Source organism: Molossus molossus, unplaced genomic scaffold (assembly GCF_014108415.1).
Source record: "Molossus molossus isolate mMolMol1 unplaced genomic scaffold, mMolMol1.p scaffold_m16_p_8, whole genome shotgun sequence".
In the NCBI taxonomy this organism is placed as follows: Eukaryota; Metazoa; Chordata; class Mammalia; order Chiroptera; family Molossidae; genus Molossus; species Molossus molossus.
Window position 1 is genome coordinate 74,773,160 of NW_023425402.1, and position 288,358 is coordinate 75,061,517.

Genomic DNA, 288,358 nt, shown 5'->3' on the forward strand with positions numbered 1-288,358 from the left:
TAGGAAGTGTTGAGAACCAGCTTTTTTCCTGGGAGCAACCACCTCCCCACCCCCTCTCCACCCTTTGAATGAAGGATGATATGCAATACGGGACAGACACACTTTTACCTTTTCCTTTCCTCCCCTGTAGTTTTTCTGCCATCAACACTAAGCCCTGAGGAGTGGGGAAGAAGGGGGTCCTTGCCTGCTGGAAAAAGGAGAGGAGACTGTTCTCCGTGGGTGGATATAAAAATGAGACGGGAGGCGCATGGCGGGAGGGCAGGGGATCGGCTGTGTCCTGACCAGCTGTTGCGGTTAGGTGAGGTGTAGCAACAGCGCGAGGGGCAGGTCAAGTACTGCTGGAGCCTGGAGCCCTCCTCACTGGCCTTCCCTCCGGCCCTCCTCAGCTCTCTGCCATGAACCGTGTCCTGGGTCACTGTGGCTGGAAGCTGAAAAGGCAAAATAAAAGAACAAAGTGCATGGCGCGCAGCAGTGCAGTCTGAGCTTGCCATCCGAGAGTTTTCAGAGTGATTTCGCTTCCAACCTCCTCTCCAGAGGCAGCTGACATTCTTTCCATATGCAGAGCTTCCACATCCTGGCAGCCTTCTTTGGCTGCCAGAAATAGAGTATCGGGGTCAAGAAGCTACACCAGGGAACGGATCCACCCGAGAAGGACGTCCTGTGTGGCTGCCCACTCCCGGGGACGGGGCAGCTCCGCGCGGATGCGCCTTGCGGAGGAGGCCTCCTGCCGGCGGTGCAGCTGCGCGTCCCCAACATCAGCCCCACTCACGAGACCTTCAGTGACCCCGTGTTTCCTGAAGGAAAATTCTTCGCGGAGAATTCCAAACGTTTCTTCCTTGCTTTCAACACCCTCCTTCGTCTGGCCCCACCCTGCTTATGCAACTTGTTTTGTCCTTAACATCTCATCTTCAGTCTGGTTGCCCTATGGGCTTATCTGTAAATTCCTCTCCTTCCTAGAAGCTTCCAGGTCTTCTGGCTCTCCTCCTTCCGATCACTGGAGGTGCTTGCACATTCATTATGCATCTCTCCCAGGCCCTGGTCTATCTCGTGTTGGTTTTGTTTCCCCCAACTCATTTAAAAATGCATCGAGGTCAGAGTCACTGCCGACTTCTTCCCTTTGGAGCTCTATCTTGGTAAATACATACAAGGGCGAGCTTTCCCTGGGGTTCAGGTCTCGGGTTTCCTACTCGGGACCTGCTAAACAGAGAGGGACAATTAGGTCTTGGAAGGGCAAGAGGTTTGGGGCTGCCGCTGGCTGATAACTAAAATGAACAATTCCCGATGGCTACTAGGACCCCTGCCCTTTCTTCTCACCCCTCCTCTCCCCGCCCCCAAACCCCAATCAGGCCAGCCCTAAGGGTGGGCAGACAAGGAAACCACAACCTGAGGTCCCGCTGGGACGGAGCCCACACCACCTCACCACCGGGCTCGCCTCGAGTGGGGAGGTTCTGTGCGAAGGAAAGAGGGCACAGAAATTGTGCTTTTGGAAGTCTGGCTGCTGCAGACGCCCGTCTAAGCCCCTGTACCGCTGAGCTAGGAGGCGAGAGTCCTCTCTCTCAGATTTCACTTCCTCTCCTCGACTGTGAGAGAAGTCCGGGAAGCCCCAGCCAGAGCAGCTGCTTCTCCTACCCCCAGGAGTGCAGAGAGGGGCAGCCCTTTGCCTTGATGGTGCTAAGCACTCCTGCCCTGGGAGAGCCCTCCACCTGCTCGTTTCCTTCTCCAATGAGCCTTCCTCCTTCCCCAGAACCTGCGGGTTCACACCCACTTCGTTCCTTAGAAAGGAACGTGGGGAACTCTTAACTGTGTTCAGTGGGACACAGGCCAGGGGGGCCCACATGACACTGTGCAGCAGGATAAGACCCCTCCCGCCAGTTTAGGGCTGGTCAACCCTGGGGCAGGGGGAGATCAGGGGAGGGGAAGGAAATCTCCTTGAGAACAAACGTTCCTTCATCTCAGACTCTTTTGACCTTGGGTGTCTATGTTCTACAGTGTCCGCCTGCTGCCAGGGATGGTGGTGGCCATGAGTGTGGATTGCTGGCTGGGGTGAGGGGTTGGAAAGGTTCAAATTTGTTGGAAAAAATACCTTATTTAAAAATGTTTGCCCTCTGCTACTCAGTTGTAGGACAGAGCTCCCATTTCTGACCCCGGTTTGAGGCTCATTTGCCCCAGTTCTGCCTTCAGAGGTGTAAGAGGGAGAAGCAAAGTCCTCTGAGCTTTATGGAAGCTCTGCTTGGTGCTACCCCGGGTCTCCCACTGTTATCCCTCCTCACAGCCGCTCACAGAGGCGTTCTATATATATCACGCCCACGGAAAACAGTCCTCCTCTCTCACTATGCCCTCACTCACTCCACTCCTGCTCCCTCGCTGTTCCGCAGCCTGCGCTACCCACCCCCAGGCCCAGCCAGTCCCTCTGCCTGGAACACTTTTCCCCTGGATGACCGAATGATTTCTTGGCGAGTCCTTCATGTCCTCGTGGCTGTGCTCCAGTCTGTTCTGAATGAGGTACACGCTGGCCTGATCTTCACACTACAGCACCTGCAGGGTACACTGTCTGAGTACTCCTTGTCCCACCCGCTCCACGGTTACAGCTCCCCAGCGTTCTCATCTTCTAGCATTCACGCAATTTCCTTATTTATGAAGGTTTTTCTTTGTCTTCTGCTAGAATATAAGCTGCCCAGGAAGAAGGAGCTGGGTCTGTTTGTTCATTGCTGTGTCCAAAGCACTTGGAGTAGTGACTGATACGTGGTAGGCCCTCCATCAATAGCTAAGAAATCAATTTAATGAAAGTGACCCTAGCGTTGATCTAGCGAGAGGCGGAGCTGGATTTGAGCTCCAAAGCTGGTCATCCCACTTCCCCACCTCAGAACCCATGGCCTGTCCTGGTGGAGAGCACATTATTGGCTGCTCAAGAAATGCCTGTTTATTACATTTCCCCATCAGGCCACTTCCTCATAGCAGACATACTGGAGCTCGGTGTGTGAACACAGGGCCTGGCCTTGTTTTTCCTGGGTGACAGGTTTGCTGGCATCCTGCATGTCTTGACGAGGTGGCACGTTCCTGGTCACAGAGCCCTGAGGTCTCTGGTCCTTGGGAGTGTCCTGAATGAATCCTCTTTGAAAATAGCACAAGCTGTTGGGTCCATGCTGAGTGCTCGAGACATATGTTTGTGATCTTCCCAAGTCAGACACCTGTCAACTTCAGACTTGGCTCCTGGCCTTGCTCAAAGGGTTTGCTCTCTAGGAAACGATGCAGGAAAACAGCTGGGGCTTGTAAGGCATGAGCTGGAAGTGTCAGGGCAGGCTGTGAGGAGAAGCCCGAGGAGCAGGGACACCAGGCATTTCTTAGGTGGCTGCTCTCTGAACAGAAATGTAGCTGAGCCCCTGAGAGTTGGGTGGCTGCAGTGGTTTTGTCGCTCTTTGTTTTTAATTAGGGTCTAAATATGGACCCTAATTACTGTGAAGGAATTGCATACTGTGAGGGCAGAATTGGGCCAACTGGGCTCCACTGGCTTTAATAAGGCCAGCATTTCACTGCTGATCCCTGATCAGCTCCCTCCGGGCAGACCCTCTCCTGGGCTCTCATTCACCTGGCCCTTTCACTCGGTATGCTTGTGGTTCTGGTTTCTGTTTTGTCTTTCTTGTTTTTGTTTCTGTTATTAGCTGACCTCATTTATGTTGGAATTAAGGACAATTTTCATTCTAATCTCAATAGTTTGGCAATAGAAAGTTACACCTTATATGGATTCCGGTGAAAGGGAACAGCCACATTGAGCTTCCTATGCACTGGCTCACAGTTGTTATTTCTAGGATAGCCCTGGAATTAATGTTTCAATGAGCACGCCAACTGCTCGGGAACACCATTCCAGAATGTATTAACCCAGTCAGTGAGCAGCCAGCGAGGTGGGATATGGTCCACAACAAGCATTTCTTCTCCACACAAGAGAGTCATGGGATTCATTTAGCATTCCCTAGTTTGTGACATCTATTTTGACATAAATTTCTATATAGAGATTGAGTGCACATATAACTATAAAACAGAGTATTTGGGGAAATATTTTGACGAGGAAAATTAGAACACAAGCACAAATCAGGCTGATGACACACAAGAAAACTAATGCATGCTCCCAGGGATAACAGTTAGAGGCTGCTTGGGGGCTGGGTGAAAAAAGTGAAGGGATTAAGCAACAAAACAAACTCACAGACAACAGTATGGTGATTACCAGAGGGCAAGGGAGATAGGGGGAGGTAGAAGGAGGTAAAGGGGGGTAAATGGTGAGGGAAGGAGACTTGACTTTGGATGGTGAACACATAATACAATAATACAGATGATGTGTTATAGAATTGTACACCTGAAACCTATATAATTTTATTAACCAATGCCACCCAATAAATTCAATGAAAACTTAAGAGAAAGAAAATGAGCTTAATGAGAACAAATCACCTCTATATTATTTCCCATTACAAGAAGCCGGTGTCTGCAGATCATGTCACCCCTTGCAATGAGCATGGCATTGTTTTAGTTAATCCCGGTGATCGCCTTTTGCTCCCAATGGATGTACATTTTCTTCAAGAGTTGCTTTGTAACAGATCTCAAAGTATGTCGTAGGATTCAGATTGTCATTTTCTGATCACCTAACACATAAATACAACAAATATTTTTTATCAGCCCCCCGATACATAGTTTCCCAAAGTGTATAGCTTACCAGGATGCAGTCTGTTTCTGGCCCCAGACTGCCTGGTGTAGCAGAAAATAAAGTGTCACACTTCCTTTTACACATGTGCATCTCTTCCTTGGTATCCTAGTAAAAGCTACCAAATGAATAAAAAAGAGGCTCACCTCTTCACCTTACATTAACTAGGATCATAGAGGAAAAATGAACAATTATAGCAGAATTCTCCAGATCCAAATAGTGCAAGAAACCTACATTTAGAGAGCTCCAAGGTTAGCTGAACCAATGGTGTTTGCTAACTGCAGCATCTGTCCAAAACAGCATTTTCCAATCTTCTTCTTCTTCTTCTTCTTCTTCTTCTTCTTATTCTTATTCTTATTCTTATTCTTATTCTTATTCTTATTTTTTAGGTCAGAGACTCTCTTCTGCTCCCTCTGAGAATCTGCTTCAAATTTTAGATCCTCATCCCTGAAAAATGCACATCACTTGCAGACCCCATGCATGAACTCCTCGGTCAACAATCACTTATCTGATGCCATGTCAGGACTTTATTTTGCTTATGTTCTTTGGTGTGCACAGAAACGTGACAAAGTTGGCTGTTTACATGGAAACATGTGCATACAATACATGCACATATGAATGGCATTTTCCCCATCAGAATGGTTAAATGAAATAATGTGTGTGGAGATATGTCATAAAAAGCCAAACGTGAGAAGTGTTGATGTTTTTATTATTATTTGCATTGGCCATTTACAAACTCAGCAATAAAGCTGTTGGTTGATGTTGGACCTAATCATTTATTTTATGGAAACTGCTCTAACACATGACCTTTTCATTCTCATAATTCAAAATGCCTCTTTATTCCCGTTTCATCCTAATGATTCATTAAAAAAAACGGCATATACTTACACCCCAATTTTTTTAGAACTTGTGGTTTTGGGTGCATACTATACGTGAGGCCATTTGCATTCTGTAAACAAAACAAAACACATCTCAGCAATCCTCTGATGGGCTTGCACCTTACTTAACTCCAACAAAGGTCTTGCCAAAAGCAATTCAATTCTGACCTGAATTACTAATTTTATTAGTTATATTTTAAGTAAGCCAATTGCTTGTTTGTTTGACTGAGTTCTTATTATAAACCGATTATAAACCATTAATGTTCATTAATATACTGAATTAGATGTCATAGTTTCTGCACCATATACTGGAAATAACACCAGTCACTCTGCCAGGATCAGTTCTCAAGGCTCCCTGCTACCACCACGCTCTCCTAGATGATTTTAGAAGTAGATACTACTCAAGAATAATTTATGAGCTTGCTAATTCTTTTTTTCTCCTTGTGCCTTAAGCGATGATATACAATTCTGATATAAAGAGCCCTTAGGAGTGTTGTCTAAATGAAATTCTTAGAGTTGGGCAGAAAATAACTTATGAAAGGGATAACTTTGTCCTAGCATATGGTTTATAGACAGTGAGAGCTTGGCTTAACATTTGGGCAGGAGGAGTAGGGAATGGGAGGGATTGGGAACTGGAGAAACAGACTTCTGTCTGAGAGAAGAGAGGGGAGAGAAACAACGCTTACTTCCCATTTGGAAAAATAGCATCTTAGCTCAGTAAAATTGAATTTGAACCAGTGCATTCATGCAAAGCCTTCAGTAAAGAACGATCTAGGAATATAGACACGTCTGTTGAGTGCCTGAAAGAGGAAGTGCATCTATTGAGATGGATTGAATTTGGAAGGAAAAAGAACAAAAATGATCTTCTTACTGTCTTGGTCCATTTAGGCTGTTATAACAGAATATCGTAGACCGAGTGGCTTATGAACAACAGAAATTTATTTCTCACATTCCTGGAGGCTGGGATGTGTAGGATCAAGGTGCTGGCAGATTCAGTTTCTTCCTGGTTCACAGTCTTTTTTCTGTGTCTTCATGTGGTAAAAAGGGGAGGGAGCTCTCTGGTTGTCTTTTATGAGGCCACTAATCCCATTTACTCTCGTGACCTAAATACCCCCCCAAGTCCCCACCTCCAGATACCATCACATTAGGAATTAGGTTTCAACATATAAACTTGGTGTGTGTGTGGGTCATAAATAGTAAGTCTATAGCACACTCTCATTTAGTAGATGCTTATTTTATACCATGAGTTAAACTCAAGTATTAATAGGCATCATTATAATATTCGTCTATAAAAAATATATATAGCTTATGTATTATTTTCCAGCCAATCAATTTTGGATTTTAAGGGTGTTCCAGTTTGTCCTTGTACTGAACATTCATTCCCACCAATCTCTTAAATGGCATATTATAGTTGTTTCAGCTTTTAAACTAACACACAGTAGCAACAACTAGCTTAAAATAAATGAGCAAAAACGAGAAAAGCTCCACCACCCTTTCTGTAAAAAAGACAATAAAGCTTAAATTCTGGACCCACAAAGAACTGCCAAACAACCTCATCCCACAACAAAATCATCGAACTTGGCAACAGCGACTGGGGATATGAATTCTGACCAAATTATAGTGAAGACCGGCTTGTCCAATCTGTAAAGTTAAATTGCTTTCGACAGGTTGCTTTGGTCTAAATCACTAGTGGAGAGATAGACTCTCAACACATAATTGCCGTATAATGTGATAAGTACACCTGTTTAAGCCGATCCAAGGTGCTAACGCAGTAAAAAGGAGGAAAACAGGGAAAGGTTCAGAGGTGATATTTGAACTGGGCTTAGAAGAGTAGGATTTGTCATTTAAACTTAGTGAGGAATGCAAAACAAAATGACTGAAAATGTCTTTAAGTAGTTAAAAAAAAAAATCACAGGGTTCTGTGCTGACGAGTAGTACTATTAAACTAATAGAGTCAGAATCTTAACAAAAAGAAAAAGCAACACTTAAGTTCTCTCCCTTGCATGATCATTTAGCTTTCATCATTTTTATGTTCCACTAAGTAGGATATAAAACTAGTCTGATGTATCTGGGTTGGCAGATAAGGGCTTAGAAAGTGCTACTATCAGTCATGTGAAAATTTGGAGTTAAAATCAATTGTGATCCAAAGCAGGTTGGCCAAAGTTTAATCACTGACATCTAAAGAGGACCATTCTGATGACCATGCCTTCGGTAGGCTTTGTTTTAGGTCTCCCTGTCTTTCTAGTCTCTGACAGCAGGTGCTTCATGACCCACAGATTTCCTTCTCTCAAGCCTATTCTTTTACTGAAAGCACTTCTTAAACTTTTTTTTTTTCCCATCCTCACCCAAGGACATTTTTGCATGTATCTTCAGATAGAGCGGGAGGAAGAGAGAGAGAAACATTGATGTGAGAGAGACACATCAAGTTGTTGCCACCCACACGACCCCAACCAGGGCTGGGGACAAACTGCAATCGAGGTACGTGCCCTTAGTGGGAACCGAAGCTGGGACTCTGGTTCACAGGCCGATGACGCCCTAACCACCGAGCCAAACTGGCCAGGGCAACTTTTTTGAACTTTCATGGATGGGCAGATGTGACTAGTCATTAGCAAGTTCACTACTGAGATATGAAGGCTCGAAATTTTGTCGAATATTTTTGCTGTGTAGCTCATGGATGATGCATAGATCATTGCAATCAAGGCTCTCTGTCAGTTCTAGGATCTGGTAGCCTTAAGGCTTGTTTTTTTTTTTTATTAAAGACGTCTAAAGCTAAGCAAATGTCCTAAATGATGACTCTACCTATTATCACTTCTGCCAGTAATTTGCCTGTTTTCTTTCATAAATATTTCCTAAACTCCTTAGCTTGGCTCTGCATCTCAGGGAACTACATTTCCCAGACTCCCTTGCCCTGTTTTCTGGTAGTCTTGACCAATGGGAGGCATTTATAGAGGATTGGAAAGTAGGAGACACAGAAGCCAGGGTGTATCTCCCATTGATTGTGCTTCCACTGGTGTCTCAAGCAGCAGCTACGTCACCTTTATGATTCTAGCTTCTATTGGACTATGTCTTCCCTCTTGATCTCAGTTCCTGCTGACAAGTCCTGCATTGCGATCTAGTTCATGCTCTGGCCATTTCTGGTCTCTGGTAACATTGCCTCCAGCTTGTGTCTTTGCAGCTCATGCCCCAGACAGTGGCATCTTGCAGCTGCTGATTTCTGACTTTGCATGAGAATTCACCATCCCCTTCGGCTTCACTTATGTAACTAAGTCTCTGTGTTAAGTTTTTTCTTTTTGAGTCAGGATGATTTGTTTTCACACCACTTGTAATAATTACAATGACAATGACCACAAAAGAACACACACAAAATTAAATTAGTTCACAATGTGATTGATGCCTGCTTCTGAGGCTTCTATCTAGGAATACTGGTGTCTTAACCATCGGACTCACAGAGAAGGGAAGGTTTCCCTGAGTTCCCTTTGAGATGTGGGACATATCAGTAGTTTAACTAAAGGTCTCAGGGCAGTTCCTAATGTGTACTGGGGAGCAGCCAAGCAATCGCTACCCAGTGGAGTAGTAATTGGCACTTGGTCTTGGATTTCCATCTCAGGAGGAAAAACACAATCTCATTGCCAAATGATTTTTTCTTCTTCTTCTAGTTCTTAATAGAAATATCATGGGCAAAAAAATGTAACATATTTGCAGGGTTGGGGAGAGATACGTGTGTCTCAGTGTTCCCTTTATACTCTTTATTCTAAAATAGAATAAAGTACTTATTTTAGAGAGTATTCATGAATCATTTTAAATAAAAACTCTTCTATAGTTAATCAATAGATAAAGACTCTTGAGCAGTCTCTGCTCCTGCCTGGACCTGCTAAAACTCCTATTAAAGAATGAGCTGTGTACACGAGCCAAGAATGCTTTCTGGCTTGGCAGTCTTTATCTGATCTCTGGGAGAGGCTAAAAGCCCAGATATACAATGTGGAAATTTTGAACCTTCTCCTTAATATAATCATCATTGTGTTAAGGGGACCAGAAAGAAGAAAACAATCTATCGTATACTTTTTTAAAGCTGCAAAATAAATCTAAGCTCTTGTTAGAATTCACTATGTTTATTTACCTTTTAATCATGATTTTGACATACTGTATGTTTTTTATCTAGTGTGTAAAGAAATCCTGCCTATTGATTTATAATTGTGGCAAATGTCACTTTCAGATTTTTCAGGGATAGATTCATTGCTCTGAGATTGGTTTTTCTCTCTGTCTGCTGTGTGTTCATTTATATTAGCACCCCCACCCCCCACCCCCTGGCTGTTAGAGACAAGAAGATAAGGTGGAGGAGGGTGAAAATTCTCATCAGTCATTTTTGTCACTTGTTAGAATGGTTGAAGACAAGCCTCTTGAGAAAAAGAAGCTGAACTTTTTAGAAGGAATACAGCAATATAATTAGTAATGGTTTTGCTTTAGTCCCTAGGATCCTTCGTCCTATGGTTAGAGAGGATTACAAAAGGGCTGCAGTCACCAGAGAGGAGTTCTTTTTTGTTTTGTTTTGTTTTTTTTTAATCCTCATCCGAGGACATTTTTCCACTTTTTTTTGTACAGACAGAGTGGGAGGGAGAGAGAGGAAGAGAGAGAGAGGGAAACATCGATGTGAAAGGGACACATCGAGTGGCTGCCACCCGCACGACCAACCAGGGCCGGGGACAAACTGCAACCGAGGTACATGCCCTTAGCGGGAACCGAACCCGGGCCTCTCCGGACCGCAGGTGGACGCTCTAACCGCTGAGCCAAACCGGCCAGGGCAGGAGTTCTTTTTTGTGTACATCACTGACAGCGTCCCTTCAGTGTTTCATCCACCAGAAGGAGCTAGCCCCTGCTGTGTGGGCATGCCAGGGAGCAGCCTTTACCTACGATAGCTAAAACAAACAAACAAGCCCCCGTCCCTCACAAACAAAATAAACCCCAATGGCAATGAGAGTATCTGATGCGTCTGTTGATCTTACCAATGGCATAGAGTCCATATGCAATTACAAGGAAAGGATCCAGCTTGGACTCCTGCGGTTTTCCCCGAGACAGTCGATATATTTTGGAAATATACTAAATAATGAGAAGTGGCCTATTTTCCGTGAGTTTGCTTTTGCAAGTACAGTGATGAGTATTTTCTAAGGACAACTTATAATTAGGAATCTCACAGTTAAGGTAAACACTAGATTATCCCCTAAAAATAAACTCTGTATTCTACTTTGCAGGTGGGTGTACCATTCTGAGTTAGTAGGGCCTCGTAGGGGCTGTGTTCTCTTGCAGAAACAACTAAGGTGAAAACTGTGTTTATTTTTTGAATAAAAGTTTGCAACTTCCCCCCATTTCCTAACAATTTGTTCACTCTTTATCAAATGCCTCCGATGTACCGGGGAAAAAAGGTGCAATTAGACTGAAACAAGCACGTGCAGATGCCCTGGTAAGTCCTGCATTTATACAAATGAGCGAGCCATCGCACCTGCTTATTTATACTTAATTTTTATTTTTTTTGGTGCATATTTGCCTTTTTTCTAGTCGTTAGCTCATTGAAAATGAGAAGCAGGTCTAACTTGCTCCCTGCTGAATCCCTAGATCCTAGGATAGTGTCCAGAACATTCTTGGTGCTTAGCAAATATTTGTGAAATGAATGAATGAAAACAAATAGCTACACCATTGTGCACAGCGCGTGAACAGGAGTTTGCAGGAAGTCCTTAGGAATCCCAGAAGTGCAACACAGGGGGGCCCAGAGAGGCAGACCGGTCCATTGAGATTTAAAGGAGTAGGCATTTCCCAAGGAGAGGAGGAGAAGACTGGGAGGGCCACTGCAGGCAGGGTGCAGAAGGCTGAAGGTCAGCCAGAGGGTGGCACGCGAGGGGAGGGAAGGACTGAGTGCTTAGTTAAGCAGAACCTGGGGGCAGAGCTGCAAGCTCCTCCCTCCACCCCCCTCCCTCCACCCCCCTCTGATGCCAAGTCTTACATTCCTGTGGGAGGAGGACCAGAAGAAAAGGAAGCGTAGTGTTACACGCAAAGAATTTTTGTACCCAGTGCTGCAGAAACTAAGGGTTTTTTGGGGGTGTGGAGTGGGTGGGTGGAGACAGGCTGACGTAGACTCTCAATCAAAATTACTTTCTTTGGTCATGATTACTTTTCAGTCTCTACAAGTGATTTTCAAACATGTAAACTGATTTCGAAAGCAATATGGGCTTTTCCAGAAATTATTTTTGCAGTCCTCCCTAGTTCATAAAACTGATTTTGTTGGTTTTCAAAGCTACTCTGGGATGAAAATAAAACTAAAATTTAAAAGTTCTTAACTTGCAGTCATTGTTTTATTTTCACTGGATTATTTCAAGGAATCAATGACACAAATGATAATAGTGTTCTTACCAGTGCAACAATCAGGCAGGCTGATCCTTACGTCTTCTACAATGCTAAAAAAACAACCCCCAAAAAGTGAAATTGTCTTCAATTAGTGCACAATACAGGTGTGAGGAAAGAGCTGAATATTTCTGTCTTCTCACATTAGAAAGTAAGTGCTAAACTCTGACCTTGGAAGATGAGCACTAACATGGGTGTGAAGCAGTCTGATCGAAGGACGGCATCCAAAACCCGGAGGGTGGTTGGCAACAGCAAAGAAAATAATGGCAAATGTGTTGTCACAGCAGAACACGCTGGCATCTTTCCAACAGAGGTAAGACTTGGAACCGGCCTGGAGCTTGGCGGATGAAGGCACGATTCTGCCAGGTAGAGAGCTAAGAACTTTCACATACATTAGTTTTTTAATCTTCAGGAAGTAGGTGTTATTTGCCCCACTTCACAGATGAAGAAACCAAGGTTTGGGTGTGGTGGGCTGGTCCGGGGATGGGAAATTCCTGGTGTGTACTGCTGTTTCCTGCTCCAGCATCCCACGACAGACATCGTTCAGGGCAGAGCCTAGCGGCCCCCGCTGGACTGATTGCTTCTCTCACTTTACAGACGAGGAAACCGAGACGTAAAGACCAGTGCTTGTTCTGAATCACACAAGAAGTTAATAACAGAGCTAAGCTGGGAACTCAGCTGTTTTGATTCCTAGTGAAGTCTGCTTACCAATGGTCCAGAAGCACGAATGTTTTCCACCCCTTCTATACCACACCAGATAAAGAAAGGAGTCTGGAGGGACTTAATTTATTATAATGGTGGCATTTAAAATGTGTATATACCACAGCTTTTTTATCCATTCGTCTACTGATGGACACTTGGGCTGTTTCCAGATCTTAGCTATTGTAAATAGTGCTGCTATGAACATGGGGGTACATATATTCTTCCTGATTGGTGTTTCGGGCTTCTTAGGGTATATTCCTAGCAGTGGGATCACTGGGTCAAATGGAAGTTCAATTTTTAATTTTTTGAGGTAACACCATATTGTTTTCCATAGTGGCTGCACCAGTCTGCATTCCCACCAGCAGTGTATTAGAGTCCCCTTTTCTCCACGCTGTGGTACATATACACAATGGAGTACTATGCAGCGGTAAGAAAGAAAGATCTCTTATCCTTTGAGACGACATGGAGGGACCTGGAAAGTATTATCCTAAGTGAAATAAGCCAAGCAGAAAAAGACAAATACCACATAATCTCACTTATATATGGAATATAATGAACATAACAGTCTGAGGAATAGGGTAGACCCAGAAACATGGAAGTAGGGCACAGACTGACATCCCTCAAAAGAGGGGGTTGCGGGGGAGAGATTAACCACAGAACTTATATGCATGTATGCATGACCAATGGACATGGACAACTAAGCCAAGGACGGGGCGGGGGTGGGGTGGGGAGGGGGGTGCCAATGGGGTAAAAAAGGTGAAATATCTGTAACAAAAAAAATAAAATAAAGAGGTTGGGATAGAACAACAACAACAAAAAGAAATAAAAAACATATTTTTTAAAAGTGAAAAAAATAAATAAAATGTGTATAAATTTGCAGCATCTGGCTAAGACTATATGTGTTACAAAGTTATCAGTTTGGCACTAGCAAGCTAGGAATGTGAATCACCTTGACATGTACTCAAGAATTATTTAACCAGTGAGGTTAAATGTTGTTTTGAATGGCAGGGTGGTGATGACATTTTGCATAGAGAAGGAAGGAACCTAGTTTATTCTCCTGTTACTTACCAAGCAGGGGTTACAACTAGCAAGGTCATGCCCATGAAGTGGGACCAATAGCACCGTGCCTGCTTTGAGAAGTTGATATGTTGGTCTCCCATCCTGGTTCTAGGAGATGAGTCTAAGCTGTTTCTACTTCCCACAAAGAACTCCAAAGAGATGGAAAGTCAAGAACAAAGTTCCCAAGATTTTGTGAATTAGGGTCATAGACTTGTTTCCCCTAAGATAATTAAAAGCAAAGCAAAGCAAAGCAAAGCAAAGCAAAGCAAAGCAAAGCAAAGCAAAGCAAAGCAAAGCAAAACAAAAACCTCTCAGTACCAGTCATTTTGGAAAATATGATTTGAAAAGCAGTACATTTTAAGGTCTTGTTTGTAAAATTATGAATTAATATGTGCTTGTAGCCTAAGGCCAACACATCCCAGTATGTTGGAAAAGTTTTTTTTTTTTTTTTTTTTTTAATCCTCACTCGAGGACATTTTTCCATTTATCTTCAGATAGAGTGGGAAGGAGGGGGAGAGAGAGAGAGAAACATCGACATGAGAGAGACACATCGATTGGTTGCCTCCCACACAACTCGCACCAGAGCTGGGGACTGAACTGCAACCGAGGTACATGCCCTTGACTGGAGTCAAACCTGAGACTCTTTGGCCTGTGGGCCAATGCCCTAACTGCTGAACCAAACTGGCCAGGGTGGAAACGTTGTTTAAAGCTATATATCTATTACTGCTTTCTATGCTTTCATGGTAATTTGCATACGCTGGGAATTAAATGGTTCAGTGACACAAATTTACGTTAATTTATTCAGTAAGTAATGGCATGTTTTAAGGAGATTCAAAGTTATCATAATAATGGCAAGCCAACACATCTCTGACAATTAGTATCAAATGAATGCAAAAGCACAGGGGACAGAGGATACAAATGAAGGTGCTTTTCAGAGGTCATTTCCAAGAATATCTTATATATTTTACAAGACACGTGGCCAAAGTGAGAATTCTTGTGTAGTCTGTGCAAGTGACAATCATGTCCAAATTCAACAAGAACAGAACAAACAGTCTGAGAACTGACTTAGAGCAGCTATTGGGAGAAGAAAGCAAATGCAACACTCACTGAATAAAAACAGGGGTGATTGAAATGAATATGTCTGAATTTGTTCAATAAGAAAGATTATGTTTAAAAATCCAATGTGAACCTGTTTTTAAAAGATTTAGGTTATATGGCTTACTGCTCAGGAATACTTTTGTAAACGGATGAATCTGTTTCCAGTGATCAAAGTTACGTTTCAAGTTGTTGTGTTTAAACCTTGAAGTAGAAACAAAAATATAGAAAAGATACATATGCTTCTCATGACCTGCTAATTAATTCATTATTTCTTCTGCTATCCTGGGACTTCCACCTCCCTGTGACTTAAAATTATGGTTCTCAATTTTAGTAATCCAGGGCCCCACCACAATTTTGATTTGCTAAATTCGGGGTATGCTCTGGAATCTGCATTTTAACAAGACTTACAAGAGGTTCTGATATAGATGAACTGGTGCCCACCCCTTAAGAAATGTGGCCTTAGACCAGTTTCTAAAAATGAGCTCTGAATTTACACCTTTATTTTGGAGTGGTTGGATACAACATGTGCTCTCATATACTGTTGTAGTTGTTGTTTTATTAGCATAAATTTTTACCAAATCACTGGGTCTGGCAGTATAGAACCAGGATAAAAAATAATTCCTGACCTTGGGAAAAACCCATTTCCTCATATTTAAAGTAAGAGTTGGATGAAATGCTGTCTAGACTGCTATGCAGCTCTAATATTTTATATGCATATGTGACGCCTGGAAGATATTTTTTGAAGATTATGACTCATGTGTTGGCCAGTGTGGATGGAATAAACCAGGAAAACCAGAAATCAGTCTTTGGGCCATTAAATCAAGATTAAATACGATTCCTTTCCCCGCTCTCACATTTCAGCCTCAACCTGGGGAGCTGGGATGGCAATTAGATATATGAATTTTATGTTTCAATGAAAAAAGATTTCTCTTGTTTTTAAAATTTTAAGGAATTGTCTACATATAATTATCAGAAAGTTGATGTATTGATCGCCAACTGGTCATGTCTGTGTGGATGGTTGACGATTAGTCTAAATAAAAATTATGTTTAGAAAACTTTTAAATAATTCAGTCACCAACAGAGTAAACACAACCAACATTGTTTATGTTACAAATAACTGAATCCAGAAGGTTGTCATTTCATGAGCTCTATTTTAAATGAAAAACCAATTCTTTCGCTTGATGCTGTAGAAACTTTTTTAAAAAAAGTATGAGACGAGGACTGTGAGATTAAGTCAGAAAACAATAGTAGGCTATTCAATGGTAACATTGAAAACACTATATTGGAGACATTACAAATTTTTGGGGTGGGTATTTTACATAGGGTTATACACAATATGTGGTTTTTAAAAATCTGTTTTTTGAGAGTTTATCTTAGTTAAAAACACAAATTTATGCTGTATTTCCTTAAAGCTACTATAGGTGGCAATAAAAGAATTGCCCCTTCTTATAATTATTTATTTAAAACAACAGTATGTCATGTAATACTAGTACTTAATATTTTAAAAAATGTACAGCTTATTAAAAGACATTTGCAAATAGCTATAGCAAACCCTACATATCTCCCTCATTCACCTGTTCACCAAGCATTCAGAGCGCTGCCAAGTGCCTGGTGCTGCTTTAGGTACTGGGGGTGGGGGAGGGGTGCCAAATGAAGTAACCTCTGTTCTCATGGGGCTTACATTCTAAGGGATTAGAAAGACAATAAACAAATAAAAAAATAAATATGTAACCTAACAAATGCTAGATAGAAAATACAGTAAGACTAAAGGACAAAGGGTAATGGGAAATTTTATATTGATTTTGTTAAACCAGCCGCTCCAATGAGGTGCCATCGAGCAGATACCCCAGTGAAGAGAGGAATGAGTCATAAAAACATTGAGGAAATATCCAGGCATGGAGAACAAAACCCAAAATGTCTAAAACATTCTAATAACTAGAACATGAATTTGAAAAACCTAGGCTCTTTCAAAAATATTGGAGGCTCTCTTGTAGCTTAAGTTCTCTTTTCTATTAAGCCTCTTTGACCACTCAAATCCCAGTGACCTCCTCTCCCTGAACAGAAGAATTTAACACAAAAAATGCTGCTTTATTTTGTTGCAGTGGTAGGGTGAGTCTGATCTCGATGTGAACTTAACAACAAGGATCATACTTCATGTTATTTCTGACACCAACTCCCCACCTCCACCCTACATGCCCTGGTGTTGAACCAATGTTAGATTTTTAATAAAGGCATCTGACTAACCAAAGGCTGTGTAAACAAAATTATTTGCAAGTTAGTTTTTAATGGAAAATGTTTCCTTGTCAAGATACTCTGGGTGTGGTATGGAATGATTATTAGGATCTAGTATTTTCATTCGCAATGGTATGCACTCACCCCTACACACAAAAAATGACTTAAAAGGAAAAAAACAAAACCAATAAGGAGATATATTAAAAGGCTTTATTCACAATAGAGAAATTTTACAAATATAGTTTTTAAAAATTATGTGTCAATCTATTATGTTTCCCATAACATTAAAGATTTATATAAAGTTGAAAATGACAGAATGGATTTATGCACAAATCAAAAACAATCACTGTAAAGAATGGGTAACACATATGAAGGAGTTACGACAAATACCGAGTCTTGTAAACTGCCATACAACTCATATACATAATGTTAATTGCACAAAGCATACCGAAACCATATGCAGAAACAGAAAATTAAGTGCTACTTTGATTATTCACCTTTTAGATGAAATTGCTGAAAAGAATGAAAGTGTCTATCTAAAAACTTTAGTTGTTTAAAATAATTAACACAAAATATAACTTTAATTAAATTATATCACTCTAATATTAATCTCTTATCTTGTTTACCTTTTTGGTATTTTGGGACTTTACAAATAATCCAAGTTGTAGAATTTAAAAAACTTTATTCTTGTGATTTGCAGAACAACGTCTAATACAATCTTTTTGCCTACTTATATCAGGATACATTGTAGTGCAGTGTACATAAACCTGATATTAAAATCCTATCTGTTGCAGAAATACATATCCGCTTTGTGCTCTTTCAAATCAAATTTAAAAGCAAAGAAAATAAGTTAACTTAAATTGTTAGCCCAAGGATGTTTCTAGGAAATTATAATCTAAATACACATGGCCCAATTTTTGCAATAATTTTTTATATTTTGCCTTTATGTCCTGGGAAAAGAGAACTCTCACCATTTCATTTCATAAGATGAGCTGAACCTATGAGTGGAAGATATTCTGGGTCTCACAACACATTAGCATGGCAATAATGATGTATTAAAGGATGCTTTTCATTTACCAATTTTATTTATTCTTTGACATATTCTTTGTATACCAATGTACAATATTAAAAAAAAGAGGTCACATAAGGTGGTCCTTTCAGACAAAGAAAATCTTTTGAAACATGTCTAATGGCTGAAATAGCTAAAACAAGTCCATAGAGATCCACGAAAATAACTGTGTTAAAAAATATTAGGTTGAACCATATGAAATTGTTGACATTGGCTAGTTTTAAAACTACAAACGCAGCAACTTCATCTGCTTCAACCAAATCCATGGCCTTGCACTGCATGCTGACCACTGCACGCTGACAATGCAGGTGGTTGAAGTCTTTGTGCCTCAGAATACAAACACCCCATTAGCCCTTTCATGAGGACATACATATAATATGATCCAATGTGAGAAGAAAACACAAGGTGTTACCAAATCTATTCTTGGGAAAACGACTCATATCTCAAAACAACGCTTTGAAGAACCATATACTTATTTTGATCTGCTAAAAAATTGAGGGAGATTGGGAGCATCCATTCCTACATAGTCTTTCTAAGCTGGGATGGCTATGTTGAATTTAGCCAGACAAAATAGACTATATTCTTATTTGACCTAAAAGTTTACTAGATTTTCCTCAATTGACCATGAATAGGTACATTGGTAAAGCTTCTTTCAGAGTTAAATTCTGCTTTCATAAACTGAAATGAAGTAGTTGACTACATTTGAGAAAGGGCCCTTTACAAATCTGAAAAATCTGAACCAAATGTAACGCTTTCTTTACTTTAAGAAAAAAAGTTAAATATGAAATGCAAATTAAAAACCATATGAAATATTTACCCTCTTGTTTAGAGAGACCCAATTCTTCATATATTTAGTAAAAAGCAAAATCTAACACACTAAAGAGCAATACTATTTCCCTTTAGAAAATATAATTGAGTAATAGCAGGGATCTGCAAAACTTACAAGCTCACTTTGCTGTGTGGTGGGGAATGGAAGGAATTAACCAGCATGTGACTCAGAAATAACACAGGACATTTCAAGTAAAATTTGAGAACTAATTCACCAATTAGGAAACACTAATATAATTCAACAACAAAAATATACTGTGGTTCCAATGAAATGAGGTCAATATGACATGATCCTTTTGGGATGACATTCTATTTTGAATTGAAATGCAAGTAAAATATTTTAGAAGACATTCTATCAAATAATGATAGACCCGCATAAGGAGGCTGTCACAGTTATAAGATCTGTCTCTGCTGGATAGACAAACCATATTAACATAAAATTAAAAAGGAAAAAGCTTTTTTAATATTTAATTTATTATTATGGCTTTTTGCAACATGGCAAAACATTACAGCTTAAAGCAGACATCATCTCCTCATAGAGGAGGGAGAAGTTTTGCAGTCAAATCAAAATTGTAATTAAGAGGTCACTGGTATCCCATTCTATTCAGTCTAATAAAAATGATACTCCACCTGCATGAACTCCAGAGATAATAGATTACTTAAAAAAAATCTGTGATTTACTGACTGAATAATAAAAGATACGACAAGGAATCTGAGTCCATCTAAGCCTATGATAATAAACATAAAAGACTGCAAAACAATTTTAGAACTTAGAATAATCACAGACCTAGTAATAAAAATTCATCCTGTGCCTGAATACCAGAAGAACTGTTAAGGTATGCAGTGACGGCAATGGAGCAGAGTACAATATAAAATGTCTTTTTATTATTCATCAACTCCAACTTCTTTTCTATTTGTAGAGAGTATAGGGAGAAGATGTGCCTCGGTATTGAAGATCCAATGTTCCAGTGGAAGTAGATCGTCATCAGAAAATATTAAGTACAAATACCTAGAGAGAGAAACAAGGGTATATGAGGCAGCGAAACCACAAAGGAACAGCAAAACCACATCAGTGTCTCCCTTCCTGACGGAGAACCATGGACAACGGTCAAGTGGAGCAAGCGCCGAGGAACACCCTCTCTGACGCAGAGTGCACAGCGGCTCTGCACTTTGATTCAGCGTGTGAGCACCGTCAAAGCAGGCCCAGCCCTCAGACTCACACGAGGACTGAAAACGACCAGCAGTTGTCGCCGTGCACGTGGACTGGCATTCAGAGGCAGGCGTGCTTAGAGTCTGCACGTGCTGTTGATCAACACATCGACCCAGATGCGCCCAGCTCCCCCAGCCCGACCTTCAGAATGCTGTGACTCACTTGAGTGTCTCTGCCAGGAAGAAGCTCTGCTGCACGTCATCATAGCTGTCCTGTCTGAGGTAAACGTCCCTGAGGCCCGAGTAGCCTCCCGTCACCCTGCAGTGCTTCTCCAGGGCCTGCACGACAAACACGGGAAATGGTCCCAAGTCAGTCACCCGATTGTCATTGATTCCTATTATTACATGGTCATATTCAAATAGAGTAAGGATTCAAATTAAATTGATAGATCATAACAGTTTTAGGTGGTATTTTAAAAAAAAAAAGATAAAATGTAAATGCAAATACAGTATGAAAAGTTAAAGGATATATGGATGATGTATCTTCTCCCTGATTGGAAACACTTCTACACTGAGTTTTGGAATAACTTTTCAGTAATATTTACCATTTCCTCCTGTAATCTAGAGCAGGGTCTATTTTGGTAAATGAAGTGTCGCTGAACCACAGCCACACTCGTGTGTACATGTGGTCTGGCTGCTTCTGGCTACAATGGCAGTTGAGTAGTTGTGTGTGGCCCCCAAACCTAACTATGGAAAACATTGGCTGACCCTTGGTCTAGAAAGATTCCTGTCAAATAGGATTATAACCCACTGGTTAAGAAAGTGGGTTATAATCCCAAAATTAACTGCTACTATAATCAGAACATCTTATTGATGAAAAATTGATTGTGGATCATTAATTAGTGATACTGGTGACAGAGATAAAAGACAAAAAAGGAAAGCAGTGAGAAAAATGTGGCTCATATCTATTTCTAAAATATATTTTTCTTTTTTTAGTCTGGGAAGGAAGAAGACAGATGAATCCACTGGTAACAATCCAGAGAGAAAGGACCCTACATTCCTGTAGCTGTGTGACTATAATGAGTATTTGGAAAAGAGATGGGTTGGGCAGGGTGGGAATGAAAATGTAGGAAACAACTTAAAATAACTGTCTTCTACATTGTCCCTCATCACTATGTTGACTGGTCTTTGTATTTTGAACTTATAGCCCTGGCCGGTTTGGCTCAGTGGTTAGAGCGCCCACCGTGGACCAGAGAGACCACAGTTTGGTTCCCGCTAAGGGCATGTACCTCGGTTGCAGTTTGTCCTCGGCCTCAGTTGGGGTCATGTGGGTGGCAACCACTCGATGTGTGTCTCTCACATCGATGTTTCTCTCTTTCTCTTCACCCCTCTCTCCCTCCCACTCTATCTGAAGATAAATGCAAAATGTCCTCAGGTGAGAATAAAAAAAAAAAAGAAATTACATTGGCTGCTTTGCTAGTTACCAGGCCTAGTCAGCTCTAACACAGCTATTTCCTACTCACCACATCTGAATAATCCCATTAACTATAGTCACATAAAACCTGCCACCTGAAATCCGGTTTTAATTCATAGTATGTGGACCAAAAAAACAAACCTTAAGATTACAAAACCCAATATTTATAATGAAGTAATACAAATATAGAAAACATTAACAAGGTAAAGTTATTGTTAGGTTCTCATGTCATTTTAAATTTATTTTTCAGTTTTCTCTTATGAATCATAACACTGTCCCCTTTTTTATGTGCATAATTATACTCTGCTTTTCTCCCATTTACCCCAACTACCAAAAACAGAGAGAACGGAGACCCTGCCGTATTGAGAACAATCTTTATCGGCTGGAAAATGGTCCTGGAGGAAAACGTGGCTCTAAGGAAGCAGAGCCCAGAGAGAGGTGAGAGAAGGCGAACCCCGCGAGCAGGGACGCGGTGCTGAGGGCTCGGCGTCCATCTGCAGAGACTGATAATGAGGAAATTGATTTTGCACACGAGGGCTGCAGGGCAGAAGGCACGGAGCTCGGGGTCATGAGGAGAAACATTTAATTATCAGGTTAAAGAAAATCTAACTGGCAGGATACATGAATAAAGAAAAAGTCTCATGATTTGGTACTTTCTAAAAGCCCCCCGGGAAAATAAGATCAACTTAAAAAAAAAAGAAAAAAAAAAGCTTTGATTATATTCTTGGTTGCAGACAATGAGCCAAGTGTGGGAAAGCCTACAGAAAGGAACTTTCAGTTCCAATTATTTTTTTCCTTCCTTCCTTTTTTGATCAAAGTTCTTTTTGATAAAGTCAAATACCAGATACAATGGAGTAGGTTAAAAATTATTTGTAAAAAGAAAAAAGGGAAAAAAATCTAGATTTAGAAAAAATGAGTAAGTTTATTATTGTGGAACATAATAAAATCCAATTTGCAGACATTTCCTAAAAAATAATTTAACCACCAAACTTTTTCTTGGTTTTTCTTCTGAATTTCTTTGGTGATAAACTAACGAGGGTGCTAGGCCGGCTTCCCTCCCACCTAGATTTCTATAAGCTCCTTCTTTTGTTACAGAAAGAGCCTTGCTTTGGGGGGTTGGCAATGCCCAAAGTTTTTCCTCTTTTCAGTTCACCCATTTGTCCTTTCTGTCCCATGGTCCCGATGTGCGAGCCACAGCAGCTAAGAACACACTCTAAAGTTTTAGAAAAGGGGTCGTGTCTGGCTCTAGATTCACTAACAGTGTGGCCGCAGGGGCTCCCGAACCAGGCAACGTTCCTGTGGTCAGTGCAGGGTTGTGACAACGACAGACACAGCACAGTCCTGGGCCTGGTAGAGGTCCAGAGAGGCCTAGCTTCTTTTATTTTTTTCAGGCTTTTGGTACATTAAAAAAAAAAAAGCCAAAGATGCATTTTAAATTTTCAAAAAAACAGAAAAGCCTTCATGTCACATCTAAATTTTCAGATGCTATATATGTAGAGGTAAGGACAAGCGACTCTCCTGGGCCCCCACACAGGCCCTGGTTTTACAGAATCCACCAGAAGGATGTATCTACTGTAGCAGAGTCTGATCAGAACAGCATTTTGCTACAGTCTGTTCCTGGTCTCAGCCTCTGGGCATAGGGACCGTCTCAATTTCAGTAGAGGCTTACATTCCTTATTAGTGACCATATGTGACTGGGATGTGCTAAAGCAAAGAAAGGATGGACAGAAAAATGTTTATGCTGACTAGAGCTCTAAACAGAAGAGGAAAGACAAACATGACTCCAGGTGAGGGCTTTGTTAGGGGAGGAAGGAAGAAAAATAGTGGGCAGCATGAGGTAAGCTCTAAGCTGGAAAGCATCACCGTAAGAATAGAAAAGCATTCTTTTCTCCACCAGGGTAGACACACAGCTGACCAACGGAGATTTCCGAGTGTATCCCAGGGAACAACGCCAGTAAGAAGGCTACCTGGTTGAGTTTGGTCTGAGAACCAGGCAAAATGGACATATCAAAGAGTGAGAACAGGGACCAAGCTTGGGGAGGTAGAATCAGGAACTGGGAAGACAAATCATTCTCTGAGAGCCAGAATGTCCACATGGACAAGGTTAGATTCAGGGAACTAGAGAAAAATGTCTATGCAAATAAAGAAATGAACATCCCTACCTAAGGCTTATCCACAGCTGTGGAGACATTATATAATCTACACATACCTGTTTTTATAGACATTATAGAACCTATATTCACTACATATATATGAACATATATGTATAACTTATAGTATGAGCTTTATTAGAATATTAATTATGCAAGTTTAATTAGGAGGAATTTAATAATGTTCTTCCTCACATTGAGAAAAAGCAAAAGAACTATGCATGTAGATGGTTTTTCTGTTAGGTCAGTTCCCAAGAGCGCAAACGCCTGTGAGCAATGGTGGCTGGTAACCTGTGGAGGAAGTCTCTAGTGCTGCGCACTGGACTGTACACCCTCATATCTTGTTTGACACTGTTTAGAAATGTAATTAAGACATGGAAAGCGGGTTTATCAAGTGTATCATTGACAGAGTCTGGGAAGGGAGTGTGTGTTAGAAGACAGGAAGACAGCTGACTAATTCTTTACAAACTGGAAATATGGGGGAAAACAAGCCTGGAACAAAAGAGATGTCTCCACAGTAGTCACTGCAGTAGTCAACATCATTTGACCATAGTTTTGATGTAAGCCAGGGGTTTTACACATCTATTACAAGAACAAGTTGGACCACAGGCTCTAGGAAATAGTACCCAGAAGACAGGTTCTTGAGTCAGTGCTCAGCCCTGAAAGAACACAGATGGGAACCGTGTCACGAGAAGGTGGAGGAAAAGGAGGAACGAGGGAAGGAGCAGTCGGCACAGGTGCTGTCTTCGGATAATTGAAGAGCTGAAATGTCCGAGAGAGGGGATTATTTTTTCGGTAGCCCTAGGACACAGAACACTGTAAATTCTGTTTTTTAAAGGAGTAACTTTCCAATACTTCTGGCCATTAAAAAGATGACATGAATTCTGTTATTAGTAGTATATTCTATTTTAAAATATTCTATTTTGCTGCAAAGCCCTTGAGTTGATGAGGACTAGTAATCTGGCAAAGATCTGCAGAGGAGTCTTTTCTTTGAGTGGAAACTGGACTCGGTGATTTTTTAAGGTTCCTTATGTTTTAGTTTGGGTTCCCCTAAAAACAAGAGCATGAGACAAGGGTTGGATGCAAGAAATCTGGGGGGCAGGGGATACTAAGAAGTGGGGAGAGTGAAACGGAATGCTGCAAGGGCTCACTCCTGCTTACGCTTCCTGAGGAACTGTGCAGAACACGTCTCAGAACTGTTCTTCAAAGAAGGATGACTGGGATGCTACCCATCAACTCCAGCAGCTCACTGGTTGAGGGCTGCCCCTGGGACCATGAACTCTCCCCACTTCCCAGACCATAGGCAGCTGCCTGGGAAGAAGCTCTGAGTCAGAACAGCTGAGAAGCTGGGGCACCCGAGGTAAAGCTGCCAGCACGCGAGGGCGTCGCCCACTGCAGCTGCAGCCGAAACACAAACCCAGGGGGCGAGGGGCTGTGACTGCAAAATGTGTTGCCACACCTTCTAGCCCGTGATTTCTGAGCTTTAGAAGAGGGCAGCCGCCCAGCACTCCTCCCTCCCACTGTATCTAAGTCCTAGAAGTTCCCAGGGGCAAAGACGGCAGATCCCTGTGCTGTGACATAATGAAACGATTTCACATCATACTCTACACTACGAGTTGGCAGCAGGTAAAATCCTAATACACCAAATCAACCCTATTACATCACAAACAAACTCACTCCCCTGAAAGGCCAAGCAAATCAAAGCTTCTTACCCATATGGCTATGGAGATTTACTTACCTTCCACTTTTGATCAATTCTTTGCCACACATTTTTCACATCTCTAAAATTATCATGTAAAATTTAATTGGTAGTGTTGTACTTTCTTAGTGGTATATAAAATAATGGTATTTTAAAATCAATTATGGTGTTTTAGATTTGATGAAATACATTATTCCTGCTATTTTTAATTTAAATTGATATTTGATAAATACTGGCCTTGATTCCTTTGCTGGCCTATTGAAGACTGAAGTAATTTCCTATCACCAAAACTTGAATGAACTGTAATTTTAATACATTTTTTTTCCAGAGGAATAAAAAGTAAATTTAAAGAAATTGAAATTACCAGTGATTAAACATAATTAGAAAACTTTGCAAAAAATAAAAAAAGAGGCCTAAAGAATTGCTCTTACTTAAACTGGCTGATGACTAGTGACAAGACACACACTAAATGAACAGGGTAATAAGTGAGGTTCATCAACGGCTTCCTAAGATATTAAATTTTACACAAAGGCAATATTCATCTTAGATTTCCTGAGAGAAGTTGCTCCTAATGGACTGTATTTAAAGAAAGCCACCTTTCTAACAAAGAGTGCTAGAGAATAACAGTGTAATTAAAGTGTTTGCTTATTCTTATCCCCTGAATTCTCTCCCATTCATTTCAGAATAATAGCTCCTAAAAGTAGACAATGTTGCCCAGCTGGTGTGGCTCAGTGGTTGAGCGTCAACCCATGCACCAAGAGGTCGTTGGTTTGATTCCCGGTCAGGGCACATGCCCAGATTGTGGGCCTGATCCCCAGTGGGGGGCATGCAGGAGGCGGCCAATTGATGTTCCCTCTCATTGATGTTTTTATCTCTTCCTTTCCCTTCCTCTCTCGAAAATCAATAAAGAAAATAAATAAAATTACACATTGTTTGTTGGAGGGTACCTCTGCTGGCATCCACATACAATAGATTAGGGTAGGAACATGATATGCCATATTGGGCAGGAAGGGACCCAAGAGGTGACAAAGAATTAAAACACATGGACAGATGGACAACTTATAAATATTCAGAGAAACTTGAGACTAGTGAAGGAAAGTAGTTTTTCTATAGGTTCTTTCTAAAACTGAGTAGCTAATTTACTCTAAGTAAAAGCACATACTGTATCATCATTTCAATGCCCAAAGACTAATGGAAAAAAAACTACACACACACATTGTGGCTTCTTGAAACAGACAACAGGCAGGGGTAACTATCCCTAAGTTGCCTATAACCCTCTGTGAAATTAAGTGATCATCACTTCTACAGTCATGGAAACTTAATTTTATAGTATCTCCTTCTAGATATCTCCTTCAGTCTCTCTCTCTCTCTCTCTCTCTCTCTCTCTCTCTCTCTCTGTCTCTCTCTCTCTCTCTCTATATATATATATATACACACACACATATACCTATACATATATATACACATATATGAAACTATTATCATTATTCAGTTTCATATGTGTATATGAAACTATTATTATATTAAGCAAAGCTGAGGCCAGAGATACAGGATGATTTAAGTGAAAACACTCAGTCTTTAATGGGAAAATGTCTGGTTAAAGCTTTAACAATTATAGAAAAGTTGATATGCTAGATTTATAGGTACCACTGAACATTTTTTTTCTGAGACATTTATCTATAAGAAACATAAGCAAATTAAAATGTCACCTCTACAGCTTCCCAGGCCCACTTCCTGTACTTCGGATCGTGAGTCAGTCGCCACATGTACATGTAAGTCTCAACAACCTCTGGCCGTAGGATGTAGTATTTTTCATTTTGCCTTGTAGCAATGGCTTCAACACCGCCATCAAATCTGAAAGCTTCTGGTCCCAGTTTCACAACTAAAGAATATGGAATGGGTGACAAAGGTTACTGAACAATGCTTAGTGTCTACAACTTAAATGAAACTAGAAACTACTTTATAACATTCAAGAACAATACCAAATTATTTTAAGGAATATTTATAAACATCACATATCAAATAACATTCAATATACTTTTAAAATTTAGTCATCTGAAAGAGTCCATTTGAGAAATAGTAAAAACTCTTCAATTTCTTTAATTTAACCACTGTTTACCGAGCAACCCCTGGGTAGGTACAAGGTACCATGAAATACCTTATAAGCTAGCTAGAAAAACAGTGGTTGTGAATTCTAAGTCATTATGTCACGAAAAACTATTTAATCTTTGTGCTTCAAACCCTATTTTATAAGGAGGGAGCCAAAGTCAAAACCTATTTCATGGAAACACTGTTAAAGATAAGTAATAATTTATAAAAATATATTAAGTTTCTTTTGCACTGGGTCAGAAACTCTTATACAACGTTATTTAAGCAAAGTCAATAAATTAGACTGGCTTCATGTTTTATGGCCTGGATTTCTGTTTCTAAGAGTAAATATTTTCAAGTAGATAAGCAGTGTCATTTAAACTGGAAATACCATTTCCTTTAAGATATCAATCATGACCATTAAGTTTCACCAGGCACAGTGGATACTCTTTTGAAGGCAGCAACGACAGCATTTCTTACTGAATAAATAAAAGCCCATGACGAGAGATTGTAAATGAAGAATAACATGTACTCACACGTGCGATTGTAAGATTCGTGGCAGGTACGGGCAATCTCAGCCCCGAGCTGAAGGTAGTGCTGGGTCCGGCCCTTGGGAGCATCGTCTGCCCCAAGTGCAAACATGCCTCCAGCAAAGCAGGTCAGGTGGCCCATCTTGTGTTCTAGGAGGCCCCCTTTCCACTCTGCGATGTAAGTCAGTCCCCTACTGGACTTGCGGATCAAGTGAGTCTCAATTGCCTGAAAATAAAACTTATTTTTCAGCATTTGTAATCTCTTCTACAATTTATACTAACCCCCACAATATTAAAAAAGAAGATAACATCACTCACAATTTGAATTTGGTGTTACAAATCCAATTCACCCTGAAATTTTGTTATTGCTTTCTGTATTCTTCCCCTACTCCATGCCGTATTAGTTGGGTTAGTTAGAATGGACACTGTTGGGCCAGCCCAGTCTGTTTTGCTTGGCTCCATGATTAAACACTTGTAGTCCACACACCTAAAAAGCTGTCTCCTTCTCAAAGGTAGGCCACTGGTATAGTGGTAATGCTGGTTTAGTGCATTTCCATTTTCACAAATGGAGAGACAGCACAAAGCACAGGCCTTGCCATGAATGAACAGCATATTTGTGTATGAGATCCAGGCTGGTGGTAGTACCCTTTCTGTTGCTCTCTTGGGCTTGAAGGTGTAACAAAATAGAGAGGGACAGAAGACTTGTTTTTGAGTCAGGTTGCTTGGCTTCAAATTCCAGCTTTGACAAACTTTATTCTATCTGTGAACTTTGTAGGTAGTTTGCTTACTATATTCCTAAATCTCAGCATTTGTATTCACAAAATGGGAATAGTAGCATCTGCTGAGAAAACTCAGCAGCATTTTGTTTAGAAAGTGGTCAGTATTGGGACTAGCACTTGATAAAAGTGACTTATCACATCATTCACATTTTCATTGTTGTAACACTTGAATTAAATCCCCCCTAATAATTCTATTACAAAGTACATTAGTATTCAGTGACTAAGTATTTTATATATATATGTAGACACACACATATATTTTATTAATTTATATTTGTTACAGATGTTTCTCCCCCCCCCCCCATTAACACCCTCCTCCTGATCCCGAGTCCACCCCCCCCCCCGGCATTGTTGTCTATGTCCATGGTTATATAGATGCATATAAATTCTGTGGCTTATTTTTTAAAGAGAACAAAGATCTGTAAATTTGGGAGAAATTATAATTTACAAAAATTACTTATAAAACACCTATTATTTCTGCCCCAGAACTGTTAATATTCTTTTAAAGAAATTAGAGAACATAAAATAAGCCTTATATTTTAAAAAGCAAAAATGAAGTGTGCTTGGAATTACTGATTTCCAATTACTGTAACAGGAAATGTCTGCCCCCCCCCCCCTCCAATTACTTCATAGAGGGACAAGAACCATGACTGTCTATACCTTTTACACTAGTAACAAAAAAGAGGGATTTTTAGGAAGCACATTTGGGAGTAGTAGACATAGATAAAACTTTTGATAGAGAAGAATAAATTAAAATTAATATATAGGCAGATAAAACTTTCCCTACCTTTATTATAAGTAAACAAATGAAACCAAGATAGTAATAAATAAATAAACACACTACTGCGCTCATTAACTGTGGTTAAGCTAATTTTATTGATGGTCTAGTTATTACATTAATATTTCATTCTTATTTAATGTGACTGAACGTATTAGCTATTTACACTTCTCATAGCACAAATTGCAATAAAGTCCTTCAAGCAGATACCTGTTCATCATCCAAGAAATTATTCTTTCTACACAGCAAGAGCAATAGCTTTTGAGCATGGATTAGAGAAACATTATTATCCCCTTATGGATCCTGCATAAAGTACTATATTATTTTTGGCATGATTCTGACCAAGTTGCTACTTCTTAAAATAAATTAGACAACAGAGTTCCAAGGTCTTCAAGGCAATGTTTGTATGAAAATTAGAAAATATAAATAAATATAGAGGAGGAAAAAATAGTCTTTAGTAGCTCTAAAACATGTTGTGTCAAGTCTACAGAGAATTAATTAGGAAAAAGGAATATTATATATATTTGTGATTTTATTCTATATTTGAAAACAAACAAACTTAGTTTGATGAGGCCTCTAGTATTCTAATTTTCTAATACATCACCAGCCCAGGTGACATTCACTCTAATGGACCTCTGACAAGGTGAGCATCCATCACTATGGATTCTTGGTATGGTCTCCAGGGAAGGCCATGATATCCAATTAAAAGCTCAAGATATTTTATAACTAAAACAAAAAGAAAATATACCACTCTGGGATTAAATACTCTCTAAAATCTACTTGAAGCTAAAAATGATGAACTATATCTCCAGTAACTCAATTGTCCAGAACAATAATGTAAGGGATCTTCTCCTTGATAATAATAATCTCTATAAGTACAACTAGACAAAGAAACTTTGTTATGTAAGACATGGCTACTTCTCGAAATCAGAAGTTTAAGTGCTCTACCTTTGCTTTCTAAGTTGAAAACACAATAGATTGAAAGTGCTTTTATATTAAGAGAAACAAGAAACACTTTGACTTCAGTTGTTCTTAATGGATTTTCCTGTCAATGGTTTGTCTAAATACAATATGTTAAAAGCTGTGTGGGTACAGTTCTAGAAACAAAGGGAAAATACTTCAAAGAATATTTTAAAGTTGCTTTTCCTGGAACATCAGGTCTTAGGGGCCAAGATTAGAATAATTAAAATGTCTGCCAGGATAGTAATTAAAAAATGACATAATGGAAACTATACTTGCATGGAGAGAAGAACCACCTAGGTTAAAACCTAAATCTCATGGGAATGAAGCAAAACAAACCTGGAAGAGGCCATGTGGACCATGTCCTAGTAGGCTTTGATGTTTATCATGTGCCTTAACAAAGGCTGTGCTAAATGAAGGGCAATGTCCTAGCTAAGGTGTTCGAGTTCTTCTACGTGAACTAGTGCAATTGTATCTGCTCTGTTAGTGAAGCTTCCTACTGAGCTTGAGAGGGGGGCAATGAGAGGTCTACGCTGGTTAACCAGAGCAGAGCAGAGCTGGTTATGTTGAAATAAGAAAATCAGTCTATGTCAAAATCACCCAGACCTCTTCTCAGGGAGACCAATTTTAGAACAATGGCTATTTTACTGAAATTCCAAATTTCCATTTTTTCTCTTCCTATGAATTACTACTCTCAATTATAAAAAAATTTCTAAGCAGTCAATAAAAGGTCAATTTTCTGATTATTTAGCCATAATTTTACAACATTATTTGAGATGCTTTGAGAATAATTAATGTTAAAAAAGATAAGTTACTATATAAACTACTTTTAATAATCACAAAGGTATCTGATTCTGCTACAAAATTTGTTCCTGAAAAGTTGGGTACAAATTCAAGTATTTTACATAAAATAGTTTTCTTTTTTTACTTTATTTACTTTCATTTTTGATTGGGCTTAGCTTTCTCGTATACTGGCCACCTTCTATAGACTTTGCTAAGTAGTTCCTGACTTATTTCACTAACCTACAGCCTGTAAAGAAATAGTCACATGTGGCAAAGAAATTCTATACACAAACAAATCCACAGCGGTGAGGTAAAAGGGAGCGGGTGTTGACACAAGTTTTAGTTCGAATTTGGTTTCACACTCAACCTCTCTGAAATTCAGTTGTCTTATCTGTGCTACAGCTGTGATACGGGGAGTAACACCGAAACTACTGCGAGAGAACCAACCAGTGTCTGCCTGACACTCCTGAGCACACAGAACACAGTTCAGCAAGTGTTGTCCCTCCCATTCCTCCTCCATTTAAAGGACCTCTGAAAACCATTCATCATCTTCTCCTCAGTATTAGTTCGGTTAGTTCAGATTTTTATTCGAGAGTACTGTCCATATATCTCTGTACGAAAGTTTACTTCAAATGGAGGCAGGCAATCTTCAGAATATACATTTAGGATTTTTTCCTCTCCGTAATTTTAATGGACTCTAAGTAGGGAACTCATGCTCATTGAAGAAAAATACCTTTTTTTAGATATGCGAACCTTTTTTTTTTCAGATATGTAAATCTTCACTGAGGTTTGAACCATGTAAAAAACCTAACTGCGCTCTGAGAACTACATACGTCAAGTGTGATCACTATTGTTATATTAGCAGACAGTTTACTCTACCTAACCGGAAATAATTTGTAACCCGCTCCTGCAGGATTCCATTTTTTCATTAAAGCTTGATTAATAAGTAAGTTACAAGTTAGAGCTGAGTGGCAAAGATGATTTAACTACTGGGTTTACCTGAACAGCATCAAAATACATCTTCTTAGCTTCTAGATCTGTCTTGTCAGACATTAACCATGCCTTTAGCAAATATTCATAAAAGCTGTCTCCAAGTCCTCCAACTGATACATGATCTGCAAGAGAGGAAAATGAATTTTAGAATGATTCAGTCTTAATTCAGATAATGCAGCAAAATCACATTAGCAACTAGGATGCAAAACCCTACGTCAACTGCAACTCAATGTTACCTTTAAATTCCAAAAATCTCTTGTTTTCAGAAAGCCGTTTTGAAATGAGCAGATGTGCTGTTAACTAATGCGATATACTCTAAATAATTACCAGGGTGGTTTTGTAAGCAGAAAGATAAAAAATATGTAATCCCTCTCTTCCCAATTCCAAAAATCTAGATCACTAGTAAATATACCAAATCAAAGTGTTTCGCAGTATATATTCATATAAATATTTAATTGCTTTAACTCTCAATAATACAAACTATGTCAAAGCTATGAGCATTAACAAATCTTTTTAAAAAGTGGCTTGCAGTAAAACAAGAAGATCCTCGGCTCTCTGTGGCTTATTATTATTATTGCTATTATACACTGGGTTTTCCAGTGTTATCAATCTGAAGGGTCAAAACCCTTGGGTGGGTGGTAAGAAAGAAGACGGAGCAAGAGCTTTTCTGTATTCCACACCGTTCTTCCACTCCTCCTCCGCTGACATGTATCATGCCAGGCCCACTGCCTACATTATCAACTTGTTGGGTAGCACGCGCATTAAAGGTGAGAAACTGAGGCTCACAGAGGCCAAAAAAGAATGCAGCCTCGGTAAGTGCCATCTGACTCGACCCATGTGGCAGCTGGCATGTGGGTCTGTGTACTCGTCACTGCATAACACTCCATGCATTCTTTTGCCCTTTATACTTTTATTTTTCAAGCATTTCAGCTATAAAAACAGATATAATCTATTTGAAATATCATTCCTAGAATTCACAGAGAAGTTGAGCATTAATAAAGATGCAGTTATTTTGGAAAACTGCATTGAGTGGGACAACTGAGCAAAGCAAACATTCTAAGTCAATCTTAATAAGGACTACAGACTTATTCAAGCCAGAAGGGCTATATTTTTAAGAGGTTAAATGTAATTTATTATTAAAATCCAGAATTATAATTTCAATTTTAATGTAAAATTTGTGTTTTTACCATTGTAAAGCTGGTTCTTAAAATAGCAATGTTTGAGGTGACCTTTACAGTTTCCTACATAAATCACCACAGAAACCTCTGACATTTAAAAATTAAATAGAGTAAGACCTATCTCATCAATAATAAGCCCTGTTGTTATAAACATGACTGCAGGAGACAAATGCGAGTGATGCATGGTCAGGCAGATCACTGTCCGGTTCCTGTCAACATAACAAGGACTGAAGGAAGCAATAGGAAATGATGGCCATGATCCAGACAAGTCCTCAGAGTTAAAGCAATGGGAGTTGAAACTAACAGCCAGAAGCAGCTTTATTTTCTTTCCCCCTTGGGTTATGATTCTATAATGGATGAAAGAAGTAAGATTGGGCATTTGGTAATTTTTGAAAAAGGAAAGAGGATTACATATCAGTACATGTATTTTAAATAATTTTAGTAAGGGCTAGTTAATTTTCTATTTTTTTATTTCCTGCCTTTAAAATTTTCATATTTGGAAAGAATCAAAATAAAGGAACGTAGAGGAGAAACAAGAGATGAAGTCCTTTGGGGATTTTAGCATGTCACTCACTAAGCTGCCCTGGGTCTGGATGACTGTGTTAGCAGCGGAGTCCGTGTAAATGTCTCAGTGGGTGAGGGGGAGCACATGCCTGACTTGGCCAGCAGGAAAGAACCGCCTATTTCTTGAAAGAACATATGTGGTATTTATATGCCCAAATGCTCCAACGGTAACGTGTACTATAGTCATTTAAATATTATGTTCTTCTCTAAAGGGGATAATTTATCCTTTTCTTCCCAGTAGAAATAGGTCCCATAACAAGATTCCTAATACTTAAAAAGAGAAAAAACAAACAAACAAAAGAATCAAGAAAAAGAGAATGAAATACTTAATAGCTTCATTTTTTTAGTTTTGTAGACTTCATCTGAATCCGAACTTCTCTCCTCAAAGCAATCCTCCAGTGATGCTGGTGACACTATACATATATTAGTGTTGTTATATAACCAAAGAAGGGTGATACTTATTCTGTTTATTGACATGGAGCCCCACATCTGGCCTCAACAGCCACAAGATCTCTTCATATTATCAGTGAGCAGGACTAGATGCTGCCTCTTAGCCACAACTGAGGAGCAGGGCAAAATGTTCAAAGAGAATAAATAGAACCACTATTAAGAACAGAGGCAGAAAGATAGATTGGATACAGAGTGCATGGGTGGTCACAACATTTAAGTTAAGGAAACACCTCCTAGGTGCAAGGTACTGTGAGTTGGGTCAACAAATACGACTGAGACAGAGTCACTGACCTCACGAGTCTGAATCCCTAGGTCCATGGGTGTGAAACGAATCGTTAGGAAAAGGACTGTGACAGGAAAGCACCCGAAGTGCTGGGACAGGGGAGGAAAAAGGGGTGAGTAGAGGAGGTGTGGGTGCTAACAGATTCCATCCGCGGTCTTGAAGAAGGCCTCCCGGAAGAAATGGCGATTGCGCTGGGCCGCGGCAGAGTCAGAGGGATGGTCAAAGGGTTGAGGAAACAGAACAAGCAGATCTGGGCATGGCCAAGCAGGCCTTGATTGAAAATAAAGAAGTAAGTGTGCTTTCCTTGTGGTTGGAAGACAGGACGGGGCCAGGAGGGGAGAGGCATGGGCCCCTTCAACCTGTTTGTTTTTCCATCAGGAAACTGACCCCTAAGCAATTAAAATATAAAGGGCGCTTTGTACCAGGAAACATGGCCAAATACATAGTATATTTGTGACCCAGAAGGTGAAGCCGGGATGTTCCAGTACAGCCAACTCTTTTGTCCCTTTTCATAGTGACACCTAAACCCTGAACCACAGGAAGAAAGCAGTTAATCCTAGAGACTTTTTTCAACTTTTGAATCTTTCACGAGGAGAACTCTAAAAACCTGTCCTTTCAGAGAATCACATCTAGTTATCTTGCCCTCAGAAAGCCAATCAAGTTCTGTTTACCCTAAATACTCCTCAAAATTTTTATAATCTTAGCACCTCTTTACCCTTTTAAAAACAAATAAGTACCCCAAAGACTTGTTTATGTATTATTATCAATATTTACCAAATTGGAAATTAAAAATAAATTAATATATTTTATTAATTTATTTAAAATAATATACACCTTATAACACAGTTTTTCATTAAAATATGTATGTTTTACAAAACAAAAATAGTGAGAAGAGTGACACTATTTTGCATTCCTGTAAATCTCTTTAATGTTTCCTGTTCTAGAACACAGCTGGGTTTTCATATCTGCTCCACATTCCATCCCCGCTGTGTGTGGTCCTGGCTGAAACAGATGAAGAAAATCTAGCCTCACAGTTATACAGTTGGAAAAGGGCAGAGTATTTTAATAGTCTTTTCAGATTATTGTGGATATTTTTCTTTGATACTACAACAAAATTTGACAAGTGTTTTTTTTAAAGGTTCAAGTTTTTTACAAGTTAGTTGCAATGTAGAATTAGAAACCACACCAATGTATTTGTGTGCTGTTGCATTAAATGCCAGTGGTCTATCTTGCACTTTGAACGGATCTTTTTCTCTTACAAGATTTTGTAAAAGCATGCATTGGTCATTCGGAAAATATTGCTCATTGAGTTATGCAGATCTTCCAAATGTTGACACATTTCATTACACAGTATCAAAAAAACCCAAACACCAACATTTGTTAATATCATCACCGATCTCATCAGAACAGACTCTGTGTCGGTTAAAGGCAATGAGCACATTCATGGTGGCGTTATACACGTTTTCTAAAATTCTAATTTTCATTTAGAAGTTCAAATTTTATCATTGGCATAGATACTATCAGTTTTCCTTGAAGTGACAGGCTCATTTTCAAGAACACATCTACTAATTACCAACTCGGAAAAACCAGTTTGGCTTCAGTTGTTCTTTCAAGTAAAACTGGTGCCAGTAACGCGTAAGTGGCTGGTTCGGCTCACAGCTCAGCCACGCGGTGCTTTTCTAGGAGGCAACCACTGTTCCTTACCACGCAGAAGTGAGCGTACTTTCGATGTAATCACATGGGATATTACAAAGATATGTATTCAGTGGCTGAGATTTACTAGAATCAGTATTTTACTTTTGCTTCATTAAAAACATTTGTAAGTGAAAGTGGCTTTTCTTTCTTTTTTAAACCAGCCATGAAGATTTAGAATGTGACTATTGTACTGTTTGGAGCCTCTGCCATGGTCCTCACTATAACTTTAGTAGTTCTACCCACCAATACTTTTGCAACATAAGTGCAAATGTCAACACAGTGGCAGAAAGTCTTAGAATTATTATAAAAACAGCTTTGACCTTGTAGACGCCCTGAAAGGTCTCAGGGATGTCCAGTGATCGGCAGACCACACTGAGGTTAAGTGGCAACCTTGCTTATGGTTTTTTGATCTCAATGACTAGGCCTTCCCTAGCCATTACTAACACACACACATAGATTTTAGTATTTTTCTACTATTCTTTAAGCAAAGTACTTCGAGAGCAGTGGTGAGGCATAGCCATCTAAGAATATATGGTCTTTAAATATATGAAAGAACTCCACTTAGAGTTAAATTTTAAGGCACTCTAACACTCGGCACAGCTAGGCATCTCACTTAGTATTCTTCACTTGCTCTCTGTTGCTGCGTAATCTACCACCGTTTTTTCCAAATCAGCTTGAGAAGATTTCTTTCGGCTACTTGGAATCATTACACCTGGTCAAAGTCTGCCAGGCTCTCAAGTGAGGGCTTCTGGCATAATACTTGCTCCTACCCTAAGGCAACTCTACTGGCGAGAAACCTTTATCTGCTGGCTTAAAATTAAGTAAAGAAAATACCCCGTTTGCTCTTCCAATTTCCCGACCCTTAGAGATTCAGGCTCCTCTCTCATCTTGTAGTGAAGAGAAAGAAAATGTTATGAAGTAGAATGCTGCAGCTACTCTCTATAAAACCCCGATGACCATCGTTAAAACAAAGGGACCATTTTCCTGCTATCCTCATGACCACTTTGTTACAGACCATACAACCCTGACTAGATTGTCCCTTTCTAATTAACAGCTTTAAATGTGCTTATATGTCATCATGTTCCCAGTTATGCATGAAAAACATTCTAGTTTCCTGGTAACACTGCCTTATGACAGAAAGTGCTTATTAAAGAAACAATGCCTTCTTTCCCCTTTTCTAAACATTTCCCCAAAAGATTGTACTTTATTCTGTCTTTTCTCTGTTACTAGAACAGTGCTGGGGACCATAAAGAGCTAAAACAATGCTAATCTTGTGACTTACATTGACCCCACTGTCCACTACTGGGATTCAGATAGTTAGGATAAAGGCCTTGTGGTTTTTGCAGGTTGTTCAGTACTGTTCGAATATTCATTACCTACAACAGAAAATAAAATGTTACTGTGAAAATCTATAAAACAATTTTGGTGCTCTTCTCTCTTTCTTGATCATAGTTCTCTATGTTAGAAAAAAAAAAGGTGATTTAAATGATGCAGCAGAATTAGAACAAAGATAGTTGCCACTAGCCTACAAAAATGATAGGCAGTAAGTGAACATAGTCACACTGATCTACCCTATGCCAGATGCCACACAAGGAACTGGGGATTTCAGTAGATAAGCAAAGTCAATTCCAGTAGGACGAGACAGATAATAAACAAAAAAATACAATATCTGCAATGTGAGTACTATAATATGTAATAGATGCTATGAAAAAACACAAGATGGTAACAAAAAAGTAATGTGAACTGGTGAGGCTGTACTACGTTTCTCAGGGGGCCTGGGGAGGCTTATGAAAGAGTGAGTAGAAATGTTAAGAAACGAAGGAGCAAGTCAGGCAAAAAACTGGAGGAAGAGCAACGTGGGCAGAGGAGGAGCAAGTCCAAAGGCCGTGAGAAGAGAGTGGGTTTGGAGGACAGAAAGCAAAGGGGAGATGCGGGCCTTGCAGGCCCTGAGGGCTTATTTTATTCTGAGTGTGATGGGAAGCCACCGAAGACTTGGTTTATAATTGGTGTGACTGGGGTGCAAGAGAGCGAGCGGTGGTCAGATAGCCACTTCAGAGTCCCGGTGAGAGATGAGGGATGATCCAGGTGGCAGCAGAGGTAACAGCATAGAGCCCAAGGATTTCTTTCTTTTTTTTTTTTTTATCAATTAATTTTTGTTACAGATGTTTCTCCTTTCCCCCCACTGATTCCCCCCTCCCCCTCCCTCCTGCCCTTTCCCCAGTTTGTTGTCCATGTCCACTGTTCATGCATACATGCATATAAGTTCTGTCCAAGGATTTCCTGATGCTTTCAACCTGAAGTTTACCGGAAAGGGAGAAACCAGTGTGACCTCGAGAGTTTTGGTCTAAGCCACTGGGTAAACTGAGGTGCCAGCTACCAAGACAGTGAAGTCTGGAGTAGAAGCAGGTCTGGGGGGTGAGTGTAAGACATTTTAAGTGGGAGCTGTCTATGAGACCTTAGGAAAGGCTGAACAGGTTCTTGAATATGAAGTCTGGAGGTCAGGGGACAGGTTGAGACTGAAATGGTAAGTTTGGAGTCAACAGCACAGAGATGGCATGTAGGCCCATAGATGAAAGGATGTGGGAAGTGACCGTAAAGGGAAGAGGCCCAAGGTGGAGTCCTGGGGCTTTCTAACATGTAGAGGTGGGGCGATAAGGAGGGTCCCAGAGAGGAGAACGAGAAGCCGCACCCAGGAAGGAAGGGGAGAAGCCAGAGAAGTACCCTGTGCCTGCTGCCAAGGGCGGAGCGTCTCCGGGAGAAGGAAGTGAGTAAGTATGCCAAAGGCTGAGAGGGCAGGAAGACGCGGTGCGAATGAGGACAGCCCCTGACAGCGTGGCACTCACCCGCCATGGGACAGGTGTGGCTGGGGAAATGCCTGGCGGGAAAGCAACCGACAAAGGGGCTACAAAAAGAGAAGGTAACAAACAGGGACAACTCTTCCAAGGAATTTTGCTGTAAAGGAGAGGGGAAAAGTGGGGTAAAAGCTAAGGGCCATGTGGTGGGGTGAATAGGAATTTATCCAAATATCTGTAAGTTTGTTTCTTGACAATTAGAAATTGATTCAATAGCTACTTTACATTTATATAACACCTTGAGTTTAAAAAGTCTTTCACATAAGTGGTTCATATAGTCCATACAAAATTATATATTTTTCGATGTGGAAAAAAAGTTCGGAGGAAATGGCTTTCCAGGTGTGGAGAATGAGCTGTGGAAGCCAGGTGCTCTCACGCCAAGCTAGGGTCGCGCCACGGAAAGACAGTGAGTTTCCAGGACACGAAAGGCTGCATGTCACAAAACTTCATAAAGCTATATTAAACTTGGTTGTTCTTTTCCACGTCCAATATTACCAAATCTCTCAGCAGAGGATATTGTTTCTCACAGAAAGGCTTTGCAAGGCAAGGTGTGGTGGGGAATCTCACCTTTTCAGCAAAGATGGGGTTTCCTGATAAGTGGCTCAAGTGTATGAACTCCAAGTGCAGGGTTCCGAATTCGGCCAGAATGCTGCTGCCTCCTGAGGCCCAGGGCCAGTTCCTTCCAATCCCACTAAAGGAGAGAAGACATTGCAGAGTTGTGGCTCAGACTAATTCTATTTTTTTTTTTTTAAACTCTAAACAATAGAAGTGAAAAAGATAGCTTTTGAATAATGGCTCCTTAGCTCATAGTCCACTCTGGATATATGAAAATATCCAGCATTGTTACCTTTGACTGGCACCCAGTTTCAGGCTGTCATTTCTATTTCCAAATTGAAAATTAGTGTTGACTAAGGTCACTAACACATTGCTCTGTGCTTGCTATTGATGAACAGACAGACATTGTGGAAGGTACAGGTGCACACCCATTCCAAGTAGAATATTAAACAAAATCACACCAAACATCCCCACCGTGTCTCAAATCCCAGCTAAAGCACTTCAACACTTTAATTAATTTCAGCCTGAGATTCCATGGACTGTTATAGACATTCACATTATATACACAATTTTCTTGGATATTGGATAAATTTCAAAGATTCATTAGTAATATAATCATACCCTCTCCAAACCTCTCATTTATTGAACCTCCTTTCTTATGCTTCTCTTCAAAATGTTTTACCAATACCCTAAGTATATTTTCTAAGGCATTCACTCATTCCTTGACATATTTTATCTATGTTTAAAAATGTCAGCAAAATTATATAATTCAAATATGAAAGGGATCATAGGCAGGAGCTTCAAAAATGAATGCCTCATGACTCATCTTGGAGAAATGCTCTTTAAAAAGAGTAAGTCCTAAACACACACACACACACACACACACACACACACACACAGAGGCTACTGAAACATGGTCATATTCTTGGGTATAGTTCATTTCTGGAAAGTCACTTAAAACGTCAAGACATATGTGATAATTCAAATAAAGAATAAAGTCAATGACTCTCCTGATCAATAAATTCCCTTGCAGAAATCTAAAAACCCACATTTTGGTATTAGTACAGATACACACTTATTATATGCCTATTATTTGTCTGGAATTATGCATGATACTGGGTTAAAAGATGGTATGATGAATAAATCTCTCTTTATGATAATAAAGATCTTATTGTGTAATGGGAGAGAAAGATCTGAGCATAAATAATTCCAACTGAATGTGGTAAATGCCAAAATAAATGTGTGGAGAGTTCTCCGAGAACCTGGGGCCAGGACATTCAATCCAGCAACAGTGCGGATCACAGAAGGCTTCTTCAAGGAGGAGAATCCTGAGTTGATTCTTGAAGGATAAATAAGAAGCCACGAGAAAAGAGTGGAGAGACGGGAATCAGGACATGAGAGACGCACAGCAGGAGGGCTCGCCAGGCACTGGAGGCAGCGCTGATACTGGTGTGTGGGGGCAGGGAAGGTGGCAGGACGGAGGCTACAGGTTCCACGGAGGCCAAGTCTATCTTGTGGACTTTTCACTCTCCTCTTTCCAAGTCGGCCCCACTTAAATATTGCTCTTGGTGTTCCCTAGACTTGCTATCCTCCTCTGTCTTTTTCTTATATTATTCCCAGTTCTGGGCATTATTACAGTTCTGTTGTGCTTCTGCTGCAGAATTGCTGAGGAAGACTGAAGAAGAGGAAAACAATCAAGTGGTTTCTGACTTCTAAGCTGGCCTCTTATTCCTCATTTCTTTGTAGAACAAAATCTAGATTTTTGTCCCTAAACACTGAGTCATAGTAAACCTAAAAAGCAAGCAGAAGCAATCTGAAAATCATATATTCATTCATTTTAGAAATGCCTGATATTTATTAAATTCTGAGAACATAAGTCAGTTTCTATTTTCATGGTTGTCTTAGATAAAAGGAATATCCAATCATCCAAATAGGATGAACAGCTACTTTGAAATTTTATTAACATATGGCAAATGCACACAGTAATCGGTCATTAATTTGTTGTCACGACATTATTTTTTACAGCCCAATCATTTCATCGCTGACCAAAGTCAATAAGCATATTAAGCAAAATTACAAATGTCTATGTTCTAGAGGAACTGTTAAACACAAAGCTGCAACACATGGAAATGTCAGGGTAGGAGGGAATGATGACTTCATCCTGGAGAGGGAAGACAGTGTGCTGAGGAACCAGCTTAGTCCCCAGATCTTCAGGGACTGGCTCCTTTCAGTCAGGGTACTGGAGGGTGGGGACACATTCAGAATGGAAACTTAAGCAGTATATATGTACTAAACTAAAACTCAAATTACTTTTGTATCTAGGCATTTGTTTCCTGCTATTAATGTGGGTAAATCAAGAGAAAAACAGAGATACACTGGAAATTTTCACTATGTTTTAAGCAATTAAGATTGAAAAGGGTTTTACATATATGCTCGCTCCTCCTTTGCACAGATTCATACCAATAGGAAAACAGCACTCTTTTCTATCACTGTTTAATTATATAGGGAGCACGAACATTAAAGTACTGGCAAAGGACATATCAAACTAACAGAAAGAATGCCGAGTTTAGAACACATGGTATGTTGTATGAAAGGATGGCTTTGGTTACCACTTTTTCAACCTACAGAATTAATGTTTCAGTAAATTATAAGACTCATGGTTGCATTGGTCAGGGAAGGGTTTCAAGAAATCAGAGAAGGCATCATTATGTCTAGATATGAAATAAGGTCACTTGCCTTTTCTTAGGCAAATGTTTAAAGACTTGGAGGTTGGTTTGGGGAAAAGCATGGAGCATGAACTATGGGCCATCACAGCTAAAATATGTGTATGTCAGGGAAATGGTTGCCTACGTTCACAGTACATGTGCAGAGAGTGAGAACCAAGTTCTGGCCATCACAGTGTAGTATGAGTTGCAAGATCTTTTTTTATCTTTAAATTCTGTGAGTCTACTCAGGAATCTATTATTTGTATGGCTCTAATATATAAAGTTATATATATGGACAGTAGGCATTTGACACCAAAATGGTGGAGTGGTGACAGAGGGAAATGAGTCTAGTGAGTTTTTCTCCTTTGATCTGGGGTCAGGATGCCCTGTACATATCATGATATGAAAGGTTAAGTTTTCTAGACCTTTGGTTCAAAATGAATCTCATCTGAGGAAATAGGGGATTTAAAATGTCTTAGACTTGACTTGGGGTGATGAACACACAATACAATATACAGATGATGTGTTATAGAATTATATAGCTGAAACCTATATAATAATTTTATTAACCAATGTCACCCCAAGAAATTCAATTATAAATGTCTTTAACTTCTGTTCCATGATCATAGTAGTTTAAAGGCAGTTATAGTGTTCTTTAACTATTTTATCTTTATTTTACGAACAGTAATATTTAAAAATATATTTTAAAGATAAAATAACAGTTTGTATTCAGAAACTGTTATTTCCAGAAGGCAGTAATGAAAGAAAAGAATATTAAAATATTCCCAATTTTATTACAATGGTTGCATTTTATGCCAAAACCATGAGTCAGCATATGGAAATGTATACACGAAAAGGCAATTAACATGATTGGGGAGCTGCCAAGTGTTTGTTTTGGTTCAAGGAATCCTAGAACAGAACTTCAAACTTTTATATCACTCTAATTTCATTTCTTTGTGTCCTCCAATCTCCAGATTTTCCATTTTAAATTGGAGTATCATTTTAATATACAGTTGACACTTGAACAACATGGATTTGAACTGCAAGGGTCCACTTATATGCAGATTTTTTCAATAAATACTATAAATGTATTTTCTCTTCCTTATGATTTTCTCTAGCTTACTTTATTGCAAGAATACAGTATATACATGTAACACATAAGATATGTGTTAATCAACTGTCTATGTTATCCATAAGGCTTCCAGTCAATGGTAGACTATTAGTAATTAAGGTTTCAGGGAGTCAAAATTATATGTGGGTTTTCTACTGCAAGGGTTGGCGTCCTTAACCTCCACATTGTTCAAGGTTCAAATTTCTGTTTCAATTTTTAATTTAAATTTTCAGTAGTCTACAAAGGTCATATTTCTTTGAAAATAAAATATCAAAACAAAAAATAACTGAATTTGGAAACTACAACTATGTCTCCAAAAATTGAATTACGATGAGTCTTTTGAAAATGTGGAATACTATTTTACTCCTTAGAGACCTAATGTGCATACAGTTTATTAGCAGTGGCAATATACTTCCTCATCTTACTGCACTACTTATTTACTGACCTACCTCATAGCTTGATAAGCAGTGAGAATTGTATGTTTTTCCTCCTCTCTCCTGGGAACGGTCAGTGGCACAAAGAAAGGAACTACAGTACTAATGACAGTATTCTACGCAGGGGTGAATCCCATGGGAGAGCTGCTAACTCTTTTGCTAGAGCTTGTAATGACTCAAGTAGCCAGAAGGCTATTCTAGATTGACGGCATATATCTTCAAAATAATCTTAAATTTAGGTACCTAAAGTTACATGTTATAGTTACATCCCAGATATAATTTCTACTAGTAATAAATACATTTTGCTACTTAGCATAATCAAATGCAATAAAAAAATGTACAGAATTGCCCTGGCCGGTTTGGCTCAGTGGTTAGAGTGTCGGTCCACTGACCAAAGAGTCTTGGGTTTGATTCCGGTCAAGGGCACACACCTCGATTGAGGTTCATCCCTGGCCCCCGTCAGGGTCATGTGGGAGGCAACCAGTTGATGTTTTTCTCTCTCTCCCTCCCTCCCACTCTATCTGAAGATAAATGGAAAAATATCCTTGGGTGAGAATTAAAAAATAAATAAATAAATAAAATTTACAGAACTGAAACAATTCCAAAAAGCCAGATGAATATATAAACAAAGCATTAAATAGTTACAAATCTCAATTAGGTATGACTTTCAAATTTACTTTCCTTGTTGCCTGCTATTGCATGCGAAATGGGAAATGGGCCAATAAAATTTTTTCTTCAGGATGCCCTGAATAATTTCTGATTAGCTGATCAGTAAAAGAGATTCCTATCAATGTCACAGTCCAGAATCTGAGTTATTCCTTGAGGGCAATGGAGTTAACAAGTTTTAGAAGAAAAAATGCCCCCCTATTCTGTATATTATGGTAAAACCTTATATAAGTGGAGAGGCACACATGGATATTTATTTCAAAAGAACAGAGAATCTAATATTATTCCCTTTGGATTTTAGCACAAATTAGAAATGACTAATTAGAAAGTCCATGAATGATTGTTTCATTTACCTGTATTCCCAAAGCTCATTGATTCTGAGATTAAGTGGTTTCATCTTCACTTACTACAAATGCCTTCTTTCTGTAAAGGTTCACCCAGAGCCATTCTTTCCGGTCTGTAGTCTAAGACCCTACTAAGAGTTGAGCCAACAGTTCCAGGGACTAGCGTTCTGAAACTAGTCAAGATTCTACTGGAGGTCGCCAACAGAAAATTAGACCAGGGAGGACTACTTCCCCAAGGTTTACCCTACAGGGGAAAAAACATGGCTAATAAAGGGCAGACATTTGATTACAATGATTCATAATCTACAGCTGACTGCTTTTGAAGGGCAGCATGTGGGTTAAATTTCCATACTTAAATTTATAAACATAGGGCCAAAATAATGTTTTAAAATTAGTCATATCTTGCTTTATTATGGGTAGTTATTTTATACAGAATTGAAATGGAATGCTTACCATTTTAGTTTACTCTATCCCTCAATACTACTGTCCTTGTATTTGACTGTTAAAAATTGTTTTACTTTATTCTCTCCATCAATACTGCTGTCCTTGTATCTGACTATCGAGAGTTGTTTCAGTTTATTTTTTCCCTTAATACTCCTGACCTTGTAACTGACTATTGAGGGTTGTTTTAATTTATTCTCACCCTCAATACTGCTGTTCTTGTATTTAACTACCAGGGATTCGAGGAGAAGCTGGGAGTTACAAAGACTGAGATGGTGAGAATCCCTCTATAGTTCCATAGTAATCTGCTTGTGAGGTCAAAAGATGGCAAAATTTTGTTTTCCAGTTGTCCTTTGGGTTATACCTCCTTGTCTACCACTACCAGAATGCAATAATTGAATGTAGTTTCTACCCAGTTATTAGGCAAACTGGGATATACTCTCATTAGGTTCAGGAAAAGGCTAACAATACTAAAGAGAAAGCATTCAGTGGATTTAGGGTGTGCAGGCATGCAAACACATTTATTGAACTTAAAAAAGAAATCATATTCTACACATTATTTTAAATATACACTATATGTTACATGAACATGTCCCATGCCAATCAATGTATATTATCACTGTTGTTAGGTGCATAATATCTGATTGGATAAATTCTAATTTATTTAAACATATCCCTACTAATGAACATTGAGGCTAATTTATTTTATACTTTGCCACTATATACAATTTAGTGGTATGTCTAGTTCTTTTTTTTTTTAAATAGCAAACTTATATTCACACAAAAATTATCTACATAGATATCAGCGGGAAGATGTTAGTTTAATTTTCTGAACTGCACGTGAGGATGGATTTGGGAATGCATATTGGAGGCATAAATGTCCACTGTGGAGAGTTGTTTCTCTTTACAGTGTGGGCCTGGTATATTCCATCTGGTAGCCTCTGCAACTCTTGGGATATCTCAAATCCATTGCTGTAAATCACTGTGTCGTGTCCTTTAAAACTGATGAGGAGGAGCTACAGACATGCATTTTGATCCTGACCACTTTTCTAATAAACCTCGGGATGGAACAGAAGCATAGTACAGTCCATCTTCAGAAATGGTAATTCATTAATATTAGTTTGCCAGACATCCCCTTCCTTTGGTTTTAGGTTTTATATACAATAGCTCTGTTGTAAGAGCTTAACCCATATCATCATTCTAAGACATTACTTAAGCTTCAAGACTATAGTGAAATTGGGCTGTTTTATTCATCTCTTTGTCTGCCATTCATTTGATGGATCTATGAATCACCTATGGATCAAGTTAAATAAAATCAGTACATACCCCAGGCTTTTAATTCTCCAAATTCTATTCTACAGTTTCTTTCAATAATCAAAATGTCCAGGATTGCTCTCTTCTCCTAGAATCTAAGATCCTCAGGGACTGACACTGTTTGATGCATCTGTGTAATCCCTAAATCTAGGGCGGTGCCAAGAAACAGACGTGCTCAACACATGTTTAATTTAATAAAAATAAAAGACAAAAATGAAAGTGTCGTGTCACTGGTTTCCACCCCAACATATCTAAATAATTTAATCTTACATTAGTGTCACCATATAGCTCTCTTATAGCTAATTTAAGAAAAAACATCCTTTCTAGGCTGATCACGTAGGTTACTATCACAAACTTGAAGTGGTCTGAAGTGATTTCTAAGAGTTGAAATATAATGAAATGAGGAAAAGAAGGAAAGGATGGTAAATTTTTATGAAGGCTAAGATTTATTCAATTTAAAGGACTGTATTTTATTCTGAATCTATGTCCTTTCCATTTTTGTGATGTCAGGCTTATCCTTTTCCTTTGAGATGAAATAATGATAGTAGATAGTTTTTATTTTTTGGTGTCCTTTCTTGATGAGATAAAAACATTGGCAACTAAGGCTAGTCTCTCAATAACTGGGGAACTTTTACTTGGTCCATGAAAGCTAAAAATCTGGCACCACTGATCATAAAATGCAGCTGAAGCTACGGAGCAATTACTAATGAAAAGAACATTGCACTGTCCATTATGCCACAACTAACCTAAGTTTTTGGCAGAAAAGAATAATAATAAATGATTTTGTTCACCACGTTAAAAGATGAGCACTTTGCCAAACTCAGCAAGTAAGATTGAGTCAGTCAGTCAACCGTCATTTACTGAGAGCCAAGTACAGTGCTGTGTGACCATCCAACACTGTAGGAAGTCTGCTCAGGTTTTTTAATGGTCAAGATCACCTGTTCTGATATTTTGGAGCTTTGAGATATCAATTGCACCTCAATTAAATTTTTGTTCAGGTACCTGAGTAGAATTAAAGCAGTTTTTTTGGAGAACAATTTCTGTTTTTCCTACAGGCATTCCTTAGAGGTCTTTAGGGAAGAAATCAAGTGGATCTAATTAACTTTTAATAAAAGAAAGTAAACTCTGTCTGACTAGTATACGAAGCACATTGATGTCACATTACAAAGTTCAGCAGATCCTCACTGGAGGTTTTTCCCCCCCAGATATTAAACTACATGGGAGTTACTGGGAAAGATTCACTCCTTGATGCTTAATAAATTAGTTATACTTCAGAGTAGGCAATAAATAGAAAGATCAGTAAAATGAATGCTAAATTAAGAAACCTGTAGTAGGAAAATGTTGCTGAATGCTATTAAAATTCCCAAATGATGAATTAACACCAAGAAAGTTCAAGAAAATAGTTTATGTATCTAGGTAATTGGGGCCAATAATTAGTGTGTTGTTTGCAGTTGGCATTATGTATATTCACAGATAATTCTTTTAACATCTTAAAAAACTCAGTTAATTAAAGTACCTTATAATTTAAAATGCTAGCTTTTCTTAGTTTTGAGTTTTTATGTAAGAAGTATCACATAAACAAAAATGTGTGCATAGATTGTGGTTAGAACAAATAGATTCAGGATCACTCGGAACAGATGCTTGAGAATAAAGCTATCACGCTACTTCATTCTCATTTTCCTGCCTTCTGCTACAACTTATGGTTTAGAGCCTGTGGAAAATGTGTTATGAAACAGTGTGGCAACTAAAGTTGTAAAGGCATAAAGATTAGAAAAATCATGACAAAAGAATAAAGAGTATAATGGAGAATAAAGAATACAGAGAAAGAATAAATTGTTGAGAGAAGCTCAACAATAAAGACAGATATCCTCAATAGAACATAATCTACTATAGTGAAATCACTGTCTATTCTATGTCTATTCTATTTTGGCCTTCAGTGACACCCTTATGTAAAATATAGTCAGTGTAAAGGATAATCTGCATGTAACTAAGTGAATCTGTTAGGTGAAAAAAATAACATCTTAATGCTATTTTATTTCTTTTCAAACATTTCTTTTTTAAACTTTTTAGTTTTTAAATTGATTTTTGGAGACAGAGGAAGGGAGGGGGGGGGAGACACACACACACACACACACACACACACACACACACACACACACATTAATTAGCTACCTCCAGCATGCCCCCAACTGGGGATTGGGCCCACAACCTGGGAATTTGCCCTGACCGGGAATCGAACTGGTGACCTCTTGGTGCATGGGTGGATGATCAATCACTGAGCCACATGGGCCAGGCCTTAATGCTATTTTAATTTGCATTTCTTTACATATGAGCTTCCAATATTCAGTGCCAATGCACATCTTTTTTGGGAAGTACATGTTTATGAACTTGTCTAATTGATGTATTGGCGTTACTGCTTCCCCCAGTTCTATTATTCTTATACTTTCCAAAATTACAAAAGTAATGCATACTTATTTTATGAGTGAAACAAAGTAAAGATGAATAGAGAAAAGTTAATATTGTATTCCTATCCCCTTTCAATTTCTCCCACTTGCCAATTCTAGTTAAACAATGTTAACCACCCGCATGCATATATAAACATATGGATATATATATATATATATATATATATATATATTTAGGATTTGTTCTTTTCAATAAAATAGGACTGCATTATATACATTACTTTGCAAGGCACCTGTCTCAATTAGTAGCTCATCACAGATACCTTCCTAAGATAATCATTTTAAACAGCTGTATGATAAATAATATTTCATAAAATGGATAATCACATTTTATCAAAGCAATTCTCTTCTGATAGACCTGTTCTAATTTTTAAATCCAACAATCATGCCACATTGACCGTCCATATTCATACTAATGCTTATAGCAAGAGCTTTTTATACACTAAGAAAATTTTCCTTTTATCCATCATGTGTTTTGCATCCCCCCCAATTTGTGGCTTGTCTTTTGATTTTAGTCATTTCTTTTTGCTACATTAATTTTTATTTTCTAAAAGTTTTTAATTTTTTCCATACATATGTTCTGGTTCTGTGCCCTATTTAGAAAGCCTCTGGGAGTGGAGGGATTGAGCAAAAAAGAAAACAAGAGAAAGAACTCATGGACATGGACCACAGCATGGTGAATAAGGGGGTAGCAGGGAATGGGTAGAGGCGTAAGAGGGCATAGAGGGGATAAAAAGTGATGGAAAATGAATGAATGAATGAATAAATAAACAAATAAATAAATAAAATGAACTGCCTTGGAAACTAGTGTTTCTAGAGGTCCTTGGAAGGAATAAACATTTTGACAAAATGTAAAAAAAATCTTGAAAATTTGGGCAATAACTTATTTCTTTTAAATAATATTCAACAGTGAAAAATCAAAGTATTATTGTGTATAAATAAGTATAAAATTTATGTTTTGAAATTATAAATATTTTTGTTTCTCATGCCACTTACCCTTTTATAAATCGTATTAAGCTCACCTGTTCAATAGTTCAGCTAATTATAGCTACTGAATATGTAAATATGATAAAGTTAATTTTTTTAAAAATATTTTTTGTCTATTGATTTTAGAGAGAGAGGAAGGAAGAAGAGAGAGCTAGAAACACCGATGAGAGAGAACATCGATTGGCCACCTCCTGCATGCCCCCACTGGTGATTTGGCCCACAACCTGGGCATGTGCCCTGACCTGAAATCAAACTGGCAACCTCTTGGTACATGGGTTGAGGCTCAACCACTGAGCCACACCAGCTGGGCTAAAGTTAATTTTTCTTAGTTATTTCTCTGCTTGGTCTTATTGCAAAATGTTACTGATGTCCTCCCTTTAGAGATTTAGCAGTTTTATCAATATTTCTCCATTAAGAGAAGAGGAAGAAAAGGTACATTTAAACAACAAAAAAATTTTATGCAGGAATTTAAACAATGCAGGAGTTATAAGTAAATCAGAGAATGGCCAGATAATCTTTAAACTTATTTATGCATGTAGAGAATGTTCAGGTGAGACCTTGGGCAAGTCCCTTAAAGTCTCTAGGGCAGAGATCTCTTGATCTTTAAAACAAAGTAACCCCTGCAAAACACCTTATAGGATTTTATCTGGATCAAATGGGTTAATACACATGAAAGTGCTTTGAATCTATAAAGAGTTTAGTCCAGAAAAGTATTTTTATCTTTTGCATTAGCAACTGACATTTAGCTAACCAAAAGAAATCTGTTTTCAGGTTTTTCCCCCTCAATTTTAGAGATGTCTACTCAAAAATAAATTCACCAAATGTTCACTTGGAGATAGAAATTATAACATAAGTAATAATGAAACAAAGTAAGGCATTCCCAAGATTTAAAAATGTAGCAAATTATTACTGTTAGCTAACTTTCTTAAAGCAATTTAATTGTTGTACAACTCCCAAATATGTAGCACTTTAAGAAATTGTTCATGTTTTGCAAGCCTTCCAGAAAAATTAAGTTAGAAAATATTTCCAGTGGTAAGACTGATGACATATTATATGAGTTACTCAGGTAGTGTACGAAATCTTGTCCAGTGATCCCTCACCACCACCCCGCAAAGGTAAGAAATCTCAATCTGTTTGGACAGGTGCAGTATATCCTTTCTGCAGGGTGGCTAAATAATCAATTATGAGTCCTTAATGAATCATCATTTAAAAATCCATTAAATTATGAATATCCATATGCACAGGAAATTAGTTAAGATTATTCTTTTAAATTATTCCCTGCCAGAAGAGGACTTTTATCACAACATTCATTTTCAGAATGATTTCTAAAAGCCTACAGCAGAAATCTTCCTTAGGCCCAAACTTGCTCATTATGCCAAGTACTTTACTATAGACAATATGTAATGTTTGTAAAGGACATTATCATTTCTAGAGCTGCTAATCCAATCAACTAAACCAATGGGTTATGTGAGCTGAAATTGTAAAGTTAAATTCTAAAGGGTACATTTTGATAATCCAGAAATTTATTGTACTTGGCAAGTTTGAAGAGCCTTTGGTATAAAACAATTTTTGAAATTAACCTAATTTTAAAATTTAATTAAAATTACTTTCATATAATGTCTTGTTTGCAAGTAAATCATTCAACTTTCATTCTTGTTAGAATTTCCTGCAAATAAATGGAGTGTAACCAATGTTAAAAATAATAGTCCTTCATAGACTTATTGGTAATCTACACTTTAAAAATAGCCAACGGATGCCTCCTTTAATGAGGGTATGACAGGTAGGAGGTTCTTTATATAATTCAATCAATCTTCCCAACCACCACGTAGGTAGTATTTTCTTACTATTTACCGAAGGAAACTGTGACTCAGCAAAGTGGAGTGCTTGCCTGTGATCTTCAGCGAAGTGGCAGGGACAGGGTAGGTTTCCACAATGTGTGCCCCACGCTTCACATACACTAGCAAAGATGAATAAATATCCACCCCTTTAACATAAATAGTAGCTGACTAAACACTCTTACTACCATATCTTATTTCTAAAATATTCAGACACATTTTAAAAACTTTATTTTAATAAAAATTTCAATTATACAAAGTAAAGCAGAAGCAGAAATTCAAAGCAATTTTTAAAACTGTTTTCTAAATACCTTGTTTTCTAAATACCTTGTTTTCTAAGCTGGAATATTAAAATTATATATGCATTCTTAGTACTGAAATAAAAGCCCAATGATTAAAGTACATACACTAAAACTCCTGCTCACTCCACTATTTTGGTTATGCAACCATAATTACATTGTGACTCTTGTTAATGTACATATAGTATGTGCAGACAGTTTATAAAAAGGAACAAATCAGGAATACTTTTTTGTTCATAGGGTGTCAATGGGGAAAAAAAGAAGGGACATCTGTAATACTTTCAACAACAAAGATAAAAAACCAATCAAATAATTCACTTAGCAAAATAAAACTCATAAGAAATGTAAAGTTATGTGAATTGAAGAGAAGTGGGTAACCCTATAGGATTACTGACAATTGGCACTGACAATTGGTACAACTATTCTGCAGGGATGTTTGGCAGAATGTATCAAAAGTATTAATAATATTCACACTCACTAATATAACAATTCAATTTGCAAAAATTTACCCTAAAGAAACAACTATAAATTTATTCTTAAGTGTAAGTACTTATATCCTCAAGTATAAATACATATCTTATACATTAGTTTACTATTTATACTAGTTGAAAGACTAAGAAGAGCTTGGCTATCTAATAACAAGGGAAAAGTTAAACAATTATGGACTATTTAGAAGATTTAATAGAATACAGCCATGTTGTAAAAAATGTTTAAAAATGCAAATAATTCTTTTTTTTTTTATCCTCACCCGAGGACATTTTTCCATTTTTTGTTCAGATAGAGCGGGAGGGAGAGAGAAAAAGAGAGAGAGAGAGAGAAACATCGATGTGAAGGGACACATCGAGTGGCTGCCACCTGCACGACCAACCAGGGCCGGGGACAAACTGCGAACGAGGTACGTGCCCTTAGTGGGAACCGAACCCGGGTCTCTCTGTACCACAGGCCGATGCTCCAAATGCTGAGCCAAACCAGCCAGGGACAAATAATTCTTTTTTTTTTTTTTTTTTATCCTCACCTGAGGACATTTTTCCATTTTTTGTTCAGATAGAATGGGAAGGAGAGAGAGGAAGAGAGAGAGAGAGAGAAACATCGACACGAAGGGACACATCGAGTGGCTGCCACCCGCACGACCAACCAGGGCCGGGGACAAACTGCAACCGAGGTACGTGCCCTTAGCGGGAACCGAACCCGGGTCTCTCTGTACCGCAGGCGGACGCTCCAACCGCTGAGCCAAACCGGCCAGGGCACAAATAATTCTTTATATATTTTAAAATATGGGGATTGTTGGCTTCTAGTAATGGTAAAGAGAATTGGTTGGCAAATACTCTAACAGCAGTTCTCAACCTGTGGGTCATGGTCCCTTTGGGGGTCCAATGACCCTTTCACAGGAGTCGTCTAAGACATAACAGTAGCAAAATTAGTTATGAAGTAGCAACGAAAATAATTTTATGGTTGGGGGTCACCACAACATGAGGAATTGTATTAAACGGTCGCGGCATTAGGAATGTTGAGAACTACTGCATAAAACCTGTAGAGTTTGTGTGTGTGTGTGTGTGTGTGTGTGTGTGTGTGTGTGTGTAGATTTTAAAACCTCAATACAAGGCACTGGAAAGTGACCACAACATAAACTAAGAGTGTTAACCACTGACAGGGAGCAACTGCAATGAGTTAGAATTCGAGTTAGTGCCTTTTCTTCTGGATCTCACAAAATTGCAGTCTTACTTTCGATAGAGTTAAAGGTTGGCAGAGCAGCTGAAAATCTAGGAGTGAGGGAAAATCCTGGAAACGAGTGAGCCATGAAAGGTGTGGGACCAAATATCTGAGTATAATCTCTGTCCCCAGTCCTTGGGGCACCACTTAATAAGACATCAGTGGATTACCAGGAAAACATCTGACAAAAACCAGAGGAACATTTATGTTTGCAAGACAGAACTGTACTAGATGAGATTGGTGAGTTTGCTGCTTTTTCTGACTCAGGGTACTCCAGATGCCATGACTTAGTCAGGAGACAGACAGCCAAAGCCTTACTGATTTCATGTGTCAGAGGACAGAGCCTGGTGACAGCCTACCACAAATTCTGCCCAAATCCTGATTGGATGTCAAATTGCACAGGTATATGAAAGATCCCTAGGAAGTCAGGTTAAAAACAACAACAGCTGGAAACGGAAAGAACTGAGCAGAAATCTCAGCTGTTGTGCACTGCAGGGGAGACAGCGTTTACGATTTGAATCCACGAGAGTTAGCTGCTTGCTAAACAACCACAAAATAATTCTCAGAAGCATGTAACACATTGAAACACATTGAAGGTCCCAAAATATATCCACACTATCTAGTTTTTAACCCCAAATTGCTAAATACATATTCAAAGAAACAGGAAAATATGACTCATGCTCAGGAAGAGATAGTTAATAAAAACCGACTGAGTGGGTCTTGTGCTGAGTTATCAAAGACTTCAAAGCAACTGGTTAAATAAATTCAAAGAACTAAAGGACTTGCGAAAGAAATGTGCAGAAGAAACAGTAAACCTGAAGATATCGATAAATCTGATCATATCTGAATAGAGAGAAAATAGATTAAATATAACTAACCAGAGCTTCAGAGACTTGTGGAATAATAGAGGTCAAATAGAAGTATAACTGAAGTTCCAGAAAAAGAGGAGAGGAAGAAAGTCAGATGGAAAAGGATGGAACCATGTGATTTCACTCGTGTGGGATATAAAACAGAAAGCAATAAATGAACTAGCAAACAAACTCACAGACACAGCAATAGTATTATGGTTACCAGAAGGGAAGGGAGGTAGGAAGAGTAGAAAAAGGGTAAAGGGGGTCAAATATATATATAGATTATGGGTGGTGAGCACACAAGACAATATACAGATGATGTATTATAAAACTGTATACTTGAAACTTATATAATGTTATTAACCAATATTACCCCAATAAATTTAAAAACAAAAGTATATGATATCACTATTCTCTCTTTAAAAATAAAAATTGGGTGATACATAACAAGGTGTTCATCCTGGATCAAAATTCTATAATCAGAAAAAATAAAGCTATAAAATTAAGCGAAAATAATAAATTTATTTAAGAGTTGTTTATTAATATTATAAGAAAATTATATACATAGAGAAAAATATACCTGTAGTATCTCAGGATCACATTTTTAAATGCTTAGAAAACCAAAAATTTTCCAAATATGTGAAACTACCTATTGGAGTAAAAAAGGAGAGAAAAAATTGTCTTATTTTCTAGCTCTCAGTTTAACACATTCAACTGCAAGTTAATGGTAGAAAATGAAACTTTTTAGACTTGTGAAAGTGACATGCTTCAGAGAGACCCTTGTAATACAGCTTTGTGGTAATTCTGTACTGATTATTCACCAGCATATTTATTCCTTAATAACTTAACTGAAGAAAGTTTATCTTTAGTTCAAGAGCAAAGAATCTGATTAACTTCATTCTAACCCCACTAATATTTCATATATTTACAATGAATCCAAAGCTTTAGTCAATAAAAATGATCACACTCTGAAAATATGATACTGTGGTAAAGATTTAGGGTTTTCTTTAAAATATACTGATAATCCTCAAATATCTTTTAATGATTCTTTCAACAATTTTTTACTGAGAAACTTGACCATCCAGATTTGCCTTTCAAACATGCATCACAGAATGTCAGCACACAAAATGTACTTGTAATTCAATAAATTGAAAAATAAGAGTTCAATAACTATACCTCTTAAATTTGTCTCACAAAATTAAATAGTTCAGACTCTTTTAGGAAACTTAATATTAAAGAACTAATTTCTTAGTCACAAGGTTATTAGAAATTGAGAATAAATCTGAAAAACTTTTAAAAACATAGAAAGATATATTAAAATCTTTCTAAATAAATATACAAATGGTTTACCTACCTATAGAAGAAAATTAATAGCTATATACAGAAATGAAAAGTGTGGGCCTCCCTATTGGCCCATAGTAAAGCTTCACATAGGTAACTATGTGTAACTCTACCACTATCCTGCCAGTTAACTCCCTAGAGTTCAACACTCTTTTATCTAGAACTTTTTATTCAGAACAACTATTGCCATTTTCTGATCTGCATTTCTTATCTTCACAACATGCTTTAATAAATTTCTGACTCCAGCCCTGGCCGGTATGGCTCAACTGGTTGAGCACTGTCCCGTGCACCAAAAGATTGCCAGTTGCATTGCTATTCCGGGCACGTGCTGAGGTTGCAGCAGGAGGCAGCTGATTGATGTTTCGCTTTCACACTGATGTTTCTCTCTTTCCCTCTCCCTCTCTCTCTAAAAATCAATGAAAAGTTTTTTTTAAAAAAAGTTCTGATTCCGATGAATGTTGTTATATGTACTTCGAAGTAGTAATCTTAGTAAGTATATCGTTATTCTAGCAATACACTTACTGTTCCATATATACTTGGAAATAACTGAGATAAGTCATTTATTGCTCATTTACATTAGTTACTAATACCACGTGTTTAGTACTATAAAGTTCTAATTTCAATAAGTACCCATTGTAGAAAATGAGTGTTATTGTTTATGTTAATGCTTCTTTTTACTCAAAAAAGAACAAGCTTCCATATTTTTCCAGAGATTAGCAATGCACGTTGTCCAGTTAATTGCTCTGAGAAGTTTACAGTAAGGAAAGCTCTTTAACCCAGTGTTCACATTTACCTTCAGAGCTCTGTGTTCTTTTCATAGATCACTTAATTTCTCAAGGATGAAACACAGTTTGGGAAATACTAATCTATAAATTCTGCTGTTGGCTTAATATACATTTCACAAATGCAGTTGATTTGGAAGGAAGCATATTTTGATTAAGAATCAAGAGCACACACGTCTATGAGGCTAAGTGTTGTAACAATACTAGAGTAGAATGTTTCATCTTTCATGAACCTTTATCTTGTGTTCTGAGGGATACGTCTTCTGTCATGTTCTCAATTCATATAATCACTTGTTCTCTATTTAAAGATATATAAAATAATCTGATAAAGATGTGCATATAGACCTGTATTTGCTGAGCTTAGTTTCTTGATGGACTCATCCCTAGTTATAGCAACTTTGAAATTAAATCTACTTTACAAAATGCTCTCTTCTTCAAATTAAATGAAGAGGTCCTCCCCTCCCCCCCCCAGTCATTTTTGTCTATGAAACAAGAGAATAAAACTGAAAAAAAACCAATTGGTAGTAGTAATGAATTATTACTAAAGAAGATACAAGGAAGCGACTTGATGAAATCTCCATTTTGGAGGTGCCTTGGGAAACTGGCAGTAAGAAGATCCATTAGAGGGTGTTGTACTGGTGATGATGAGGGTTTGAAGAAAACAGAAGGAAGAAAGGGGCAGAAAGAAACAGAAACAGATAGAAGTGAAACATGAATGAAGAATCAGAAAGAGAGAAGAGGAAAGGTCTCAGAAAACAAGCACCTAGATGACAAGGGGTGTGTTCAAGAGTATAGTGATGGCTTGATGGCTTCAGATACTCTCTTTTGGGGAAAGAATGGGAGGTGATTCAGGTACAAATTTAGAACTTAATATTAGTGTGTGTGTGTGTGTGTGTGTGTGTATTCTTTTTCTTTTTTTTTTCGATATAGAGAAGTCTCATAGAGACAATCTTCACATCTCCACAGAGTAGGGAGGATGAGCTATTGAGTAGGTGGTGTGAAAGGAAGAGAGAAAGACGGATGCCTTCAGAAGTCAATACAAGGTGGGAGAGAGGACCAAGAGGCCTCCTTCACTGCGCTGAGGGCATGGCCAATGTACTAGAGAAAGTATAAGTGGCTGAGTTACAGTGAAATGCATTCACTCTTCCTAATTAGCTAAGACTCCTACTGAATACAGTTTCGAATTCTGATCACATTATCACAGAAGTAGAGGGGTCACTAAGATGGCAGGAAGGCAGAAACATGGCTTCTAACAATGTTTAAAAAAATTCAGTTCCTTTTTTTCTAGAAGAGGAGATAAAGGAAAGATTTGCATAATCCTTGATTTTATATCCAGATAAAAAGATGGCATGTATATAATTTTTCATTTTTAACCCTTTAGAGAGGTGATTTTATTTGTTTACATTTATTTTCATTCTGAAATAGTGAAAGTGAGCTTCACAGAGGACTGTTTATATATAGCAGACTCAAGGATTACTGGTGAAATTTAATTGTGGGATGTATATGGAATTCAACCAGATCCATGGAAAACATTTTTAATAACTTAGAAGTGCTTAATGATCAGTATAACACAAATAGACAGACATGATGCTAGCCTACAGTAGTAGTAAAATGGGACAATTTTCTCTTCCCTGTCTTTCTACCATGTATCAGGAAATTTAAAAGCATACAATTATTTTTGTTCCAATAGTTCTGAATTACTGTTTTAAAAATTGAATTACAGAATTAGATATTTAGGTCTGTGCCAGATTAGATTAAATCATATTAATGAAACTTTAGAAATATACATATATTTAGAATTCCTGTGTTGACTACAGAGAATTGTAGATGCATAAGGCAACACTCTATTGGCTTGTCCAGCTGCCTATAGCTCATATACTCAGAGTTCCTCTTGCTTCCCATCTCCTACCCTTTACATACTTTTCCTTTAGAATCAACATAATAAATATATTTTGTAGCACTTTTTTTTGTTTGAAAAGAGACCCAGACTTTATTGTCTTTAGAAAAACTTCAAAAGCAAATTTATTATTTTTGTAGATTATTCTACAGAGTTCATACTTTACAAATTCCAGATTTTTAAAAATTAATTAATTTATTTATTTTTGTTACAGATGTTTCTCCTTTTGAGACGACATGGAGGGACCTGGAGAGTATTATCCTAAGCAAAACAAGCCAAGCAGAGAAAGACAAATATCACATGATCTCACTTATTTGTGGAATATAATGAACATAACAGTCTGAGGAATGGGGTAGTCCCAGAGATGTGGAAGTTGGGTACAGACTGACAATCCCCAGAAGAGGGGGTGGGGGGAAGAGATAAACAGCAGAAGTTATATGCATGTGTGCATGAACAATGGACATGGACAACAAAGCTCCAGTTTTTGAAACTTCTTTTTCAAATATAAATATGAAATCACCACTCTTTTGGTCACAGGCCTTAGAAACACAGATCAGCCAATTCTGCAATTGAATTTCCAGCATCAAATCTGTTGTTCACTTTAAACTATCATTCTTCCAGTACAGACTGATATGATATCCTCATTTATTTATTTAGCTTACCAAATCAATATTAATGATTAATATCTTCAAGCACGTTGTGACCTATTGCATATTAAAACAAATAATTCACCTAAGAAAAGCTCTTGATGTAATTAAAAACCTTTTTAGGCATACTTCCACAGTCGGCCCACTTTAAAGTGGAGAAACTTAATACAAATAAAGGAGAATGTGCCACAGATTATTTTTTTTTATCCTCACACGAGGACATTTTTCCATTTTTTGTTCAGATAGAGTGGGAGGGAGGGTGGGGGGGGAGAGAGAGAGAGAGAGAGAGAACCATCGACGTGAAAGGGACACATCGAGTGGTTGCCACCCGCACGACCCATCCAGGGCCAGGGACAAACTGCAACCGAGGTACATGCCCTTAGCGGGAACTGAACCTGGATCCCTCCGGACCGCAGGCTAACGCTCTAACAGCTGAGCCAAATCAGCCAGGGAAATATTTAGTGTTATAGTATTTAAATCTGGTTAAAACTAATTTATAACTTCCATTGAAACCAATTAAAAAATATTCTCAAGAGTAATCTAAAAAGGATCAAAGTCCACATAATATAATAAGACACTGTGTCCATTATAAACTGCTCAATGATAAGATATTTGTCTGGGCTTGATAAAGGTAAGTGACACTTAGATACATATTGTTTATGGCAGCAGCTTTTGGAGCAGAATGCAAGACTCTTAATTAGAGTGCAGGAAGAAGCTATCAAAGCTGCTATTTCTAAATGTTTTATCTAAAAGTAAGAAAAAAGAGTTATTAAATTAAATATTCAGATAATATTCATAATACTACTCCCCACCCTCAGTGCTTAAGTGAAAGTTCATAAAAAAGATACCAGAGGTTCCTGGTGTGATTACAACACAATGAGGAGAAGTCGGCAGCAGGACCCTCTTTGGTTCTACAGCTTTCAGAGACTTCTGATGTACAGTCACTCCTCGATATCTGTGGGGGATTGGTTCCAGGACTCCCCCTTTGACTCCCCAAATCCAAGGATGCTCAAGTCTCTTACATAAAATGAGGTAGTATTTGCATATAACCTGTGCACATTCTCCCGTGTACTTTAAAACATCTCTAGATTACTTATAATACCTAAAGCAAAATAAATGCTATATAAACACTTGTTATACTGTATTGTTTATGGAGTAATGTCAAGGAAAAAAAGTTTACACATGTTAAGTACATTAGCAACCATTGGAGGCCTAACTATATAGTATATATCAACAACAACAAAACACTTTCTGTTTGCTGTGCGGTTGGTGGAATCTGCAAATGTGGAACCTGCAGAAATTGAGGACTGCCTGCATTGCAGTTTATGTCACAGAATAATTATAATACTTTGCAAAGAAGTACAGAGTGATCATGAAAATACTTTGTACCAAAAAAAGGATTTTCTGATCATCTGGAGGCAAAGCATTTAATCAAAAGCTGACATTTCACAAAAAGAATGTGTCCTTATTTGCTAATGTTTTCTGGGACAAGTGGTTGTTAGGAGTATGCTACCTAACAGATAATTAAAAAAAAAAAAAAAGAAATAAGAAAAAAACAACACATTTAGTCTACTACTTGAAGATAAAGGTGACAATTGAATGTGAATTTCAAAAATCTGAGTTTTAAAGAAACTTTAAGAAAAAAATCATTTTGAAATTGGATATTTATGAAAACATCTGTGAAGGTAGTTCACCTTTTGAACTTGAATTTGTCTCAAACTTAAGAATGAAATTTTGTATCTTCCTTTAAAATTTTTCAAAGAAAGAGTTTTCTATCTTTCTATAAGCATGAACAACAAATGATATCAGGAAAGATTTAAATTTTCTAGCAGAATTATAACAATATCCTTTGAATAACTAAAGAATGGGATTAAAACAAACATCATGCTTTAGGAAGGTCAGTCAATACCATACTTCTCTTATCAATATAACTTTCCATCTTTCCCATCTGGACAGAGTTAAAACCAAGTTTTGAAATAACACAGAACAAGAACGTTGAATCACTCATTGCATCATAAGCATTAAATTAAATTTAAAAAGAAAAACAATGAATCACCCTGCTGTCACTAAAAATATCATTCATTTGTTCTTAATAAAATATTTTATTTCCTCACCTATATCTTATCCTTTTACAATTTTATTTTTTGAGTGTTTTAAAATGAATATGACATCAATACAGTGGTACATGTATATATAATTTATAAATAAGAATATATGTTCTGGAGTAAGTGTTCAAAAATATTTTACTGATAAGAGAGCAAAAAAGTTTTAAAGCCACAGGCTTATTTTTATGGTCCTGATATAATTGTGGGGTGAAAATTCCATCATGCAACTAGGTACAGTAATTGCTTGTAAATAAATGGCTAGAAGTGCTGCATTTATACAGTATTAAATTAATTCTTCCTGTTAAATTTAAAAAACACACATTTAAATACATCATAATTAATGAAACTGCCACAATTTTATTCCTTATTTGCAGTCCTTATTTTAGCATATTCCAATAATTTAAAAATAACCCTTCTTCAGCTGGGCAATTTCATTGTGTTCTTCCCTTTGTTGTCCCAGATGATGGCAATTACTATGAGGACTCTGTAATACTTCCCTTGTTTGAGGAAGACTATGTGTTATAAACTGAACACATGGGAGGCTTGCTAGATTATAGATGTATGCATACATATCACACACACACATTTCACTTGAAGTCCATTCTTCCTTATTAAAGTCTAACATCACAGATTGTATGGATGCCTACCATGATTTTAGGATCTTGAAATTCCACAGTGATCTACTCTTCTAGGTATAAAAGACCCCAATTTCTAGAATTTCTAGGTTTTTTCATGGACATTATTTCTGTAAAATTGATACTATTAATCCCACTTAAAAAAATTCAAAAAATTCAACAGCACAAGCACAGAAAAGCAGAGATGAGAAAACACAAGAATGTGGAATCGTTTTGTCCAAGGCATATAGAAGATCTCATAAAATCATATGGTTTAAGGGCTTAGCAAGTAAATTCACTGACCTCTAAAATAAATGTAATCACATTTAAAAAGAAACACACAAAAAAATCCAAGCTATCTGCACAATGCACTGACATTTAACTATTAGTAATGACATCTGTCTTAAAATGATGTCTGTAACTTTTATTGTACTTCGAGGGGGTAGAACAGATTTATGCTTAAATTTTGGAAAACTGCTCACTGATAAAGCCATTATAGTAATTGCATCGGGTCTGTTTATTAATTTGTCACAATTAAGTCAATAAGAGTTTTACTAATGTCCTATTACTTGATTAGTTTTCAAAGTGATTATCTTAAGAACTCTACTTAATTGGAAGCCTCTCAATTTACAAGGTACATTAAACTCTCAGTAGCATCTTAAGATTATTCAACATATGCAGGTCAATTACCAGTAATCACTGTTTTGTATAAATGTTCCATAAAAACTATAGCATGACATGACAAAGGGGGAAAGCAAGATTTAATTAATAATGCTAAACTCCAGAGGACACTTCTAGGATAAAAGAGCAACACTGGCATTCATATAGTCTTCCTGAAACTGGGCCTGTTACTAAAAGTCGCATAAAGAAAAACTAGCAACTGTCCCCCTTACAGAGGAAGATAATTTGTCATGATTGCTAAATCACTAAACTGCACTGCCTGTACTCATGCCCAGCTGCACATTAATTTCCAGATTAATAATTACAATTAATTCTTACTATTGCTCCATCAGTTTTCTTTCTTCAGTTAATAAAAGAGACTGCAATCAATTCTTGTTCATCCCATTTTTCAAAACAGATCAACTACAGCTATTACTGCATAAGCAGGAAACATGCAGTGGTTAATGTACCCACTGAGATTAAGAGGCCTTTACAAATTATTGGCTGTAGCATAAATATTTGATATTAACCTTCCAATTCCCACTCAAAGATTCAACACAGTTAGTTTAATATTTACAATGAGTAACAATTACAAGGGCTGAGAAAGTGCCTTGACACCAAGCTGATTTTCAAACACCTATTCAAACAATTTCATAAACCTTTAAACTTTATTAATTAGATATTTTAAAGGTTTGTCCCACATTAACATGAGCCTGGTCTTGAAAATAATCGGGAAAACTGAAAACTTAGGATAGCAAGTTCCCTGAAAAATTATTCCACTGCTGACCTGTAAAGACACTGTATGAATGATGTGTTCTGACTTGTTCCTAATCTAAATTCTGTACACAGAACACATTTCAAATCGCCAAAGCTGACTTGTCACCGATTGTGTGAATAGTGTGAACAAGCTGAATCTCTAAAACACTAATTCTGTGCATTTGAAAAACTTGAGATGAAAGCCACTTTGAGCTTGCTGCATTCAAATAACTATAATTGTCCTTAAGCAAAATCTTCCTGGTGAGTTAATTGCTTAAACCATAGGGATGCTGTGGGGAAAGTGGTGGCCATAGTTAACAATCCAGTCCCAAGGCTCTCTTCGTACCAAAGACTGAAGAGTGAGGAAGGCCCCTTAACAGACTTCCCACATACCACAAGTCATTTCTTAAGGGATGAAATTAATCCTCTTCACATAGATTGGCTACACATTACAGTTGATAAATTTCTGTACTTTGATAACTCATATGCTGCAATTTAGCCTTAAAATGCAGGAAGTTATGAAGTGTAGAAGAAAAGCTTTTTTTCCTTCAATATCTAATATATGGTTGAGTAAAACATCAGCCGGTTTATTCCATTCCCACATCATTTTTCTGCCATTGCCCCTTCAGCAGCACAGAGGAAGTGGTCTGTGGCAGATGGGAATTTGTGGAGAAAGAGAATGGTAGCATGGAGAAGTAATGAGGACTGCTAGAGCCTGAGTTCACAGACAGATATGGTCTGCTCCTTCCTCCAGGGATTAAAAAGAGATGCTGAAAGTCCCATTTACCTGGGCATTGTCTTCAGTTATGACTGGATGAGTGGGAAGGAAGGGAACAAACAGTTCAGGAACCCTTAGGCACTTCGAATTCCTACTGCCTCACACTGCATGACTAAGAAACAGCAAAGCATCCTTCACTCAGAATTGTTTGTCCCTTAAGTCTCAACGGAGGAGGCCTGTTCACAACTTTCATTTAAACTAAGTGTTACCATCCTTTTTGTCCACTTGCAATAAATAAATGCCGTTAGTTTGGTCAAGCAACTGTACACCTGGCATAGCCTTAGTGATCTGGAGCTCAGGAGAAGGGCTAATAATCCAGAAGAAGCTGAGAGTCTCTCCTCCTCTGGTGGGAGGACAATGCTGCCTTTTTTCTTCGGCCCTGGATACCCCTCAGGAACAGGGACAGGTCACCAGGTGCTTATAATAAAGTCACTTTGTCTGAAGTCACATGAATGGTTTTATGAAAATGGTTCTCCTTTTTAACAGTTACCCTGAAGTCCTTAATTGAAAATGCCTTTTTCTCTCTCTTGCTATGTTAAAATGGCACAAAGTTTGCTTTCTAATCCTACAGGATAAAAATAATAATACAAGGGAAAAAAGGACATTGTAAACTCTTTTTGGGTAATCAGTGGCTGGAAATAGCTGCTTTCCAGAAGAAGCAACAAACGGCTTGGATTTAAGTGAAAATGTTGGGTAATGAAAGTAAGTTAGTGATAGAAACAACAGCTCTCTCCCTTTTGGTGGATGTTCGGAGTTGGCTGCCTCACTGAGCAGCTATGAGATTTAAGAATCTGAACAGCTCTGAAGGCTGGCTCAGCCATTTCTTGTATTATAATAGTTCTCAAAGTGTAGTCCTTGGACCAGCAGCACCAGCCTCTCCTTCAGCTGGGATGCTGTTTGAAATGCAATTTCTGGAAACTTGCTAAAAACCCTATGAATCCAACCAAAACCCTGTGGATGGGGCCCAGCAATATGTGTAATTTTAACAAGCCCTCCAGGCAATTCTCATATACTCAAGTTTGAGAACCACTGTTTTATTAAAGCTGGGCATTTATCAAACCAATTTTCTAATATTCTATATTTCAATAAATTGACAGTGGGCAGGGAAAAGTTTTCTAAAGTTAACCAATGAAACTGTCCTCAGGATATAAACGGCAGACATAAAGCAGTGATTTCAACCCCAGCTGAATATTAGAATGCCCTGAGAAGGCTAATCAAAATGCCAGGATCTTCCTCTAACCAACTGAAACAGACTGGGGGTAGGGAGGCAGCATCTATATCTATATCTATATCTATATCTATATCTATATCTATATCTATATCTATATCTATATCTATATCTATATCTATATCTATATCTATATCTATATCTATGCCCTAGTTATGCTAAAGCACTGGGAAGGTTGAGCAACACTGACAGAAAGTAACCACAGACCCTGGATAGAAGGACAGCCTAGGAACTATGAAATAGAATGTGAATGTTTATAGCAAGTAAACACACACCATTCCATAGACTGGTCGTACCATATCAATTAAGTACTAGCTAGCATGTGGGATTTGGGAAAAAATATTACATTTTATTGCCTTAAACTCTTCTTAAATCTTATAGATTAAACAGTTCTTATTTCAAGGGGAGATATTTCAACAATAAATATAATTATGCAGAGGAAATGGGTGTAACCCTAAAGATTAATTCCAAAATATTTTAAAAAATAACAATGTTTGAGCATGGAGCTACAACTGTCCCACATGGACTACCTGGAGGCATCCTCTCCATATTTCTAGCTGTTCCTACCAATACCTTCTTCCTTTCTGACCTAAGAAATTGGGACTTGAACTTGAGAATGGATTAGAAGTACTGAGTGGCTTAAAAACTGAAGACTACCATAAAAAGACATCAGAGCCAAGTTAGTTATAGCTATGTTATTTTATCATATATTCTATTTTTTAATAAAAATTCAGAGCAAGACCATTAATTAATAATTCCAATTTACATTTACGGCACTTTGCAATGATTAATCTATTTCTAGATATTAATTCATTAGATTTCCACTAAAGACTTATGAGATCATCAGGATAGATAATATTATTGTTGTTATTTTAGTCTTATCTGTATTTGAGAAGACAAATTCAGTTATGTGAATTATCCAAGATCAAGAGCTATATTGACAATGTTAATAAATAGCAGCTTTAACAAGGGTAATTATATTCTAATGTCTAATATTAATAGCTGTGCATATCAGTATTAAAACCTTAAAGCTACTACTGTTTCCAGATGATTTTATCTTATTTATCCTCAACCGAGTACATTTATGCATTTATCTTTAGATAGAGCAGGAGGGAGAGAGAGAAACATCAATCTGAGAGAGACATATCGAGTGGTTGCTACCCACACAACCCCAACCAGGGCTGGGGAGAAACTGCAACCAAGGCATGTGCCCTTAGCAGGAACCAAGCCTGGGACTCTAACCACTGAGCCAAACTGGTCAGGGCTCCAGATGATTTTAAATGGCCAAATGAATTAGAATAAATAAAAGAAGGAAACCCAATATAATAAAATATCTATTAGAAAAAATAAAAACATAAAACTGGTTAGCTTAAAATACTTGGTAAGACTGTAACTTCTTTTTAACTCTTCTAGAGTTTGTAGAACTTTGAATTTAACAGATTCATAGCACATGTAACGGAAGATAAAACTGTAAAATGTAGCTGTGACTTTCTGCCCAGGGTATATTACTACTACAGAACAGTTTTTAGGTAAGTAAGGATTATTTTGCCTCTTAGAATATAAGTAAATCATTAAAAAACTTTGATCTGCTCATGTTCAGGTAATTTGCTTCTTGATATTTTTTACATTATTCCTATAACATTAAGGTACAGAATTGTATTCTGTAATTCTAAAACATAATACACTTCTCTCAAATCTGAAATCAGCTACTTTAATGACCCAGAAATTTATATTTCAACTGTCAAGTAAAAACACAAGGAAATATATGAAAAAAAAATTTTTTTTAATTAAAAAAATTTTTCTTTATTGATTTTGGAGAGAGATAGAAACACTGATGAGCGAGAACATCGACTGGCTGCCTCCTACATGCCCCCTACTGAGGATTGGGCCCACAACCTGGCATGTGCCCTGACCAGGAATCAAACCAGTGACCTCTTGCTGCATGGGTCAACACTCAACCACTGAGTCAGGCTAAAAAATATTTTACTTTATTTTATGTATATTACCCTCTTTATTAATATAGTGTCTGTCTTTTTCAAAAATTAATTTATTTTTGTTACAGCTGTTTCTCCTTTTCCCCCCATTGACACCCTCCTCCCATCCCCCCCCCCCCCCAAGCATTGCTGTCTATGTCCACTGGTTATGCTTGCATACATAAGTTCTTTGGTTTATTTCTTCTCTCCCCTCCACCCCCTCCTCTGAAGTTTGTCAGTCTGAACCCTACTTCTATATCTCTGGGTCTATTTTGTTCAACACTTTATTTTGTTCATTATACTCCACAAATAAGTGAGATCATGTGATACTTGTCTTTCTCTGACTGGCTTATTTCACTTAGCAAATGAAACTAGACCATCAACTTACACCATACCCAAGAATAAACTCAAAATGGACAAAAGACGTAAATGTGACTTGTGAATCCATAAAAATCCTAGAAGAAAATGCAGGCAACAAAATTTCAGATATCACACACAGCAGAATTTTCATTGATACAATGCCTAAGGCAACAGAAACAAAGGAAAAATTAATACATGGGACTACATCAAATCAAAAAGCTTCTGCACAGTAAAAGAAGCATCAAAGTGAAAAGGGAACCCACTATATGAGAGAGAATAACTGCCAACAATATATCAGATAAGGGGTTAATTTCTAAAGTATATGGAGTACTCACACAACTCAACAAAAGGGAGGAAAATAATCCAATTAAAAAGGCAGAGGACCTAAAGAGACACTTCTCCAAACAGGACATACAAATGAAAAATATTTTAAAAATATTTAACCTAACTAGATTGTCTTTCATAGTTTGTGTCTATTAAAACTAAACAACTATAATTTAATATTTAAGCATTTACAACACTGAAGTACAGTCAGTCGTCCCTCGCCACTTCATCCTTTGACTTTCACAGCTTCACTCTGTCATGGTTTTTTCAAATATCGTATAGTATTTGAAAAATATTTGGAAAAACCGTGATGGAGTGAAGCTGCGAAAGTGGGAAGTGGCGAGGGATGACTGTATATAAATCAAGAATCCTACTTTGCGGAAATTCACTTATCACGGTAGAGTCTGGAACGGATTAACTGCAATAAATGAGGGCCAACTGTACTAAGAAACCCAATAAAGGGGGGCTAAGTGCCTTTTGTTACAATATACGGTCGTCCCTCGTTTATCGCGGTTAATCCGTTCCAGACTCTAGGGTTGCACCTGGTGTTGAAGGATTCCTGGGGTGCTCGAATACATAGGCCTACAGTGCATACATGCAGTAATTTTAATTTTAATTGTAATACAGGCGTATATAATTGACTCAGACAACCGAGTGAGCGCTGTATCATTTTCACTGTCTCGATCAACTTTTTAATGAACATATTTGAAAAAACAGCGATAGAGTGAAGCTGCAAAAGTCGAAGCGCAGTGGCGAGGGATGACTGTATATGCTACATGATTCACACAAAATAATCTTTCACTATTAGAAAACATTGTTATGTACTATTCTTAATTAAGGCCCCATTTCAGTTAAATTAAAGCAATTTGCAATTTAATTATAATAATACAAACTGCAGTGTAACTAATGATATAGTATGCATTTGCATTGGATAATTAGAGTAGTGAATAAAACTTTACATAGCAGGAAATAAAAACAGGTGAGGGAGCTGTACCTCATTTATCACTCTGCTGACTAATGACAGCTAGAATGCAGATCAGTCATTTCCCAGAACATTCTCTGATGTGTGCAATAAAAGCACATGGTGCAGACAGTTCTACTAACCTAATAGAACCAGTAGGAAGTGTCAGTTTGGAAAAATCCACAGAGAAACAAGTGATAAAATAGTACATAGCTAAAACTAACTCATTTATCAAGAAAGACAGAATAATTATTAGGAATGCCTAGAAGGTATGCCCTGTGATAGAAATGAATAATGGGAACAGTACCTACATTATTTAAAATTAAGAATACACTTTAGAAAATTCAAAATCTAATATGTTTACTCTACCTAGGCTTGAATTAAACATACACACACATACATATAGAAATGGTGAAACACTTGATTTTATAAACCACAGAGGTAATTTTTCTTCTTTAGGTTGGAAGAAAAAAATGTACATGGCCTCTTGCTAATCGTAATAACAAGATCAGACATCAAATTTTGACATTTTCACATTAGAAAAATTGAGTTTTACCAAAATCTAATGTGCTAAAAAGGCAATAGTTTTCTTTTAGCAGAGGTGTTATGTAACTTATGCATTTTCATTCGACTGTTGTGTTGGTGAAGCAACCATGTCAGCCCAATAAGGTACTCTGTACACCACCTAGGTGTGTGTTCAATCAAATTACCACTTACTATTAAGTCACAATTCCAATTAATTTACAACTTAATATTGCAGCTCTTGAATTAAGAAATGGTTACAGAGGTAGCAGAAGAGATCATTATAAAAATACTTATTTTCTGAACAGATTTTGGGACAGAATTCCTAATGTAGACTATGAGTAAATTATTTAGGTTCTCTGCTATTCTCAGTTTGCACAAAAACTGAGATCCAATTTGGCTTATTGGTGTTTTGGCTCCAAATACATAAACCTCCCCAATTCAAAATATTGCTTGCTTTAAATTCAATTCAGTAAGATTTCATTATCTATCCTTGGCACAGACTACCTTACATTTGTCAATTACGCGAGTGAGTGTATAATATAACATATAAAAATATACATATATTTATGCTTTACCAACCATGCTATAAATACCCTGAGGGAAAGCCCATGTCTGTTTTCTTTTTTAATAAAGTGAAGAAAAGAGGACAATTTTCCCAGGACCTAGCATAGAATCTTCATCAGAGCAGGTGTGCAAATAAATGCTTATTTATTTATTTTTTACCACAAAAAAGGGCAAGAAACCAATTATCTTTAGGTAATAACCTGAATGCTAGAGAGATGTGAACACATAATACCAATAAGTTCACTTTGAAAAAAAACAGATAGATAGTTGTTGGCAAAGAGCAGCATCCATAACTATTTTCAGAAATGAGAGGGAAGAGCAGAATTATATTATAGATGGCACAGTCTGAATTTTTCCCATCATAATTATTGCCAAGAGTTTCAAAGCCACTCAACAGTGAATCTGTAGCTATTCTAAAAAGCATCCTCAAGCACCTTTTTTTCCTCTTGGGCATCTTCCTGACATTCCCTTACTCTGAGAGGGTAATTAAGAAAATATGATTGTACCAGACGCACATTTCCTCTCTTCTTGAAATATCCCATGGTGACAGCCTTCAAAAAATTAGCTAAGAAGCTCCATGGCAGCTGTCCCTTATCCCCTGGCCCAAACTAAAAACACACAGATTCCGATGAAACAGCATATATGTCCAGGTTGACATCAACAATGTATCCTGAAACATAATTATTGCAGATAAATATGAAATGTTTTCTTCCAAATTAGCCTCAGAGCTGGAAGGAGAGTGGATTCAATAAGTGGACCTGATTGGGCAAAAGGATAGGAGGAATTTTAGTGGAATGACATTACTATTAATTTTGCCAAGGCTCATAGTGTAAATTTGGGCAAGTCACTGCTATTTAGTAAATGGAGAGTAGATAAAATATATAAGAAAATATTTCATACAGGATGTCAGGAAGAAATGAACAGTTTGCGTATCAACTGTCAAATAATCACCTAATTTCCTCTAGTTTAACTTGAAAACATTAGAGAAGACATAGTGAAATGGCACATTACTTTTCATCGCATACAATTTTCCTAACCTTTGAAAGTAAAAACATCTATGTAAAATACTATAAATGCAAAATAAGATGTTAAGAAAAACCTAATGCCCCATTTGGTAAATTTTTAAGAGGTACAGATATGAAAGATAATAGAGGATGCAGTATTTAATAGTTTTTAGAAGTATTCCTTTATGTACCAAAATTTTTTTCAACTGTGCATTAAGGACAGACTTAGCCAAAGAAAAATCCTCTTGGCTGTTAGAAATAAACACTAAGTATAGTTAAGTATGCTTTAAAATAATCCAATTTCTTATGCTTATTTCAAGAGAGGCTAGAACTAATTAAATTATATCAGCACCTTACAATAACGGACTGAATCTTTGCAAAGATGTAGGCCCACACATCTCTCCAGGAAACAGGAAACAACAGGAACAAGTTCCGTGGAATCTTAGATGATTGGAGTATCATTCACTCCAGTATTTTTTTAATTATTATTTTTTAATATGTTTGTTTTTTTTGGTACGTGCCCCGAGCGGGAACTGAATCCAGGACTCTCTGGTCCACAGGCTGACGCTCCAACTGCTGAGCCAAACCGGTCAGGGCATTTTTTAAATATGTTTTTATTGATTTATTTTTTTTTAAGGGAGAGAGAGATAGAAACATCAGTGTGAGAGGGAAACATCAACTGGCTGCCTCCTGCATGCCCCGCCCTGGGGATGGAGCCTGCAACCCTGGGCATGTGCCCTGACGAGGAATCGAACTGGGACCTCTCAGTCCATGGGATGACGCTCAATCCACTGAGCCACACTGGCCGGGCCACTCCAGTATTTTGAACCTGGGGTCCAGAGGTTGTAGGCAGGCTCCTATGACACTGTTTGCTTTTGGAAACTAAAAATACGTGTACTCAAGAATATGCAATTTACGAGGAGAGGACCATGTTTCATCAGAATTTCAAAGTGGCCAGTGAACCTGAAAATTTTTACAAAAGAACAAAGTAGCTTAACTTCCAGGTTACAAATAAGCCCAGAGTTGAAATGGTTGCTCTAAAGACAAACCTAGAGCACCTATAAAATGTCTCTTAACTATTCTGCCCCTATTATTTTTCTCAGTGTAGGTAGAGAAAAAGGTATTAAATGTGCATAGCGTTTTTGCAACCAGATCTTATTTCAGGTAACACAGTAGTTTCTAGGTCAGAATAGTGTCTATAAATACAAAGTCTGAAGGTGTGGAAGGTAATATAGGTGGTCAACAAGTCAAACACACACACACACACACTAGCAATGCCTTGCTGCCTCTAAGCCAAGCTAATACCCACTGCCTTAGGACCCTGCTACAGCATATGCTATGGTCTTCAGACCACTGAGCTTAAGCCTTAGGACCCTGCAAGGGGAAAACAGACCCTGAGATATCACAGTATATACTAGAGAACTATCTCATTAACATGGACTAGTTGTGTAGACTCTCCCCACCTCACTACCTCAGCACCACTGCCCCTCCCCCCTGCCATGATTATAGACAGGTACAGGAATACACATATAACATACAAATGAAAATAATGCATGACATTTAACTGATGATTTTCATAATTATTTTATTTTATTTATTTGTTTATTTATATTTTTAATCCTCACCGGAGGACATTTTTCCATTTTTTGTTCAGATAGAGTGGGAGGAAGAGAGAGAAATATCGATGTGAAAGGGACACATCGAGTGGCCACCACCCACACGACCCAACCAGGGCCGGGGACAAACTGCAACCAAGGTACTTGCCCTTAGCGGGAACTGAATCTGGGTCTCTCTGGACCACAGGTCGACGCTCCAACCGCCGAGCCAAACCGGCCAGGGCTCATAATTATTTTAGGAAAGAATCTCACTAAAATAAATAATGAAGACAAAATCTGTACTGATCCTGTCAAACTACATTGTACATCTTGGCATTTATAAAATAAGAAAGCTGTTTAATTTATGCCTATGCATCAATGTGTGTATAAACATCAAATTACATATTCTAGCTCTACCATTTATATACAGTATGATGTCAGGCAAATGACTTATCTGTCCGTGACTCAGTTCCTTATTATTAAAATAGAGATAACATCAGTACTGGCATTGTTGGATTGTTGTGAGGATTAAATGTGGTAATATGTGTAAAATGTCTATAAAAAGTTTCATATTTTGTGATTTTATAAATAACTATCATCATCATAATCCTCATCGTCATTACTAAGAGGAAGCAATTACTTATTTATGGGGAAAAAGGAGTTAAAAAGAAAAAAAAAGTGCTCAATATCACTAATCATCAGAGAGAAGCAAATCAAAACAACCATAAAACAACCATGAGGTATCACCTCACACCTGTCAGAATGGCTGCCTTCAACAAATCATCAAACAACAAATGTTCATGAGGTTGCAGAGAAAAGGGGACTCTAGTACACTGCTGGTGGGAATGCAGACTGGTGCAGCCACTATGGAAAACAATATGGTGTTACCTCACAAAATTAAAAATTGAATTGCCATTTGACCCAGTGATCCCACTTCTAGGAATATACCCTAAGAAGCCTAAAACACCAATCAGAAAGAATATATGTTTATAGCAGCACTATTTACAGTAGCTAAGATCTGGAAACAGCCCAAGTCTCCATCAGTAGACAAATGGATAAAAAAGCTGTGGTACATATACACAATGGAGTGCTATGCAGCTGTAAGAAAGAAAGATCTCTTATCTTATCCTTTGAGATGACATGGAGGGACTTGAAGAGTATTATCCTCAGTGAAACAAGCCAAACAGAGAAAGACAAATATCATATGATCTCACTTATTTGTGAAATACAATGAACATAACAGTCTGAGGAATGGGGTAGTCCCAGAGACATGGAAGTAGGATACAGACTGACAACCCTCAGAAGAGGGGGTGGAAGGGGGAGAGATAAACCACAGAACTTATATGTATGTACGCATAACCAATGCACATGTACAATAAAGCTGGGGACAGGGTGGGGAGGGGGGAGGGAGGGGGAAGAGGGTGTCAATGGAGGAACAAGGAGAAACATCTGTACCTAAAATAAATAAATGAATACATAGAAAAAAAAAAAAAAGAAAGCTTAAGATAAAATTGTTTATTAATAAAATGCTCAAGCTATCATGAAAATTTAGCCTAGTCCCTAGGAGAATACCAAAAAGTCTTCAGCCCAGGTTTTTCTTGGGGCCACATTCCCATGGACTTGTCACACCATGGTTCTCACCCACATGGGATAAGAAGGTTGGTCTGACCTGGGTCAGTGGAGCAATTTCTCTCTCTCCTGGAGCTGTGGGTGGGACAGCCTCAGGTTCTCCCAGTCTCATTGTATGGGACATCTGATTAGTCTAAGTGTTCTATCTCTGAAATGTTTTCATGATAACTTTAAAGATAATGGGATGCTCTAGGAATCTATGGAAACAGTTTCACTGATGCAATGTCACCATGCTAGTGAAAGCCTCAAATCATGTCTGGCTTAGATGATTCTGTTGGGTTCATGCTATCCCATGTCAGGGACCCACCTAAGGTCATGGAACACACAAATATTAAAAACTTCCAACACGAGGACAGATGCCAAAACTCCCAATGGTGTAAGTGGCCAACATCATACAAGTAATTATCCACCCAGTGTGTCTATATCAACTTAAAATATGTTGTCAAAAATGAAGAGTTTTACCTCTTTATATTCAGCAATGCCCAAGGTATTCCAGAGGGAGTATGAAATGCAGGTAGCAATTTTACCCCAAGTTCCACTGCTTTCTCTCGAAATATCTGAAAAGTTAAATAATCAAGTAAGCTACTGATGTAAGCAAAACAAAACATACTATAATATCTCACATTTAGTACTTTTCTACATAAAATTTTTTTATATGTAAAAAAAATTAAAAGTTTCTCAAACTAAACAAATTCCTAAATTAATAGAACTACCTAGGAAAGTGAAACTGGACCAAAGGCCATTGTGCCATGGGGCATTTATTCCAATTTTGGTTGCACAGTAGAATCACATGAGGACTTTTAAATAATACTGATGTCTGGGTTACACTCCTGAGATTCTAATTTCTATGGTTTGGCTTCCAGATCAGAGTATTTTAAATATCACAGGTAATGTCAGGTGATTTCAACGTGTAAGGAAGGGGGAGAACCACTGCTGTTGGATAAATGTTGGACTGAAAATCAGGACATCTGGTCCTAGTCTCTCTTCACTTATTTACTAGGGCACAGTGAAAGGAGACCAGAGAAAGCGGGATAGGAGGAAGTAAAGGTTAAAGAGAACCAAATGTATGGAGACAGAAGATGATTTGATTTTGGGTGGTGGGCACACAATGCAATATATAGATCATGTATCATAGAAATGTACACCTGAAACCTATATAATCTCATTAACCAATATCACCCCAATAAAAAATAACCCCCCAAAAAGAGAAAGAAGTTGTAACAAGACATATTACAAGTAATTGATATGTCCCCTTAGTCCTTTACAATTTTAACATCCTCTGATGTAAAGTGTAGGTGATTTGGAAGATGCAAAATTAGGTACAGACTCTGCTCAGAATTTAGTAAAGAAAATAATATATGCACCTAAATATCTAGACCACAGATATAATGAGAGCTAGAAATAAAATCGTCTAGCAGTTCAGAAAATTCAGTATGACTGTGTGGCAGAGATGGCCCTTTGCCGAGGGTTGTATGCTGCACGTACTAGGGGCTACTAATGCTGGAGACTGCAGTGAGGCTGGAAGTGGAAGGGCCTTCCTGAAGGCATCAGTCTAAACACTGGTGGAGGTAAGTGGGGGCCTGCAGGAGAAATAAACAGTCTAGTCTGCCTAACCAAAAAAAGGGGAATATTGCTAAATAAGGTCAGGTACATACAGAGAGCATTGGCCTAAATTGTGGAAGGTCATAAATAAAAGGCTAAGAATGTTACTCTATTAAAACGAAAAAATACTGAGTTTCTGAGCAGCCAATTCACTTGAGGAGAATTGTGTTTTAGGAAAATTAATTAGTTGACATCCATTCACAGTTCTGGTTCCAAAGCAACGCACAGAGTTGATTTCTTGTTGAAGGAGGGACTGCTCCAGCTTCCCCTGCTCCAGCTGTGGCAGCAGCAGGTGCCTGTCCCTTTTCCTTGTCACACTGTATGTCTGCACATGGTGGGCTGGGAACGAAATGTTTTCCTTCTGCCTCTTCCTCAAACAAGAGAGATGTGAGAAAGGTTGGGGGAGTCCTGAAAAGCATGAAGAATGGAACCAAGTCCTCTGCCAGCCAGTGGGAAAGCACTCAGTAAAGCACTGTCAAAGCAGTCACATGGGCTTCTCCAGAGGAAAGGGTTCCAGTCCGCGAGGCCTGCTCTAGACCAGAGTGTCCGCAGAGACACTGACAATAATCCAGTAATACCAATGTTGATGCTATTTCTGAAATCATACTCTTTTGGAATCCCACTCTCCTCTAGCAACGAAAGTTAAGAAAGTTGTGTGTTTCAATATAAAAGAGTGATAGGGAATCAATTCAGATTAATATTCCTGGAGTTAAAAAATACAGGCACATTACAAATATATAGAAAGAGCTAAAAAATAGAGGTACTATGCCCCACCCCCCCAAATTATTATAACTCTCTTTAAAGCAGACAATTCCCTGTTTCAACAACTAACAGTGCATGGAACAAGGGGAGGAAAAAAAAAAAAACCAAAATATATTCTTCCTCCCCTTTCTCTGCCTTACCCTAGAGAATTCCAAATTCTCTTCTGCTGTCAGAGACTATCCAATTACTGTCCAGCCATCTTGACTTTCTAGTTTCAACCCAACTTTTTAAACTGTTAATTAACTCCTTTTTAAGAAACTTACATGAGATAAAAGTCAAACTACACAGTTAAAATACCATCATTGATATAATCATATGGCATGTGAGTTAAGGACTCTGGCTTTAAAAACAGTCTTCAAAATTGGGTAATCCTGGACAAACTGCTTAATCTCTATGCCTAAATTTCCTCATTCTAAAATGGAGATAACAATAGCATTTGCTATTTTAAAGGTCATGGAAAGAAATGAATGCACTATTATTATATTTAAAGATCTTAGGATACGTAGCAACCATTCTAAAAGTTTAGTTGTAGTTCTTATGGTGATAATAATAACAGCATTTGCCTAAGAACTTCCCCTATTTAACTGCCTGAAATTCTTTCTTGTCTTGGCTTTTATCCAACTGCTGTTTTGGTACCTTATACTCCAGGTTCTATGTGTGTGTGTGTGTGTGTGTGTGTGTGTGTGTGTGCCCTTTCCCAATACACACACTTAAAATTTTTTTTTCTTTTTTTCATAATGTTTATTTATTTTTGTTACAGATGCTTCTCCTTCCCCCCCCCCATTGACACCCTCCTCCCAATCCCGCCCCACCTCCAGCCTTATTGTCTATGTCCTTGTCTATACATACATGTGTGTAAGTTCTGTGATTTATCTCTTCCCTCCCTCCATGTCCACCTCTTCTGAGGTTTGTCAGTCTGCACACCACTTCATTGTTTCCGGGTCTGTTTAGCTCCTCACTTGTTTTGTTCATTATATTCCACAAATAAGTGAGATCATGTAATATTTGGCTTTCTCTGATTGGCTTGTTTTTCTTAGGATAATACTCTACAGGTCCCCCTATGGCATCTAAAAGATAAGAGATCTTTCTTTCTTACAGCTGCATAGTTTTCCATTGTGTATATGTACCACAGCATTTTTATCCACCCCTCTACTGAGGGACACTTGGGCTGTTTCCAGATCTGAGCAGTTGTAAATAGTGCTGCTATGAACATGGGGGTACATATATTCTTTCTGATTGGTGTTTCAGGCTTCTTTGGATATATTCCTAGAAGTGGGATCACTGGGTCAAATGGCAGTTCCATTTTTAATTTTTTGAGGAAACACCATATTGTTTTCCATAGTGGCTGCACCAGTCTGCATTCCCAACAGCAGTGGACTAGAGTTTCCTTTCTCCACACCCTCGCCAGCACTTGTAGTGATGATTGGTTGATGGCAGCCATTCTTGCAGGTGTGAGGTGATACCTCATAGTTGTTTTAATTTGCATCTCTCTGATGATTAGTGATGTTGAGCATTTTTTCATATGTCTCTTGGCCATTTGTATGTCTTTTTTGGAGAGGTGTCTATTTAGGTCCTCTTTCCATTTTGTTTTTTTTTATCCTCACCCGAGGACATTTTTCCATTTTTTGTTCAGGGAGAGAGAGGAACAGAGAGAGAGAGAGAGAAACATCGATGTGAAAGGGACACATCGAGTGGCTGCTACCCGCACGACCAACCAGGGCCGGGGACAAACTGCAACCAAGGTACATGCCCTTAGAGGGAACTGAATCCGGGTCCCTCTGGACCGCAGACCAATGCTCTATCCACTGAGCCAAACTGGCCAGGGCATCTTCTTCCCATTTTTTTAAATTGGGTTCTTTGTCTTCCTTTTGTTGAGTTGTATGAGTACTCTTTATATTTTGGAAATTAGCCCTTTATGTTATGTATTGTTGGCAATTATTGTCTCCCATATAGTGGGTTCCCTTTCTTTTTTGATGCTTGTTTCTTCTGCTGTGCAGAAGCTTTTTAGTTTGATGTAGTCCCATGTGTTCATTTTTTCCTTTCTCTTGCTTTAGGCATTGTATCAGTGAAAATTCTGCTGCATGTGATGTCTGAAATTTTGTTGCCTGCATTTTCTTCTAGGATTTTTATGGATTCATGAGTCACATTTAAGTCTTTTATCCATTTTGAGTTTATTCTTGTGTACAGTGTAAGTCGGTGGTCTAGCTTCATTTTTGGCATGTAACTGTCCAGTTTTCCCAGCACCATTTATTGAAGAGGCTGTATTGACCCCATTGTATGCTCTTGCCACTTTTGTCAAATATTAATTGAGCATAATGACTTGGGTCAATTTCTGGGTTCTCTGTACTGTTCCATTGATCTATATGCTTGTTCTTGTGCCAGTACCAGGCTGTTTTGATTACAATGGTATAATCTGATATCTGGTATTGTGATCCTTCCTACTTTTATTCTTTTTCAAATTGCTGTCGCTATTTGGGGTCATTTTTAGTTCCATATGAAGTTTGGAGTATTTGTTCTAGTTTTGTGAAATATGTCATTGGTATTTTAATGGGGATTGCACTGAATCTATAGATTGCTTTGGGTAGTATGGACATTTTAATGATGTTAATTCTTCCAATCCAGAAACAAGTATATGCTTCCACTTTTTTATATCTTCCTCTATTTCTTTTTCAGTGACCTGTAGTTTCCTGAGAATAGGTCCTTTACTTCTTTGGTTAAGTTTATTCCTAGGTATCATAATTTTTTTGCCACAATGGTAAATGGGATTGCTTTTTTAGTTTTTTTCCAGTGAGTTCGTTGTTGGTGTACAAGAATGCCGTCGATTTCTTAACATTAATTTTGTATCCTGTTACTTTGCCAAATTTATTAAATCTAATAGATTTTTGATGGATTCTTTAGGGTTTTCTATGTACAGTATCATGTCATCTGCAAATAATGATAGTTTCACTTCCTCCTTTCCAATTTGCATCTTTTTTATTTTTTCCTCATGTCTAATTGTGGTGGCTAAGACTTCCAGTACCATGTTAAATAAGAGTGGCGAGAGTGGGCATCCCTGTCATGTTCCTGTTCTTAAGGGAAATGCTTGTAGTTTTTGCTATTGAGTATGATGTCGGCTGTAGGCTTTTCATATACTGTCTTTATTATGTTAAAATATGATCCCTCTATTCCCACATTGCTGAGTGTTTTTATCAGAAATGGGTGCTGGATTTTGTCAAATGCCTTTTCAGCATCTATTGATATGATCATATGGTTTTCATCTTTCATTTTGTTTATGTGTTGTATCATATTTATTGATTTGTGGATATTGTACCATCCTTGTATCCCTGAGATAAATCCCCCTTGGTCATGATGAATATTTTTTTTTGAGCTTTGCTAAATCCGATTTGCTAATATTTTGTTAAGGATTTTGGCATCCGTGTTTATCAGGAATATTGGTCTGTAGTTTTCTTGCTTTGTAGTATCTTTATCTGGCTTTGGAATTAGAATTATGTTGGCCTCATAAAACAAGTTTGGAAGTTTTCTGCCTTCTTGGATTTTTTGGAATAGTTTGGGGAGAATGGGTGTTAGATCTTCTTTGAATGTTTGGTAAAACTCCCCTGTGAAGCTGTCCAGGCCTAGGCTTTAGTTTGCTGAGAGTTTCTTGATTACATCTTCAATTTCCTTAGTTGTTATTGGTCTGTTCAAGTTTTCTATTTCTTCTCGGTTCAGTTTTGGGAGACTGTGTGTTTCTAGAAATATGTCCATTTTGCCTAGATTGTCCAATTTGTTGGGATATAATTATTCGCATTATGTTTTAATGATTCTTTGTATTTCTGTGGTGTCAGTTGTTACTTCTTTCGTTTATGATTATGTTTATTTGGTTCTTCTCTTTTTGTTTCTTGGTGCGTCTGGCTAAGGGTCCATCAATCTTGTTTATCTTTTCAAAGAACCAGCTTTTTGTTTCATTGATCTTTTAAATTGTTTTTTTTTAGTTTCTATGTCATTTATTTCTGCTCTGACCTTCATTATTTCTTTCCTTCTATTTGCTCTTGGTTTTTCTTTTTGTTTACTTTCTAGTTCTTTTGAGTTATAGGGTTAGAAAGTCAATGAGAAATTTTTCTTGTTTCTTGAGGTGGGTCTGTAGTACTATGAACTTCCCTCTCAGGGCTGCTTTTGCTGCGTCCCATAGATTTTGTGTTGTTATGTGTTCATTTTCATTGGTTTCCAGGAAGTTTTTAATTTCTTCCTTGTTCTCCTTGGTAACCTATTTGTTGTTTAATAACATGCTATTTAGCCTCCACGTGTTTGAATGTTTTTACGTGTTTTTCCTGTAATTGATTTCTAGTTTCATGCCATTGTGGTCTGAGAAGATGCTTGATTGATTTCAATCTTCTTAAATTTGTAGAGACTTACTTTGTATCCTAACATGTGTTCTATCTTCGATAATGTCCCGTGTGCACTTGAAAAGAATGCATATTCTGCAGCTTTGGGGTAAAATGTTTTGTAATTATCAATTAAGTCCAGCTGATCTAGTTAGTCATTTAAGGACTCTGTGTCCTTGTTGATTTTTTTGTCAGAAGATTTGTCCAGTGGTGTCAGTGGGGTGTTAAGTCACCCACTATGATTGTATTGCTACTGATCTCTCCTTTAAAGTTCTCCAGAAGTTTTAAAATATAGTTTGGTGCTTCTGTGTTTGGAGCATATATGTTCACCAGGATTATATCCTCTTGTTAGATTGCTCCCTTTAATATTATGTAGTGACCTTATTTGACTCTCATTATGGCCCTTGTTTTGAAGTCTACTTATCAGATATGAGTACTGCTAAACCAGCTTTTATTTCATTTCCATTTGCCTAGAAATTTTTTCTGCATCCCTTCATTTTCATCCTGTATGAGTCTTTTGTTGTGAGGTGGGTCTCTTGTTAACAGCATATATATGGGTCATGTTTACTTATCCAATCAGCTACCCTATGTCTTTTGTTTTTTATCCTCACCCGAGGACATTTTTTCCATCTTTTGTTCAGATAGAGTGAGAGGAAAAGAGAGGAAGAAATAGAGAGAAACATCGATGTGAAAGGGACACATTGAGTGGCTGCCTCCCGCACGACCCAATCAGGGCTGGGGACAAACTGCAACCAAGGTACGTGCTCTTAGCGGGAACCAAAGCCGGGTCTCTCTGGACCACAGGCCGATGCTCTAACCACTGAACAAACTGGCCAGGGCTACCCTATGTCTTTTGATTGGGCCATTTAAGCCATTTACATTTAAGGTTATTATTGATAGATACTTATTAGTTGCCATTTTAATTTTATGCTTGTGTTTCTCTCTCTCTCTCTCCCCTTCTTACAGCAGTCCCTTTAGCATTGCTTGCAGTGCAGGTTTAGGGGTGGTAAATTCATTTTTTTTTTTTTGCCTGTGAAGCTCTTTATTTCACCTTCAATTATGAATGACAGCCTTGCTGGATACAGAGGTATAGGATTCAGACCCTTGCCTTTCATTACTTTTTATACATCATGCCACTCCCTTCTGGCCTGCACTGTTTTTATTGAGAAATCAGCTGACAGTCTAATGGGAGCTCCCTTGTAGGTAACTTTCTGTCTCTCTCTTGCTTCCTTTAAGATTCTTTCTTTGTTTTTAATGTTTGTCATTTTAATTATGATGTATCTAGCTGTGGGTCTTTTGGGGTTCATCTTGCTTGGGACTCTGTGTTTTCTGGACTTGTGCGACTTTTTCCTTTGCCAAATTAGGGAAGTTTTCTGTCATTTCTGCAAACAGGTTCTCTATTCCTTTCGCTGAGTCTTTTCCTTCTGGTACTCCTATGATGCAAATGTTGTTAAGTTTTGTATTGTTCCAAAGCTCCCTTAAACTTTCCTCCTGTTTTTAATTTTTTTCCCCCATTTGCTGCTCTATTTGGGTTGTTTTTTCTGCCTTGTTTTCTAAGTCACTTATTCAGTCTTCAGCTTCTTCTAACCTACTATTGAATCATTCTAAGGTCTTTTTCATATGAGCTATGTTGTTCTTGATTTTTATTCATAGCTTCCATCTCCTTTTTTAAGCTGATGTAGTTCCCACTGAGCTCTTTATACTTCTCATTAAGTTGCTTATAGTTCTCACTAAATTGTTTGAATACCCTTTAAATCATTGCTTTAAATTCTTTACCTGACAAATTGCTTTTTTCCATTTCATGTAGTTCTTTTTCTGGTGATTCCTCCTTTTCTTTCATTTTGGTATTGTTTCTTTGTCTCCCCATTTAACCATCTGGTAGTTCTAGACTCGATGAGGGATGTTGGGATGTGTAGGCAGGTTGGTGCATATCAAATAAGGCTGCTGTGACTCCCAGACTGTTCTGGTGTGTGGTGCTTCTTGCCTGCTGTGGGTCCTGGAGGATTGCCTACTGGTGGCTGGTATTGGTCTGTCCTGGTAGGTGCTGCTGCTGGGGCCGTGGACCCTGCCAGAGCCATGGGCAGCTGGATCGCATGGGCCTGCTGGAGCTGCAGGCCACCCCCCTACCCCATGCTGTGGGCAGCTGTATTGTGTGGGCTCCCCTGGTGCTGTGGGCAGCTGTATCATACAAGCCCCACTGGAGCTGTGGGTCCCGCCACTGGTGTTGTGGGCAGCTATATCATGCGGGCCCCACTGAAGCTGTGGGTCCTGCACTGGTGCATGATGGGGCTCAGCTCCTGCTCAGCCTTTGCTGATACTGTTGGGGATGGGTCTCAGCTGCCAATATGTGCTGCTGCCTGGGGATGGATGTCTGCTCCCGAGCCTCTGTTGCGGGGGTGTGTCTCGGCTCTGATCAGGCTGCTGCTGTGGGGCATGGTGCTGGGCTCCCAGCCACTTGTGGCTTCCGCAGCAGGCACCTTGTCAGCACTGCTAATGTGCACTGGTCTGTGTTGATACAGTGGGGTCCACTGGTCCAATGGTACGAGGTGGACTAGTAGGCTCAGGTCGCTGGGCACTAGCCACTCCTGCTGCCTTCTCCCAGAAAAGACCAGGGATCTTCCAAAATGGCAGGGCCTCCCAGCCACACAGGGAGAAGCACCTTGTGGAGCCGCTTACTATGGTAGCTGGCTTCTCCCCATCCACAGCACAGGAACCCTCTGCCCCAAGTTTCTGCACTGCTTGAGGCTGCTCTTCCACACTCATGTCCACTCACACTCTCTCTCACACCTGCTCACACTCTCACACACATACTCTCACTCCAGTCCTGCCCACTGCCATCTTTTTTTCAACACACACACTTTTAATCATAAACATTCATTCTCAAGAGCTAAGCCCTCAGTTTGAATCACCCATTTGAATTCCCAAATTCAACTTCCCGTTATAGCTTTAGTTCTGTACTTCTACTTGTGTGCTCACATCACAATTTGGGTGTCATTTTGTCTTCTGATACTTAACATGTCCAAGATGAAATCAATCATTCAATGTCCCAGGTAAACTTTCCCAGTTGTATCACTGACACTGACGCTGAGTCCCTGGAGCTCAAGAGAGCAGACATTTGACTTTAGATTTATTGCTCTTCAGTCATTTAGTATTAATATTACTTTCCCTGAAATATCTCATCTTTAGCTCATTCTCTTTCTGTGATACGAGCATAGTCCACATTTTTATTCCTGGGTACAATGAAATGGCATGATAAAGGAGGTCCTCCAACCAAGTATTCCATTTTCTCTTTTTAGCATACAATGTTCTTGGTCAAGAAACCATACTGATTCCCTCTGTTGTCTAAAATATCAGGTCAACATTAACCTAATAACTTTTCAATTACCTCTATGAATCAGACCAATCTGTTATATTTTGTTCTCTCAAAGACCAGATTAGCTCAAGCTTGAATCTTCATGGTCTCAAGCACTCATTCAAGTTCAGTCCACTTTAGTATCTCTTTTTTAAATGTCCTTCCCAGCTTTATTGGGATATAACTGACAGATAACATTGTGTACAATGTGATGTTTTTATACATGCATATACTGTGAAATGATTACTACAATAAGGTTAGTTAACACCTCAATCTTCTGTATTTTTATTGGTGGTGCAATCTTACCACCTCAGTATATTTATTTACACAGTTCTCTCATCCTGAAACACCATTTTATGCCTCATACAGGTCAATACAAATTCACCCATTCTTCAAGGCTGAAGCCAAAATCTTTTCTTCTGTGAACTACTACATTGGTATCACACAATGCAGCATTTATTATAGAAAGAAAGACACAGATCTCTAAAAGTTTCCTTGTGTTGCTTTCTTTTACCACCAAGTAGCTTTCTTTTTTTTTCTTCTAAAAGCAGAGAAAAAGACTTCCATTTCTCCATCATTGCCTATCACCCCAGATAAGGTAATTTTATATTTAAATGTATTGATGTCACAGTATGTCTATGAGTATTGAGTGGGAAGGTACTAATATTCTCAGTGAACAAGAAACAACTGCACTTCCTGCCTTTGCTGGTTCCTCTGCCTGCAATGCTCGCTCTCTCCTCTTTGCATGCCTGGTTCCTTCTTAACTGAAGCAATCCCTTTAAATGTCTTTTTTTAAGAGATGTCTTTTTCAACAACCCAACATAAAGGTGGCCATTCTCATTTACTGGTTCATATATCATTTTTTTTTATTTCCATCTCACTATGTATCACATCCTAATGATCTTATTTGCTTATTTGTTTCTTGTTTGACAACCCCACCAGATGTAAGCCTCCTGAGGGCATGGACTTTGTCTTGTTTGGTGGTGGTGGTGGTGGTGGTGGTAGTGGTGTGTGTGTGTGTGTGTGTGTATGTATTATCCAGCAAAATAACTGGTGCTCAATAACAAATGTTCATTTAATAAATAGAGGGGCACTACAATAAGAAACCATTGCTATTCTAGTGTTTGCACATTGCTCCATCCTAATTCCGCTGGTTTCTACTGTCTACAAATAATTACGTCAAGTATTCCAGAGTCTCAATCTTGGACACAATTACACAATAGTTTTGGATTAAAACATTAATTAAGCTATTAATGCCTTCAATGAAATCATAGGTGAGCCTGAATCAGTTCCAATTCTTAATGTTTGATTTACCCTCTCCTGAGATAAGAAGATAGGTTACTTGAAGGAGGAATCCAGATTCTTAAAGAGAACATCTTTCTAGGTAACATGGTGAGTATGTAATATAATTCCAAACTAGCTTATAAAATTAATACTGTCAAAAGAATAAAGGAGAAATGTCACAAATCATTCTAAAGGGCAGTTAAATCTTAACTAGCACATCTTAGATAATGTGCTGGAAAGCAAATGATCACAAGATGTGCACTCAATGGTACTTTAGTGCTCCGTCCAATGGGCAGCATGATGGATGGAGTGCTGGACCTGGGGCCAGTGTGTGGATGCTAGGCTGGGCTCTACTGCAGCTTCAGTGGCAGGCCTGGCCAATCACTTAACTTTTCTGGTTTTCAGTTTCCCCTGTAAAATGGGAGAGCAGGGCTCATAATTTCTACTTTTGATTTATCGCTGAAAAAACTAGTTTTCAGAAGTCCTAAAGCTAGTACTAAAATGAGACTGGCAAGAAACAAAACTATGCTCATGTTTTATGAAGACAAGTATTAACTTGCCACCTGATTCTTAGTCAGTCTTGGTTTCTAGGATTTGTTGGTACTTAGATTTGGTGGGGAGGATTTTACAAAGTTAAAAGGACAAGATGAAAAACAACAGTAAATAAAATGTAATCTATGTTGATAGTAGATGTTTTCTTTCTTTCTTTTTTTAAATGACCATTAAAATTAAATAGGGCATTTGTGCAATTAACCAATCAGTTTGAGATGGGCAAACATCTTATGACTCAACAAGAATCTTCACAAAAATTCTACATTATAGTGATTCTGAATCCATTCACAGCAAAAATAAAAACTAATATAGTATGCTGAAAGAAGGGTGGTAAAATATGATGAAATAGCTTCTAAAATAATCTTTCAAGCATGCAACTCACAAATAGATTTAGATAAAAACATTTATGGTCTAAAGTTAAGAATTTCAAAATAACTACACCAAAACTGTATCTTTTCATTATACTTAAGCAATATCATCACAGTCTTAGATCAATGTTTTAAAATTTACAGATTTTAGAACCTATCAAATAAAAATATTTATCTTTTTACTTTATCCTTACAGATAGGATTAGACAAGGCTGTAAAGCAAGATGTATGGCTTTCTTTGCTTCACTAGTTTGCAGATCCCTGAAGAACTGTACAAGAATATATTTACATGCCAGAGCAAACTTAGGAAAGAAGAAATGAATAAGAACAGACAGCTCTGGAAAGAACCAGTTTCGGTTCAGGCATGCTTCAGTTTGAAGTGCACAATCAATATCAAAACCTTTCTTCAAATGCTCTGGCTGAAAACTTCACTGTTAAAAGATCAAACACTAATTCCCCATTAGTAAAAGCAGAGTTTACCTATTACTCATTTTTGCTACAAAAAGCTTTCAGTACACGATGTCATAGAAATGATAAATATCTGGCTGAAAAATAATTGAAACAACCCATATATTGTTAGCTGAGTTGATTAATACACATAATACGGACCAAATTTAATCATTCAACCAACTTATTAAGCTACTCTGGCTTTTCAGTTCAGAGTGGAACCTTTAAAGGTTTAAATATTCAAATAAAGATACCCCAAAATATTTTAATATAGCAGAAATTTACAGCTGGAAGAAACATTCAAGGTCACCTATTTCCATAATCTTGCTATCTAGAGGAGGAAACTAAGGTTCAGCGAGGCCCTCTTCTGCTAGTTAAATGCTTTGATAGGGATGGCTTGATGACAGCTACAGCCAAGTGAATGCCGGATTCATGCCATCTCACATACCTGTAATTCTTTTGACGCAGAGAGACTCCCCTCGAGTCCCTTATGGGTGTGTGCACACATTTTCCTTTTGTTGCCTGTTCTAATCTTCACACTTTTCTCTCTAATTAATTTAAAACAAAAACTGAAATTTTTAAAATTAAAATATTTGTTATATTTGTCAACTTGCATTATGAACTTGATTTTTTTTAAGTTTATAAGTTTTAATTAGATGAACACTTTTGTCAATTGTTTTGTTTTTCTTCCCTGTGATTCAGTACAATTCAGTTTTTAGCCTTTAGGCAATTAGATGAAGAGAGTGTTCTTCACTTTGCTGAAAAATTAAAGCACTAAGATCTCTCCAACTTGTTTATTCAAAATATAAAAGATGTGCATGCTAATCTGCCAGTGACCTTGAATCAAAATCAAGAAGAATCAATATAATTGTACCTTAGACTTCAGTTTCTAATGTACAAAAGCACAAAGTTTAAGAGCAAGAATAAAATTCTTTAAAAATCTAAATGCAAAATGCATTAGTGAATAGGCATTTTACACTTAACTAGCTTTTTAAAAGATATTTATTCTCATGAAAAAAATTAACAGCAAGTTAATTTTTTTTTTAAAAAGTTTGCTTTTATACTATCCCTTAGTCAAAATAAATAAATGTTTATAAATGAATGAATACTGACACTGATTTTTTTCCCCTGAGGGCTCTGATTTCATTTCCTATTTCCTGAATCTGGAAGATTTTATAAAGTTAAGAGAGCAAAATTAAAAATGGAAAGAAATATTGCAGAAAATTTCAGGCTATTCAAGGTAGATATCACCAGTATCCGTGTGGGCAGCAACCAATGCTACCCACTACTGGAACTTGTGCTGCATTTTCCCTGAGCATATGCTAGAGTTAAGGTGGCCTGGTAATAGACATACTGAACAGGGTATCAGAAGGCCCAAGTTCTAGTTCAGGACCTGCTGCTCACTAGTTCGGCCACCATGAGTTTGGGCCACTTCACTTCTCACTGGCTAGGGAACTTTTCTGAGAGATAAGGCATAAAGATACATAAATGACAACACCAAGAAATTCTATTGGCTGTCTGATAGAGGAAATAGAGTGAGAGAAATCATTAGTGTCCTTTAAAAAGGTGAGTTTTAAAGAAGAAAGTTTCTTGCAGAGATAAGTGGTCCAAAGGGAGAAGCTGGGGTAAAAAACCATAGTATGATTAAAAAAAATTTTATGTCCCTCTTCTCACATGCACTCAGTATGGAAGTTAAGAATGCGCAGGAAAGGAAAGGAACACCAAAGGCTTTATCGCTCCTGTGCTCAGGATTATCCTTAGGTGTTCCCCACATTGTGTTATCTTAGATGTTTTAACTCCTAAAGTACCAGCCCAAGAACAGTAAATAATAGCACGATAATCCAAACCATTATATAGTGCTTGAAAATGGGTGGTTGAGCTGCTCAGTTGATCTCAATTTAGTTTTAAAAATGGACAAAGTTACCAACATGATGTTTTGTAAAATATGCAGTATACCGTTAACAACATTTAATATTAGATAGGTATGCCAAATAGTTTCTGAACACACATTTCACACCAAAAAAAATTTTTTTTAAAAAAATAAACCATAATGCCTGCTAAAGACAAAGGAATTATCAAAACACGGTTTCTTTCTGCTATGATTTCTAACATAATTTGTGGAATCTACCACATAGAGGTTGTTAATATGTGATATAGTGTTAAAATAGGGACTGTTCTATTTATTACTGTATTTATAGGAAACATCACAAATTATTTGAAATATACAAAACTCAGGCTTGGAAACCTTTGTTCATTAGAAAGATAAGAGGAAGAAAATAACAGCCTCATTTATGCAATTATATTGTGACTCCCTGGCCTTTTTGCGTTATGAGGCATTCTATGCTGATGAATCTCACTGCTAAAGAGCACCAAAATATTTATAGATTAACCTTTTTCTTTGTATCGATTTTAAAAGCATGTTTATCTGTTCTTTTGATTTAGTGAAGTGTACAGGGAGCCTGCCTTGGTGACTCAGCATCAGCACCAATATGGACACTGAATTGGGCCTGGGAGATGCCATGTCCAGTAATCAGCTGTCTGGACTGTATTATCTTCAACATCCACTCAAACCCCTCTGTGCCTCAGTTTTTAGATATATGAATAGGGAATCATTCTCCCAAATCACAAGATGAGTAAATGTGATGAAATGTACAAGTGCTTTTTAAGAGCTATAACAATAATTACCTTATCATCTTCATTGTTCTTTGCTGTAAGATAGTAGTTCCCTCTGGAATAACTGAAAGATGTTAGAATTTTTGTCCACACAATAACTGGTCCTAAACTGCTGAGCTTTTATGTCTGCAGTCTATGGTCTTCCTTTTTCTTTCTGTGATTAGCTATCGTTCATTTCAATGAAGATTACTCACTGTGTAGTATATCTGCTCTCCTAAGTTGCTGAGTAGTTTTGTAAACACCAGGGCCTGAGGTGTCTATCTTTTGGGAAGGGAATAAGCTTCAGAAAATGTGTCTTTTTGTGTCAGATGATGTCATTTGAACAACTGACTCTACAGGTATGAAAAAACAATGAATTAGTACATTATTTAGCAGTAATAGTTTTCAGATTTACAAAATAAACTAAATACCCAGGTTTACATAAGGTTATGTTTGCTATTTTGAAAAAAATGCAAAATGTAAAATAATCTTGTTACTGTTGTCATTGTTCTAAGTAAATGGAAACCTATCTGGTTGTGCATCTAATCTCATTAAACTGGTGGTTTTTGATTTCTGTATAATTCTCCTGTATTATATATTATACACGGATACCTCTAAAGTACCTTTGGGCACAGAGTTCAAAATTGTGTATGTCAGCTGACTGAAGAACATTTTAAATCATTCAACAGTGATGCTGCTGGGCAGAAAGTCTGGGAGCACTGCAACTGCTCTCAGGTTTGTCTCCCCCTTGGGGAGTTGATAAATCTCTCCTAGCCTCAGTTTCTTCATCTACAAAATGAAGAAATATACCTTTGCACCTTAGAACTCAGAGAAGTTCTCTTTTTCTATTCTTTTTTCCCCCACAACAAAATTAAAATTTAAAATGTTCTCATTACACAATGAATATATTCTCATTATTGAAAAACCATAAAGTTGTCAAACAGACAGAAATTTGTAAAAAGTCATTAATTCTATACATCCAAACTCAACTACTGTTAACATCTTAAGTGTCTATTCTTCTAAATAGTATAGCATTTTTTTCCCCATAAAAATGGCTTCATTCCATATATAGTATGTTGTAATGTTTTAAACCCACCCCAGCAACTTAATCTACATTAAATACAACATTCTATGTCAGAAGTTAGCAAACCTTTTCTGTAAAGGGTCAGATAGTATTTTAGACTTTGACAACTACATACTCTTTATACCTCAAGTTTTGACATTTTTCTCTTTTATAATCCTTTAAATTATAAAAATCATTCTTAGCTCTGGTAATACAAAAATAGGTCTCAGGCTGAAATTGGTCAGAGTACTGTAGTTTGATTACCCCTGTTTTATATCAATTAATATGTTTCTGTAACATCTTTTAAAAACTGCTATAGAGTATACCAGGGTATAGATATGTCGCAAGTTAGCAAATCCCTTACTACTTGATTTTTAGGTTTCCATTGTCTTTTTTTTTTTTTTTAATCCTCACCTGAGGATATTTTTTCATTTATCTTCAGATAGAGTGGGAGGGAGGGAGAGAGAGAGAGAGAAACACTGACGTGAGAAGGACACATCGACTGGCTGCCTCCCTCATGACCCCGACCAGGGCCAGGGATGAACCACAACTGAGGTACGTGCCCTTGACCAGAATTGAACATGCGACTCTTTGGTCTGTGGGCTGATGCTCTAACTGCTGAGCCAAACCAGCCAGGGCCCATTGTCTTGATATTACAAATAGCAGTGAAATAAATATCCCTGTACATATTTATTTGTACATATGAGTAGTTCTTCAGGTTAAATGTTTGAAAGTGGAATTTCTGGTCAGAGGGAGTTCATTAATTCATTCATTAACTACAGTTGCAGGGTCATAGCAGCCACAGACAAAATGTAAATGAATGAGCTTATATGTAGTTTATCAATCCCTGGATTATGTTAACTTGATTGATAGCATCTTAAAAACTTTTCATTTAAATTAAGAAGTTTTAAAATATTTTCTTATATCTTATTTCATGACAATACTACATCTGTTTTTAATAGATCAGTTATGTTCATACAATACCATAAATAATTCAATTAAACAATGCCTTGTATTAACACTAACCATCAGAATATCAAAATGTCACATAACTCAATACTTTTCTATTAGAAGAGCTTAGAAAATACCATATTGAAATAATTTGAGAGGCATTTTCTTTTTAAAATGCAAGCAAATAATAACTAACAGGACATATAACTTTTCTTGTCCATTTTGGACACTCTTGCACTATGTGAACACTTAAAGCAAACACACACACACACACACACTTCAACATAGTTTAAACTTTCTAAATTCTACACTTTTAGAAAGGAGTCTCTTCTAAAATTCTGACCTTTTAAAAATGTCATTTCATTTATTCAACAAATATTTATTGAGTGCCTATGTACTACACATCAAGTTGCATGAGACACTTGAAATACATAAGCAAACAAGACGGCTGTGGTCCATGACTCATAATAATACTTGTTTTGAAGTGGAACGGTAGAGAAATGTCCACATGGTAGTATTTTATGATACACAGGAAAGGATGAAGTAATAACTTCCATTTCTTCTCCAAAGAGAAAATAAAGATGGGTATAATACTGTTGTGAGTAATGCACAAGGCACTCAGGCAAATCCTTGCCATCATGATGCCTGACCAAGTAAAACTGGCAACAGTATCACAGATATAGAGAAGAATATGTAAAACTACAGAGAAAGCTATCATTTAGGTGTATTTGAAGATCGTAAATTCAGTTTCAGACAAAACAATCTTCCCCCAGTATGATCTATGTACATCAGATATACATCTTTTCTTCTGTGACCAGTGAACATCTTATCATTCAGATGGGAATTCCTTGTAGTAGCTTAGGAAATGATCTATTAGATCTGTTCAAAAGAAGTAGCTCTAATAGAAGAACTGGGAAAGCACTTCGTGTTTAAAGAAAAGTAAAACTCATGGACGGAGAACGACAAATAACGTATGTTATCCCATATTTGGAACCTAAAAAAGCTGAACTCATTGAAACAGAGAGTAGAATGGTGGTTTCCAGGGGCTGAGGAGGGGTAGAGATGGGAAATGGGGAGATGTTGGTCAAAGTGTACAAACTTCCAGCTATAAGATGAGTAAGTTCTGGTGATCTAATGTATAGCATGGTGCATACAGTTAACAATACTGTATTATATACTTAAATGTTGCTAAGAGAGTAGATCTTAAATGTTTTCACAACAAATAAAAAACAGTAATTATGTGAAGTGATAGAGGTACTGACTAATGCTACTGCAGTTATTAATCATTTTGTAATATATAAGATCAAGTCACTACCAATTGTACATCTTTAAGTCAATTATATCTCAATAAACCTGAAAAAAAGGTAAGACTCAAAGTTCTAAGGTAATGTAGAGTAGAAAAAACATGGCAGTCAAAGATAAAAGGGCAGTAAAAATAGAAGTATCCACAGTCCAGTCTGAGGGCCAGGCAGCAGACCCACAGATCGAGGTACAAAATAAATGAAGTACAGTTCGTCTAACACTAAGCAAAAAGCAAATGCATTGGGTTAAATTTGAGACAAAGACTGAAAATTTCATTTGTTAACAAAATAGAATGAGAGTGGGGTATTATTATTTTGGCCATAATTTTAGTCACTACAAGGCAGTACTGTTGAAGACAAATGACTGAGAACCATGAGAAAATACAACTATCTTTTTTTAAGGGGTTGTGATATAAAAATAAAAATAAACAAAAATTTTGGTAAAGTCCAACATGGATCTTAGACTTTGAGGAAATAAGATTTCATAAGACTCTTTAAAAATCTTCACTATATATGTTGTGCTGCTTTTGATACAATGTGTGTCAGATTTTAGGGAAGGAGTTTATTATGATTCCTAATAGAGAAAATATTTCCCTCAATTTTTGAGTTAGTAAATTAGGGAATGGTTTCCTCAACAATGCCTCTAGCTAAATCTGGATGTCTATTTTCTTAGTTCATTCTTTAAAGTAAGAAATCCTATTGATAGCAAGAGGAAGTTTCATGACACTCGGCCAGTGGTCTCCAAGTGCGGTTCTCAGACAAGCAGCATGAGCATCACCTGGGAACTTGTGAGAAATGTAAATTATCAGGCTCACCCAGAACTATGGAATCAGAGTGGAAACCACAAATCTGTTTTAATAAGCCTTCCTGGGGATTCTGACATACTTCAAAGTTTGAGAAGCACTGAACTTCTCAGAAGGTGGACTCAAGTATTCAATAAGAATGGGAAATAAATGAACTGGAAACAATACTTTAATCAAAATATTTATATAATATCATGGGTATTATATTGTTTTTTCTGTGAATCAAGTAAAATTCTTTAATAATCAAGTTTAGCAAACAGCACAAGAGGTTAAAGTCACGTGATGCTGAATTTGTAGTTTAACAGCCAACTCTCCATTTGCTGTTTGCCTGATATTTAAGAGCAAATGAGACAGCCAATTCCTAAATAGATGGCCGTCATGACTGCATGATCAGTCTTATGTGCTTGCCACGGTGGCTTAGGAGCTTATTTTCCTGTTAAGTCATGTCTCTAGGTCACTCAATAGCGTTAGATTGGAAAGATATGGTCAAATTTATGAGGCCAAGAACAAACATCCTGTTAGTACTTTATACCACACTGAGAATCTAATTATTGGTTCACAATACAGCATTTATTAGTCTTTCCTCCCTTTATATGGACTGTTGCAAACCAGCACACACTAGTATTTATTTTTCAAGGGCCATTTACATGTAAGTAGCTCTTGTATCTATTTGTGGTACTTCACAGGTAAAATAATCCTCCCAGTTTTAGCATTGAACTAGTCATACAAGGTTTAAAATAATTATTTTTTAAACAGTGAGACCTCTGCCAGTATTGTATATTTGGAATAATAAAATTGACAAACATTTGGAAAATGAGGCATGGCTTATATTAATAGTGTGATGAAGACTTATGTACAACTTTGTTAACACCGAATCACACAATATGTGGTCTTTTGGTTGTCTGAAGCTTGTCCTCTGGTAGACCCGTCAGCAAGGTCACCCGGAAACAATATTCCCCAAATTCTTGCATGCTAACAAGAGTTTGCCTCTGTGTCCTTCATACCTGAAGGTCAATTTTGCTGGATATAAACTCCTTGTTTCTCATACTTGCTACAGCTGTCAGAATTACCCTTGAGTTTGTCATCAAAACGGGAGATGGGTTTAAATTGGAAAGCACTCCACATTCAAGTTTTGGGAAAGGCAAGAAGTTAATGTGGCCATTCCATGAGCAACATGTTCCTCACAGTTTCTGTGTCTATAGCAGTTTGTCTTCTTTGCAGTGCCTCTCTACTTCTTAGCATCTCTCTTCCACAGTGTTTCTAGGGGATAAAGTTGTACAATTTTTCTACCTCTTTTTTATTTCGAGGTATTCACATATCTGGACTACTTAAGCATTGTATAGCACAAAGCACAACTCTACATTTCACCAGAAGAGGTCATTGTGTTTATACTAAAAAATGAATTACCAAGTTTTGCATTATGGGAAGAAAACTTCTCTCACCACAGACTTCCTCCAATTTATAACACTGAGTGCACTGATAATCAGTATATATCATAGTTTGAGGACAATGGATTTACAGGATGTTTGAAAGACATTTATTTCATATCCCACTGTTTTCAATTAAAGAAGAAAATATGAAAGTGATAAAATGACTTACGCAAAGTAATGCAGTGAGTCAACAACCTAACAGGGTCTGAGAAGCAAGGATTGCAGATTCTAAGAGCAATGTTCTTTCCATTCAATAAGAGTTACTTCTGAATTTCATTAGGTTGATGTCTCTAACACAATGAATAGTTCAAGGAGCCCCCTATTTACAAATGGTTTACCTATAGGCTTAAAATTTGGCAATATCTCTTAGAAATACAATTTTAAGTAGTAGGAGCCTCAGATCACTCCCCAAAGTGTATTCCAATGACAGGATCTTAGACAAGTAGCTAATATCCCACAACTGGAGTAGGGCGAGGAGAGAGTGAAATGAAAGAAGGCAGTGTTGGTGTTTTATCACATCTACAGATTCCTTCAAACACTTTTTAAATTATATTTCAAAAATATATAAATTTCTAATACCTGTGTACCCATAACTAAGCTCTATCAATTCACATCGTGTAATCATACAGGCAAATTTGCTTTGGATTAAAAAAAAAATAAAGTAAAATAGTACAGTTTCTAATTACCTTGAGTTTCCACCATAAAGTGAATCTGTATTTTGATTTGAGTAGACTCAAGAGTGTCTGGTAGACTATATGCTTTCCTTTACATAGTCACCTTCTTTGTCTCAGACAAGGTTTTCTTTCTCCCTAGCTTGTAAAAAGAGAACAGCTTTTCTCTTATTTTCTTCTTCCTCAAGCAAGCATACATTGCTTTTGAAGTTTCTTAAGGGATATTTATTGCTGTAACAACAGAAAAAGGTTCTCTGCTATGTCTTCCCTAATACCTGTTTTCAATTAGATCCTGTGGAGAAAGACAAAGTCACAGTGCCTCAGTATTTTCGGATGTCCTTCTACTTCAGTAATAAACATAAACTTTATTGTGTATACACTTATCACAAATAATTCTACACTTTTGCCTTTTAATAGAAAATGCAAAGAAATTTCCAATGAATGAATATCTTTTTCAGAATATTAAATACTCTATATACTAACTTGTATATTTTAGATTGATTTGTATGTTTAACAAAAAAGCTTGTTTGTATAGCCTTTGTCTTTTTATTTTATTTTATTAATTAAATTATTTTTGTTACAGATCTTTCTTTTTCTCCCCTAGATACCCTCCTCCCGATCCTGCTTCCTCCCCCCCACCCCAGGATTGTTTTCTATGTCCACTGGTTATGCATATTTGCATATAAATTCTTTGATTTATCTTACCCCAACCTCCCGTCCCCCTCCTCTGAGGTTGTCAGACTAAATCATACTCCTTTCTATGTTTCTGGGCCTATTTTATTCATCAGCTTATTTTGTTCACTATATTCCACAAATAAGTGAGATCATGTGGCATTTGTCTTTCTCTGATTGGCTTATTTCGCTTAGCATAATACTCTACAGGCCTCTCCATGTCCTCTCAAAGGATAAGAGATCTTTCTTTCTTAAAGCTGCATAGTGTTCCATTGCATATATGTACCACAGCATTTTATCCACTCATCCATGGGCTGTTTCTGGATCTAAGCAATTGTAAACAGTGCTGCTATGAACATAGGGGTGCATATATTCTTTCTGATTGGTGTTTCAGGCTTCTTTGGATATATTCCTAGAAGTGGGATCACTGGGTCAAATTGCAGTTCCATTTTTAATTTTTTGAGGAAATACCATATTGTTTTCCATAGTGGGTGCACCAGTCTGCATTCCCACCAGCAGTGCACTAGGGTCCCCTTTTCTCCACACCCTCGCCAGCACTTGTTTGATGATTGGTTGATGGCAACCATTCTGGCAGGTGTGAGATGATAACTCATAGTTGTTTTAATTTGCATCTCTCTGATGATTAGTGATGTTGAGCATTTTTTCATATGTCTCTTAGCCATCTGCATTTCCTATTTGGAGGGGTTTCTATTTAGGTCCTCTGCCCATTTTTTAATTGGGTTGTCTTCCTTTTGTTGAGTTGTATGAGTACTCTATATATCTTGGAAATCAGCCCTCTATGGGATGTATCATTGGCAATTATGCTCTCCCATATAGTGGGTTCCCTTCCCATTTTGGTGGTTGTTTCTTTTGCGGTGCAGAAGCTTTTTAGTTTGATGTAGTGCCATGCGTTCATTTTTTCCCCTTTCTCTTGCCTTAGGTGTTGTATCAGTGAAAATTCTGCTGTGTGTGATGTCTGAAATTCTGTTGCCTATATTTTCTTCTAGGATTTTTATGGATTCACAGGTTACATTTAAATATTTTAACCATTTTGAGATTATTGTTGTGTATGGTGTAAGTTGGTGGTCTAGTGTCATTATTTTGCATGTAGCTGTCCAATTTTCCCAAAACCATTTATTGAAGAGGCTGCCTTTACTCAATTGTATGCTTTTGCCACTTTTGTCAACTATTAATTGAGCATAATGTCTTGGGTCAATTTCTGGTTCCACTGTTCTGTTCCATTGATCTATATGCCTGTTCTTGTATCAGTACCAGGCAGTTTTGATTACAATGCCTTTGTAGTATAATCTGATATCCAGTGTTGTGATCCTTCTATTTTGTTCTTCATTTTCAAGACTGCTGTAGGTATTCAGGGTCATTTTTGGTTTCATATAAACTTATGGAGTATTCGTTCTAGTTTTGTGAAAAGTCATTGGTATTTTAATAGGTATTGCACTGAATCTAGAGATTGCTTTGGGTAGTATGGACATTTAATGATGTTAATTCTTCCAATCCATGAACAAGGTATGTGCTTCCACTTTTTTATATCTTCCTCTATTTCTTTTTTCAATGTCCTGTAGTTTTCTGAAAATTGGTCCTTTACTTCTTCGATTAAGTTTATTCCTAGGTATCTTAATTTTTTTGGCGCGATGGTAAATGGGATTGTTTTTTTGGTTTCTCCTTCTGTGAGTTCATCATTGGTGTATAAGAATGCTATCTATTTCTTGATGTTAATTTTGTATCCTGCTACTTTACCAAATTCATTTATTAAATCTAGTAGATTTTTTATGGAGTCTTTAGGGTTTTCTATGTATAATATCATGTCATCTGCAAATAATGACAGTTTCACTTCTTTTCCAATTTGGATTCCTTTTATGTTTTCTTTATGTCTAATAGCTGTGGCTAAGTCTTCCAGTACTATATTACACAAGAATGGTGAGAGCAGGCACCCGTCTGGTTCCTGTTAAGGGAAATCCTTGTAGTTTTTGCCCATTGAGTATGATGTTGGCTATAGGATTTTCATTGTCTTTATTATGTTAAGATATGATCCCTCTATTCCCACATTGCTGAGCATCGTTATTAGAAGTGGGTGCTGGACTTTGTTAAATGCTTTTCAGCATCTACTGATATGATCATATGGTTTTTATCTTTCATTTGTTTATGTGGTGTATCACATTTATTGATTTGTCAATATTGTACCAGCCTTGCATCCCTAGGATGAATCCCACCTGGTCATGGTGAATAATTTTTTTAATGTATTGCTGGATCCGATTTGCTAGTATTTTGTTCAGGATTATGGCATCTATGTTCATCAGGAATACTGGTAGTTTTCTTTCTTTGTAGTGTCTTTATCTGATTTTGGAATTAGAATTATGCTGGCCTCATAAAATAAGTTTGGAAGTCTTCCTTCTTGAATTTTTTGAAATAGTTTGAGGAGAATGGGTGTTAGTTCTTCTTTGAATGTTCGGTAAAATTCCCCCGAGAAGCTGTCAGGGTCCGGGCTTTTGTTTGCTGGGAGATTATTGATTATATATTTAATTTCCTTAGTCGTTATTAGTCTGTTCAAGTTTTCTATCTCTTCCCGGTTCAGTTTTGGGAGACTGTGTGATTCCAGAAATTGTCCATTTCGACTAGATTGTCCAATTTGTTGGCATATAATTGTTCATAGTATATTTTAATGATCCTTTGTATTTGGGTGGTGTCAGTTGTACTTATTCTCTTCCACTTCCCATTTTGTTTATTTGGGTCGTCTCTGTTTCTTGGTGACTCTGGCTAAGGGTCCTTCAATCTTGTTTATCTTTTCAAAGTACCAGCTCTTTTTTTTTTTTTTTTTTTTTATCCTCACCCGAGGACATTTTTTGTTCAGGTAGAGTGGGAGGGAGAGAGAGGAAGAGAGAGAGAGAGAGAAACATCGATGTGAAAGGGACACATCGAGTGGCCGCCACCCGCACGACCGACCAGGGCCGGGGACAAACTGCAACCAAGGTACATGCATTAGCGGGAACTGAACCCGGGTCTCTCGGGACCGCAGGATGATGCTCTAACCGCTGAGCCAAACCGGCCAGGGCAGAACCAGCTCTTTGTTTCATTGATCTTCTGAATTGTATTTTAGTTTCTATTATGTTTATTTCTGCTCTGACCTTTACTATTTCTTTCCTTCTACTGGCTCTGGGTTTTTCTTTTTGTTTGTTTTCCATTTCTTTGGAAGTTGTGAGATTAGAGTCAATTAGAAAATTTTCTGGTTTCTTGAGGTATGCCTCTAGTGCTATGTATGAACTTCTTTCTCAGGACTACTTTCATTGCATCCCATAGATTTAGTCTTGTTGTGTGTTCATTTTCATTGGTTTCCAGGAAGTTTTTAATTTCTTCCTTGGTCTCCTTAGTAACCCATTCATTGTTTAATAACATGCTTTTTAGCCTCCATGTGTTCAAATGTTTTTGAGTGTTTTTATTGTAATTAATTTCTAGTTTCATGCCCTTGTGATGTGAGAAGATTCTTTTTTTTTTTTTTTTTTATCCTCACCCGAGGATATTTTTCCATTTTTTGTACAGATAGAGTGGGAGGAAGAGAGAGGAAGGGAGAGAGAGAGAGAGAAACATCGACGTGAAGGGACACATCGAGTGGCTGCCACCCGCACGACCAACCAGGGCCGGGGACAAACTGCAACCGAAGTACGTGCCCTTAGCGGGAACCGAACCCGGGTCTCTCCGGACCGCAGGCCGACGCTCTAACCGCTGAGCCAAGCTGGCCAGGGCAGAGAAGATTCTTGATATGATTTCAATCTTCTTGAACTTGTAGAGACTTAGTTTGTGTCCTTACATGTGGTCTATCTTTGAGAATGTCACATGTGCACTTGAGAAGAATGTCACTTATGCAGTTTTGGGGTGTAATTTTCTGTAGATATCTATTAAATCTATTTGATCTAGTGCTTCATTTAGTGTTTCTGTTTCCTCGCTAATTTTTTGTCTAGAGGATCTATCCAGTGATGTCAGTGGGGTATTGAAGTCCCCTGCTATGATTGTATTGCTGTTGATTTCTCCTTTGAAGTCTTCCAGAATTTTTTAAATGTATTTTGGTGCTCCTATATTGGGTAAATATATGTTTACCAAGGTTATATCTTCCTGTTGAATAGATCCTTCCAATATTATGTAGTGGCCTTCTTCGTCTCTAGTTAGGACCTTTATTTTGAATTCTATTTTATCGAATATGATTACTGCCTCCAGTCTTTTATTCCTTTCTGTTTGCTTGGAAAATTTCTTGCCATCCCTTCACTTTCAACCTATGTGAGTCTTTCATTGTGAAATGAGTCTCTTGTAAACAACATATATATGAGTCATGCTTTCTTATCCATTCAGCTGGTCTGTGTGTTTTGATCAAAGAATCTAATCTATGTACATTTAAGGTTATTAAATGTACTTATTTATTGCCATTTTTGTTGATTGTGGTTAAATTTTTCTTTCTATTTCTTCTCCTAATTATAGTAGTCCTTTTAACATTTCTTGGAGTGCTGCTTTCGAGCTAATATATTGCCATAGATTTTTTTCTTTGTCGGGGAAGCTCTTTATTTGACCTTCTATTTTGAATGATAGCCTTGCTGGATAGAGTAGTCTTGGATTCAGATCCTTGTTTTTCATGACCTTGATTACTTCATGCCACTCCCTTCTGGCCTGCAGTGTTTCTGTTGAGAAGTCAGCTGAGAGCCTTATAGGGTTTCCTTTGTAAATAACCTGTTGCTTATCTCTTGCTGCCTTTAGTATTCTCTCTTTGTCTTTAATTTTTGGCATTTTAATTACTATGTGTCTTGGTGTGGGCCTGTTTGGTTTCTTCTTACTTGGGGCTCTCTGTACTTCCTGAACTTGTATGCCTTTTTTCTTCACTAAGTTCGGGAAGTTTCTGTCACTATTTCTTCAAATATATTCTCTAACCCTTGTTCATTTTCTTCTTCTAGAACTCCTATGAGGCAGATGTTGTTACATTTCCAGATGTCCCATAGTTCTCTTAGGCTGTCTTTCTGTTTTTTTTCTTTTTGGTTCTCTGATTGGGTGATTTTTTTTCTACCCTGTCTTCTAATTCACTGATCTGATCCTTGGCTTCCTTTCTTCTGCTGGTTATTCCTTCCAATGTGTTCTTCATTTCTGTTATGTCATTCTTTATGTCTGCTTGGTGGTTTTTCATACCACCCTTCAGGCACGTGGATGCTTCTTGTTCACCAACCTGGAAGCTTGATGAACCCAGTCCTTTTAGGGTTTTTCGGGAGGCTTCATTACAGAGTCATGGTTGATTAAGTCACTAGGCTTAGGTTGTTGACTCACTCTCCAGTCCCTCTTCCCCTTCTGTAAGGTGGAGCTAGCCTTTGTCTTTTACAACAGCATTTGATAATAAAAACACTAAGTAATTGGAACTGAGACTGTGGAGGGATTTAGGACTAATCTGTTTACTTAAGCTTTGTTTCAATTCCATTTCATATAAACTGAGGATAATATTAACATCTAGTAGATGTTGCTATAAATAAACCACCATCTGAAATGGCAATCTATAAATTGACTGTAAAGAAGGAAATTCAATTATTGCTGAGTAAAGGTCATTTTCTTTATGAAATAGATGTCAGGAAAAAAAAGTGACTTTTAAGACTTTACAGCTTAGATTCTAATAAGGAAAGTTAAAAACATTTGAATCTGAAGACAGGCTAGAAGTAAATCCCGAGTAAGGGTAGGGGCAAAAGTTTGGTAATAATTTTTTTCTATGTGTACTGAAATTTTTCCTTGATATTTTTCTGATAAGATTACTACTAGTTCACTATAAAAAAATCTGTAAGTATAGAAGAAACAAAAAGGCAGAGGGAAAGATCATATACCAAACAGAAACAAATAAAATTTATATTTAGGAATAGTTTTCTATGTAATTATTCTGTTTTTCATAGCTGAAATTATATTATACATGAAAATTTGTATCTTGCTTTATTTATTATATCAATACTTTTCTACACCATTATATAAATGAACAAACATAAATTTTAATGGATGCACAATATGCCATTATGTGAGCATTCTATGATACGCTCCACCATTCTCTTACTGCTGGTATTTGAGATGTCTCCTCTTATTTACTGAGTCTATAAGGTATATCCATTAACTTTTTCAGGTATAATATGATTACATTTTGGATTATTTCTTTTGAATAGATTTCCTAATGAAGAATAATTGGAGCTAAATAAATAGGATCTTCTTATATACATAGTACTTAATAACTTTTTAGAGCAACTGTATCAAATTACACTTCCTTCAGCAATGTCTGAGTAAACTTTGTAAGTAAGGTATATTGAAGACAATGGTAATTGAAAGCACTGAGTGATGCAGATGTACACATTTTAGAAAAAAAAAAGAACAGTACTTTCAATTTTGAATCATATTTTCTGATAAATATGAAGGAAAATGATAACACGCTGTTACTTCAAATGAAACTAAAATTGTCTGGCTTTATAACAGACATAAATTGTGAAGGTTTACCAATACAGTTGAAATGCTTTTATATAATTAGAGAATTACAAAAAGCATTTAGAAATAGCTTGTAAATCTACCATATGTTGACAGCAGTTTAATAAATTTCTCCTGTGAACAAAAATTTAGAATCCAGTTGCCTATTTGCTTTTTATATTATATTTATTTAGACAAAAAGAGGAAAGCTTATATTTATTGTCATATATCATAAGATATATTGTCATATATCATATATCATAAGTAGCTGTAAAAAATGATTAAAATATCTACTTATCATAGTCTTCAAGCTTTTCAGTGAACTAACATTTTATAGTGTATTTTTATTCAATCATTAATTGCTAGCAAAGGCAAGACTCAAAACCAGGGCCCCCAAGGTTAAACTAACATTCAATCCAGTGACCCAGCATTCTGCCATGAGTTTTTCCTAGCAGTCTGTTCCATTGTGGGATTTCAAGATGCCACCTCAAATAATGAAGTTAATTTGTCCTCAGGTAATCAGGCAGCTCCATACTTTCAATGCTGCTGAACTCATTGCACTGCTGCCTGGTGTTGCACGTCCCCCCAGTTTTACGTATCCATTCCATGCCCCGCCCCCGTCTCAAGTTCAAACAAGTGCAGAATGATTATTCACTCTCTTTACAAATACTCAAAGTAAAATACCAACACTTCAACTCCTCTCTCCTCTTTTTTTCGTATCAAATTAGCAAAGACTAACAACCATGTTAATACCCAATTTGGTAAGAGTCGGGCAAAAATAAGTTGAATGTATACACTAATCACTGAAGTGTTACACCAAAACACAGATACAAATTTTATCAACATTTTAAACTTCACCCAACACTAATTCCGAAAAAAAAAAAAAAAAAGGAATTAATGTTAAAATCACATGAATTTATATATATATCACAAGATTTTTGCTACATATTCTCACTGGACAATGAAAAACACTTTATTCTACTGACAAATAGTGTGAGGGAATGAAAGATAAAAAATGGAGAAGAAAAATGAGAATGCTTACAACTTAAATAATTATCTGGAAATATTCAAGGACAATTTTGTCTCTATTTTGAAAAAAGACATAAGTGCAATAAATAAATAATTTCAAATACAGCTAGAACAAAATCTGTTATAAAGTCACAAGTGTTATGAACATATTGGTTTAGTTTTCCTACCTTAATTATTCTTTGTTGCTCAGAAGTAGAAGATTTACGGATTATAGAAGATTGTTGCTAGTTCACTACAAGAGGTTTAGTTGTTGAGCCAATGTGCAAGTAAAAAGGAAAGATTGTGGTTCTAATCCTGGTGACTTTTTGGGAATAACACTTGGGCAAGACCATGCAGCAGGCAGAGCAGTCTAAGCCAGTGAGATGGCTTCCTACATGACTCAGGAATAAGCTGCACAGAGCTTCAGTACATCCACAATGGGAGGTCTAGCAACTTCCCCAGTACTGATACTGTACAACTAGAACGCAGTAAACCCTCAAAAAAATCACCCCCCCCCAAAAAAACGGTCTTATGACCACCATTATCATCACCACTACTGTCCTTTTCCTCTTTCCCCTCCCCACCCCTCCCCTCCTCTCCCCTTCCCTCTCCCCCTCCCCCTCTTCCTCGTTAACCCACAGGAAAGAGAGAAATCTACTCAGAACTCTCGGGTTCCTATGTTTAGAATGCTAGTTTCTCCAAATCATCAAGGGTGTCATTCAGATTATGGCTCCCATTTGGCTTAAGGTAGTCCTCCTCATCTTTTTACTGCACCCTCCATCACTCTTTACCACATGAGTATACTATATTTTCTTTACAGCACTTATCACTATTGGAAATGATCCTGCTAACATTTTACCTCATTTTATGAGAAAGGGGACTTTGTCTAATTCATCGCTGAATCCTCCAGAGGCAAGAACACGGCTTGGCACATAAATTGATGTTCAAAATAATCACTGATGGCACAAAATATTTGCTGAATAAAAGTGGAAATCATAAGCAAATTAACATGTTAATTGATGACAGAGTTTTAAGATCCACTATAACTAATTCTTTCAGACTTAAACTCTGGGTTAGTATAATTATAAGCCTAGTCACAAAGCATTAGATAGTATTATAGTCATAAACATTAGACAGCAGAAACACACAGATGCTATAGTTGTTATTTGAGTTAACAGTTAACTCAAAAAGCCTAAATTAAATAATAAATGTGCTTTCTACCTGACTAGAGGAAGCTCATGAGAGACTACAGTAAGAAGCCACTATTTAATAATTATAATACCAAGTTACATGTAAGAATTGCAACATAGCAGTCACCAGAGATTTATAAATTAGAACAGTTATTGCTATTATTATATCAAGAATTTAAAAAATCTGTTAAAATAAATACATTAAATAAACAGGACTTATAACACAAAGGTGACAATCTCTTCTGCTTATCTGGTCTAATCTTAACCTACCTAATGGCAAAAACAAAAAACAAAACAAAACAAAACAAGTGTATAGAATAAAGAGCTGAAAAAATCTTGTGTTCTATGCCTATACCATTAAGGCTCTTGAATTCCTTCCTTCTTCAGGACCCTAGAAATAATCACTATTTGTACTGCTTCAGAGGAATTGGATACTTCAAATTAAAATAAAGATTAGTTATTAAGTTAAAAACAAACATAACCCTCAAGGCTTGGGTTCATGTTATCATCAATGTAAAAGCATTTTCAGCTAAATTATAAAATAAGCTGTTTGCTTTCTAATGCAGAGTTAATGGTAGCATATTTAGATATATCAGCAAATCTTTCTTGGTGAAACACTTTATAATGGAGCAGAAATTAGTTTAGTTACTAGAATGGTTAACCCTAAAGTTTGTCAATGAACTATTTTCTAAAAAAATTTTAAAGAAAAAAATTGTGTGGTGAAGTCCTGGGTGGGGAGCAGGAGCAGGATGAAGGAGGTCAATGGGGGAAAACAGAGGGGGAACATCTGTAATACTCTGAACAATATAGATATAAAATAAATTAATTAAAAAACACATATTATAAATCTATATCATAAAAGGGTAACAAGAAAGCTTGTAAATAAAATTTTTAGAAGATTTACTTTACAAGACACCTGCTATACACTGAATGTTTGTGCCCTCCCCCACCCCAATACATATGTTCATTCATAATCCTCAGTGTGATGGTATTTGGAGATAGGGCCTTGGGAATTGATTAGGTCATGAGGTGCAGCCCTCATGATAGGGATTAATGTCTTTAAAAAGAGACCCGAGAGTAAACCCTCGTCCCTTCTATCATGTGAAGACACATGAAAAAGATGGACGTTTATGAATTAGAAAGTGGGTTCTTACCAGTCACTCAGTCTCCTGGCACTGTGATCTTGGATTTCTCAGACTCCAGAACATTGAGAAATAAATGGTTGTTGTTTATAATCTATTCAGTCTATGGTATTTTGTTATAGCAGCCTGAATGAACTAAAATTAGTACCTATTCCTAAACCATAAAAATTTTAACCAAGCACGTTTTTATAAATCAAATGATCTACAATAGGTAAAATTTATTTTTAAAGGAAATCCAAAACAAATTCATATCACCATGATCAAATTTACATTTATTGTACATAAATTTCATCCAGCTATAGTTTAAAAGAAACAGCTAGAAATGTAAACACAATGCATACTAATTTGCTAATATGCATTGTGTTTACATTTCTAGTGCCAATTCTAATCATCTGAACTAATTTCTTAAGGCTCTAGAGTGGTGAATGTTTGTTCAACAATCTTACATTTGAATTTCACAAAGTATAATTGTTTTCTTTTCTGTTTAAGCAGTGACCTTTGTTCAATATGTTTTTTCCTACAGATTGTTATTATATAAACAAATGTCTATATCTTAGCAATTAAAAAATAAGTTCATTGATGCTTAGTATTATTTTAAAAACCAATTTTACATTATATTTTTTCAATTAAAATGTATTTCATAGTCAGCCATGCTGATAGAGTCTGGCAAAATCCTCCTTAACCACTCAGTCTCATGATGCTATCCTGAATTATGAGAGGTTCAATAAACCTCTTGTTAATACCTTAAAATTCATGCTGTTCTTCGTTTGTCACACCTGGCTAGTAACCAACCCAACTAAAACCAACCAAATACTTCCTATATGCATCTATCTGAACTGCTGAGCCCTGCTAGAGAAAGAAACACCGTATACCTGGAAAGACTGATATCACCAACCTAGACATCATCCAGAGACTCTACCATGTTTCTCTAGTCAATGCTCTCTAGACTGACAATTTTAACTCATGCACACTCATCTCAAATGTTTGTTCTCTCCCTGAGTCTCAGCAGATATTCCTGTCTTCTACTTCTTCATATGGTTTACAGGGGCCAAGAGATGATAACTGTCTCATATTTTTTGCCACCAAATGTAAGAAGTTACTGACATGTGTGCCCATCTTTACCTTCACTCTCTCATACTGCAAAGGAGGAAGGACCTCTCCCTAATGCCATCTGTCCTCTGAATCCCACACCCCTCCCCCACCTTCTTCAAGACCTTCTCTTGAATCAAGCACAACTCGGATTCTGTGCTATTACTCTACCAAAAGGACTTTCAGTAAAGTCCTCTGTAACCTCCATATCGCTATGTTCCAAAGACATACTTCAGTCCTTGTACAATGTGTCCCACAGAAACCTTTGACACAACTGAAGACTTCCTCATTTTTCAAAATACCATTTTCCTTTGGCTTCTATGACTATCACATCCTACTAGTTTTTCTTCTATTTCTGAGACCACCACTTCAAGTCTCCTTTTCTAGCTTTTTCTTCTCATGAATGCTTAAATGTTAAATCCTCTTTTCTCAGTCTATATATGCTCTGGGCAACTTCATTTTCTTTAATTATCATTCAGCTGTTAAGGACTCCTGAGTTCAGGCCTATGGCCTGTATCTATCTTATGATCTCTAATGTTTAGCTGCTACTTGGTATCTTGAGCTAGACTGTCCATGTTTGAAGCCCAGCTCTGCCACTTCGCATGCTCTGTGCTGTTTCTTCCTCTGTAAAACGAACATAAAAACCATACCCATTCCTACTTTATAGAGTTGTTGTGAAATCCAATGCATTGACATCGTTCACTACTTCTGCAGCACCAGTGTGGTGCCTCGAAGCAGGTATTCAATTAGCATCTGCTCATTTGCTAAATATATGTACTTATCAGGTGGTAAATTATCACAATTCTGAGGGATTTTCTACTAATCCTGTTAAATTTTAAATTCCTTGCTATAGCAACACCTCATGGTGCCCTTCTAAAGGACACCACAATTTGAAGGAAAAAAAATACATATAAATATTCCTGGAAAAATACAACTTCTGTTTAAAACACACACACACAAATCTATTATTATAAATCCATGTCAATATGATTCAGGTGATTGAAATGATCTGAAGTCTTGGTTTTAACAGACATTGTGAACTATGAAATGATTTAACATTATTCTAAATACAAATATATTACCTCATCTCTTTCATTAGGCTCCTGTGAAATGAGAAGTGACTGGTCTAAGGAACACAGAAATCAAAAAGGGAAAGTGGTTGAAGAAAAAGCACCAGATCCTCAATGTCTGGTCAACATAGGAGGCAGCTGTCAAAGAGCAATGATTAGTGCCACACCAGACAACTGCAGTAGTATAATAGGAATTCCTTTTTTTTTTTTTTGGTAAATATGTTTTTATTGATTTTTTTTTTTTTTAGAGAGAGAAGAGGGGGGAGAGAGAGAGAGAAACATCGATGAGAGAGAAACATTGATGATTGGCTGCCTCCTGCAACCCAGGCACATGCCCTGACTGGGAATTGAACTGAAACCTCTCAGCCCATGGGACTGATGCTCAATCCACTGAGCCACACCAGCTGGGTGGCATTCCTTTTTCATAGGCTAGTTTATGCCTGTTCGTCAACTTTTTACTGTTTGATATTTGGAAAGTTAGGGGAGAAGCCTAGAGTAGAAGATATTTCTTGGAGAAGCAAAACTTTGTAGACAAGTGCTAGAGCAGTAGCCCTTTACTGTAAAGTTTGTAAAGATGTGTGTTCCTATCCCAAGGCAAGACTCTCTACTTATTTCCTTGGTTGCAAAGGGTGGAAGTTTTTTCCTAATTATTGCAGACTAATTTCAGTTTGGGGACCCTTGAAGTAGTTGCTCTGTTCTCATAAATTTCTATCTTCTGCTACTCCTGGAAGTTGCGCAGGCCATACTGTTTAAGTGGCCACTCTGTGGCAGTCCTTGACGCTATTCACTAAGTTGTCCTCCTGGGCATATGGTGCTAAGACTGCATCCCCTACTCTACCCTTTGAGTTAAGGTGGTCATGTGACTTGCTCTGGTCAATGAGATGTGAGCTTTCAGACAGATGCAATGAAAGCCAATGTGTGATTTTCTAGGTTCTCTTTTGCCACTTCCCTTGTCCTAACCCCCTAAGTCCCGCCTAGGCAAAGTGGCCCAGGTGGCAGCTGCTCCATCAGTCTGGGCTCTGGAGGGAGGGTGATGAGAAATAGAGCTATGAGCAAACCACAGAATGGGGTGGGCAGAACATAGAAGAGTGTACAGAGCGTATTGTCTTAAACAACTGAGATTTTGAGGTTATTTTACATAACTCTGTTCTTACTCATAGATCTGTTCTTACTGATGTGAATTTGTAGTCAGTATATTGTGGGTAAGATACCACACTAAACTAAATGGGTTATAAATATTCGATTAAGAAACAATTTATTTTTTTACTTTCTCTTTTTGCCCATGTGGATCAATCATATGGTAAGCTAGACGACCTTCTGCCATTTACATATTAACATGAATTAAATTTGGGAGCTGGAATTATTAGCAAACTGTAGAACAGCTTTCACTAAGTGCTGAGATAAAGTTCTTATAGGTGATAAAAACTTCTGTGATTTTAAAAACAATTAAAATACCAAACAGAGATTTTTAACACAGAGAGACATATATAGCACACCTGAATTAAAAAGTATGATTTCTGTAATTCACTCTGAGACAAAAAACATTAATAATTTCATTTGACATCAATGTTTATTATTTTACAATTAATTCCATATGCTCTAGATCCACCCCCCCCCCTTTTCTTTTCATCCACACCCAAGGACATTTTTGCATTTATCTTCAGATAGAGTGGGAAGGAGAGAGGAAGGGGGAGAGAGAGAAACATCGATGTGAGAGAGACACATCAACTGGCTGCCACCCACATGACCCCAACCAGGGCCAGGGACAAACTGCAACCGAGGTACGTGCCCTTAGTGGGAACCAAACCCCAGACTCTCTGGTCCATGGACCAACACTCTAATCTCTGAGCCAAACCGACCAAGGCTCTAGGTCCCTTTGAAAGTATAAACGAACTTCCATTAATAATAAAATATTTAATATGTGACAGTTGTAATTCATTAACCAAGGTAATTTATTTATAAGGATAAGCAAAATTACCATTCTCTAATATCATGTTTTATTAAACCTTTTAAATGAAAATATTAGGTATTCATTATATCATATTCTCTTCTTTCATTAAAATTCGATAATGAATGCTAAATAGTAAATTAATAAAATGTATATAAGGATCAAAACCTTTAAGAAACTATAAGGATAAACACATTAGTACACATTAACAAGGAAACAACCAATACCACTTAACAAATATAATTAAAATTATTCCTTTCCAGAAAATTACCATAAATATGTCAATAAATAGTTAAGAAAGTTTCAGCTGGAGAGCTTCCACAAATTAAAGCAAACATATGCTATTGAATCCCTTTAACATTTATCTTTTCTAATTTCTTCTTAGGTTTAAAGTTTTAGAAAATGTTCTAATTAATGTCAATTCAATTCAAAAGGTCCACAATAAATGATCTACCATATTTAGTAATGGTTAAAATTCAGATATCACCCCTAGTTCACTGCTTTTCCCCCTTCCAACAATCTACCTCAAGCCTTCGGGGCCAGTTGCTTCTATATGTTACCAATGTACAGATTTTACTTTAAAAATTATTGGAAGAATTTTCTGTTGGCATTCACAGAAAACCTAATAGAGGGTTAGTCAACAAACACTAAATACTTTTCTAGGGCTAAGCACACAGTGCTAAGCAAAGGGGTATAAAAACAGCAGAAACTTTATCCTCATTTTTGATTTGTACAAATTCTCCTGGGGAAAAGGTGTGAGGGAGTAAGAAGAATCACAGACCCATCAACAAAGAAGTGGAACAGCGCCTGACCCCCAGGCCGGAGGAGTGGGAGGCTGCTGGAGCAGAGCAATCAGGGAGGGCTGGCCTCACAGATGGGCAACATCTAGGTTGGGGGGAGGTGGAAGAAACAGGGTGTAGGCAGAGGGAATGTGGGTATAAAAAGCACACGGATGTGCTTAGGGTATTTGGGGGAGTGGGCATCGTAGTTAGAGAGGAATGTGTGTGAGGGGGGTAAGAAGAAAACCAGAAACAGTAAGCTGAGGTCAGATTTATAAAGGCTTTGTAGGCCAAATCTAAAAGTCAACCTTGAAAGCCACAAGGACCAGCGCAGGTTTGGAGAAGGGCTGTGTGACAGGATCTCATCTTTATTTAGTGTTCACGTAGGGAACTGACTGAAGAGGTAAGATGCTGAAAATATGAAGGTCAGTTCAGATGGACACCTTGAAGTCTGTTTTCTGGCTGCTTATTATTGTCCTGCCATACCAAAAATAAAACTACAAACGAAATCACAAATCTTTTTTTCTTGCAGGTCTATGCAAGTTTCCCAGTTTGGGTTTATAAAAGTTCATTTTTTCACTAAAAGATAAGCCCCACAGGGCAGGAGTTGAGGGGATTTTATTCTCAGGTATATTTCAAATCAAAGAACAGTGTCCAGCATGTGGTGGGAATGCAACCAACATCTAGTGAAGAGATACGTGACTTCTCCCAGGTTGTGACTGTGGATACACCCATCGCTGCTTTTTATCTGAGTCACTCACTGCCCAATCTGACTGTGAATCACCCTATCAATACAACTCTTTGCTCAAGTTGTTGTGCTAAAACACAGACCTGTGGGAGTCTTCCTGCTGAGAGCACCACTCAAAGTTGCCCTTATCAAATGCTTCCATTGCTTAACAGATGAATAACATGGTTCTACTTGTTGCCAAGTTCCTTCCCGGAAAATTATTCTCAGTAAGAATGTTAATGAGGAGCAAAAAAAAGTTTTGTATAAGTCCAGTCATTTTCTCATTTTACTATCTACTTATGTCCTTATTTTTTATTATTTCCCTTCCTTCTTGATTCTTTTTCTCTAATTAATAAAATATAGACTTAGTTAATCATACAGTAATATTTTCATAATGTAGATATTTAGAACTATGTATTCCTCTAAGTACAGCTTTGGCTGCTTTTCACAAAATTTAAAGTGATTCTTACACATTAGTTGTTTGGTAAGTAGTCTATTTTAATATTGTACAGGGGTGGACAAAAGTAGGTTTACAGTTAGTTGTAAGGACATGAAACAGAGTTAATAAAGCTATTGCAATAATCATAATTTACTTTGGCCCACCCTATATAGTTATTTCCTGATCTAGTTGTTACTTAAGAGATTATTTTAAAATTTTTAATGTGGTTTCACCATTTTAAATATGTTTATCAAATATTTCCAATGTTATATTTTGACTGGTGGAACTACGTATGTATTTTACTGAAAAATTCTCATGTCTATGGCATATAATATATGTTGGCCAAGAATTTAATTACTAATTTTACTATTTCACTCTGCCATTATTTCAAGTCTCCCTTTTAAATGAATTGCTCAAATCTGTTATTTCTTCATTCTATAGATTTACTGTATTATACTTTGATCTTGGAATACTGTGATCTTTTTTTTTTAATTCTGTCATTTTTTCCCCCCCCAATTATGCCCTCTGTTGATATCTCTGCTTTCTGGATTCTAATCAACTCTATCAGAGACCATATATCGCTTTTATATATCTGAGAGTACAGAAAAATCTGAGCCCAATTTTTACAATTTTAGGCAGAATTTGGGGAAGGGGTGCTAATTAATATATTTCTGGTAGATTCAACAGAATTGTTGGATTTTTCTTGTTATACCAGACAGTTCTATGTTTTATGGAAATTTAGTACGTATACAGGTAATATTACATGTGGATTATTTTACTTTAACAAATTTTAGCATTCACAACAATAACAAAACCAAATTACTATTAGTTCTCTCCCCTTCTTTGCTCTGCTCACTAGGAAATCTAAAGACAATTACCAGCCATAAGCCTAGTTGCTGTACCATCTGTTTGTTAATTTCACCTGTGACTTTAATATTCTCCTTTTCACAGCTCTGTGTATGTTACGTACTTTCTGTAAGTCAATTTAATTTCTTTGCAGATAAGGCAGGAGACAAACTGTCTGGGAGGTTACTTTATCTCTTAAGTGGACTATGGCAAACACTGAGTTTAAAATGTATTCTCATCAATGCCTCCCAATTTTCTAAGGGATTTACACACACTTTTATGATCATCACTACAAAAACTCTGCAACCTCAATGTCTAGGCTCCTAAACACCCAAATATCTGAATCCTATTAGATCTTTCCAGCACTAAACCCATATCCACAATTATATTTGTTTTTCCGACCCTCCCCTTACATATTTTCCCCTTGATATTCTTAAACTCAATGGTATCATCAGTTACTTCTCTTTTTCAGTGGGTTCTTCAGCAATCTTTGGTGCTAGTGTCTGGAGCAGTGCATTTCTTTTGGTTAACTTGGGGAAAAAATCCTCTTGCTGCCTTTCAAATGAGGAATACCCTGGCAGAGTAAACTGACCCAATGTAGAAATCCATTATGCGTTTTCCCCCAGTCTCATTACCTTTTCTCTAGTTTTTCAGTCTTTTTAGTTTCTAGGAGCTAGCCTTTTAGTTCTCTAGTTCACATACTTAGAACATACTATTCAAAATGTGTCCTTTGAGGATTAAATACCTTATTAGTTCTAAATGTTCCCTTTTAATTTATAAAGTAGTTTTTTAAAAACTTCAGGAAAGTTTTCTTTAAATTATCATTATCAATTATCATTGAAGCATTTCATTAAATTATCAATGTCCACAAGCTTGTCTATTTTCTCTGACAACATTATTTTTCATAGTAGACTTCCATGTTTTCTTCCTTTGTATTGTTTTTTGGTTCCCATTTATTCTCTCCACCCTTCCAACAGGGCATCAATTTGCTGTTCAAGAATTATTCCTACTTCTTTTCCCTTGGTCTTCACAGGATACTGAATTCAAATCCTCCGGCAGACTGCTTCTACCATACTCTTTTATTCCCCCTAGGTCCCAAGGGACCACATGTAAGTGCGACTGCCAATTGACCTCTTTCTCCTGGGACTTTGTTTTTTCACAAGGGTATAAAAAAATAGTGCATGTTTATTAATTATAGGATGTCCCAGGGTGATCATCAAGGCAGAGAGATCCTCTGTGGCAATTTGAGACTATTAGTTCCAACCTGTCCTTCAGCCTTCTCTCTTATTCTGTGGCATCACTATGCCCTATAAAATTCACTTTCTGCTCAATATAGCAACTGGTTTCTGTTGTAAAACAAGTAATAATATGTGATATTATTACATGCTATTATTACGTGTATCATCTTCTCTTGCAATGCCTTGTTTTGCATTTGCCAATTTTCAGTATCATTTTTGCTTTGGTGACTCTTATTCTACAATGGTGTTTTCCAGAATTTGTTCGGGGAAACAATATCTGTAACTTAGTGTTAAAAAAATGTCACATAGAAAAAGGACAGGGCATTATAATCCAGTTAAATATGGAAAACACTGAGATTAATAAAATTTAATTTGTTTGTTTTTCTGTGCATTGTGAATTTCTAAGAAAGAATGCAGGATGTAGATTTTTCTGAGTTATTTTTAGTATTCAGACAGATTTATCCTGCCATAATGATATTCCAGACACTGCTATTTACTCTCTCCAATGAGGACTTAAAATTCCCTTGAGTTCATAATAGAGCAGTGTTATTTATTTTATTTATCTTTAATACTGATCATTCCTATTCAGTATTCATCTGATCTCTATCCTGTTTGTAGAGCTTGTGACTGTTTGCATTTCTTATATAGACTTTAAAAATCTGGTGGCTTGACGTTTTTCCCCAGTGAAATTACAAGGTATTTTAGCTGAGCTAGAGTGTTTAAAGTTTCTGCATTTGACCTTGAAATTAAAGTTTACTATAGATATTCAACGTTTCCTCTTGTTCTTTTGATAGGTTTAGAGTTTAATTGGCATTCCTGATTATTGTTCAGTGTTTCTAATTGTAATTTTTCTGAAGCACATAACACAAATCAGTGGTACTTCCTCTTCCATTTTTGTAATATAAATTTAGGAATTTTGAGTTTATATCAATGGGGGACTATATACTTCTGATGATGACTTATAAGATGTTCTCAAAATACTCCTGAGCCTCAGTGATGAAGCTGGATTGTTAAATTATGGTAATTTAGTAGCTCGTCTATGAGATAATTTAGGAATATAGATTTTCTTAGATTATCCTGGTAAATGCCTTGATCTACATAAAAGTGTCTAGTATGGAACTGGATCAGCAATCTGAAACCAACTTATTCATAATTTGGGCATGTTGGTGTTCTTTTTGCTAAATAAATGCTCAATATTTCCTGTGGATATGGAAACATATACCTCAAGCATAGGCTTGGGGAAAAATAATTTTTCCTTATCACATTCCTGATAGCCAGTTCCCCTGAGTGCCTTACTCAGTGAGAAGCAACTGTCAGTGATGAGGTACCTGGGAGGAAGAAGCAGGACGTGATGCTGAAACAGTCTCTAACTAGTCACTTTTTACCTGACAATCTCACTTTAGGAAATAAATATTTATTGACCGATTCTAGCTACATTATTCAAATACAAGAATATTGAAAACAACCCAACTGTTCAATGTTTAGGGAATAGTTAGGCAAAATCTATGCTAAGAAGCTGAATTCTGCCCTGACCAGTGTGGCTTAGTTGATTGGAGTGTAGTCCCGAAAAACCAAAGGTTGCAGAATTAATCCCTAGCCTGGTGCGTAGGAGAGGCAATCGATCCATGTTTCTCTCTCACATCAATGTTTTTCTCTCTCTCCCTTGTTCTCTGTCTAAAAATCAATAAAAACATATCCTCAGGTTAGGAGTAAAATAAAAAGATAAACTCTTATGAACTAAAATTAAAATGTATGCTATAGAAATGAAAAAGTATATAAGAAAATACCTTACATAACTTTTTATAATAATATTAAAATATAGAAAAATCTATATCTTATAAAGACATTTGTACAGGAATAAGGACCAAACAAATATACTAAACAAATAATTTTCAATGGACGTAATCTTTGCTGCCCTTTGTTTACTAAGGTTAGCTAAGTATAGGATTTTAAAAAATACCCTTCAAGGTCACAGGCAAATGATTTTATCTATAGGCAAACTATAGTATCTGTGTGTATTATATTTATATAAGTATGTAAATACTTATGTGTCTATAATAATCATACATACAGAAACAAATATATGTGTATAAACTTAAAATATTGTTATGAGTGAAAAAGTATCCTAATTAAACATGATGTATATTTAGAAGAAATACATGTATTTGTTTCTCTTTGTATGCTTGATTATCCTATTTGAGCTCAGATATAGAAGGATGCAGCCCTTCTTCCCTCCAAATTGTCTCACTTCCACATAAATGATGAAGAAAGCTAAAACCAAGGTCACTCTAAGTATGCCATGTGAAAAACAATGAGAACACCCAGGCACTGGATACTCAAAGAGAACTATTCTAAAAGCAGAAATTTGTTAGCTAAAATAACATCAGGTAATTTTAAGTATGTTTTTTTCAAAGCATGGATTCTCTTGCTTAATGCTCAGAACACCCTAAACCAAAATGAACAAATGAAATTATTTGGAACTGGAAAAACAAAAGAGGCATAATGTACCAGAGGGTCTCTGTACTCTGGCTGAGAAGGTGACAAAGTCCATAATGAAGAACAGATTTTAAGATATAAACAGGTCAGCCTGGCCAGTGTGGCTCAGTGGATTGGGCATTGTGCCATGGACTGAGAAGCCCTGGTTCGATTCCCGGTCAGGGCACATGCCCAGGTGTCGGGTTCAATCCCCAGTAGGGAGTGTGCAGGAGGCAGCAGAGCAATGTCTCTCTCTCACATCGATGTTTGTATCTCTCTCTCCCTTCCTCTCTTGCCCCACCAAAATCAATACACACACACACACACACACACACACACACACACGTATTTTAAAGAGATATAAACAGAAGAGATATAGGGGAATAAAGAAGCCATCTATATGACTTTGAAAAGATCTATGGTAGAATAAAATCTAAAGAGAGAGAAAATATTAAGACTGTGTGGGCTGTTTTATTATGACTAACAAAGTACCTGAGAGATAGGTACAATATTAAAGCAGCTTTTCTTATTAATCATTTATTGCTCTGCTTAATCTGAAGGAGCATAGAAATACATGAAGTACCACCCTAGGTAAGATCCACTCTTCCTCCAGCAGAACCGCTGAGGCTAACACAAATCTTACCAACGTACAATTGAAATACATGACCACCTTTCCTTGACCTCAGCTTTTAACACTGTCAACATTACAGGTGGGTCCACTCAGCAACTCTTAGTGGACAGTTAGGTTCTTCATAAAGTTGTCCAAAACGTTTCAAGAAAATCTGTGCTCTTCATGAGAATGATAGAAAAATCTTTCTTTAATCTATTAATAAAATGCAGCTAAATTAAACTCTGAGCTGCAGATAATGAATTAACTCACCCTAGGAAAAGCACCAATGCACTTCACACAGGAATACTGGCCTATAGGACCCCTCACTGGGGAGCTGAGTATCTCACTTGCCCCCTCAATTTTTTTAAATACTGTAATTTTTGTATCTTACTTGCCAAGCTTTCTTCCTTTTAAAAGTTTTTATTAAGCTAACTTTATACTAATGTTAAAGTAATTTTTAAAGAAAAAAAATTCACCCACAAGCCTGCCACTACACTAAACCTCTTTATTCAATCCATAGACATATATAATTTGCAGTTATAATCACACTATCCCTAACATAATCAAGCCAGGCTTTTTGAAAGGCATTCTTACCACTTCCTGACAACACGTTCTGCCTTCCCAGTGTGCCCAGTTAACCAGTACATATTATGTGACATTCAGATTATGCTGGAGGCTCATGAAAATTCAGTGGATATCCCCTAAATATATACCACAAAAAGCATATTTACCCTACAAATGTAATTTTGAGACATTTTATGATTCACATCTACACACCACTTTTCATTACCTCTTCTCCAGACAGATAGTAGGCTGAGAGTAGTCCACCAACGAAGCGTATATTAACTTCAAAAACAGAAACTTCAGCATTCTGTAGAAACAAAGTAAAGGAGGTTCAGACATAAATGACAGTACATAATTGAGAAAAATATCATTGTGAGAAAGTGTGATAAATTTTTTAATTTTGTTCAAATCATATATGCTTGCCCAGAGAGATTTATATACAAGAGGAAAAAAAAATATGTGAAAGTATGTAAACAGATAAAATAATTTTGACCCTTAAAATCACAATTATAAAAATACTTATGGTGTAAGTTGTTTCCTCCCTCTATTCAACAGCAGACACAATGCTCAGTGTTCTCTATTCGTGTAGATGCGCTAGGGCTGGAGCTTTCTGTTTTTCTATTTTATGTTCTTCTTTGATTCGTCTGCTTTTTCTTCCTGAAAGGCCATTCAGACTCATATTTTGGTTCATAGTTCAACATTATTCTAGCATCCTTCTTACTTCATGTTAATGTAGCACAGCTAAAATGCAAATCAGATTTTAAGTTGGGGGACTTCGTTCTAGTGCTGGTTTCCAACTTTCTGCCTGCACACTGGAACAGTCACACCTCTCTGAGAAGGAATTTCACCTTTGCATAAAGGAGATGATAATCATCATATACGATGTACATTGCTGAAACAGCTCTTATTTATATCAATAATAGCATGCTTTTATTATTATTTACAACATGTCAGACCATGTGCTAATTTCTTTACATGTCTTTTAATCCGCACACCAACCCTATGAAATAATTGCTATCCTTATGTCCATTTTACAAATGGAGAGACTCAGATTTATAGTGGTTACTGTGACTTTTTAAGGTCAAACAACTAATAAGTAGTTGAACCAGGATTTGAACTTGAGCACTCCATTCTTAGTCCAGGGCTCTGCTACCTTAACTCCAATATCACCTGACATGATAATGCACCAAGTCTCTTTATTAATGGTCCTATCATTGTGGCAATAATTAGTAACTATTGCCAATACTTTTATTATTGTATGATATCTGACTAATAAATGCATTTGTCATGCATTCTGTTACTAGATAATTTAGTTCAACCAACCTACAATAGATGTACAGTACACTTTAAGCTTTTTAGCTTCTTTTCATGTTCTTTTGGCCCACTCAGTAGTAATTGTTCACTGCTGCCTAACATCAAGCCATTTACTGATAACCATGGGGAGAATAGCAAATTATAATATATGGAGTAAATATCCAGCAGATAAACTTAGTCAAAATGACCTGAGATATTATTTCCTTTAATAAACATTTACGAACCAACTCTTATGTGCAGGCACTGTCCTAGGTTCTAGGGATATGGCAATGAAGGCTGACACGGTCCGCAAACTCATGGAGATTACATTATAGTGGAAGAAAACAGTTCCAAGGGGAAAAAAGGAGATACAGTTTCATTTAATTCTAACATGATGTCTCTAAAAATATATAAGGATCATACAATTAAAGCTAAGTAACTGTTTAAGTAAAAAAGAAAAATTATTTTTAAATTTTCTGTAAAAATATTATGAAAACTACTTAGGAGGAAGACTTAGTGGGTCTCAGTTAGGCAAAAGTATCATGAGACACTGTCTGGTGAGTTATTTAATTATATTTCATAATTTGCAACATGCACCTAATATAATTTGATTAAAAGCACCCTATATAGGTGCAATTTATCTGTGAGGTATATAACTCTGAATGAGTCTATGTAAATATTTCTAAAAATTACTGATAAGAAAAGAAAAGGGAATCCATTAATTTGTTTTGGATCACACAGCTGTATTTCTTATGTCTAAGGGTAATAATGTCTAATAATAAAATATAATGAATCTAAGCCCTTAAATTGTATCACTCTTACTTTGTAATTGTGTTCTTCAGTTTTTAAACTTGAGAACAATGCTTCACATTTCTGCTTATGGAAGCCTGTTAAGAGGATTTTATATTCTTACTCTGGCTGTGGGTTCATTAGACATGTATTCTTTCTTCCTCCTATAAAATTTTTCAATAATCAGGACTTTTATATAGACATTTGAGAATTATTGCAAGGTAGAGGAATGAGGCATTTCAAACACCACCAGGAACATATCTTGAGTTACATATATATCAATCACTTACTGGGTACAGTTGTTCAACCAGTTATTGATCCAGCCATGTATTCTAGAACATAAATTCTATTTATCCTGCTTTATCTGTAAGATATTGAGAGATGACCGTGCAAAGTGCCATGTTCAAGGTCAGTTGTTTTGTCTTTTGAATTCCACAGATCTAGCAAGAAGCAAACATGGCTGAGTGAATCCACGCAGCTCCGCAGTGATTGCTCTGTCCTTGTCTTTCAAAATCTGGCTTGGGAATGTCACATCACTATAGTATCACTCAACGGTTATTATATCTACCTCCTTTTGAAAACCAGAATTACATCTGAATTCCCAATATATAAATTTTTTTCCTTTCTTTTTTTTCAAAGTGAAATCTAAATTATTTAGAAAACTTAATTTGAGAGCTCTTTCAACTTTCTGGGCTATATTACATTTTAGGTCAGAAGATTGAAATTTAGACACTTTAGGTTACTCTTTATAGATCCTTAGGTGACGAGGACTAAGAAGATAACAATTCTCCCACTGTAACACACTGACTGACCATATCGTGGGCAGCAGAACATAGAAACACTACCCTGGAGTCAGAAAAATCTGGGATTGAAGGTTGATTTGGGAGCTAGCTGAATGTGGGATCCTAGGCAAGTCACTTACTCTTCCTGTCTTGGTTGTCTCATTTGTAAAAGGAACAATGCATTCCTCACAAGGCACCATGAGCCTGTGAAAGTAAAGCACTGTGCACAATGCCTGGCACAGGGAAAGCACCCAGAAGAGAGAGGCTGCTATTACCACTGTACAGAAGCTCAGCTTCAATGACCTTCCACAGGGGTTACTGGAAAATCAGAAACTCTGCAATCATAATAGTCTAAATTCTAGTATGCAAACTGATACATCTCTGACCCTCAGAGGAGGCACTATTTCTCAATGGTTAAAACCCCTCTTTTAAAATATAGACTCCTGACCAAACTTGCTTTTGGGCTTGATATAATTTATATGACATCTGGATTTTCCAAAGTAAATTTCTAAAATCTGAGAGTTTTAGGCCATTTTTATAAACTTCTGATTCCAATGTCTATTAAAATAATCTTACTAAATTTAAATAAAATATTCCTCCTCTTAATATTCTCATGCAGCATCTTTTAGGATGTTCTAAAACTTTTCCAGTGACTTACCCTGATGATAGAAGAGGGCCCAAGGCAGAGGAGGCCAGTATGTAAAGGAGGAACCCTAACAGTTTGTAACACTATAATCTCTTGTGACTTATCCTAACAATGACCGCGAACTTTGCCATCTCCTTCATCCATGTTTGCTCTCCAGGCATATGCCCTATGTTATCTATGGCTTCTGGTACACACTGTATGTGAGTTCCAGTTGAGACGTAGATCCAGACTTCTGTTTAAATTGCATGCACCTATTAGTTAATATCACAATTGATGAGAACAAGTAGAAGTTGGGCATTTTTGGCTAGAGGCATATTCACAAAAAAATATGAATTGGAGACACTGCTCTTTCATTTTGACTTTCCTCGACCAACACCCTATGAATTAAAGAACACACTTAACCAGATTTGCATACAAATTTAATACAATATATGGCGGAACTAAGTTTACACCTAATATCAAGAGTTAAGTCTTACAAAGCACAGTAAAATTAGGTCTCGGTACCAATTTCTCAAGTTATCTTAGACTGATCATTTATTTCTATTATAACTGTTCATCCCTTTCCCTATTTTTGTCCTCTGATTTACTATACATATATATAAAAATATTAAACTGATAAAGATTTCTAAAAGGGAAAAAAAGAGTTTAAGTCAATAAATCATTTTGTATATCTCCCTCCCCCAATCCTTAAAATTTTGCTCCATTTCTCTACTGAGAAAGAAAGGTGTTCTTCCAATCAACAGATCATGAGCTCACGGGTGTGAAGCATCTAACCTTGTCTGGGCTAGAGGGAAAGTGAATATTTCAAAACAAATGCAGGAAAGACCAACTTCCTCCCACTAGCCAAGAGAGCTTTCAAACAACTCAGAGAAATTTATTAGGTTGTGCTTTTTATAACCAATTTGTTCACTGAAATTATCTATAAACTGATCTATTTTAATAGATCTCAGTAAATGATATAACAGGGTTAATCACTAGACTAACAAATTTAGGTTTGGGAACAATCCAGCCAGTGTCCTTTTGATTGAGGAACTATAGAGGCAAACACTTCCCCTAAAGGACATATGTTTTCTTTGCACCTTCAAGACGAGTGATAATTACTTAGACTCAAATTTGTACCAGAATTCTCCTTAGTTGTTATCCTATGATTCCACACCACTTAATAGATCCAGCAGATTCCATTAAATTGAAAAAAGCACTCTTGGAAAAGAACTCCTCCCCCCCAAAATATGCTAATCCTATTTTGAGTGTTCAATGCTAATTCTTAGAGACTTTAAAAAAGGTAAGTATCGCTCTCTCTTTTTTTCCCAATTCCCTGTCAGCTTTCTACTCAATAAATTACAAGCCTGGGTTTCTCAGCCTGTTCCCATACGTAAGATACAAGCAGGTTGCCCCAATACAAACCAATACAATAACTATGTTTAATAACAAATGCTCGACTACCATCCAATATTAACTCCGTGTGGTAATAACTGTCCCACTACAATCCAATGCAGTATTTATGTTTAGTAATGATTTTCCACTACTAACATGTATTATAACCATGCTTTACATTACCAAGAAAAACATTAGAAATAAGAGACTTTTCAAAGCCACTAATTAAAGACAGATAACTGCCTATAAGCCTTGCCTATGTCTAGGCTGAGTATACACCTTCATTTATAAATGGTACTTCAAACTGTGTGCTTTATAAACATTTTGAATATTAAGACTAAGTATAAAACTCCTTTTAACAGATTAGGTTGCAATATTAAGCAGTGTAACTTAGGGTAACATACGTCCTAGCAGCTTTTAGTTTCATACTTAAGTAACACGATAAACCTCTTAAGATGAACAAAGTATAAATTCTCTGGGTCACAAAGGTAGGCAAATAACCATCTTTTCCATACTAATAGGTTGATTTTACCATGCAGGTCCAGAGGAGCCCTCAAGTAGCAGTCCAATCTATTACTAATAACTATCAGAGCAAACTGCTCAGTATCCTCTTAAAAGCCAAAACCCAAATCATCTCTCTAGGCAAGCACTGATTAGCATTCAGATGGAAAATACTGAATAACTCCATTCAACAGGATATTCAACTTAGTTATGCCCCCACACCCTCTCCCCCACCTCTCCCACTAAAATATAATGCTGTTCTAAGAGAGACCCATTCCAAGAACAATACTGAGGCAAAACTCACTTCTTTTAGGCTGTATGGCCTAGAGCTCTGGACCTAAGCCAAATACTCATCAGACATTTGAGAAAATCTAAAGTCACTTCTTAAAATCAATTTACATCCTCCAGATTGGGAACCCTACAACTTACTTTCCTATAAAGTGGGGTGGCATTCAGATTAGATAAGGGAACAGTTTGGAAATTTAAAAAATAAATTCACTTTTGCCACAAGTATCTCTGTTATTTAAAACATGGTGTTCATTACAATAAAAACTACAATCCAGCTGTGTGCCAAAGATCACAATCTCAATGTGTTGCCAGTTAGCATCTGGAGGAAGCTCATCATCTTTTCTTTGTCATTCTTAACACCTGGCCTCTCATACAGAGACAACACTTTACCTCAGTGCAGAACAAAGTTTTTTTTGTTTGTTTGTTTTTGTGGTATGTGCCCCTAGCAGGAACCGAACCCGGGACTCCCTGGTCCGCAGGCCGAGGCTCAACCGCTGAGCCAAACTGGCCAGAGCCAGAACAAAGCTTTTTAAGAATAATTTCCATGTAGCTTTGACTTTTTCTAAGAGTTTACATGAGAAATTGTTACCTGGAGAAAATTTCTACAGTCCATAAAATTCACTACTGAAGATAATTTTCAGTATTTCTCATGTAAAGAGAAATCAGAACTTTAAAGTGACAGTAAAGAACAGGAAACTCAGTTCTAAATTTAGAAATTCCCAAACTCTTATGTTAATGACCTTCCTATAATGGTCCACCACAAGTCTATCCTGGAAGCAGGATAGGTAAAAACAACTAGATCACTGCACTTGAACTCCAGGTCACTTCAGGCATGTAAACATACGAATCAATACAGCCATCCTTGTACCCTGTCAGCTCATCTTCCAGCTGAGTCTATGGGGAAGCAGGATAAAACAACTTAGCTTCTCATTAATTTAATTACTATTTATTGAATAACTATGGAACAATGCACGCAATGAGCACTGTGCTACTAAGATTACATACCTAACCTTGGAGGACTCAAATTCTGTCTGCTTATGTATTTCTCAACTCTTATGTATTTCCTCTCCAATAAAAACAGGGTCACTGAGTTAGGCAGCTCTTGCTGCATGATCTGGGGCAGATTAAGCAAGAACCTCTTCATCTACAAAAACAGGGACTTTCAATTCCCTGTATAATGATCAGAGACGAGAGGAGACAGCCTATGAAGAAAGCCACCTGGTGTCTCAGTAGTCTTGAAGCAGTAGTGTCTTCTCTTTTCTCCCTTCTGGAGAAGACCCAGCCATAGGTAGGTACTTAGACTACTTTTCCTCCTGGACTATAAGCTCCAGGAGGATAAGTACGTGACCCTTAAAAGATATTTAGTAAATAATTAATACATGGATGAATTAATGAATGAGTAAGGAATAACCAAAAATCTGTTCTAGATTCTTTGTCCTCGGATTATTTTTAAACTAAAACCAGAAAACTCATCCACTGGGGTGTATCCGTAGTTTTCTTCCCAGATCTATGCACCTCTGCAGATACTTGAACTGGATAAAATAAGGCTCTACCGGGGAAGCCCATGCTCCTTCCAAGTCAAAGTTATTAGAGAGTTAGAAGTGTCCCCCATCCTTAATTCTGAACCTTCCCCCTCGTGTACAGTGGGTTTTGAGGTATTCATTAAGAACAATAATACGCCCTGGTTGGTTTGGCTCAGCGGTTAGAGCGTTGGTCCGCGGACCAGAGAGTCCCGGGTTCGGTTCCCGCTAAGGGCACATACATTGGTTGCAGTTCGTCCCCGGCCCCAGTTGGGGTCATGTGGATGGCAACCAGTTGATGTGTCTCTCTCACATCAATGTTTCTCTCTCTTTCTTTTCCTCCCTCTCTCCTGCTCTATCTGAAGATAAATGCAAAAATGTCCTTGGGTGAGGATAAATTAAAAAAATTAAAAAAGAATAATAATACATGCACAAAATTCTAAAAACGATTTAAAATATATACTGACAAACTTTATAGTTGAGGATATACAGTCCACGAAGTGTGAAGCCTTCTTGAAGGGAAAGGAGAGGCGGCTGCTGGGTGAGTGTCGCACGGTTAGCCGAGCCCTTCCATGGAATCACTGCCTCTGCTCGGACTACGTAGGTGCCACACGGCCTGTGGGCACCTTACACTGAGATTAGCCCCTCACGCAAGCGCGTGCCCCAGATAACAGCTGGCGGAGTCCACGTAAGATCCTGATATGATTCCCCAGCCAGCCCTTCTGATAAGACTCCCCTGCCTCCCAGGCCTTCCGTTAGAAAAGACCCCAGTAGAGTTTATCAAAATCCCGCTTTTTTGGGTTTGAATTGACCAACCTGTCCTTAGCCTGGAAATGCCAAAGCACTCTACCCAACCTAGTAAAGGCATGTGTTCCAGGTCCTGTCTGTCTGTCTGTACTCTGCCTTAACCTTCCTGTGTGGTCCCTGGATGCAAGCCTTGTACTTCTTTCAGACCTGAGAGCAATTAACTTATTTATTTCAACTCCTCTTGTGGTCTCCCGTTAAACTGCAGCTCCCCATCTGGCACCCTGCACTCCCTTAACAAATGTGAATTTCACAAAATCATAATGATGCTCCTTGGCTTAGTTGGAAACTATGAGGTTAGAACTACACAGCTGAGCTAGACTCACAGCTGTGATGTGGAGCCAGGTGTGAGGTCTGGTTGAAACTCTGAGGCTCAGATTTCTAATCTGTAAAGGTGTGACAACAATACCTGACTCATAGGGTTGTTGTATAACTTGAATAAGAATACTTGGCACATGTAGGTCTGGAAAAATATTCATTTCTTTTTTCTTACTTTTAAATTGCCAAAAAACAAAGACATGTATATGTGTAGCTAGGGAGGGCAAGTTAAGAATACAGTATGATACTACTTAAAAGTTGCATGATTTGTTTCTGCTAGGGTACAACACAATAATCTACCCAATAAAAAATTTATCCATATTAAATCAGATTTGAGAACTGAATTGACAACTTCTGTTTAACTTACCACATTAAAATCTAGATTTTCTTCAACCCATGATTTTGCCTCTTCAAATTCTTCTTTCATTTCCATGATAAAAAGTGTATCCAGAGCATCTACTATTGTTGCTCCTTTGATACTACCTATGAATACCAGAAAACATTTTATTCAATAAATTACTTTTGACAGATACTTACATGCAAATTGACCATACCTTGGAAAAAGAGAGGGTAATGCTCAATTTATTAATACACAGTAATATTGAACACAGTCTAAAACTCTTTCAGAGAAGGAAAATTTAAAAACTGCACAAAAGCCAAACTAAAAATTATTACAGGCTATAGCTGTATACACTAATCTTTAGTTTCTTCTGAACTGTTGAAAATAAATCGGTCAAAACAAAATAAAACAAAATAAATCGGTCAGAAATTTTATTTGTGATTGCATTCTCTAGCAAAAAAAAAAAAAAAGAAAAAAGACCTAAAAAATAGGAGCAACACACATTAATTTTAAAGCAATTATATCAAAGTGCACCTGTGTACAACTGTTTAAACAGAATTAACTCTAAAATTGTTGAGTGATAGCTCTAAGAAACCATTACTCTGAAATGGAATTTGACTCCCTCTTTGAAGCTCTGACTGATCCTCCCCTCCTCTCCCCTTCCACCCAAGTAGCCACTCCAGACTGTGATTTATTTCTGCTGAACTCCCTCAACTTTACATTGCTTTTGCACTTTCTGTTTTCTATAATAATTACTTATATGTATCTCTTTTAGTCTGTAAACTTCTTTAGAATAGAGAAGTCATGTCTTGTTCATCTCCACATTTCACAGTAAAAGATTTAGTAGGTTTATAATGTTCAATAATAAATTTAAAAATCACCAATCTACTCGAGAACCAAATAATCTGTTTGATTATTGCAAATTTACACATAACTGACTTCTTAATGGTATAAGAAACTTTCATAGAGACAAAAGCAAAAACAAGATTACATTTTAAAAGTTATAGTAAACATTAAAAAAAAAATAAAGCTTGTAAATCTGCATGAAGTTTCTGAGTTTCTCTCTTCAGTTCCTATTATTCATCACCCATGTACCGGTGACCATGTTCTCAAACACTGCTTTAGAAACATCAGAAATTACTTTAACTGCCACTACTCCAGCTTAGGCTCTCTTCACCTCTGAAAGGCGTCCCTGTGACAGACCAACCAGCCTTTATTCCACTCTTCCCAGAGATCTCTACCTGTTCTTACAATGAACGCCCTTCTCTCTACTTGAGGTTCTACTGGTCCCCCAGGACTTCATATGAATATCTACTAAACCATCTAGTACTTGGATAATTCTGTACTGACACACAATTCTTCTGCATTACGACATGACTCTGAAAAGTCTTGTATTGTGTTTATTAACACCAGTGCTAGCAGTAGAGTCAAACACATGGAAGGTCACACATGAGTGGAAAAGCTTAGTGTGGTGACTAAGAGTGCTCTGACCTTAGTCACACCTGGGTTTAAGACCCAGCTTGCAGTTAGTAGCTGCCTGACACCGGGCAAACTTTTCTCTGAGCTTCATTTTTCTCATCTATAAAATGTGTATAGGAATGAGGTTAAATGAGATGAATGGCACCTGGCTCACAGTGTCAGCTATTACTGTTGGTTGTTATATGACTTCATACTATTGAACACGTTCAGTTACAGTATAGAAAGTAACTTTTGTTTTGTTTTTAATCCTCACCCAAGGAATTTTTTTTTTTTTTTTTAATTTGAGAGAGAGAGAGAAACATCGATATGCAGGAGAAACATTGATAAGTTGCCTCCCATACATGCCACAACCAAGGATCAAATCCCAACCCAGGTATGTATCCTGACTGGGAATTGAACCCTCAACCTTTCTGGTGTATGGAATGATGCTCCAACCGACCGAGCAACCAGCCAGGACTAGAAAGTAACATTTTCTATGGTAAATTTGAAAGTGTCAGAGTAATACTCCTTGACCTTTCTCTTGTTACTTATAAACAAAATAGTGGGGGTTAAAAGGAATTGAGTGCAGGGGAAAGAACATTGGGTAGCTCTGTGACCCAAGGAATCCACCTAACCTTTCTGTAACTTAGCTTCTTCACCTCCACAACAGGGATGCTGTGAGGATCAAATACAATAAAGCATGCCAAGGTGGATAAATGGAAGTTCACATAACTAACCGAATCCACCCTCACATTCTTGTCCATGTGCAAACAGAGAAACTTAGAACCAAGGTGAGTCACTGAGACACAGTGAAGATCACCATGGCTAGCTGCCTTGGCCAGCTCATTGATCAAGACACAGCTTTTACCTGATAGGAAGCAGTTAATGCAGCCGACCAAGTGCTCCTCTGCTGGGTATCAACCTGGGATCTAGAAATCACGATGCTGCACCTGTATCCATTAGTTGAGAATCTTTGGAAGTGTGTCCCAGGTATTAGCATTTGCTAAGGTACACAGGTGCTTGTAATATGTGCCAATGCTCTGAAGGACATGCTATGCACAGTCCTTGCAGAGAACTCCATTAGGTGTGCAAGTTTCCTAGCAACATGGTCTGGAGGGTCACACAAACATCTCTACCACCCAAAAGTCAACTAATTATAGAGAAGTTACTGTCACTTGTATTGTGACAAGTGACACAAAGTATATTCTACTTACCAAACAAACTGCTTGAATGGCCTTCTTTAGATACAGGTTTCAGTTCATTTAATCCCCAGGCATAATGTTTATAATTATACCAAGCATGTTTCATCATCTGAGAAAAGAAATGATGGGATTATAATGTGAATTTGAGATGTTTTTGCTACAAAGTAGATCATACATTAAAGACCTAAAGGTTAAACTATTCCTCACTGCTTCGTTAAAAAGATGATTAGCAATGTGATGATGGTGTGAATAAGGTAGAACACATATATACACATCACTCCTTTCCAGATGGAGATTTGTCTTTCTTGCGTCCATTTAATCCTATTTAAGACACACACCATTTTCAAAAGTCAGTTTCCAGCAAGAGAAATTTAGCGTATCCCTAAAAGGATGAACCATTCTCAGATTTATCTACTTCATTCTAATGACATATTAAATCTGCAAAGAGTCTATATTAAAATTCATACTTCTATACAAGGTTCTCTGTACTTTCAACCTTGTGGTATATCACAAAAATCCCAAGACAAATGTCCAAGGTTATCACTTTAACCACTTTGATCTATCTTGATCAAGTCTATACACAGAAGAACTTTTAAATATCTGCAGGAAATAAAAAGAATAAAATTCTATGGTTATATCTTGATTTTGGAAAATTTCAGCTTTTTTAAATATAATCAACCTTTAATAGTACACATATATGTGCACACCTATGTAACTGAAGACTGATCCTGTACATTCCCAATCTGGACTCCTTGTACCAGGAATGTTTTAAAGTCCAAAACTCTCTGTCACCAATTAGTTGCATAATTTTTTTCTTTTATAAATTTTAACAAAATTAATTTATCTACATATAATAAAAACCAAATTAATTTCTCCTGGCTGATAGACAAATCTTTGATCTACTGTGCAAGACAATAACTAGCAGAAAGTGAATAATTTTCAAGAGGAAAAACTGTTCTAAGAGCTTGTCAAAATGGCTGTATAACTTGTATAATGGCTGTATAATTATTTTCAATGACAAAGAATATATATGTAATTATGTTCATATACATTTTTTAAAAAGGTGGATACACCTATATAGAACTTAGTCATGCCACTACTCCCAATCCATTAGCAACAGTAATTAAAATATGGAAATAATCTGAAAATATTCTAATATGACTCCACATTTTAAAATCTCTTTAAAAAGCATCACATAAAGTTATAAATACTATACAAGGGTTGTTTATCACTAAAAATCTTCAGAGAGATCAATACAATTTTATGAATAAGAAAGTCTTAGGATGTCCCCCAACACAATATTTATTTAATATCTTTCTTTAACCGATGTGTATATTATATTCCTATCTCATTATGATTGCTACTAATAATGCCTACCAGAATTTGGACTCCCTATGTTCATTGCAGCATTATTCACAATAGTCAAAACATGGAAAAAGTGTCCACTGACAAAATAAATATGTAGTACATACATACAATGGATGTATTAAATATTGTCATTTGCAACATGGATGGATCTCTTGAGGGTATTAGGCCAACTGACATAAGGACAGAAAAGGACAAAAACATATGATTTCACTCATATGTGGGATATAAAACTAAAAGTACCAAATTAACAAACACAAACAAAAACAAACTCATAGATACAGACTACAGAATGGTAGTTACCAGCAGGGAAGTGGAGTGGGGGAGGGCAAAGTGGTAAAAGGGGTCCAATGTCTGGTAATGGAAGGAAACTAGACTTTGGGTGGTGAGCACGCAGACACTGAATTGTAATGTTGTACACTTGAAATTTATACAATGTTATCAACCAACATTACCCCAACAAATTTAATTTAAAAAATCTGTACTATCTGCCGGGAACTCTGCTGAATGCTCTACATTCAATATTGTATTCACTTTCATTACAACCCTATGGAATGATGTTGTGTTACCACTGTCTAGTAGATGAAGAAACTGAGGCTTGGAAGTTAAAATGCAAACAACTTTACTCAAAGTCATGACTTTCTCCACAGCTGAGGATCCAGGGTTCATCCCAGTCTGGCCTGACTCCAAAGCCCATGGCATTACCCAACCCACTGTGTCAACTTCCTTTAATGAGTCAGCACCAGATCTTCCTTTGATGAATTTTCCAACAACCAATGAAATGCATATAAGGTAGTGCTTTTAGGACTTTCTCCTTATAAATTAACTTTATTGGAAAGTATAATAGATTTAAGGGTAAAAATAACCTGATCTATAACCCCAATAATACCACTGATTAATCACATAATCATGGCTGAGTAACAGATTTTGTGAGACTCTTTTTCAGAAATTGTTGTCAGTATTACAGACTTCCCCCATTTTCCTCCTTTTTGCCTCCCTCCACCCAACTCCCACCCCACCCCAGGCCTTCCCCACTCTATTGTCTCTGTCTATGGGTTATGCATATATACACATAAGATCTTTGGTTAATCTCTTCCCATCCCTCCCTTTCCCTCCCATCTGAGATCTGTTATTCTGTTCCAAGCAACCATGCCTCTGGACCTATTTTTTCATCAGTTTATTTTGTTCATTAGATTCCACAGATAAGTGAGATCATGTGATACTTGTCTTTATCTAACTGGCTTATTCTGCTAAGCATAATAATCTCCAGGTTCCTCCGTGCCATCTCAACACCATTTCTTACAGCTGCATAGTATTCCACTGTGTAAATATACCACAGTTTTTTCATCCACTCATCTACTGATGGGCACTTGGGTTGTTTCCAGATCTTAGCTACTGTAAAACTATGAGACATTGAAAAGGGAAATAGAAGAAGATACAAACAAATGGAAGCAAGTACTATTTTCATAGATTGGAAGAATTAACATCATTAAAATGTCCAAACTACCCAAAGAAATGTACAGATTTAATGTAATCCCTATTAAAATATCAATGGCATATTTCACAGATCTAGAACAAATATTCCAAAAATTTATATGAACCCCAAGAAAAATAGCTACAGCAATCTTGAGAAAGAAGAACAAAGTTGACAGACTCACAATACCAGATATCAAAGTATACTACAAAGCCATTGTAATTGAAACAGCCTGGTACTGGCACAAGAACAGGCATATAAACCAATGGAACAGAACAGAGGGCCCAGAAATTGACCCACACCAATATGGTCAATTAATATCTGATAAAGGAGGTAAGAGCATACAATGGAGTAAATATGTCTCTTCAATGAATGATGTTGAGAAAATTGAACAGGTACATTAAAAAAAAAAAAGGAAAGAAACTGGACCACCAACTTATACCACACATAAGAATAAATTCAAAATGGATAAAAGACTTAAAATAAGTCATGAAAACATAAAAATCCTGGAAGAAAACACAGCCAGTAAAGTCTCAGACATCTCATGTAGCAGTATTTTCAGTAATATATCTCCTAGGAAAATAAAAACAAAGGAAAAAGCAAACAAATGGGCCTATATCAAACTAAAAAGGTTCTCCACAGTAAAAGAAACCATTAATAAAATGAAAAGGGGACCCACAGTATGGGAGAACTTATTTGCTAATGATACATCTGATAAGGGGTTAATTTTCAAAATATACAAAGAACTCATACAACTCAACACAAGGAGACAAACAATCCAATTAAAAATGGGCAAAGAATCTGAATAGACACTGCTCCAAAGAGGATAGACAGATGGCCAATAGACACATGAGACTCTTTTTATTCAAAAAATAAGAATCATAATTTCTCACAGGGTATATATGTAAAGATGACGTGAACATAGCCTGTGTGACTGCACCTAGCACACTACTTGGCATGTGGTGGGTAATCATGCTCATTGAACGTTAAATCTATGCTGAAACGAGATAAACTCACATCACAGAAATAGAAACCAATGAGCCTCTGGAAAGGCTAGCTATATGAAACCACAAAAACACTTTGAGATTACATCTAAGTTTGATTTGGTTCTCCTATTAAATTTATTACATTTGGCAAACTTTCCATTCCTGTAAATTTCTTAAAACACTTTATAAATTCAAAAGCTTTTGGAATACATCTGACCCAAGAACAGAAAAACAGGTCATGGGTGATTTGTGTCAACTCCAGGTCTGAATGGAAGCCAGTGCCATATACAATCAATGACTCCAAGAGAGTATAAAGCTCTCCCATAGAAGACTGTTGCTCGGTCAAAAATGATCATTCATACAATGTACTATTACAGAACCAACTTGAGTTACCACTGTAGTATATATTAACTTTTTAAAAATCTTTTTTCCCTAAGGGAAAATCTGACACTAACTGCTTAGCTTCTTACATTTCCTAAGTTTCTGTGACATGTTTCTCAAAATGGGTTCCTCATCCTGTGGGATTTCTATAAGTTAAAGTTGGAATCGAAAAAGAAAACAAGGTGGTCACAATGCCCTGAATGGAGCATCAAGAGTGGTTTCTCCAAGAATCTAATTCCAGTGATCGGTGATCTCTGGAAATTATCTATACCAACACCAGGCATTAGAGCCCAACACCAGGCATATTCTCTCTCTCTCTCTCTCTCTCTCTCTCTCTCTCTCTCTCTCTCTCTCTCTCTCTCCAGAATAACAGTGAGATTGAATTTTTAAGTCATATCTATCTATCTATCATCTATATGTATATACACACACACATACATACACACACACACACACACACACACACACATATATAATCAACTTTGTGACTTAGGTTTATGATTTGTACAACTACCTAAAAACATCAAAATTCTACTAGCTTGTAATTTTACAGTATTAAGTGGCTAATCAGCTAGAGACCACATGGGGATGCAGGCATGTAATCTGCCCAGACTCAGTGTGCCTGTGAGCTGACAGGACAAGAAGGTCACTTCTAAAATTCAACTACCAACTACGAAGTCCATGGAAAGGATTAATTCCCCTTCTTCACAGGCTTCTTCATTTTGTTTTGTAGTCTTTCATCAATGTAATTAGGGTTCTTTCATCAATGTAATTAGGGTTATACAACTTGACACCCCAAGTAGAAGGATTAAAATAGGCCTAAACTAGACGTTGACTAGGACTTCAAATATAAAATACTGAAACCATCATGAAAAAAGATAAACTGAAAAAGCAAGCCAAAATTTAATTTTTTCTTGAATATTTATATTTGCATTGGTGAACGTTACAGCTAACACATGGTATGAATGAAAACAAATAAGAGAAAATAATAAAAAATTTCATAATAGCAATCTATTATTTTTACCCAGAGAGGCTAGAATTAAGGCATAAAATATTTTTTAAAAATTAGCATTACTTCTCCTTGACTCTGTGCTTACATAAAATTCTTTGACTAGCAGCACTTTCTTCTTATTTGGCATCAGAGCTGAGTATTTAGGCAGTGTCACTAATGAGGGTCAGCTATACTATAAATAATAAGATGCTAAACGACTAGAAGGGAAGTGTACATTTTCTATCATGCTTATAATCTAATAGATAACATATGAAAACTTAACATTCTTCTTATATACTCATAAATGTTTATATATACATGAACGAGAAGAAAACTAATTAAATGTTGTGCACAGCTCTTCTGCTGTAGCTAACAATTTGTTTTCAATTTTATGACCTGAGCAAATCAAGGACATGCAAAGCCAGGAATAAAGAAAAATATGCTTAAATTTCCCTAGGTATGTTCCATTTTTTGTTGCTAGAAACTACCCTTAGCAAATATTTTTACTTACTGATGTTTTAATTATATGATCTTAAGTTATGCATAAAAGACACATTAATAATCTTTATGAAAATCTCACCATTTTTGACAGAGAGCTCACCAAATAACCCAGCAATTCCACTCCTGGGTGTTTGTCCAAAGAAAATGAAAACACTAGTTTGAATAGATACATGTACCCTTATGTTTACAATAGCCAAGATATAGAAACAATCTAAGTGTCCACTGATAGATGAATGGATAAAGATGATGTGATATATATATGTATGTGTGTGTATATATATATTAAATGAAATATTACACAGCAATAAAAAACAAAACCTTGCCATTTATTACAACATGGATGGACTTAGAGGGTATTATGCTAAGCAAAATAAGCCGAAAAGAAAAATACAGTATGGCTTCATTTATATGTGGAATCAAAAAAACAAAACAAATCAAATGAACAAACAAAAACTAAAACAGACACATAGAAATAGAGACCAAAGAGAAGGCTGCCAGAGGAATGGGTGAAAAAGGTGAAAGGGAGTATAATCAATACTATTGTGAAAAGTTTAAATCGTGACAGATAATTAGTGGGGTGATTACATGGTAAGGTATAAAAATGTCAAATCACTTTATTTTATACCTGAAATTATTATTAACTGATATAATATTGTATATCAACTATACTTAAATTTAAAAAGTCTTGGTTAAAGAAATTTCAACTTAAAAAGAACAACTTGCAACTTTCACGGCCCCCTAAAAATGGCTACAAGTTCAAGTCCCATTTACAGCCCCTTCCTGTCAGGTTTTAAACAAAATTTCCATAGTTTATACCAGTGGTTCTCAACCTGTGGGTCGCGACTCCTTTGGGGGGTCGAACAACACTTTTACAAGGGTTGCCTAAGACCATTGGAAAACACATATTTCAGATGGTGATTCACAACAGTAGCAAAATTACAGTTGTGAAGTAGCAAGAAAAATAATTTTATGTTGGAGGTCACCACAACATGAGGAACTGTATTAAAGGGTCGCGGCATTAGGAAGGTTGAGAACCAATGGTTTATACAGTGTGATCTGGGTCCTTGGCCCAAGCTGACTGATTCAGGGCCTGGTGTCTGGCCCAGAGGCAGACATCTGAGAGCTGGCCATGAGCCTTGCACGTGAGACACTCAGGTGCAAAGCTCTCTCCAAAGTATGGACCAACTGAACCATCTACCCTACCTATGGGAGTGTAACTGGGAGATACTCACAGAGTATCCATAGGCCAAAGTGATGTAGAAGCAGACAAATACAAATACACAAAAAGAAAAAGCCATAAAAAGGAGCTACGAGACAACTGAAACCATGATGAGAAGCTACAAGACAAAAGGCAAGGAGAGAAAAGTAAGAGGAGGTTGGGAGGCAGACACTGGGAATCAGGTTAGGTCTGCAGAGCTGCTGTGGAACTACAAATAATGTTGTTAAATTCTGAGTGTTGATGAATTATTATTATTACTTTTTGGTTGTTTTTAAGATATATGTATTTAAAAGTATCTAGATGACAAACTGACATATTCATCAAAGAAACAACATCAGAGATGGAGCTGACACCCTTCTGGGCCCCTTGGGTCTTGCTTTCCTCCCTCCTTCTCCAAAGGGGGAGGACACAGCATCCGGCTTTAGCTGCACTTCCTTCCTGTGACACTTTCTAGGAGTTAAAGACTTGACCTGAATGCACCTTAGCATGCTGAACATGCTGCATTACCTGCTTACCCATTCTGATAACATGAACCAAACGAACTCATTGCAACTGCCTGTAAAGAATCTTAAAGAATCTGTCGCAACACTATATATAATTTAGTTGTCCATTTGGAAACTAACGGAATTGAGGTTGTTTCTAGCTTTCTGCATGACTGCCAGTGCTGCTGCAACCAGCCTTCTTGGTCCTATCTCCTGGAACTCAGGTGCAGCTGTGTTTCCGGGAGACATACCTGGAAGAGGAGGTGCTGTGTCATGGTTACGCAGGATCTCTTTATTTTTTGGACTAATGGTTGAATTTTATTTTTATTATAAAATTTATCTTTATTGTTTAAAGTATTACAGATGTCCCTCCTTTTCCCCCATCGATCCCCTCCTCCCACTCTGCTCTACTCCTGCCTTCGTTGCGCTATTGTCCCTGTCCGTTGGTTATGCATTTATGCATATTAGTTCTTTGGTTTATCTCTTCCCATCCCACTTCCCCGTTCCCTCTGAGGTTCATCATAAGCCAGTCAGAGAAAGACAGGTATCACATGCTCTCACTTATATGTGGAATCTAATGAACAAAATAAATTGACAAACAAAATAAATCCAGAGACATGGAAGCATGGAACAGACTGACATATTACCTTAACTCTACTCTGTGAAACATGGCTCTTTGCCTGCTGTGACTGTTTACTATCTTCCCTGTGTGTCCTTATAGAAAATCCTCTCGCTTACTGAGGAAGAATGAATAAGAGCAGGTCACAGACACGGGCAGCTGACAAACTGGGTTCATATCTTAGCTCTTCCATCACTGACCCTAAGGCAATTAATCTCTCTGAGCCTGCATTCTGCACCCATAAAATGTAAGTAAATAAAAACACCAGTTTCATTGGTTATGATGATTAAATAAAATAATGTGTGTAAAGAGTTTGATATATCACTTGGCACATTATAAGTGCTTGATAAATTATAGAAATTGTAATTTTTTTTATTAAAAACTCAAGCATGTCTCGGATCTTTGCAATGTGAAAGAGCTTCATACCTTTTTCCTAGTAATGTATACTATTAACAGGAGGGGCTAATGCACACAAAGTCAGGCAAACATAAAAAACTTTATAAATATATACAACTATTTGGTCCAAAGGTGGAGGAAGAAAGAATGAAGACTCTTTCTACAAAGGGTCTTCTCCAGATGTAAGGCAGGATGGATCAACTTCGGTTCTGAAGGTTCATGTACCAGCTTTTTAAAAATCTTGGTTATGCCAGGTATGCTTGTGTAGGGGGTTTGCCTGAGGGATTTTAGGACTGGTATAGAAAAAAAAAATGCCCATGGGGTAAGTAATACACAACCAGCTTTACTGGGTGGTGTTTGCACAGGGGGTGGGTCTCAGCATGAGGCTGCTCAGGGGATTAAGGGGAGGGGCCAGCATCCACAAGGGAAAAGGCAAGAAAACTCCAGGGGCGGGGGGGGGGGGGGGGGGGCGGGGGGGGGGCGCGGGGGCGACTTACATGTGTAAGTGATGTTACTCAGAGGCATGGTGGAGAGACTCTGGGACAAAGGACTCCAAAGGCCAGCAGCAGAGCATGGGGTCTTCTAACCACAAGGCTCTATCTTATCCCTTGGACAATAATGTCTAGGTATGTGACTATCAGACAACAATCTAACCACCACTTCTCATCTGATGCTCTCCCACTACCTCCCGTTCCCTGTGGGAATGAAGACTGAGAGGACCAGCAGGAACACTGGGCCAGGGAGACCTGGTTCTGAGGATGGCTATCATAGGTACTGAACCTGTGACAGGTATGACCTCTCAAACCCTTGGTTTTCTCATCTCTAAAACACAATAATTGATGCTAACAAACATACCACTGTGTTTCGTGATGTCAATAGTGCAGGTGGATAGGGATGTGTTGGCAGGGATACATTGAAACTCTCAACACCTTCCACTCAATTTTGCTTTGATCCTAAAACTGGTTTAAAAAATAAAGTTTATATAAAGAAAACAATAACATTATCTTCCTCACAGAGTGGTCTGAACATCGCATCTGCTCATCTGATGATGTGCCTGGCTGGTAGAAGACATCCAATGAGTGCTCCTGGCTTTCACCCATGCCACCTCCTCTTTGTCCTCCCAGGTCACAGGACTTCCACAGAGATAAGGGAGAACAGCCAGAAGGAAAGAAGACATGCACTACACTCAGAGTAGGCAGGGCAATTCGGGGAGAAGTTAATAAAAAAAAAAATAGGAAAGGGAGGAGGCCAATGTCACCTGGAGGTGACAGAATGCAGAGCTTGGTATGACTACATTCGCAGGCCCGGAGTCTACCAGGCTTACAGTGTTTAGCACCCTCTCACTTAGACATCACAATGTCCTCTCAGAAAGTCATGGGAATGATCTCCTCTTGACAAAGTTTTTCACTGAGCGAGGTCTGAGTCCAGTTACCTTCTTATCTGTCATTGCACAGCACAAAGAAAAACACTCCCAGCCACGGTACTTTCCAATTTTACCCCATATCAAATTAAAACACTCATTCATGTGCCTTGATCAACTTATCTCTTCCAATCACTGAAATATATTAGTTCTCACTCCCTTTCCCCTAGGCGGCTAAGGTGCTCTATTTCCAAGATTCTTTTTCCCAGTGTTGCAATGACAATTACTACTTATTGAGTTCCTAATGGTGGCAAGGCATGAACTCTAAATGAGGATAGAGCAGGGTGCCAGATTTTGGAAATAAAAAGATAATATGGGACATACTTGTACTAAAAAAAAAGTATTTCTGTTTACCTGATGTGTAAATTTAACAGAGAGTGCTGCATTTCACCCAGCAACCCTAGGATAGAGGAACAGAACACACTCAGTCCCTGGTTCTGCAGCCAGGGCTGGCTCCCTGGCTTGTACCCTGCTTTGACTTGAGCTTGGAAGAGGGTTGAAAAACTCAAGGACCAGAGAGATATAGAATGACCCGATCTAGGGCAACTGGAAATGATGGTGAATTTGGCAAAACAAAAGTGAAGGCCCTGACTAAAGTCATTTAAAAAAAAATTACTATGATGAAAACACAAGCTTGTTTTCAATGGGCCTAGAAAAAAAATATTATGCTAGCTAAGGGTAAAAAACATATCTGTGAGCCACAGACAGCCCACTGACCAGCAGTCTGTACTGCAACCCCTGGTTTATAGGCACATGTCTAGACCGGACGGCTCTGTGTTTAGGCCTATGGGCCTGTCGTTCCCCGCCAGCCTGCTTCCAATGGCTCGGCCGCAGGGCCCGGCTCACTGTGGCACAGGCTGCCCTCGGTGCCTGCTCCTGGACTGCCTGGCCCCACCATCGGTGCTCTCTGCCAAAAATAAGTGAGTCCTGGAGACCTGAAATATATAAAGCATTATGCATGCACTTCTCAGTAATGCTCTTCTTTTTGGAAAGCATTTAGAATTCCAAATACTCTGTTCAACAAATACAACCACAGGAGCTGTAAAGGAGAAAGTGACTTAACGATGTTAAACACCTCACAGGCACTGTGAGGGGATTTCAAAAAAACTACCACACACTTAATCCTTGCACCATCCTTCCAGATATCATGACCCCATTTTACATATGCGGAAACAGAAGCCCAGCATAGTGCAGAGAATGAGCAAGGCTGCGAACTCTCCCTTTCTAATTCTTTCCACTCCACCTCTTAAGAGAGCCCTGACTTTTTTGCTGCTTGCAAACCTTGGAGACAGTTAGCTGCAGCCTCTGAGCGCTCCTGCTGCTCCATGCACAGAGGGCAGCCTATCTGGGGTCCAATGAGACAGGCTGGGCCTGGCCCCAAAACAGCACCCACCAAGCTGGGCTCATGAGCGGGCTCAAGGAAAGAACCTTGCAGCACCTCCTTTCCTTGCCTGATTCCCCTCCAACTCTCATGACCTTCCTTCCCCTCCATCTCAGCTCTGTCCGGCTCTGTCCCCAACGCCTTTCCTCCTGGCTCTGTGGTCTACTTGGACAGAGACGATGGCTCTGTCCTCCTCCATCCCTGCCTGGCACTGGGTTTATGGAGAGCCACGACTCCCTCCCCTTCACAACAGGCTCTGACTGTAGCAACACCTGCTCTCTTCAGCTGTGACACTTCCCGGGCTTTCTTTCCTCTTCTCCACTACCCTACTTCTTTCTTGTGTCCGTGTGGGCAACTTGTTCGTTACCAGGTACTCAAGGCTGCCTCTTAACCACTGTGCGGATACACGCGTGCATGTTTTCTTCAGGTTTATATGTCCTGAACTGCCCCACATACAACTGTAGTATATGTATTTTTTTCAGAGAGTAGGAGATATATAAAGGAGGAGTCAGTATTTAATGCTATTGTATGAACCCTAATGGGCCACTGAACATTAATTCCCCGGTGAATTAAGAGAGTCCAGCAGCAGCAATCCTTTTAGAATAAGAGCCTGAATGCCTGATAAAGCCAGTTTTAAAAAATGAGAATTCTAGTTAATTGCTAACTGTAGAAGACAGATTGTCCTGTTTCTAAGAAGTACCTTATTCTCCTAAGAAAAAGCCAGCTTTTTTAAGTCTAGTTCATGGAATTGGATCATATGCTATTAAATGGTTCTCTTACTTTGTGATCAAATGCTGACATTATTTTAGAAAACTTCTGCGCTGCTACCAAATGCAGGAGGGTACAGGGCAAAAACAAACAAACAAACACGTACAATAAAAATCCCCAAACCAAGAAACAAGCCCAAAACTTTACTAAAATGTAGTACATATCTATGAAATATTCTAAAGGACAGTAATTTAGCACCTCAAAAGTTAGACAGAGACTTGTTCTTATGTGAGCACATAGTGCATTCCTTGTTTGGAAGAAGCACCATTGCTGAGAACATTTTCTTTGCACAGACAAGCTTTGCACCAGCTGAGGGTCTGTCACTTGCAGTTATTTCCTGTACTGTGGTCAATGACTATGGTCTCTTTACACAAAGTTGTCATTTGAGTACAAAAGTTCAACCTCAGGGTTTCTTGGTCTGTTTACTTGGTTGATTTTTTAATTGACTTAAACTGCATTCATTAGATTACCCCTGCTAAGACCTCTGTGGTCAATGGAAGGCCACCAAGTCCCTTGCAAGCCAGATGCCAGCTGACCTTCCTTGACCAGCCCTCATGCAAAGACTTGGTAGGGCTCTTCCAAACCTGGGACACATCAGCAGCTACAGATCTTTCCTAGCTATCAAGAGAAAATGGTATCCCCAGCTGGGATACAAGACGCTCCCTTTATTCTGAAAAGGATTTGTAAACATTGTCCCATGGAGAACACATACTATCCTCATGGAGTGTCTCACTTCAAAGGATGGTTTTTTAGTTTTAATATTTGTAATTAAAAGGAAAGTCCAAAAATTCTTTTCACCTGTGCAGGTTATTCTACAGCTTCATATTTTCACTACATTTATTTTTTTGCGGCAGTGACACAATAATATTTTTAGAACCGAAATGTGCTCTCTTTAAGGAATTTGCTTATAGATATGTCAAGTTCATAAAGACTAATAACTTTTTATTTGCTCTTTAATATTCTCTTTTAAAACTTTACAAATACTATGAAGTCAGAATATAACTAATAATAAATGAAAAATAATTAGTTTTAATTTTATAAAAATGAGCAAGAGCCAGCAGAGGTTTTACCTGTTCTGCTTCAGTTATCAACAGCACCGCAGGGGACATGTGTTTTATTTTTTTTCTTTTCTTTTATTTAAATAGACTTAACTTTTAGAGCAGCTTTCACAACAAAATTGATTTTTGTACAAAGCACAAAGATTCCCCATATACGCACTGCTGGAACACAGTATAACGTCCCCCACTATCAACATCACATATCAGGGAGGTACATTTGTTATGTCTATGAACCTACACTGAAACATCATTAACACCCAAACTCCATAGTTTATATCAGGGTTCAATCTTGTTGTTTTATACACTATGAGTTTTGATAAATGCATAATGACTTGTGTCCACCATTAGAATATACAGAATAATTTTGCTTCCCAAAAAATCCTCTGTGCTCTGCCTATTCATCCCCCACCCTTTCCTGCAATCACTGATCTTTTTACTGTGTTGACAGTTTTGTAGGATAAAGATATCTTATTCTTCATCTTAACAACAATTTTTGTGTAAAGATTTTTGCTTTGCATAAAGCTTAACATCTAAACGTTCCTTCCTTTGGAAGATATTTGCTCATCTCTATTTAGGCACCCTATAGTGTTAGCTCATAAAATTTATTGTTGGTTTTATAGATGACAATTTATCACCAACAGAACACATTAATAATTTTGTTTTATGGCTACTGAAAAAAAACCATATTGCTCAAGATGAGTTTAAATGTCAATACCACTCTATAAATTAGCAACATTGGATTTCTTGCTAAACACTTGCAAAAAAAAGTACAGATATATTGATCATTTTTTAACGTTCTTTCTACTAGTTTCATATAGACTTCTACTATGTTACTGCAATTATTACTAAAGGTGAAAAGCAATTATCTTGTACTATATGTGGTACCATTTTTAAGGCAAGCGTTAACATCCAATAAGCTTATATCGTTACCCTATAAACTAACATTTTCTATGGATTGAAGATCACCTGAGATGTTCTGTAAGTGATGGCAAATATTTCGTGGGTCTGAGAATGCATTACTCTAATCATTCTGTTAGACCTGTAAAATAGAATAAACCCTGAATTATTTTTCAAATGGTAGAAAAAGATAATCATCATTCATTCTACTGTTGCTGAATGGCAAGTGCCCAGCATTAAATATATGTGAAATTCAGTGACCTGTTAAAGTAGACTGCATTACTTAGTATTAGCTTTGGGTACAATGAGTTCCAATTTTGTTCAGCTATTTTATAGCTTACAAATCAGGCAAAAGCTTTCATAAATTTAAGACTAAAAATAAAAGATGCCAAGTTTATCAGCAGAGTTCAAATAATTTTACTATTCAAAAAGACGACACAAAGCTGCAAAACATTAATACAAATGGGGGGAAATGAATATACAGTCTACCTGTGGCAGATACTATAGATTCACCCCACACCCAAATCTCCTTCTCCCTTGCTTGTCCCTGGACCAGAAGTTGTCAAAGCCAAATGTGAGCTTCACAGGCCCGTCGATAGTTACAGGTGGCTATGTGACAGGGTTCAGGCCAATGACACACTTGCCAAGGCTGGCCGGCCTCCCTGCTTTCCCTCTTCTCTCTGCCTTGAATGCAGGTGTGATGCAGGCAGGTGTGCTGTCACAGTGGCTGTTCCACTACCATAAATGAGTGAAAACCCAGGAGAATGTCAGAGGCATTACCCTGATGGAGGAGACAGTGACAGCTTGTCCCCAGTTATGTTTTAAGTTCAAACCAAGGTTATTATATTACTTAACTAATGGACTATCAACCACTAATATATTAAACATTTGAGTAGCTCTTCTTTGGTTGTTTAAAATGAGTGATTAGATTAAATTGGACTTACACCACATTCCCAATTTGGGGAAATAGGTAGTTTTTCTCTGTATTGTTTCTTTTCACAACATTGTTTGAAGCTGAAAGTACTCTAAAGGTCTGATCAGAACAGCTGCATAATAATAAATACTATGATTTATCAATGAATTTATGGTAGCCGAGTCCTCTGTTCAAGCTGTAAATGACTGATACATTGCAGGGGTTGGGGAGAAGGGCACAAAAGCTTTATAAAAAAGATGCACATAGTCAGGGCTCTTGATTCACTTATTAAACAGTAACTTCATGGAACAATGAGTTGTATTCCTCCACTTTGCTTGTAAAAAGTAGAACATTTGTTTAAAATGGGATAAATTATTCAAGCATTATTATCAAAGAACACTAGGTCATATTTTAATTAATATTAAATGTTAAATATTAAAGCACCTTTTATAATATAATTTATTCACCAAGCTGGTAAAAACTGATAGCCTAATAGTTTTATCTCAATTCTTATTAACCGTATTAATTAGTCTAAGCTATTTGAAGAAGGCCCTGGTTATATGCACCCCTATATTCACTGCAGCATTATTTACAATAATCGAGCTATGGGAGCAACCCAAGTACCCACCAATAGATGAGTAGATAAAAAATAGTGGTACATACAGTGGAATATTACTCAGCCATAAAAAATGAACAAAATCTTCCAATTTGTGATAGCATGGATAGACCTAGAGGATATTATGTTAAGTGAAATAAGTCAGTCAGAGAAAGACAAATATCGTATGATTTTACTTAAATGTGGAATCTAGAGAATAATATAGCCTGGCCAGTGTGGCTCAGTGAATTGAGTGCCACTCCACGGACTAAGAAGTCCTGATTCTGTTCCCCATCAGGGCATATGCCCAGGTTGTGGACTCAATCCCTAGTGGGGTATGTGCAGGAGGCATCCAATCAATGTATCTCTTTCACATCAATGTTTCTCTCTCTCTCTCTCTCTCTCTTTCTCCCTCCTTCTCTAAAAACAACAACAATAAAAACATATTAAAAAAGAAAAAAAAACGCCCTGGCCGGTTTGGCTCAGCGGTTGGAGCATCGGCCTGCGGTACAGAGAGACCCGGGTTCGGTTCCTGCTAAGGGCACGTACTTCGGTTGCAGTTTGTCCCCGGCCCTGGTTGGTCGTGCGGGTGGCGACCACTCGATGTGTCCCTTCACGTCGATGTTTCTCTCTCTCTTCCTCTCTCTCCCTCCTGCTCTATCTGATCAAAAAATGGAAAAATGTCCTCGGGTGAGGATAAAAAAAAAAAAAGAAAAAAAACAATATAAATGAACAAACAAAACAGAAACAGACTCAGATACAGAGAACAGACTGATGGTTTTCAGGGGAGGGGGGTTGGGGGCTGGGTTAAAATAGTGAAGGGATTGAGAAGTACAAATTGGTAGTTACAGAACACTCACAGGGATGTAAAGTACAGCATAAGAAATATAGTTAATAATATTGTAATAACTATGTATGGTGCCAAGAGGGTACTGAAAATATCAGGGGGAACACTTTATAAAAATATATGATTGTCTAATTGCTAAGCTGTACACCTGAAACTAAAACAAAATAATATTAAATGTAAACTGTAATTGAAAAAAATTAAAAAGTAAAAAAAAAATGTAAAAAAAAATTATAACTAGTATTTTTACTAAATGCTGATCTTTGTTAGTAAAATTAACCCTAGTTGAAATGTTTAATTTTTATCTACTTTATAGAGTATCATAGCTGAATTATAATTTTTTTCTGAAATACAAAAATTCTCTCCATCAAATATGTATATATACTTATATGTGAAAGAATACAACTTTTTTTCACCTTTGTTTTATCATAACTACACCAAATCTTGTTTAAAATAAGTCAGTATACCTGTGATCTTCAACTAACAATTTCCATATAAACTGACTCTTATATTGCGTATTTTCTCCTCACTGTTTGAACAATATTAGGATTCCATATCTTTCCTTTCTGAAAACAAGACTGTTGTTCCAAAAAGAGAAGCGTATGACCTTCTACCATTGACAGAAAGTACTTTCCTAGTACTGAATATAAAATGCTATCCTTGGCTCAGGACTCACTAACTTGATTTAAAATATCCTTGTTTAAAATGCTTCTCTGAAACAGAAGAATATTTTGCCTTTTCCCAGGGTATTGTCAGGTTTTATGAGGGATTTGTCCATTCTTCCTGCTTTCTTGGCCTCATCTTAGAAGGACACCTTCCCAGCAACTAACTATTCACCTTTGAACTTTATTGGCAAAGATCCAAGGTCCTGAAATCTAATAGATCACACATGGCCTGTACATGTTTACTGGGCAGTGGTGAGGATATGCAGCAGCCTCAGCCTCCCATCACACTGGCCGGCTCCTGTAGAACATGCTGTCACCAAGGGAAGTAGACCAAACCTCTGTCAGCCAGACAGCAAATCCCAGCACAGATTCAGTTGGGCAGTGGGGTGCAACTGCTCTGCTGTCCTGCTGAACGCTCTGGACCCCAATTTCTAACTCCATTCCCACTTTGGTGCCAGGCTGAACTGTTCATTCCTTTCACAAACATCTGCACACCTGTAGCTCCATGGCCAATACTATATTCAATTCCTGCACACTGGGGGCTAACCTGCGCTCAGCTGTATGTCTATGTGATAAGTTTTATCAGCGTTACTAAGTGCTGCAGGTCTGGTTCCATTTGTACTATTCCTCCTCAATTGACTTGGACGTCTTGGTACTGGGCTCTGCTCACATTAGACTGATGACTACTATGACATGCTGTCCTGGTATTCTTTGAAACCCAGACACACTTCAATATTCTTCTCAGAACTACTGGTAGCCAGCTGTTGTAAAAGAACTGCCTTCCTAGCACAGATTCTATCTAGCCTTCGGGTCCTTCTAGCCACTGGCTGAGGCCATCACATTAAAATGTCATTACACATACTTACAAAGCAAGAAGCATGGTCCTGTGATGTTTGCTACTGTGCTAATCTTGTTTACAAACTGTCTATCTACATCATAATGTACATAAATGCTGATTCATTGTAACTCAAGGTCCTCCTCTCTCAAATCAACTAATTGATGGAGAAACTTGAGCATTTCCCCATGTTTCAATGATAAAGTTGTTAAGTGTTTTTCCAAAATGTCCACAGCACAGGCTCTAAATCATTAAGTTGCAACATAAGATTTGGGTGACAGTCACTTCAAAACTGAAAGAGGCCTGAACTAGTTTTCAACTGCTATGTAGTTTGACCTTTGACATGGTGCTCAAGAATGCAACCAAGCCACCTTATGGCGGCTATGGACAGACAAGTTCTCCAAACAGCCCCAGATCACAGGAAAGGAGCTGGATTTTGTCCAAACCCTTGAAAGATGCCAATTACACTTAAAGCTAATCCTTCTTAATCATGAAGTCTGTGAAGAAGTAGTTATCACTGTTCCAACACTTCTAGAGAGTGTCACAAAAACATACTTGTGAAGCTTTACATTAAAAAATGTAATTCGTTGTAAAATGCTTTTCCCAGTTTCCAGCCCTGATGACAAAGTATGACAGACAGGATTTGTATCAAAAAAGTTTTGTTTATTCCTTTTAAATGCAGTGCCTGGGTGTTAATATTTGCACCTGAAAATACAAAGTTGTAATATAATGACTCAAGAACAAAGTGGATGCCATCCCCACCTCAATTCATACTTTCCTTTTGATATTTATATAAACCAAGAAGGTGTTAAATACAATACAAAAAATGTATTTCCATTATAATATAATCACAATCATATATTTTACCAATACTTAGTGACTGTACCATGTAATAAATTATTAAGTATTTTTAAGCACCTAATCGGTGCCCTGCATGTCAGTGTTCCCTTAATCCATAACAATTTACAACTGTAGGTTGTGTTGTTTATGGCCTGTGGTTCTCAGTTTCTCCAGGTAGATAAGATACTGGAAGGTATGGGAATGCACCCAGATTTCTTCCTTTCCCTCCCAGGATGCCAGTCTAAGCAGTCTCTGTGCCCAGTAGTAATGCAGGTGATAATGACTAACTGACCGAATCATCAAAGAAACAAATTCTAAAATAATGAGAATGGATAAGATAGTCTTGGACAGTGAGAAAGACATTCAAAGAGCTAAACTTGAGGTGGAGGTAACAGGGGTGAGTGGCAGACAGCAAGCAGTAAAGAATATTCTAAATCATTACACATGTATAAGAATGGGATGGGAGGGAGTGAAGACAGCAAACACACAAACTTATAGTCAGAAATAAAAATGACAAGCCTAGACAGTGTGGCTCAGTGGACTGAGCATCATCCCATGGACGAAGAGGTACCGTTTTGATTCCCGGTCAGGGAACATGCCTGAGTTGTGGGTTCAATCCCCAGTAGGGGGAGCACAGGCAGCCGATCAATGTTTATATTCTCCCTTCCTCTCTCTCTAAAAATTAATAAAAACATATTTAAAAATGACACTGGCAAAAACTTTACAGGCCTTTCCAAGATATACACTACAATGTAGGTAAATTCAAAATAGGTAACTGTAGTGGGTTATTATCTTGACTATTAGTTTTTCAACATATGTAGTAATAGCAAGGTCCCAAAGTCAACTTATTTCATTCCTATGATCTTCAGAAGAATGTGTATTGGATTTAAAAATTAGAAATTCCATTCAGTTTTTCATAGGAACATATTACTTCTAACACCTAACTGTGTATTCTAGAGGTTAAACATACCCTTGTGAAATCTGTTTCATATAAAAGTAGACACAGAGTAAAGGTTTTTCTTCTTTTAACACTGGAAAATGTTTTTTCTTTTTATTTGACTGTAGAACTCAGAGCCCCATGGCTATCACTGTTAAAAGTCACTAATGACACTTATTTGCAAATGAAATCGTTACTAACACTATAGAATGCCACTGGTTTAAAACAGGGTTTCTCAACCTCAGCACTACTGACATTCTGGGTGGATAATTCTTTGTTGTAGGGTGCTGGCCTGTAGGGTATTTAGCAGTATCCTTGGTCTGTACCCACTAGATGCCTGTAACATATCCATGGATGTGACAGCCACAGTCTCCAGACATTGCAAAATGTCCCCTGGTGGGAAAAACAGACCAATGATGAAAACAAACTGTTCATTAGAATAATTATCCTAATGATGAAAACAAACTGTTCATTAAAATAACAATCCTAATACTTATATAGCACTATGCACTAGGAAAAATTTATTTTTTCTTTTAAAACTTATCTTTATTGTTGAATGTATTACAGATGTCCCTCCTGTTTTCCCCCCTTGACCCCCTCCTCCCCACTTCTACCCTCCTCCTGCCTTCCCCACACTATTGTCTGTGTCTATTGGTTATGCATATAAGTTCTTTGGTTTCTCTTCCCACCCCACTTCCCCCTTGCCTTTGAGGTTCATCAGTTTAACGAATAATTTGTTCTTCTTAATTCCTTCATCTTTTTCACCCAACCCCCCTCCATCTGGTAACCAATAAAAAGCTCTATATATCTATGAGTATGTTTCTGTTCTGCTTGCTTATTTTGATTGTAGATTCAATTGTTGATAGATATGTATTCATTGCCATTTTATTGTTCATATTTCTTCCCCTCCCTCTCCCCTCCCCCTTCCTCCTCCTCCTCCTCCTCCTCCTTCTTCTTCCTCTTCTTCTTCTTCTTCTTCTTCTTCAGGAAGACCTGTCAACATTTCATATAATACTGGTTTGGTGGTAATGAAGTCCTTTAGCTCTTTCTTGTCTTGGAAACTCTTTATATGGCTGTCAATTCTAAATGATAGCTTTGCAGGATAGAGTAATCTTGGTTGTAGGTTCTTGCTTTTCACCACTTTAAATATCTCTTGCCACTCCCTTCTGGCCTGCAAAGTTTCTTTTGAGAAATCAGCAGACAGCCTTATGGGAGCTCCCTTGTAGGTAACTAACTGCTTTTCTCTTGCTGCTTTTAAGATTCTCTCTTTGTCTTTAATGTTTTACATTTTGATGATGATGTGTCTTGGTGTAGACCTCTTTGGGTTCATCTTGTTTCGGACTCTCTTTGCTTCCTGGATTTGTATGTCTGTTTCCTTCACCAAGTTAAGAAAGTTTTCTGTCATTCTTTTTTTCAAATAGGTTGTAAATTTCTTGCCCTCTATATTCTCCTTCTGGCATTCCCATGATACGAATGTTGGTACGCTTGAAGTTGTTGTCCCACAGGCTACTTATACTATCCTCATTTTTTGGATTATTTTTTCTTTTGCTGTTCTGATTGGGAGTTTTTGCTTCCTACCCTACTATTGATTCTCTGTAAATTAATCTTTATTTCAGTTAGTGCATCCTTCATTTTTGACTGGTCCTTTATTATGCTACTGAGGTTCTCACTAAGTTCCTTGAAATTCTCAGTTCACTGAGTATCCTTATAAGCACCGTTTTGAACTCTGCATCTGTTAGATTGCTATCTCCATTTCATTTAGTTCTTTTCCTGGAGTTTTGTTCTGTTCTTTCATTTGGGACATGTTTCTTTGCCTCCTCATTTTGGCTGCCTCCCTATGTTTGTTTCTATATATTACATTGAGTTGCTATGTCTCCTAGGCTTCCTAGGGTGGCCTGTTGTAGTAGGTGTCCTGTAGGGTCCAGTGGCACAGCCTCCCTGGACACCTAGCTGGGCCCTCAAAGTGTACTCCTTGTGTAGACTGTACACCCTTATGTTGTAATTGAGTCTTGATTGCTGTTGGAATGTCAATGGGAGAGTTTTACTCAGGCTGATCAGCTGCAAGGACTGGCTGTGCTCACTAACCACTGACCTCTGACTACCTTGGATGATCAGCTGTGCACACCACACAGAGCAATACTTATTTCAGCAGGGCTCTGGTACCCACTGAGTCATTCCTTGAGTGGTTGGGTGGTTTGAAGCTGTCCACTGGGTATGCTGGCTCTGGGGCAAGATCAGCCACTGCCTGTGTTCTACCCGGGGCCACCAGGCATAATCTATGAAGTGACCTGCCGATGGTTGCTTCTTGTGCTGGTCTTGGAGGTGCCCAGGCAAGGCCAAGCTGTGAACCAAGGCTGGCTGCTTCTAGTGCCAGGCCTGGGGTCACTTAGCGAGAGTTATCAGGCAAACTTGATTTGATCCTCAATAACAACTCTATGAAGTAAGGCTTATTTTAACTCCCATTTTACAGATGAGGAAACTGTAGAATAGTTTAAGTAACTTGCCCATTAAACACATAATTGGCTGAGAAAAGTTAAACCTAAGAAGTATGACTCCAGAGTTTGGGCTCTTTACTTCAACATCTGCTTTGAGATGGAGAATAAACACAAATCAGGATTGTTTTTCACTCAAGATTTTTAGTAGTCTTATAATACTGGACACCTTATGTATACTCCTACTGAGTTCAAAATATTCATTTGCAAAACAGGAACAATAATGACATTAAAATAAGATACTTTATTAAGGGCATTTAATAAGGCCTCAATAAAAGCTCTAAGAATAAATAATAAAATACTCTTCTTATTTATCTATACTCTACATGTTAATACATGTTTGGTTTCTCTTCCCTGTTTACCAGCATATAGTAATTAGAGTTGGTTATACAAAAAAACTACTATAAAACCTGGCTTCTTTTGGCTTGAGTTACCCCTACTAGTTATCTGTGGCACAAAATGTATGCCTCCCGGGTAATAGGTTGGCTGGTAACAAATCACAGTAACAGGCCACCCAGTTCTCCAATGGCTGTTTAGTAGTTCCAATATGTAAGGGACTGCACCTGGCTTCTCATACTGCATCACACACATAGTACCCACAGGTGTAAGGAGAAATCCCCCCCAAACCCCACACCCCTGGCAGTGATGTCCATTCCCCAATCCCTTGGCCTGCAAATATGTCATTTTACATGGCAAAAAGAGAGTATGCAGATGTAATGAAAATGTAATGAAAAGCTGCATGATGATAATTAAGGCAACCTTAAAATACAGAGATATGCCTGGATTATCCAGTTGAACCCAATCTAGTCACCTGAGCTCCTAAAAGCAGAGACCGTTTATCTGGAGGCAGACGAGGTGCTGCAGAAGGGAGCCAGAGGTCTGGCTGTGCAGTGCTTCATGTGGAGTTGCCAGTGAAGATGGAGGGCAACGTGAACATGAGTGCAGGCAGCCTGCAGTGCTGAGAGGCTCCTGGCTGACAGCCAGGAAGGAGATGGGACCTCAGCCCTACAGTTGCAAGGAACTAAATTTTGCCAACTACCTGAATGAACCTCTAAATGAATTCTCCCCCAAAACCTCCAGGTAAGAAGCCAGGCCTGCCAACACCTTGATTTGGGCCTTATGAGACCCAATACAGAGAAACCAAACAAGCCCACTTAGATGCTGACTTACAGAACTGTGTGACATTTATTTGTGTTGTTCTGCGCTGCTATCTTCATGATAATTTGTTACAGCGGTAACAGAAAACTAATGTAGCACACAATATACCTGAGATAAGGAAGAGTAACAGGAATTCACCCACTGCCATACCGCAAATTACCAAGTGGCAGATGGGGTTTAGAAACTGGCCTTTCAACCTCCAGACTATTTCCCTAAATAATTAATGTCTGCATCAGAATGGAAGAAAATAGTTTTGCATCCATTCACTCAATGGCTCCTAACAGACATTGAAAGGTAGGCATTGTCATCCCTTTTACAGATGAGAAAGGCTCAAAGGTAGTGTGTACTTACACAGGGTTGGACTGTTAATAAGGGACAAAGCCATGAGCTCTTTCATCTCTTTGCCTTTGAATGTGCTGCCTTTAACGGTAAAAAGGTAATAAATATATTACAGAGGATTAAACAAAACAAGACATGAAAGCACAGAGAGGCAAACACTTTTCTGTTGAAGGCGAATAGAAACAGGTAAGAATTTGTGCAACAGATGAGATTTTAAGTTGGGTCTTGATGGGCAGGTAGGATTTCAAAAGTTGAATGTTAAGACCTGCTTTTTTTGTGTGAATTTGAAATCAAATTCTGGTGTGTGTTTGTTATTGTGCATGTTTTCACTGGTCACCGTTGAAGTGAAAATGTTTGGACTTCATTCCATTATGAAGCAGCCACATGGTAGGCTGTTAAACAGTGAACATCTCAGGGCAGGTACGTTTGGTTCTTGAACTGATATGTTGCAGACATGTTTTTATCACAGTCAATGAAACAACATGAAAATGCTAATGCTGGTGAACTGTCATTTCAAGAAGGTAGATTTCTACAGTGACTAGCAGAATTCCAGACATCTGCCTCTAATAAGTAGTCCTACAACAGAGAAACTTCCAATGAGAAAAATGCAGTTGGGTGCAGCCAGACACCCTCTCCTCTCCAACACTCAGAAGGCACTGTGCCATGGCTACACTGGCACTAAAAAAATCAATACTTCTTCCCTTGGCCATACCTGATTAGACACCTAACTACAGCTGGGTCAGATTCTCCATTCTGGGAATTTGGAACTGAGTCTCTGAGATGCTTTTTAGAATCTCTATTAGTAGTTAAACTCATTGGCCATGTAAACTAGAGGACTGATTTGTAAGAAGTTTGTTTGTAGAGAAGAGAATAAAGCAGATGTCTGTAGATGAAAGGTTAATTAAGTAGCTCGGGATAAGAAACTGGAGGAACAGCAGTCCTGGTTCCAGGTGCCCTCCAGATTTGTAGTTCCAGGCACTGGGAGGTCTTTCTTGACTTGGATCCGTGAGACACACCCCTCTTATTTTCATAAGTATTCCTCCCCAATTTCTTTAGCCTAAATTCAGTGGATTTACATTCTGAAACACCAATGATCTTTGTATCAGATTCTCAAGAGAAGCACTTCTCTGTTCCAAACTTAGAAAAACCTCCAGACTAGGTCAATCTACTTGTCCACATTCTCCAAATATATCAGAGTGGCTGAATCCTGCTAAAGAAAAATCAAACAAATGAACAGATGGGGCCGTCACAAATCTGAGACTGCCAGTCCCAACTGTGTACTCAGCAGTGTCCAGCAAGCCGCAGTTTCTTACTCAATCTTCTGTTCCCCCTGTCATCTTGCAGATGCATCCACTGTGGCTTTCTGCAAAGAGCTACCTCTGTACCTCCTTACCTCCACTGCAATGTGGCTTCCACCAAAACATGCCATTAAATCTGCTTCTATAGGGGGCACTTTCTATCTGCTTGTTACCAGATCCAAAGGCCAGTTCTCATTCCTTCTCTTGCCTTTCAGCAGCATTTGACAGTGCTAAGACGCACTCCTTAAAATATGAAATACTGAAAAACGTTCCAAGGTGCCACACTGTGCTAGACTATTCCCTGGGCTTCTGAAGGCTCCTATTCTGTTGTCTCTTACTCTGCACATCCCTTACATGCTGATGTTCCTCAGGCTTTAGGCCCTGACCCTTCTAATAGGACACTGTATCTCTCAGGGAGGTGAGTTACTACCATGGCTTGATGGCCTTAAAACTGGTTTTCTGAAGTTGAGGCCACTCTTTGCGGTGCTTACTGTATATTTCCAATGACTTACAAGAGACCCTCTCTCCTCTTGCATCTTTCTCATCTGATGTAAAACACCCCAAACTAAATCCATCCTACCTCTCCACTCCTCTCTTTCACTTGGGCACCCACCTTCACCCAACCCTTTGCACAAACCAAGAACCCAAGCACAGTCTGACTCCATTGTCTCCTTCCCATTCCCTGTAAGTGCTCACAAGGTTCTCTACATGTTATTTTTTAAATATCTCAGAGATTTTTCTTAATCCCCATTACCACCTTCTGCATTTAGGCCATCATCACTTCTCACCTGAATTATTGCAGTCTTTTCATAAAGGTCCCTGACTCCAGTCTTAATCAAAAAATGCAAATTTGATATTATTTCCCCAACTTAATAACCCTTCCATGGCTCCCAGTGATCTAAGATAACGTCTAAACACCTCATAAGATTCATTCTCTGCTTTACTCCTCTGGCCCATTTCTTAGCATCCTTCTTAGCTGCACTTCCCTGGTTTACTTCTGTAGCTTCCCCTCAGAGCCTAAACACAGGCCATTCCCTATTTCTGCAGCTTTCTTCATCTTGCTCTTCAACTGGCGAACTCTGCAAGTTTCTCCAATACTTACTACTTTTTGAAGGTGTTCCCAAACCCCCAAATCTGAGCTAACTCTCCCTACCACACACTCTTCCACTGCACCCTCCATTTCCTCCTACTAAAACAATGATCAAACTGACTTTTAAAAAACGTTACTTATCTATTTATTTTTATTGAGGTAACACTAGTTAATAATACTATATAAATTTCAGGTGTGCAACATGATAATTTGATAGCCGTTTGCATGTCTACCACCAAAAGTCTAGTTTCCATTCGTTACCACCTATTTGACTCTCTTTACCCATTTTACTTACCCAAACCCCTTTTCCCTCTGGTAACCACAATTCTGTTGTCTGTATCTATGAGTTTGTTTTAGTTTTGTTTTGTTCATTTTTATTTTTTTGTTTTATATTCCACACTTTGCAACAAAATGGATGGATCTTGAGGGTATTATGCTAAGTGAAATAAGTCAGATAGAAAAGGACAAAACCCCATGATTTCACACTGACTTTTCACTCCTTATCTTTGGATTCCAGACTGGCAGTTGTTAGATCCATCTTCTTACTGCTATCTTTCCAGTGCCGCAGGGGGGTACCCTTAAAGGTTTCTGAAAGGATTACTGTTCAAAATGTTTCTTAATTAGATTTATTTAAAAAAATAATAATACTAAGGTTTTTTTTAAAACATATGGATATGAATGGTTGGTGTATTTCCTGTTTGCATGTTCTTCAGAAAGAGTTCTACTATCTGGTGTATCATTGCTTAGGACCAGTTGAATATGTTTCTATTGTCATTCCATATATAACCCGAGTGTCATGTAAGTAACAGTGTGTTACTTTGACTCCCAGAATCTTTTTAGGCAATCTACCTCATTAAGAATTTAAAGTTCACATTTCTTTTGTGTTAACATGGTCATCTTTTATAAAATGTTTTGCTTAAAAATTAAGTAATTACGCCTGGCCGGAGTGGCTCAGTGGATTGAGCACTGTTCCATGGACTGAGGCGCCCAGGTTCAATTCCAGCCAGGGCACATGCTGGGGTTGCAGGCTCAATCCCCAGTAGGGGGCGTGCAGAAGGCAGCCGATCGATGTTTCTCTCCCACATTGATATTTCTCTCTCACCCTTAAAAATCAATTTAAAAACATATTAAAAAATAAATAATTGCAAGATTATTACCTCTTAAATTTAGGAGTTATATTGGCCCCAAAAGAGAGGGGAGAAGAGGAAGCAAATCTAGAGTTTCTTTCAGAGACTATCTTCTTTCCCTTCATTTTGATCTAAACAACTTTCCAGAACCCCTAATTACTTTCATTAATGCTTAAAGATTATTTTAGAGCCCTGGCCACTTTGGCTCAGCGGTTGGAGCATCAGCCTGTGTACCAGAGAATCCCAGGTTTGGTTCCCGCTAGGGGCACGTACCCCCCCCCCCAAAAGATGATTTTAGATAATTACATATACATACAAAATATGTACATTATTATGTGTATACATATTATTAAGGTGCATACACATACATTAATACATAACAATAAAAATGTGCTTAATGTTGAATACAGTGTTACTCTTAAGAGCAGCTTTTCCAAACAAACTGACCATGGATTTTACTTTCAGAATTAAGTTAAAAAATCACCCCAGCATGTTGCTTGCCACAAGCTGAGATGAAAATAGTGTCAACCCTCAGGCCTCTGCTTCCCAATCCTTTTTCTCAAGCAAAGGAGTGACTCTCAGACAGTAGTCCCATTCTTTAATCAGGTTAGGTAAAATCCTTGAGAGTGCCAAGGGGTTGGTGGGGGCTGAGGGTGTCCACTAGGAGTGAGTGTGGTGGGAGGACAACGTGTGCCAGACAGACCCAAGGTCAAATCCCAGGTGAGGCACTTCGAAGCTCTGTACCCTTGGGCAATTTGCTTGACCCTTCTGGCCTCAACTTCCTATGTGTAAAATGGGAAAAATAATACTAAATTCATAGTGCTGTTCTGTATGCAAAGTTGTTAGCATTGTGCCTGGCAAGAAGTGAACACTTAACAAATGGTATGCTATAATTATTCTCACTTTCATCACTCTGGAATTAACACTACAGGTAAAGGAGGAAAAAATCTATGCAAAGATGAGACTGTAAACATCTAGCTTTTGGTTGCTTTAATTATATTTACATCAGCCTTCAGAAGACTATTCTCAGGAGAAGAAGAATAACATAGATTGTATTGGGAGAAACAAGGGAGCATGTTTTATTTATTTTTTTAGATATGTTTTTATTGACTTTTTTTTTTAGAGAGAGAGAGAAGAAGGGAAAGAGAGAGATAAATATGGATGTGAGAGAGAAACACTGACCAGCTGCCTCCTGTACGCCCCTTTACTGTGGATCAAGCCTGCAACCCAGGCATGTACCCTGACTGGGAATCAAACAAGGACCTCTCAGTCTCTCAATCCATGGAACGATGCTCAATCCACTGAGCCACACCAGCTGGGCAAGGGAGCATATTTTAGAGTATAACTAAGAAGCTACTGTATTTTTTTATTAAATGTGTGGTCTTAACTGTCTACCTCTCTTTCAAATCTAAAGAAAAAGAAAAAACGATCAGGCATTGGTATTGTTGTTATTCATAAATCAAATATACCTGCAAACTAATAGCTGAGGTTTAAGAGTCAAATAAGGAATAAAAATCTTATTTTAAATAAGGCAAAATTCTGTTTAAAAAAGAAATATCTAACTTAAGGTTGTGTTCTACAATGATGGAAAACTCTGGGGCGCACTGTGCACACTCTCTCTTCCAGCCTCTGGGGTTTGTGAAAGCAGGATACTCCAGAGTGAGTACGGGAGCAGCGATCTCACCCAGAGATGGAAGAAGAACCTTCTCTTCCTGTCAGTTTGGTTTACCACCTTCAGATCAGCTGCTGTGTTATCTGCAAAAATCTCCCAGCATTTTGGAAAACCCTAGCGACACTATGGTGATGAATGAGATTTCAAATCAATCAAAGGCATTCCCTTCCTGAGATAGCTTTTGAGCAATTCCACTGAGAACCAAAGGCCTACAAATATAGTAACCAATCATGTAACTAGACAGCTTTCTCCCTCAGGAATTCTACAATGCAGCAGCCAGTGCTAGGCGGTCAGGGAAAAGGTGATCTGTCAGTACCAACATCTAGAATTCACCTCTCAAGGTTCCAGGAAGCAGAGAGCTGCTGAGTCTCTGCTAACCACAGTCACTTCCGGATTACTACGTAATCTGACGTGTAATATATACAATCCCACTTTCTATCTATCTTTGTGTCATTAATTTCACCTCTCTGAGAGAAAACACAAGCAGATGAAGAAGATGGATAGAAATGGGTAAAAACATAGGCCAGTAAAAGATCACTAAATTAAGACTACGTACTACAAAACTAATACCGGATTGTCTGTGGCATACGACTATAAAATCCTAAACCTCACTTACCACATCAAAGTCAAAGAAGAGGATTTAGGTCAAAACTTTTACTTATCAAGGATACATACATCCAGAGTAGTTCTAATGAGGAATCTATAACTGCTTACTTGGACCTGGTATTATAGTTTGCCAAACTTTTTCCTAATCTCAAGAAACCTAGATTCCTAAATTCTTGTGCCTTTACCTTATGAAAATGTAGAGTGTAATTCTCTAGATCACAGGTGGGTGGAGAACTACAACCACAGAAGCAAATAAACACAGGCATATTCTAATGGAACGTACATTAAAGAAAGCATTAGAAATAGATGCACAGACTTTCCCTTCCCCATGCCCCCGAGGGTAACTGTTTTTAAAACTCTGAGTTCATCTTGGAATATATATCTTAGAATGGGATTCTTTCTGTGTATAACATTATAATTGTCTCTTTGTTTTCAACCAATCTCAGAAACATTTGACAAGGCACAGGAAATACAAACATTCTTTGATTTTTACTTTTCCTATTTTCCTTGCCTCCAATAGCAAAGAGATTTAAAATTCTAATATTGAAAACAATATTAGATGGGATAGGGCGTTAAAAAATCTAGAAAAGAAAGGAGACGAAAACATACTTGTATGTAGAAAAGAATACCTTTACCTCTCCATATTAATCAGTCTTGATTAAATCCTACTTTGAAATCTAACATGAAACAATTTAAAAGTTAAAAATAACATCATAGATCAAAGATTTTGTATTATTTTAGGTTGAATCATAAAAATGTGTCATCTCTCTTTTTTTATCCTCACCCAAGGACATTTTTGCATTTATCTTCAGATAGAGCAGGAGGGAAAGAGGAAAGAAAAGAGAGAGAGAAACATCAATGTGAGAAAGACAAACTGCAACTGAGGTACGTGCCCATAGTGGGAACTGAACTGGGTCTCTCCGGTCCATGGGCTGATGCTCTAACTGCTGAGCCAAACCGGCCAGGGCAAAACATGTCATCTCATAAGACTAAATTCAGCCAAAATGTTCTTAAGAAAGTCTTTAATATAATCTTTCAATGAAAGGAAGTAAACTTTTAGAACATTAGTTAGTGTTCTGTTTCCAAATCTAATCCTCTAGGCATAAACTACAAAATTAATAAAGAGCAGATTAAAACCAACCAAGGACAAATTATTAACTCCGTTTTCCATTTCACTCTTCAATTCTTGTTTTAAATGCATTAGGAATCTCTGTTCCCCATAGTTAAAGCTGCAGCAGCTCTAATATTCAATGGATCTTATCACAAAGGGTGTAGACACTTCCTAAATGAAAGCACCATATGCCTAATTATTGAGCTAAATTTATACCCGTAGCTATCTCTGAATGAAACATTTTCAGGTTTTCGGCTCACAGAATATTTCTTTCTATGCTCTTAAGAAATTTTTCCAGATTTAATTATTCTCTGTTCCCCCTTCCCCCACAAAAGACCTGAGTATTTGAGTGATAGCAGGCCAGGAAGCAAGATGTAACTGGACACTGATGAATGGTTTTCCTAAGGATGAGTATTGCTTCTATGCGATAACAGTTGAAACAAGGGAAAAGAATGCTTACTTTCCTGCCACAGGAAGCAGGGATTTTGGCAACAGCTACCAAGGAGGGTGGTAGCAGCAATACAAAGTGTTGGTTAACACAGCAATACTGTAGCCAAAAGTTCCTTTTCTTTCCTAGAAATGACTTCGTGAATCCAATTATGATGAACAACCTCTTTTCTTAAGGAAAGTCCAACCTACTGCTTCAATCAATTCCTAGTCGCTAATAAATAAATACTATTTATTGGATATGCTACATGCCAGGCACTCACATACATTTTCTACTTTAAGTCTTATAACAACTCTGCAAAAGAGAATTATTAGCTCCATTTCACAGATGTGGAAAGGGAGGCTCAGAAGGGTTTGCACTCTGCCACATTGTCTCTCAGTCTGACTAGAATGTTGGTGATCTACCTAAACTGCTTCTCATTTTTGTTATATTTAAGACAAACTGCTTTCTACTTTTAAATTCTGGGCCATGAACCTATGAGATAGAAAAAAGTGTCTCTACACTTAGAGTGTCTGCTTAGATTATATATATATCCATAAAATTAGCAACACACAGGCCAACGCAAATAATAAATGCCACGGGAATTTGGAGAAGAGAGAGATCCGTCAAGGATGGAAATGTGAAAGCTTCATGAAGGACATGGATTTTGAACAAGTGGGAAGAAACTCTATGTGAGATGAATAAAGTAAACAAGGCAAAGCCATAAATTAGGTGTGTTTTGGAGACAGTGGCTATGCAAGTTAGCTAAAGTAGAGACCCTCCCAATTTAAGAGATGTGACTCAAGGAGCAAACCGAGACAGATTTGTGCATGTCAGCCTAAGTAGGCAGGACTTTATTCCAGGGCAATGTTTTCAAACTTCAGTCACCCAACCAGCAGTGTCAGCATCACCCAGGAACATGTTAAAAATGTAAATTCTGTTGCCCACCCAGACCTACTGAATCAGAAAGTTTGGGGGCAGAGCCCAGCAATCTGTCTGTGAACATTGCCCTCTGGGTGATCCTTTGAAATAGATACTCCACAGTAAACAAAGACCCACTAAAATCTCTGAGTTGGGCAACAGGAGGGAAGTGATACTTTAAGATTAATCTAATAGTGATCTACAGAAGGAATTTGAAAAGGGACCACTTGCAAATTCATACAGCCTGTACCATGCAAATATTTATTCGAGATAGCACTTTTCAGGACATACAATATTAAATTAGCAAACAGAGGACCAAGGTTCTTTCTCAAAATATACCTTCTTACAGAGAAAATGTGTATTAAATTCTAATTTCTCTTGTGGAAAATAACACCTAACCATGACTTTTTATTTCAGCCTAGTACTGCTAGCATTACTTGTAAAACAACATTGTCCCTCAAAAATTTTTTGCTAGGATAGGAAAAAAAAACTTTTAATTAGGTGTATCATATATAAAATTGAAATGTAAAAAGACAGTTCTAATAAATGTAGTCCAAATTCTAGATAATAATGGACAGAAATAAATGAGAATTTTACCTAAATTAAAATCAGTAGCCCTCCTTATCCACAGTAGGTACATTCTAAGACCCCCAGTGCATGCCTGAAACCGCAGACAGTACCAAACCCCATATATACTGTTTTTTCCTATACATACATACATACCTATAATAAAGTTGAATTTATAAATCAGCCACAGTAATATTAACAAATAATAATAAAATAGAACAATTATAATAATATACTGTAACAAAAATTATGTGACTATGGTCTCTCTCTCTCTCTCTCTCTCAAAACATCTTACCGTACTGTACTCACCCTTGTGATGATGTGAGATGATAACACCTATGTGATGAGATGAAGTGAGGTAACTGACAGATTGTGACACTGAGTTAGGCTACTATTGACCTTCTGGTGATAAAGGTTACTGAAACACAAGAACTGCCACACAGGAAAAGCTGATCTGATAACCAGGGCAGCTACCACATGACTAACAGTGGGGAGCATATGCAGTGTGGAGACACTGGACAAAGGGCAGATTCACATCTCACGCAGGACAGCAGAGAGTTCATCTCACTGAACTGCTTATTACTGAAAATTTCCATTTAATATTTTCAGATCATGGTTGACCATAGGTAACTGAAAGTGCAGAAAGAAAAAACTATGGACAAGGGCGGACTACTATACCTGAAAATAAAATACTGGGTGTAAATATCAAGCGGACTATAAATGAAACAGAACTTTTATGTTCAAATAAGAGTAGACCTTCAAAGGAATCTCACAAGTATCTACATTTATTTCAGCAATATTACATCTGCTCAAATGATATTTTATGAACCACCTTCAAAGCCAGTTTACAAGTCATATAAGAAAATGAATACAGTTTTTCATTGTATAAATAGTTCTGAAAACTTTAAAACTGGAAAGGGTGATTCCTATGTGGATTATTCTCTTTATTCACTAGATCTGGTTCTGAATCACCTTTGACGACAATGGCTTGTAGGCCATGAGGATAGGTTGAAGGGGCTCTAAAGATGAGTGGATACTACTTTTGGATTATGTGATTATATAAAGGTGGGGGACTGTCACACTTAACCTGAGTAACTCCTCTTGGTATGTCTATTTTAAAAAGCATAATCATTTGTCCAGCCAGTGTGGCTCAGTGGTTGAGCATCAACCCTGTACCAAGAGGTTGCTAGTTCGATTCCCAATCAGGGCATACGCCCAGGTTATGGGCCCAATCCCCTGTGGGGGGCATGCAGGAGGCAGCCAATTGATGTTCTCTCTCATCAGTGTTTCTCTCTCTCTCTCCCTTCCTTTCTCTCTAAAAGTCAATAAGGAAAAAAAAATTTTAAAAGCATATTCATTCAACAAATATTTACTGGGTAATAATATCGGCAAGGGCCAGGGCTAGCTGGCCTGGTGGATGAATAAGGGGAAAGGCCTTTCTCCTGCTCGACATGGTAGTTCTGAAATAGACTCCCGGCTATGCAGAGTCAGCGTCACAGAGATTCTGTACTCTTGGAGGAAGAAAACACAGAAGTATTTCTAACCTACACTACAATTCGATCTTATTACTGATAGAACACTTAAATAATCATAATTTTTATTCACCCTAACTGCTAAAGCAGCTTTTAATAGTAGTAAATAAGTCATTTTCATTTTTTATGCTCATATTGCCCAATGCCCACTTCTTTTTTTTTTTTATAGCTATTGAGGTCTTCATCATAAATAAGCTAAGTAACTCCTAGGAGGATTAAATAATGAAGACTAATCAAAATGCTTAATATGAGTGAATGTGCACAAAATATTAACACACATCAATTATAAAACATGTTTTTTAACTACATAAAATTTCTTTTACACTTATTAAGAATCCCTTATGAAACTCCTGACTTGGGCTAACAACTCTGAAAACACAATGTGAACTGTCTGAGGTATTCCTAACTATGAGATGAAAACCTGTAGTTGACATTCTATACTGCTACTTGACTGCAAAAGTAACATGTCTTAGAGAAGAGCATCCTACTCTAAAACTATCACCTCAAACCACGATTTGTAAAAATAATATAGTATATTGATGTCAATTGTTAGTCACCATGTCAATGTAGTCTCAAAGCCAAATTTAAACAGTTCTGGTGTTGGGCAGACTTTTATGAACTAACCAAGGTCGGACTACAAATGCAATTTGAAATGTGCAGCTATTTGTTATCTTTAAAAAGCAGGACTAAAAACATGTTATTAGAATAAATTAGCAAAAAATAAAATAAAAAATAAGAAGCCCAAACTTCAGAAACAAAGCATGCTTTTCTTTTATTCTAAAATAAAATACCTTAGATAGAAAGTACATTTACTCTATTTTAAAAAAAAAAAACAAAAAACAAAAAAAAAACATTAAAGGCCTCTAACATACAAAAGATTAGCCTGCTGCTTCAGACATAAAGATGTGTACAGTTGCCCGGCCAGTATGGCTCAGTGGTTGAGCATCGCCCCACACACCAAGAGATCACCAGGTTCAATTCCCAGTCAAGGCATATGCCCAGGTTGTGGGCCAAATCCCCAGTGGGGGTCATGCAGGAGGTGGCCAATCGATGTTCTCTCTCATCGATGTTTCATTCTTTCCTTCTCCCTTCCTCTCTCTCTCAAATCAATAAAAAGGAAAAAAAAAAGATGTATAAAGGTATTGCTATGAAGGCTTATGAATAATTTCCTTTTGGTTACTTTCCTCTTTAAGAATTTTCTAGTATCACTAAAATCACTTTCTGAAATTCTATTTGGACTATTTTTGATCTTTAGCTATACTCTTAAAATAACAGAAAACCATCCTGATGAATTCTAAAAAGAGAAAGATGCCTCATTCTTTCTGCAGATCTCTAGAGATGCCATAACTTCTTCAAAAACCTGATGCAAAAACCAACTGTAACTTAACAGTGAAGATAATCTGATGAAAGCTTAGCCTTTATCTGTGGTTTCAGTTACCCAAGGTCAACTGTGGTTCAAAATATTAAACGGCAAATTCCTGAAATAAACAATTTACAGGTTTTAAATTGTGTTCCATTCTGAGGAGCATGATAAAATGATAAAAATGTCTCACCTTCTTTGACCCTGGCATGAATCATCCATTTGTCCAGGGTATCCAACTATATTCCCTCCCAGACCCCACTGTTACTCACTTAGTAGCCCTCTGGGTTCTTAATCAACTGTTGCAGTATTGCAAGGCTTGAGTTCAAGTAACCCTTATTTTATTTAATAATGGCCCAAAGCATGAGAGCAGTGATGCTGGAAATTTGAGAACTATACAGTGCTTTCTTTAAGTTAAAAGGTATGCATATCTAGGAAAAATATACAGTATGTATTGTTTAGTACTATCCACAGTTTCAGGTGTCCACTGGGGGTCTTGAACATATCCCAAAGAATAAGGGGAAACTACTGTGCTCCTATCAACAAAGACTACTTTTTATCCTAGGTATCAAATGCACATTTTGTTATAAGTTTTTAAAATAAAATGCTCTCTACTGCAGCCTGGCTGGTGTGGCTCACTGGCTGAGCATTGACCCATGAACCAAGAGGTTGCTGGTTTGATTCCCAGTCAGGACACATGTGCAGGTTGTGGGCCAAATCCCTAGTGGGGAGCATGCAGGAGGTGGCCAATCTATGTTCTCTCTCATCGATGTTTCTATCTTTCTCTCCCTTTCCCTTCCTCTCTCTCTAAATTCAATAAAAAGAAAAAAAATTTTATTAAAAAAAATGCTCTCTATTACTCTTCAGGACTTTGCTTCCTTGGAGGGTCCATGTCCCTCCAGCCATGTTAGATCCACCTTCTCGGATACTCCACCCAATAGGCCCCCAAGCTCTGTCTTTTTCCTAATCCTGCTCCTTTAAAAACTTCCTTGTTGCTTGGATGGTGTGGTTCAGTGGTTGAGCATTGACCCATGTACCAAGAGGTCGCCGGTTCGATTCCTGGTCAGGGCACATGCCCAGGATGTGGGCCAAATCCCCAGTGAGGGGCATGCAGGAGGCGGCCAACTGATGTTCTTTCTCATTGATGTTTATCTCTCTCTCTCTCTCTCTCTCCCACTCCCTTCCTTTCTCTCTAAAATCAATAAAGGAAAACAAATTTTAATAAAAATAAAAACTTCCTTGTTGTATACAACTCACAATGAGGAAGTGCAGCTACTCAGCCAACACAGGAGAAAATGTTGCTCAGAGGCAAATAAAATGTACAAGATACTGTTTCATCACCTATGAAATTAATAAAGATTCAATAGACTACATTCATTTTATTATAGGTATAAGTCAAATTCTTTTTGGAAAGTAATTCCTCAAAATATACAATAATTTTGGACTCATTTCTCTTTTAGGAATTTACAGGGAAGTCCTACTTATGGGGGTGACTACAGGGGTGTCAGCAATAAAAAATGAAGTGGAACTTAATGGACAGAGGTGTTTATCTCAGCATTTTCTATAAAAACAAAAAACTGGAAATAATTTAATTATTTAGAATCAAGAGAATGGTTAAAAAAACTAGGATGCTTTTTTATTCATATGTTATACTATCATACAATGACACTTTAAAGGAAAATGAAAATAACATATATATAGTGTGGTTGCAACTGTAGAAAGAAATAACCTATCTGTTGGGGTGGGTTATAGTGTTGACACTACTTGTGACTGAGTGACAAAACTGTGAAGGATTTTTGCTTTCCTACTCTTGCATACTTTTAAAATGTTCTTTCCTAAACAAGCATTGGTTTATAATGAAATAACACAATGAAAGATGCTTACTTCTTCTATAAACATACTCTTGCCCTTGCTAAGACAAATCTCAAAGTACAGAAATTTTTGCTGGGCAACTTCAGTGATATACTTTTAAAGCAGCCTTTAAGAAGCAATACATCAATGAAAGGGAGGCCCTGATGGTGAAATTTCAAGCAGCTGGGGATGAGATTTTGAGCCTGAGCACACACTCCTGGGCTGCCTTAATCATTCCACAGGTCTGTCCCTTTGCCTCTGCCCTGATAGACAGACACACAATGAGGAAACACCCTTTTAGCAGAGTCAGCACATAATCTGATTAAAGAGGAATGAGGGTCCGGCAGTCATGCCCCAAACATCGGCTCAGGAAGCTGGAGATGGCCACCACCAGAATGGGCCATGAGCCCTGGCCTTCTATCTTTTGACTCTCTAGTCCCTTGGAAGAATCAGGTGTTCTTCACAGGACTCTGAAAAGACCATTTGGGGAAGAAGGGTTTGGCAGATACAAAGATTTCAGCAATAGCTCATGTCTCTGGATGGCCTAAGTTCATGTCTCAAATACAGTCATTCACACCCTGGGTACATCCATTATTGTCAGACCCTTTCTCATAAACTACTGGCCTAGGCAAACAGGCATCTCCACGCCTGCTGCAACAAAAACTGTCTTAGTGTGCAGTGTGTTGGGTTATTAAACCTTCCCTTGCAGAACTTGGCATCCTTCATCAGGGTTTCAGCCCCTCACTTCCAGGCCTCCTCTTACACTGAGAACTGGAGGCAGGATAATCTATGGGAGACCTGCATATAAATAGGTGGAAAACTACAAATGTAAGTTCATACAATGTGACTTGAGTGTCACTGTATAAAAGGATGTAGAGCAAGAGTGATCAGAAAGCAGAAAATCAGGGACTGGGCCTTTGAAAAGCTTAAGGGTCAGGGAGACAAATGGACTGACAGGAAAAAGGAAGTGAGGGAGCCAGTTCTAGTAATGAATGTCAAGTAACTGCAAAGGATACCTACCTGCGCTTTTTAATTTTATTATCTCTGTTCTGAATTATCTGGGGTACTGCTGGGCTCTAAAGTACCTAAAGCAACTGCCAGAGTATTCCTGACAGGAAAGAGGGCTGTGACTCTTAATGCTCTTAAACCTTAATCTCATTAGGTTTTCTTTCAAGCACCTGAGGATCACAGAAGTCTTTATCAGGACTCAGTGGGGGTGGGGCCGGGCTGCTGAGTTCAGAGCAAAGGAATTAGCCAGTATTGCTTTCTCAGATAATACCGTACCCAGCAAAGACATTGTATCTCCCCTTAGGATGGTCTCAGTGGGGCTTCTGTTGCTGGCCTACGGTTCAGGGCTGAACAAGAGGTGGAGTCAGGCCATTAGAGTTGAGATATCCCAGGCTTAGCAAGGCCTGGTAATAAGGGAAGTTTCCATTCCTATCCCTAGTGCACTGGGGTAGTCTCAGGATGCCACAGTTCGCGGGTCCTGTTTCTCATATATAAAATGAGTACTGGGCTTCAGGCTCTCTCAGGTCCTTCTGGGGCTGCAATTGTAATAAATCCAAATTCAAACCTCTCAAAAAAGGCCCAAATTGAGTTATAAAGTACAACTGATTTATATGAATTTTGACTATCAGGTGACAGACTGAGTTCAGATTATAGAACTGATCATAATTATATAAATTTTTGCCAAGCTTAAAATAATTTTCTTTTCACTTCTTAAAAATTCCTCCAAAGACAAAACAGGTTAATAATGCACTTGACTCAGTCTCTCTCTATTTTGGGGAACAATTTCCATGCTTAAGGAGGTAACTCAAGAACTGTGATTACTCTAAGATGGTATACTTCAGTAACAAGTACATTAGACTGTGAGAAAGAGACAAATTAATTCCTTCCCACTTATTTTGAAGTACACAGGCTGAAGAAGTATAATTTTAAAGACACCTAAAGTTTTTCAGAATTTGGCAGAAATCAGAGAAAATCAGAATCAACAGTACCACAATAAAATTATGGCTGTCTGGAAAGATCATCTTGATCTTTCTTATTTGAAGTGTTTTTGATAACCTTTTGAAACTTCATTACCCACTTCCCTGATTTATTAAACAGTATATGTAAACAGTGTAATCTTGGCTTGATGGCTCCAGGTAGTGACTAATAGTAACAGCAGCAAGGAGCATTTATTAAACACTCACTGCATGCCTGATACCCTTCTAAGTGCTTTGTGTGGACAGTCACACTTAAGCCTTCTGATCCAACAGAATCGGTGCTATTATTATTCCCCTTTTACAAATGAGAAAACTGAAGCTCTGAAAGATTAAAGACACTTGCTGAAGGTCACAGACCTTGTAAAGGAAAGAGGCCAAATTCAAATGCAAGGCATCTGACTTCAGAACCAGCCCTTCTTACCACCACTCTGCAACAAATGGGTGGAGCAGGGAAAGGTAGGGGCATCCAGAGAATCTCCAGGGTGAAGAGAACAGTGGGATCCTAGAATGAAAAACCTACAGACTGGTGTAATTTTAAATGTATGATTACTTTAAAAAAACATAGAGTCCTACTAGTTAGCTGCTAAATGTAGTTTAATGTCAAAAGAATATGTACAAAGATGGGTGGTATACACACATGCACACACACGCACATGGAATGTTTCTCAGCTATAAAAATAAGAATGACATCTTGCTATCTGTGACAACATGGATGGACCCAGAGGATGTTATGTTAAGTGAAATAAATTAGAGAAGGACAAATACTGAATGAGTTCACTTACATGTGGAATCTAAAAAACAAAACAAACAAACAAAACAGAAACAACTCATAGATAAAGAGCAACAACCAGAGATGGTTGCTAGATGGAAGGAGAGGTGGGGACATGGGAGAAAAAGGTCAGGACAGTTAGGAAGTACAAACCTACTGCCCTTATAGAAAAAGTCACGGGGAGGTGATGTACAGAGCAGAGAATGTAGTCAATAATATCGTAAAAAGTACGTATGGCAACAGATGGGCACTAGACTTACCATGGTGATTATTTTATTAGGTTTATAAATGTCTAATCACTATGTTGTACACCTGAAACTAATATAATACTGTATGTCAACTATAATGAAAACATAAATTAAAAATAACAGAGTATATACACATTTATAGTTTGAAAGAGCCCCTCACTGCCACAACCTTCTCTATGCCACCTCTCCTCTCTTCTTTCCCCTCCCACTTTTCTCCTCTCATTGGAGAGAATGCCCAGGAAAATTATAAATGCTTCTACTTCCTGTAGAAAGTTTCATAAAGAGAAAAAAAATGTCTATCAAACTTTCCCTGAGCAGCTTTAGAAAGATGAAATCTTCTAAATCATGCCAGTAGTAAGATTTTAAAAAAATTACAATAGATACTGTAACTTGACTAATAATAGGAGGTCAAATTACAATTCTGAAGAATTACACTGTATGTGTTTTGTACTCACTTTACTTTAGGGTCTGCAAATAATGAATATGGACAATCAATTTACACACTTTTTTGGTGTTTTATTTAGGAGGCGAGCTGTGATAGGATAATGAGCAACACTCACTAAGGATGGGGTTTCCATTCTCAACTTACTCTATGCTAACCGGCAACGTGACTACCAGAACAATCTTTGTCCTCAGTGGCCTCTACTGTAAAATAAACAAGCCGACCCTATCCCTCCAGTCTCATCCAGAGACAATACTTTATGACTTAGAGCATATGTTTTAACTTTTAAAAATAAGAAATATAATTTTTATGGCACATTGTTGGTAACAGAAAAATTAATTTGCGGAGTTGGTGTAAAGGACCTTTAAACAGATTTAGGAATGAGGGGTTGGGCGGTGGGACAGGTTAAAGGTAGTTCCATCACTTATTACTAAACAAGGCACTAGGCTAAGAACACTAAGGGAAAAGTCAAGACTTACGTTTCCCCAAAGAAAGAGGTTTTTCCTTAAGTTATCAAACACTGGTTAGTCCTTTATCATTTTTGTCTGCTTATGGCATTTTATAGTATCTCTGGAGCTCACAGGATGGCAATTTCTGTTTTGACCAATCAAAACTCATCTTTGACAAACACATACATTTTTATGGTTTTATAGGTTATAAAGAACTTAAAAGGCCACAGGTTCTCTACTGGTCTATGGGGTATAAGCAGGCTCCAGGGCAGTTTTGATCTGCCCACGTACAGGCATACCTCATTTTATTTCATTTGGCTTTATTAGACTCACAGATATTGCAATTTTTTTTTTAACAAAATGAAGGCCAGACCCTCCAAGAGCAAATAGATTCCAACTCACTTTATTGCACTGGCCTGGAACCTAACCAGTGCCACCTCCAAGGTATGCATGTAAACTTAGGACTCATCACTCACATAGACCTGTAGGTATTCCTCTCTCCTGACCTTGAGACACATGTTTTAAACTCGCTTAAATAAATAATTAGTACTACTATAAATTATAAAATAATTTAATACAAATATATAAATTCTCCATTGAATTCCCACAAATTCAGATCTCATACAAAAGCACTTTTTATACATGTGAAATACTAGGATACATTTCTCAAGATGGTTTAGTTTATTAGCTCATGTAAGAAATGCAGATGCATTAACTCAAAATGTATGTTTTACCTCTTTTCACACCCTTAACTAGGTTCTAAGTCCTAAATACAGCTTCTTTATATGAATTTTAAGTTACCTGACAAGAAGACAAAATACGCCTCTCAAATTATTAATAACTTATAGAAAATTAAGCTGAACATAATTGATTATCTATGAACAATCTTTTCCTGCTCTCCTATATTAATGTTCAATAGTCAGCATCTACTCCAGTACTTACACTGTTGAAATCTGAATTTATTCATCTATACTTGTTAAAGAGAAAACCGTTTATAAACACTCCATGATGTACCTGTTTGGGGGAAGGTCCTAAGAGAGGGGATCTTGAATCTGCTCATATTCAGTGTTTGTGTTTCAAGAGCAGGGTAAGCAAATCAGGCAAGGGAATAACCCAAGGGTATTTAGTAAGTTCCTTCAGAGTCAGGTCTTCAAATTGTGGCCTTCATCATTTTGCAAAGATTATTTTCCACACCACAACTACCCATACAAATAAATTGGAAAGTTAAGTTTCAAAATAAAAGTGTTTTGTTTTAATCTGCCCAGGTAAATTATTCCTATGTTGGATCTTTAATAAAAGAGTTAATTGTCAATAGTTAAGATAAATTATAGACTCAAGAACAGCCTAAGGCTGGTGTAAGGTATAAAAATACATTTTAACTATCAGCCATCAATATGAAAATGTTCTTTAAATTTATGATAATATAAACAGGTCTGTAACAAAATACTAAAGCCGGTTTTGAGAAACCCAGAGAAGTCAACAGTGACCCTGCAGCTGACAGGTCCTAAAGCCTTACCCAATAGACCCCAAACTGACTAATTAGCCCCCCAAACCCCACCCCATTTAAGTTGGTGGGGACTCCAAAACAAACAAACAAGACACAAGTTTCCTAATTAAAAAAAAAAAAAAAAAGTTGAGGTAGAAGGGGAAATTGACTCTTTTTCTAAAAATTCCATGGTGCTATTTTAACTTCTGTGTTTCATTATTTTAATACTGCTTTTAAAGCTAAGGACAACTTGAGAACAATTTTAAAAAGATCAAACTTGTGAAAATATGTACTATATATATATCATAAATTTCATGGAAATTCCAGGGTTAATTTATTTACAAAGTTACCATGGTGGGAAGGGGTCTTAATTTCAAGCTTTACATAAAGATTTAACATCCATGAAATAAATACTGGAAAGTAGATAATGTCCTTTTGTGAAGTGTATTAGGCAATATCCTATATGAAATTATAGACTGTCTCCTCTGGGCACTAATTTGTTAAAAATTTACTATAGTACCAGTAACACAACCGCACTGGCAATATAAAATAGCATTGGCTGTCTTTAAACCAAATTTACAAAATAAGTTTGGCTCAGAAATTATAGTCTAAGCTCCCAAAAATATTAGTCTTGCCTATATCTTTTAATTTTACTACAAAACTATTAGTGCATGTAGGTGTGGTAGAGAACCTAAGTATATAAGAACTATAAAATATAGGAACAATAAAGACAAAAACCAAGGCAAAAATCCATTATTGGTCCATGACAAGGAGCCCATGGTGGTGCCTGAAATGGAATCTAAACGTGCCCTATTCACAATAGGCAATCACTCTTTCCTCTGAAACTGAACATTTACAGCCCAGTTTTACACTAACATGAGTTACTTTTTTTTGGTTTACAAAGGAGCACATCTGCCTGACTAATCTGATGAAGAACCATAATCCATTTCTTCCCTTTAGACTTTGACTAAATATTGAAGCTAATTATGCTGGCTTTTGGGGGTTCTCACAACATGGAATTTAAAGAACAAATTTAGTCCCACCACTTTATGCAAGACTGGGCAATTTTGAAACATCTAGGTGCTAAAATATTAGCACCACATGGACACAGAAGGCGACATAAATTTCCTTTCCATGGTTAATTAAGACCTTTTGATTTAGAGACACAGATAGCATGGACTTAATAGGAAAAGAGATGCATGCTATTAATATGCTGTCCTGAATTGACTGCTACTGCCCCACTGCTTCTGCTCTAAATGCACTTTAAATCACTATTAGTCAGTACCAATAGCTTTTTAACATCCATGTATCTTTAGTATTTAAAATAATTTCCTTGGACAATGACGAGCTGCATTAACTGGCAGCTCATAGGAATTTAGCGGCATGAGACGTGTGACTTACACTGCTTCAAACTTAAGGGAAATATAAGCAGATACAGATTTAGGGTTAATTTACCTAAGGGTTCTGGTGGGATATTTTTAAGGAGGCTGGGGATGAAGAGGAGAGGGAGATGGCTGGTAAGCAGAGGTTTTTCCACTTTCCTGGTTTTGGTTTAGTAGCCTTGTTAGAATTTCATGGAGAAGGGAAACTGCTAGACAAAAGTTGTCAGTGGAGTAAAAGCCATTCCCCAAGTTTAGGAGGCTTCTATGCCTGAGGAAGGGTGTTAAATCAGAAAGGCTGATGGGCTGTGTAAGGAAGCTATCTGCATAGGAGGGATGAAGGCACTCTACCTAGGGTCAACTGCAAGGGACCCAAATCCACTTTAACTTGCTCAATTACAGCTTAACCAAATCCATCTAGTCTTACAGTAAAGTCACAAATCCTATGATAATTGAGCTGCTTCCATTCTGTAGCCACTCAAGCCACTTCAAAATTATGTTTAGTGTCTGAAAATGGGGGGATCAGGAAGCTTCCTCTCTTGATTACCTACCCAATGTCAAAACACAAAATTTATTGTCAGAGACTCTGTAAAATTTTTGAAAATGGCAAAAATATTACTTCAATTCATAATGTATTTCAGCAATCTGAATCAGGATTCGAGATAAAATGTTTTTAATATGGTTCCTACATCTCGGACTGTGCAAAAATCCTGGCTGGTATAATTTCACACAGGAGAATAGCTGTGAAAAGAAGCATATTCACATGCCTGGTGACAGGTGACAGGAAGGAAGTCCAGGTTTTAAGTCCTGACTCGTCAATAACAGGTTCTGGGGCTCTGGGCCCTTCAATTTTCATCTTAAAATGACAGCCTAAAGTTGTTTTAAGGTCCTCTTCAGCTTTAAGTCAGTCATGAACTAACCACATGTTACAAATTCTAAATGAAAATAAGGAGAAAGAAATTATGAAAGACTTCAAAATCCATGTTTGTCCTAGATTAAGTCTATGATCATTGTGCTGCTGTAGAGGCAAACCTGTTGCATCACATGAAATACTTTTTTTCTTCTGACTACACTAGAAATGCAAGAGGCAGTAGGTTTGGCTTTTTCGATTTTTTCTTTTTTTAAAAAAATAAACAACAGTGTGCCCCCCATGATAGCAAGTTCTCAAGTTTCACCTTTATAGTCTGTAAGTACACACAGGATGCCACCTGGCAAAATGGGGCCACATGACTGAACGCTGGGGTGTGCTGGCTTGCTGTCAGAACCTTTTTATCATGTGTGATTGATGCCTAGTGTTTACATTCGCTTCATTTCAAAGCCACGTCCAAGTCGTATTGGGGGCAGTTTAGGACCTTCACTGTCACTGTTCTCAGAGACAATTAACAGTATCAGCCAATGAAAAGAGAGCTTTGCACACCACTAGACCATGTATTTAATGCCTACCTCTTGTGGTTTATGCTCACCGGAGCATGCAAGTTAGAAGCAACGGGATTCAACCTCAGATGGTAACTGGCCATATCTACTATGCTACTGATAAAAGGAAAAAGAAAAGCGCCCTTGGCACTACACCTGGTGGAAGTGGTAAACCTCATGCTCACTTAACACTATAATGTTACAGTATTAAGAGTTGCAAAGGTTTGTCATTTCTCCCAGAAAAACACGGCGGGCGGGTCGAGAGGGATTTCTAGCACCGCACACTCACCTCTTTGATCTTTTCCCTCTTCTTGCAGATGGCGGCATCGGCGGGCACCCGGCCAACCGCCCCGATGGGGGGCACGAAATCCACCGGGGGCAGCCCCCTGAATGCCGCCTTGTCACGCAGCTGATTCTGGGCCACCTTCTCCTTCTCTAGCAGGATGTCTCTTTGGATCTCCTCGGGCAGCTTCTGCAGGGTATCCTTGGCTTCCCTGAGAGCCCGCTCGTGGTTTTCGCGGATCCTGGCCAAGTTGTCCTCCAGGGGGACGGCGGGGTCCCCGGGCGCGCCTTCCTCGCCACGCCGGGCTCGTGCTTCTGCCGCGTCCTCAGCGCGCCCCCCGGGCCCGGGCTTGTGCTCGGTGGCCGACTGCAGGGCGGGGCTGGAGTGGAACAGGACCCCGCTGAGGAGCTTGGAGGAGTCGGGCAGGAAGAAGATCGCCCCGAAGCAGAGTGTGATGAAGGCGCTGAACACCAGGAGCAGCACGAACTTCTCCGTCAGGCGGAAGGCGGAGGGGCCCGATCCCTTCCTACCGCCACCGCCGAGACCCCCGCCCAGGCCGCCGCCCAGGCCGCTGCCCGCGGGGCTGCTGAAGAGAGGCAACAGGCCCCCAACCGGCATCGCTCCCGACGTCGCGGCCGCCGGACTGCCCGCTGTCCAGTGGCCCTGCGCCCCGCCGCTCAGCAGCCAAACTTCGCCGCCGCCCGGCGTCAGCGGCTGCGGGGCTGGGTCGTGCGCATCCAGGCCGCCCAAACCCCTCGGCTGGGCTGCAGGTATCCCCTGGGCAAACAACTCCCCTCTGGATCTTCTCCCTGGAGTGGCTCCTTTGGCAAACAAGCAAGCGCGACAGACAGCTGGCTGCAGCCCCTGCGGGGAGAGAAACAGTAAAACGTAGTAATTACTCTTACGGTGGTAAAGTTTCCAGCAGCTCTCCGCCCTCCGACAGCCGTGCGAGCCTCCCGGACAGCTTCCCTAGCACGGAATTGCGTGTCGGGCTCCGAACACCGCCCTCGAAGTCCACTCGTTGGACTTGGGGTGAAGTTTTCGGGTTCCAGGGTGGGGGGTGAGGTGTCCCGCGCACACCTGGGCAGGGCCGTGTGCCGGCACCTCTTGGAGAGGGTAGCGCACCTGGGAGTAAGAGGAAAGCAGCGTGGGTGGGGGGCTCGTCAACTTCGCCCTCTCCCCATCTCGGTCTGGGACTAATTGCCTCTGCTTCCCAGGTGGCGGCTGAGCTTGCAGCCTGGCAGACTGCAGCCCTGCTTGCTGCTCCGCTAGCGAGCGCGCCGATCCGCGGGCGAATGGTAGCGAGCAGGGTAGCACGATGCCCTCCGCTGCGGCCCCGCGAGCACTAACACCACTGCCGGTCTCCGGGCGGTTGGAAACGGGGGCGGTGACGCGACCCGAGAGTGATGGCGCGGCCGGGCCAATCACGTGCCGCTCAGGATCCCTCGGGGGCGGGGCCGAGGCGGGCAGGGGGCCGGGCTGGGCGGAGAGTTTACGGGAATCGCAGGCCCGCGGGGGCCCGGCCTGGGGTGGGGAGGTCGACGGTCCGGGAGGCGCGAGGCGGGCTGGAGCGGTGGTAGGAAGGGAGGTCAGACCCGCGGCGGAGGCCCAGGGCGCGAGGCGGCGGGCGGGTCTCGAGGTCGGGGAATTTATCCCGCGCTGGCTTCGGAGCCAGGTTCCGGGTGGTGGTGGTTCTCGAGTTGTCCAGGAGGTTCCAAGGCTAACGCGGGACCTCCCTGTTGCAGCTCGGACCCGTGCCGGGCCAAGTGGCGCTGCCAGGAAGGGCAGGGTCTCCAAGAGAATCCCCGGACACTGGTTCATTTGGAAGAACGTCTTTTCAACAATTACCCTCTTTTTACCCAAGGCAGGAATTCCACCGATGTCCCGTAGCAGTTAATCCAAAAGTCCCCAGGTGAAGAGCTGTGGTCCAAGAGCTTCTGAGCAGCCTGGTGTAACATCATTAGGGACTCAGGGTTTTGTGGTTACTGAGGATTCTTCCTTTGCATCCTCTCCCCCTTAAAAAAAAAAAAAAAGTGTGTGCCTCCCCCACCCACTCCCACTTTCAAATCCATTTACCTCATAGAAGTTGTCACATTTTCCATTTAAAGAAGACAGTTTTATGTTGCCAGAGCTTCAAGTAATAAATTTGAACACTGTGTTGAAATTGTGTTGAAATTAAGGCTTGGGTTTGACTACTTCCATGGAAGTAAGAACTTAGTCCAAAGAGATTGTTTTCAAGACAGTATTATTTTCCAAAGTGTGTTCATAATTCCCCCGTTGCTCTGCAAATAAAGAAAGGAAAAAGTTGACTGACTTCCCATTTCTGAAAGCTAATTCTTAGCACCCTTATCCTACCCCTCACCTTCTCTGGAAACGTGATTTTCACTGTTCCTGCTTGTTGTCTTAAAACAAAGGAAACAGCTGGCACCTTTCAGGAAAGTGCCAACAATACAGTATAGTTGTTTTCAGGTGTTAGATTGTATGAGGAAATACAAAAGTAAATAAAAAATCCTTATTACACTTTTTATTTAAGTATTCTTTTTTTTTTTGGTATATTTGTGTGAAATGAGTCATACATCCAAAGTTTCTGTTGATGGAAAATTATTGTTTGATAAATATTACTAAGTATTCTAGGAAAGCAACTTTATGCCTTCATTATTTTGATAACTGCTATGAAATTCTATGCCCAGAAGAGTGCAGCATATCCAAGCAGGGTGAGAGGGACTTTAGAAGGATTGAAAAAAGAAAACAATGATATATTTTTTAAAATGATGAGTTGATAATTTTTTGTTTCAAAGTGTTGATAGGTTGAAAAGTTTGAATCACTGTGAAATAATATTGTTTTCAACAACAGCCTTAAAATTTAGTTACTTCATGGATAGATAACAGGTAGATGATTAGGGTTAATTATCCTAACAATTTCTTCCAGAATAATTTATTATTTTAACTATTATGTTTTGAGATTGCAGTTATTTCTTATAGCCACAAAAATATTCAGAAACTGTGATTTAAAATTAATATTACTGTGTGTTCTAGGAAAGCAATAAGATCTACTTTTAAGTGCTTGTTAAAATGGTGATGAAACGGGGTTATAAACCTAATTTTACTTCTGGCATTCTTTAATTGTGATACCAAACTAGTTTGGATATTTAAACCATTACCTATAGTGAAAACATTAAAAATTTAACATATGGACTTAAAGATGATTTTTTTCTTATAAACTTCCAATCTTCCATGTTCAGTGTGGCCTGGTTAGTTGGAGCACTGACCGTTGCACCTGGTTGTGTCTCTCTCATGGTGTTGTTTCTCTCTCTCTCTCTCCCCTACCCACCCTCCACTCTCTAGAATTAATAGAAAAAAAAGAGGGGGACCTTTAAAATTTTTTTTTCTTTATTGATTTTAGAGGAAGGGAGAGAGAGATAGGAACATCAATGAGAGAGAATATCGATTGGTCACCTCCTGCATGCCCCTCACTGGGGATTTGGCCCACAACCTGGGCATGTGCCCTGACCAGGAATAGAACTGGTGATCTCTTGGTGCATGGATTGAGGCTCAACCATGGAGCCACATCAGCCAGGCAAGTGAGGTGGGGGGTGGGGGTACTATAAATTTGATTTTTCTATGTTGTTTAAATATTTAAAAGTGACTGCTCTGTTTAGTTCTGTTCACCTTTATGAAACTTATTTCAAGATTGCTTTCTTTTTACCTGTATTTCTTATAAAGCAGAGACTATGGGTAAAGCCTGGCTTTAAGACTTTCTTAAGCAAGAAATTAGCATTGGTGGTTGATTACGGACTATGTATTAAGGGGTGCCTAGCTGTGTTAGGTAGGATGAAAAATGTGGGAGTGCTTGTATTTGGGCTACAGCAAGTTAAAAAAAATCCACAGAGGGTATTTGAAGAAGCATACCAACTAAATTAACCATGTAAACACCCTTTAAACTAACCATGCAAAGCGCTGTGTATTCACAGCAAGGGAGGAGTACAGAAGGGTCAATAAATACAAATTTGAATTTTGAAACAAAATCTGACACTTTGCCCTGATTTCAATACTGTAAGCATTTCACAGTTCTATAGTTGGAAAACTAGTGCTTTGTATCCTGAGAAAAACCAAGAATAAAACTGACTGATTCTGGTTCTCAGATAATAAAATCTTGACTGTTATCTGTAAATCCAAACTCCCCCACCACATCTACTTGAAGATCTGTCATAATTTTTTTGAATACAATGATTATGATCAAGTTGCTGTTTTCTTGTTATGAATAGTCTAATGTAAATTTAGCAACTTTAGTAATTTTGTGTGTTTTTTCTGTTTAAATACTTGCTATGTTTTCTTAGTTGGCCATCCAGTCCTGAAGTATGACTCTTTTGTACCTTCAGCAAGTTTGCTTGCAAACTTAATTCTTACTTTTCCTTTTCCGGTCTTTTTTGTCTCTATATCTTTCCTTGACAATTTGTAAATTTTTGAGTTTCAAGATAAAATCTCTAGAATTAAGTATTTAAAAAAAAAACAAAAACAAAAAACAAACAAACCTGGTTTTGGTGAGAGATATTCCCCCAAAATATAAAGAAATCCCTAATTTATTTGGCTGCTTAGAATTCTCTTTTTAAAATTATATTTAAATGAATGAACATAACAGTCTGAGGAATGTGGTAGTCCCAGAGATATGGAAATGGGTACAGATTGACAATCCCCAGAACAGGGGGTGGTGGGGGAGAGATAAACCACAGAATTTATATGCATGTATGCATGAACAATGGACATGGACAACAAAGCTGGGGACAGGGCAGGGAGGGGAGGGGGAATCAGTGGGGGGAAAAGGAGAAACATCTGTAACAAAAATAAATAAATAAAAAAAGAAACAAAAAAATTACACTTAAGAAAGGGTAGATTTAACTTTTACAGTAATGCCTAAAATTAAATATAATAATAATTATAAACAGGGTAACAGATGGAAAAGTTACAATATTTTAATAAAAGTCGGTGAATGAATATTTTCAGAAATGTATAAGTTCCAAAAATTAAAGTGCAAAATTATTTCTTAGTAGGAAGTTTCTAGAAGGTACTAGGTGGAAGTTTATGGAAGAATCCTTTTGAGAATTTTTGTTTTTTATTTGAAAATAAAAAGTAATATAAAAAAGCAACACATTTAATACATGCATAATAACTAATGAAATTCTCTAACAAGTTAGATTTCTAGTAAAATCTTCCTATGGCTGATTTTCTAATTGTCTTCAAATCCCAGGTCAGAATAGGTTTTTGCTGTTATTTATTTATTTTAAAATATGTTTTTATTGATTTTTTTACTTTTTATTTTTCCAATTTTATGTTCGCATTTTATTGAGAAAAGTACACAAAGCACACCTATGTACACAACCTCGGATGGACATAAGCAAGCCTCCTCACACCTGTTGTCTTATACCAGCTTACTTTCTTTGGTGTAATGTCTTGCCCATTCCAGCAAGTATTTCAGTTAACTTGATTCCTTTTCCTCCAGGCTCAAAATAAAATCAAACTCCTCTTGGGTCAGGGGCTGAACTGAGAGTCTCTGAAGGGTGAAGAGCGCCATATTTTTCAAAGGCCCACCAGTGGCTTTGTGAGCTTGGTGATGGGTTTTGAGCTCAGCCAGGGGAATGAAACGCTTCATCATCCGAACAAACTGTACCACTTGGACCACTTGGGGTTGTCTCTTTGGCTGGATGGATCGTAATAGGGATTGCTTTTCTCAAACTGTGTGTGGTCTGGGTAAGCCTCCTTCACAATCTTCACGAGTCCTGCGATGCCCCGCTCTTTGCAGTTACTGTGGTAGAAGAACGCTTCCTCCTCCAGTTTCACGGCTCGAAGGAAGCTCCGGGCCTGATAATTGCGAACACCATCCCAGCGTGCTGTCTGCTTGGGCTGCGCTTTGAGATCCTCAATGCTGAACTTCACATCTACACCTTTCTCTAGTCGGCTTTCTGGCTCTGACTTCATCAGTACCTGCTTAGATTCTCACATTCTTTAAGGGTTGAAGTCTTCTGAGGGCTGGAATTCTCCACTCTAGTTGATGCCTCACCTGGGTTCTTAGTCTTCATAGCTTTCCCGCTGGTCCCTTCTTGTCTTGCCCAGCAGGCCCAGCCAGCCTCTTCCTGGACCTCGGCATGGTCTCCCTGTACCCGCTGCAGGGCGGAAGATTGTGAAATCTACCGAGACAGAAGAGGCAACTCTGCATCTGCCCCAAGAACATGCCCAAAGCAAGATGGAGACAATGAAAGGAAACTTCACAGGGTTTCAGCCCCGAGGCTCTTTTAAGATGAACACAGCTAACTGGTTTCAACCCCTCAGGTCCTTCCTCCGATTAGCTGTACCCCCATTTTCCATCTCGTATAACCTGCTCCTCTCCGGTTTCCCCGTGATCCCTGGCTCATTCATTCACCACGCTCTCAGAAGCCTGGCCCACCACTCCGCAGACCTGACTCCAGCCCATTGCCAAAGGCGCGGTCAACCCCTGTTTTTATTGATTTTTTTAGAGAAAGAGAAACATCCATGTGAGAGAGAAGCATCCATTTTCTGCCTCCTGTGCGCCCCCTACTGGGGATCAGGCCCATAACCCTCTGGCTTATGCCCTGACCTGGAATTGAACTGGGATCTCTCAATCCATGGGACAATGCTCAGTCTATTGAGCCACACTAGCCGGACTTTGCTTTTATTTTTTAAAAACCAAAATGTAATATGCAAAATAATAGTTCATTTTGAACATTAATTTTCATGTTTCAATACTTCAATATGCAACTCTGAATTTTGTGTGAAGTTTATTAAGATGAGAATTAATCAAAGTTTTAAAATAAACCATCAATAATATTTGTGGTCATATGAGGGACTACAGTCATATCTCTGGTTCTCTACCCCACCCTTAATTTACTTTGGAACTATCTAAGTAGCATATTATTTTTTAGAACTCCAATCACGTGTGTGTGTGTGTGTGTGTGTGTGTGTGTTGTGGGGAGGGGTGGGTTGCTGGGCAAGAGGCAGAATTAATGAGCCCCCTCTGTCCCTGCATGTTCCTGCTGAAAGATCTGTTTTTGTTTTGAACACTCATTTCATAAATATTGGCAGTCCCCAACATTGAAACAGTGTGTCCCACAAAGTATTTGTGCATTGGTTCTTTGGAATATGCAGAGCATTTCTTTCCATAGAACAAAGTTGCTAGTCTGCTCTACAAAGATCTAAGACCCTAGGGAAGAATAAAATGTTGGAAAAAAATATTTTTTGCAATGCTACTAATCAAAGTACCATTAAATTAGAAAGTGTTTTATTTATCTCATATGTTGGAGCCTGAGGACAAAAGATTTATTTAGTTGAAGAGGAGAGATGATGATTGTTTCAGAAAGATTCTAAACAACTTTCAAGGTCAGAAATGTTTATGGAAGTTCTTAGGTATAGTTTTCCCTCACTAAGTATAGCTTCCTTTTGGTTTCCAGGATATCACTAGTCCTACTCATGGTGTTTTTGTTTTGTCTTGTTTTTATTTGATTTTAAAAAAGGGACTGAAAACAATAAGCATAGAGACAGGTTTTCCTGAGATAACTGGGCAAGGGTTTGAGTGAGAGAGTAATTTATTATAGAGGACATGCATGTCCTTGCCTGTGTGACCATAGGGTAATAAGTTACCTATTTTCTGTATCTCTCATTCTTTAACTGTAACATTGCTGCAGCTGTCAGATTAAATGATATAACTAATGTGTCTGGCACAATAGGCAGTCAAGAAATTTAATTCAATTTCTCCCCTCCCCTAAAAAGGGAATTAATGTCAGAAGTCATGAAATAACCGGGTCTATGGGATTTTTATAAGAAAAAAAAAAACAGAAAAGGGTGTAGGGAAGGCATTTTGGACTATGTGGTTCTTCATATGGTTGTCACTTTTCAGCTTCTGTCCTATATTTAAATAGTATGCACTGGAGAAGGAGTGGGGGGAACAGTCCCGGGGTTTGATTGGGAAAGGATCCTACAGTGTTTATCCGCTCTTTGTATAAATAGAACCAAAAGTTCATCAACTAACCAACTTTATAGTTCCTAAAACCTTTAGAAAATGTGAATGATGGCAAATTTTCAAAGTGAAAAGAAGAACATTACTGCTCAGTGCTTGAAGAATCAGGGAACCAAGGATTCAGGGTAGAAGGGCTGGTCAGAGAATGCCAACAATAACCTTTAGGAACCCTGTATCTGAAATGTTTGAATTTTAGGACTTGAGGAGATTATGATATTTCAATGGAGTACAAACTAAAGGAAGAATTTTCTATGGCCAGAGACAGATACAAAGTTTTTCTTCAGTTTTTAATTCACTAGATACATTTTTTTTTAAAAGTAGTTTTCTTTTAAAAAATATTTTTTCTCTCTATTCTCTGTCCCATAAAAGATCATATGCTTTTCCAGGAAAAAAAAACAAAGCCAACTCAGAAAAAGAAAAATTATGATACATCATTCTGCCCAATTGAAAATTTTTTTATGAAATAAAGTGAAATGAAACCACATGTTTTTGTTCCTATTTTGGAGAAACTATGACACGACAGCACTTTGCTTCCCAATTTCATTGCAAAATAAATATGCTGTTTGCACTACATGTTCAGTCTTTCATACTGTCCGTCAGGGCAGAACTTTGTTTTAGCTGTGGGTTTCTGTAAATGAATAGGAATTCACTTGTGATTCTTTGTCCACTAAACTTGTTTTTCAAGTTCAGGCAGAGCATTCACTTGTGATATATAGATTCATTTAGGAGCTGAGGTAAAAGCAGGTATATGTTGCAGATAGTACTTGAACAACTATCTACTGAATGTGTGACTAGAAGTCTATTTTTTGATATAATTAATACAGATCTGGACTGTGAGAATGAGAGAGACATACTGAAATTACCATAGGAAAGATAAGGAAAGAATTCCAAACCAGTGACCCATATATCTATTAGACTTAATGGTCTGGAACTGGCAGGGTCTCATATAGGGCTTCTGTAAATAACTGTGCTTAGCTTGAGTTTGAGATACTTAATCTGGCTCATAGATTATAAAATTTTGAACACCCACTGAGATTATTAGGTTCTTCAGTTTCTCCCAAATATTAAATGGATTTAGTGCATTCTAATATTATGATAATATCATCTGTCAAACAGTAACCAACAAAAAATAAAACTATCAAGTGCTTAGCAGTGTCATCCATTTTACATTCTTAATATTAAAATCCACATATATCTCTATCAAGAAACTAATTTCTATTACTAAAAGTTAGTGGCCCTTCTAGGAATATACCCTAAGAAGCCGGAAACACCAATCAGAAAGAATATATGTATCCCCCATGTTCATGGCAGCACTATTTATAATAGCTAAGATCTGGAAACAGCCCAAGTGTCTATCAGTAGACGAATGGATAAAAAAGCTGTGCTACATATACACAATGGAGTACTACGCAGCTGTAAGAAAGATAGATCTCTTATCCTTTGAGACTACAGGGAGAGACCTGGAAAGTATCATCCTAAGTGAAACAAGCCAAACAGAGAAAGACAAGTATCATATGATCTCACTTATTTGTGGAATATAAGGAACATAACAGTCTGAGGAATGGGGTAGTCCTAGAGATGTGGAAGTGGGGTACAGACTGACAATCCCAAGAAAAGGGAGTGGTGGGGGAGAGATAAACCACAGAACTTATATGCATGTATGCATGAACAATGGTCATGGACAACAAAGCTGGGGACAGGGCAGGGAGGGGGGGAATCAGTGGGGGAAAAAGGAGAAACATCTGTAACTAAAATTACTTAAAAAAAAAAAGTTAGTGGCCATTATAAAAAATTTAGTTTACTTAAGTAATCCTAAAGCTAATTTATTTTGTCCCATAGGTGTTCATAGAGTAGAATAAATTACTAAAAAAACAAAGTTAATAAAAGTAAATTTGTGAAACTTTTCAATTAACTAATGGGCTATATCTACTGTGCCATTAAGTACATTTAATTATTTTATTTTATTATTATTATTTTGTATCTTCACCCAAGGGCATGTTCATTGATTTTAGAGAGAGGGGAAGGAGAGAGAGAGAGAGAGAGAGAGAGAGAGAGAGAGAGAGAGAGGAGATGTGAGAGAGAAATATCAATCTGTTGCCACCAGGCTGGAGATGGAAGCCATAACCTAGACATGTGCCCTGACTGGGAATTGAACCCAAAACCTTTCAGTGCATGGGAAAATGCTCCAACCAACTGAGCCACACTGGCCAGGGCCATTAAGTACATTATATTAAGTGCATGTAGTTTTATCATTTTCATATCCTTGAAAAAAGTTTTAAATTAACATAACTGCTGGTGGGAATGCAAAACAGTACTGCTGCTTGGAAAGAGTCTGGCATTTCTCTAAAAGGGTAAATAAAGAGTTACCATACGACCCAGCAATTCCAGTCCTAGGGTACACAAATATTTTCATTTCAAGAGAAGTTCATAGCAGCATTATTCATAATACATAAGAGCATTATTTATGATAGTCAAAGAAGGAAACAATAAGGATGTCCATTAATTAAAAAAATGTGGTAAAGACATACAATGGAACATAAGTCAGCACACACACACAAACATAAAAGGAACAAAGTACTGACACATACTACCTATAACATGAATAAATCTTGATTATTTCATGTTCAGTTGAAGATGCCAGTCATATAAAACTACATATGGCCCTGGCCGGTTTGGCTCGGCGGTTAGAGCATCCGCCTGCGGTCTGGAGAGACCCGGGTTCGGTTCCCGCTAAGGGCATGTACCTCGGTTGCAGTTTGTCCCCGGCCCTGATTGGTCGTGCGGGTGGCAGCCACTCGATGTGTCCCTTTCACATCGATGTTTCCCTCTCTCTCTCTTCCTCTCTCTCCCTCCCACTCTATCTGTACAAAAAATGGAAAAATGTCCTCGGGTGAGGAAAAAAACAAAAAAACAAAAAACAAAAACTACATATGATATGGTTCCATTTATAGGGACACAAAGTATATTAGTGATTGTTTTTGGCCAGGGTTGTGGGGCAATGGAGGGTCAGCACTAAAGGGTACAGGTTTTCTTTTGGGGGGTGATGAGATGTTCTAAAATAGATTGTGGTGATTACTGCATATCTCTGTGAATATACTAAAAGCTCTTGAATTATACATTTTAAATGGGTGATTTTTATTGTATGTGAATTATATTTGAATAAAACTATGGTAAAAAGAATGTCTCTTTTCAGAACTGGTTTTTAAGAATCTTTCTCAATAATCAAAGTATATTCAAACAAGGTAAAAATAACAACATGAAGTTGACAATAAGTATTTAAACCCGGACTTCCGGTCAAGATGGCGGCGTAGGTAAACACAGTATCGTGTCCTCCCACAACTACATCAAAGTTACAACTAAACTACAGAACAACCATCATTCAAAACTGCCTGAAATCAAGCTGAATGGAAGTCCTACATCTACGAAATTAAAGCAGCAGCCACATCGAGACTGGTAGGAGGGGCGGCGTGACGGGCTGGTCCCACACCCAAGTGTGGCGGATAAAATCAGGAGGCTCCCGCGGCTGGGAAGGTCCTTCCTGAGCACTGAGGGGTCCCCATCCCACACCAGGTGCCCTGCTCAGGGTTCCAGTGCCAGGAAGAGAAGTCCCCATAAGTTCTGGCTGGAAAAACCAGCAGGAATTGAGGCTCAGGGAAGCTGAGGCGGCTGGAGCCCCAGGCAGCTCTTTAAAGGGCCGGCACACAGACTTATCGGACTCTCTCCCTCTAAGCTCGGAGGGGAGGCAGCTCGAGGGGCGCCAGAGACACACAGGGAAGAACTGAACTCTTTGGCACTGGAGCGAGGGCTGGAGAGGGGGCTTCCTTGGGGACAAACGTGCTGTAAGAGGCCTTTGTTCCTTTGGTGAGCCCTTCCCGGGGGCGGCAGACAGAAGCCATATCTGGGACTCCAGCAACCTGGCTCACACTGGTAGCCCCGCCCTGCTGACTCCCTGAGGTCCCGCCCTGCCCCACACAACTTTCAAGCCCACCCAAGCTGTTGCCACTTGCTTAACCATAGGATTGGCCTGTCTTGGATCCTGCTTCAGGTTTTTCCTAAATTCTTTCAAATGAGCAGCATCTGGTCTCAGCGAGCCCCATACCTCTCATTAAGTAATACACAGAAACAAACACAGGGAGGCAGCCAAAATGAAGATACAAAGAAGCAGGTCCCAAATGAAAGAACAGAACAAAACCCCAATAAAAGAACGAAGAGAAAGGGAGATAAGCAACCTAACAGATACTGAGTTCAAAATACTTCTTATAAGGATGCTCAATGAACTTAGTGAGAACCTCAGTGAACTTAGGGAGGGCCTCAAGAGCATAAAAAAGGACCAGTTAGAAATCATGGATACACAGTTAGAATTGAAGGAGGCATTAACTGAAATAAAGAATAATTTACACAGCTTCAATAATAGAGTATGTAAATCCAAGGAGCAAACCATCGATTTGGAATATAAGGAAGCAAAAAATGCCCAATTAGAACAGCAAAAAGAAAAAAGAATCCAAAAAAAATGAGGATAGTATAAGGAGCCTCTGGGACAACTTCAAGTGTGCCAACATTCGCATCTTGGGGGTGCCGGAAGGAGAAGAGAGAGAACAAGAAATCGAAAACCTGTTTGAAACAATAATGGCAGAAAACGTTCCTAACTTGGTGAAGGAAACAGACATACAAGTCCAGGAAGCACAGAGAGTCCCAAACAAGATGAACCCCAAGAGGCCCACACCAAGACACATCATCATCAAAATGCAAAAGGTTCAAGACAAAGAGAGAATCTTAAAAGCATCAAGAGAAAGGCAGCTAGTTACGTACAAGGGAGTTCCCATTAGGCTGTCAGCTGATTTCTCAAAAGAAACCTTGCAGGCCAGAAGGGAGTGGCAAGAAATATTCAGAGTGATGAAAACCAAGAACCTACAACCAAAATTACTCTATCCTGCAAAGCTGTCATTTAGAATCGATGGACATATAAAAACTTTTCCAGACAAGAAAAAGTTAAAGGAGTTCATCACCACCATTATTATATGAAATGATGAAGGGTCTTTTTGAAGAAAAAGATAAAATGTATGAACAAACAAAATGGCAATGAATACATATCTATCAACAATGGAATCTACAAACAAAATGAACAGGAAGAACAGAAACATTCTCATAGATACAGAGAACATTTTGTTGGTTGCTAGTTGGGAAGGGGGTTGGGGAAATGGGTGAAAAAGGTGAAGGGATTAAGAAGCACAAATTCATTGCTAGACTGACAAACCTCAAAGGGAAAGGGGTTGGGGGGGTGGGAAGAAATAAACCAAAGAACTTATATGCATAACCAATGGACACAGACAATAGTGTGGGAAAAGGCGGGAGGCGGGCGGAAGTGGGGAGGAGTGGGTCAATGGGGGAAAAATGTGGAACATCTGTAATACATTTTACATCCAACAATAAAGATTAAAAAAAAAAAAAAAAAGTATTTAAACCCAAAAAGTAGTAAGTAGAGAATATAAAGTCATGAAACATTTTCAAGTTCACAGAGGAAAATGCCACAATTTCTCAGCTTGAGAAATCCATATTTTTACTGAGTAGTCAGACCAAGGGAATGTTTTACAATTATGAATCACTTCTACACTCTACACTATTTTCTATTAAGTAAAACATAGACAAGTTATATCATTCATATTTTTTGATGTGTGGAAAATTACTGTTAAATTAACTGTACCTCTCAGCACTATAGTGACCAAAATGTTTCCAAGAGAAGTTAACTTGCTCAGAGTAGGAAGCTTAAACTAAGCAAAAAAGATGCAGGTGCCAGAGAGCTGGATTAGAAATCAGAAGACCTATTTTTAAAACTAGCTCTGATTTCTGTGGATTATTTAAACACTCAGCCTTGCTTTCTTCTTTTGTCAAATAAGGCACTCCTCGTTGAAATGGTTGTTATGAAGATCAAATTTGACATCATATGTATATCAGAGAATGATCTACAACTGTAAGGTATTATAACAACTATTAATAATTGATATTAATTATCACAATAACATTATTTAATAATAATTATTATTAAGCATTTAGAAAACCTAGTATCAGAATTCCAATACAATAATCATTGAGAAGACCAAAGGGATAATTTCTTTATTTCTTTGTTTCTTCCTTAGGTTCTTTGTTTTTTTCTTTCTCTATTGTTATCTATCTATTTATCTTCAGGATCTTTAACTTAAAAAGTTGAAGTATTTTGAAAAATTTACTATTTTATTTTTTAAAGAAAGCATGAATATTTAGTAGGGCATAATATCATAAGCTGACAAACAATTTAGATCCAGAGACATGGAAGCATGGAACAGACTGAGGAATCTCGGAGGGAAGGGGAAGAGGATGGGGGGCGGCGGGAAGAGATTAACTAAAGAACTTATATGTACAACTAATGGACACAGACAATAGTGTGATGAAGGCCTAGGGTGACAGGGGGGAGCCCAGTGGGGAGGGTCAGTAGGGAAAAAATGGGGGGACATCTGTAATACTTTCAACAATAAAGATAAATTTAAAAATAAATAATTGTATACCATGGGCATGTTAAAAAAACATTTTGTAACAGAACATGTATCTGACTTTTCTATGTTCAGATAATCTTGCCAAAGTAGAAACTATTATTCTACATATTTTCAATAAGTAATCAAAACAAGGACATCCTGAGAAATTTTCTACTTTTCTGCTTTCATATAGTATTCATACTCCATTAAGCTTACAATGTTCCCTCTTCAATTGATTTTTACTTTTTACACTGTTATAATTTTATAATCTTATCACAAATGTAACATGTTTATTATAGAAAACTTATGATATGGACCAACAACAAAACACACACACACACACTCATACACACAATTCTTACAGTGATAATGCATTTGTACATATATTACAAAGCCACATACTTGTGCTCTTTCAATGTGTTCAAATAAACATAGTTTCTGGATTTGCTTCCTTCTCCTATGTGTCACCATCAACAACCTTGTTGTACTAACTAATATCTCTCTTTTAAAATTAACCTAGGGAGAGAGTCCTGGGTTCACCTCCCGCCAAGGGCAAGTACCTTGGTTGCAGTTTGTCCCCAGCTCTGGTTAAGGTCATGTGGGTGGCAGCCACTCTATGTGTCTCTCTCGCATCCATGTTTCTCTCCTCCTCCCTCTCTCTCTCCCACTCTATCTGAAGATAATTGCAAAAAAAAAAAAATGTCCTCAGGTGAGGATTAAAAAACAAAACAAAGACTCAGGAAAAAAATGGCGGCGGAGTGAACGGAAGCTACACAGACCGTCTCCCAGAACCAAACTGGAATTACAACTACATACATATAACACAGACAAATCGACGGGAAAAACCAACAGAAAAGCAGCTTGCGAGGACCATACAACAAGGGACACAGACTCGATGCGGTAGGCTTGCGAAGGCGCGAGACGGGGCTGGGAGCCCACAGTTGGCAGCTCGGCAGCGGCCTCAGCTGGGAGCAGCGCCCTCGGGTTACACTCCCAGGCTGCTCCACAGCACAGAGCCGGGACAGAGGCTAAAACAGCCACAGCCACTCACCTTGGGCTCCGGCAGAGGGAGGGCAGACTGGACTGGAGCTGTTGGGGACACTCGGGATCTGGAGGGCGCTCAGAGCTTTGGCTGAGTACAGCCACTCAGGACGGTGGCCACATTGCTCCTTCCCAGGGCTCTGAGGAGAGGCAGCAGCCCCTCCCTCGGAGATCCAACCCCACCCTGTGGGCCATTGAAGTGCTAATTGAGGCTCACTAACAACCAGCATCTGCCCCACCCTCGTGACAGCCCCTTGGCTGAGCACCAGAGGGAGTTTTTCAATCAATTGACAACCCAAAACTCATCAAGTAATCTAGACTGCTAGCCTCTAGGCAAAAAGCTAGAGGATAACAGTACCTTTCCTGGGCTGGCAACTTTAACCAGGAAAGTAAGACTTGACAGTGCTGTTCAACATGGGTCCTCCCTCGCTCATCTAAACACAGGAGAGGGAGCCACAAACAGCAAAACACCAACACCCACAGGGAAAACTTGACAGGCTCCAAAGCCCACAGTGATAGCCAAAATGGTGAAACACAGAAACAGAAGCCAAATGAAAGAGCAAGAGACCTCCACCGAAGATGAGATCAATGTGGAGCAATTAGGCATGTTAACAGAGCTAGAATTCAGAGCCATGATCTTGAGGAAGCTGAACAGCATGAGTAAGGACATAGAGACACTGAAAATAAGCCAATTGGAAATTAAAAACCATCAAGAAGAGATAAAAAATGACATATCAGAAATGAAAAACACATTGGAAGGTTTAAAAAGCAGAGTAGAGGAAGCTGAGGACTGGATCAGTGAATTAGAAGACAGGGTAGAAAAAATCAACCAATCAGAAAAACAAAAGGAAAAAACTATTAAAAAACAGGAAGACAGCTTAAGAGAACTATGGGACAACTGGAAACGTAATAATATTCGCATCATAGGAGTCCCCAAAGAAGAAGAAAAGGAGCAAGGGATAGAGAATATATTCAAAAAAATAGTGAGAGAAAACTTCCCTAATTTGGTGAAGGAAGAAGGCATTCAAGTTCAAGAAGCACAGAGAGTCCCAAGTAAGAAGAACCCAAACAGGCCCACACCAAGAAACATAGTAATTAAAATGCCACAAATTAAAGACAAAGAGAGAATCCTAAAAGCAGCAAGAGATAAGCAACAGGTTACCTACAAAGGGAACCCCATAAGGCTCTCAGCTGACTTCTCACAAGAAACACTACAGGCCAGAAGAGATTGGCATGAAGTAATCAAAGTCATGAAAAACAAGAATCTGAATCCAAGACTACTCTACCCAGCAAGGCTATCATTCAAAATAGAAGATCAAATAAAGAGCTTCCCAGACAAAAAAAAAAGGCTAAGGGAATACATGAGCACCAAATCAGCACTGCAAGAAATGTTAAAAGGACTGCTGTAATTAGCAGTAGAAATGGGAAGAAAAATAGAACCACACTAAACAAAAAGTGGCAATAAATAAGTACATATCAATAATCACCTTAAACGTAAATGGATTGAATGCTCCCATAAAAAGACACAGAGTAGCTGATTGGATAAGAAAGCATGACTCATCTATATGTTGTTTACAAGAGACCCACCTCTCAACAAAAGCCTCATGTAGGTTGAAAGTGAAGGGATGGAAAAAAATTTTCCAAGCAAATGGAAAGCAAAAAAAAGCTGGGGTAGCAATTCTTATATCTGATAAAATAGATTTCAAAATGAAGACCATAACTAGAGACAAAGACGGCCACTACATAATATTGAAAGGATCTATCCAACAGGAAGATATAACCTTGATAAACATATATGCACCCAATATAGGAGCACCAAAATATATTAAAAATCTTCTGGAGGACTTCCAAGGAGAAATCGACAACAATACAATCATAGCAGGGGACTTCAACACCCCATTGACAGCACTGGATAGATCCTCTAGGCAAAAAATTAGCAAGGAAACAGAGACTCTAAATGAAGCACTAAACCAAATGGATTTAATAGATATCTACAGAGAATTACACCCCAAAACTACAGAATACACATTCTTCTCAAGTGCACATGGGACATTCTCAAAGACAGACCACATGATAGGACACAAACTACATCTCTACAAGTTCAAGAAGATTGAAATCATATCAAGCATCTTCTCAGATCACAATGGCATGAAACTAGAAATCAATTGCAACAAGAACATGCAAAGACATTTCAACACATGGAGGCTAAATAGCATGTTATTAAACAATGAATGGGTCACCGAGGAGATCAAGGAAGAAATTAAAAACTTCCTGGAAACCAATGAAAATGAAGACACAACAACACAAAATCTATGGGATGCAGCAAAAGTAGTTCTGAGAGGGAAGTTCATAGAACTACAGGCCTACCTCAAAAAACAAGAAAATTTTCTAATTGACTGTCTAACCTCACAACTTAAAGAATTAGAAAGCAAACAAAAAGAAAACCCCAGAGCAATTAGAAGGAAGGAAATAGTAAAGATCAGAGCAGAAATAAATGACATAGAGACCAAAGAAACAATTCAAAGGATCAATGAAACAAAGAGCTGGTTTTTCGAAAAGATAAACAAGATTGATGGACCCTTAGCTAGACTCACCAAGAAACAAAGAGAGAGAACCCAAATACACAAAATCAGAAATGAAAGAGGAGAAGTAACAACCAACACCACAGAAATACAAAAGATCGTTAACAACTACTATGAACAACTATATGGCAACAAATTCGACAATCTAAGCAAAATGGACAAATTTCTAGAAACACACAGTCTCCCAAAACTGGACCTGGAAGAGATAGAAAACTTGAACAGACCAATAACAACTAAAGAAATTGAAGAGGTAATCAAGACTCTCCCAGCAAACAAAAGCCCAGGCCCAGATGGCTTCACGGGGGAGTTTTGCCGAACATTCAAAAAAGAACTAACACCCATTCTCCTCAAACTATTTCAAAAAATTCAAGAAGAAGGAAGACTTCCAAACATGTTCTATGAGGCCAGCATAATTCTAATTCCAAAACCAGAAAAAGACACTACAAAGAAAGAAAACTACAGGCCAATATCCCTGATGAACATAGACGCCAAAATCCTGAACAAAATATTAGCAAATCGGATCCAGAAATACATCAAAAAAATTATTCACCATGACCAAGTGGGATTCATTCCAGGGATGCAAGGCTGGTACAATATTCACTAATCAATAAACATGATACACCACATAAAAAAAATGAAGAATGAAAACCACATGATCATATCAATAGATGCTGAAAAAGCACTAGACAAAATCCAGCATCCATTTCTGATAAAAACGCTCAGCAATGTGGGAATAGAGGAATCATATCTCGACATAATAAAGGCCATATATGAAAGACCTACAGCCAACATCATACTCAATGGACAGAAACTAAAAACATTTCCATTAAGAACAGGAACAAGACAGGGATGTCCACTTTCGCCACTCTTATTTAACATTGGACTGGAAGGCTTAGCCACAGTAATCAGACATGAAGAAAAAATAAAAGGGATCCAAATTGGAAAGGAGGAAGTGAAACTGTCATTATTTGCAGATGACATGATATTATACATAGAAAACCCTAAAGACTCCATCAAAAATCTACTAGACTTAATAAACGAATTTGGCAAAGTAGCAGGATACAAAATTAATGTCAAGAAATTGACGGCATTCTTGTACACCAATGATGAACTCACAGAAAGAGAAACTGAAAAAACAATCCCATTTACCATCGCACCAAAAAAATTAAGATACCTAGGAATAAACTTAACCAAAGAAGTAAAGGACCTATTTGCAGAAAACTACAGGTCATTGAAAAAAGAAATAGAGGAAGATATAAAAAAGTGGAAGCACATACCCTGTTCATGGATTGGAAGAATTAACATCATTAAAATGTCCATACTACCCAAAGCAATCTATAGATTCAATGCAATCCCCATCAAAATACCAACGACATATTTTATAGAACTAGAACAAATACTTCAAAAGTTCTTATGGAACCAAAAAAGACCTCGAATAGCCACAGCAATCTTGAAAAGGAAGAACAAAGTAGGTGGGATCACAATACCAGATATCAGGTTATACTACAAAGCGACTGTAACCAAAACAGCCTGGTACTGGCACAAGAACAGGCATATAGACCAGTGGAACAGAACTGAAAACCCAGAAATGGACCCAAAGCAATACGCTCAATTAATATTTGACAAAGGTGGCAAGAGTATACAGTGGAGTAGAGACAGCCTCTTTAATAAATGGTGTTGGGAAAATTGGACAGCTACATGCAAAAAAATGAAACTAGACCATCAACTTACACCATACACCAAAATAAACTCAAAATGGATAAAAGACTTAAATGTGACCCGTGAATCCATAAAAATTCTAGAAGAAAATGTAGGCAACAAAATTTCGGACATCATACGGAACAGAATTTTCACTGATACATCACCTAAGGCAACAGAAATAAAGGAGAAAATAAACACATGGGACTACATCAAACTCAAAAGCTTCTGCACAGCAAAAGAAACAATCATCAAAATGGAAAGGCAACCCACTGTATGGGAGAACATCATTGCCAATGATGTATCAGATAAGGGGTTAATTTCCAATATATATAGAGTGCTCCTACAACTCAACAAAAGGAAGACAAAGAACCCAATTAAAAAATGGGCAGAGGAGCTGAATAGACACCTCTCCAAACAGGACATACACATGGCCAAAAGACATATGAAGAAATGCTCAACATCACTAATCATCAGAGAGATGCAAATTAAAACAACAATGAGGTATCACCTCACACCTGTCAGAATGGCCGCCATCAACAAATCATCAAACAACAAGTGTTGGCGAGGGTGTGGAGAAAAGGGGACTCTAATGCACTGCTGGTGGGAATGCAGACTGGTGCAGCCGCTATGGAAAACAATATGGTGCTACCTCAAAAAATTAAAAATTGAACTTCCATTTGACCCAGTGATCCCACTGCTGGGAATATACCCTAAGAAGCCTGAAACACCAATCAGGAAGAATATATGTACCCCCATGTTCATAGCAGCACTATTTACAATAGCCAAGATCTGGAAACAGCCCAAGTGCCCATCAGTAGACGAATGGATCAAAAAGCTGTGGTACACATACACAATGGAGTACTACGCAGCGGTAAGAAAGAAAGATCTCTTATCCTTTGAGACGACATGGAGGGACCTGGAAAGTATTATCCTAAGTGAAAGAAGCCAAGCAGAAAAAGACAAATACCACATGATCTCACTTATTTGTGGAATATAATGAACATAACAGTCTGAGGAATACAGTAGACCCAGAAACATGGAAGTAGAGCACAGACTGACATCCCTCAGAAGAGGGGGTGGGGAGTGGGAAGAGATAAACCACAGAACTTATATGCATGTATGCATGACCAATGGACATAGACAACTAAGCCGGGGACGGGGAGGAGGTGGGGTGGGGTGGGGGAGTGCCAATGGGGTAAAAAGGTAAAATATCTGTAACAAAAAAAAAATATAAAAAATTCATAAAAAAAAAAAAAAAGTAAAATTAACCTAGAAGATAGATGGGGTTGTATAATGCTTTCGTTAAACCTCTAAACTTTCTCTTTGTTTTTTAAATTTTTTTTCTTTATTGATTTGAGAGAGAGAGGAAGGGAGAGGGGGAGAGAGATGGAAACATCTATAAGAGGGAACATTGATTGGCCGCCTCCTGCATGCCCCCCACTGGGGATTTGGCCCACAACCGGGCATGTGCCCTGACCAGGAATCAGACTGGTGACCTCTTGGTACATGGGTCAATGCTCAACCAGTGAGCAACACTGGTCAGGTAAAACTTTCTCATTTTTAAACATAATAACAAATGGGAAATGAAAGAGATTTTATCATTGATTTCTTCTTTCTAATGACTGTAGATGTGTGTATGCTGACCACCTATTCTCCACTTTCACTTGCTGCCAAATCATTAAACTGTGATAACTTTTTTCTTTTACTACAGAGACCTGTTTTTATAAAAATTTTGGGGAAAAATTAAGAAAAAAGAAACCAACTATTCCCACCACATAGAAATAACCACATTTAATATACTTTCATTTCTTCCTTGTCATTAAAAAACTCACACATAAAGACAGAAAAATTGAAACACCTAAATGTAAAACATCTAAACAATTAGGAACAATTTCTTTTTCAAACCATAAAAAATTTGGCATGTAATGAGAATTACCTGAACTAGTCAAAGAGGACTTTTCTTAACATCAGCTCTTCTTTTTACATACCTATTAGAGTCAAATTATACAATTTTGATTATGGTTGGCTTTCCCCTTTGTGTGGAAGTTTTAGTTCAATTTAAAATGTTTGGGTTTTTTTGTTGTTTGTTTGTTTTGTTTTGCCTTACTCTTCATATGCTATATACAGATAGAAGAAACTGGCTCATTAATTCTTTCCACCTCTCAAAATAGATTTTGTTGTTGTTAAATTCTCCTTTCAGTGTTACTGGTCTTTCCAAAAGATAAAGGTTTAATTCTGAGCACTGCCCTACAACAGTCTTACATGACATTTTAGTCACCAACCTTTAAGTAGAAACAGAGTCCCTTGTCATTATAAGTGCCCCACTGTTTATGTATTAGTTACAGCAAAAGAAGGGACTTTGAAATCTAAAATGTAAAGGTAAAATTGCAGCAGTTTTCAGAACTAATTCATGAAAAATTGAACATGATAGAAACCATGTATTGAAATTAGGATATAAAATAAATGGAACCCATATTATTTTTTATTTAATCTCATTTCCTTCATTTTGTACATGAAGATTGATAATGTAAACTGTTTTTGAAATGAGTGTGTGTATCTCAAAGATGTTTTGTCCAAAAATTCACTTCTAGCTCCTAAAGTAATTTCAACATTCTTCTTTCAAAAAAGAATTTTTTCACCTGTCTTCTACACCAGCTTGCACAGAGATTCTGTGCTTCATAATTTCAACAAATGTTTTGCCTATATACTAAGTCCTTTGTCCCAATGTCTTCTTGCCACACTTATCTGGCAAAACCTCAGTCTGGGGGAACACAAACATCTACTTGTGTGCATTTCGGCAGTCAGATCTTGGCAGAAAAAGTACAGTATAACAAATCAATTCCACCAGAACTCATATCCAATCTCAAATGGGCCTTTACTGCCCAGCAAGCCTCCTGTGTCTATTCGGTCAATTTACTTTCCTATCTTGCACAACAGTTCCTGTCCTCTATTCTCTTCTACTCTCTCCAACCCAGTAATTCTCAACAAGAGGCAATTTTGCTCTCCCCTTCCCACTCCCTGCCTCTAAGGGACATTTGGCAATGTCTGAAGATGGTTTTGATTGCCTCACCTGCTTGGGGGCACATGTTGCTACTGACATCTGGTAGCGAAGGCCAGGTGTGCTGCTCAACACTTTACAAGGCCCAGGACAGTCCTGGTCTAACAGGTCAGTAAGGGCGAGACTGAGAAACCAGACTCCAGCACCTTTGTGTTCCGCAGATGCCTTTCTTCCTTTACAGAGAAAATAGCAACCAAGTGTTGGGAACTCCTTCATCTTTTCTATTTCAAACACAAACTGCATATTTCTGCACAGAGCCTCCCATCTTATTACATAGAGGGGCTCTACCCTTCTCCTGGCTGAGGTTAACCCCACCACCTGTGCTTTGGACTTCAAAGCTTTTCACTGAACATTATACTACGTATTACTCATTTTCTCTGTTATTTTCAACCTTGTCTTCTAGGTTCTCCCTTTTAATTTTCAACACAATAAAGTTTCTTCAACTTAAAGAGACTAAAAATAAAAAAAAATATAAAAACTCTCCTTACCCTCCAGGTACTACCTCATCTTCTCTCTTTGCAGTCACCTTTCTCCAGATAATTGTTAAAGACACCAGCTGTCTGAATTTCTTACCTCCTACTCATTGCTCAACCTACTCCATTCTGGCTTCTGGCCTCCTCACTCCATTCAAACATCTATAATAATGCCCTCCACATCATAAATTCCTGAGATAATTTTAAATCTTCATTTGACTTCACCTTTCAGTAGCATTTAACAATTCTGTTACTCCCTGCTTTTTGAAATCAGTCTTCCCTTGATTTCTAACACAACAGTCTCTTGGTTTTCAACACCTCTAATCAATTGTTTTGTTTTCGGCTTATCCATCATCTGCTTGGCCTTTAAATGTAGGTAGGCATATCCTTTAGGTTCAGTGCTAGGACTTCGCATCTTCTTAATGTTTACTTTCTTCCTAACTAATGTCATTCAGACTCATTGCTTCATTGTGTGTGTGTGTGTGTGTGTGTGTGTGTGTGTGTGTGGTATTTTCAAATAAATATTTCTGGTCAAGACTTCTCAGAGTTTTAGATTTGTATATCAAGTTACCTGTTCTTCTCCTCCTCCTCCTCCTCCTCCTTCTCCTTCTTCTCTTTCTCCTTCTCATTCTCATTCTTATTGTTCTCCTTCTTCATTTTTGTAGCTCTCAAAACATTTAAATCTCAACTTTTCTCTAACTGACATCTGCCTCATTTCATAGTTCCTCCTCATTCCAACTTCCCATTCCAATTTGGAGGACACTCCCCAGTCTTGATGAGAGGAACTTCCCAACCTTCTACTACTAAATCTAGAAGAGCTTGGTTCTCATTCTCCCTGTCATCAAGGCATCCAGTTCATAACACATGATCAAGTCTTTTCCAATTGTTTCTTTGCCTCTTGAGTAACTGATTGAAAGGCAAAGATGTGTTCACATTCATTCCAAGATTAGATGACAATAATGGTATTCTGTTGCAATAATTTTGGTGTTCTGGCTAGATTGTTGCTCCTGAAAAATATTTATGGTCCTCTCTGATGTGTCACACCTGCAGAAGACCTCGGTTCTTATCTATTTTCTTGATTGATCAGTCAGAAAAGTAGAAATTGCTTCTGAAAACAAGGGTGCTTATTTGGAAGGGGTCCTTCCCTCTGGCCTCATCCAAATCCTTTTGGTACACTCTTTCACAATGAACTCTTATTTTCATGCAAGAACTGACTATATTGACATTGAAATGTGGCAACACAAAAAGAATTCATGCTGAAATGGGGAAAATCTGGTTTCGGCCTTAGTTTTGCTAGAGATGAAAGACTCTGTTAGCCTAATCAATGAAAGTTCTCAAGTTTTAGTTTATACTGTGGGCCCAAAATTTACGTTTTTGAATTTAACAGTCTCTTTAAGAGTTCTAGCACCATCAAATGTGCTAACTTCCACCCATGGTCACTGAATTGTGTGAATCACTGGTGGTAATAACACTGTCTCTTACACCTTTTGGGCACTTGAGTTCAGGTAACCAAAGATGATAATTTAAATTACTCTTGGTAATTGTATGCTATGAACTTCATATTATCATTATATAATATTATAGAGACGTTCATGGCTCTCTGTAACACTCTACTTCCAGATTCTATTATCTTTTATTAGTTAAGGAGCTTTTGATTGTAAATAACAGAAAGCAATACTTGTTTCCTTCAGCCAAAAATAACAGAGGAGGGGAGGGTTCATGAAGTCAACATGTGACTCCTATTCTTTTATCTTTTTTTTTTCATCCTCACCTGAGGACATTTTTTTTTTTTTTTCTTGCATTTATCTTCAGATAGAGTGGAAGAGAGAGAGAGAAATATCAAGGCAAGAGAGACACATTGACTGGTTGACACCTACACGACCCCAACCGGGGCCAGAGACAAACTGCAACCGAAGTACGTGCCTTTAGTGGGAACTGAACCCTGGTCTCTCGGGTCCAAGGGCCCACGCTCTAATGGCTGAGCCAAATCAGTCAGCTTGACTCCTATTCTTTTAAATAAGGTGGTTATGCTGCTAGGGGGAACTGGAATTATTTGCGGACTTGTACCCAGAGTTAGAACCCAGAAAGTCCCAGGGCACCAATTATAACAGTGAAACCTGGGAGGAGAAGGTTTAGACATCAAAAGATTATAGAACTTCACCAATTTATACCAACAGTAATTCGGAGAACACATATAAGAATAGAATTTTAGGTATATGACCAAAGGTGGAGAAACATAATTTTAGATCAGACTAAATGTATTGATAAAAGTTCACATCAGAGATTCCTGATGCCATGTGATGGTAAGAAGCTGGGCTGGTTAACACTGACCTAGACTTACAAATAAACTTGAGATGTCAGAAATGTTTTAGAATAATAATATAGAGAGATAATGTGGAGAAAATATTGGGAGATTGGAGTGACTGGATTTGACCATCCAATAAATGTATTCCTCCCACAGGCCCAGGAGACATTCCATTCACTCATGTTTTGAACCATATATTGGGATTGAAGCTCTGGCATATTTCAAAACGGGTATAATGGTTGTTCTTTGGAGGCTGCGGGAGAAACTGAAATAGAAATGGGTTTCTGATTTCAGTGGGAACAGTGAGTCCCTAAGGTGGTAGAAGACAGATAAGTCACTCACCACGAGAAGCATGGTGGGCCTGGCTACTATGATGGTAGCAGGGTATGAAACAGGCTGACTATAGGAATCTTTGTCAGTGACTAATTGACCATGGAATCCTTGAGCTTTAGATAGAGGGACAGTCCATTAAGGTAATTGTATTGGGCTAGTCAAAAACTACAGGTCTGGCAAAGAGTTCTTTCTCTACACTCTGTACTAGAGTATAATGTATATGGCTTATTAGGGGTGGTGAACTCTAAAACCTCCTTTAGGCTACAGAATATATATCACAATGAAACTAGAGGAGGAAGGGATATTACCTGGAGTTTTTGGACTTTTGACAACATAGAGTAACTGATGTGATTTGGGGTTGTCTTTCTTTGGAAAAGGAGTGCGTTTTTGTTGTACAAGTAATACATTCCCTAACACTATACTAGGAAATTTTAGGAAGAAAGTGAATGTTGGTCTGCCAAAGGTGTGAACCACAGTTTTTTTAAATTTAATTTTAGTCTACCATTTAACTGCGTTCCTATTTGGTGCATTCCCCAGTGAATATTGCCTTGGAAAGGTAAAGTGTTCCACCCCCTACAATGACATTGAAGGTGTCAGTTCCTTTCTTTCCCTGCTCTTGGAAGATAAGGTTCGGGCATACAACTTAGCCAATTAGACACTGCTACCTAGGACTGTAAATTTGAATAGAGCACATAAATGAAGATAGGATGAGGTTTCATCTTTGGTAGCATAGTGGCATGATTCTTGCAGAGTCAGAGGTGTTTTGGCCCCATGATCTGTGTCAAAAGACTTTTTATTTTATTGTTGACAGTATTACAGATGTCTCCCATTTTCTCCCTTTTGCCCCCTGCACTCAACCCCCACCCCAACCCAAGCCTTCCCCATGCTATTGTCTGTGTCCATGGGTTATGCATATATGTATATATATTCTTTGGCTAATCTCTTTCTGCTCCCCTTGCCCCCACCATGCTGAGATCTGTTATTCTGTTTTATGCATCTATAACTCTGGACCTACTTTGTTTGTCAGTTTATTCTGTTCTTTAGATTCCACTTATAAGTGAGAACATCTGATATTTATCTTTCTCTAACTGGCTTATTTCGCTTAGCGTAATAGTCTACAGGTCCATCCATGCTGTCCCCTCCTCTTCAATGTCCAAACCTGCTGTGATTTCTGCCTGGTTTCTAGGCCTTGGGCTTCAGTGTACTTTGATTTGGTGAGTTTTTGATAGCATTCTCCTCCATTTTCTTGCACTAGATAGTTAGACTTCATTTATATTACTTGTACATGTTATTTTTATCCTAATAGAAGCAGACTTTAAACACTAACGCTCTTTTCTCCATAATCCTGGTCCTCTTGTAGTATCTTCTGTCTGAGTGAATGGAACTATTACTTATTGAGTTGAACAAGCCAAAAGCCCAGGGTACATCCTTGACAATCCCTTGCTTTCAATCCCACATCTAATCCATCACTAAATTTTATTGATTTTTTTTCCCTTCCTAAATATCCCTCGATTCTATCCACTTCTCTCCAGCTCCACCAACATCAACACTAACACCTTAGTCCAAGCACCATTAGATCTCACCTGGACTGATGACTGTCTGTACTTTTCCCCCTCCTCTAATCTATTCTTTTCTAAATATAAAATTTGATACTGTTGCACACATTTCCACTCCCCAATTAAATGCTTTCTCTTTTAGTCTCCTGGGAAATTGCCTTATTGCTTCCTACCTCCTGGCCTCTGCACATACTGTTCCCTCTCCCTGCAGCTCCCTTTGATGCATCTGCATCGTCTGGAGCTTGTTAGAAATGCAAAATGTCCACTCTCTTTCCAGGCTTCTAAATCCGAATCTGCATTAAACTGTGCATTTTAATGGGGTTTGTGTTGATTACTGTTTGAGAAGCACTGTTCTAGTTGCTTTGTATCATTGGGAAATTCAGGGAAACTGCCATGGAGCACATAATAGCCTCTACTCACAGAAAATGTGTGGATAAAGATTTTATCCATGACAGATGGTTTTTAGCTGAACAGTCCATTCACTTTTAGTACTTTTACAGTTTAAATATGTTTTTATTGATTTTTTAGAGAGAGAGGAAGGGGAAAAGAGATAGAAACATTGATGGGAGAGAGAAACATCGATTGGATACCTCCTACACATCCCCCATCGGGAATTGAGCATGCAATCCAGGCTTGTGCCTTGACTGGAATTGAATTGGGAACTTTCAGGCCATGGGACAACGCTCAATCCACTGAGCCACACTAGCTGGGCATTTCTACAGTTTATAAGCCACTTAAAAAATATGTTAATTTTTTTTAATCCTGGCAGAAACATTGTCATATAAGTAGAGCAAGTATTTCTATTTCCATTTTATAGTTGAGAAACCAAATTAGTATAGATAAATCATTTATTTAAGGCCACACAGCTAATACATGATAAGTCTTTAGTTTGAACTGAGTTCAGTGTTCTTTTTCATTAAAACCAGATTCTTCTATTAAAAGAAAACTGATTTGGAAATTGTATTGCCTGAGAGGGAATTGGCTTTTCCAATCAAATTGTTTCACATGATTTGTCAGACTGCCCCTTCCAAGTCTCCAAAAAAGTAGCCTTCACCCTGACTATCATTACCATGCTCTTTAAAGATGTTCTTCTCTGTATAGTTTACTTTTTGACATTTGGAACATGGCCGAAAGTCAGGAAATGAAGAGCTCTGCACAACCAAGGTGGAAACAAAACAATCAAAATGCTAAATCTTATGCATTTTATCCAGCGGTAAGTGGTAGTAGGTAGAAAAACTCCCGGAGTCCTCCTGCAGGGGTGGAATGGTCTGGAACTGGTCCTAGAAGTATGAAAATTTTTGTCATATGTCCTCCCCTCTCCCACCACTGAAATCTAAAGCATTATAAAGAGCAGCGTTTGGAAGAGGAAGAGTTCTGGTCACAGACAGATCCAATGAGGTAAAAAGAAAATCTTGGAGTTTTGTAATGGAAAAGAGACAGTAGTCAAAGAAGAGCAATAAGGGGGAGAAAGGGAGGAGGAGGAAGTGGAAGAAGAGGAGGAAAAGGAGAAGAAGGGGAGGAAAGAGAACTCAGAAAGCTCAGTAATACCCAGTCGTATGCACCATAGTAGACATGCAGTCATCATTGCTCTACACTAGAGTGGAATTTCATTTTAAAATAAAGATCATTGTACACCATCCAAGAAAAGCTTAAATTATATTTAGAGTACTTTGTTTAAGAAAGCAATAAAATATGCAGTACAATTCAGAAAGATTTCCATGCAGAGATTTAAGTGAGCACATCTTCAGTGTTTCAGAGTGACACGTCCTCTAAGGATTCCTGATAGATGAGATTTATTATACTTTCTTTCTTTTGTCTCCCTTTCTATTGAAGTGGTTTAGAGTATGGGAAAGACATTTGCATTTCACTTACCTAAATTCAACTATATGTATATGTATGCAGGACCAAAAAAAAAAAAAAAAAAAGGAAAGAAAAGAAAAGTGAGAAAACTGTACACAGCCATTCCACTCAGTGAGCACACATTTTGGTGTGAGTTTGGGATGGAAGGCAGATCTGTGCTGTCACTACAATCTCAGTTACTCTTAGGGCTCTCGTGATGCAGCATCTTGCTTTGTGATTATAGTGTTTGAAGACACTTATTTTTTTGTGCCCCATTACCAAATACATATTTTATCTGTTGAACTGAGAAAACATTAAGTTCTTCGAATGCCAGAGTAAAAAAAGGAGTGTATTATACTTATTGTATTTGTTTCCAGTGTTTAGTATCAAATAGAACAAACAAAAATAACTTGGACATAGTAAGGAGAGATTTTATTTGAAAGGATTCTGCAAGGTGGAGGAAAGGTAAACATCTTAAGAGTAAAATAGAAAGGTTGGTTTTTATTTTAAAGAGAGGCAGAAAGAAGGCTGGAAAGAACTGGGCGGGGAGAAGTAGGCTGAGAGAGTGGTACAATCTGATAGGGTTCAGAAAAGTGTTCACCCTGAGACCAGCCTGTTTGAGGAGGTTTGTGTGCTGGCTCAGGCTGAGGGTGAGCCACAGTTCAGGAACCTTGGGCAAGAAGCATTTGGTTCATGTTGATCAGTGATAAGCAGTTCAGTTGATCATTTTTAAAGCAAAGAATGGGAATTTGGAGGGTCTGTGTCTGGTTTCGTCAAAAGAAACTGGGGAAGCATCTCTAATTCATATCTCAGTCATATAGGGAAGGGTTGTTCTTCACAGTGAGTCATTTCCCAGAACACAAAAGAATGGGGGAGGGAGGGGGCTTCTTAACTTTGGCTGTTTTCCAGGAACACAGGGCACAGTTAAAATTCAACATTGGCCAGTAGCATGTAAATGTTACTCCATATACTGAATTTTGGGGGGTAATTTAAAATGTTTGCAAAGGTTGGGAATTCCAGTCCCTAGTATTTTAGAATCTCTAAAGGAGTGAAATCTCATATATCTAGATAAAATATGAAGTCATGTCATTTCTTCAAAGAAACCTTTCTTAGCCCACATCAATTTTAGTTTAGGGGCCTGTTACTTGCTTTTGTTTTTCCTTCTTAATACTCATCTCATTTATACATGTGCTTAATATTTCTCTTTCATAATAGACTGCATGCTCAGTTGGGTCAGGGACTCTGCCTGTGTTATTTGCCACTATGTTTCAGCACTTGGCCTGTGACAGATGCTCAATACATACTTATTGGGTGAATGAAAGATATTTCTATTATTCTCTCACTGTAGAATAAACTGAGGAAATAATAAAATTATTGTTTTTTTTTCCTAAAAATATTGCTACCCTATATCTTCCATTGTATATTGTCTTGACTGGCCATTCCTTATATTTAGGTCTGTAAAAACTGGACTGAGTGTCTTCAGAATCATTTTACAATATTCTGCATAAGGTAGATAAGTCTATTAAGTATAGTGCCATCACTTATTCATTGACAATATCTAATATGCCTTCATGCTTATTATATATTAAATGCATTATATAAATTATTTCTTAATCTTGAAAATAATTTTATGAATAGAATGTGGATTATGTAAGGATGGTTTTAGACAATTTATATATAAAGGCTACAATAGTCAAAATACTAACTAACTTCCATTGTAATCATGAATATTCCTAAAGCATAGATAAAAACTGGATTCCCATGTAAATTGGTAATTGTATTTCCTGCAATTATTCTTCTTAATATTCTGAAATATATAAATTATGAAAACATGGTGTGGTAAAAGGAACTTGGGAGGTATTTTTGCTTAATGAGCTCCACCCTAAATTTACTGCCATAACAGTTTATAATGGCTTCTTCTTTGGTTATAAGTATGGATTTTTGTGGGTGAAAAATATAAAATAGAAAACTGTTTGCATTAAATAGAATTATATAGCATAAATTCACCTTTATAAGCCATAGAAAGTGATGACTAAGAATTGTGTAAGCCAAATATATTAAGTATGAGTTAGGGACTAACAACATAATTCTAAGGAAGATGGTTTTGTTCTAGCAGGAGACCCATAGTACAAAAAGGATGAGTGGAGATGCCATGTAGAGAATATGTTGATACTGGCTTCTTCGGCTGGGTTCAATAGTCCAGGCTTCATGTCATTCCTTAATTCCTAGTTAGTTGAATCGATAAAATAATTGGACAAACCACTCAGCCAATAAAATAATTGGATAAGCCACTCAGAGCTGGACCAGCTATGCAGACTTTATCCACTTCCAAATTTGTTGGACTCTAAAGTCTGTTTGTACTAGTTGGATTATGGTGGGGAGTAGGAGTGGGGAGGCAGCTCCTTACTTCTTGGAAGGAAGTTTAGCACTTCATCTTGCTCTCCCTACCCTCCTTGCCAAAGCCTTTGCATACTCAATAAATGTAGGACTTTGAGGAAGATGAAAGACAATTAAGAAGAAAAAAAGCCTTTTTGTCCTTTGCTTCTATTGCCCTGAGGTGAAACTTCAATTATAGCTTTGAAATTAAAAACTAGTTTATTTTGATTAATAGAAAAGAAACTGCAAATTCAAGATTGTCAAACTTGTGTATTATTCTTAAATTTTTTCCAGAATCCAGACTATTCTGGATCTTCTTTTTCAGAATTTGTTTGATACAGGACAATAATGGTTATCAGATTAACTCTGGCCATTGATAAAAGGCAATTTTCCTTCTAAGCCATTTTTATGTGCCACCACTGCTGTTCTAGGTGAACAAAACAAAGCTCTTGTCATCATGGAGCTTAATTCTGATGATGAAGACAAGAGATAGATGTATACTATAAAACATAAACAACCACTAAAATAAAACAAATTATCAATAATCTTCTAAAGATTGGAATTTTGTAGACCAAGTTATATGACTAAAATAAAATTAAGTTAGAGGATTCTAATAAAAAGATTATCTGTCAAAAATTTCTGTACCTAGGAAAGTAAAACACATATTTCTAAATAACTCATTTATCAAAGGAAAAAAAAGAGGAAAATTAGGAAGAATATAAAACTGAATGATAACAAATGCACTATCTTCCAAAACTTATAGGAAGTAGCTAAAGCATTATTAGAGGAAAATACATAGCCTTAAAAATTTCTACTAGAGCCTGGCCAGTGTGACTCAGTGGTGGAGCGTTGACACATGCACCAAAATGTCTCCAGTTTGATTCTGGGTCAGGGCACATGCCCAGGTTTAGCACCAAATCCCCAGTAGGGGGTCATGCTGGAGGCAACCAATCGATGTTCTCTCTCATTGATGTTTCTATCTCTCTCCCTCTCCCTTCCTCTCTTTCTAAAGATCGATAAAAAAAAACCCCAAAACACTTTTATTAGAAAGGCTGGAAGTGATTTAATTATGCATTCATCTTAAGACAAAGTTAGAAAAGGAAGAGCTAAGTAAGTCCCAAGAAAGTATAAGGAAATACATAATAAAAATAAGAGCAGAAACTAGTGAAGAGACATTAAATAGAAAGGACCAACAAAGATAAAAATTAGATCTTTTCTACATTAGTAAAATTGATAAGCTTTTGGCAAACATGATCTGAAAAAAATGGGGAAAAGGCAAATAATATTGGAAATGAAGAAAGGGACAGAACTTTCAATACTGCAGGTATTAAAAGGCTAAGAGGATATGTACAATTTTTTTCCCAATATATCAAAATTTTTAAACAAATGAACACATTCATATACAAAAATGTTATCAACCAAATAGACTCAAGTAACTGAAATATACTTTGTCCACTAAAGCTGGGGTTGGTAAACTGTAATATGTGGACTAAATGTGGCCTGTGGTCAGTTTCACACAGCCTGCAAGCTAATGTTTATTATATTTTTAAAGGTTGGAAAAAGAAAAAGAAAAAAAAAAAACACACAAGAAGAATATGTAACAGAGACTGTATATGGCCCAGAAAGTCTAAAATATTTATTGTCTGGCCTTTTGCCGAAAAAGGTTGCTGGCTCTTGCTTGCATTAAAGCAATTGAAACACAATTTTGAAATCTTCTTTCAAATGAAACTCCAGACCCATATAATGTTAAGGAGGATTTCTACCAAACATTTGAAGAACAAACAATTTCAATATTACACAAATTATTCTAGGCTGTAGAAAAAAAGAACATTACTTAACTCACTTTAGAAATTGGCGTAACCTTGGTAGCAAAACTTCACAAAGATAGAAAGATAACAGTCACAGGACATTTTCACTTACATACACAGATGGGAAAACCTTAGAAATAATATTAATAAATAAAATCAGCAATGAATAAAATATATTTTGTATATACATATATGTGTATCAGAGAAAGTACATCTTGACCCCTTTCCATTGGTTGGGTCAAGAGAAAGCCCCATGAGTACCTGAGTAAGACTGTTGTTCTCAAGTCTAAGGTTTAAGAGAACAGCCCAGATCCACATTACTCTCTCTTCTACCCTTAGAGCCTCACATCACCATCTACCCAGAGATCATCAGAACCAATTTCATTATGCCTACTATCCCTTTCTGTGTTAGTTTCACATGAAACCCCATTATTCCCAGGTCATCCTCATCTCCAGCCCTCTCTCACTATACATCTGAACATTCTCCTTCTCTTCTCTTCTCCCATCTCTCTTCAACATCTGACTTTCCACTGGGTCTTCTGGAACTAACATTCAGTCCTTAGCAACATTTTTATTTTCAACCATTTTATAAGAATGCGTTCACCCAACTGGTGTGGCTCAGTGGTTGAGCATTGACCCATCCACCAAGAGGTTGCCGGTTCGATTCCCGGTCAGGGCACATGCCCAGGTGGTAGGCCAAATCCCAGTGGGGGGCATGCAGGAGGCAGCCAATTGAAGTTCTCTTTCGTCAATGTTTCTATCTCTCTCCCACTCCCTTCCTCTCTCTCTAAAAATCAATAAAGAAAAAAAAGGAAGAATGTGTTCTTCACTTTCTCATTTTAGGGGAAACCTGGCCCTCTCCAGAGAATGTTGCACCCCATGTGACCTTCTTTAGTGGTGGCAGCTTTTCCTTCCACATGTTTCCCTGCTTCCAGAAATGGCCCTTGAGACATATTGCTGTTCTAGGTCATTCATCCTCTCTCCTAATTCCCCAGCTATATCCAAACTTTGAATTTCAAAGTATAAAGTCTATTCAATCCCTTCCTTTTGCAGTTATTTCCTGAGACCTGGGTCAAATAGTCTCAGTCCTTAAAATTTTAGCTCCTGATTTACTCTTACTCTTTCCAATCTCATTTTTATTTTAATTGCAGAAGATATTAATACTCACTTAAGCAATTCCTTTAAGAACTTGTCCTTTCTAAAACTCTTCTCTTTTAATGATAATGCTTTTATTCTAAGTCAGCCACTCACTTGGATAGCATGCCCTAGACTTTTTCTTTTTAAAATTCTTTTCTTTATTGATTTTAAAGAGAGAAGAAGAAAGAAGGAGAGATAAATAGAAACATCGATGAGAGAGAACATTGGCCAGGCTAGACCTTTTCAATATCACTGTTAATACTACAAAAAAATTCTCAGTTTCAAGCATCTCAATTTCTTATCACAATTTCTCTTTTTACAGCTTTCTTCCTATAGTACTCTTACAAGGTTGTTTACATAATGTTTAGAATAGTGCCTGGCAAATTGGGAGTTAGGTGTATATTTGTGGAAGGAATAAATAATCAATTTGGCTTTATCCCAGGAATGAAAAGTTTTGTATAAAAATATTCATTCAATTTACAGCATTAATTGATTCGAGGAGGAAAGCTATATAATTATTTCAATAGGTATATAAAAAGAATGTGACACCCATTCATAATTTAAATAAAACCAAAACCTTCTCTTAGCATATGAGTAATACCAAGATGCTTTCTCAACATGATAAAGAATATAATTTTTTTTGAAAAACAAACTACAGAAAACATTACAACTAATAGTAAAATCTTAAACATTTTTATTGTGATATCGGGGATAAAGATGACTTCTGTCTTGACTTCTGTTCATTATAATTATGGAGGGCCTAAACAGTACAAAAAGTCAAGAAAACAAACTACGCATGTTACAAAAAAGAAAGCAAATGGCCATCATTCTAAAAAAATTTAAGTACAAAGGAAATCCAAATGAATCTACTAAAATTTGATTAGATTTAATGTACTTATTTAGCAAGCCTTCTAAATTTAAAAATCAATATGTAAATATCAACTGCAGTTCACCCTGAGCGGTTTGGCTCAGTGGTTAGAGCGTTGGCCCACTGGCCAATGAGTCACAGGCTTGATTCTGGTCAAGGGACAGTCTGGGAGGCCACATGGTCTAGAGGGACTGTCTCCTCAGGACTCAGAAACATCTAGCAGGAAAATGAGGAGAATGAAATGGTTTCTGCTGTCCTGTGTCTTGGGGCCTGCAAGTTTTGTGAGTTTCTGAAAACAAACTATAACATGGTGAACTGAAAAAGGAGAGGGCCCTACACATCTCTCTAGTGAACTTACTTTTTATTCTGTCTAAAGAAAAGAATGAATGGGGAAAGCCATGTCGATTTATTCACTATATATCTTAATGTGTTAGTTTTACTCTGCAGTCTTCTTTTTCTTATAATAATGCATTTTTTAAATCAATAATAAACTTGGTTCATAGAATACAGGAACAATTTGGGAATTTATTCCTTCATAGGGAAAAAAAGAAGACTTATGTTTATGGAATGACGCTTTTAGTGAATTTAAATTTAGATTAAAAATTTTTAGACAGATTAAAGTTTTAAATGAAAATAAACATAAAATTATTTCATTATCGCTCACAACACAGTTAGTAACCCTATTTGCGTTGTTTTGTCTAGTTTGTCTTCCCTGAGAACTGGGTAAACATTTCCGTTTGGTAAGCTTGCTAAAGACTTGACTGTCAGCTTGAGGTTTTCTGACTTATTTTATTTGTTCTTGTTTAAGACACAAGAGAGACAAGACCTGCTACTTTTCCTCTGTACAGGGGACAAATACAATAGAAAGAAGACAGTTTCTCAAATAAACTACATGCACTGTAAGATTTCTGAAACATATCAACAAAACACAAAGTCTGAGCTATATTTCTGTTGGGGTCCATAAATTTGAAGCTGGGCTGGAAATTAAAACCTCCTGCTTCCCATGCCAGGCTTTGAAGAAGACTTTTTTTTTTTCATCCTCACCTGAGGACATTTTTCCATTTTTTGTACAGATAGAGTGGGAGGGAGAGAGAGGAAGAGAGAGAGAGAGAGAGAAACATCGACGTGAAAGGGACACATCGAGTGGCTGCCACCCGCACGACCAACCAGGGCCGGGGACAAACTGCAACCGAGGTACATGCCCTTAGCGGGAACCAAACCTGGCTCTCTCCGGACCGCAGGCCGACGCTCTAACCGCTGAGCCAAACAGGCCAGGGCGAAGAAGACTCTTTTTTAAGTTAAAACTTCCAGGGGAGACCTTTGTTCCCTGGGTCTATCGAGAGATAGAACAAAAGCCTTTTCTACGCTCTTGGCCATCTACAGTTATAAGGTCATCAATTACAAATGAAAAATAGATGATTAGGATGGAGAGAATAATTGACCTATGCATATCCTACAATTCTCCCCTTTCTTTCTGCCTAGTGGCCTTGGCTCTGTCATTTCTGAGCCTTTCTGCAGAATTGGGATAACGTGTGAGAGGAGACCAGAAGTGACCTAGATTTGCTTGATTTAACTTGGAAAGAGCATAAAGTTTCTTCAGGATTAAAAAAAAGAAAAAGAATAAAAGTCTAACCCAGCCAGTGTGGCTCAGTGGATTGAGCCGTCCCATGGACTGAGAGGTCCTGGTTCAATTCCTGGTCAAGGCACATTCCCCGGGTTACAGGCTCAGTCCCCAGTAGGGGCAGCCGGTTGTTGTTTGTCTCTCATATTGATGTTTCTATCTCTCTCTCTCTAAAAAAAATAAATCAATAAAAACATATTTTAAAAAGAGACTAGCTTCAGGAAAGGAAGAAAGGAAGAAGGAGAAAAAAGAGATTCAACAAGAACAAATTTTGAGAGGAAATGTTTTCGGGATTTTGGAACAGAGATGAAGAGAAGATCTCTTCATGCTATAGAAAACATTGGGAGAAAAATGGAGTGAGGACTAATTTTAACTTTTGCTGTACATTTTAAATGTAATGACTCAGGTGTCTTTGAGAGACCACAATGAAGGTTTTAATTTTTATTTGTTTTTGAAGGTCAGATGAGCAAATCTTTTCAAAGGGATACTGTATAGAAACCATCCTTTAAGGAGGTGGGGTAAAAGATGTTCCAGCTTTTATCCAGCTATAATCACTGTGCCTGCCCTGAATGTATTTGATACATCCACCTTCAAGGGCATTGATAAATGTACTTGTTTGCTCTAATAATCCATAAATTTAAGTGGGTAAAGGTGGGAGTAGGGAGTAAGAAAGAAGAAAAGGTAGGAGAAAGAAGAAGCCCTGTTCCCCTCTATTTTCTGCACTGTCAGTTGTCTTTTAAAAAAAATAATTTTATTGATTTTAAAGGGAGAGAGAGATGGAAACATCTATAAGGGAGAACGTCGATTAGCCACCTCCTGCATGTTCCCCACTGGGGATTTAGCCCACAATCTGGGCATGTGCCCTGACCGGGAGTTGAACCGATGACTTCTTGGTGCATGGTCGATGCTCAACCACTGAGCCACACTGGCCGGGGACTGTCAGCTGTCTTTATCATGCTCTTGATTCCCCAGTATAGCAAACAGGCAAGATAACATGTTTTCTTCTAATTAACATAGCTGATGAGATGTTTCTTTTCTTTTTTATGTTTTTGAAGTTTTATTGGATTTATTGGCATGCCACTGGTTAATAAAATTATATAGGTTTCAGGTGTACAGTTCTATAATACATCATCTATATACTGTATGGTGTGTTCACCACCCAAAGTCAAGTCTCCTTGTTAGAGAAATAGATTCAGCTCTGAAGAGCAGCCACATTTAAAGGGACAGGAAGTGAGAAACACATGGGAGTGAGAAGCCCACTCAGACTCTTGCCTTTGGTCTTTCCCCCATTTGATTCTGAGGTTATTTGGGAATAAAGATTAAGAGTAGAAAGATCGTGATGTCTGGGAGTCTGGTCTTCTGCAGAGAGCTGCATTCTGTGACTTTTAAGGTGCCTTTCCCTAGGAGCTTTCTGCTTCTCTCCACTTTTCTCTGGGTCCATCCCTTTGCTCACATTTTCTGTCACTTGTCCATATCCATTGCTTTTCTATTTCTGCCACACATAATTTTTCTTTTCTCCTTCCTCATTACTCTATTTTTCAAATGTTTCCTGCCCCCGAAGCCCATCCACACCATTTTGTTTTTGCCTACTGATATCCATCAGGATCAATATTTATCAAGATTTGGTGTGTGCCATTTAATGATGGAGAGAACAGAGAGGCTGATTCTAATCACTACTTCTTCACTTTATACTTTCAGTTCATCTGGGGATCCACACTCATATCCTGCTCCTCACTGAGCTAAGAGCTTACCCAATCAAAGGGACAAGACTGGACGCTCTCAGTACCCACCCAACAATTGCCCCTTCTCAGGAATGTACCTGCAGGCGATTCCACTTGATTTCTCTAACAGCTGATAGGGCAACATCCATAGGCAAGTCAATGTGACCTTGAGTGGGCCTGGCAAGAGAACTCTGTCCACAGAAATGCTCTTTCTAGCTGGTGTCTCACTAACCCTTGCAGGATCTCTCTTGAATGTAGGTTACCAGAGTAGTAGATGTGGTTTGGAACACCCTTGCATACAGAAAAGAGGAAGCATAAGCCAGGAGGAAGTGGAGGCTAACAGAAAAAGAGAGGAAGTCGTAAATTGGAGGGAAAAAACCTGTAGAGCAGAGACAGAGAGGGAGGCCAGTAGAGTAACTGGGTTTGCTAGAGGAGAGAACAGGGGTGCTCAGTTTTGAGGGGTTAGCTGCCTCTCCATCCAGGAGGCCTGGCCCAATAGCCCTTAAAATCAAAGCAATCAGAATAAGCTTCCCTTTCCCTTGAAATTTGAAAGAACTTAATTCATACATTATTTACTTTAATCTCAATAATTCTAAAGGTTATTTCCATTTTATTAATGAGGAGATAGAAGTTCAGAAAAATTACATGACTTGACCATGGTCTTATGGAAACCCAAAATTCTTGCTTCTAATGGAATACTTGCTTCTAATGAATAATATAGTAAGGTAGAGTTTTTGACGTCTATATTCAAGTAAAATAACATGAGATTTTTTTTCTACTGTGATTCCCTTTTCTGTCCACATTTTAAAGTAACTTTCATGCTTTATTCTCTTCTCTTATCTCCACTCCCTCTTTTTTTTGTCTCATTAACTTGTATTATATACAAGCTGATTCAACCATTTACTACTATTTGAGATATATTTCTCACCCGAGGATACTTTTTACTTATCATCAGATAGAGTGGGAGGACAGGAGGGAGATAGAGAGACAGAGAGAAACATCAATGTGACAGAGCCACATTGACTGGTTGCCTCCCACACAACTCCGACCAGGGCAGGGGATGAACCGAAACGAAGGTATGTGTCCTTGACCAGAATTGAACCCGTGGCTTGTTGGTCCACAGGCAAATGCTCTAACCACTGAGCAAAACTGGCCAGGGCAGATGTCAATTTTTTTTTTTTTTTTTTTTATCCTCACCCGAGGATATTTTTCCATTTTTTGTACAGATAGAATGGGAGGGAGAGAGAGTGAGAAACATCAATGTGAAGAGACACATCGAGTGGCTGCCACCCGCACGACCAACCAGGGCTGGGGACAAACTGCAACCAAAGTACGTGCCCTTAGTGGGAACCGAACCCAGGTCTCTCCGGACCGCAGGCCGACGCTCTAACCGCTGAGCCAAACTGGCCAGGGCCAGATGTCAATTTTAATGACTTAACTTGATAAACCCATACCAGTATGCTTTATTTTAACACAATTTGCATGAATAAAATAATCTGGAAATTGTCAATCAGGACTATACCTGGTTTGAGTTAATTAACAGTGTAGCAGAAATATATTTGCAACTTGTGACCTGGAAAACTTAATTCCCCAATTAAGAACTAAGAGCGTGATACAGTCTGGAGGGTCCATTTGGTTTAATTTGTCCGTTTATAATTCTTGAGAGTTTTTTTTTTTCTTTTAAACTCAGCATATTAGAAAACAAAAGAATTTACTTGAGAATTAATTGCAATAAAGAGTATCTTATTTATACTATTACCTCCTCAAGACAAGGCAGATTCTATCTATCTATCTATCTATCTATCTATCTATCTATCTATCTATCTATTATCTATCTATCTATCTATCTATCATCTATGTATCTATCATCTATTTATCTATCTATATATCAATCTATCTACCTATCAATCTAACTGTCTATCTAACTCTTCCTAGTACTAAAGGCCAACTCTGAATTTTGGCCAGGACCCTCTTTGTATTCCTCTGATTCTCACATACTCCTCACCATCAATGAAGAATTTTAGTTTTCCTAATGGTTTTTCCTTCATGATTAGTTTAGTATGATGACTTGCCACGTTGCCTCAGAAAAGTCTCTACTGCCAGTGCTGCTGCTACTTTCTGTTCAGAGCATTTGGCTCTGTGTTGTAATCCCTGTGCTGGGCTTGGTTTCCCTCATGCTCCTTTCATGCTGTTATGTAACCTGAGTACAAACATTCTCCGTGGCCTCCTGAGCTCAGAAAGCAAGTCCGAGGCCCCATTGGTTCAATTGCCAGACACTACCATTTTAGCTCAGACACTTCTGTTGTCTTCTAATGTGACCTCTGTGTCCAGCAAGAGGACTCTCCTCTTAACCTGGAGAGAGGAGCTGTTATCCTGTGCCGAGTTTTGAATGGGGAGGAAATGCCTCCAGGCAGAATGCCTCAGGACAGATAGTCTTGAGGAAACGCAGACATCTTGGTTCATAGTCGTTTTCTGCTGTCTGTCCCTTTCCACATGTGGCTCGAAGGATTTAAAACCAGTCTGGGCTCATGGCCAGGACTATGTACAACTGGAGAAAAGGCTCATACCATGCTGTTTTTTAAATTCACTGTCTCTCTTTACATGTCATAATGGCCTCATGGATAACAGAGAACTGTAGAAGAGCTATCAAAGAGAAAAATAGAAATAAATAAATTTGCACCACATTGGGCTATTGACATTGGGCTCTTTCTTGAGTTTTTCTAAAAACAGGATGTAAAAAGGCATTGCTCCATTCTAGAAAAAGGTCCTCAGGCACCATTCTTCAAGGATTTCTGAGACAGAGAAGCCATCTAGGGCTGTTCCTTCTGGATTAATGTCTCTTTTTTGGCCCAATGAAGGTAGGTTGTATTTAATTTTCTGAGGGTTCTGCAGACATCTAAAGTCTCCTGGCTTCAACTTTACTTGGAGCAGTGTTTCTAAACTCCCAGCAGGGCTGGCTTTATGGACATGTGGCCATATAGTCACTTAGGGGCCCACACTTAGAAGGGGGTCACTCTTGGTTTAATACTCTGCTGTTGCCATGCTGATATTACTTTTGAACAAGAGGCCCACATTTTCATTTTACACTGGGCTCCACAAATTATGTAGCCAGTCCTGCTCCCCAGACTGTTTGCCTCATACCACCTGGTATATGCATATAAGTCAGATTCCTACTGTGTAGACACTCCAGGGCTAAGACCCCTGAGTCAGCCATTTACCAACTGTCCAATTAATTCTTTCACAAAATTTGCCAAGCCAGAGACCCACTGGCAAAGAAATTCAAGATATCATATTATTGGGTGGCTTTTCTTGTTAAAAGATTTAAAACAGAATTCTTGGCTGTTATTTCAAGTAGAGGGGGGAAAAGAGGCATCCATAATCAAAAATGTTTTATGTAAAATACATTTGGTAGTTTTGTGTTATCAACAAGATAAATATTTTAAAATATGCCTAAAAATATTGATTTAAGAATTCTCACGTCCTTTGTTTATTCTGGCATATTAATTTATTTTATTTCTATTAGTCTCTCATTAAGTCGTAATGATGCATCCCTATTTGTTAACTAATTATACCTGCTAAAAGGGAGTAATAGTGTTCTGAAAATAGCTTCAGTTCCTTCCAATGCCCTTAAACCTTGACAAATCAGGAAAGATGGAATCCTCATATGTCCTGTGTGTATTTGAGAACTGCTGGTTGACAGTCTCATAGGCGAATCTATTTAGTTTTTATTCCAAACTAATTCCAAGACCGGAAAGAGCCTCAGCCTCCCAGACAACTCCATCAACAGATGTTAACCTGACCCTGGAAACAGGCCCTGGATCGAGGGTGGCTGGGGACTACTGCCTTCTTGTGGGTCATTTTTTGGGACTGTGAACATGAAGATAATTAGTATCAGTTGTGCTAAAATTGTAGCATTAAATATTTAATCTAGGCTAAATCACCATAGCATCATTAGAAGGAAACAGCTTTTCATTACAGTGTACAGAACACAATTTTAACCAGCCCTCTGGTGATGAAAGAGTCCACCTGACACCAGAAAGCCCTTGACTCATCTGAGTGAAGCAGTCTGACGTCTGGACATAAAATTTCATTCTTTCTGACCACATCAAGCTCAATCTGTAAACTCAAAGTGTTTTTCTAACCCGTAATTTTAGACACTTGATGGTCAATAGATTGTTTTATATACTTAAAAGCATAATATCTATGAAAATAAAAACAATTTCATGGTAGAGAATTTGAGAAAAATGTTTCTGTAATCTTGGACAAATTTTATTTTATCCTCACCCGAGGACATTTTTTGATATTTTGTTCAGATAGAGTGGGAGGGAGAGAGAGAGAGAAACATCGACGTGAAAGGGACACATTGAGTGGCTGCCACCCACATGACCCAACCAGGGCCAGGGACAAACTGCAACCGAGGTACATGCCCTTAGCGGGAACCGAACCCGAGTCTCTCCTGACCGCAGGCCAACACTCTAACTGCTGAGCCAAACCAGCCAGGGCTTGGACAAATATTTTGATGCCTTTGGAAATTTCATTTTACTGAATCTATTTTACTTGATCTAACTATTTATAATATACAGGGTGGGGCAAAAGTAGGTTTAAAGTTGTTTGTATAGAAAATAATACAATAATTAATAAATAATAATACAAGAATAAACTCTGGGTTTCACATACTCACAACCATAAACCTACATTTGCCCCACCCTGGATAGCTATTATCTTTGATTCAAACATATGAATAAGTATTTTTGGAAGTTATTTAGCAATACTATTAATGTAAACATATACTGTTTTTCTCTCATTGTATGAGTGTATATTTTAAAATAAAATATTTCGGGATAGAGTATATTAAGATTTTTTAAATAAACTATTTTTAACCTGAACTCTCTACCGACTTTTGATAAGTTCTTTAGAGAAGAATGAGAAAATACATATGCATAAGTCAGATCCTAAAGACAAGCAGTGTAAATGATTTCCCGGGAACCTCTTCTCATCTTGCTGTTTCCCTTTTCATTCATGGGCCTCCAAGCTCTGGTGGCTGCGGCTCTCCTGCTGCTCATAATGAACCCTGGAATGCCAGCCTCGGTGAGCCCTTCCCAGAATGGCGTCCAGGCATCTGCTCTGCCAGGATAAGGGCCAGAGAAACAAATTGAACTGCACTAATTGCCTTGATTGCTAAAGCGAGTCAAACAACTGGGCCAGGGCCTGAAAAGATTCAAACACAACCTCACAAATATCTGGGATGTTCTTTTTGTTTTTGATGTTGCCCAGTTAAATAGTGAATATGGTTTGTGCGTGTAGTTATACATAATTTTGTTTGGGTCCTTTCTCTTTAAAAAACCTATCTGGTTATTCAAGAAAAAATACAATGTTCTGTATTGTATAAACAGATGGTAGGTAGGTTATAATTATTTGGTGAGAGAAAGGTATCTTGAAGAGATATTTGTGCATCCAGGTTCACAGTGGTATTATTTATAATAGCCATGAGGTGGAAGCCACGTAAATGCCCATCAAGGCATGTATGGATAAAGACAATGTGGTATATGCTTTACAGTCACATGTTTTCAGCTTTAAAAAAGAAGAAAGTCATATCACATTTACAACACGGATGAACCTTAAGGTCATTATGCTAAGTGAAATGAACCAGTCACAAAAAGACAGATAACATATGATTCTGCTGACATAAGATGGCTAGTCAAACTCAAAGAGAGAGAATGGTGGTTGCCAGGGGTTGGGGGCCGGGGAGGGAAATGGGGAGTTATTTAGTAGATACAGAGTTTCAGTTTTACAAGTTAAAAAAGTTCTAGAGATCTTTTATACAATTTTAATGTATTTAATGCTACTAAATTGCACACTTAAATATAACTTTTAAAAAATGACCGTTATTGTTGAAAGTGTTACAGATGTCTTCCTTTTTTTCCCGTTGACCCACCATCCCGATCCCATTACAACCACCCCTATGATTTTTTTTTTTAATTTTTTTTACCACAATTAAACATAAAAAGTTTAAAAAATAAACATTGTATAATGGCTGATTAGCTCAATTAGAGTAGTTAATATGGTTTAAGCCTGACTTTAAACTTAATTTTAATCCAAAACTGAACACTAACTGTCTTTCTTTGAGCCAGTTAACTTTTTCTCTGTTGTATGTTCTGATACTATGAGTCAGCGTGGCCAGCTGTTTTCTGAAGGTTTGCCCAATGTTTCATAGCATTGTTACTAGGCAGAAAGTTTAAATGGTATGCCTTTACAACTTTAGAAACATAAAGGATAGAACATTTGCTAAATACTTTACAATTGGTGTTATTATATAACAGTCCCAAAGTACAACTCCTTAATCTTCTTAAATTTAAAGGTTGAGAAGGAAAAACACACAAATTAAACTCCCATCCCCTTTTTATTTTTGCTTTTAAGTTTTTAAAATGATGGTTTTGACATTGAATAAAGTATCTTACATTTATAAATAATAAAAGAGAGTGAGCAAAAAGGAAATTTTAATTGATTAACTATTTTATTTAAACTCTGCATTAGTATTTAATAGGTAAAGTTCATCAACAGATTGCCCATAAAATGTATTTCCTATTATCAGGCACTGAACTATAATTAGGAGATTATATGTGTAGGCTTTCTGTTCTCCAATTTAGTACAATTCTTGTAAATAGTAGAAAGAGGCACTGGATTAAATGTTTAAAATTTTTGTGCCAGTTTTAGTTTGATTGACTGATCTTTTGTCATTCTCAGTAGCCATTTGTCCTTTATAGGAATGAAACAGATTATTAAAACAATATATTGAGCAAATTTATTACTTTGAGAAATGTCCAGCTCAATCTTTGTAGGTGATATAAATTTACAGTTCATTGCATTTACATTCTCAATGAATTATTGGGAGACTTTTATCAAAGGTTTTGCTCAGCCCTGGCTGGTTTGGCTCAGCGGTTGATGCGTAGGCCTGCAGACCAGAGTCCTAGGTTCGGTTCCCGCTAGGGGCACAAAAAAAAAAAAAAAAAAAAAAGTTTTGTTCAGATTTAGATAATTACTTTTGGCTTAGGAATGTGACTCCATAGGAATTCAACTATTAACCACAAATTAAATACAGGGTATTTTAAAAAAATCTCACTCATGTAGCATATTTCAATGACCTCAGTTATATATAATCAATCTGTAATCTAAGCTAAACTACTGCTGTGTCTAAAGCATCGTGTCATTTATTTTACTTCCCTTTTAGATAATAAAAAATGCAATTAAAGTGGAATTAAAACAAAATGACATGATCAGAGGAAAAGATTACAGGTGAAAGTTTATTATCACATAGCTCTTTGTTAAGGAGTTAGGTACACTATGGTTATGTTATATTTTCTTCATGTAAAAATTAAATTTACAGTTTTTCTATTAAAACAGTCTTAGGCCTGTCTCCCAACACTAATATTAGAAAGAAATTCCACTGTCTTAGAAAAATATGGTATTTATGCTAAAAGTAAACATAAGGTAAATATATTGGGACAATAATATTTTATGGTTATTACAACAGTGTTGCATTTTGTCTAATAGAAAGCATATTGCTGATTGTGTAGAATATTCTTATAGTGCTGGTGCCACTTATTGTTGGGAAACAATGATTCAAATGAAATTAAGAAAGAAAAGTTAGGGGAGTGAAAATATAGTTTTTAACTCTTTCATTTCAACAAAAGTTTTTAATTGTGAAATTATTACTTTTTTCTAATAAGCTATTTGCCAGTAAGCAAGCAAGCACATCCGTAAATATATAAGCTATTTCAGACCTTCAAAATTTTTTACTAGGCCTATGGGATTTCTCATAGCTCTCAGCAGTTGATTTTATCTCCTAAACCACAGAAAGTCTATCTGGAGGCAACTTCCTCAACTTCCTATTTCTTTCTCCGCCCATTGCTACTAAGATAACTCTCTCTAGACCAGGAAGTAACTCACTCCTTATATTTTAGAGGAATTATTTTTTCTACTGCCAGAAATTTAATCTCCATTTGTCCTATTGATTCCACTCCTCTTTGTGCAGTTGAGTATCTTGTACCAGTGATTCCTTTCCCCTACATCTTGGTCCTCTTAAGATTTCTTCCTCAGCGTATAAACTAAAGTCTCTATCAAACAAAATAAAGGAAAAAACAAACACATTCACAAACCCCTACCCCCACAAACGCCCCCATTGACTTCCCAGTGCCCTCTTTCTACTAGGTTATTTTTCTAATTCATTAATAACTGAAATTCTGCCCAGAAGACACTTGTCTTCCCCTCTTCATCTCTCCTGTGTACCTGAATTCACTGCAATCCACTCCCATCATTTACCTGAAATCTTTCCAGATCATCAGGGTCCTGATTGCTAAATGCAACACTTTTCCGTTTTTTTCATACTTCATCTCTCCTTAGTGTTCAGTATTAGTGTCCAATGTGTGTATGAAACATTCTTGTTCTCTGTTATACTAATCTTCCACACTTTTCAGGGTATTTGTTTTGCAATCATCTTTCTCTATCCGTTCCTTAAACATTGATACACTCTCGTAGACTATGCTCAGAACTTTTCACTTCTTAATTTACACACTTTCTATGAAAGGTCTTTTGACTTTGCAGACTTCAGTTATGACCTGTGTGCTGATGAACCTCAGGCCCATACTACATTCCAGATCTCTTTCCTGGATTGTGTCACAGACACCTCAAAGGAACTTGGCTAACCTAGAATCTCTGTTGAATCTGGTTTTCTTCTGTGTGTTCTTTTTGTTCAGTAGACCAGCAAGTATCCGTTATCCAAGGCAAACTCATGCACAGTCTATGTGTCAAATTGTCCCTTCATATCATGTCTAAACAGTGGCAGAGTTTTATCAATTTTCCATCTTCATTATCTTCTGAGTTCTTTCCTTTCTCTTGTCACTGGTTGAATTTTGATTATTGTTTTTCCTGGATAACAGTCACCATACTCTTTCTAAATCTATCCCTGATCTAATAAAATTCATTCTTCACCTTAAAATATAGCAATTGTTTAACACACAAATTAGATCATGTCATTCTCAGTATAATATCTTTCATAGTTTTTAAATGTCTTCAGAAATAAAGAAGGTCTTTTATTCAGCCCCCTCTCTGACTCACGAAACTCTTCTAACACACTCTGCCATTTATTTCTTGCCATCTTTACTCTCATCATATTAAACTCCTCAGTCTGGAAAGGGCCAAGTCTTCTGCCTATGTATCTCTGCAGATCCTATTACTGCTGTTTGGTACATCTTTCCTATCCCTTTCAAACTCATGTATCTTTCAGAAATCAGCTCCTCAAAAAAAAATTTCTCCAGTTAGTTTTCCATCCTAAGAGCTCATTTTAAATCCTGTGCTTAGCTTATAAAACTTTTTTATTTATATATTGAAATTATTTTCCTCTTCAATCTCCTGGAGGTCAGGGGGTCTTTATCTCCAATTTCTCAGTGTCTGGGAACACAGTAGCTGATAGAGAATTGGTGCCCAATAAATGGAAAAAGAATGGATGAAGATAGAAAGAAAATGAGCTGTTTTCTTAAAGCCAAATAAAGAACTCTGAGAATCTGTTCTAGTTTATACTGAGATTAGAGAGAGCCATTCAATTTCATTATCTAGAAAATAGAATCAATTTGATGATTATTTCTAGTTTTCTTTCTGAAAGGTTTTGACAATAGAATTTCCTAAGTATAGCATTTTAGGTCCAGGATATATTTTGGAAATTAAGGCTGTGTATATTAGCCAAACATATTTAAAATAAATATATAAGTGTATCAACATTATTAAAAACAAAGATGCATGATCCTCTAATAATTACATATGAAACAATCTTGCTTATTATTTTCAGTGGTGCAATGTACATAAAAGTTTATATATTGTAATGGACCTTTTTCAAAGATATTCTTTTAGAGAAATTAGCATTTCCTTGGCTTTATTGTAACCTACAATGTTTTTCAAATATTACTGTTGCATACATTCTCTATAAAAAAGAACAAAATTGGCATCTTTGTAGCTATATTGTTTCAAATTCAAAGGAAGAACATATTCTCTTATTATAAGTTTTTTGAAATTCTTTACCAAGTTTATCAGCCACAAACAAGTTTCCACTGCCATTTTAATGTTGTCTCCTTTACCAAATGTAATAGTTGAAAAGTAAACCAATTCAGACACCCAGATGTTTTGTCTATTTAATTTCAGACAATTGATTTGACTTTTGCCTCTATTACCTGCAATTGTGAATAAATCATTCAGAAATTTTGATATTCTGCAACTATTAGGGGGTCTAAAAACATTGCTGGGTGCTGCACTTGTATGCATTTATATATCTCTCCTTTAGACATTATTAGACTTCTGTGGAATGACAAAAATATCTTATAATTCAAAGTAAATTTGTAAAACAGATAAACTGATCTGCCTGACGATGCTTTAATCTAGAAAGTCAAAAGTAAATAAGTAACAGAAACATAAACAGCAACCAAAACATGCAAAAATCCTTCTAAAATCCACCACCCAAATATTTCTCTTGCTTTTTGAGAATTTCTGTCTGTAACCTTGTCCTACCTGATCATGCAAGAGTCTAGCCTCATATCAATTCCCTTTCACCAAGAATTGTGTGTATGTACTTTATATAGAAAATAATACAGTAAATAATAACACAAGAATAAACTCTGTGTTTTGTGTAACAACTGTAAACCTAATTTGGCCGCACCCTGTGTATATATACATGCACACAGCAAGCCTCACTCTCAATCTTCCATGTCCTCTCACCTCTGTTTTTCCTCCTACATCAGCTGCACTTCCAAGATTTATCTTCTGTAAGCCAGTTTGGGAAGACATGCTTTCTTTATTTGGATGTAATACCCTGTTAGAAAGTTGCCAAAGTATCACTGCCTTGTAACCCAAAGTTTAAAAGAGATTTTAGGGCGACCAGCTCTTAAATCACTGGAGAAGGGTCTAGAAACAATCCATCTTTTCTGTTGTCCCTGTTTTATGGGTTATCATCCAAAATGCAAGTCTCTCCATGTATCAATACATTCTTGAAGAGGTACTGACATCTTATTGGAAGTTGGGCTATACAGTTGGTGTTTGAGGCAAAATCAGAATTACTCTTAAAAATTCTTTAAATTATCATACAAAATTGTTTACATGGCTTTGAGGGTACAAGTATCTACAGCAGTTCTTTGAGAAACCACTGAGGTAGACTAAGGAAGAAACAAAGGGAAAGAATATAGGCAGGTGTGTCTGACTTGTCTCCTTCAAGGTAACTGTTATATCCCCAGTGGCAAATAGGGTGGAGGATTCTGCAATATTCCAGCTTATCTATGGAGTAATCCACTCTATATTAAGACCGTAAAGGTGTAATAACTTTACAATCTTAACGTAGTTTTATTTTTGGTAGTGAGGATTAAATGAAATAATAAACATGAATGTAACTTGTGCAGGCTTTGGCATACAGTAAATGCTCATAAATGTTTGCTGAGTCCAAGGCTAAATCTTTGAAAATAGGCCACCTGTTTCCTGTTTTTCCAAGTTGCTTTTCCTCTTTGGATGGCTGTCATTTTAATGGGCATTGGTGTCATTACCAATGTGACCAAAGTGGAGTCACAGCTTCCTCAAGGGTGAAGATCTGAAGTCAGCTTGTCAGATGTGTGTGTGTGTGTGTGTGTGTGTGTGTGAGTGTGTGTGTGTGTGAGGAGATTCTATTGGACTCAGCACCACCTACACTCCCCTGAACATTTCTTTTGCAGCCCAGTGCCCTCCATTACCCTCACTCTTGCCCCATGCTCTAAAACTCCTCTTTCTCGAGTAGCAAACTCTCCAACATTCTTAGCCTTGTTTTCTGACTCCTTTCTCTAGTTCCTTTCCTTGCCTGACAGCTAGCTGGATACTCTCAGCCAGGATTTTATTTTTATTTTATTTCTTTGTTTCATACTCCATATTCTTCGAGGCCAGAAGTGGGTGAGTGTCCTTGCTTCCTTCCCAGTGTTGCTTTCAGAGCATTATTCCTTCTTACAGAAGCGCTGCTCCTTTGAGGCTAATGCTTTTTTTTCTTACCTAACAATATCAGTTAACATTTATTAAACACTTCTACTGAGCCAGGAAGTATGCTAATCACTTTGCACAGATTATTTCACCAAACACACACCACACACATACACACACACACACACAATAACTCTGTAAGGTAGAAACTATCATTATCATATCATTATTAGCTTTACAGAGGCCAAGAAACTTGTTCACATCTGTGTATGTGGAAATGAGTGCTTAACTGATTGGGTTATTGTGAGTCATAAATACATGTAAAGTGCTCAGTATATACGAAGTAAGTGTTAGCGGTTATCTTTGTTGCCCAAAGGAGCTCTGTGAGAAGTAGAGAAGCTAGGATTCAAGCCCTGGCAGTCTGACTCTAGAACACATGTTCTTAATCATTACCTATGGCCAGGTAACATTCTACCAACCACTCTTCATTCAGAAATAATATCCTTGGCTCACAAATTTTGAAGCCCATTCTGCTTCAGCTCTTCTAGGCTTTTTCATAGTGCATGGGTGACTCATTCTCCACTCACTTTTACGTTCTCTGTCTCCTCTGCTGAAGCTCCTTCTTCTACCTTATTCACGTTACCTCAGCTATCCACTGCCACAAGACATCTTGCATCCTTCACTTCCTATGAAATTATTCACTCAAATCTCACTATTTCACCACAGCCCACTGCTACTCTGGTACATTGGATATTGGATGTTAAATGGGTCTGAGGCTGCCTGGCACTACTTGAGCCAAATTAAGCAGAGACAGGGTTGACCCATATATGAGTGTTTATTCCAATAATTCCAGCAGTATGAGGAGAGCAGTAGGTCATCCTGGAAATTCTGCTCAGACACCCCCTTGCTAGCTGGCTGATCATATACAGGTGAGGGAGAAGATAACTATGTGCAGTTGCAAACTGTGAGTATAATAGGAAAAATGTGAGGGTAGTGACAGAAGTCTGGTCTTCAGGAGCTCAAAGTCCAATAACAAGGTGGCTAATCTTCAATGATGTTATAAACAGCTCAGCTTGTTCCAGAGACCAGAGAATGCTCAGCATTCCTGAAGCAAATTCCTGGAGGGGTCAGGCTCAGCAGTCAAGTTAAAGCATGTCCTATCCTTGGTCTGTTCTCAAAATGTATTACTTTTCTGAGTAATGGACCCATCTGGGCTCTGAGGCATCTTATCTTTTTACAGTCTTGTTTTTCCTCTTGCAGCATGTCCTCCAGTTTCCCAGGGTCTGTAAGAAAACCTCTTATCTATAGTTAGTAAGGTGAATAATTATTAAGCAGCTGTGATTCTATTCTTAATACATGCCTTCCCCTATAACATCCTTACTGAGACACCCACTCCAAAATCACCACCACAATTTTATTATCTATCACTATCTTCCACTTGTCTTTTTGTCCAGCTTAGATTTAATGGTTCGAATCATAATCATAATTCTCCTACAGAGAATCTCAATTCCCCTATCCACTGCTCTGCCTCTCATACTCACCTAGAGAAATGTAACACTGGTCGAGCCAAACTATCTGCTCTCTTTGTCCCCACATCTGAACAATTGTGTATGGTTGGAGAAAAGTCTAATAGCCAGGCAGCTTGCTATTTTTCATTAGATAATTTAATCATCATATTTAAGTGGCTTAAGTAGGCACTTGGCACTGTATGACAGAATAGTGTTTCCCTAGTAAACTTAACCACTCTCAAGGTAATCATTTTATACTTTCTCCCCTCATCTTCCATCTTGCACACCTTCCCTCAGCACTCACTCTTACTGCTGACCTGGTTTCTTAGGTTGTTAAGGAAATAGAGGTAATGAGATGGAAAGCCCTTCAATGTCCCATTGTCAGATCTATGAAACCAGACCTGCATTAGTTCCTTCCTTTCCTCTCTTCTTGTTAATACAGAGGTCGTGTCCCTTTTCTTGTCAAAGAACAGCCTCTACATACGTTCTGGATTGATTCTCTACTGTCATTGTAAAAACTTTCCTTCTCTTTTCTGCATGTCTAACTCTTCCTCTCAGCAATGTTCCAGCGTGGAACTCTCCTGCAGTTGCTTATGTCCTTTCAATTTCTAGGAAGCTTAGCTCTCAAGGGGACCATTATCTGCAATCTCTGTCTCCTCTTCCTTACCCCACATTTACTGTATCCTCATCTCATCCTCCCATTCCTACTTGGCATCTACACCACTTTTCCAATGAAACTGCTTTTGTAAGGTCAATGAATTCCATGCTGTCAAATTCAGTGGATGCTATCTTATCTTTAGTTGATTCACTACCAGGATGGCTCCCTTTGTCATTCAGACTCTAATTCTTTAGAGAGACTTCTGAGGACTCCAGCAGAAATGGTCCCTCCCTTCCCCCATAATGGTGCCATTGCATCACTGTGCTTTATTTTCCTCATAGCACTTATCTGAACTTATCTTGTATATTTATTTGACTGTGTGTCTCCTGCCCCCACCTAGAACAGTGCCTGGCACATCAACGATACTCAATAAGGATTTGTTGAGTGACAGACACAATACTGTATTTGACATCTTTCCTCCCCTCCAACAACAAAGCTTTTGTTAACTGGATAAAGTTTGTCAGCCTGACTCTCTCTCGTATTAGTAAAGTTATCTAGTCTCTCAGTCAAGGAGACTTCCTGGTGGCCTGCCCTCATTCTGGGACAGGTCTGATTCCTACATAGGACCAGCCTCATTTTGGGTCTAATGCTTCCTATTGCTCTTCTCCTCCTTTTCTTCCCACCCGTTCATACCATTCTGGCCACACATTTCTAATCTTTTCTTTTTCAATATGATCTTCATTTTTTTGTAAATGCTCACCTGAGGATATTTTTTCCATTGATTTTTAGAGAGAGTGGAAGGGAGAGAGGAACGGAGGGAGAGACAGAGACAGAGAAAGACAGAGAGACTTTGATTGGTTGCCTCCTGCAGGCATGTGGGATCAACCTACAACCCAGGTATGTGCCCTTGACTGAGACCCTTTGGTCCGAAGGCCAACATTCTGACCACTGAGCAACACTGGCTAGGGCTGATCCTCAGTTTTAAAATCTCTTTCTTAAACACTGATTACAGGTTACTGTGTTGGTGGTGATTTGTGGCATCTCTGAGCCATTCTGGAAATGTTGCAGTTTTGCAATTGCTCTATAAGTCTGGAAAATGTCCCTGTTTCTGGCCAGCTGGCCAAGTTCCAGATCTTGTCCCCAGTTTTCTGAAATCTTAAGTATTTGGGTCACAGTTATTTGCAGACTTGACTTTTGTCATTTAGCCACTAACCTATTGTAGTCACCCAGTGAAGCATATTGATAGTGAAAAGTAAAATAAGTGTTCCTACAAGAATCTCAACCTTTATGTTTCTCTGGGGTGGGTTCTGCCAGTTTGGCAGAACAGATTAGCAACAACGCAAAAAAGAATATCCAAATTTACAAAATCACCACTGCCAGCCAATGTTCTTCTCCATTCTCCTATTGTTAAACAAACATGAAAACAAAACAAAGCTCACATAGATATTATATAAAAACATTTTGAATTCTAACTTTATTGCTTGTTTTTGTTTTTGTTTTTTTCTTGTGGTCATTCAGTCCTTTAAATCATGATTCAATGATAATAAAAATATCGCCATATACACATAGGCATAAACATCTGCTTGAGACCTGAACTCAGAATGGGTCTATGTTAGAAACCTAATACACCCAGAGGGGTAATCAAGTGCCACTGGCTATGCAATTTCAGCACATACTCTGAGCATGCCCAGTGTAGACCATGTGTGGGGTGATCATTTAACTTACCACCCAAACTTGAGCACTATTAATAATTAAGCTAGGGTAACATGAGGGAATTGGGCCTATCCTGAGAAAATGGGAACATATAATCATTCCAACCATAAGTTCTTAGGACAACTGTGAACCACTCCAGTCTGCTGCAAGCCAAACAGAGGCTCTGGCCCCTGCAGCTGTACCTCATCACTGCCGCGGGCCTCTGGGCTTAAAGGTGTATAGAAGGCATTGTTAGTCAGGAACTAGTGACTTATTTAATTGCTACAAAAACATTTTACTAAACTCACAAGTCTTGATAACACAGACCATATTCTTTATGGTATTTTCCACCCCACCTCTCACAAAGTAAAGCAGACCCTCAATAAATTACTTGAGAGGACTGAGAGAGGGATAGGCTTAAATGAACTAAATTCCCTTTCCTAGCTCAATCACTGTTTAATTCAACCATAGTCTGCTATGGCAAGTAAAGTCAAGCCCTTTGTAGAGAGCATTTTAGTTGTAGTACAATTGTTAGCAGAAGGATAATACAAGTGTGTGTGTGTGTGTGTGTGTGTGTGTGTGTGTGTGTTTGGCATGGTGGGATGGGTGGAAGAACAATAGAAAAAAACTGAGGTTGGAATTAAAGCTGAATTGTCCCATCCTGGCTTGTTTGACTCAGTGGTTAAAGCGTCGGCCTGTGGACCAATGAGTCACTGGTTTGATTCCCGTCAAGGGCACATATGTCAGTTGTGATTGGTCCCTGGCGCTGGTTGGGGTCATGCAGGAGGCCACCAGTCGATGTGTCTCTCTCGCTCTCCCTCCTTTCCTCCCATTTATCTAAAGATAAATGAAAAAATATCCTCAGGCGAGGATTAAAAATAAAACCTAAATTATCCCCCCACAAACTGAAATATGTTCGTGTACATATACATAAATATAAATATGTTTATATAAAATACATGAACAAATACTTTTCTAATAAGTAAGTTATTATATAGATGCCAGAAGCAAATCAATAATTAATTTGATAACATTTACATTCCAGTACAATTTTGAAAAGGCCAGGATAACAGGATGCTGTGCCTCCTTCATGGGGGCTCTTGTGAATAGATCCTGGTTGTTCTCTTGAAAAATTTTTTTCTTTATTGATTTTAGAGAGAGAGAAGATGGAAGAGGGAGAGAGAAGTAGAAACATCGATGAGAGGGAACGTCGATTGACTGCCTCCTGCATGCCCCCAACTGGGGATTTGGCCCACAACCTGGGCACATGCCCTGACTGGAAATCGAACCGGCGACCTTTTGGTGCGTGAGTTGACGCTCAACCACTGAGCCACACCAGCCGGGCCTGGTTATTCTCTTTTAATTGAGGCCCCAACACTGGCAGGGCACTAGCACTGTTCTTCCAACTGGCTTTAAGCTATGAGCAGTCAACCATGAGAAAAAACTAGGAATACTGAGAATATGAGTCAGGTTTGAAAGTAAAGAAATTCTTTTCCTTGCTGGTTCATGGGATTTATCTCCTCATTTCACATATGCCTTATGAAGGCCTGGATTGCATAGATGGGTTCGCCTTGGAAAGTCATCAACTCTCACCTTCCTTTTATTGGCAGCTTCGTGCTGAGCTGAGTTCACATACCTGCAGTGAGAGCAAACCTGTTACCTCCCATTGGGCGGCTATGACTGTTAAAGGTGTCTTCCTTTAATTAAACTAAAATCTGTCATCCCAGGTGACCAACTGTTCTTGTTTTCCCAGCAATGTCCTAGATTTGACAAAAAAATTCTGCATCCTGGGGTACTCCTCGGTCCTGACCAACCGGGACAGTTGGTCACTCTCCTTTGTTTTCATCTGTTGGCCCTATTCTCCAGCGTGGGCTATGCAAACAAGTACTATTTTTTCCCCCCAAAAATAACATTCATTTTGACACATTTAAGGTACATTTCTCTTACTTTAGAAATTCTCAGCTGACATAGTTTTAGATTCTTTATTTTCCACTTGATCTGCTCAGACTATGCTGTCCTTTGCTGAGGGAGGAGTTTTTGTTTCTGTCCACATGTTTCCATGAAGGAAGGAAATATTCCTTCTCTGCAGGGATAGGGTGGTTGTGAACACATCTGTTGTTTCTCCGTCCACTTTTCCCCTAATCCTTACTGAGAGCAAGAGTTGCAGCTAATCTGATGCTTGAGAATCACAACCTTTGGGCTAAGATTCTCACAGTAACCAGGATTACTTTACCTCAAAGGTGATAAACAGGCTCTCTCCTGTCTCTCTCACTGTCTACCTCAGCCTTATGGATCACACACCGCCACTCCTTCCTCCTTCTTACTTCCAAGAAGTAAGCACAGTAGGGGCAGGAAGGAGCCTATTTCATAGAAGCAGCCAGAAAGTTCCATGATGTTGCCTTCATTTCCAATTTTCCTAATTTCTGGGTGAGTAGGCCAGGTCAGCCATACCCTGTAAGCCTGGCTGTTTTTAATTTAGAGCGGCTGAGGGAGGAGGCCCATTTCTTTCTCCCGTTTGTCTAGAGAGAGTTGCAGTAGTGATGGAAAGGAGGAGCAATCTTTGAACTTCAAGTCCATTAAGCTGGAATTTTAGGCACGATGCCCAGAACTGAGTATAATACTCCACATGTGACAATTTTTGTGTGTGTGTGTTCCAGATACAGCACTCTTTTAATCCAGGCAATGACTACATCAGTTACTTTACTGACTTCATCTTACAGTCCTAGTTTTCTTACTGATGGCTAAAATCTCTGATAAGGAACACATTTCTCCCCAGATTTCTGCATTGGTGTATGACAGTCCAAAGGTTCGACAACCTCTGCACCTGCCACTCCATAACTCATGGCTGTGAGCCTCCTGCCCCCAATATTCCAGTATAATGACTCCATTAAGGTCACTGGTGATTTCTAGTGGACAACGATCTTCATTCCTCGCTCTCTGCCTTATCACTATTCACTTACCCTGGGTCATCTCCTTTAAACCAATGGCCTTTATTTACCACTTATGTAGTGATAATTCTCAAATCTATAGTTACAGCCCAGATTTCTTTCTCAACCTCCATATTCATGTAATCCATTTGCCGGTAAGATAGCTCTATCTGGATACCTGCACTTCAAATTCGACACGTCCCAAATCAAGTTCATTATCTTGGTATGAGATTCTGAATTTATTCTAATACTCCCTATTTCAGAAATTGGCACAACTATTTGTGTATTCTCCCAGGCCAGAAACCTGGGTACCATTCTTAATTCTGTTCTCTTTTTCTTTCTCTGCCTTCGCTTTGTCTTGTTAATCCTACTTTCTAAATACATTTGCATCTCTCTATTGCTCTTGGTTCCCCAGTCAGGACCTTCCTGTGCCCTTTTTCCTTGGTACTGCTTCAGTAGCTTCTGCACTGTCCTCTTTGTCTTCAGGCTTACCACTCTCAGTCTCCACATTGTTGCCAGAGTAACCTCAGCTTTTAAAATACTCTAATGAGCTCCATATTCTTCAGAATAAAGATCAGGCATGTAGGTTTAACACAGAGTGCTCTTCATGTCTTGTCTCCTGACCATACTTCAGCCTCATTCCACGCCACCCTCCCATTTCTGGTACCCTCTTTCCTACCTCTTTCCTCAACAATGTGCAAGTTCATTTCTGCACACTGCTGCCTCCACCTGGAGTGCCTTCCTCCCCTTCCCCTGTCAAGTCCCAGCCCACTTGTCCTTCAGAATCATATCAGGGGTCATAGTCTCTAGAAATCTCTCCTGATCTCATCTTCCTTCATTATCAGCCAGTCTCATCTTTGATGCTCCTATTGGAATCTAACCAAAACTTATGCCAGAGTGAGTAGCCGTTTCAACTTGCCACTGAGTGGCTCAGAAGGTCTTTGGGTGGGGTACAGAATTTTCTATAGAAAGCCCCTCTACATTCGTTTACAAAGACGAATTATCGATATTCCAAAGCTCTATACTATAGACTGTGATAGATATAATATGTCCTAAAATATTTTCAAAGGTGGAGTTGCCAATTGCCTGTCAGTCATAGGGCATTTTTAGGAGTTTGCTCAAGAAACATCTATTTTGGCAAAAGAGCTTCCCACTGAAAATGCCAAGGTGCTAAGTGACCACAGGAATGATTTGTTAGATGGAATTATTAAATATAAACTAATTGAACCAGGGAATAGCTGTCAAAAATAATGATTTTTACCTTCAGAATTATTGGTCATAACCTATTCTTCTTAACAATCATTAGACAGCTAAACAAGTAATTGTCTATTGCTGCTGTTAGTTCATGCCAATAAAAGTATGTCATCAGTGTATGGAAGGGATATTTTTCTTTATCTCTATAGCTCGAGAATGTGCTTTCAAATCATCCAAAGGGGGCTTTATGTCATCATAGTATTATTTTAAAAGTTTAAATTATGGCTCGGTCAGTGTGGATTGGTGGTTGAATGTTGACCTGTGCACCAAGAGGTTGCCTGTTTGATTTCCAATCAGGGCACATACCTGGGTTTCAGACGCAATCCCTGGTAGGGGGCATGCAGGAGGGAGCCGATCAATGTTCCTCTCTCATCCATGTTTCTATCTCTCTCTCTCCCTTCCTCTTTCTCTAAAAAAATCAATAAAAACATACTTTTAAAAATCAATAAAAACATGTTAAAAAAAGTTTAAATTACGGTTTGATCTTTTAGAGAGCTTTCTGCAGATCCCAAGTCTGATAGTGGAGCTAAAGAGAAGTTCCTGTATAAGGGTTGCCAGCTTGGGGACATGGGCTTCACCTATAATTGCTCCTGGTCTGCAGAGTTAAAGGTCAAGGACAGTCAACAATCTTTCTTTTTGTACCAAAATGACTGCTAGTGCTACCAGTGCTGTGTTGTGCGTTTCTCTTGACAAAGGTCTTCACAAGATGATTAGAGAGGGGATGCAAAAGATTGTAAGTTCTGCTCTATTAGCCTAAAAATTAGAATTGAAGAATCATAAGGGTGATACGGAGTGTCCAACAACAAATCTGGTTGTAGTTCTGGATTTGTAAAGAATTTCTTATTTTTACAAGTGAGATAAATACTATTTCACACTCAGCCAGACAGTGTCACCCCTAGATTTAATAAAGACCAATACATAAGTTTTCAAGAGTTAGAACCCATCAGTGAGAACAAACAAATCCATATGTTAATATTAAACATTGATAATAAACAGAGAAAAATAAGTCTTGGTGCAAGGTAGAATCTGGACTTCTGTTGGCTTTACCAGATCCACATCACAGATGAATTTGTCTCTATTACACCTAAATATTTAATGTTTAATCAAATTAATAAATGCCCAGAAAACTGTCAAAGAATATTTTATTACTAAAATTATTATAAAAGAACATTTAATGAAAAAAAGAAAATATGTAAATGAAAATAACAAAAATATGTAGTATGATCTTAAACCTTTTAAAATGCACAGATATGTCTATAAAAACATTGAAGAATTTTTATTTTTTAAATTTTATTATTTTATCCTCACCCAAGGACATTTTTTTTTTTTTTTTGCTTTTATCTTCAGACAGAGCTGGAAGGAGAGTAGGAGGGAGAGAGAGAGAGAAACATCGATATGAGAGAGACACATTGAGTGGTTGCCACCCACATGACCTCAACCGGGACAGGGACAAACTGCAATTGAGGTACATGTCTTCAGCGGGAACTGAACCTGGACTCTCCGGTGGGCGGGCCGAGGCTCTAACTGCTGAGCCAAACTGGCCAGGGCTGAAGAATTTTTTACAAAGATATTTTATTTGCTGTCCTGAGGGTGCTGGACCTGTCAGCACCGCAGATGCAGCTGCATGGGGCAAAGAGGCTATTTTTATGCTCAGTGCTCAGGACAGTGGGCACTAAGAATGGTTTGTGGCCCGACATGCCTCAGTTCCCGGCCAGCTGGCATTTGTTCCATGTGCAGGCACACTCAGACCTGGGCTTGGGCTTACAGTTGGGAACCCCAGGAGAGAGCCTGGCTTTGTTTCCTTCCTCTGTGGAGAGTCCAGTGTTGTCACAGCCTGACAAGATTAGATCAGTGGTTCTCAACAGGGACAGCTTGTGTGACCCTCCCAGGACATGTGCATGACATTGTCTGAGGATATCAAATGGGCGGGTGCTCCTGGCATCTAGTGGGCAGGGGCCAGGGATACTACAGTGCACAGGTGGTACCTCAAATGCTGATAGTGCTGGGGTTGATTTGTCCTGCTACAGAATCCCATCAGAAGACAACTCTGAATGTGATTTGGGGCATCCAGGAATGCCTGTCCAGTGGCTCACCCTCCACCCTGTATCATATCAGGGAAAAAAAAAAAAATACACACACACACACACACACAATTTGTTTGTATATTTTGAAGAGTTAAACTGTGGGAAAGTGACCAAATACATCTGACCATGTTTTAAAATCCACCCTAAGAGGTATGGTAGGCAGATCCAAGCACACCTGTGCCACAGACCACCGAGGATGGGTGTACGAAAGAACAGTCTTCTCTCATGTGTGATATCAGTTTCTGGTTTCAGCTATTTTTAGTGGGGAGTTTTTTACACAAGTTGACACAGCTGGTTCTAGAAGAATGGCATGGGGAGACAATCCCTCTCTGCCACACCGATCCTGGCAGAGCATGGTACCCTGGATAATGAGGCTGCACAGAGCAGTTCTCAACTGTACTGTGACTGTTTATTTGTATTCTCCACTGTACAGCTGTGATAATTATTTCTCGATGACCATATGTCTAGAGAAGCACAGGATGCCCCCATGCAGAAACGTGTGCCGTTTTCACTGAACAAAGGGTGTAGGGATTGGTTTGGGAAGATGAAGCAATTGTTGCTGTCTCTGTCATAGGGTATGTGGGCACGTGGAGGGAAGTCACTGTGAACATGTGTGTTTGTGCTTGTGAGTGAGCTCATGGGAATGAAGACGATGCAGGTGGTTTGGTCTAGACTCTACAAGGTTGAAGGGCTTCAGCAGTGTGGGTGGACGTGGCCCATCATGATCCTATTTAAAAAGGGATAGAAAAAGGAAGGCTTTTTTGTTTCTGATGTTGGGCTCATTTGAACCTCTTTGTGCTTCCAGAAATCAGGCAGCAAGGGCTGAGTCCTGAGAATCCTGAGTGAGGGAGTGAGATGTGTGAGTGTGTGTGTGTGTGTGTGTGTGTGTGAGTCCAGCTTCTATTGTGAGAATCCCTTGCTAACAGGCCTTAGGTAGGAACTCTACCAGGGACTGCAGTCCAGTGTTGTTCTGAGATACTCCTGAGGAGAAGAACTTGTGAAGAACAAACACATCAGCTGGCAGAGGGCTCCTTTCCATCGCTGTCGATCAGACCGGCTGAAAGTCGTCTCAGCAGCAGGAAATTTATGGCACTTTAGGCTGCGGCTTTGAGGCTTCGCCTCATTTCAGCTCTTCATAGAGGAGCTGATTTTTATAAAAACAAAAAATGGATTCTTGAGGTCAGGATTTCCTTTCTGTTCTTTAAGATTTCTTGAAAAGGCTTAAGAAGGTTAAACAGTTGCGACATGAGCAAACAGTGAAAGGCACAATAGTGTTAGAGTAAATAAAGGAGTCTTTATTTACAGTGGTTTCTGCATGAATCAAACTGTATGCTTTCAAACATAATTGATATTCTTAGGTGGAATGATGGCTTGGTTCCCATCAGTGTACTGAATGGACTAGTGCCAGCCTGTAAGAGATATTGATTAAATCGAAAGAAACGACACCAGCAGAGGAGGGCAAATAATCCATATTAAAATACCAGCACAAACTTGAGTTTGGGAATTATTTATGACCTTGAAATTCAAAAGGAATGGCCAGGGTGCACATATGAGCACATACAGATGATTTATCTCAGCATCTAGTGACAACTTGGCTTTCCATTGGTTTAGGAAAATGGCAATTCTTAGGTGGAATTGTGTACATCTGCTAGGAAGATAATGATGATTTGCCTTGGAAATAGTATAAATAAACAGTATGAATAAAAAATAACAATTCATAAATGGAGGCCCTCTTTTTCCTTTTCAGTTTTTCTCAGCAGAAAAATTAACTATTTCAGAGAGTAAGATGGATAGGATTTATTGATAGAGTGGGTTGCAGAAGAATCTTTCTTTTTGAGTTTCCAGCTCTTATGGGCAGAAATGCAAAATTCTTTCAGTTACTGAAAAGCATTGGAGTGTGATGACAAAGCCTAAGTGATGTCCTGCTTTTAGTCAGGGAGGGGGTTCTGTGTGTCCCTTGTGTACCACAGAAAGAACAAATGTACACACACTTCCATGACATTGGGCTGTCTTTCTCTAAATGTTTTTGTTCTACTGTCAGTGGTGTGAAGGAAAAAAACAACAACAGAAAACCTGTAACTCATAAAAATCACATTTCTCCATTTCATTTCAAGTACAAGTTTTGTTCCAGAGACATATTTAAAGTAGAGAATAGGACGAAATATGTTTTATGTTCCCATTCATCTTTAAAATAGCCTCACAACACTGTGAACTTGAGACCAGACAATTACTTGGCACATAACCCATGCAGACACCAACCTCGACAGAATTTAAGGGAATCCTTCTCCAAGGGTGAGGTGTTCTTGAACAATTCACCGGAAGCATTAGGTACAAACGCACTTCTTCTCTGCACCTCACGCAGGCCAACCTTCTTGCCTGCCCGTTTTCACGTGTTGTAAATGGTTTTGTTTGTTTCCTGTTTCACTTCTTAATTGGAGTCTCACCAATTAAGCAAATATGGGAATAGTCCTCATATGTGTAATTCAAATCCCCTCAGAGCATTTTTCTTTTTCTTCTTTTTGTGGATGTTTATTTGACATTAACCATAACCTACATAATTCTTCAAATATCATAAACCTTATAGAAAAAGAGCCTTATTTAGCTCACTTTTTGCTCTAGCTCCACAAAACATTCTCTGAGCATGAATTACTGGTATGAAGAACAGCGTTTATTTCAGCCCAGTGCTGGGCCTTACTTTATGGCCAAGTAATATAATCAACGGCTTGCCTACTTGGGGAGACTCTTAGTTGCCATTGCGAATCCTTAAGGGAGCAGGTAGAAACATCCTTCTCCACACACACACACACACACACACACACACACACACACACACACACTTCATTTGCTGACGTTATTCTTGCAGCATATAAAGAACTGGGAGTATGATTCTAAAATTGCCCTAACGTGATGCCCTTTAACTGCCCCTTGCCTAAGAAAACAGATGATTCTCATACGTTTTCCTGTAGAACTGTGTCAGGGGACATTTTCAGGGCTCCGTCTCCTAAACTCACTCCCTCGGTCTTGTCCTCATTCTTTTAGAGACTCCCAGCTTCAGATCTCATTTTTCTATCTGACTTTGGTCCTGATGATTTAGGGATCCCCTTGCTTTCCAGCATGTCTATATGTGATATTGTGATTTCAAGTAAGAAATACATATTTGGTCTTCATCCTCATTGCTGGCACAAAGCTCCAAAAACCCTTGGAATTTCCTAAGTGTAGACAGTGATCAAGGTACATTTTTTTTTTTTTTTATCCTCATTCGAGGACATTTTTCCATTTTTTGTACAGAGTGGGAGGGAGAGAGAGGAAGAGAGAGAGAGAGAGAGAAACATCGATGTGAAAGGGACACATCGAGTGGCTGCCACCCGCACGACCAACCAGGGCCGGGGACAAACTGCAACCGAGGTACGTGCCCTTAGCGGGAACCGAACCCGGGTCTCTCCGGACCGCAGGCGGACGCTCTAACCTCTGAGCCAAACTGGCCAGGGCAAGGTGCATTTTTTAATGTAAATGCATGACATTAGGAAAGCCCCTTGGTAACCTCAGAAAGGAGGCTGGCTGCCAGTAGAACCAGCCATGTGATTAGAGGGTTGGATTCAATACCTACCCCTATCTCCCCAGGAAGGAAAGAGGGCCTGGAAATTGATTTCAGTCACCAATGGCCAGTGATTTAATCACATCTCCATAAAGAAGCTTCCGTAAAAACCCCAAAGGATGAGGTTCATAGAGCTTGTGGGTTGGTGCAGGAGTGGGATGCAGAGAGAGGGATGCGCTGAGAGAGAGCGTGTGGGGCCCTGCGCCCTTTCCCCACACTTGGCCTCATGTGTCTCTTTCTCTGGCTGTTCCTGAGTTATATTCTTTTATAATAAACTGGTAATCTGGTAGTAAGTGAAGGTTTTTCTGAGTTCTGTAAGGCAATTAATCAAATTCTAGTAAATGAATCAAACCCAAAGAGAGGGTTGCTGGGACCCCTGATCTAGAATTGGAAGCATAGGGGGTGTTTTGTGTGTACCTGGAAGAAAGAGAGTTAGAGAGAGGAGCTTTCTCATTAATTTACTTAGCACCCATCTTAAGTCCCTTTTTTTCACTCTATAAAGTAGAACACTTCAAAATGACTTCCATGCATTTAGCTTTTATTGTCACCCACTCAAATGCAGCCTTGGTGGCTTGTGTGTCTCAGTGACAATTTGAGAAAGACTGAACCAAGGTGCTTCTCCCCATTTGCTGCCTTTCATGACTTTTCCTTGTGCTCAGCTTTCTCAACAGCAGGGACATGGCCACCAGATCACCATCCCTAAAGCAAGCCAACATCAGGAGACACCATCCATGGGTCTCCTCAGGAAGCTTGACCATCCATGGGAAACGAGTTCTCGGGCACCCGCCCTTTGCCCTACCTCCTGGTGGTGTACTCAGTGCCCGCCATTTCCACTGAGGGGCAGAGGATGTGGAAGTCAGGATCAGGCAACCAGCGTAGAAACTGCTCAGCGTTCTGCCCGGCTGGTGTGGCTCAGTGCACTGAGTGTCACCCCACGGACTGCGAGACCCCGGTTTGATTCCCAGTCAGGGAACATGCCTGGGTGGCAGGCTTGATCCCCAGTAGGGAGCATGCAGGAGGCAGTTAATTGATGTTTCTTACATTGATATTTCTATCTCTCTCTCCTTTCCCCTCTCTCTAAACAAAAATCAATAAAACAGATTTTTAAAAAGTGCTCAGTGTTCTTACAAAAGCAGGGTTAGAAGATTCACAACATTTTAAACGTACAAAGAGTTGGATAATAGGATTGTAGTCCTGTAAAAATTATCAAATAAAAGCATTTTACTCTACAGTGTATGAGAAGCGGAAATCTTTTTAACCCACTGGGAAGACTTCAACATAAGTGACAATAGTGAGGCCATTACTCTAACAAGAATTGTAGCTTGGAATTGGAGAACTGTTAAATTATTATACAGTTCAGATAGGTATGGGATGCATTCATTTTTGCAGCACAAAAATTTTAACATAGCTCATTAATGCCTTTTTAATAGGTTCTCACTAGTAACAATCTTGAACCAAGGTGAAAATATATTTAAGAGTGCTAGCTAAAGTTTCAGATGAATTTTCTTTAGAAAAATTTTTTTCAAAAAAGTAATTGAAGTGTGTAGTTGATTCATATTTATATAGAATGTAGCATCTTTGCCATAGACAACTTTGTCACAAGTATTTTTGCCTAATTTTTACCACATAACTAATTGGCTATAAGGCAAGTTTGCTGTAAAAAAGATAAAATTGTTGTAAAACAATGAAAAGCTAGGAAAATTCTGGGACATGTGGAATAGGAAAACTGAGGCAGGAAAATTAAACAAAAAGCATTGCAGACTGCTTGTAGCAGGGCCTTACCTTGAGAACAATGTTAAAACCTCTCCTTCTCACAGAAGAATGCGGGAGAGGAAGGGGAGGGGAGAGGTGAGAGGAGAGGAGGAATTAGAGTCCAATTAGTGCAAATCACCCTGAAGTTGCTAGACCAGCAGGGAGGAGGAGAAAAGAAGAGTACAAACAAAAAAGCCAGGAGTCCAGATTTAATTGCTAGGTACCTCCCATAAATTATGGGAAAGCCATAACAAAGAAAAGGGGAGATTTTTAGAGTTAATCTGTACCAGATATTTAGCAGAGGAATTTTTTAAAAACTTTATAGACAGAAGGGTATATAAGGTAGAAACCACCCACCCCACTTGCTCTTCAGATTATCTGAGAGCCCGTCTATGCTTCATAGGTCAGATGTATAGGTTTGCTCACTTTGCTTCATTAATAAATGGTCATGCTTTAAAGTGTTATTAAATTCATTTGTATTCATATTTTAATAAATACACCACACAGCGCCATCGAGGTCTCTTCTGTAAATTTATTTGTAGGAGACAAGGATTGAGGTTAGGGACAGCTCGTCCCCTCTGATTCGGGGGCTGTCCAATAACACCTCTCTGGTGTCACAAAATAACTGGTTGACAGTTGGGTTTTCTTTTATTTGTTTGGTTTCATTTCTCCATTGAGTTATTTCCACTTTTGTATTATAGATAAATCTTAGCTAGTCCTCAAAATGGTCTATAGAGTGCAAGTAGACTTGGTGGTGATCTTTCACTAGTTAGCATTTCTTTCAGATAAGCATGATTTGCCTCAAGAGTTGGTTTCTTTTTCTCAAACACTACACTGGAAGGAGAAAGAGAGGCCAAGGGCCCTCTCTAAAGGTACAGAATTGAACCCACATTTCCCATAGAACAAAGACAAGTGCCTAGGTACAATTTACAACATGAGATCAGTTATTTGTGCAGTATTACCATCCCTGAATCTACACATATTTAAAAAAAGTGTTTTTAAATTTGTTCTTCATTTTTTTATGTTCCATTATGTCCTTTTTAATGTCGCTCTATCTCTTGTCATAATCATATTTTTCAATGGCAAAATTGCCTTATGGAACTTAGTTATGCAGCAAAAATGCTTGTGGCAAAGATGTCTATGGCAAAGATGCTATACTAACAGTACCTAGAACCCTTTCTCGCAACTCTATTACAAGGAGTTGTTAAGTGGTATTGAAACTGCAGGAGGATTATGAATTGATGTAACTTTGACAGAGGGAAGACCCTGGCCAAATGGGTTGACTCAGCACCGTAGGACGTTCTCTGCTTTGACACTGGCCCTTTAAGTTAGTTCTAATCCCTGTGTACCACACGTATGCTGGTTTATTTTAAAAAGTTGAGCTTGGCCAGTGAGGGTCAGTGACTTCCCATGAACTGAGAGGTCCTGGTTCAATTCCCAGCAGGGGGCATGCAGGAGGCAGCCAATTGATGATTCTCTCCCTCTCTCTAAAAAAAAAAAAAAAAAAAAAAAAAAAAATTAATAAAAAAATTATTTTTAAAAAGTTAAAAACACTGGTATTTGATATTGGCTCACTACTAATTTTCTGAGCACTTACTATATGACAGTGGCTGTGTTAGGCCTCAGGGATAGAGTAGTGAACAAACAGATGAGATATTGCTCTCCCCAACTTGTAAACAACACAACCAGACAAATCAAGCCAGGATCAAACCAAACCCCACTGGGCTGCTCGAGCAATTTGTGCACTTGCTTTGCTTTTTATTTTTTATTTTAATGAATGTTTGGGTCCACACTTACACATTGGTTTCCATCATGTGGGAAGAACATCATGTTTGATGTTTTGCACACTCCCCTCCAGGCATTTTGGGTGTTTGCACACCTTGCCACCTCCAGTTTTGCTCTTCCTTTTATTTCTGCCTTTCTCATTGCTTCAGGCTAGGACTTAATGCTGGGAACCATGCCCTTAAGATGCTGCCCTTGTTCACTGCCCATGCCGTGGCAGCTACAGAGACCAAGAAAGCTTCTTGGTCTCCAGGGCAGTGCCACCTGCACGGTGTGGCTCCTGTGGTCAGAGTCTGCTGGAAAGTGCGGTGGATCTGTTTCTACTTCTGTGATCTCAGGTGGGAAACTGATGGAAACACGCTGGGGGGCATGAGCTGAAACCTCATCAAGACAGATATTCAAACCTAAGACAACGATGACAATAAATTGGAAGAAGAACATCTGAAAATACTTGACTTGCCCTCCTGACAGTTTCATTTCTTAGAAGTGAAAAGGGGAACTGCTGCTCTGGACCTAATTCTGATGAATTGGGATGATTAACTGCTGAAGTGGAAGTGAGTGTGCGTGACATATGTAACGAGCCCTAACTTCAAGAGAGAGGCAGATTTTACAAAAGCCATAATCCCCAAACCTGAGATTCTAGGAAGGACCCAGGAGGCATGAGTGTCTATCAGAAACAAAAAAGAAAAAGAAAGGAAGGAAGGAAGGAAGGAAGGAAGGAAGGAAGGAAGGAAGGAAGGAAGGAAGGAAGGGAGAAAATCTGATAGTCCTTATGTTTTTATTTTTATGATAGATAAAAATTAAAATTTCTAAAAAAATAGGGAGTTCTCAGGGGTGAGTATATATTTCAAAAGAATGTGCTCTAAGCATCACAACTTGCAGAATATTGATCTTATTCTTGGACTCTGAAATGAGTGTAGATAATGAGCAGTTGTTTTATCATAGCCTTGTCTTTCCTACTCATCTTTGCTCTGTTTTCCTTGTTCTTTTAATGTTTCCTCTGGTTTTTTTTTTATCTTCTTTTGCCTATAAAATCACCTATGTGTTTAAACTAATCTCTCTCTCCCTGCCTCCCTGTCTCCCTGCCTCCCTGCCTCCCTGCCTCCCTCCCTCCCTCCCTCCCTCTCCTCTTTCTGTAAATTCTTTTTGGAGTTTCTCTTTTAGTTTTTAAGCTACACCTACATGGGTTCTACTTCCTCAAGGTCCTGGTGCATTCCTAATTCTGCACTCTCCCCTCCCTGCTTCTCCCCTCCCTCACCAGCCCTCCCAGCTATGATGGTCAAGGAACCTCCATAACAAGATTACTTTTAGTTGGAATTTGGAATTAAAGGCACAAAATATTTAACCTCCACCAGCCCCAGCCCCAGTTTCCCGCCCCCACTAGTAGCAAAATGAAAATCAGAAGATAAATTCAAGAGTGAATTTATTCATTTAACAAAGTATGGAGGGATTAGAGGCCCTTGAAGTAGCATCTTCTCAAGTGTTTGTTTACAGATCATTAAATACTTAACTTTGTAAGAAACTAAAAGCTGAAATGTTCCAAACCACTGCTGATTAAATAGCAATCTAGAATTAAGATAAGGCAAATCTGAAATTAAAATAAGAACAAATTTGAAATGTTCATGTTATCAGATAAGGAGCTAAAATGCTTGACTGCCCGGTTCAGCAGGGACATCTGGCCAGCCCAGGGCTTTTTTTTTTTTTGTTACTGAGAGCTGATGCTCAAAGTTTGTGTCCTTCTGATACCTGTCTGTGCTACTTGTACTGCTTGGATTTCCCCCGGGGGCAGTGACACCTGCTGTGTTCTCAGCCTGGTTCCCTACCTACTCCTTCCATCTCTTCACCCTGCTCTCCATCGGCCAGAATACAGAAGACGGAAGGAGGGGCTCGTTGCCAAGAATGAATATTCCTCAAGTGGTTGAAAATGTAAGAATGTAATCAGCAAGTCTAAACATCATGGTAAAAATACTAAAGATGAAATAAAAAGATATTGGAAACTATATTTTGAACTAAAGAATCAGGAAGAGGCAAATGCTTGATGGAGTAGGGATGGGGGGTGTAAGGCTAAGTGACTCAGAGAACAAAACCACTCAACTTTGATTTCACCTCTGTCTTTTCCATCAAGGAGAATGATCTTCAAATTAAAAACAACAGAACAAACACAGTTTAAAAGGAACAGAAACCCCAGATAAGCAATAGTGAAAAAACACTTTACTGCTAAAAGGTATTCAAGTCTCTGGGTAAACTGTATTCTGGAAGAATTGAAGTGCATACTGGTGCAATTATGAAACTGCTCTTGGTAATTTTGTAGGATTTATGAAGAAAGGTATACAAAGTCTGGAATGGGTAAATATCCTAATTATTAATATGAGGAAAAGGTGGAATTCAGGAACTAGAGAATGGTGAATTTGAAGTTAAGATCTAGAAGAAGTGATGACTTCGACTAATAGTGTGTATTTAGAAAGTAATTCATTTTATTTTCCCTATGAGAGTTTTTAATTTCTTTTTGCAAAACTTACTAGATAATAGGACATAATTCACTTTGTTGATTCACACATTTAATAAATACATACACTATTAAGGGCTTAACTGGTTCTGCGGCCAGGTATGTGAGATCAGAGATAGTTAGACCCTGACTCTGACCTCAAGAGCTCCCAGTCTATCAGGAATATAAGGAACTGAGAAGGAGAAACAGATCCGGAGGCACACTATGAGTGGTGTTTGCACCGTGTTGATTTTGAGGTGCCATAGGTCTTGCAAGTTGGGATACCTAGTTGTCATTTGTTGATGCCTGGAACTCCAGAGAGATCTTGTCTGGGAATGTGGATAGGTGGTAGGTAAAGCTGTGGTCATGAGTGAGAAGAAACAAAAGTCAGTCATGGAGAACAGTGCAAGGCAGTTGGTGAGGGGAAGAGCCAGTTAAGAGACAGACAGACTTAGCAGGAAGGCAGCAGCAGCATCATGAAAGGTAGCTATATAAAAACCACGAGAGTTGATAATGTTATAAAGCAGAGAAGAAAGAGATAGGAAAATGAGACCTATAGAGCCCACTACCTTTAGAATTTGATCACTGATGATCTTAACAAGGCCAGTGCGATGGAGTGTTGAGGACAGAAGCCAACTGTGGCAACTTGAGGAGTGAGGAGATGTAAGAAGCTGGAGACAGATACTGGAGATTTTTATAGGCTTAGCTATGAAGGTTAGAGTGGGACATGGGGTAGAGAAGAGGACTTAAAAAATAATAATAGAAATTTAGGCATTTTCTAATAGATTAAGCAAATATTGCTTCCATTTACTGAATGGTTAGGCATTGTGCTGAGTTAGTGCTTCGCCTACCTTGTCTCCTTTAATCTTCATTACCATTCACAGAGATGGGTATTATCATTTCCAGTTTATAGATTAAAATAGTGAGGCTTAGGGATAGTAAGCTGTGTGACCTCAAATTTCCCTGGATGTAATGCTGTTTTTATCCAATAAGCTGATCAGTGATTTTCAGACTTTAATGTGCATGAGACTCACCTGGAGGAGTGATTAAAACACAGATTGCTGGGCTCTGTCTAGCCCCCCAATTTTTGATTCAGTAGGTCTGGAGTGGGGCCTGAGAATGTGCATGCCTAACCAGTTCCCAGGTAGTGCTGACGCTACAGGTCCAAGGGTCACATGTTAGAACCATTGGAATTTATTAGAAATGCAAATTCTTGGGCTCTACCGCTCTGGTTTAACAACCCTTCCAGGAGATTCTGATGCATGTTAAAAGTTTCAGAATCACTGTGCTAAGGAAGAACTGCTAAAAAGGAGGAGCTGTAGAACAGAGAGGAGAACAATTCATTGAAAGGCAAAAGAACTTATATACATGTACGTGTAACCAATGGACATAGACATCAATGCTTGGCAGGGGGGTGGGATAGGGAGGAGAGTGTCTGTGGGAACAGGCTGTGGGGAAAAAGGAGAAACAGCTGTAACCAAAATAAATTAATTTAAAAAATTTAATTAAAGGCATAGGGGAGAATAGAAGTCCTGGAATTCATGGCATAGGTGAAGGGAGAGGATCTTGGCAGAAAGAGTGACTGTGACTTTGAGGTGGGAGGAGGGGCGTGTGTGCAGAGGAAGCTAGCTGTGTGAGAGGGGAGTGGAACTTGGAAAATCGAGGGGGTAACTATGACTTTCAGTGTTTTGGGCTGTTAGCAAGACCTTTGATGGTCCTCTTTTGATGCTCCTGCTGGAAGGTGAAGAAACGGGGCTCACTGAGGGTATCTTAAGTGGCTTGAAGCTGGCTATCTCCTAGAGGAAGTTTTAGGGGTGTGCCATAGGACTCTATCGAACTTTAAATAACCAGCAGCGAAGCACGAGAAGCCCACTCATCAAATCTGAAGATGACATGAAGCTGGGAGCAACAACTAATTACTTAGATGACAGTGTCAAGATTCAAAAAGATACTGGCAGGCTGGACTGATAGGTCAAGAGAAACAAGATGAAATTTGATAGGTATAAATATAACCTCCTGCACTTAAGTTAAAAAACATCCACCGCAGTGTCTACCATGGCGGTGCCCTGTGCTCAGCCCTGCACACTTTAGTGAATAATAGTATGGTGCCTGATTTAGCTACAGAAAGCATTTGCTGAGGGGAAATATCCAGAACCTAGGCCAGCAACTCAGGCAGCTCAGCACCGTCTTGTTCTTACGGCTGCCTGGCTCACCTCTTTAGTTCTGGTCCACTCACAGTACTGTTGCCGTGTTCCTTATGTGAAATTCTTTTCACGTAGCCCATCTCTGGCAACGTGACTTTCTCTGGTTTTGTCTTTGTGCCTATGCTCCTGCCTTGGTGTTTCTGTCTCTTAGTTTCTCTGAAATTGGGGTCTGGTTTCACCCTGGCAAATCTTCCCTGGCCTCAACTCCAGGATGCCAGCATCTCACGCCTGACCTTCCTGATACCAGCCAATTTTCCCAAGTCTGGACGTGTTTCCTGTTTGTCATGCATCATGGCTGTTGTTTATCAGATCTGCCTGGGGTTCTATTCTTTTGTATCCTATTCTTTTTTTTTTTTTTTTTATCCTCACCCGAGGATATTTTTTTCGATATTTTGTTCAGATAGAGCGGGAGGGGGAGAGAGAGAGAGAAACATCGATGTGAAAGGGACACATCAAGTGGTCGCCACCCACACAACCCAACCAGGGCCGGGGACAAACTGCAACCAAGGTACGTGCCCTTAGCGGGAACCAAACCCGGGTCTCTCCGGACCGCAGGCCGATGCTCCAACCGCTGAGCCAAACCGGCCAGGGCTCTATTCTTTTTTTTAATCCTCACCTGAGCACACACACACACACAGAGGATGAGAAGGCTCCAACCAACTGTGCCACCAGCCAGGGCTGGGGTCCTATTCTTGACTGACAGTATTTCTGATGTCTCCTTTTGCCTGATGCTATTTCCTCCCATTTTCTGCTGCCGAGTGCACCCCAATACCTGCAGGAAATAAGTAACTATAGAGATTTTTTATGAAGTTTTATTTTGAAGCAGTGAGAGCTTTGGTATTAACCTATGTATAATAGTGCACAAAAATAAAATTCTGCACTCACATTGCACTGTAAAATGTATCAAGTACTCTTCATATACTTTTTGCATTTAAATTTGGCCATAATCTTGTAGAGTAGAAGGTATTGTAATCTTCATTTTACAGCCGAGGAAATTGAAGTTCAGAATGGTGCAAAAATTGCTTAGAGCCATATGGCTCCTAATTGGTAGACCTGGGATCAAAACGCAGGCCTTCTGATGCTGGCTACTCCTTCCCAGCTGCACCTGTTCATAACTTGTAATGAAAACCCAAGTTTTCTCCCAAGCATTCACTTTTTAAAAAGACATATATTGGGTCATTGTCAAGTAGATATGGCTTCAGTGTAATAAAGAGAAAAAAAAGGCAAGGATTTGAGAAGGAAATATTAAGTGTAATATATCAGGTTTTTATTATTATTATTATTATTAAACACATCAGCAACTAAATCACCACTTAAGCTCTCTAAGTAATTTCAACAGATAATTGTCTTAATGAAACATAATGCAGCTTAGTTCAGTGTTGCAATATCATTGCTGTTTCTTCATGAGCTCCCTGTCTGAGCTCTCATTAGTTCATGCTCGGATTTTCATATCATTCATTGGCTGGTGCACCTGGTTCCATTCTCTTCCCAGCTGTGGTTCATCCTGCACCATACTGTGAGGGAGGTCCGTCTGAAATGTTGCTTTTCTTATTGCCACACAGCTAATCAAATATCTTTTTTTTGGTTTACTCTTGCCTGAAACATCAAGTTTAAACTACCCGTGTGACTTTTAGCGTCCTTCCTAATCTGACCACGTTCTACCTGGCAAACGTGTTCCTCGGAACACACCAGTCTCCTCTCTCTGCTTGATACATGAACTCCCAGATCCAGTTCACTTCTTTACACATTTTTCGTATCTACCATGGTGGTGCCCTGTGCTCAGCCCTGCACACTTGAGTGAATAGTAGTATGGTGCCTGATTTAGCTAGAGAAAGCATTTGCTATACAAAACAAGTAACCAAAGTGGAAAGCAAGGTTCTTAAGCATGAGTGGAGAAATTTTTTTTTTTTAAGCACAGAATGGGAGAGTAAAACTAACTCAAATAAAGAAATCTGACAAAGATAGGATATTGTTTGAAATTCATGAAAATGGTGATTTTATAAAGATCATGGAGTCTGTTAATTTTAAGAAGAGACAAGAAAGGTCAATTATTTTAAATGAGAAATATAGTGTGGTAGAAAGAACATGGGATTTGGTGTCAAGATCTCATCTCTAACATTTATCAATTTGCTAATTTGGGTCAATTATTGGCCCTCACAAGCCTCATTTTTCTTATCTCTAGAGTAGAAATATATCTATATCTATATATCTATATCTATCTATCTATCTATCTATCTATCTATCTATCTTCTATCTATCTATTTATCTATCATCTATCGTAGTTGAGAGAATTAATGAGTAAACTGAATTACATGAGTGTAAAGTTATCACATAGTATGGCTTAATAAAAGGAGTATTATTATATACAAGACATGTTAGTTTGAGATGACGTTAGAGTGTTTGTCTGGGAACCCAGATCCTGAACACCCTAATCCTGTCTTTATCTTTAAGAAATACCTGTACTAAGTAAACAACTCAGCAAATCCATGCATAAGGACATTGCCTTCAAACCCAAGGTACAGGCCTTCCTTGGGGACTCCTATGTCCTTCCTATGACCAGAGAACAAGGCAGTTGCCTTAATATGGTCAAATTCTTTATCTCAAATCACACCGATACTAACTTTTCCCACAGACTCAAACTGTATTGCTTTTCTCTGAATTCAAGGGAGAAAGAAGCCAAGTCTTCTTGGGGACAAAACTTTAGAAAGCAGGACTTCAAAAGGTCTCATGTGAAATCTAGTTATTTTGGAGAGTCTTTGACCTATAGTGTAAAAATAATTTCAGGAATGGATGTGTAAAGAACAATTTAAAAATAAATGTTGAAACCTTTCTTTTAAGGGAGGAAAAGAATATAAATTTTAAATGACATAATTTCTGTCTTTAAAAATGAAAATAGAACATACTATTTGATCTAATACATAAAAACAATCAACAATATATAATATGGCTTTTTGAGGAAGAATGAAAGGAATGAGAGAGGAATAATGAGGGAGAAAGAGAGAGAGCTAAAGGACGAGAAGGAGATGGTTTTCCATCTGGGGAGATGCAGGGAAAGAAGGGACAAGAGGAGAAAGAGAGGAGGGAGTGGGCTGTGGGGAGAAAAGGTGAAAGGGAAGACCAGAATGTTCTTCTGCTCATCCCATTTCCTGCAGGCCACACCCGAGCCTCAGAGTGTTGTTTGTCTGCAGCTAGGCCCTTGTTCAGAACACACTTCTAGATGTGTGCAGAAACTGTGTCAGTCCTTTATTTTCCTGTCCATAGGCCCTGAGACGCTGTCAGCTCCTCTTGACCCTTCCTCACTGTCTTGTCTCCTACTTCCAGCCCACCCTAACTCCTGGCCTAGTGCCTGGGGAGAAGCCCCCTGCTTCAAGAGACAGACTCAGGGCACAATAGCCAGAGGAAGAAGTTGTTGGTGGATTATCAGGACTGCCATGTGCACTCTGGGATATGGAGACAATTGGACTTGGTGAACTTTCTCTAGGGGTATTAGGAGATGTCCAGGTGATGCTTAATTTTTAGGAAATTTGCTAGAGAGCTGATGAAATTAGGATGGACTTGATATGGTTATAGGCCAGGGAGGGAGGGGTTCCACACCCTGTCAAACAGCAGAGATAGTCCATCCACTTTATACTGAGGACCTTTACAAATAAAGTCCTCTGCTTGATGTTGACAAGTAAAATCCTAGCCAAACCTCTTCTATTTTATGCTGCCTCCTTGTAGGGGTGAAGGCTGTGTTGCATGTTTTTATTTGATTTATTCATCTATCAATTATGCATTGACCACAAAATATAGGCACTCTTCTAGGTACTAAAGATAGAACAAAAGTATATATTCTTCTCTTTATAGTATATTTTAGTATGTATGCATGTGTATATGCTGGGAGGGGATGGTAGGAATGAGAAAAAGCACACAACACACACACAAAAACCACACCTTAAAAATGCTGTGAAGAGGCATCTAAACCCAATGCACAGTTGCCTACACAGAGTAGATGCTCAGATGATTGTTTATTAGTACTTGTTGATTTAAGTTCTCTACCCAAAATGCTGAGGAAACTTCAGGATCCTTCTAACTCTAGGAAGCTATATTCTACAGCTCCAGGAGTATTTTCTTCATGCATGACTGTGGTTTCTTGAGAATGGTCTCCTTTAAAGCAATATTTATATTACATCTTAAAAATGTACCACTGGCATTTTAAAGTCCAAAGACAGATGTTAGTTTCCTTGGACCCACCCATTATATCAACAATGATCACATTCACAATGTGGAAACCATGTCGCACATATACTTGGTAAAATAATATTCTTAATATGATTGTAATCTAATTAACATTCTGAACCATATGTTCCTAGGTATTGCACTTAATTTTAAGTTTTTTTTTTTTTTTTTTTTTTTTTTAATAGTGGTTAAATATTCTCGGACATGCTATGGTTTATATCTCAGTCATTCTTAACAAATTTCAGTTATGCTGGTGTCCTGCTAATGGAATACACAATATTTCAGCTTTCCTAACACCATTTCTAACGAAATTGTCAGTTAACCTACTTATCCTAGTAATTAGCACACTTTACTTTTTTTTTTTCCTTTTAGAACAGAGTTATATTAATATCTCTACTAGATTTTAAAAGAGTTCCAGTTTAATCTACTAAAGGCTGTCAAAATTACTTGGACAAGAAGCTTATTATTTTGTATGTAGACAAATAATGAGACAGCAGGAATGCTAGAGTCACAGGCTGTGACTATATGACTGCAAATGCTTAAATGAAAATTGTATATCAAGCTAATTTCTTTATTTCCTTTCTTTCTTATTTTTTGTTGTTGTTGTTAATCCTCATCTAAGGATATTTTTCCATCGATTTTTAGAGAGAGTGGAAGGGAAAAAGGGAGGGAGAGAGCGGGAGGGAGAGAGAGCGAGAGAAACATTGATGCAAAAGAGACACATCAATCAGTTTACTCCCACACAACCATGGCCGAGGCTGGGGATCAAATCTACAACACATATGTGCCCTTGACCAGGAACCAAAGCTGTGACCCTTCAGTCTGTGGGCTGATGCTCTAACTACTGAGCCAAACCGGCCAGGGCTCAAGCTAATTTCTGATTATCTGGATGCTTGCCAGCTTTTGGATGGTATGACATTTAATAGAGTTTAAAATGTTCTAAAAACCCTTCTATTGTGTCGACTGTGAGCATCATGAGAACAAAGACTAAATCATTAATATTTATCAGTGTGACTTCAAACATTACTTAACTGCTTTGTGTCTCTGTTTCCTAACCTGTAAAATTAGGATAACACAGTATGTACTTCAGAGTTGTTGGTGAAGACTAAATATGTAGAGGAAATAGACACTGCATAGGCTCTTTATTGGCATATCTGCTGCTATGCTCAATGACAGGAACACAGCAGGTGCTTAATCAATGTTTGTAAATGAGTATAGACAGTGACAGACATAGAGGGAAGCACCTACAGAGACCCCCCACAGAAGATAGCTTACACACACATTTACAAATGTACTGTGTTTCTTTATCCTAACACAGCAAATATCTTTTTTCCTATCCACCATCTGGTTTTCAGACCCTGGGTGGCTAGGGGGCAGACTCAGGAAAATTTTACAAATTAACCTTGTAATCTCTTAACTACTCTCAGGGCAAAAGGGTGAAGGAGGTCAAGTTTACTGGTTCCCATCCCATCTGCTGGTTCAATGTCCTGCGTCCTATAAGAGTCACTGCTAGAGTGTTTAGCAGGCTAGGATTGAAATAAAAATTTCTAGCATTTATTGAGTATACATAATGTACCAGGCACTATATTGTTTTACCTGTTTTATCTCATTTAAACTTCATGCTACAAAAAGAGGAAATTACTATTACTTTGATCACTTTATAGAAGAAGAGAGAGAGGTTTAGAGAATCTGACTTTCACAATTACATATAATTAAAAATTAGCAATGAATGGTCTTCAACCAACTCTGGGCCACTGCAAAATTTTCTGGGTATCCCACATATGGATGGCAGCCATGATCTTGCACTCAAGAAAGTTGGGATCTCACCCAACTTTTTTCCTTAGGTTTAGGAGTCAGGAGCAGCTTGTTATATACTCAAGGTTAGCTGTGATTACACTTATGATCATTATCCCCATTTCACTCAGTGCAGCTAAATATTTCTGCTCTTGAGAGCAAAAATGAGATGGATGAATCCCCAAGGGAGTAGTGAATTCAAATACCTTAATTTTGCTGTGTGATTAAAATGCATTCTCATTGCAGTTAGAACATAACTTAAGTTCAGAGAAATATAACAAAATTTTGCTCATGTAAAGAAATAATATGTTTTTTTCTATCATATTCTCAATGATTTCAGTTCCTTAAAATGTGTTGACATCTGCTTTATAATACATCACATAATCAGTTTGGATAAATGTTGCTTATGCACTTGAAAATAATACATGTGGTTATATGGTTCAGGGCTGTGTTCCATGTATGCCGACTAGGAGTGTCGGAGAAAGAAGTGTGATAGCAGCAGAGGTTGGAGTGATGCGATTACTGAAATGGGGCCACAAGCCAAGGAATGCAGGAGGCCTCTAGAAGCTGCAAAGGCAAGGAAGAGATTCTCCCTTAGAGGCTCCAGAAGGAAACAGGCCTGCTGACACCTCAATGTTGCCCCATAAGATCTATTTGACTTCTTTTCTCTAGAACTGTAAGATAATAAATTTGTTGTTTTCATCTGTGCTTCTGGTAATTTGTTACAACAACAATAACAAACCAATGCCCTTCATAGATCTGTGCATCCTTACATCTAACTTATTTTTCTTGTAAGAAATAGCATAGTTTTTCTTTTAATTGGAGATTTTAGATCCTTTTATTTTTTATAGTTACTGTGTACTTAAGTTTATAACTATCATATAACCATTTATTAATTTACTCAATCTGTTTTTCTTCCTTTTCTTTCATTTATTGCTTTTCATAGGATTTATCCAGCATTTGTTTAATAATCCCATTTATTATCCTCCGTTAGCTAGTTTCACTTCCTAGATCATGCTGTTAATTAAAAAAATTTTTTTTTCTTTATTGATTTTAGAGAGAGAGGAAGGGAGAGGGAGAGAGAGATAAAAACATTGATGAGAGAGAACACTGATTGGCCACCTTCTGCATGCCCCCCACTGGAGACTGGGCCTACAACTCAGGCATGTGCCCTGACTGGGCACTGGTGACCTCTTGGTGCATGGGGCAATACCCAACCAGTTAGCCACAGTGTCTGGGCTGATTTTTATATCTTACCCAGCCTTTCTTGCCATTCTCATCAGAAGCACTCATCTTCCAAAAGCTATTTTTTTTATAACCTATTTTAGTATTATTTTTCACAGCTTTTCTGTCATGGAAGCATTGTAATTAAGCTTAAATTGAATAATAAAAATATATTTAAAAATCCCTAATGTTTGGAAACAACCCCATGTGTCAAAGAAGAAATAACAATGGCAATTAAAAATATTTGATATTGAAAATATGACATTTTAAAACTGGTAGTCACCTGATACATGACAATGTTGACACAGCAGTGAAGAGAAAAAAATGGTTGTTTCAATAAGTGGGACGGTTCAATGGGATCATCATACAGAAAAAAGTGAATCTAACCCTTACCTTGCATCATGCAAAAATAAAATTCAGATGGATGCATATCTCAAAGTAACAAGTAAAGCAATAAAGCTTACAGAAGATAACAAAGGAGAATATATTTATGATTTTGGAGTAGGCAGAGAATTCTTTAAAAAGAAAAAAAAAGCACTAGCCATAAAAAGAAAGATTGAAATTCATTAAAACAAATAGCTCCTCAGAAAACACAGTTAAGAGAGGAAAGGGCAAGCCACTGTGGGAGAAAAAAAAAAAAAAATATATATATATATATATATTTTTTTTAAATTGATTTTTAGAGAGAGATGTAAATAGAAATGTGAGAGAAAAACATCGATTGGCTGCCTCCTGCACACGCCCCACTGAGGATCCAGCCCACAACTTGGGCATGTGCTCTGACTGGGAACCGAACCAGGACCTCTGAGTGCACAGGAAGACGCTCGGTCCACTGAGCCACACTGGCTGGGCTGGGAGAATATATTTGGAACAAATATTTAACAAAGAGCTCATACCTACAGCATAAAATAACTCATAAATTAATAAGAAAATAATTGGAAACCCAATTAAAAATGTGCATAGACTTGGCATGCATTTGAAAAAAGAGGATATCCAAAGTGCCAATCAACAATGGACAAAAAAATTGTGGGGTAGTCATAAAATGTAATGGTATATAGTGATGAGAATATAGGCACTACTGCTACACATAATGATACAGTTGAATTTCACAAGCATAATGTTGCTTGAAAGAAACCAGACAAAATAAAGTGTAAACTGTATGAGGCCATGTATTTAAAGTTCAAAAACAGGCAAAAATTATCAATGGTAATTGACGTCAGAGTAGTGGTTCCCTTCCAGAAGGCATAGTGATGTGTAGGCAGCTCAAGGCAAAATTCTGAGGTGCAGGTCATATTCTATTTCTTGATCTGAGTGGTAGCAACACATATGTCTGCACTTTGTGAAAACTGAGCTGGGCACTTATGATTTGTTGCCTTTTTCTGTGCATATGCTACAATAAAAAGAAACTTAAAAAATAAAATGAAGTGATATAACACCCAAATGCAAAGCTATACTTAGATTAGATCTGGATAATATATTTTGGGGACAATATGGGACATTTAAATATTATCCAGATATAGAGAACATTAAAATATTTACTAGGTTTTTGAAGTTTAATGATATGTTCTTGAAGAAGAACATTTAAGTTTCTACTAGAAGTCCACTGAAGTAATTATGAATAAAGTGTCATGATACTGGTAAGGTACTTTCAAATGGTCTGTAAAACAAACATATAGAGTGTCTCAAAAGTATGTTTACTGCTGTGAGTACATGAAAAACAGAGTTTATTCTTATATTATTTTTTTATTAATTATTGTATTATTTTTCATACAAACAACTGTAAGCCTATTTTTGCACCACCCTGTATACACACATATAAATATATACTTATATATGTGTATACACACAGATAAAGCAAATATAATTACATGTTAAAGAATATTAACAGTTGTGTAATTTAGGCAGTAGGAATACTTATGATCAATGTAACAATTTTTCAGTTTTCTATATGTTTAAGAAGTTCATCATAGTAAATTTGGGGGAAAAGTCCTAAAGCATCAGTTAGTTGGTGGCGGGCTGCATGTGGCGTGTGGGTCTGGAGTCCTGTACAATGGCTTGGCCCAGCCACAGTGACGTGCAATGTTGTTGTTATGTCCTCCCCATCTTGCCAGGTCATTTGACATTCCCTGAAGTCAGGACGCAAGGCCCAGGCCAGCTGCTGCCTCACTCAATCACGTGGTTACTGATGCCACCAGATGTCAGGCAACCCTTGGGGGCTTCTCGCTTGGCCACCTCTCCCTTTTCCTTTCTTTCTTTCTCTCCTTGGGTGTGGCCTTCTTTTGCATTGGCTCCTCCTCATAATCCCAAGTGATTCAACTCCACTGTTTTAGAACCAGGAAAAGAGAAACAAGGAAATCAGATAAATATATTACCCCAAGACACTAGAGGAATCTGTAACTGAGCAGAATGAAAACAATTTTTCCATAGCTAGCACCACAGCAAGAGCTGAGCTCTTCACCACATGCAAAACACTGTGGGTAAATATTTTCAAATTGCCTTGTTAAAGAGAGGAAACCCAGGCCGCCTCATACATTGTCCAGATGTATGAGATCAGAAGAGTGAAAAGTGCGAATGGTCAGATACTCTTTCTGCAAAGGAGAGAATATCTGAATTAAAAAGGGCAGAATGAGGTTTATACAGACGGGGAGACAGATCCTGGCAAGCAGCCTCTGAAGAGTGAATGGAAAACTGCAAGGTAGTACAAGCAGAAGAAACCCTGGCTGCTTGTGGAAGGAGAACAGAGGGAAGGCTTCAGTACCGATACTCTGTGTGTATCATCAGGGCTAAAGGTCTTCTCGCATGCACGAGATTGTTATTAATCCTAACTTCCCTTATGTACACTATTGAGAAGCACCAATAAAAATATTTTTCTAACAAGAATACATTTTTTTACTTTTTTAATTAATTTTTTTTCTTTATTGATTTTTTTTTTTCTTAGAGAGAAAAGGAGAGGGAGAGACAGAAACATTTGTGAGAGAGACCATCAATTGGCCACCTCCTGCATGTCCCACACTAGGGATTGGGCTCACAACCCGGGCATGTGCCCTGACCGGGAATCGAAGAGGTAACCTCTTGGTGCACGGGTCTGACGCTCAACCACTGAGCCACACTGGCTGGGCACCAACAGGAATATTTTGATGTTCATTCCTGACTTAGCTTGAAAAATTTCAAGGTGGCCTGGCTTGTGTGGCTCATTGGTTGAACGTTGACCCATGCACCAGGAGGGCGTTGGTTCGATTCCCAGTCAGGGCACATGCCCGGGTTGTGGGCCCAATCTCCAGTGGGGGGCATATAGGGAGCAGTTGATTGATGTTCTTTCTCATCAGTGTTTCTATCTCTCTCTCCCTCTCCCTTCCTTTCTCTCTAAAATTCAATAAATAAAAAATATATATTTCAAGGTGGACTCTGGAGCCAGAATGCCTGGGTTTGAAATTCAGGCTTCACTGCATTTTTATTAATGTTGTGACCTTGGGCAAGTCTCTCCATTTCCTTACTTACAAAATTAAGATGTTGTTAGTGTGTACTTCATGAGCTGGCTTTTGGTGTAATATTGGTTAATATGAGTAAAATGCAGCCTGGCACAGACTAAGTGCCATCACTTATAGATTATGGTGATGGTGATGGTGATGGTGATGGTGATGATGATGATGATGATGAGGAGGAGAAACAGGAGGAGGAGGCTTTCATAGGCATATTCTTCCCTTCAACAATCTTCTCTTACCTACTTCTTTTTCTGAAACTATCACTTCAGCCTTTAACCCCCCAAACAGAAGTCACTGTTCACTTCTTATGTTCTGTAAGATTTCTAGAACTCAATTAATTAGTTGACAAGTTCTATTGATTTGACCTTTTTGAGTTTATCACATCTCTTACCTCATTTCATTATCAAGGCCTTCCCTCTAAGTTTGCTTCTTACCTAAAAAACTGACAATTACTTCTTGGTCTTACCGCCCCTCTTGATCCCTCCCCTCCAGTAGGTCTTCATAATGCCATTAGCTTGGGCAAAATCAAAGCATGCTCAGAACCTTTCAGGGGCTGCCTGTTGCCTGTCAACTGAGCACAAACTCCTTAATTTAGCATTTGAATTCTTGGAAAATTCTGACCCACATTGTTAGATTTAGTTTCTTTCATTTATCTATATGCACTAAATGCTCCATTCAAACTTGATTTCTTGCAGTTAACCTGACCTGCTGCTGTCAGTTTCCGTTTGTACTTCTTTTAGCTACAGGATCCTGAACTAACTAATTATAGTTTCAGTTTCCTCTTTTGTAAAATGCAAATAATAGACTCTACTTCCCCTTGTGATGAAGATTATAGGCGTAAACCCAGGTGAAGAACTAGAAACAGTGCCTTACATAAAGTGAGTACTGTGTAAATGCCAGTCATGATGATGATGATGATGATGATGGTGATGATGATGATGATGATGCATGCTATTTTTTATGCTGTTTTTTTTTTTTTTTTACACCAAACTTCCTCACCTCTGTTTCCTTTGACAAAGCACTAGCCATCCTTCAAGTCTTGTCTGTTCTCAAATCCTGCCCATTTATAAAGTCTTCTCTTACTCCATCCAGCCATTATCTTCTTTCCCTCCTCTGATCCCTCACGTGTTCCTCTCTTTTTTGGAACTTATATCCCTCCATGCCCTATATTTATTTTTGTATTTTGTAAACCCTTTTCTACTGCCATCCTCATTCAAAAACTGCAACACAAATTCCCAGGTAACTAACCCCTTGAAGGTAGGGACTGCTGCTTCCCTTAATTTTTTGTCTCCTGCAATATCCAACATGATCACTTAGAAAATCCTTAAATGCCTCTTCAATTAATAATTTATGTTTAATTGATACATAAATTATTAAGCTTAATTAAGTTCAGTTTGCTGGGTTACCTGTCATAACTCCCAGAAATCCTACAATTTGAGATGACAGACTTAGAATTATAACTACTAAAGCCCCTAGATCCCATAAGGGACTACTTAATAAGAAAGACCAGCCTTAGGAGAACCGTAAAATTATGGTATCTAAACTTCTTTGGGAAAAGTTTCATATTTTATATTTTCCTGTTAAGTGATAAAGAGCAAAGTACTCAACATAAGAAATCAGAACTTTGTTGATAGTCCTTTACACATATTGGGGGTGATGGAATTTTCTCAGTGTTTAAGTTGTGAAGTTCTTAGTCTGATCCTATTGTTTTTCTCTTTTCTAGCAAGGAACTTTGCTCAAGCTTACCTTTTTCTTCTTCTCGTTTATTCTTCTGCACCCATTTACTTTATAGTTGTTCATCATAGTTGGGTGTGTGATGGTGGAAAGGTTGGTTTGTAACCTTCAAAATTTTTCCGGTGACATATGAAACTGCCTCCTACCCCCAACCCCAGAGGACAAGGAGAACCCAAAGAAAGCAGACCACTTCAGATTGGTAAGTGGCAGTTTTAACAAGCAAGGAAACTTACATGGAGGCTTGACTTGGGTACTACAAAAGTGATAAGTAGACCTCTGCACTTGCCAGCCAGAATCTTAAAAGGTTACATAGAGGCATTAACTGAATTCAGTCAGTCCACCATCCAGGTGATTTCAACAACACTTACTCTCTCAAGGCTGTTTTGTTTTTTTTAAACCTCACCCAAAGATATTTTTGCATTCATCTTCAGATAGAGTGAGAGAGAGAGAGAGGGAGGGGGTGGGGAGAGAGAGAAACATCGATGTGAGAGACACACATTGACTGGTTGCCACCCACACAACCCCAACCCGGGCCAGGGACGAACCGCAACCAAGGTACATGCCCTTAGCGGGAACTGAACCCCGACTCTCTGGTCCATGGCTGACACTCTAACTGCTGAGCCAAACTGGCCAGGGCTCAAGGCTGTGTTTTTGACAAAGGTTCCCACTGTGGGAATGATGGACAGAAGGTACATACCAGGGAAAGGGGAGGCAGTGAGGAGTCTCCACTAGCCCAGATCCAGCTCTGGAGTCCAACGGAGGTTATGTTCTCTGGATAAACTCCTTCAAAACTCCACCCCTTCTGAGCGGCTCTTACAATCTTACATACCCCCTTTTCTGCAACGTGCCACGAATGGTCAGTAAGAGGTTTCATTAACATAGAGACCACTCATTTGGCAGCTATCTGGCTGCCTTGGAAGCAGGTACCACAGCAACAATGTAGGCACATACAACAGGAAACACAGGTTAACATAATGATTTCCAAAATAAGTAAAATGTTTTTCCACTACGAGCCCCAGGATCGAAGCTCTGATTTATTAGGGCCCTTAGGCTGAGGGATTAGATTACGAGGAGCAGAGTGTTAGAGGAGCTCATGGAGAGGACCTGGGTGCTGGTGGGCCTGGGAGCTGGATCCAGGCAATCGGCGGCTCCTAGCCCTCTCCCCTGACCTTGGAATGTATCTTCTGTCCCGTATTCCCACAGCGGGAGCAGTTTTCCAGAACACAGCCTTGAGAGTAATGTGCTGTTGAGACATCTGGACCGTAAACGTGACTGAGCCCAGTTAATGCCTCTATATAAACTTCCAAGGTTCTGCCTGGTGGATGCGGAGATCTCTTCTTGCAGCTCCCAAGACAAGCCTCTGTGTAAGTTCCCTTGCTTGTTAACGATGCTTCCTTCCAATCTGGAGTGATCTGCCTTTCTTCCATCTCTCCCTGCCCTTTGTGTGCGGGGCAAGGTGGAGAACCAACAGGGAAGTGTAAGAAATAAAGAGGATCCCTTCTCATGGGAAAAGTCTCTGAACTACACTCTCTTATCTGCTACTCCCTTCTAAGGCAGCCACCTGCACCCTAAAAAGTTTGAGCTGCCGAAAGCTGCTGATTCCAGGCTTCAGGTGAAAAGCCAAAGCAGAAACTGACTCTGAGCAAGTCATTAAGCTCACTGAGTTCCTTGGAGCAAACCAGACCACTTAGGCAAGGTTTTGAAAAACCAAAAGGTAAGATAATGGAGCACGTATTTGTTTTCAGATTTATGTTTTTAATGACATTCTTTTATAAATTGTATATCTAAGAATCCATGCCCCATAAGCTGGTAAGTGAGGATAAATCTGGCTCAGCCTAAGGAAGTTATTAGTGATTCAAGGACTGGTGATTAGAACGTCTTCATGTTGGGACCAGAGGATTGCTTGTGCAGTGTCTATTGCAAAAGGCCAGGTCACAGCCCCGCTTACCGAGATCCGCTACAGATCTGTGATTGAAAATATCTGACTTACACAGGTAATGGAATCTCTTTAAAGATATCTTTCTAACATATTTACTTTCTAGACAGCCAAATGCCAGGCTGCTAACAGATGAATTGTTTGTACTTTAAAAGTTTACTGTTTCAGTTAGGACATTCTTGATGGCATTTTATATTCTCTTTGCAGCCCAGCCAGCTGATTCATGATGCATTCTGAAGGTTATGAGTCTCTGTGTGATATTAAGAACTATATGTCTGAACCATTAAAGAAGGAGTGTATAAAATGCAGTGTTGCTCAGTGGAAGTACATGAACCAGAAGTATTTCATTTTATGCCATGGCTCTAGCTATATTTGTAGCTTTTGAGCACTGGTCATTCTTCTAGTTTCTTTCACTTTTGGAGTTATAGCTGTCTCCTCTGTTGAAAAACATAGAGCAAGGTTGTTACCAGATGAGCTCTTTATATTTATTATATGTGTTTTCAATTCAACTTACAGATGGCACTATTTACTGAATTACTGCTATATATACGATTTTTCACTAGTTGCTGAGAGGGCTACCAAAATGATTCAGGTAAAGTTCCTGCTCTTTGGGAACTTATAAGTATACCCATAACTGAAATGCATGATAAGAGGTGCTAGGGATGATTAGAAAAGTACAAAGGATTAGAAAGATTTAAAAAGGAACAGGTAACATATTTATTTGGGAGATCTGGAAAAACTATATAAACAATATCTTTTGAGATGTGCCCTGAAAGATGGATAGGAATTGAACAGAGAGCTTGTTTCAGGTAAAGAAAATTCAGGAAAAGGGAAATTTATGGGTTTGCTATACAATCTGAGGATGTATCGAGTGCCATTAAAGGGCCGTGGGTAGTCACAAAGGCTTGTACAGGAGTAGAGAGGGCTGTGTCCGCCTAAGACTCCTGCTGTTTTCTCTAATGCATTGTGGGTCGAGAGTGGTTACCCAAGCAAATGCTACATTTCACAGATTCTCTTCAAATAGAAGCAGAAGTGAGGGTTATTTCCAGGCATGTGCCAATTAGATATTGATTCTGAAGGTGACCTTGGAGGTCTCATACTGTAGTTGGCACAGCCTCTGTCAGCTTAGATTCTGAATGACAGAGTGGAGCCAAGCACTTCCTACTTCCCTCGCCCACCCCCAGTGGGAACACTCATGTACTTAGGTGAGCAAGAAAAAACTCTTTAATGTGTTTAGCCACTGAAATACTGAGTTTTCTTAAGGAAGCTAGAGTTTACCTTAACTAACATACTAGTTAAAAGGGAAGGGTAGTCCATGATTTTGAGAGACAGCATGACACAGTGGAAACAACTCCAGGCTAGCAAATATGGTTATCATTCATTCATTCATTCAGTCAGTCACTTATTCATTCATTTCATGTTTAGTGAGACTTTATTTTTATTGTTGACACTATTACAGATGTGGCCTGTCAAATCTTGAGCTAAATGCTGGGAGTGCATGATCAAAGATGCTTGTAGTTCATGGCCTTATTGCAGCATTCAGTGCAGTGCTCGAGAACTAAAGACAAACAAACAAAAACAGGCTCTGACGATCCACTGGAATGCTTTAAACTAGAAGCATAAGCATCACTCAGGATCTTGTTAGAAACGCAGAATCTCAGGCCCCATTCCCAAATCAAAAGAATCACAATTGATATTTTAACAAGATTCTGAAGTGATTTTTATGCACGTTGAAGTTTGAGAAGCACTGGTAGATGAATGCTTTGGTAGGGACAGGAACGGGGCAGTGGGAACCCAAAGAAAGGACAATTAGTTCAGTCTCGAATGAGACTTTTCAAAAGGCTTCTCAGACTATATGATCACTAAATGAACTTTGAGCAGCATGTTTTAGTCATAATAATCGTGAGAGTTTGGGAAAACTACTCACTTTCAGCTTTGGTTTCCTTTTCTGCACAAACAGGGATAATAGTCCAAGGTTGTTTGGAGTCTGAAGACTCTCCAAGGTTGTTTTGAGGTTCTAAGGAGCAATATGTAAAAGTGCTTTGAATACTCTAAAAAAGCTGTGAAAAACTTTTACTTTTCAGCTGTGGTTGGAATGTAGGAAAAAAGTGTGTTCTTTGATATAATAATGCATTTTAAACAGCGTTTAGTAAGAAAAAATGATGCTGCATGAATTCTTTGTTTTGATCACATGGAGAACTGAAAGAGAATGTCTTCCTCCTACTTAATGCACAAAAGTATACCACTTAAAAAATGGGCCTAGCATATTGGTCAAATAACATGTCCCCTGAGGTTGAAAGGTGCATTCTCTTGTGCTTATGGGGTCTGAACTTGAACTCTGTATGGAGTTTCTCCAACACAGAGATTTGGAGAGAGAGGGACTTTCTTCTGACTAGGACAAACATTAATTCCTTGCCAAAAAATAGGAAAATTGAACTGAGGTTATTCAGAATTAATAAGACTGCAAGAATCCTATTTTTCTTTCTATAATAAAAAATAAACAAAGAACAGTAATTAATTAATGATATGGCAATCTATTGGTAATGTAGCTCCCACATAGAACTTTCTCACCACCACCAAGTATTGTTAGTGTTTATTAGGTTTCAGCAAGGCTGTAGTTGTGTATGGTCTAGCACACAAAGTGACCTCTGCTTTTATGTTTCTGTCTTTTAAAATACATATATATCGCCTGGGTGTTCTTCCTTTTCTGGACCATGTGGGCTACCTGGGTCAGATGATAATTGACCTGAAGACTTCATTCAGATATCATCTCCTGACAGAATGAAGCTTTATTGACCAGTGTGGGCCGGTTCATACTCACCCGCCCCTACAGTTCCACGGAGGCAAGAAGAATAAATTGAATCACACTGTGATCCTTATTCCATGTATCTTACTCACTTCCTGTTCCTTACATCTGCACAGTGCCCTGCACATAGTCGATCCTTAATAAACATTTATTGAGGGAGTGTGAGAAAGGCCAGCAACTTTAAGAATGAGTATATAAGAAAAACTCTTTCTTACCAATGCTGATAGCAAAGCTTAGTTGATGTAGCTTAGAAAGGAAATTCAGTCCAATAGTCTAATGAGATGTAAATACAGGTAGTTAATTCATATATCTTAGATATTCTATCTAAAATATGTTTAGATATTGATATGTATATAACATTACAAATTCTTTAACCCAGAAATTACGTTATAGAAATTTACCCTAAAGAAAGAATGAATGTACACAAAGACCTAATTACAAAGGTGCTCATTTTATTCTATTAACAATAATAATAATAAATTGTAGATGAGCTAAATGATCAATAATTGTGAATTGGTTAAATAAATTATTGTATAAAATCAAAAGTGATGATGTAAAGTAAAATATGTTTATTAATTTGGAGAGAAATTGTTGTTATTTCAGATGTGAAAAGCAGGTAATGACTTCCTAAGTTGGAAGAAGTACCACTGACTCTTGGTACAACCAGGATTTAGAGAAGAAGGATCAGGGTGGCAGAGAAGAGCAGGGGTTGGGAGGATGCATGAGACTGACTTAGCCACTTCTTAAAAGGTGGATGAGGTTATTTCTAGCCACTGGGAACAACATGAGCAAAGGTACAACATTAAAGGATGAACATAATATGACTATTATAATGTAGTAATTTTTGTATGATAAAATTATTTCTATTTTTTCTACCTTATATTTAAAAATTAAGTTTATTGTGGTATAATTTACATTCAATAAAGTTCACCCTTTTTCATGTACAGTTTAAAGAGTTTTGTCAGTGCATATAGTCATATACCCAATATCACTGTCAAGATACAGAATAGCATTGCCCAATAGAAATATAATATGAACCACATATGTAACTTTACATTTCTAGTGGCCACATTAACAAGAAGAAAAAGGTAAAATTCACTTTAATAACATATTTTATTTAACTAAATATAAAAATATTTCAATATGTAATCAATATAAAAGTTGAGGCATTTAAATATTATTTTTTCACACACAGTCTTTGAAATCTGATGTATGTTTTATACTTACAGCACATCTCAGTACAGATTAGTCAAATTTCAAGTGTTTAATAACCACATGTGTCTAGTGGCTGCTATAATGGACAATGCAATATAGAATATTCACCACATTTCAAAAAATTCTCTTTTGTCCCTTTGCCGTCAACCTGTTTTTCTCCAAACCGGAGCTCTGGCAACTACTGATCTGTATTCTGTCCCTGTATCTATTAGTTAGGGTTTTCCAGAGAAAAAGAACTGAAGGAGTGTATCTCTATTCCTATCTGTCTATTTCTCTCTCTCTCTAATCATCTCTATCTCTCTCTAATCTACCTAGAGGGCTTTATTTATTTATTTTCCTACCATATCACCTGAACGTGGCAGTGCTTGTGGGACCATTTCTGCTCCTCGCCAGAAGGGCCTGGTAGGCTCTGCTCCCACCCCCTTGAGCCGCTCCCCTGTGGGTAGAGTCACTGGCAGCTTGGCGAGCAGCACACGGCAGGGCTGTGGGAGTAAGGTGGAGAGGTACACGGTGAATGAGTAAGGTGGAGAGGTACACGGTGAATGAGTAAGGTGGAGAGGTACACGGTGAATGCAGGTCATGGAAAGACCCCTCTGGAGGAATAATGCCATGCGACCCATGGTCTGGAAGGATTTATTTTCAAAACTGCCTCCTGTGACTGCGAGGGTAGCAAGTCTTAAATCTACAGGGCAAGCCTATAGGCTGGAGACCCAAAGAAGAATTGATGTTACAGCTCAAGTCTGAAGGTATCTGAAGGCAGAATTCCTTTTCTCTTGGGGGACTTGAATTTTTTCTTTTAAGGCCTTTAGCTGATTGAATGAGGTTTATCTACATTATGCAGAGCAATTTGCTTTACTCAAAGTTTACTGATTTAAATATTAATGACATCTGAAAAATATCTTCATACAATATGATTCAGCAATTCCACTTCTGAGTATATATACAATATAAAGGAAAACAGAATCTCAAAGAAAGATATGTTTAATCATGTCATCAGTACCATTATTCACAATAGCCAAAAGGTGGAAGCAATCCATCCACAGATGAATGCATAAATAAAATGTGGCATGTACATACAATGACGTATTATTCAGCTTTAAAAGAAACTCTGACACATGCTACAACATGGATGAACCTTGGGGATATTAGGATACGTAAAGTAAGCCAGTCACAAAAAGACAAACCTGTAGGATTCCACATAATGTGAGGTACCTAGTGTAGTCCAGTTCCTAGAGACAGAAAGCAGAAGTATGGTTGCCAGGAGCTGAGGGGATGATAAAGTGGGGGGTTATTGTTTAATGGGTATAGAGTTTTAATTTTTTAAGATGAAAAGTGTTCTGAAGATTGGTTGCAGAGCCATGTGAATGTACTTAATACTACTGAACAAAGATACACTTAAAAGTGGTTAAAATGTATATTTTATCACAATAAAAAAACCCACAAACCTTCAGAGCAATGTCTAGGCAGGTATTTGATAAAAAACTAGGTACCCTGGCCTGGCTAAGCTTACATAAAATTAACCATTACACTATTGTTTCCCCTTGTCTAGAATATTAGATAAATAAAATTATGTTGTATGTAGCCTTCTGTGGCTTGCTTATTTCACTTAGCATATTGCTTTTGAGATTTAGTTTGCTCCTTTTTTGTTGTTGTTAATCTTTACCCAAGGACATTTTTTTTATTAATTTCTAAAAAGAGTGGAAGGAAGGGAGGGAGGGGAGAAAGAGGAAGAGAGAGAGAGAGAGAGAGAGAGAGAGAGAAACACTGATGTGAGAGAGACACATTGATTGGTTGCCTCCTGCATGTGCCCTGACTAAGTGGAGCTGGGGATTAAACCTGCAACCCAAGTACATGCACATGACAGGTAATCAAACCCATGGCCCTTTGGTGTGGGGGCCAATGCTCTAACCAGTGAGCAACACCGGCCAGGACAGGGGTTTGTTTCTTTTTATTACTTTGTAATATAATATGAATATACAATAATTTCCTTATCTAAATATCAGTTGATAGGTATTTGGGTTGTTTCCAGGGTTTGGCTATTATTATTAAGGCTGCTATGAACATTCACTTACAGTACTTTATTCCTTTTATTTTGTGCAAACATTTAAAACATTATATCATAGAAAATGATTGTGGCTGCAACTAACAGAAAGCAGCTGCCTCAAATCAACTTAAAATATAGCAATGTTTATCTCATTAAAAAAAGTCAAAAGAAGAATGGCTTATAGCGTGGCTGATTCTGCTGATAAACAGCATCACCAAAGACCCAGGCTCTTTCTCTCTTTTCAGGCTTCCATTTTGTTGTTTTTGTCCTCAGTCTAGCCTCATACCTGCTCACGAGATAGTCGCATGACACTCAGATAGAACAATGTCCAGAGATAGAAGATGGAGCTGTTGTTCCCTCATTTTTTTCCTGAAGATCAAGGAATCTTGCCCGTAAGTCTCCTAATAAACTATATCTCACTTTTCATTGATTTGAATTGCATCAAAGGACTAAGGCAACAAATAGCAAGGGCAGTGGGACACCCTTGGTCAGCTCAGAGTACTCAGAAGTCACTCCCTTGGAATGAGGTTTGTATAGTTTTCCCAAAAGCACATGACCATGCAGAGGAAAGTGGACCAAGTGAACAGAGTCAGGGTTTGCCAGAAGGGACAGTAAACAGATGTTGGGTAGACAGGGTCCACTGTAGTATTAAGTCTGTCCCAGGCCACTTTCACACTGATTCTACTGTTCCTAACTCATTACACATTCAAAAAAATATTTATTTTTTGTTAATCCTCACCCAAGGATATTTTCCTGTTGACTTTTTAGATAGAGTGGAAGGGAGGGAGAGAGGAGGAGGAGAAGGGAGAGGGAGAGGGAGAGGGAGAGGGAGAGGGAGAAACAGCAATGTGAGAGAGACACATCGGTTGGTCACATTGCCTCCTGCACATGCCCTGACTGAAGAGGGCAGGGAGTTGAACCTGCAACCCAGTTACGTGCTCTTGACCAGGAATCAAATCTGTGGCCCTTCAGTCCTTGGGCCAATACTCAAACCGCTGACCCAAACCGGCCAGGGCACATCTTCTGAAATGCTTTCTTATCTGTTGTTCTATTTTTACTAAAAGGAAACAACAGTAAGATGCTCCAATCCCATTTTTACAATAGGTAACTGAAAATTATATTTGTTTTGCCTTTAAGACTTATTATTTCAATCATTTTTTCAACATCTGCTGTGTGGAGCTGGCACAGGCAGGACAGCGATTGATGGTTAAGTGACAGCAAGTGCCACGGCAGTTCAGAGGAGGACAAGGTACCTGCAGGCTGGAGCGGCTGAGGAAGCTTTCCAGACCTCGAGGAGCTGTAGCTGGGTCTTGCCAGGTAGGATGTGCAGAGGCAGACAGGAGCGAGGGGGGCGCCCTGCTGCAGCATTCGGAACGATTTGAACGGAGTGGTGGAACAGTGTAATATTTGCTTGTATCCAGCACGTAGAGCAGATGGTTCAAATACTTTTTTCTCATTCATCAGAGAAGTATTTTTGTGTGTGCCTGTTTTGTTCCAGGCCTTGTTCTTTGCAGAGAGGATACGGCAGGAAACCAAAGAGACAATCATTCTGGACTCATAGAGGCTGTGTTTTAGTAGCGGAAGATGGACCTAAGAAAAATAGATCTAATGTCAAATATTACAGAGAAAAATTAGGAAAGAGCAGAGGCAGTATGATGGGAGAGGGTATCATGATTCTGGGGATAAGTCTAGACCTGGAGGTCCGAACTGTTGTTTTTTTTTTTTTACTTATGTGCACAGAGCTATAGGGTAAGGTGAGGCTGGCCTCAGAGGCACACATGCTGGCTAGGCTGTGAGTGTGTCAGGGGGAGGACAGGGTGGAGGTCTTGCCAGGAATATGTAGGGACTGAGGCCCTGTCCTTATTCCTGCCCATGGTGAGGGGAGCTGGGGAGGGCTCAGACCTACTCAGGGCTATGGAACTCCTGGCTTCTTTATTTCTGCCATGGGGGAGGGGAAGTTGGAAGGGATAGCTTTATTCTTTTTTAAATTTTATTTGTTTTTTTAATCCTCACCTGAGGACATTTTTCCATATTTTTTGGTCAGATAGAGTGGGAGGGAGAGAGAGGAAGAGAGAGAGAGAGAAACATCAACGTGAAAGGAACACATCAAGTGGTTGCCACCCGCACAACCCAACCAGGGCCGGGGACAAACTGCAACGGAGGTACGTGCCCTTAGCGGGAACCGAACCCGGGTCTCTCAGGACCACAGGCCGACACTCTAACCGCTGAGCCAAACCGGCCAGAGCAATATAGCTTTATTCTTTACCAATAGTAAGTGTTAAGGTTGGAAAAATAAGTTGGAGCAGTAAATTGAAGCAAGGTTGTGGAAGGTTGTAAAAAGCAGGGTAAAGAGATAAAATGTGTTCTTGCTGAAGAGATGGTTGAATTCTTGTTTGTCATTGTGATAAAAGCAGTGTATAGAATGGGCTCCTTAATTACCCCTTAAGTCATATTTCTTTTAACTTTTTGAAGCTCTTGATGTGTCACGAAACAAAAGGAAATTCAAAAAAGGTTAGCAAAAAGTGGGATCTATTTAAAATGTTGAAATTTAATGAATTAATGTTTTATCAGACAATAACACACTGCAATATAATTGTGCTTCTTATAAGATATTACAAGATGTATTAAAACTCATTTAGCTCAAACTGCACTAGTCAGTATGGTCAGGGGACTGTTATTTAAAGTTATATGACAAGTACCTTTTCTCAATCCTGTCAGGTTCTCTCTCCATTGTGTGTGTAGCCTCATTTGGGCACAATGATCCTCCTCTTTGGGCTAAGCTTTGACTTTTGCTGCTTTCTCATTTGCTCATTGTTGGGCCTTTTATCATTCTCTGGCCTCTGTCAGTGTCTTTTTGACTTTTATTTGTTTAATGACTTTTGACCAACCCTATTACTGTTGTGACCCTCCTGTTTTGTCTGTATCCCGGTTTCCTGGTTTTGGCTCTCTGCCTGAATCCCTTGACCTGCTGCCACGCACAGTCTGGCAGGACAGCTGGCCATAGGCTAACGGCCAGGGCATCCGTCAGAGCTTTGGCACTGCAGTCATTTAAGATGCATGACAGGCAGCGGAGAGAAAACCGTGAATAGGTAGGACGATGCTTTTCATGGCTCCTGTACAGTGCCAGTTCTTGGCTGAACTGGAGGTTGTTTACCTAAGTGAATTACTGTAAATGAGACCTTGGGTGAATACGCTTTCCCTTTAGGTCATATTGCAAATTGTTTTAATTCAGTGCAGGCTTGTTCCAGGACAGTTCTGCCCAAAGCTGTGCTGGATACTGAGGGGGATACAAAGATGACATGACACTGTTACTGTCCTCAAGGAGTTTACAGTACAAGTGAGGCAATGCTTATGTGAACAGACAATTATAACATTAATTAAGATGGGAAGGTCCTATGACTGAAATACAACCCAGCTGAAGGAAGCATGTAGACAGAGCCATGAATTTGATCAGGTGAAGGGTTTGCTAATGGATATAGGTTACAGTTCTAGTTCTGCTATGTATGCTTCTGGGCCTTGAGAAACACACACATAGCAATCAGTTTCTGGAAATTGTTTTGAATAATTTAAATGCTCATGATTTCAGGACAGAAAGAAGCATTTAGATACAATTGCCATACTAAAGAATTTATCTGTTCCATATGTGAGATTCAAAAGTGGGTCATATTTCTAAAAGAGAAGCTGACAATAAAAAGGGTAAAGAAGAAATGGCTCATTACTATGGTAACACTATGCTATATATTAATCAATACATCTTAATGCTCAAGGTCAAACAGTATGTGGAATATTTTGATCATTTCATTATTACAGATCCACTGCATCAACTTCAATATTTATTTAACCATTTTAGGGTATAACTTTTTACCTGAAAACAAAAGAAAACACTCTCAAAAATGTTTTGAAGTTACAGTGAAAGATTTTTCTAATTGGTGAAATAACTATATCAATTACTCTAAGTGTTCCAATTGATATTCCTAATATTTATTTAAAAATAACTGTATTACATAAATGAACCACTTTACCTTTGGATAAAAACAAGCAAAAAGTAATGACCATTTTAATCCTACAGAAAAATGTATAGGAAAGTTTTATTTTTTTATTTTTATTTTTTGTAAAACAGGTTTTAAACAAAAACTGTTTTCTATATTTCCCACCAATTTTGCTCAGAGAAATGTTGTGCATATAAAATGCATGCAGCTAGGCATATGAATGTATAGAGAAAAAAACATATCATCCCACTTCATATTATCAGCCTCAATATGTATACAAATTAAAGTGTGCAGAACATAGAGCTTGATTTTTCTAAAACTGTAATTTCCATTTCAACTTCCTATTTTTTTCTGGGATGATAGAAATTTAATCTTATGAATCTGGGAGTTCTTCCCATATCCCCCCGGGTCATGACTAAGGTCTGGGGGATGGTAGATATTAGAAGGTAGCTTGTCTGGTATTCAATGCTACTTGTCCATCTATAGAGACATCTGAAAAGATATCCTGTATTTCTGTCCTGAATTATCCTAAGAAGACAATACAATTTATTTTTAAAATTATCTCTATGCATTAAATAATTTATTATTTTACTGCAGTTCATTCTTTAGGTATCTTAGTAAGTATTTATCCACATGGTCTGTACATATGTCATATTGCCATGAAACAAAATGAAACTGTGGTAAATACAATCTAAGTTTCAGTGTATTTTTAGATATACCTAATGGACACATTTTAAATCCTTTGGAAGTAGTTATGAGTATAAATAAATAAAAATAATCAAATGACTGATGAACTTGTAAATTTAATTATTTATAATCTTATTATCTCCAAAAAAGGATCTCAGGAAGCTAACGGAAATAAATATAGTAATATATCATGATAAAATAAATAAATAAAAATAAATCATACAATAAGTTTATGGAAAATTGCTGAACTGAATTGCAAATTTAATTTTGAATTTTTTAGCTAAAGCAAAGAGGAGATGGCATTCTGTTGAAGGATTCATGTGTCACCACAACACTGTTCAGAGGTGGCACAGCTTCCGCAGCACTGGGGCCTTAGACTGGGATCTCCCGTAGGTCTCACATGGAACCTATGGTGTTGTGGGCAATGTCCAATCTGATACAATTGTGTGCTGTTCATGACAGGTGATTTCAAAAGGCACCAAAGCAATGTTGCTCAAGTACTGAGTTCTCTGATGGTGTAACTTCGATCAGAAACAGTGTTTGAAACACCCAGAGGAATAGAAGTGAAGTTGGCATTTAGTTCAAATAAACACTTCCATCTGTGATTGAAAGAAGGCTGGGCTCTATATCCAACCAAAGCACACCCAAGCATAATTTTGGTGTTTAAGGATTCCTCTCCTTCAGCAGTTGGAACCCAGTTGTTGACACACTTAGTTTAGAGTGAAAAACATTCACTGTGTGACCTTTGAGTTCATAGAAGAACAGTCTTGGAGCCCAGGACAAGCAGAATGAAAAGCAAACTCATTACCTGTGCAGTTTGTGACGTGGCTTTCAGACAGTGCTATATTCAGCAGGTGCCATCTGGTCCCTACCTATTTTTATTAGTTATTTTTGTAGCCAGGTGCTGACCTCACTTGTTTCTGAGTTATAAAAAGGGAGTGTATACTGTAAACATGGAAATGTCACATGTGTGAGAAATAAATTAAATAATACTTATTATTATTATTTGCTTCTTATAAGTTTTGGTGGCCAAGGCAAAGGTCCAGGTGCTCTTATATACCACAGTCACATACATCCCAAAGTAAGCTCATTAGGGCTCTGGGGATGTCCCCCATTTCAGATCCAATCTCTTGTATCCCAGGCACACTGGTATCTCGGAAGCAGAAGAAACAAAGTCTTTGCTGTCATAATGATCCTTGTGAACTGCAAATTTGCATTTTCTTGTCTGATTCTGCATTATTTTGCAAGCTCCCTAAGAGCAGGAAGTATTTGACTTAGATACATTTTCAAACATTTTAACTTTAAAATATTTTAGAGTTTTCTTTTTATTAATTTATAAACATGTTACAGATGTTCCCCCCCCCCCCCCAGACACCCTCCTCCCAATCCTGCCTCCCCCAACCCCAGGATTGTTGTCTATGTCCATTGGTTACACATACATGCATATAAGTTCTTTGGTTTATCTCATCCCTCTCTCCTGCCTCCCTCCTCTGAGGTTTGTCAGTCTGATCCCTACTTCTATGTCTCTGGGTTTTTTCTGTCACCACAGATTAGTTTGGCCTGTTTTTGTACTTCATATAAATTAAATCATACGATGTACATTCCTTTGTGTCTAGCTTCTTTCACTCAGCACAATGTTCTCTAAAGTCATCTGTGTTGGTATATATTAAAATAATTTGTTTCTTTTCATTGCTGAATATGATTTCATTGCATTTGTTCATTCTTCCTGTTGATGTGTGACATTTAGATTGTTTCCAGGTAAGGCTACTGTGAAAATTCCTGTACAAATCTTCTGGAATATGTTTTTATCTCTTTTTGGGGGGGCAGGGGATAATTATTTAGGAGTGGGATTGCTTAGTCAGAGGGTAGGTGTATATGAAAATAGCAAATTACTTTCCAAAGAAACTGCAGCATTTCGCACTCCCACCAGCAATGTGCAGGACTTCTAGTTGATTCACATCCTCCTTGAAATTAGATATTGTCAATCTTTTGTTTTAGTCATTCTAGTAGTTTTATTTTGCATTTTCCTGATGATTAAAGATGTTGAGCACTTTTTCATGTGCTTATTGGACACATAGATATCTTATCATTTGAAATATCTATTCACATCCTTTGTTCCTTTCTGTGTCTTATTTTCTTCTGTTTGTTTGATTGTCTTTTATTCCTGAGATGTGGTTCTTTACATTCTGGATACAAGTCCCTCATCAGGTATGCATTTTAAATATTTTTCCCCAGTCTGTGACTTCCCTTTTCATTTTTTGCCTATCCCAATTTATAAAGATATTCTTCAATGTTTTCTTTTAGAAGATTTAAAGTTTTAGTTTCTACTTTTAGGCCTGTAATTCATCTTGAATTAATTTTTGTGTATAGTTTCAGAAAGGAGGTCAGGGTTCTTTTGTTTTCTCTCTCATGGATATCTAGTTACCACAGAACCTTTTATTGAAATTTTCTTTTCCCATTACAGTTGCGTTGGTGTTTTTGTTGAAAATCAATTGACTGTTTTACACTGTAGTCTATTTCTGAATTCTCTGTTCTGTTGCATTGATCTACTTGTCTGTCCTTATGCCAGTACCACTCTGTCTTAATTACTGTAGCTTTTGATGAAGTCTTGAGGTTACCTAGTCTAAGCCCTCCAGTTTTGTTTCATCTTTTCAAGATTATTTTGACTATTGAGGAACATTTTATAATTGGCTTGCAAGGGTCTATAAGAGTCTGTTTGGATTATGATTAGAATTGCATTGAATCTATAAATTAATTTAGGGAGAACTGATACCTTAATAAAATTGATTCTTCCAATCTAATACCATGTTATATCTTTTCTCATTTAGATGTTTAATAATTTTTTAAACATGTTTTTGTCAGTATAGATGTTGTTTCTGATACTATTGTAAATGAAATTATTATTTAAATTTCACTATTCAATTGTTTGCTGCCAATGTATAGAAATACAACTGAAAATTCTTTACCTCCCTTTTTTTAATCCTCACCTGAGAACATGCTTAGAGAGAGGAAGCAAAAGAGAAAGAGAGAGAGACAGAAAGACAGAGAGATCATTGATATAAGAGAGAAACATCAATTGGTTGCCTTCCAAATGCTCTCCGACTGGGAATTAAACTGGGCATATGCCCTGTCCGGGAATTAGACTGACAACCTTTTGGTACACAGGGACGATGCTCAACCAACTGCACTACTCCAGCTGGGCTACAACTGAATTTTTAAATTTTGACCTTGTATCTTATGACTTAGGTAAATTCATTAATTACTTCTAGTTGCTTTACAGTTCTTAGGATTTTCTAAAAGACAATGATTTCATCTGAAAAAGGCATTTTTACCAAACTCTTTGAATCTTTATACCTTTTGTTTCTTTTGTTTTATTGCACAAAGGGTAATATTTTGCTATATTTTCTTCAATTTTTTCCCCTTTTTTATTTATTTAGTTCTTTTGATCTTCCTTGTTCCAATATCCATGTTACCTTATCTATGTTCTTGTTCTAGCTCTAAGGTTCTTTTAATATTTAAGATATTAAATTATTTCTCCTTGTAGGTTAATCATATTCTCATTTACAATCAATTAGCATTTCCAAGGATTCAAGTTCACAAAGCTCCAAGAGGTGCCTTTTCATCTGTGACTACAGGAGAAAATTAAAGTACACACTTTTTTAGAAGGGCTAAACCTCAAAACCAGGAAATAACATTTGAGTTGAGTAGTAAATTCTAAAACAGGGAATTTAGTGCGAAATTATTGGAATAATTGAATTGCAAGTAAATTCAGAAGTGACTATTCATTACTGAGATGTGTCAGGCTACTTCTAAGGGCAACTTGACATCATCGAATTGTAGAGATTTCAAAGTCCTGTAAATTGTAAGTCATCGAGATGATGGTTTTATCTGGTTCATTTAAAACACTAAATTGATATAAAAATTTTCATTGCATTAGATGCTTGCTTATATCACAACAGTTATAAGGACTACTTCTTATTTCCACTAAAAAATTACAAAATATGATCTTTGCATATAACTCATAATCATAATTTTACATTAAAATTTATAATTGATTTAATTAATCTATTTATAAGGTAATATTTTTAAAGTTAATTTAGATTTATTACAGAAACAAGATCATTAAATGATAAATTAAAATTGTTTTACCAATATTTAGTTCATGAAACAGAGTTCTCCTTGATGAGAAGGGAGTACTGAGGAAATGCTGAATGCTCATTAATTTTATGAGTCTATATGTCTAGACACTTATCTACCACAATTTATATTTAAAGTAAAATTAATACTAGTATAAATATGCCCAGACACAACCTTTTGACAATTAGTTTTATTTATTATTATTTTTTTAAAAATATGTTTTTATTGATTTTACAGAGAGAGGAAGGGAGAGGGAGAGAGAGATAGAAACAACAAAGAGAGAAAAACATTGATTGGCTGTCTCCTTCTGGGGATTGAGCCTGCAATTCAGGCATGTGCCCTGACTGGGAACCAAACCACTGACATATGGTGCATGGGATGATGCTCAATCCACTAAGTCATCCTGGCTGGACTAATTTTCTTAAAAATTAACAGGTGCCAATGAAAAATTTGCAACAATGCAAAAATGCATTCTACATCTTAATATGTAGTATTAATGTTCAGTTTCTAATGTATATTGATGGCCATGACTGTGTGAGGATCTGTAACTCCTATATATAAAATATATACCCTCTAGGATACAGGTTTTCATCACTGATGTCATATTCAATTCACCTACTCTTAGGTATTTTTCCTGTGGTTTCCTTCTTCTTCAAGTCAGAAACAGAGAATTTTTAATATACTGAGCCCCCCTGTGATTTCACTCTCTGACTTCCTCTTCTGTGAGTGGCTGGGGAAAACTCTCATTTTTAGAGGGCTCATCTGCATAGTCATCCTATTTTAAGGTCAACTGAGCAATACACTTAATTATACCTGCAAATTATTTATGCTACATAGTGTAACACCATCACAAGACGCCAGGAGGTAGAGATCATGGGGCCATCTTAGAATTCTCCCTAATCCACTCACCAACCTCCAGGCCACATCTCTCTAACCCACTGACCACTTGAGCATTATTGTCTTCCTTTCTATCACACCTCTGAGGTGACAGGGGGCTCAGTATTTGCACAGAGACCTATGTTACAGGTTTACTTCAACTTCCTTGACTCTATGCACAAGATATTCAGTTCCAGACCTTATTGTCATCATCAGAAATACTGTACATCTGAAATCTGAAACTTGATTTTCACTCTTGGACAGTAAAGTTCTCCTAATGTCTTTGTTATAACCTATGTTCACTTTACCAGGGGACAGGGTATGAGGGAAAGGGACAGGAGCTAGCAAAGGGTAGAATCAGGGGTGTGAGGACTGACTTTGTAGGATAGTTGGAGGGCTTAGGCCAGCAGAGAAGTAGTAGGTCATTCACAGTGTTCAAGGAGGCAAGACTTGGTATTGATACCTAAGAATTCTGTCTGCATGATTGGGGTTGAAGATTTTGCTTTCCATGATACTAAAATGTGTGAGGTAGCCATGTTTTGGCATCAAAGGTCTGGATTGAGGCTGGACCCCAAGCCAGCAGGAGACAGCACTAGGTTCCATGTTGGATACAAGGGCTGTTGGAGATTAGGTATGCTAATGGCACTGCAGGCAGTCATTGACATCAGGGAAGAGCTCTAATTGCAGTTGGAAACCTGTCAGAAACCAGAAATTGGGCAGATAAGCAGGCAGCTGTGGAGGGAGTTGGGGGAAGCCTGTGGCTGAGGTGAATACGGAGGCTGGGTTTTAGGTAGCAAGATGATTTTAGATCCCATGTACTGAAGAGGTGATGCTTCTAATAATCTTCTGGGCTTGTACGCTGGACCCAGGGACTGCATCAAACTAGGTATCATAGAGTCTGATATTCCAATTCACACAAGTGGGTGGGGCTCGGGAAGGCTGGGCCAACCTCTGGCTTTCCTGGTCTCACTGAACTTCTCATTCAGCAGTCTCTTGCCTAGTCCTTTCCCCATGTAGGAATTTGGAGAAAAGTCTTGTCTTCTAGGTGGTCCCACAGGGACTCAGTGGGGTGGGACGTCCTGGGTGCCTCTATCCCATTGTCTCACAACTGGAGGTCAGTGAGGGGGTGCCACATCAGGTATTGGATGGACAGTGCTAAAATCAAAACAGAGAAAGTGAATTCAACCCTAGGTACAGCAGAAGTAGGGGATAGGGTAAAAGGAAGGGGTTCAAGAATCAGGAAAGTGAGGGCAGCAGGGGGATAAAGGCAGACTGGATGAAATGCAGACCTACAGCCCAGTCCATCCCTTCTGTCCCTTCCCCTTCTCCTTCCTTCCTTCCATCCTTCCTTCCTATTCCTTCTTTTTAATATTCTAAGCACATTTTAACATGAGCCAGCCAGAGCAGATGGACATACCTTTTCCATTTTACTCTACTATAAAGCATTCAAATGTAACTTTACGTCACTGTGTTCTCTAGAATTAGAACAGTTCTTTTTTTTTGGGGGGGGGCGGGCAGGTACTTAATGCTAATGTCAATTTAAATTTAAAAAATATATAAATTAGGGGAAAAAAGATCTTGTTCACAGCTAGGGAAGAAACATTATCTCAACCTTGTACGACTAGGATTTTATTAGTATCTTACTGAAAAAAATAATTGGCAGCTTAACAGTAGGCCCAAAGTGCAATTTCTGTGGGTGTCATTTGTATTTTGCTTTGTGAATTTATAGCTGGGATAGCCATTGTAAATATATGTGTTTTATTTCATTGCAGGGGTGAAATGCCTTTCAGTCAGTCCATACTGCTCCTGTTCTTGCAGACCTTCGAAGTAAAGGCTCCTCACTCAGTACTGTTACAGAGAGAATCACTTAGACAGCGTGTGCTCATTTGATTGTTTTAGTGTCTCTGTTGATGTCCAGACCAGTGCACCCCCTTTTTTTTAGAGATGTGACTTGGGAGGTGCCCACGAACAGTCATAAAAATGCTGTATGCCCTTCAGAACACAGCACACGAAGCAGGGTTACATCATGGTCATGTCCCTTCACACTTCCCCCAGGACACACAATGTTCCAGGAAGGGTATTAGAAGGTTTCAGACCTGGTCAATAAGTGTTTATTGAGAGCTTTACTGTTTTCTCTGAGAAAGGAGATGGGAAAACAAGAGACCCAGGTGTGGCTCGAAGCCTGCAGCACCCGTGCCCTGCTCCTGCCAGAAGTTCAGTTCAGCCATTGCTTCGTCTCTGGGCCCGAGCAGGTGGGCTGGCGCCAGAGCACAGCTCTCATTCCTGCCTGGCACTCAGCAGGGCTGTCAGAGACACCCCGTGTCATCAGTTCCCTAATCATTCCCCAGACACGGAGGCATTTCTGCAGAAGCCGATTTACATGGTGTGACTACAAATTAAAAAGATGGATTTTGTTCTGGTTTTGTTGAGATCATTCTTTAGAGACAATGTTTGAAACAAAATTTATCAATGGTCTGTGGTCTACTTACTCCCAGATATTAATCTTTGCCAACAGCGCTGGGAGGCTCTTTCCCTTGTGAAAAAATTCCATTCATGTGCATTTAGTCCATTCATGTGGAGTCAACCTTATAGCACTATTATTATTGCCTTCACTTTTTTGAGGCAATAGAACAAAAAAAGAAAAGGCATTGGTAACTGATTGTTTGGCCCTGTGCATAGAAGGAGAGACAAATGTTCTTTTCTTATTCTTTAAAAATATACAAAGCTCTAATGAAATAGAACTTCATATTATAGGTTGCAATTATTAACTTAGGAGGTAATTGGGTTTCTACTTTCTCATGAAAAAAGCTTCCCATGTGAACACTACCTATTGCATAATGCCTTGGCACAATGGGCAGAATTTTCTTTGTTTCATAGGTAGTGAATGGCAACTTCTCCCTTATGCTTCTCAATTTTGAGGCAAAGATAGCTCCATGAGTTCTAAGAATGAGAGCTCGTGTTCTCCTTAGAAATAGTGAGCAAGTCAGCAAAACACACTATTTTGAGATTGCTTGTTAATACCCTGCTTTATTATATGCCACATGTGTATTTTCAGAAAACTATCCTAAAACGTGAATATGAATAAATACTGTAATTCTTTACCACCAAACTTAATATCTCTAGAAAAATGTGTGGCAAGTTAAAGAGGTTTGGCAGAAAGCTCGTTTGCCTTTGTTCTCAGTCTTCTCCTCGGCTCCTCACTCATTCCCTATAAATCTGTAAGATCATCCAAACCCTGTCCCCCGTTGAAGCAGGAGGATGGAAGAAACAGAAGTAGCTGAGAAACACACTTCTGGAGGTGCCCAAAGCTCCTGTACTGAGGGAGGGAAGTGTGTGCTGAGGAAAGGAGACCTGTCTCTAACTAGGGATGGATTTGAATTTATAGATGTGGGACAAAGGGACTGTCAAATCCTTTCCCATGGCTATCTCAGTCCCTCTGGAGAGTGGGATCTCCAACCAACTCATGGTGCAAATTTTTTTCCATCTTCCCTGGAACTGTGGTCTTTCACATGGCCACTTAGGGAATGTTTATTGACAGCTAGGGCCTAGGGATAGTGGCAAATTACTTCCAACCAAAGTGCTCCACTTTGATTTGTGATTAGAAGGAGAATTGTGGGGGCTATTTGATTTCCATAACAACTGGAATGTTTTAAGTACTGAAAAGTCTTTCTTAGTTTTTAAAATGTTTTGATTTTTATTGCAAACTAGACTAGACTTAAGGAAATATTGCTGTGCGAACAAAAAAATGTATAAAATACATTTCTGAATGCCTTTTGTGTAAAGCATTAGACTTGTGAAATCCAGAAACTGTAGAATAATAAACTCCTATTTTCACTTGTAAAATATGGGATGGGGAGGGGCATATTTCACTCTGCTTGTTATACAGAGTAAATGGAAGGATAAAACACTGAGAATATTGTGTTGTGTTTCTGACTTAAGTTGCTGTTTAGAATGCTGATTGTCATTCACATTTTCTGTATAGGAAACAATATGAGTTTTATGCAATTACTAAGTTTATGAGAGGATTAAGCAGGTTTTGCTTTTATAGTCATAACATGTTCAAATTCATTTGCATCAAATGGGAGATATAATTTCTCTTTGTAATTGAAATTTAAATCTCAGCATAAATATGGCACTTAGAAAACTATTTTATGGGCCTTTTCTAAAGATTCTGCACGAAAGAAGGTTACACAGCTGGAGATTGTTCAGAGACAATTAAGACTTATTGGCTTTTCAGCTGGTGATAAAAGCAGGGCACTGAGACTCTTGGCATCTTGAAATTGTTACCTAGGTGAATTTCCTTTACAACACTAAGCTCTTCAGTATTCTTAAAAAATTTATTTAGCATCAGAGACTTAAGGGGATGATCTATTGGAGTTTAAGCCATGATCAATGCAAAGTATACATTTTTTTTTTAAACATGATTTCTACAGGATGAACCTGAGACCCTAGCCATCTTTTCAAGACTATTACTTCTTTTCCTAATGAGAATATTGAAGAATGATATTAATATTTTTAGCACCTCTGCATCCTATTCCTAGCCCCTCTAAAATGATATCTACCTCCTTCCCTTCTCCACTCCAGACCATGTAAGAGTCTGCTGGATATAACCACCCTGATAAGTAAGTGCTTTAGATTTATTCCAGAAATACTGATGATAGGGACAAGGATTTTATGGATGACTTATATTAAGGAGCAACTATCAGAATCCACTTATAAAATATTTTTCACTGAAGGGTTCTTTCTGGTCACTGACAAATCAAATCACGTCAGGGATACTTACTTTATGAATAAACGTGTCTATATTTTCACAACCCCTGAGGATATAATATTTTATAGTTAAACACTTTAAGTTGGCAACTGGTTGGATCACATTTTAGCCAATGTGATCTCGAGGGACCACAGCACTCTGGTGTGAGTAGATAATCTAAAGCATCAATGTTTTGAATTCCTTTATTAATGCAACTAGTGGGAAATTTAACTCGACTTGTTCTCATTAGCATGAGTATGGATGTTATACAGGTAAGGATGAATCTATGTTACAGAAGTTTAATTTCCTATCTGAGATTTTTACCCTTATTTGACTTAAATCTCTCTACATATTAATGTGACAGAATTTATTTCTTGACACATTTATTTCTTGGCAGGCTGAATAGTAAATTAATTTAATTTATCCTATTACACTAGTACTGTGTGTGTAATAACTTTGAACTTGTCTTTGATGTTCTGTTTCATGCAGAGACCAGAGATGGTGTCACAAATATTCCATCTTTGTACTTTGCTTTGGCTTGACATGGCTTTGTTCTCTTTGACAGACATGCAGTGGTAAAAAGTAGTGTAATTATTAATTTCCCACTTGACATTGTGAACATTTCAATGCTAAGTTAGCAGGTAAAAATGTCATAATCCATTTCTATTATATCTACCTATAGAACTTCAAAGGACTCGTAGCAATTGGCTCTTGAGTCAGAAAGAAGACTGTGACATGGAGATACCAAGTGAAATTGACTTTGTTAGCAGTATTTAACCTTTCTGTAAAATACTCAATTTTGTCAGACACTTTTCTTCAGCATGACAGTTCGAAAAAAAATAACATTCATCGTCTCATATTGCTTATGTTAACCAGAAAGAAATTATTTTAGTAATAGCCCTGCATTAGTCTCTCATGTATTGAGCAAATGCTACTCCCTGAGGCTGTAATAACTACCAAGCTGTAGTAGGTACAGAGAAATACCAATCTGCTTTACTGAAGTGATATATGGTGAGAGACAATTGCTTCTTACAAAGGCACTGCTGATTAATTGGCATCAGAGAGTTCTGTCTCAGTCATATTAACTTGAGTATTACTGCAGCAATGAAGAGTGCTGGGCACAAAGGTGTGGGGACAGAATATCGCTTTCAGATTATGGTGACTCATAGCTCAGCCCAAGAGAAATATAATTCTTGCTGCATTTAAAAAATGTCTAGTGGCAACATAAAAAATAGATGCAGGGGGAGTTAATTTTTATAATATATTTTATTTATAGCCAAATTATTATCATTTCAACATACAGTGCTAGCCCCACGTCCAGTGCTCAATAGCCACATGTGGCTAGTGGTCATGATATTGGCCAGCATAGCTCTACAAACACCGAGTCTAAATGGGAATCAGTGATCCGAATGGGAAGAGTTTTATTTTAATCAGATTGGTGTGGTGGAAAGAGTCCTGAGACAAGTGTTCAGATAACTCTGGTGGGTGAGGGTCATTTATTAGTGACAGGGGCCATTCATGCCAACCTCACTGAGATTTAACTTCCTTATTCACAACATAGAAATAGTAGGCTCTGCTACCATAGTAATATGTGCAGGTAGGCATATGAAAGCATTTAAAAAATAAATGTTTAGAGCTAAGTAATAAAAGGTACTATTTTAGAGGCTAAAATTGTTTGAGACAAAAGTAATTCTTTGACAAACCTTGACTGGAGGCTCCATGCTGGATCCCATACAATCCCTTGGTGTGGGGCTACTTTCCGCCTCTGTTTCCTGGCTCGGTTCTTCCTTTAAACTTCTGGATAAATTCCTATTCCCTGTTTAACTCATTTAGTTTAATTATTATTATTTTTTACTGTTTTTATTATTTATTTATTTATTTATTTATTTATTTATTTATGTATTTATTTTTTTAAGGAAGAGAGGAAGAGAGAGATAGAAACATCAATGTGAGAGAGAAACATTAATTCACTGCCTCTTGCATGCCCCCTACTGGAGATTGAGCCCACAATCCGGGCATGTGCCCTGACTGGGAATCAAACCGAGACCTCTCAGTCCATGGGATTACACTCAATCCACTGAGTCACACTGACTAGGCTAATCTAATTATTTTTTTAAAAATATTACTGTCTACTTGGTACAAGTATTGGACTGAGTGCTTTATATACATCATCTCAATTAATCCTACAGACAACTCTACAGGTTTTGCTTCATTTTCTGGAGGAAGATGATTCACAGAGAGGGTAAGTAACTCGCCCAACATCCCACAGAGAGTAAGCTGCCATATGGTTCAGGCCATCTGATTCCAGAGTCCAGCTACTTGTGCACCTGACGGTACTCCTGCCCATCTCATTCGTTGATGTTATGTGCTCCTGAATGTATTGTATGTGCATTTTTAATATTCTGTATATTATGATCTTTTGACGTCTTAAAAGAAATAATCTTTTCACCTGGGGTGAGACTGCCCCTCCTGGGGATGGCAAGGACCCAGCAAGCAAGCCTTTGATAATGTGAACTGATCCATCTGGAGCCTCCCCTCCTCCACCTGGCTCATTCACCCCAGGAAGCCGTATTCCTTTGTCTTAGTCATCCCAGGGCCAGGTACTAGGCAACTAGAGACCACCCCTATAGTTTAGAATCCACTGAAATTATTCAACCCAGCCGGTCCTAAACTGTTTACCTGCCCTGCCTTGTCTTCCCCGAGGAAACACCAATGAAGGTCTTGGCCTAAGCATTCCCCTTGCTCCTGTCTTCTGCCACCTCACCAAAGCCTGGTGCTTCCCCTGTGACTCTGTGTGGCATGCAGTGACCTCCCTCCCAGGACCCATGAGTGTAATAATCTTTGTTTTTCTGCACCTCTCTTGTGGCTGTAATCATCTAAAAGAATACAGAATGATTAACCACAACAGGCTGGGCATGACAGTATTAAACTGATTATAAACTTTTGAATAAAATGTTGTAGTTTTCCAACTTGTAGGGTAACTATAAAGGGGACAAAGGAAAACCAGAAATGACTAAAATATAAATATGACTAGAGATTTCCACAGGTTTAATGAAGATAACCCTATGGGGAAAATATTGTCACATTTGAATAGAAAGGGCTTTTTAAAGTTTTCCTTAGGGACTGGTAAAGTTACAGTAGTCAAAGTTCAGTTTTTAGAACTGTGGTGAAATGCCATTCATTCTTGGAATCTCCATGGAAAAAAATATCTAATTTGGAAAGAATATGGGTATGGATGATAGGTATGAATTTAACAGAGTGGGGAGGAAACTTAAAAAGCCTCATGTTCTTGTTTTATCTAAATGGTATCTGTAACATAAGGGGAACTAACAAACTAACAATAATTTATTGAGCACATACTCTTTCTAGGGCAATATTGAGTATACAGAGATATCACAAGTACCTGCTTTCTGATTGGGGAGCTAAAACTTCCTACATGAAAAATCAGATCATGCAGAGAGGAATGCAAAGAGAGGTGGCATATGACTACTGGTTACACAGGGTCAAGCAATACTTCCTTCTGTGGTCAGGATGAGGTGAGAGCACTGAGCTGGGGGTACAAGGGCAAGACCTCCAGCAAGAGCTGGGGCAGACAAAGGCCAGGGAGAGGGTGAAGGGTTTGTCACTCAATGAGGAAATGAGAAGGTAGATCAGATACTTAAGAAGGTATGCAATTGACCTTAACATGGAATGATTAAAGCATACTGGGGAGGTGGGAGAAGATATAACTAATCTGTGTGTCCACTAAACTTTCATAACTAAGGTGACTCTCAAATGCCTCCAAAATGCAAAATAGTGAGACCAATGACCAGACAACAAGACTCATTAAGATGAAACTTTGATTTATCCTGATTCAAGGGTAACCTAGTTATAAGGAGGATGGAGCTGGATGATCAGGAAGAAGTTCAAGATATAGCTCAGTTTTTGAAAACATGACCTCTGCAGGGTCTGGATGGGAAATCTGGAGGTCGTCTGGGTCATGCGGGGGCATGAAGTCTTACTAGGTTTGGCACCTTACTAGTTGTCAAACCCACTTCGCTGCAGTGATTATAGTGACTAAGAGGGTGTGGTCTCCATTGCTGTCCTTGCCAGGCTCACCTCAGTCCCTGCTTTCTGTTTCTTCCCCATTCATATGTTAGTTTTAGTGCATACGCTTGTCACAAATTGAAGGTTCAGTAAAATATAAGAAATGATTGCAATTGCACACTGTAGATAGGCAAACTTTGTTTCACAAGCCCAAGGGGATAATTTACTTTTCATCTCCTCCCTCTCTCTTAAAACAGAGAACCTCTAACAAAGGGTATATAAAGGAAAACAGAGCAAACAGAAGTGGGAAACTTTGCAATTTATTAACTCAAGCATGAAAATACAGAAAATAAGCAGGGCTCAACTTACTTGGAAAAATAAGTCTGAACCTATTTGCATTAAAACATGGTGTTGCACTAATCTAATGAGCTTTCAGGCAAATGAGGCATGAAACATTGCCAAAATATAAAGTCAGTAAAATATCCAAATTACTCACTAATGTCATATGTTTTATCTTACTGGGAACTAGTAAAGAATAGATTATCCCTACATCTGCATTACTAGGAAAATAAGTAAAATTACTCTAGAAAGAATTTATTATTCTGATAAGTTAATAATGGTAGATCAAAAGCAACTGAAATTCCAGCAACATGCACATGTATATCTAGTTCATAGGGAAGCATTCACAAAACAATGCACTCCCTAGGAATCCAAGATAATGCTGAACAAGATGAAATGTGAGAGCATATACGCACATTTGAGGCTAGCATAATATAACTAAGGGCTACAATATAATTATTTTTTGAGAAAAAGGAATTATATACCAGACATATCCGTAAGATCTATTTAGAAAATAATAAAGATAACATCTTTATTACAGAGTTTATCCTAGAATTATTTCATTACATTCTGGATATGGTTGAATACAGCCTTTCCTGTATTTGAATAAAGCTGAGTGGGATCAGTAAAAAGCTTTGGGTTATGTTTTCAGTAGTGAAAAACAGAAATGATTTATTTTAGAAACCCTGATTGTATTATAGTGCTGTCAAGTTATTAAAATATTG

General features: G+C 38.2%; 1 protein-coding gene, 1 non-coding gene and 1 pseudogene across 2 annotated transcripts; 1 reads left to right on the top strand and 2 right to left on the bottom strand.

Annotated features, from left to right (window-relative positions):
• Positions 1 to 17,696: 17,696 nt before the first annotated feature.
• On the bottom strand, positions 17,697 to 176,186 carry MAN1A1 (mannosidase alpha class 1A member 1). The gene is made up of 12 exons (XM_036248533.1): positions 175,575 to 176,186; positions 130,009 to 130,105; positions 127,364 to 127,479; positions 118,908 to 118,988; positions 75,274 to 75,368; positions 39,919 to 40,042; positions 37,782 to 37,875; positions 32,336 to 32,451; positions 28,043 to 28,262; positions 27,128 to 27,300; positions 20,319 to 20,434; positions 17,697 to 19,955 (listed from the first exon to the last, which is right to left on the bottom strand). The coding sequence occupies exons 1-12, from the start codon at positions 176,184 to 176,186 to the stop codon at positions 19,832 to 19,834; spliced, it is 1,968 nt and encodes a 655-aa protein (XP_036104426.1). The 3' UTR covers positions 17,697 to 19,831.
• A 4,855-nt stretch (positions 176,187 to 181,041) lies between these two features.
• LOC118622004 lies at positions 181,042 to 181,710 on the bottom strand (annotated as a pseudogene).
• A 54,377-nt stretch (positions 181,711 to 236,087) lies between these two features.
• On the top strand, positions 236,088 to 236,172 carry LOC118622139. The gene has a single exon (XR_004957957.1). It is a non-coding gene; the product is annotated as a small nucleolar RNA SNORA17 (small nucleolar RNA).
• The last annotated feature ends 52,186 nt before the right edge of the window (positions 236,173 to 288,358 follow it).

What these genes read in the sequence shown, in the direction of transcription:
- MAN1A1 (XM_036248533.1), bottom strand. Translation starts at nt 176,186, where the DNA reads ATGCCGGTTGGGGGCCTGTTGCCTCTCTTCAGCAGCCCCGCGGGCAGC. An exon ending in GCATTGCTGAATATAAAGAG is followed by an intron (nt 40,043 to 75,273) that starts GTAAAACTCTTC and finishes TCTCTCCTTTAG; the next exon opens with TGGGATTGGAAGGAACTGGC. An exon ending in GGGCCTGGGAAGCTGTAGAG is followed by an intron (nt 20,435 to 27,127) that starts GTGACATTTTAA and finishes TTTGTCGTGCAG; the next exon opens with GCCCTGGAGAAGCACTGCAG.